Source organism: Chrysemys picta, chromosome 1, assembly GCF_011386835.1.
Source record: "Chrysemys picta bellii isolate R12L10 chromosome 1, ASM1138683v2, whole genome shotgun sequence".
Classification (NCBI taxonomy): domain Eukaryota; kingdom Metazoa; phylum Chordata; order Testudines; family Emydidae; genus Chrysemys; species Chrysemys picta.
Genome location: NC_088791.1, coordinates 75238173 through 75478004, shown reverse-complemented (window position 1 = coordinate 75478004; position 239832 = coordinate 75238173). Strand labels below are relative to the sequence as shown.

The 239832-nt window shown below is 42.2% G+C and overlaps 2 protein-coding genes across 3 annotated transcripts; one reads left to right on the top strand and one right to left on the bottom strand.

Moving 5' to 3' along the window:
- Positions 1-21445: 21445 nt before the first annotated feature.
- Positions 21446-134185, bottom strand: METTL25 (methyltransferase like 25). 2 transcript variants are annotated; one of them, XM_005279091.5, is made up of 12 exons: positions 133924-134185; positions 113090-113254; positions 98849-98949; positions 94063-94704; positions 91257-91401; positions 51692-51786; positions 48312-48341; positions 45795-45868; positions 41232-41325; positions 27900-27974; positions 27230-27301; positions 21446-25030 (listed from the first exon to the last, which is right to left on the bottom strand). In XM_005279091.5, exons 1-12 carry the CDS (start codon positions 134183-134185, stop codon positions 24944-24946), a joined length of 1842 nt encoding a protein of 613 aa, XP_005279148.2. In that variant the 3' UTR covers positions 21446-24943. The 2 variants fall into 2 exon arrangements, with proteins under 2 accessions (XP_005279148.2, XP_042706816.2); XM_042850882.2 differs by lacking the exons at positions 21446-25030; positions 27230-27301; positions 27900-27974; positions 41232-41325; positions 45795-45868 and adding an exon at positions 41369-41434.
- A 202-nt stretch (positions 134186-134387) lies between these two features.
- Positions 134388-148799, top strand: CCDC59 (coiled-coil domain containing 59). Its single transcript, XM_008166563.4, has 4 exons — positions 134388-134522; positions 136623-136845; positions 143300-143399; positions 146442-148799. The coding sequence occupies exons 1-4, from the start codon at positions 134393-134395 to the stop codon at positions 146601-146603; spliced, it is 615 nt and encodes a 204-aa protein (XP_008164785.2). The 5' UTR covers positions 134388-134392; the 3' UTR covers positions 146604-148799.
- The last annotated feature ends 91033 nt before the right edge of the window (positions 148800-239832 follow it).

The window sequence follows — 239832 nt, the reverse complement described above, 5'->3', positions numbered from 1 at the left end:
AGAGGAATATGAAAATAATTACCTGAAATAAATGTTTCCATGGTTCTAAAACTCCTATCCAACTGCAGGATGCAACTGAATTAAAGAATTCAACTTTCTTGCTACCTGCATTCCCAAATGAAATAAGAAAGGCCCTTGCAGCTATACAAGCACACATTTGGAGCAAGATAGCATTTTGCACAGAGACCTGTGTAGGGGGCAATGCAAAGCTGCCCCTCCCTGCAAGATTATCTGTGCCTCAGAAGGTACAATCTCTTTCAGTTCCCCAGCGCACTTTGCTCCATCCATTTGAAAGGTGCAGCTTGGGCCCTCCAGTGCACAGGGGTTGTTGCACAAGGAAGTGCAGAGGATATAAGGTCATGAGCTACTCTGAGGGCTGCCACCTGGCTGGATTTTCACCATCCTGGTAGGTTTTTGAACTAGTCTGCCCGTTAAAAGACTTAATGTGCTGTATTTTGTTGTTGTTGTTTTTTCACCTCCATGTTGGACACATTAGAGTGCCCTTCAGTTCACAACCCTGTAGTCTGGACTGCAGCACCATGTTAGGATGAGATTTAAAAAAAACCCAAAATACACACATTGTGGGTAATTTTGTGTGTGTGTAAAATGGTACTCTAAAATATTTTAGTAATGATTAGCCATAGTCTGCAGCAAGACCTTTTTGTTGGTGGGGAATGGCCTCTGGGTGGTTTGCCTGTATGTCAGAGATGCCAACCCTACCTGCTTGCAGCCCCCGTGCATGTGATTTGCCTTCTGAGAAGCAATGTTTCCAAATCTCATGAGTTTATCAAAAGTCTCATAATACTTGGTGTTATTCTTAAACACCCAGCTCCTGGAGTCAAGTGATTGGGAGACTGCTTACACACAAAAACATAATACTTTTCTAGCCCTCTTGGTTGTGGAGATGTTTGAAAAGGACCCAGCACCTTTTAATCCCATGATTTTTAAAGCCTGATTTATGACTTTTGACTAGCTGGACTTGGCAATGGTGTGGATGGGGGTGGGGTCGAGGCAAGCAGTCCCTGCACACAGACATTTCCATTGTGTGTGGCTTTTCAGAGGAACATAATGGAGTGACTGTGGGAGGTATCCTCATACAGCCTCTCTTCTGCACAGCCACTGAAGGTGTGCTCACAGTCTGCCCCTTGATTTATTAAAGGAGCTATAAGGAACAATAACAGACACAAGAGAACTTCTAGCAAAGCCTAAAATGGGATTTCAGAATGTTCTTCTTTAATCTTCCTGGTGCTAAAACTGTGGGAAAAAGCAAAGCTATTGCGTAATGATGCTTGACTCTAAAGCATTGATTGTAACACCACACCATCATCCCCAAGCTATTCCTTGCATGTAAACATCAGGGTTTCATGGGCCGTGGATTCATATGAAGTTTGAAATGAGAAGTAATTTGAAAATGCAAAACAAAAGTGAAAATTTGAATTTTGAGTAAAAAAATTGATCAAAATTTAGGGGGAAATTATTGAAATATAATTTATTTAACTAACTCTAGAGCTGGTCAGAAAACATTTTAAAAGGTTAATGAAAATGTTGTTAATGTTTTCTTTAGCTAAATTTAAAATTTCATCAAAAATTCAATTACATTTTGGAAAATTTTGACAAGTTCAATGGGAAATTTATATCATCTGGTCCTGAAGGTGGGGGGCGGGGGTAAGGAAAGGAAAAAGAAAAAAAAGAGCATCTCACTGCTGATAAAAGTACCCAGTAATAAGATTAGTATATATTGTCCATAATAGAACAACCATGATCATTTTTATGTAAGGAATAGCTCTATCCCACCACTATCTAGCAAGTTGCCTCAAGCCTTTAACACCCATTTATTTGGCTTAGACCAGGGGTGGCCAACCTGTGGCTCCAGAGCCTCATGCAGCTCTTCAGAAGTTAATATGAAGCTCCTTGCATAGGTGCTGACTCCAGGGATGGAGCTACAGGCGCTAACTTTCCAATGTGCCAGTGGTGCTCACGGCTCAACCCCTGGCTCTGCTCCAGGTCCTGACCCCACTCCACCTCTTCCCCCAAGGCCTCTGCTCCTTCCCCAGAGCCTGTCATGCCCTCGCTCCTCCCCCTTCCCTCCCAGAGTCTCCTGCACTCTGTGAAACAGCTGATTGTGGCAGGCGGGAGGCATGGGGAGGGAGAGGGAGGCGCTGATTGGTGGGGCTGCCGGCGGGCGGGAGGCACTGGGGGTAGGATGGGGGGAGCTGATGGGAGGCTGCTGACATATTACTGTGGCTCTTTGGCAATGTACATTGGTAAATTCTGGTTCCTTCTCTGGCTCAGGTTGGCCACCCCTGGCTTAGACTTTCCCCATTATGGACAACTATTTATAAAACACTGTGTAGATTATATTGCATGTAAAACTAGCTACATTAACTGGAAGTGATTCTTGTTTGCATTCTATTCAATTATTGTGGTCAAAGCTTGCTTTGTTTAAAACGGTCAGCATCTTTTTTTCATCAATTAATTTGTTTTCTGCTTTAGTTAAATAGAGTATAAAACGTTTTCATGTTGCTATGTTTCCAAAACATTCTGTGGTATGTCTGATCCACTGTATTTCGGGCTGTTTTTCATGTGTGTGTGCTTATCCTGTGCATCTCTGTATATACTAGATCAATTTTCTTCATCTCTGTCCTTGGTTTATGGCTTAATAATTCAGTCACGGTACAAATATAAATATTAATTGTGTTTAAACATACATAAAAAGTGTCCTGGACAAATACTACAAAAATATGTACTGCAAATATACATTTGGGGTGCTTCTGCCGCTTGGGTCTACTTTCCATATGTATTCTAGCAAGTTATCTTTATTAGAGGATATTTACAAAAGGTAATTTTGATCAAATGCTTGAATATGTGTCAAAAACAAGTTTCATATATTACATTCTGCCATCAAATTCCTCCTTTACAATTTTCAGTTTGTATTGCATTGCACCCCAAACCTCCAAATACATATTCATTTAGCTTTACTATCATAACCAGTCCCATTGGCCATAGTAGGACAACTCACAGTAGTAAAGGCAAGCATGTGCATAAGTGTTTGCAGGACTGGGGTCCCAGTGAGTTAAATTAGTCATCCAATCAGGATACAAAGCAATGGAAAAATTAAGTATTCACTATCAACTCTTTGTGAACAATCTGTAAGCCAAGAATTATTCCCTGAAGAAATTCGTGAAGATTTTTGAACAACTCACACATTTGAAAAAAAAGTAGGATCTGCTATTCAATAATTCAGAAAGAGTGAAACTCACCACTAGCTAAAGAGCCACCATCAAACTTAAGGTCAGCTAAGGTCCTCAAAGTAAGGCTTAAATTGGACTTAAATGGTGTCTGCATCCTCTGCACAGTGGTGAATTTTACCCAAATTGACTAAGAAGACAACTTAAGCAAAGTACTTGTCACAATATTTTTCTGGCTCTTGTGATAGGCACTGACATGTTGGATAAAAGATACTGTTTCTGCAGAAGAAATGACATCCACTACAGAGAGTGAGAATCTTATTTTTCTTCTACAGATGACAGTGATTACTCTGACATTCCTTTTTCTGTTATAACAGGCAACTTGTTGCCTTGTGTGTATCTTGGGCATTTTCATAGCAACAAATTGCAGAGATGCAAAAGCTGACATTTTGATATCATGGCCATATAAACAGCTTTTCAGAAGCTAGATGGCAACATTATATAAAAAACTAACTTTTAACAAAGTATTCATTGATAAAATGTAAAAATAAAATAATGTCAATCTCTTAAATTGTTAAATTTCCCAGAATATGGACAGGTTTTTGTTTTATATAAAATTACCTGTCATTTTCTTCAGTTTGTAGGAGTGCGTGGTCGACCCTTGCAAATCATGCTATTCTGTGCATTGCTTGCTTTTTGTTCATAGGCCATGCCGCCAGAACTGAGATGATAGAGTGTATGAATAATACTTTTGGGTCACTGGAATTTTAGCCCTGAAAAGCTACTCAGAATAGTCAGGCACATTTCCAGCATCCATATAAGGATGACAAATTAGTGCTCTGTAAGAAGGTCCAGACTGTAGCTTTCTTATTTAATTTACATGAAAATGTTAGTCTCAAACTTTTATTTCAGTTGTAAAATGGTACAATCTCCCCACAGCTCCATTGTTCAGTATAACTGCTGGAAAACAAACCCCAGGGGTAAAGTTTAGTGAAGTCAAGTACATGGGAAATTAAACATTAAGGATAAAAGATTATCTTTTTAGTACAATAGGGTAGCTTCCCTGAGGAGAACTTTGAGAGCTAAGGTCAACCTCTCAGCATTTTTAAGAACACGCAGAGTTGAGAAGTACCATATCAGAATACAAATGCAGCAATAATACAGTCAGTGTACAGCTAAGGGGCTTTTCCACTAATAGGTAGGCATATTTATGATTTTACATATACACCCTACAATATCTAGGGCAGCTTTCTGAATGCATACTGTTTCTTTGTCTTTATAGTGTTCTCTAGCCCCCTCAGGGACAATAATATGGATTATCAGACTAAGGAGCAGTCACTGCAGTTCAGTTGAAAGCCAGTCAGTACACTGTGGAACAGTAAGCACAGCAATTAGGGCCTGATCCAAAGCTCACTGTACATTTCCTAGGAGACAAAGTGCAGTCGCATACTGACTTCCTCAGGAAAGAAGGGAAAAAAACAAATGGAGCAAATGGAAAACGTTCTACTCCTTGCAGCTGAAAACATCTATTGCCAGATTGCAGGTGATTCTTTGGTACAATAAAATAGTTATTATGAAAAGAGGAAGAGGGCTGACAAGCCTCTTAATGGTTTGGGTGTCCCTTAACTGAGCAGCTGGAATTCAATGTGTGTAGTTCTGCAGATTAAAACAATTAGGTCTTGTATTTAATAACTGTATTATTTTGATTTCAAGCATTACAGGGCACAGAAAGCAGGACCTGTACCCCGATCTACCCTCTGCAGTCCAGAGCCTGCCTTCCGAAATGGAGAATCAGCTGTGGTCTCTGTAGCCACACCCAGATCTTTGCACAGTGACAGCCACTCCACACACATCTCTTAATTGTTAGTAATAAATTACTAGTGAATAAATAATATGTTGCCTTTCTGGAGTTCCTTTCCTCTGAGAATGTCAAACTGCTTTACTAGTAGGGTCTCTGGAAGACTGGTACCAGAAGGCGGGGGGGGGGGGTAGTCTGGCGTGGTGGTCAGCATGATATTCAGGAACCAGAAGCCAATGGGTCAATCCAAAAACAAGATCCAAGTGTCGGAGATGAAAGTTGGAGCCAGAGTCAGACAGGAAATAGGAACCAAGCCAAGGGTCAGCACTAAGTTGGAACATAAGAGCGAAGGCCTAGGATTTAGAGCCGGAGCAATCAGAAACCAGGGCCACAGGGTTCAGGGACTGGAACGAGGCTGAAGGCCGGAGGCGGGAAAAGGGCTGGGAGTCAGGTAGCAAACGGCAGGATATCTATAGCCTTAGCAAGCCAGAATCCACCTTTTAGCCCAGACAACTTTCTGTGTCTTTTTCAGACTTACATAGTGTACCCTGCCCAATCAGGGCCTTGGAAGCTCCTCCAGTCAGATCCCTGTGGTCAGTAACTTTAGTGAAGTGTAAGACTTTAGGGGTCCCAATTCTCTAGTCACTACTAGAGCTATCAGGTGGTGCTATGGAAGTGGCAGTAACCCAAGAGCCTGCAGGCCTGGATTCAGGATCTTCACATCTACAAACAGTGAGTTTTTCTCCCCACTCCTGACATAGCAGTGGTCATGATAATCCAAAGGGGATTAACCGTCCAGGATGGATAAGTGCAGCAGAACCAAACATGGAGGAGGGAAATTCAGGAGCGCTACAGGGAAATGAGAGCAGCAATGGGAATGCTTAGAAGTCCCTACTGAGACTGGCTTTGCTGGCAGGGTTTACCCAACTATGGTGCCCATCACATCCCATATATATTTGGAAGAAATAATAATAAAATGCAGTATATCACCTCAGCAAGACAAAGGAAGTTATTTGATTAGAATAGTGTTTTATTGTTTTGGCCATTGGAGCTGAATCTTTTTACCTGGCCCAAGAGAGTAGTCCTACTAAAGTCACCTAAGTAAGATAAGCAGGATTTAGCCAACGGATTATTGGTTATTATTTGTTTTACAGTATTGCTTGCATAGCCCAGTCAGAACTGGAGCTCCCTTTTGCCAGGTGCCGAACATACACATAGTAAGACAGCCCCGGCTGAGAAAACGTTCAGTCCAAATAGCCAAGACAAACAAAAGGTGAGTGAAAGGAAGAATTACAAACCCCATTTGACACATGAAGAACTGAGGCTCAGAGAGATTAAATCATAGAATCATAGAACCATAGAATATCAGGGTTGGAAGGGACCTCAGGAGGTCATCTAGTCCAACCCCCTGCTCAAAGCAGGACCTAATCCCCAACTAAATCATCCCAGCCAGGGCTTTGTCAAGCCTGACCTTAAAAACCTATAAGGAAGGAGATTACACCACCTCCCTAGGTAACCCATTCCAGTGCTTCACCACCCTTGCCTAAAGTCAAACTCAGAAATCTGTGGCAGATCTGGGAATTAAACCCAAATCACCTGAGTCCCAGTTCAGCACCGCAAACTCCCTTTCTAGAACTGGGCAGTAAGGACCCTGAAATTGCTCTTAATCCCTAGTTTGGTACAAGGCAGTGAATTAAGCTATCACCCAGTCCTGGTGCTAGTTTGATATAGAAATTAAGTGCATGCTGTGAATTATAATTTCAGTGGTGAAAGAATAGATTAAGGACTATTTAGAAAAGCTGGACATGCACAAGTCCAGATCTAATACATCCAAGGGTGCTGAGGGAGTTGGCTGATGTGATTGCAGAGCCATTGGCCATTATCTTTGAAAATCCGTGGTGACTGAGGTCCTGGATAACTGGAAAAGGTAAATATAGTGCCCATATTTAAAAAAAGGGCAGAAAGAGAACCTGGGGAACTACAGACTAGTCAGCCTCACTTCAGTCCCCAGCAAAATCATGGAGCAGGTCCTCAAGGCAGGGCCGGCTTTAGCAAGAGCGGGGCCTGATTACTGGGGGCGTGGCTTGCCGCAAGCCCCGCCCCCAGGAATCGGGCCCCACTCCGGCCGGAGCTCCAGCCGGGGTCGTGGGGCTTGGGTCTGGCCCGGAGCCGCTCAGCCAGGGCCGGGCTGGAGCTGAGCCGGGGGGCCAGGCCCCAGCCAGGCTGGACCCGGAGCCTCTCAGCCGGGACCGGGCTCGAGCCGCGGGGGCCGGGCCGGACCCGGAGCCGCTCAGTCGGGGCCGGGCTAGAGCCGCGGGGGCCGGACCCGGAGCCGAGCTGCGGGGGCCGGGCCCGAGCCGCTCAGCCGGGACCGGGCTGGAGTTGAGCCGGGGGGCCGGGCCGGAGCCGGGCCGGAGCCGAGCCGCGGGGGCCGGGCAGGAGCCGAGCCGGGCCGGAGCCGAGCCACGGGGGCTGGGACGGAACCGAGCTGGGGGGCTGGACACGGGCCGGGCCTGAACCAGGCCGCGGGGCCTGGGCCAGAGCCGAGCCGAGCAGGCCGGACTGGTGCCCCGGGGCCGGAGCTGCTGGGGCCGGAGGTGCTCGGCCGGGCCTGGACTGGGCCGCGCCGCGCCTCCCTGGAGCCCTTCTCACACCCCCCACCACCCCAGCTTACCTGGTGCTGCCTGCCCGCCCCTGCTTCTTTTCAGACTTCTCGCGAACCTCTGATTCGCGGGAAGCAGGGGCGGGGGAGGAGCAGGAGGCGGAGCGAGCAGGGGAGGGGAGGAGGGGGAAGTGAGCTGGGGGCGGGGTGGAGAGCTGCAGCGTGGGGCCCTCTTGGCGCGGGGCCCAATTCAGCCGAATCGGCTGAATCGGCCTAAAGCCGGCCCTGCCTCAAGGAATCCATTTTGAAGCACTTGGAGGAGAGGAAGGTGATCAGGAACAGTCAACATGGATTCACCAAGGGCAAGTCATGCATGACCAACCTGATTGCCTTCTATGATGTGATAACTGGCTCTGTGGATATGGGGAAAGTGGTGGATGTGATATATCTTGACTTTAGCAAAAGTTTTGATACAGTCTCCCACAGTATTCTTGCCAGCAAGTTAAAGAAGTATGGATTGAATGAATGGACTATAAGGTGGATAGAAAGCTGGCTAGATTGTCAGGCTCAATGGGTAGTGATCAATGGCTCGATGTCTAGTTGGCAGCCAGTATCAAGCAGAGTGCCCTAGGGGTTGGTCCTGGGGCCTGTTTTGTTCAACATCTTTATTAATGATCTGGATGATAGGATTAATTGCACCCTCAGCAAGTTCACAGATGACACTAAGCTGTGGGGAGAAGTAGATACGCTGGACGTTAGAGATAGGGTCCAGAGTGACCTAGACAAATTGGAGGATTATTAGCCAAAAGAAATCTGATGAGGTTCAACAAGGACAAGTGCAGAGTCCTGCACTTAGGAAGGAAGAATCCCAGGCTGGGGACCGACTGGCTAAGCAGCAGTTCTGCAGAAAAGGACCTTGGGATTACAGTGGATGAGAAGCTGGATAGAGTCAGCAGTGTGCCCTTGTTGCCAAGAAGGCTAACGGCATATTGGGCTGCATTAGTAGGAGCATTGCCAGCAGATCAAGGGAAGTGATTATTCCCCTCCATTCGGCATTGGTGAGGCTACATCTGGAGTATTGCGTCCAATTTTGGGCCCTCCACTACGGAAAGGATGTGGGCAAATTGGAGAGAGTCCAGCAGAGGGCAACAAAAATGATCAGGGGGCTGGGGCACATGACTTATGAGGAGAGGCTGAGAGAATTGGGCTTGTTTAGTCTGCAGAAGAGAAGAGTGAGGGGGGATTTGATAGCAGCCTTCAACTACCTGAAGGGGAGTTCCAAAGAGGATGGAGCTCGGCTGTTCTCAGTAGTGGCAGATGACAGAACAAAGAGCAATGGTCTCAAGTTGCAGTGGGGGAGGTCTAGGTTGGATATTAGGAAACACTATTTCACTAGCAGGGTGGTGAAGCACTGGAATGCGTTTCCTAGGGAGGTGGTGGAATCTCCTTCCTTAGAGGTTTTTAAGGCCCTGCTTGACAAAGCCCTGGCTGGGATGATTTAGTTGGTGTTGGTCCTGCTTTGAGCAGGGGATTGGACTAGATGACCTCCTGAGGTCTCTTCCAACCCTGATATTCTATGATTCTATGATCTCTTACTGCATGTGTTAGAAAGGATTTATTTTGGCTGAACCATATTTGAAACAGCTATAGTGAAGATATTTTAATGGAGAAATAACACATCACATGACTTAACCTACCATCTCACAATACTTATATTTCATTCAATAATATTACTTTGTAAAAACATTAATGCTCCTAGGCTAACAAAGCACCTTTGCTGAACCTTATGTACAGTATAACTAAAGAAAAATAAATGAACAGCCTATAAAACAGCAACATTTTAGTAAGACTGTAGAAGTAAATTAATAGTTCTGATAAAGTTGTGACAATTAAGTTTGATTGTTGTAAACTAAAATAATACATCATCATAATGAAAAAAAAATTCAAAACCTTTTCATACTGACAACCTGAAATATCATTTTAATTTCTCAGGCATTTCACTGGAAACCTACCTCCAAGTATATCACTTTCAAGTCCCCATGGAAACAATTTTCAATAAAACAATATTTTAAAATATTTTCCCTGGGAATCCAGTCTGAGCATTAGTGACTTAAATGGAATTTTAAAATCAATGAAAATTTATGGCTCATTTTCTATGTTTATGGGTTCTGGATTGAATTCTTGGTCTGTGCATAAAGTAGGTATTTGTAATTTTATTTTCTCTTACTTTACCATATAAGGTCATAAATAAGGGACATGTTGCCTTCCAAGGGCTGAAAGAGGTGGTGAGTAGGGGGAAGAGCACACCATTTATACACAAGATAGAATTCAATTCTCAGTTTGATGATGTTTGAGAGGAAATCACTTCAACAGAAGTTGGTTTTTAAAGAATTACAGTCAAATCCTGCTTGCTTTATTCCTGAGAATAATCAGACTGAAGTCGATGAGCATTTTGCTATTGCCTTTAGTAGAATCAGGCACAGCTTTTGGTGCTTAATATTTTCATTTAAGTTATTCTTAAAAACACTGAATGCCCCTAATTATTGGTAAAAGACTGAGGAGGAATCAGAAGCAAAAGACTCTGAAGGGTTTAAAAAGATGCTAGCTGTAATAAGAAAAGAAACCCAAACAAAATACTGTCGAAGCTTGCCATAGTGTATTTGAAAAAGATTTCAGTGACTAAGCCACAGCTCACAGAAACAGATATACCACTCAGCTTCAACATGGAAAAAAGGAGAAGAGTACACAACTCCCTCTTCTTTACTGAAATCAGGGAGATACTTTGATATAGACACGGTAATCCTATACTTATAGGATAGTCAAGAAGGAGATACACGGAGGATAATAACTGAATTCAATTCCCCCTCCTCCACTTATCTTTCTGTCTACACACACACACACCCCTCCCTAACTCTCCACCCATTCATACTAAGGTTGTGTTTATATAATTCTGAAAAATAAATGGGAAATGCTAATGATAAAACAAGATATGCTCAATATATTAAATATTTTTTATTTATTATTATTTTATAATATATATATTTCTTAATGTTGTTAATTCTACACTAAGATAGGTATCTATATGTGTAAAGATGAACTAATTGTAATGTCTTATTATATGTAACCCAAAATATCAAGAAATAAAATTGAAAAAAACCCTTCCTTTTCTTCACAAATGGAAAATTTTACCTTACTATGTACAACTATACATTGATAATCACATTGTTTTTCTTTAAAAAAAAAAAAAGCCTTAGGACCCAATCCTGCTCACATATAAATCACTTGAATGGTTTGCCATGGACTTAAATAAGGCAGAGTCAGGCCCATCCTACATAACCATCCATAATAAAATGCCTCTGATTAATATTCAGCTATGCTTCCAAAGCCTCCCCTATGAGCTTTTTGCACAGTATGATGCTGTATAATGCTGAAGGTCTGGACTTTTCCACTTTTCAGCTACAGATAAACTCCAATTATCCGGAAACATTAGAAAACTTGTTAATCAGCGTTGAATTTTGATTTCTATTTGAATTGCAGATTTAGGAGATAAAATTGTTTTCAGATCACCTGGAATTTAGATAGCGGGATTTGGATAACTGAGGTTTATCTGTATTCCTGCCAACTCTCAACTATCTCAATTCCTGCTTGACCCATATACCTGGAATGCCCATCCGAAAGCTGTTCTTTCAAATGCTTCTTAAATGCCACCTCTATAGATTTGTCTACAAAGATGAGTACGTTCATACTGAAGCAGGTCAAAAAATTTTATTTGAAAACATTTTTTTAAAAAGAAGCTCAATAAAAGTTTGCTTAATCAAGGACCACAGTGCTGTCAGGCCTAAAGCCATCAGGAAAAAAAGTGAAATGTAACTGTACAGAAAACAAATAATGAATTATCTAATGATTTTCTGGCCAGAAAATAATTAGTTAACCTAACCCAGTCTGTGAATAATCTGAATAACATACACTACTATGGGTACTATTTTGGAAAAAAGGTTCTTTCTTCGTGATCTTAAATAAATCAAAACTAAGGTTGTAGAGACAAGGGAGGAATTACAATTTTTGGAAAGGGAGATGAGATAGGTGAGGTAATGTCTTTTATGGGACCAACTTCTGTTGGTGAGAGACAAGCTTTCGAGAAACACAGAGCTCTTTTTCAGGTCTGGGAAAGGTACTCCCAGCATCACAGCAAAAGGAAAGGTGGAACAGATAGTTTAGCATAATTAGTTAGCACGTATTGTAAGCTACAATTGCACTGCACTATACAATTTTTTTAAAAGTTTTTTTATTCAGCACTTTATGGTGCATGTGTGTATGTTTTTTTCTTAATAACATGGCAACAATTTTGTTGAAATCACCACTTTCATTAAGTCATACCTTTTTATTATAACATTAGCCAGTCAGTTCTTGGTCTACAGTCCAAGAGCTTGAAATTAACAAAATTAAGTTTATATGTCATCTCCTTAATGTCTTCTGAGGTCTGTTCTTTGAGCGATGCATTGGAGAATTGAATGGATAACAACTGATACATTCATCTGAGTAATGTGCAGCTCTTAGTGTGTTTTATACATTCTAACATCTGTGTGTCCTCTTGATGACTTCAGCCTTTTCAACTTTAACAATTGAATATAGAATTTATAGTTGAGAAACAGCATGGCAGCTTGCACTGTCAGTTTTCATTCATGGCTCTAATAAAAGTAGAGGTAATAAACAATGTAGATTTATAACTGTACATTTTAATTATTGTTTGTGAAGATTTAAATAATCAAAAGAGGTGATCACTGCTTCTTCTGATTTGGAATTGCCTCTTTCGATGCCAGACACTACTGAGTTATTCAATAAGGAGACAACTACTCTTTTCATCCTTGATTTGTGAAAGAGTTGATGGCTTGTATGTTAATGCAATTTGAGTTTCCGTCTGACAACCTGATTTGTTAACTTGGTAGATTGACCGTGTCTTGACTTGCTTGATAAATTCCATGTGAAACCCAATACCTTTGCCCTGACAATAGCTTTATCAACATGAAAAACATGGTTTGGGTGCAAAGATTTAGTTAAAAACTGAGAAGAGTTTGATTCCAATTAAGTTAAGAGTTTGCACTACACATGTAATTTACCAATGTGTAATGGTTTATTCTGCAGTTATGTTTAAAAATAGACTGCTATCTTTGAACATTCTTAGAGCAGAATTGCACCATCATTATTTAAACTGAACTGTCCACTGAAATAAATGGAGAATTCTGCTTTAGAATATATGGCACATGCCCCATAGTTAGGAAAATGGAAGTCCCTTACTTATTATGTATTTGCTGTCCTAGTCTGTGACTAATCCTAGGGTAATGACACAAGCCTGAAAGCCTGTAAATTGAATGATAAACCTATCAAGCAATCAAAACGTGCAGTAAAGGATGAAACTATAGATTATATAGTAGTTAAGAAATAATAAATACTAAGTGGAAAATAAATTGATTTCCTGGGTTTAATAGGAAATTGGACTGTAGACCTAAAAATCTCTTCACTTTTGCAATTGGTTTCTAGATTGCTGGGCAATTTAAAAATATTGACCTCCATGCTACTTGCAGGAAGTTCATACTTTCCCATCAGGTGTTTCCAGTGAATTAATAGATTTTTTTTAACAGCTGATAAAAATAGTGACTTACTTTATGATAGTTGGGATGCTTTGAAATGTTTTGTCCATGGGGACATCCCTTATGGTGTTTGTGTCTGCAGGCTCCAAATATTTTGGCCAGCAATATCTGTGGGGGTATACCTGTACCCTGCACATCCGTGTGCACCTCCCCTCTCCCACAGGCAAGGTATATAAGGTTGTGCAACCCCAATTTCAGTTCCCTTGCTATTCCAGAATCTCAGCAGAGGGCGGGTCTCCAAAGAAGCAGGATGGAGAGTAGGCTGTGGGATCCACACAGATAAGACATCTCAGAACCACATGTATTGTAAGGTCAGTAACAGTTCTTGATCCCTTGAGTATTTATTCATGTGAAGCCACTCAGGGCAATTAGCTAACAGTTCCTGATAGACTGGAGAGGGCCCGAGGAGTCCTAACTAAAGAGAAATTGCGGAACTGTTTGCCTGAAGTTAGCATAAGGCCATGAGACCAGGTCCAGGGCATAATGTTTTTTAAGATGTGGACTGAGTTTCATGTATCTGCTCTGCAAATCTTCAGCAGGTGGACATTCCTCAGGCATGCTGAAGGAGATGCTTATGCTCTAGTAGAGTTGGGTCTGATACCCAAAGGAAGAGACAAGCTTGCTAATTCTTAGTGCACTTTATTGTGCTGTCTGCTCTGCTTAGATAAAGTTTGAGTGGAAATAGTTTCTGCATAAGCAACAAATAAACAGGCAATTTCTTGATGCATTTCATCCTATTTTAGGTAATAAAGTTTCCTTGAGACATCTGGGGTATGTAATTTGGGTTTCAATGGACTTTGGGAAAGAAGATAGCGTGATTAATTGGTTGGATTAGATGGAAATCACACACCACTGTAGAGAGGAATTTGGGATAGGGTCTCAGTCCCACTTCATCCCTATGGGAAACAGTTGAGGGAGAATCTGCCATTAGACTTTGATTCTCACTAACCCTCTTTGTTGAGATAATGGAGAACAGTCTTGAAAGAGCTGGTAGAGGGAGCAATCTGTCAGGTGTTCAAAGTAGAGGGAGGTCCCAGTCACATTGAGATCTTAGGAGGAAGAGGGTTCTTGAAATGAGGGGTAAAAATGAACTGACTGAACCTCTTAGAAATGTATTAATAGTGGAGTGTGAAAACACAGTATACACCTGTAGAAAGGGAAGATATGCAAATATCACAGGCAAATGGACCCTGACTATGCTGAGCCTGTTTGTGATGGAAAAAGTAGCTCAAATTTTGAGAATAGGAGCTTCCAAAAGGTCAAACTTTTGTATTCTCTCCCATTTCATTCTGTAGCTGGATCTCAAGGAGGTTTCTGTTCTGAATGGGGATATCCTGCACCTCCACTGAGCTAGCTCTTCGACTCAGCAAGCCAACATCCAGTTTGTCAGGTGTAGAGATATGGGGTTAAGATGTTGAGAATTCATCCCTGATCCTGGGAAATTTGGAAGCAGGATTGGAGGCTGTTCTGATAGGTGTAACAGATCTGTGAACAGTGCTGACATGTACATGATAGAGCTATACATATTGTTGAGGCTGCATTCTGTCTGACCTTCCTGATGATTTTGGGACATGGATTCTGGTGGAAAGACATACTGAAGAAAGAAAAAAGGACCAAGAAAGGAAAAAAGGTATCTTGAATATTGCCCTCTTCCCCTGGAGATGGACAATGAGCCTTCATTGTTTTGGTCAGTGGCAAACAGATATATTAGGAGAAAGCCCCAGCTGTAGAATATGGGTTTCAAGACAGTTATTCAGATCTCTCTTGGATGATGGCCAAGTAATGTATGCTGAGGTAGTCTGCTAAATAGTTATTTACACTTGGAAGGTGGCAAAGTTTTTTGGTGTTTCCAGAGTGTGATTGCTTCCTGACACAGAGACATGATGACGCCCCTCCCTGACTGTTGATGTAGTACATAGCAGTATGCTGTGTGTCACAATCTGAAGAGCGACTCCTTTTAGTGGGGGAAGAAAGACTTTACAAGATAGCTGTATCACTCTGAGCTCTAGAACATTTTTGGGGATAATGGATTCTTGGGAAGCCCATGGGCCTTGTGTCTGTAGATGGTCTAGTTGTGCTTCCCAACCCAGCATGGATGTATCTGCCACTAATGACCCTATAGGAAGGGGGGAACAGATGGGCACTCCTTTGCCAACTGTTACTGGATCTTTCCCAGTCCAGGAGGCCTGCATCATCATTGGGCTGTGAGATGAATGTCCATATGATGTCTGCTGGGCTGATAGAGAGACCTCAGCCAGCCTTGAGGAAGAGGCAGGTGCACAATGACATGTGTCCTAACAGTTTGACAGATTCTTGGTGTTGTGAGAGGATTTCTTTGAAGATCTGAGATTAACACTGTGATGGATTGGAACCTTGAGTCCAGAACTGCTCCTATGAAATGTACAGACTGGGTTGAAGTTAGCATGGATTTCTTGTATCGGGGGTAGCCATGTTAGTCTGTATCTACAAAAACAACATAGCTATGCATATGCATCCGAAGAAGTGAGGTTTTTACCCACGAAAGCTTATGCCCAAATAAATCTGTTAGTCTTTAAGGTGCCACCAGACTCCTTGTTGTTTTCATGGATTTCTTGTAGTTCCTGTCCAGTCCCAAGGACTGAAAAAAATTGAGAACTGTATTTAAAGTGTTCAAGATGTCTAGTAGGGATATTACCCAGGTGAGTAGGGGCCTACCAAATTCACAGTCCATTTTGGTCAATTTCACAGTCATAAGATTTTAAAAATAGTAAATGTCATGATTTCAGCTATTTAAATCTGAAATTTCATGGTGTTGTAATTGTAGGGATCCTGACACAAAAATGAGTTGGGGGTGTGGGGGTGTCACAAGGTTATAATAGAAGGGTTATGGTGCTGCTACCCTTACTTCTGTGTTGCTGCAGGTGGTGGCTGCCTTCAGAGCTGGGCAGTTGGAGAGCGGCGTCTGCTGGCTGGGATCGCAGTTCTGAAGGCAGAAGCAGAAGTAAGGATGACATGGTATGGTATTGGAACCTTTGCTTCTGGGCTGCTGCCTGCAGAGCTGGGTCCTCAGTCAGCAGTCACCACTCTCCAGCCGCCCAGCTCTGAAGCCAGCAGTGCAGAATTAAGGATGGCATGGTATGGTATTGCTAACCTTACTTCTGCGTGGCTGCTGGTGGGGTGCTGCCTTCAGAGCTGGGCACCCAGCCAACAACTGCTACTGTCTGGCTGCCCAGCTCTGAAGGCAGCACAGAAGTAAGGGTGGCAATACCACGATTCCCCCCTAAAATAACCTTGTGACCCCCCTGCAACTCCCTTTTGGGTCAGGTCCCCCAAGTTAAGAAACTCTCATCTCCCCCATAAAATCTGTTTAGTGTAGGGTAAAAGCACACAAAAGACCAGATTTCACAGGGGTAGACCAGATTTCATGGTCCATGACACGTTTTTCATGGCTGTGAATTTGTTAGGGCCCTACAGATGAGATAATCCTTGAGGTATGGCTAACTGTATTCCCTAATGCTTTCTTTACTGCCAGGCATTTTATAAAGACACCTGAAGACAGCAAATGGCAGCACTCTATTGGTAATGACCATCTCACACTGTGAATGTGTGATATGGTCTGTTTGCTGAGTGTATCGCCACATGGTATTAGGCATGTTGTAGATCAAGTGACATGAACCAATGCTAAGGATCTAATGAGGCAAGTTGGAAGATAAAATCGCCATCCTGAATGAAATTGTGAATTAATTTGTTGGAGATTGAATGCACACCTCTTTTCGTTTCTGGGATGAGACAGTACTGTGAATGGAATCCCCTGGCCTGTGAACTCCTGTGGAACTTCTTTTATGACTCCTGGCTGAAGTAGGAATTTCACTTCTCTTAGTAAAGCCTTATGTGAAGGGTCCCTGAAGAGGGATGGGGAAGGATAGGATGGAGTGACTAGGGACTGGAATTGTACAGAATAACCCTTGATGATGATTCGAGGACTCACTGGTCCAAAGTGAATTCAGCCTATGCTGCCGAATAGAAGGAAAGGAAGTTGGCAAAGGGGGAACGGGGGAGAAGATACTGTCTGGCTGTCAGGATCAGTGCATGGCTCTCAACTGGACTGTCAAACCTACTGCTTTGAAGAGGAAGCAGGGTAAGTAATGCCAAAAAAATTGGTGTAAGATCTCTGATCTGCCCTAATTTAAGGGTTTAGGTGATGGCAAAATATTGGGACCCAGAACTCATGGTATTTGACTGGGTCATTTTTGGAGTCTAAGGACCACTCCCAGAGGCCTTTAGGGATAGACTCTCAGCTCACTGAAGGTAGTAGCTGGTCCCTTCTTAGAATCTGGCCTATGACTGTTGAAATGTGATGCCATCTTCATAGGTTTCAGAGTAGCAGCCGTGTTAGTTCTTTTTGCATCTTCATAGATTACTCTTAGAGCCAGAGCTTCAACAAGTGCCTCTGGACTGGTAGGTCCTGGTGGCACAGGACCAACACTCCAAGTATTGATAGAGAAAGTGGCTCTCCACAAGACAGAGGGACATTTAGTATGCCAGTCAGAAATGGATATCAGGCAGGCACAAGGCAGATAAGGCTTGAAGTTCAAATATTTTGGCTCCATCATGAAGAAGTAAAAATGCTCTGGCATGGGGTATCAACCAGCTGGTCGTCTACCCAAGATGGGGGAAAAGGGTGGCTGTCCACACAGCAGACAACATAAAAAAATATTCAGAGTACCTAATATCTAATCAAAACTAACTATAAAAAAACTATAAAGTTATAACCTTACTACCTTTTGTTCTGTTTGTGAGGAAAGGTGCTATGAGGTCTCAGACTTATACTGCAGGGTTCTGAGTTCTGATTCACTGCCAAAGGCAGTAAGAGGTAACTGAGATGTTGTTGGGATTGCATTACCTATATATTCTTGAGTGGAGGGGCACAAGGATATGCAGGATTCAGGTGGAACCCCAAAGGACAATACTGGCCAAGATGTTCCATACCTTCACGTACAATGCACATGTGCACCATGATCCACACAGACAAATATTGGAAGAAAGACCGGGTATTTCCAACAGTTCTTGAAGTAGTGTATATGAATGAACATGGCACATTGTGTGACAGTGAAAAGAAAAGAGCCATTTTTTCACTGCAATCTTTTCAGCAATAAAAATTGAAAAGATCTCATCACATGTGAGACACATTTTTTCCTAATGGAAGAATCCTTGAAAATGGCCATGATGGGCTTAATGAAATTTTCCCCTCTCCTTGGTATTCAGATATCTGAAGCTTAAAAACTGTATTGAGATTGAACTTCTGATGACCTCTCTGACTGTGAACATCTGACAGAATTCTCATGAAAGAGTTGTTATTCTAAGAAGCACATTGTCTCTGTCCTTGTTTGCATAGACTACAAAGTGCCTGACTACTGAAAGAGCCTAAAGTGGATAAGGAGCCCATGAAAATTTATTCAGACCTTGTTTTGGGCTAATTCTAGAGATTGTGCCTGCTATTCTGAGTTGGTTCCAATGGCCTTTTATATAACAACCAACTATACTTGGAACTTCATCAGAACTTTATACATTAAAGTTTTCAAAATTAATTACATTTGCAGCATTCATTGTAGTTTTAACTCTGTTCACACTGAATTGGGCTGGGCATCCTGAGACTAATGTACATTGGCCTTGCTGGGATACTTTTAACACTGGTGTAGTAGCTTTAGCACCAGTTTTGAGTGCAAGGCATCGACTATTTGTGGGTTCCTTGTTTGGGTACATATCTCATGTGTTTCTGTTTCTTGGCCTGGAAAAGCGGGACAACCATTTCATCTCTGAAAGGAGTTATATAGAACTAGTAAATTGTGATGTGATCACGACAGCATCATTACATTTCACCAGCCTGACTGGTCAACATATACTGATGCAGCATCACAATGCAATATCATGATACAACAACAATTATTTTATAGCACAAATTATACTGGACATAATATTGCTTTCTTACCTCCAGCTGCTAGGAGGTGAAGGAAAGGGTTTTCTCATCTCTATTCCTTCTCTCTGGGGAAGGAATCAACCAGCTCATTAGGTTCCTTAGTATTCCCCATACAGTCTTACATGTGGAATGCTCCATTTTCTCTTCCTTATCCTGCTCTTGAGAGATTCTGAACAATTACAGTTCCCATTAACTTCCATGGGAATTGCATGTGCTCAGCAGCTCTGAGGGGTTGAAACTCCAGGGATCAAGAGGAATGTGAGGAGCTCAGATTAGCTCCATAAACCTAATGAGGATCACATGTGGTTTGGGAGTCACAGCTTAAAGATAAGTAGCCTAATACTAGAACAACCAACACCTTCACATCTCTCCCAAATGTACCGTGTAAGACAGACTTGGCTTGTTGGAAAGACACCTCTCATTTTTCTTTTTGCTGAATGGTTTAAGAGGGTTTGCCTAATTCACACATTCAGACAATGTTTGCAGACATACACAGAGCTAAGATTACTTTCTCTCAGCTCTAAAAACACTCTTATGGCTGTCACTGTATTTGGTTCAGTTGTCAAAAACAATTAGTATCAGGTATCAGAGGGGTAGCCGTGTTAGTCTGAATCTGTAAAAAGCAACAGAGGGTCCTGTTAATTAGCATCAGGCAAGTTTTCCTTTATTCCCACTCCTACCCAGCCTAACCTCCAGTTCCCACTTTCCTTCTCCCCCTTTCATTTTACTTATTATACTACAGTCTGTTATTTGTTTGTTTGTCCATTTCTCCTATATACGGGTAATTTAATTAATTGTGTTTTATGCACTGTAACATATTAAACTCGTATGGTGTCGTGCACTGGAAAATTCTAATAAAAGCCACTCAGACTTAAAATAGAAAATTTTCACTCGTTTAACATTGACAGTACATCTGCAAGCTTAATGAGGCAACCCACAGAGATAAATACATCAACAAATAAGTTCCCACACATGCAGCCAATGGCCTCATCAGCCAAGTACAACTGCCTGGGGAGTTTGGGGAAGATTCAACTTAGTCACAGTTTATACACGGCACATTCAGGACTGATCATGGCCCTGATACACTCCACTTTGGTGGAACAAAGGGGCCATACAGCTACCCTAAGAGGGCAGCTGAAAAGTATCCTTGGGGAAGTCCCCTGGTGGAGTACAGGCAACATACCTGGCCCTCTGCGACCATCTTTTAGAGCTACAGGCATAACCTGGGGTATAGGGTGTCAAGAATACTGCACAACACAATAGCTGTCTGGGGACAGTTACCATCTGGCATTAGAGCAGCGCTGAGGCTGTTTAACTTGCACCAGATGTGAACTGGCCCTTGGCAATCTCAGGGAAGTGCAAAGGTCGTCTTTCCTCCACAGCTCATTGGGTCCTGTGCTGGTTCACAGCTTGTCTAGCCCTCAGGATTGGTTCCTCATTCTCTGTCCTTAAACTATGCTAGTGCAAGACCCAAGTGATTGAAGGCCCAGTACTTGGGCATTTAAAATTAGGTGAGACAAAGATCTATAGAGAACAACTTCGAATAATCGAAAAAACCCAACTTAAATCTAATCACCTAAATTCTGCACTTGGCCTATTTCCTGTAAAGCAATCCCACAGGATTTTTAGGTCAACATAATTTAGGGAATTGTGTCACTAGTAATACAGCCCTGGCCTAAATTAACGTATAGGAAAAAAATATAGGATTGTTTGTTTGAATCAAGCAGCATAGAAGGTAAATATGTCTGGATCATAGACATGATTCAGGCCAGTTTAGTGCTGCTCATGTCAGCCATCGGTAGGATTAGAAGATATGTCTCCTAGAGAGGGAGAACAGCCTTGTGGTTAAAGCACTGGACTGAGACTCAGGAAACCAGTTCTCATATCTCCAACTGACTCCCAGTGCAATCAAAGGCAAGTCACTTAATCTCTCTGTGCCTCAGTTTCCTAGTTGCAATACAGATAATAATACTCCCTTTGTCTGGCTCTTCTATTTACATTGCAAACTCATTGGGGCAGAGGCTATCTCTTATTATGGGTCTACATAGCACCTAGCACAATGTGGTACCAATCAAGATCGAGACATGTAAGATCTACTGTAATACATCGATCACTCAAATAGATCTTTGCAGCATTCAGGAAGTAAGTAAATATGGGGTTAAAGTATAATATTTTCTGAGAAAGGCAAGATCTTGGAAGCATGGAAACTTCAAAAGACTAGTATACCGAGATGTGCCAGATGCCATAGGCACCAGGATTAGTAATAAACTGTTGTAACTATACGTGTTATATGTATTTTTGGAAATTGGGGATTGTAGTCTTGCTCCATGGGACGGGGTTACCAAGCTTCCCTCACAAACTAAGATCAGTGGGGGATAATCACTGCAAACCATGGCACAGGTAAATAACTCCGGAGAAGTATCACCCACTGGGGTGAGTTACATATACTGCTACAGACTGGATGCAAGACACCCAGGAGACAAAGAAAGAGCTTGTGGTATAAAGGGCCAGCATGAATGGCAGAAGAGGTCCCTGATTTTGATCCAAACATTGACATGAGATTATAACCACCAGGGTAAAATCCTGCTGGAAGCATTTGAAGGATTGGAAAGCCATGTGGAAGATGGATGACATCTGGTAAGTTTAGCATGCGTGCAGACTGTGTATTGTTTTGTGATGTTTTTTCTGTAATGCTTTTGTCCTAAAAATAAATGTACTGTGCTCTGAAAGCTGGCTCGTCACCATGTCTTTGTTCCCGAGACAATGCAAACCATACACAGGTGCTGGATTCAGGTCAGTGCTGCTGGGATAAACACAATGAATTGCAGAAGAACCGCAAGACTAACTTCCTAGTCTGGAGAAAGTGCGACGAGGGTTCTGCCTAAAGAGAGGTGGTGGCTGACGCCTGAGACCTAAAGGCGTGCCCCTGAGTACACCAGAGAGGGGGCAGAAGTGCAGTTAACTACAGAACTGCAACACATTTATCATTACATTTATATAATACCCTTAATTCTGAAGGCTACTAGAACATTTTGTCCTGTCTAGTATACTAACGTGTAGCTGGTTCTGGGTTGGAATGTAGCAGCCATGTTGTATTAGGAACAATACAAAAGAGCATTAAGAACATGCAGAAGAAATGTCCTTAATAGTATGCACTGTCCCAATGGCTCCAAAGCATCATGAATCTGCATATTACAAGAATGTATCACATTGCCCACTCAATAGCTTGTTTTACCTTTTTAAATATGTTATTGAAATTATGAATAGAAAGTAAAAACATTAAAATACTATATTAAACAGTGTGAAATTCTACAATTACCAAAGCAAAGTAAGGAAATTTTACCTTCAATTTCAGCATAGATTCATCCAGTTGAAACTGAGATTCCCACAACACCTAACCATGAAATATTAGTCCCACAGAAGTCAATGGTAAAACTTCTGTTGGATTTACAAAAGCTTAGATTTCACTGACTGATATGAGTTAACAAGAGTTATCAAGACACAAAATGAGATTAAACTAGCTAAATGAGACATAAAGGGTAAAAAGAAAACATTCTACAAATGCATTAAAAGCAAGAGGAACACCAAGGACAGGATAGGCCCGTTCTCAATGTGTGTGTGGGGGGGAAACAATAACAGAAAATGTGGAAATAGTAGAAGTGCTAAATGACATTTTTGTTTGTTTTCACCAAAAAGGTTAGTAGTATTTGGACGTCTAACATAGTAAATGCCAGTGAAAGTGAGGTAGGATCAGAGGCTAAAATAGGGAAAGAACAAGTTACTAAAAATTACTAAGACAAGTTAGATGTTTCAAGTTACCAGAGTCTGATGAAATACATCCTAGAATACTCAAGGAGCTGACTGAGGAGATACCTGAGCCATTAGCGATTATCTTTGAAAAGTCATGGAAGACAGGAGAGATTCCAGAGGACTGGAAAAGGACAAATATAGTGCCCATCTATAAAGAGGGAAATAAGGACAACCCAGGGAATTACAGACCAGTGAAGTTCACTTCAGTACCCAGAAAGATAATGGAGCAAATTAAGCAATCAATTTGCAAAACGTAGAAGATAAGTTAATAAGTAACAGTCAGTATGGATTTGTCAAGAACAAACCGTGTCAAACCAACCTGATAGCTTTCTTTGACAGGGTAATAAGCCTTGTGGATGGCGGGGGGGAAGTGGTAGATGTGGTATATCTTGACTTTAGTAAGGCTTTTGATATTAATATTGTGATATTAACATGGCTGCTACTCTGAAACCTGGCTTTTGATATTGTCTCGCATGACCTCATAAGCAAACTAGGGAAATAAAACCTAGATGGAGCTACTATAGGGTGGGTACATAGCTGATTGGAAAACTGTTCCCAGAGAATAATCAGTGGTTCACAGTCAAGCTGGAAGGGTATATCAAGTGGGGTCCCACAGGGATCAGTTCTGGGTCTGGTTCTGTTCAATATCTTCATCAGTGATTTAGGTAATGGAACAGAGAGTACACTTATAAAGTTTGTGGATGCTACCAAGCTGGGAGGGGTTGCAAGTGCTTTGGAGGATAGGATTAAAATTCAAAATGATCCGGACAAACCGGAGAAATGGTCCGAAGTAAATAGGATGAAATTCAATAAGGACGACAAATACAAAGTACCCCTCTTACAAGGAACCAGTTGCATTCCTACAAAATGGGAAATGACTGCCTAGGAAGGAGTACTACAGATAGGGATCTGGGGATCATAGTGGATCACAAGCTAAATGAGCCAATGGTGTAATACCGTTGGGAAAAAAAAGTAAACATCATTCTGGGATGTATTAGCAAGAGTGTTGTAAGCAAGACACAAGAAGTAATTCTTCCACTGTACTCTGTGCTGGTCAGGCCTCAACTGGAGTATTGTGTCCAGTTCTGGGCTCCACATTTCAGGAAAGATGTGGACAAATTGGAGAGAGTCCAGAGAAGAGCAACAAAAATGATTAAAGGTCTAGAAAATATGACTTATGAGGGAAGATTGAAAAAACTGGGTTTGTTTAGTCTGAAGAAGAGAAGACTGAGAGGGGACATGGTAACAGTCTTCAAGTACATAAAAGGTTGTTACAAGGAGGAGGGGAAAAAATGTTCTCCTTAACCTCTGAGGATAGGACAAGAAGCAATTGGCTTAAATTGCAGTAAGGGTGATTTAGGTTGGACATTAGGAAAAACTTCCTGTCAGGGTGGTTAAGCACTGGAATAAACTGACCACAGAGGTTGTGGAACAGGTTAGACAAATACCTGTCAGGGATGGTCTAGATAATACTTAGTCCTGCAATGTGTGCAGGGGACTGGACTAGAAGACCTCTCGAGGTCCCTTCCAGTTCTATGATTATAAGAGAATGGGCATTTCCCCATAAGTCTGAATTATACTATCCCATCAGTTTTTAAGCTATTAACATCAATAGAGTTCTGCTTTAAAAATAATCACACAATATGGGCCTCTGAATTTTTCTGGGAAAATCAGATGCTTAACATTACTTTATTAAATTAGACCAGGACATGTTGAAATATAAAACGAGTTCAATTTTACTTTGGATATATTTCTCATGATTCACACTTATTAAATGCTTTATTTTTCAAGTAAAAACAAGACGGTTACATAACATATCATTGAAGTACTTAGATAATAACTTAAAATAATAACAAAATAAATGTGAGTGTCAAAAGTAACAACAGTATTAGACCTAGAGTTGTGAACTATCTAGCAATTTGCTTCAACTTGAGCACACTTCTATTTCTTCAGAGCAACAACTGCATAGCATCTGGGGGATTTCACAGGATCAAATAACTTCAGCAGTCCAGACCAGGCAATGTTGTCCTGTAAAATGATATATGATTAAAGCACATAAAAATGTGTTTGACTTAAAAGCAAAGATATGGGAATGGGTCCATATTTTTAAATACAAAACTGCAAAAAAAGAAAACTCTAACTTTTATGCAATACATGAAACAGTTGTGAACTCACAAAATAATGCTTATGAAAAGTAAAACAGTCTGTGGTTTAAAATCTTTAAATTATTTCTTACATATTGTCATGTGAGTCTACCACTCACTATACAGATTTCTTCTTTTATGAATTACAAGCAGTGAAATTAAAGACAAAACCCTACTAACTTTACTCATTCAAATAATTCCATTGAAGATAATGAGATTTCTCAAATGAGTAAGTTGACTTGGATATGGCCCTGACACTTTGTATAGTTTCCATAATTTCTATTTCATCTTGTCTAGAAAAATACAATTTGTGAGACAACCAGTTACTCCTGAGGGAATTCTGCACCAAAAAATTAAAAAGTATGTGCCAAAAAAAATTATTTCTGTGCACGATATTTTAAAATTCAGCAAATTTTATTCGTCAATAAATAAATGTGGAGGTTCCTGCATGGCAGTGGGGAGCAAACGCCACTGGCTGCATGTAGGTAGGAGAGCACCCTGTAGCCCCCTCTCTCCTGGGCCAGGTACTTGGTGGCGAGGTTGCATCCGACGCTGACACCCTGGCGCTCTTCCCTCTGTAACAGCTGCACCAAGTGTGGGCAGGCAGGCTCAGCCCAGCAGGATCCAACTATGGAGGATTCAGGTGTTAGCAAGCCGGATGGCACACTCCCTCACTTGGCAGCTCTGTGTTCACAGAAATAGGGGGAGCAGTGGCACATGATTCCACAATGCCCCCCCAAACTATTCCCATGGGCACCCCCACCCCCAGGGTGATTTACCTCTCCACTGGCTCTTCCAGGCACTGGAATTGACCTGCCTGTACTGCTAGGGAGGAGTATGTGACCGCTCTTGCGTCTTCCCTTTGCTTCCCTATCATTTTCTGTGGGGAAGCAAAGAAATCTACAGGGAACATGAATTCTGCACGCATGCAGTGACGCAGAATTCCCTCAGGAGTAACCAGTGCAAAATTAAATCTATGGGTATATTAAATTTAGAGAAGGTAAATCAGTGCTAACTGCAGAAGGTCTGATTTCCCAGTTTGGGAAATATACAGATCTCTTCATGATTTATAGCTAGTTGGCATTTAGGAAAATACATCATTAGATATTTCAGAAACGCCTCTCTCTGTAAAAATACCAGTTAGAACAAAAGCAAACATTTATTACAACTCATTTGCTCCAAGTGTACTGTAGAAGAGAATAAAACAAAACTTTCCTTATGATAAAATGGAGCTATTAAAATGAAAAGTTTATAGTGGAAAAAAGAGCTGCTCACACAAATGAGCTTAATATGAAAAGGTCACAAAACTTTATTTTGACTATAGCCCACAGTAGAAGCTTCAAAGACACCACCCTAACCTTCTAACAAATTACCATTGGATGGAAAATGTGTTATTGGAACAGCATAAGTATGATCATTACTTTTGAGTTAATTAGGACAAGCTGAGACTTAATGGTGTAATTCAATGGAAGTCAGTGTAGTTGCACCAGGTCTATATTTGGCCAGTTCAGATGGGCTGTATGTTAGTCAGGTGCAACTCAATTTATTATATAACTGAAAAAAAAAAAGCTTTTTTTCCCCACTACATATCTTAACTAAGTAGGTATAAAAATAATCCACATGCATTTTGGACATGATCCAAATCCCACTGAAGTCCACAGAAAAACTACCATTGAGATCAGTGAGCAGCAGATCAGTCCTTAAAATATCATTAGTTGAAAGCTTTAGTATTCACAGGGTAATGTTTGTTTACTACTTCCTGTATTAATTTTAATGATTAATATACCAATACTTGGTATGGAATAAGATTTGTAAGGGTTTTAAATTTTTTTTTTACTGTCTACTGACTAGTAATTACCATACAATTAAAAGAACATAAACTTTACTGTTGCAGCTTTGCTTAAAATAATAATAAAAAAAACCATCTGCTGGGCATATGTTTAGACAAAGATGGAATGAATACTTAAATTTTTGCAACTATGATGAGAATAGCAAGTCTGCAACAGGGGCTCTTTGGTACTCAGTAAATAATTTGGTTAAAATAAACAGACTTCAGGTAACATGAAATATAAAGTAAACACACCTTCTCTTTGAGGTAGCAAAGACGATCCAGAAGTAATAAAACTTCTATACAGGGAGCCAGAACAACTTTCAACTGAAAAAAAGGTTAGACACAATCATGGCTTTAGGAAAGGAAGCCAGCATACTACTAAAAAGACAACTCTGTCCCCCAGAAACACTTCTAGGAAGGTGAATCATTTTCTTGAGGAAAAACCTTTACAAGTGCCACCTTGCCAGTTCTTCCCTATCTGACATTTTCAGAAAAATCTAGTAAAGATCAAAAGTCCATGGAATGTTATAAGCAGGGCAAGTATTTTAATGGCTGGCTCAGAGGCATAATCTAATATGCAAATCATACTATAAGTGGCAGAAAGCTTTTGAAGAGGGAAATAATTTTTAGAAGACTTTTTTTGTGAAATAACTTCATGGAGACCAATCCGGTTTCAAAAGGAGTCTGACATTTCTTTCTTCACATTCATAATCCCCCTTGAAAAAGAACCTTCCATGTGTTCTCTTTATTATTTTACTGACACCTGATATAGCTCTGGAATAGGATAGCCTCGAAGTGAAGTGTTTTTCTGTAGACAGTATATCACAATATAAGCTGGTCCACCACCACATAAAATTTGACAGGGCTCTATTCTAGACTAACACATATATACAAGGTAATGTTTTTAATCCTTTGATTTTACCATATTAAATGCTTCCAGCTCATTCATTCTATGCTTGTATTTTTCATAGTAATCCATTATACAGCTGTCCGGGAGCTGCAACAGGGGAAAAAAATGGATGACAACAATTAAAGCCATTCCTATTACCTAGCCCAGGAAATGTCTGAAACAACATTATTCTTTCTAATTAAAAGTGATAATGTCAAATGAACTTTAGTTTTGTTTTTTATTAGTACTTTTCTAAGGCTTATAATGAGCCATTTTTGTTCTCAATTACCCAAATTTTTCGATTAACTTTAGCCTTTTCACTAACGTGAAATATTCAGATATATTTATTACTCAGAAGCATGAAACCATTCTTAAATAAGCATTATACACTGAAGTGGAGGTAACGTTCCCATTTCTTACAGTGAACATCTCACATCAGTTTTTACCAAGAAGTACAAAAGGGCTCACTTACAGAGCTAAGGGGGGAGTACGATATGTCACAGTAAAAGGAGTAGGAGTCAGAACTCTAGGGTTTTATTCCTGGTTCTGCCACTTACTCGTTGTCAGGCCCTGGAGAAGTCACACACTTGCTCTGTGCTCCAGGTTATCCCCTCTGTGAAATAACTATAATACTTCCATATTACTTTTCCTCACTTGTAATTCTCTGCAGTTTCCCTCTCCTTCACCAGACTGCCTGGTGCGGTGTTGCCAATGCCTGTAATATTGCAGGTGCTGCAGTTTGAGGCTGGTTTTGCTGAGAAGACACAGGCAGCTCTGGAATTTTGCCTGAGCCATGTGCAGCTTTCCCCTTTGGCTAGTAGAAGCCATTATGCTGCCTGTGTTACAGGCATAGGGCCAGCTCCAGGCACCAGCGAAGGAAGCAGGTGCCTGGGAAGGCCAGTACAAAGGGGCGGCACTCCGTCTGTTATTGGAGCAGCACGTCCGGGTCTTCGGCGGCAGGTCCTTCAGCCCCTATCTTCGTCTTCGTCGGCAGCTCAATCGTTTTCTTTTGTTTTTTCCTTCGCTGCTTGGGGTGGCAAAAAAGCTGAAGCCGGCCCTGTACAGGCAGCAGCCATAGGGAAGCTTTGTCACAACAGAGCTGGCCCCTACTCCAAGTTTGGCAGTACAGTAGGGTTACCATATTTTGTGCCTCCAAATGGAGGACACTCCCCGCGGGCCCGGCTCCCCGACCCCGGCCCGGCTCCCCGACCCCGGACCGGCCCCGCGGGCCCGGCCCGGCTCCCCGACCCGGCTCCCAGCCCCGCGGGCCCGGCCTGGCTCCCCGACCCCGGCCCGGCTCCCAGCCCCGCGGGCCCGGCCCGGCTCCCCGACCCCGGACCGGCTCCCGGCTCCCCGACCCCGGACCGGCCCTGCGGGCCCGGCCCGGCTCCCCGGCCCGGCTCCGTGGGCCCGGACCGGCACTGCGCCCCCGGCTCCCGGCCCGGACCCCGGCCCCGCGACCCTGGCCCGGCCCCCGGCCCGGCACTATGCCCCCGGCCCCGCGACCCCGGCCCCGCACCGGCCCCGGCCCCAGACAAAGAGGCCCCGGCCGAGCCTCCCGATTTTCCCGGACATGCCCGGCTTTTGGGGATTTCCCCCCGGACGGGGATTTGAGCCCCCAAAAGCCGGACATGTCCGGGAAAATCCGGACGTATGGTAACCCTACAGTACAGTAATGGCTTAACACCCCCCACGGTGCAGGAAGAGTGAGTTAATGAAGATAAGAGCTCTGGGGAAGCCCTCTCACTGAAGACTGGAGATAGGGGGACAGTTATTGGAGATATCATGGGATTAGGAGAAGAAAAGCAGGTGGCTGCAGGATCCTGCAGAGGAGGAGTGGGACTGGGGGCTGTAGGATCCTACCTAGGGGATCCTCCCAGGATGGAGCGGGGCTGCCCGCCAGCTGGGACCAAGGAGAGCTCTGGGCAGTGAGAGGGGAGGAGTCTGGTCATCCTGATCCAAATTCTCAAAGGATGCTCAACACAGCAGCCACAGTTAAATATGAGCAAGTTATCATGTGCATTTTTCACATGCAAAGTGTCTGATTTACATATGCACATCAAACAGTATTTCTAACTACTTGATTTATGCACACCACTGTATTTATTCTACACACGGTTATCAGAGTTGCAAGTGTAAAAAGTTGTGTGCTCAAAATGTGAAAAATATTATATGAATGTAGAGACCATATTATTCTGTGATATTTGGACATTATACTCTGAATGCAAATCATCAAAGGAAACAAAGGCCTTGTCTACACTACAGGGGAAATTTGATCTAAGCTATGCAATTTGAGTTCCGTGAATAGCGTAACTCAAATCAACATAGCTTAGACCTACTTATTGTGGGGTCCACACGATGCAATGTTGATGGGAGACGCTCTCCCATCGACTCCCCCTACTCTTCTCAATCCGGTAGAGAACAGGAGTTGACGGGAGAGCGATCTGTGGAAGACTAAATCGACCGCTGATGCATTGATCGCCGCTCGTCAATCCTCTGGTTAGTGCAGACAAGCCCAAAGAGTATGCTTGCTGCACTTGCCAATTCTTCCTAAGGCCTCCAATTCTGCAGTGAAAGAATTGGAATGTGCTCCTAACATTCTCAGGCAATATAGAACATTGCACTGTGGCCAGAGTCTCTTCCCTCCTCTCCCTCCACAAATTCACACATTTTAGTTTGTTTTGGGATATATTCAAGTTACTTTAAGTTTTAATACACTATTGAAAATTATGTGATTTTGTACATGTGGTTCTTGCACCCTTCCTCTGAAAAAAGAAAGCCACAGATCATGATTTTTCCTTTAATTTCCCCTTAGACTGTCAACACCATTATGTAATCCTCCACCATTTCCCTGGAACAGCTGTTGCCAAGGAGACACATCCAGTACTGCTCTGTGGTGGGAGAATGAGCAGGGGATTTTAGATAAACAGAGATGTGCTTTCTTATTTTACTGCCCAGAATACAAAGCCTTAATTCTCAAGTGAGAGAACCATCCACTGTGTACAAATTGCTGTACCAAAACCAAGATCCCCTTTTCTTTTTCACTCAAGATAATATGACACAATATAACATCATGTGACATTTATTACTACTTGATATTTTCTTATGTGAGTACTGAGAAATTCTCATAGGGACATGGCCCCACTGTGCCAGGTACTGTACAAATGTCTATGAAGAAACAATCCTGATTCTGAAGATAAGTGACACAGAACAATGATACAATCCTATGTATATTCTATATACATACATATGTATTTATTCCCAAATCTTATGGTTATAGGTGGATAAATTGCTAACTAACCTCATCTTTATTCCACTCAGTCTAGCTATTGGATGATTTCTTATCAGCACTGTGCTCTTAAGGAGAGATTTAAAGGAATGGGTATCAGCATTACAGATTAGCTCAAGGTAAGTGTTTCACATGTAAGGAACATTGTGGAAGGCAGTATGAAGATGTTTGTGTGAGAAGATGAAAAACAGGCCGATGAGACTCATGTTGTTCACAGAATGGAGGACATACATTAATAATAATCTCATACTCTCCAAATGTTTTTATACCATGGACCACATTTTAATAGAAGTCATGGACCCTTCCTCTTACAGTGAGTACAGTCCACCTTCCCTCCCATTCACAATCATGTAGCAACTACAGCCATTACTTACTCATAAACAAAATAGTAGGAAAGTAGTTGATATACTTTTAGATTCTTTTAATGCAATTTAGCAGCTGGAAACAAGGAGGAGAACAGCTGTCCAAGGACCATGAGCAAGTGCTCAGCAACCACCATTGTTCTAATCTGATTAACCCATTACTCTGCACTATATCTTCTTAAAATGAAACAATCCAATATAAAAACAAATACCCTACAGCTAAATTCCAAGCCCAGTGATGCTTGTAAACCAATGCATGACAACTACAATATTTTGGCATTAGTCAGTGGATAGCGAAGTCTGTTTTGTTTTTCTTTAAAAATGTAGGGAAGCGATCAATTTCACAGACTCCATCATCACTAGAATCTAATTTGGGGAAACACAAGCAAAGGACAGGGGCAGGTGCTGAAATGGTAGTAGGTTTAAAGTGAGAGTGGGGAAGCAGAAAAGTAGTAGTAGCTAGGTATGTAATAGCATCTCAGGACACATACAGCTAGGTGGTTAGATATAAGGCTGCTGAAGTTATGCTGCATTATGACAAAGAAAGGAGCAGCATTAAAAAAGAAAATCGCAAGATGTTACACATTTGTATTTCAAAGTAGAAAAAAATCATATGTTATACTGCTTGAGAAATAATATACAATCATGTAATTAAAGATTACCATACACTTATACACAAGGAGAGGGAGAATAAAGTGTACAGTTATTATTTTGGCATTTCCTCCCTTGACTGTTTAATTGCATAGGTCATAATGTTCTCAACATAGTTTTTGTCTGGAATTTCCTAGTTTGTTTTAACATTAAAAACAGCCACCCACAAAGCTAAGGCATTTAAATTCCAGATTTTTGAAGCTATGTTGGTTCTACAAAAAAAATGGTATCTAAATTACCTAATGAGGAACTTTTTGGACAGACACTATCAGAACACCCTATCCTAAGCATTTTAGGAGATCTACAGGACAGAATCTCTTTCCCATGAACTTCATGCAAATCATACAGCAGCCCTTCATAACTCCTGGGTCCTAACAAGCTCCATAGAGCCTGAGGGCTTCTGCCTTTTCCCATGCACATCTTCAGTCCATATTTCACTGTGAAGCTAAGTTTGTCATCAATGCATGCATAGCACAGCCTGCCTTAGCTACACCCTTTACAAGTTTAGTGAAAAATTACATGCAAAATATCTCACTGCCAATGTGCAACATGCAATTTTGAAAGGGTCATATTTGAGTCAAATTAACAGCAAAGGTCATTTGGAACATTCAAGTCATTGCTCTCCAGTGAGTGAAAAATCAGCAGAGAGGACCTTCCAATATGTTGATCTCCCCCTCCCCATGCAGAAGAGATAGGAGGTCAGTTGCCTGTATGACACCATCCTCCTCATTCTCCCGGCATGCTCTCCATAGGTCCAAAGAGCCATGCATGGGAAAGGAGCAGGCCAGCAAGTAAGAGTGACAGATTGTCGGGGGGCAGGAGAGGGAGAGGAGTGTACACACTGTCACTCTGGTGCAACTAGTGGAAATGCCATATGGAAATTAATGAAGCCAATGGCCTTAAAGACTATTTAACATTACATTAATGTTGGTATATGGCTGGAGCACCTGCAAGACACAGCTCAGCATAGAATCATGGAGACAGAGGGCCTCCATCTGGATGCTCCCCACTGGACTCCGAAGTCCACAGGATGTCAAAGGATCTATTGGGTGTGTGTGCTGGACCCCGGTTTCTTCTACAAGGGGACAAACCATGGATGAATTCAGAGGGAAGTCCATGAAGAGAACCTCACATAGTTTCCCAGCCCCTATGCAGGCATTTCCACATAGAGACATTATCTGGCCTCGTAAATTTAAGGCTGGGATTTTTAAAGGAGCTTGATGGGATTTGGGCACCCAAATCCCTTAGGCTTCTTCAAAATTTCCAGCCTTAAATACTTGGTCTTACAGTGGCCTTAACATGTAAATCTGTACTTAATACTATAGGAAACGGAAAACACTGAAATTAAACTATTCCTTCTTTTTGACACTAATTTAGAAAGGAACATAATTTCCACAGAAACAAATGCATGAAACCACAGTATCAATTACTATAAACAGTATGCTGATAACTGAGGCAGGACTGAACCCAGTATCTTTTGAAATATACTTAGCTGACATGGATCATTGGCTCATGTTAATAAAATATGAGACTGTTATATCTGGGGTGTAGGTGGCCAGGCCAGGAATGTCTGCTGGGTTGGAACTGAAGGCAGGATTTGAGACAAGTTACCAACCCAAGTCAGGAGATGGGTATCAGTGTCAAGCTGGGCCAGAGTCAAAGGCAGGAGTCAGGACTAGCTACCAAGCTGAGTAAGAAGACAGGTACCAAAGTCAAGCTTGGCTGGGGTTTAAGACAGGAGTCAGGAGCAAGATGGGGCAAAAGACCTCGTCTAGCAGTAGGAAGTCAGAGTTTCCACTGTTGCTGAGACAGTTCCCTGGGGCAACTTTCTGGTTTAAAGGGCTGGTGTGAACCAATCAGGTGATCGCAGGGCTCTGTCACTCTGGCCTCTTCAGATGGTACTTTCTGCGGTGCCTGACACTCCAGTAATTGTTAGATGCTGTATTATCTGGCTCCCCTGTTGTGCTGTGGAGGGGTCTGGACTGCACAACCCTGGGTTCTAGTCCCATAAATCCTTCTAGAGACAACAGCTATGTACACTGTGCCTTCAGACCAGGTTGATATGACTTTAATATCTGTAACTATTTATTTTTGGTAGTCATACCTTTTAAAAATTGTGATTAAGTATATTGAGAAAATTGTAATATGAAATGATCCACACAGACTCATAGACTTTAAGGCCAGAAGGGACCATCATGATCATCTAACCTCTTGCACATTGCAGGTCACAGAACATCACCCACCCACTCCTATAATAGACCTATAACCTCTGATGGAGTTAATGAAATCCTCAAATCATGATGCAAACACTTCAAGTTACAGAGAATCCACCATTTACACTAGTTTAAGCCTGCAAGTGACCTGTGCCTGATGTTGCAGAGGAAGACAAAAAATCCCCCAGGATCTTTGTCAATTTGATGGGGGGGCGAGGGGGAGGGAGGGGAAGGGGAAGGGAGGAATTCCTTCCTGACCCCAAACAGAGTGATCAGTTAGACCCTGAGCATGTGGACAAGACCCACCAGCTAGACACCAGGAAAGAATTCTCTGTAGTAACTCAATGCCCTCCCCATCTCGTGTACCATCACTGGCCACTGGGGATAGTTGTTGCTAGCAGTCACAGATCAGCTACATGCCATTGTAGGCAGTATCATCATACCATTGCCCTTCATAAACGTATCAAGCTCAGTCTTGAAGCCAGATAGATTTTTCCCCCCACTGCTCTCTTTGGAATGCTGTTCCAGAATTTGATTTCTCTGATGATTAGAAACCTTTTTCTAATTTCAAGCATAAACTTGTTCACGGCCAGTTTATATCCATGTAGCGAGGCAGAATGGCCTCCCTCTGAGCCTGAGAGTGAGGAACCTCTCCTTGCCCATTGGGGGGGCAGAGCCAGACCAGGCCCACCTCTTGTGCCAGAAGCAGAGGTATGCAACAAGAAGTATAAGAAGCAGTGCTTCCAGCTCAGTTGGGGGAAAGCCAGGAAAGGAGTCAGATGCCTCTGCCTTGCTGCTGGCCCCTGGGCCAGAGACCAAGCTGTACCAACTCTTGCTCCTGGAGGAGGACCCTGAGGAGCTGCTGGGACAGCTGCCAGTTGACAACCTGGAGGAGCTGCCGGGACTGCCACCAGTCGAGTATTGTGAGGAGCTGCCGGGACTGCTGCCAGTCGAGTACCCTGAGGAGCTGGTGGGACTACCAGCTGCTGAGTACTCAGAGGAGATTGAGGTCCCATGAGCAACGAGGCCCTACGAACAGGTACAGGTAGGATGTAGCCCAGGGAAAACCAGACTTTAGTCTGGTTGTGTTGCTAAAGCTGCAGTCAGCATGTTTTGGGAGGATCCCTGCTGACCCAGTGGTGGGACCACATGCCACTGGACGGGCCCTGGGCTGGGATCTGGTGGAGTAGGATGGGCCTGGGTCCCCCTATCCTTCCCCCTTCACTGCCAACCCCATAGCTGGGGATTGGCTGCATGCTCACTTTAGGCCCTCAGGCCTATAGACTGTCTGCCCCAGCCAGGAGGTTGTGGCTATAGACTATTTGTTGCTCTTCCCGACCCTGAGGGCTAGAGACTATACACTGTTCATTACTGTCTGCCTCAGCCAGGAGGCTATAGACTATGTGTCGCTCTGGTGATGCTGGTACTAACAAGACTCATATCAATTGTTTAAAAATATGTTCAAGGAAATGACAAAAATTGTTTTGGATACATTTTTGTAAGACAAAATGATAATGAATTCTAATTAACAGAATGATCTACATATTCTCTACACAGTATCAGTCATAATCTAGTATCAGAGGGGTAGCCGTGTTAGTCTGAATCTGTAAAAAGTAACAGAGGGTCCTGTGGCACCTTTAAGACTAACAGAAGTATTGGGAGCATAAGCTTTCGTGGGTAAGAACCTCACTTCTTCAGATGAAAGAGTCATAATCTAGTTAGTTTTACCACTGAAAAATGAAATACTCTGGAATTCACAAAGGCACAATCTTAATGTAGCAACATTGAAATAAATAGTAATTTTAACAAAGACTAAATAGCTTAAAAATTCACTGCAAGACCAATGAACATCAAGTCCCCTTGAAAATACCCATATCCTGGCTCAAATTAATGATCGTAAAGGAAATGTACCAGTGAAATTATTACAGTATAAGCATTCTTTAAAAATGAATGGCATCCAATTCCTTCAAAGAATGTTAATAAAAACAACAAGCTTGTTTTATTGTACAGATTAAAACTACTATTGCTCTATATACTGCACAAACGAAGGGTTGTACCAATAAAAAGCATCCCATATCATAAGAATAATAAAGACAGCAGGTTATGTGATGACATCTGAAGAACTGAGGTTCTTACCCACGAAAGCTTATGCTCCCAGTACTTCTGTTAGTCTCAAAGGTGCCACAGGACCCTCTGTTGCTTTTTACAGATTCAGACTAACACGGCTACCCCTCTGATATTTCTCTTTATGTGCTGCATAAAAAAGCTACATCAGGAGATTCAGAATATTTTTCGTTCTGACTTCTAGATGCAAAATGACAAATATCAGAGCTGTTTAAATTATTTTTAAAGAGAGGAAAATGTCTTTGCTGCAGGGTTATTGTTTTCATGTATGCAATTTACTGCTGTGCCATTAATTTAAACACCACTAACATTATATTGTGCAAAACTTAAAATGAAAAATTTTAGGCACAGCCAACTTTTTTGATGCATCACTATGGGTTTAGAAAATCAATCAAACTTACAGCAACCTATACAAACACACACACTCTTAAGGTAACACAACCTAAACTGTGGAATTGCTACTGCATCTCCATAGTATATACTTAATTGGATGCTTCTGGAGGAGTTCTTAAATTGTGTGTGAAATATTTTGACTACAAGACAAAGTAACCATCATTAGTGAAAAAGTAAGCTATAACTTATACAGTAGCTTGTATGCTTGGATGTGATGACAAGATGGATTCAAGGTGATTATTTAATATCTTTTCTCTGTATGTGGAATATCAATTGACAAAGCTATTTCTATATAGAATTTATACTTGAATGAATTAACCCCTTCATGATTTCAGGCTGCCACAAAGAAGCCCTGAAAAGTATAAAAAATAGCAATGGTGCTAAGACATTGGGTGCAAAGAAGGTTGAAAAATGGATTTAAATAAAATTTAATCTTTTTGCATAAATCAGTGTTACTGTATTGATATAAAACAATTAAAGAACATATATATTTCCCACTGTTTTCTATAAATAACATGGGAGGTAACTACCATTACATTATTACCAACAGGTTCCAGATTTTCATATTTAGATGTCCATCTAGGACAGAAATATTAGAAACTGAGCTTGTTACTTTCTTTAAACATATAAACTGGGACAACTTAGTGGTAAACTTGGAGTATATATCAGCACTGATCTTGGCCCATTATGTTTTAATAATATAATGGATATGACATATGCACACTAAAACATGGGCTATCATAAGGGAGTTTTAAAAATACATGATACTATAATGACAAATTCATAAAAACTAAATTATAAGATCTTGAGCGTTCTGCCATAGCAAGTTTTATTATACGTGAAGCCATTTGCTGTATTCCTGTATATTGGGCTGGGGTGAATATGCTACCTATTTAGGGTGGGAATAGTTTAGATTAAATAGATTATGAATCGTTAAAAGTAAAAGTAACAGCTACATGTAGTTGCAAAATACCTAATGTCCGCGTCCTGTTTCAGGTTTTCTGAGGCATGTACGAACACTTTACTCCTGGGGGAATTGTTCGTCACTGTGCGTATGCAGAATTCATGTCCCCTGCAGACTTCTTTGCTTCCCTGCTGAAAAATTACTTATGATGGGAAAGCAAAGGGAAGCTGCAAGAACTGTCATATGCCCGTTCCTGGCAGCACAGGCAGGTTGGCTCGAGTGCCCGGAGCAGCTGGTAGAGACGTAAATCACCGCCAGGAGAGATGGGAGAGGGGCTGGGCAATCATGCAAGTGAGAGAGAGAGAAACAGAGAGAGAGAGAGACAGAGAGAGAGAGACTCTCCCTTGCTACTGAAGCATGCTCAGTGCAGAGGGGCAGGGCTTCAAGGTGTTTCTGAGGAGGTAGGCATAGGGCAGGCTCTGTCCCCTCTGGCAGAGCAGAATGTAGCAGCCTGTCTGCTTAGTGAATTGTTCCCATTGTCTCTGTGAGTTCCCCCAGGAGTATAAAACAGGTGTAAAAGTTTTAAGGCTCCTTCACATTGTCAGAGGGATGTAAAGGACAGTATGGCCTTATAAATGCTCATGGTGCTTTCATGATTAGAACTGGTCTAAATTTTTGGACTGAAAAAAATTCCTATCAATGTGCTCCATGAACTGTTTGCTATTGACCTTTCTGGAGATGGTCAGCAGCCAATATAAAGCCATATCCATGCATTCTCGGGAGTAGCAAAGCACCTGCAAATGAGCTGTATTCCTTCCCTTTTCCAAGTAGCCCTACTCCCTACCCTCTTCCTGCTGAGGCTGCAGAGGGAGCTGGGATATTTTCTACTGGACAGTGGTAGCAAAATTGGACAGAGAGAAAAAGAGACACTCCTCTGGTGGAAGGAGTGGGTATGACCCCCTGCACCAATCACCCAAGGTGTCTCTGTTCTGCATAAATGTGAAAGTAAGAAGTGCTCCCTCATATGATCACAGGTGACAAAGGATATTTGGTGAATTAGAAAGTAAGAAATCTTCTGCCAGATAAGGGCTTCCTCTCCTCTTTCTACCTAACTGCCAGTGCTTTCTTCTTACAAAATTGTGTGTATGTATGTGAATGTGACTAGAACCAGTAAATGTGTAAGGGCAAAGAAAACATCTTTGAGAAAAATACTATCCTCACTCCTCCACACCCTCCCTCACTCCACTACTTTTCCCCATGTTCTATCCATCATTCTATCAGAACTGCACAAAAAGTTAAGCAAATGGAGTGCCTCCACTGGGGTTATTTTTTAGCCCCAGGGAAGCGGGAGGCTTGACTGTCCACCAAAGAATGAAATGGATCTAATGTAACAACATTCAAGGCAGAAACAACCACTTAGAAACTTTATAGGCCAATCAGGAGCACATTTTTATCCTGAACTGTACATCACATAAAAGCAGGAATTTATAATGAATTTTTTGGGCAGATTCCACACTATATAGCCATACAGATGACATTACTAATGTGAGAAAATGACAAAACAGTCACGGTCCTCTTTTAGAAGTGACTTCTAAGGATTTGCCATTTTTGATCATCTTCTACTTGGACTCTAGCCACATATAAATCTCTCATATGTAGCTCTTCCTGCTTTGGAATGATAATGACTAGTATGAAAATGTTTTCTTTTACTCCACATCTCTCACAGTAATTTCTTAGGACTGAGAACCAATCCAGAAGCATGTTAGATTAGCTAGACACTTCACTTATTTACACAGTTTTGAAGATTAACAGATGGTCATTACAGAATCAGAAACACGTTAATATATACTTGTTCTCCATGCACAGATTTGTTTAAATATAAGTTTGTAAATGTAATATAACATAGATTTATTCTAAAACTGTACACTTTGTGCATTATTTAATATCCTCTTTAGATCTTTTTACTGCCTCCCTCCATTGTTCGAACTTTTTACACAAACATAATCTGGTTATATAATGAACTGGATCTAGTCCTCTGGTCTTCTACAGCTGTGGCTAAAATATTTCATTTTAATATTGAGAGCAGTATGGTAGTCCAGTGGTAGCACAATTCAGAGCACAAGTTTAGGTCTATGTGGGAAGCTGAAAATGATAAGGGGTTAATTTATTAAGCAAAAGCCACTTATTCTGTTATCTCTGCCGCACTATTCAGCTTTTCTGATATACATAGCTTTAAATAATAAAGGTGAAATAGCTCCATATTTGTTCAGAATAGTGGTTCATTTGGATCTATAATGAAGACACAGGAGGCATGCTTAACATAAATACTGATTAAATATGAAAGTTATGACATGCTGACCAGCATAGTTTCAGCACAGGCAAAAGAATCCACATCTTTCATCTGAAACTCAAGCATGTGGGAGGTGTGTTTATTTACTTTGGATGACAGCATGTGTAAAACGGGTATAATATAAGGAGGCATTAAGTTACTATGGTCATAGAGGCCATTCTGAGTATTTACATAGAAAGTGGGAAGGAAAGGCTTGATTTATACCAAGTCATCTAAGACTATTGACACTGCCATTCAACTTATTACCCATCTGGCACTGGTCACTGTCAGAAGTCAGGATACTGGTCTTGATGGACCATTGGTCTTACCCAGTATGTCCATTCTTATGTTCTTACCCGCTGTTCTATATCCACTTCCTTCACAGAATCAGACTAATCCACCTATCTTCCCTGGATTACAAAGGCATCTAGATGCTTTAACCCTATCTCGGCCAAACCCTGTACTGAGTCTTTTCATGTTATCAGAGCATGGTAAGATTGTAAGGAAAATTGAATGAACCAGGAAGCGTTATCTGCCCATATGAGTAAAGGTCTCAGCTAAACCTTGTTACTGGCTTTGATGCTGTATCTACAGTCTAGTACTCATTTTATGATTTTAGGCCACAAAGAGGATGCAAGAGTTATGTGGTGGAGTACCCATCTCCACCACACATGTCTTGGAGGACAAAGGAGAAGGAAAAGGATATTGTAAATGTATCTGGAGAAATAGAGATGTTCATTAATTATAAACACTTAGGCTTTAGAGTGTATTTTCTGAGGGGTTTCAAAAACATTATTTAGACTATTAGTAATCATACAAAAATAAAAATAAAAAGGCATCTCACAAGTCATAAGTTTTAAAATGAAAGTATTTTAAAGAAAATAAAAGTGAAAACTAATCCCCAAACTGAATATACAAACTGAAATAATTTGTCTTGGATAAATATTGTTTAATTCACAAAGAGCTGAATATGTGGATGTATATTCTAGTAATAATAGCTGCTCACATAATATATACAAACAGCTCCATCAAAATGCTGGCCACTTCTTAGAGTTTACATTGATATGTGAACTGTATGCAATATGAAATCAGCTGCTTACCTTTGTCTCATCTAGTTCAAGCTTCTTCAGAGACTTTCTGACATAATCCACGAAAGAGGAAGACTTGGAGAAAATTTTACCAACATGCCGATCACTGCAAATGTAGTATTGAGGTTATTCTTTTAATTTTCTCACAACACAGACGTTCCATATTATTGTTTCATAAATCTCAGATCCACTAAAAACATATACAATAGGATATTCTGTGAAGTTGGAATAATAATTTATTTCAGTTTTACTTTTTCTTTTATCTAAAAATACATCAAAGCAAGCTAACCAATACCCAAAGACCTTTTTAGACCAAAAATATTATTACTCATGAATACCTGAAATTATGAATGAGGTGAAGGTGATTTTTTTTATTTCTATTCCTCTCCTAACATTGTTTTTATTGTATTGGATCCATTACACAGTGTCCATTTTCAGTGCCTCACCTGACAAGCAACAGAGGGTCCTGTGGCACCTTTGAGACTAACAGAAGTACTGAGAGCATAAGCTTTCGTGGGTAAGAATCTCACTTCTTCAGATGCAAGATATTGTCACCTGACAATATTATCAAGAATTCAATGTTTATGAAAGCAGAACTTCTTCAATGCCAACTGTCGATCCAGGGATCATGTAAGTTAAGTGTGATTCTGATCTTATTTATGCCTTGCAGATTTCTCTCCTAGATGTATGTGTAGCATGTGATTCTCATTTAAATTAGGCAATGTCAGAATTTTCCAGATTTACAATTTAGGGTGCCTCTTCAGAAACTTGCCCAATATTTGAATTGGTTGAGGCAAAGTGGTAAAGCAATGCAGAAAAAGTACCAGAAGGCAAACAGAAGATGCACTCACATTAGCAAATTACATGTAATCTCCATTTGAAATACCTTAGGAAAAAAATGTATGAATATGTTTTGTCAGCCCTCAGTCTGAATTAACTTTCATAGCCATCACCTACATAACACACAGCTCCAGGTCTCACTGACCTTGGTAGTCTTGTACTGTAAGAATCATATTCCCAAAGACATTAGCTATTCACAAATATTCTCTTCAATGTATTATTTATGCACAAACAGATTTTCCATAAAATATTAGTTAGGTACTATAACACTAGCAAACCAGGTGCCAATTTATACCAAGATCCCCATGCCTCACTTTGATACTGCCAAACACATAGCTGGAATTAGTCTGGCTCCCCTGTGTGTTAGTACTGTTAAAATAAGTATTAGTGTTATAAAAGTGTGCTTAGTATTTAGACTTTATTGAATGCTTGTAAGTTGCTGGATGCATTAATTTCCCTTATAACATCTGTATCACATATCTTAAGATAGTATTTGAGTATGTGCATTGTATATCTCTGTAATTGTGTAAAACACCGGAGAGGAAAGGGACCTGAGTAAGGGCTTGTCTACACTGGCATTTTACAGCGCTGCAACTTTCTCTCTCAGGGGTGTGAAAAAACACCCCCGAGCGCTGCAAATTTCAGCACTGTAATGTGCCAGTATAGACAGTGCACCAGCGCTGGTAGCTGCACTCCCAGCGCTTATAGCTATGCCCCTCTTAGAGGTGGTTTTTTTAGAGCCCTGGGAGAGCGCTGTGCCACGACTACACAAGCCAGTGAAGACGTGCCCTTAGTGTGAAATGCTGGCTTCCAAACGTAGGCGTTAGGTCCTGCCCAACACAGAAGACTACTTGACACCAGATGAACTATTGTGGAACATCAGAGGACAAAAGACTTTGTTAATTGCTCTCCCTGTCTCCCAATCCCTACCAGGAAGAGGAGATGTGCAAATAAATTCCTCCCATCAGCTGAGCTGGCAGTTCAGAAGAGAAAGGTGAATAAAAATCCCTGATAAGGAAAACTGTATCTCTGTGCTGCTTGGACTCTCAGGCCTTGGCTACACTTGCAGCTGTACAGCGCTGTGAGGTAAACCTGTCTTTGTACAGCTGAGTAGGGAAAAGCGCTGCAGTCTGTCCACACTGACAGCTGACAGCGCAGTGGTGTGGCCACACTTGTAACATTTGCATCTGTGTTGGGAGTGGTGCATTATGGGCAGCTATCTCAGCATTCATGTGGCTGCAATGTGCTTTTCAAAACGGGGGGGTGGGGTGGATTGTGACAGGGAGTGTGGGAGAAGAGAGAGTGCTTTTTGGAGCATGTCAGCTCTCTATTTTGCAAGTTCCGAACTCCCGGCCCCCTGCTCATTCATTTACTCACTCAAAGCAAGCTGCAAATTGTTTGCTTTTCTCTGTGGTTCGAGCTTTGAAACCGGCACTTCCGCATTCCTGCAGCCGGTCACAACAATGGAGAGGATTGGCCACTTGACAAGGTGATTAGTACAGCGCTGCAAGCGTTTACACTCACACCTGTGAGTCGTGGCCACTCCGCTGCAGCTGTTATCCCTCTTGGAGATGTGGAGTACCTGCAGCGGTGTACCCAGGAAGATACAGCGCTGCAAGTGCCCTGCCAGTGTGGACGGGGAGTGAGTTACAGCGCTGGGGGAGGCTTTACAGCGCTGTAACTTGCAAGTGTAGCCAAGGCCTCAAGAGCAAGGTTTTCTAGGCATAAGCAAGAGGTCCCCACTGTTTAGCCTGGGTTACCTCAAGGAACAAATAGAGCTTGCTTGTTATAAACGCTTCTATTACCTTTTGAAACTTAAGACTGTAACTCCTTTGTGTATGTATGTTTACCTGCTTTAACCTTGTAAATAACTCTCTTATTTCCTTTCCCTAATTAACAAACCTTTAGATAGTTTATTATAGCGTTGGCTACAAGCATTGTCTCTGGTGTGAGATCTAAGGTTCAACTGACTTCAGGTAAGTGACTGGTCCTTTGGGACAGGGAGCAACCTGAACATTGTTGTGATTTTTGCTGTAAGGGACCATCTATCACAAAAGCAAGCTTGCTTAGGTGACAAGGTAGATTGGAGTGCCCAAGGGGACTGTCTGTGGCTCCCTGGTTAGACTATTATAATACCTGCGGAGTTTGCACTTGATGTTTGGTTGGTGAAATCTAAGTATGGAATATAAAACCAATTTGGGGTTTGTGCCCTGCCTCTTAACAGTCTGTCCTGAGGTTGGTACTCATGTTCGTGAGTCACAGCTTGACGGGTATATTTTCTTAAAAACTATTTTACTGGAAACTCATAGAAAGCCTATTCTTTTCAACTGTGGGCCTATTCAAAGCCTATTGAAGTTGACAGAAAGACTTCCATTGATATCACTGGGCTTTGGGTCAGGCTCCAAGTTCTTTGTGTCAATTAACTTTCAATTTTATTTTATTTTTAGGGAAATAGGAAATTCCTGTTACTGTATTTTTTACTATTCTAATGCAATAAAACCTTTGGGCAAATGCAGTCTGAAGACTACTTAATGGCTATGCATTTAAAAGATTCTTTGGAAAAAATATGCATTTAGTGTATCTATCCTACAAATCAGAAGCAGCATAGTTGTAACAAGAAAATATATACTGAATACATGAAGCTCTAAAAAGTCAGAATGGGCTCTTAATGACTCAAGGCATCATAATTCATTCTTTTAATTGTCTTAAACTGCTTTTTAAGTGTTATTGGATAAGGAACCTGACATCTTAAAAACTGCTGAACTGATCCCACAAGGCTTCACTGAGACAAAGAAAATTCCAGCTACTTCATCAAAACTGGAGACATCTAACATTAGCAAGCTTAAAACTGGGCCTAAAACTCTTTTAATTTCAAAACTGCAATCTTTATTACTTCCCCCATGTTACCTTTACTTTAATAGATAACATACACTGGTCTAGCCCATACTTTCAGTTTTTACAACCTAGTTCTCATGGTTTGTTCTGCTAAATCTTCTGTGTAGTTTTATTATACGTAATGTCAAGTTAAGGAAGAAATTCTTCTGTTTGGAGGTTACCCATCGACAGAAAAAACTATGCTCCCACCCCAAATGCCAAAGACAATTTGTCATTGGTCCTGTGAGTCCACACTGGCTCTTGGACTCGCTGCTGCTCAACTCAATGTGCACTGACAGGCCTTCAAGTCAGTAGCTGACTATGAGACCTATGATAAAGAAGCACTCTCAGATATAGTCTGTATAGCTCAAAGCTGTAGTGGTGTGCTCACCACAGGGAAGAAGGCAAGAACACACGGTGAGGGTTTAACCAGGCCTCAACTTTACTAGTCAAATTATCTTCAAGGTTACCATTGAGATAAAGCCCAGTGCATTGTTCCTTTGCTAGTTCTTGGGGGTGCTCTCCCCGCAGGGGGAGTCAATCATCACACTAGGAGGTTCTCTGGGCATCTCCATCCACCCATAAGCATTTAGTGAATTTTCCACAGTTGCCTACATGTCCAGTGCCAAGGACAGGGCTAATGCCTCTGAAATGCTGGAAGGGCAAGAGCTCTGTGTGGATGGTATGCTCTGCATATGGATTCAGAGCAAATGAAAGAGCCCTGTATTATTTACTGACTGCATTCATAATACAAACAGATACAGACAGAATTTAGGGCCTCATTCTGCAATTCTTATGCTAAAAGTTACAACTTGCAGAGTAAGGGAGGCAGAATTAGGCCTTAGTCTCAGAGTCTCATACCTTTTGATGACACCGTAACATTCCTCTATAATAACCTGTAGAACAGCTCGATAAAACAATGATTCTGTAGGCAGCTGGAAAAAAGAAAGCAAAGAACAGCAGGACTGCAAAGTTGGCATCAAAATCAAGACCAGAGTAACTAGAATGGTGTTGGCTGCCTTACCTAATTACTGGTTTGTATTCTCTCAAACCAGTCTTATTAACCTGGTTGACAGGACAATTTACTAATTTTCCTGTTTGCAAGTTAAAATGAGTCAGACGATATCATAACCATAATTGTGAGAAAAAATAAACACAGGAAACTGCAGAGTTTGATAGGAAGTGGGTGAAGGGATAGGGATTATAGAAAAAGAAAGGAAGATGGGCCAAATTCTGATCTTCATTTGTAAACCCAGGGAACTCTATTGCAGTTAATGGAGTTATTCCAAAATTGCACCATCAAACTTCAGAGCAGAGTCTCGTCCAATGAATAAAAAAAGAGGCAAAAGGAAAACATACTACCTGTGTCATAACATTTTCTTATTTATAGCTACTTTATCTTAGTTCCCTGAAACACTGATATCCATGCAGAAAGTACTGCGCTTATAAAAACAGTGAAGTGCATTTAAAACTTCATACCTTTAGGTATGAAAGATGTGTTTACTTAAGAAAAGTTAATGCTTGTCAGTTAAAAATGTAGTGCCAAATGCATCTCCTGTGTAAACCCTCTGCAGTCAATGGGCTTACAATGGGGATAAGTTGGCCTGTAAATCTAGTCTATTAAATACTTGTACAGTTAGTGTGCATACACAAAAAAATGATAAATTACACAATCATGATTTAAAGTACTCAGAGAACAGAATTTAGACAGGGATTTAAAAAATGAGAGACAAGTGTGATGTTCCCACCAGAAGCAAGCCGCTGCAATAAATCATACAGAAATTCTCAATCACAGTACCTTCCTATCTCCTACAACAGTAGTACTAAGTGAAAAAGTTACTGGTCACTACCCTGCAAGATTAGGAAGACATCTGGGATTTGCCTTTTGTATTTGTGGTTACATGATGGTAGATTACTTATACTATAGTGAAAAATATTACATAGTTTCTGGTTTTATGTTATTCAATATCTGTCCATAAATTATAGTCAAATAAAAATGCAGTTACAAATAAATATTTTTCAGTGAAAAAAACTACTAAACATTCATGCTCATCCTGGTCTTCGCATTTCAATTTTCAAACAGCTTATGAGTATGCAATTTAAAATATTATGTTAATTTGATCTCAGGCTTTTGGAGGTCTCAGGCTAGCACGTATGATCCACACCAGTCATGCTCCTGTGCTGAGCTTGTATCTGCTTTCTGAGAAAATTTGGACCCAACAGTATGTGGTAGGAGGATAAGAGGACTCGCCTACATGGTTTAGGAGTTTTGTCTGCAGTGTGCTGTACCACATTCAGGAACACAACCAAGTACCAGATTAGGCTTCTGGTGGGGCAAAACACTGTTAAATTTCTCTAGTTACTAACCGAATTTTAACCATGGAATGCGATCCCAGAGAGCCAGGTATGTCAGTAACTGTTTGTTAACTTAATTAAAAGTTGCGTGTTCAAGGCCTTTTACATAGTATTAGGAGCTTTTATAATTGACTTGCTATATAAATTATAAAATATTCTTAAAATACACGGGACTATCTTACACTGTCATTTTTGTTTCAATAACAGAAATTAGTTTACGACTGTTCAACTTGTTTTAAAAGTTAGATGTACCTAAAGTTCCGCTCCTCCTCCTTTATTAAAATTAATTGTAATAAAAATTTGAAAAATAACTTTTTCCACGGTTCCCCATAGTATTTTATGAACAATATTTTTGCAGTTTCATATTATTTCCTTGTGGACATGTTTTTGCCTCAAAAACAACACAAGTGACATTATTGTTGGAAATCTCTGCAGAAATTACCAAAATTTAATGAGTTGGGAAGAGCCTGAACTAATCCCTTACTCCTAGTGACCATGTTGCTAGACCCAAAAACACTGTGATTCTTCAGAATAAAGGGGTCAGTGAATCCTCTAAATATGATCTGCACTGGGCCAGGAGCCTCTCTGTTGGATCAGTCCGTATAAGAAAGCACCCAGAGTTTGGAAAGGTAATTTTATACTTTAAATTTTTAAAGAAGCGCTTTTGGATTTAGCGAAGAATATTAACCAGCATGATTAAGCATAAAATAGCTTACTATTAAAATAAGGTATTTTCAAAAAACTATATTAAAATTGTACTTTCTCTAAAATATATGTTAGCTGACTCTTAATTGTCTGAAGAAAATAGATACTTTAGCATCACTATGTGCAGACAAGGCAATAAAAATGCAATTCTGTGGTGCTGAAACATGATATCATTCTGACTTTGATTTATATTCTGTTAATTGTAGTGTTTTAGAATCCAGTAAGTCACAAGTTCAGGAGAAGGTCATGTATTAAAAGTATTCAAAAAGAGAAAACAGTTTTGTCATTAGAAGGGTTAAAATAAACAACATTACTTACCACTTGGCTGACCGCAACTCGTTCCAAAGCCTTTAAAAGTGAAGAAATTAAACTTCTATGTTTATTCTTTATCAGGGCATTTTATAATCACATTGTATAAAGCCTGGTGGAAATGACATTTTACAAGATTAATTATGTGATATAACATGAGCTTGTACACTTAAGAGTGTTAAAACCATTAGAGGTTGTTAATCAGTTCACTTCTGTTATTTAGGGTTTATTTATAGGACATGCAATGATAACGGAATGTATATATATATTCCGTCATCATTGCTACATATATGCGCTCTCAAAAATTGAAGAGGATATATATATATATATATATATATATCCATCCTCTTCAATTTTTGAGGATATATATATAGCAATGATGACGGAATGTATATATATATACATTCCGTTATCATTGCATGTCCTGGGATATATATATATATATTTTTGAGAGCACTAAGTACAAAATAAATTTATTTTTTCTTGGCTATATTTCTATACAAGTATAAGCATAAAAACAGCTCACTTTAGTTATTATAATGTATAGTTTAAATAATCTTTTAATTTAATGCACAATACATTAAAATATCTTTTTAAATCTCTAGCAACTACACAAATGTTCATTTTCCACTTCCAGTACTTAAAGTTAAACAAAATAAAAACTTTAGAGAGACTGCAGTTTAAAATGTCATGTAGATCCTTTAAAATAGATTTTTCAGCCCATGAATCCTGATGATTTGAGAGTATTTGATTTTTATGATCTAAGGTGACAAAGAATTAAGAAAATATATGAAATGGGTGGAAGATTTTTCTACAGTTGGAAAGATATAGTACTTATAGGAATTACAACCGAAGAGTAAAATTCTCTGTGCAACCAAAGATAAATATGCAGTGAACACATTCTGTGGCATTGCCACAATATAATAAATAAATAAATACCGCACAGCATACTCCTCATACCATCCCTATACCCCAAATCCCCAGCATAGCTCCTCTCTCTATTACCCACTCCACTCCCTTGTCCCAGAGCTCACCTATCCTGTCAACCTGCACCCAGGACTTCCCTTCAGCTGCACTCCAAGTAGCTGCAGTTCTCCCTTCCCCTACCTTTTATAGAGTAGCAGGTGCGATTTACACTACATAAAAGCTACTTCCCTTCTTTACTTCCAATGAATAATTGGCTATTGCAGGTATGCCCTGTGGTCACTGCTGACCTCTGCCCTACTCCAGATGTCTCTCTTCCAGCTGCAGAGCAGCAGCTCTCCACAGCCCACAAGTCTCTGTGTCACCATCAGAGGTGAATGAGAACCCCAGCTAGAAAGGAGGGCAGTGTTACTACTGTCCAAGCTGGAAATTTTCCTGCTGCTGCATGATTCCCCGGGTAAGATACTGTTGGCTACTCCTGTAATTCACTATTACACACAGCGTGCTAGTGAATACCGATGACCAACATTAGCCAGAGAGAGGCCACTCTTCATGCAAATATGCCAAAATAGAATCAAGTGATGCTGAGGCACAGCTCAGTTAAAGCCAGCTGTTTAGCATGCTGGCACAGACCAATGAGTGCTCTGTATGTGGATATGAGTTCTCAGGAAGGACTCTAAATCAGTCCCTATGGTGTCTTTGGTCTCCTGTAGTTCAGCAAATGGGAATTGCCATGCAAGTAACAACGATGGAATAGTTATTAGTGCACTGCAAGCTCGCAGGGAACCCTAGCTGGGTCACTCCCTACAGAGGGAATAGTGTTCTAACTGCACTGCTCTGTCTGCCTATTCCCTTGGCCTATGGGATGAAATGACAAGCCCTCATCACGCATGTTCTTGAGAGAATCTCTGGCACAGTAATAGCACCTATGGGCAGAGGAGAACTTCTTGGTATCCACCTTTCCAATAATTTAAGGGAGAAAGTTTGGAAAGGGAACCATGCTGATCTTTTTTCTGGTAAGATAAGTGCACTGGGTGCAAAACAATAATAATTGCTCTGTGTGGCCACAGGCATCTCCAGCTGGTTGTTTGCCTCTGAAATAGATCATTCTATCCTTGTCAAAAGGCAGCCTGAGCTTACTTCGTCTCTCACTAATAAGGCCTAATCTACACTAGAAAATTAGGTACGTTTAACTACATCAGTCAGGGGTGTGAAAAATCCACATCCCCTGAGCGGAGTAAAGCCGACCTAAGTCCCTGTGTAAACAACCTAGCTACTGCTTCTCGGAGAGGTTGATTACCTACACCAATGGGAGAATCCCTCCTATTGGTATAGGTAGTGTCTACACTGAAGCACTGAAGTGGCGCAGCTGTGCCACTGTAGTGTTTTCAGTTTAGACAAGCCTTAAGAAAGAGTGGGAAATGGAAATTCTATAAGGAAAGGAATGGGCCAATATGACAATTGATCTAGGATATAGTGGATATATTACTGGGACCACAGAAGATGGTAAAACATTTTGGGAGGGCTTAGTGAAGGGTTTTAGGGTAACATACGGAGGTTCTAGAATTTACATTTTGGTCCATATCCTTAACCACTTGAAATGTTTCATGCAGTTTGTTGAGGATGTCACATTTAAGGGTGAAAACATCCTGTATAATTGTCCTGACATGTTTCAGTCTTAAGATCTCTAATGTTAGCTCTGATCTCTTTAACCTTGATATATGGGCCTGAGTTGATTTTTGGCAGGTATCTGTGTGAGTGAGCAGCTGAAATTGAGGCTAACAGCATCTGTTGTGGTGCATCCTGGGAAAAGGGATTAAAAATAAACAGAGACTAGAGGTGGCGTTTTCCTAATGCCACAGTAGTTGAAGACTTAGGGTCATGCCCTTATCCTCAGATTAAGCACCAGTCCATCATCCTGTGCTGATGTAAAATGAGCGTACAGGAGCACTCTGTCTCTTGGTGCAATGTTAGATGATTTCCCGGTGTAAAGGCTTATATAGGTGTGTAGGCCTACTCTGGTTTTGGGGTTAAAAAGGCCTGTTTATGGTCTTGTACAGTTAGGACATTGAGTGTTATGAACAATGAACCTTTTTGGGAAAGTCAGTGATGGTAGAAGGAATACTATCCCTTTTAAATCACTGCCATGACCTATTGCCCTGAAAGATTACTTTGTTTAAATTCAATTCAACAAAATTGTGGCCTTTTTGGTCATTTTTAAAATATTTTTTGTCTATCTTCATTGTTTCCTGTCCTCAGCAAATATAAAATGTGCAAAGTTGGAAGGTTAATACAATTTTTTTTACCTATAATTTATCATGCATACAACATTAATGATGTTATTCTGTAGAGTCTGGTATTTAAGTCATAGCTCTAGGATTACAAGCCAAAAACAATGAATTCTATAACATCTGGATAAAACTTCCAGTAGGGAAAAAAAGAAGAAAAAGAAAAAAGAACCATACTAAGCACGCTGACATTCTGGCATTGCGACCACAGCACCAGCCCTCTTCCTTTAAATACCGGCACATGGGAAACCCCCACAATCCTGGAGAGCAATCTGCAGATGAGAGAAAAATAGTGTGTTACTTTATTAAATTGTTCTTCTCTTAAAGTAAATCATCTATTGAGAAAGACAAACAGTAGTTGGAGCATAGGAGCAGAGCTGTGTAACTGTTATTCCTATCCAATAACAGAAAGCATACTAGTGTTATGAAAAAAGGTATTTTCTCAACAACAGATGTTTTTGCTTTAGGCTCCATTTTTGAAATCTTCACATTTTCCAAAACTATTCTTCCAAGACCTAACCAAGTGAATTCTCTGCAAAGTCTTTCTTTCTTTCTTTCTTTCTTTCTTTCTTTCTTTCTTTCTTTCTTTCTTTCTTTCTTTCTTTCTTTCTTTCTTTCTTCAGAGATGACAAAAGTGTTTGTAATTAATTTTGGCAACTAACACATTGACAATCACCCCAAGATGCTGAGCTGGGCAGCCCGTCAATGTAGCAGGATGTATGTGTCACTTACTGCTGGGCTTTTCTTTTACAGTAAACAATTTTTAAACAGTATTTTGGCAAGTCATTACAGAATGTGTGCTTGTTTACTAAAGTGCTGATGGCCTGTTTTGTTATTAGCCATTATGTTTGTTTTCCAGAAAGGACCAGCTGCAAATGCTCTTGCTGCTTCTTCAAAACACCAGGGCATTTACATCACAGACTGCAACTGAGTTTGGTTTAGTCTCATTAATGTTTCAAGAGACAACAATGCTCCTAAATTAATGCTTGATCCTAATGCAACACTGGGACAGCTAAACTGGCAACATTATGAATACTACCTGTGTGTATGAAAAATTCTGCTAGGTTTTCTTTAAAAAACACTTTGATGTCAGTTGACTGTTTAAATCATTCTGAATGTGATTTTAATTGTTAAAAATGAAAACAAGTTGGATAGGATCTTGGCATTTCAACTTAGAAAGATGGCTCTGAAATATTTTAAGATTAATCAAGCAGAAGAGGTTAAAAAGAGGACAGTGGAAATACAAAAGTCTTCAGATTTATAAAAAGTTACATGCATTCAAAGAATGGGTTACAAACTTTCATGCAGAACTCTTTTCAAAGAGCTAGCAGACAGAAAAAGGAGACCAAAATTGAGAAAGGATAAAAAGACCCCAGACCAATGGACTAACAGTGGAAGCTCTAAGAATTAGAGAATGTGGCTAGTGAAGGGCAACCAGGAGAAGAAAAAGAGGAGCTCCCTAAAATATTAAGATGATGTTTGGGGGAAAAAGACCAACAGAAGCCTTTGGCCTACAAGGGTCTGTCTACATTGCATCTGGGAAGTATGATTCCCAGCATGGGGAGACAGACTCGTGCCAGCCCTGCCAGAGCTAGCATGCTAAAAATAGCAGTGTAGACATTGTGGCACTGGCGGCAACTCAGGCTAAGATGTCAGGTAGGCTTAGACTCGTGACTCGCCAGAGCCCCCAGTGGTGCTGCAATGTTCACACAGCTATTTTTAGCATGCTAGATCAAGCAGCGCTGGCACTAGTCTGTTTACTCGGGCTGGGAATCACACCTCGTAACTGGAGTGTAGATATACCCAATGGAGTCTTATGTACAATAAAAGGGGAGAGAATAGTAGGGTTATTTTTACGGTAATTTATCTGATCTCTAGTCATAATCTTTGTTCGCAGTCCCAGTCATAGTGGTCCTAATCTCAGAATAACAGCAAAGGTGTAATATGTTGTGACATATATTTCCCTGAATTTTTGTCACTACTGAGTGCAGAATGTATCACATCGATCCTCACCCAATTCTGCTTTTTGTGAATTATTTTAAGTGAAGGGGATTGTAAATGTGTGATTTTATATGGAGGTAAAATTAGGATGTGATTTTTATGAATGTATTAACTTTAAAATTAGTTACTATACCCAATATCCTAATTAGCTTTAAAGAAACATGGTCTAGTGATTAAAGCACCTAACTCTGAATCAGGAGATCAAGGCTCCACTCCCAGCTATGTCACAAAACAGACTGAGTGGCTTCGGTTAAGCCATTTAACCAAAGAAACTTAACAAGATTTGAGTACTGTGGTGGATAATCAGCTGAACATGAGCTTCCAGTGTGATGTTGTGGCTGAAAGGGCTAATGCAATCCTTGGCTGCATAAACAGGGGAATCTTGAGGAGGAGTAGAGAGGTTATTTTATGTCTGTATTTGGCATGTGCAACCACTGCTGACACAGTGTCCAGCTCTGGCATCCACAATTCAAGAAGGATGTGGATAAATTGGAAACGGTTCAGAGAAGAGTCATCAGAATGATATAAGGATTAGAAAACCTGTCATATTGTAGATTCAAGGAGCTCAATCTATTTAGCAAAAGAGAAACAAAAAGAGAAAGTTAAAGGGTGATAGATTACAGTCTGTAAGTATTTGTATGGGGAACAAATATTTAATAATGGGCTCTTCAGTCTAGCAGAGAATGGTAGAAGACAATCCAATAGCTGTAAATTAAAATTCAGACTGGAAATAAGGCGTACATTTTTAAACACTGAGAGTAATTAACCACTGAAACAATTTACCGTGAGTTGTGGTGGATTCTTCATCACTGACAATTTTAAAACCAGGGGTGGATGTTTTTCTGAAAGATCTGCTCTAAGAATCATTTTGGGGAAGTTCTATGACCTACGTTATACAGGAGGTCAGACCAGATTATCACAATAATCCCTTCAAGCCTTGGAATATATGAATCTATAACACTGCTCTACAGCCAAAATGCTTCTGAAATAAATGTTGTCAAACTTTACTAATTCTGGGTCACTGAGAACGAAAATGATGCTTAAAATTGTTGATTGGCTCTAGTTTTCAAGATATGCTATTGGGTCAGTATATATGACCCTTGACTTGGGAATAGATTCATAGATTCATAGATTCTAGGACTGGAAGGGACCTCGAGAGGTCATCAAGTCCAGTCCCCTGCCCGCATGGCAGGACCAAATACTGTCTAGACCATCCCTGATAGACATTTATCTAACCTACTCTTAAATATCTCCAGAGATGGAGATTCCACAACCTCCCTAGGCAATTTATTCCAGTGTTTAACCACCCTGACAGTTAGGAACTTTTTCCTAATGTCCAACCTAGACCTTCCTTGCTGCAGTTTAAACCCATTGCTTCTGGTTCTATCCTTAGAGGCTAAGGTGAACAAGTTTTCTCCCTCCTCCTTATGACACCCTTTTAAATACCTAAAAACTGCTATCATGTCCCCTCTCAGTCTTCTCTTTTCCAAACTAAACAAACCCAATTCTTTCAGCCTTCCTTCATAGGTCATGTTCTCAAGACCTTTAATCATTCTTGTTGCTCTTCTCTGGACCCTTTCCAATTTCTCCACATCTTTTTTAAAATGCGGTGCCCAGAACTGGACACAATACTCCAGCTGAGGCCTAACCAGAGCAGAGTAGAGTGGAAGAATGACTTCTCGTGTCTTGCTCACAACACACCTGTTAATGCATCCCAGAATCATGTTTGCTTTTTTTGCAACACCATCACACTGTTGACTCATATTTAGCTTGTGGTCCACTATAACCCCTAGATCCCTTTCTGCCGTATTCCTTCCTAGATAGTTTCTTCCCATTCTGTATGCGTGAAACTGATTTTTCCTTCCTAAGTGGAGCACTTTGCATTTGTCTTTGTTAAACTTCATCCTGTTTACCTCAGACCATTTCTCCAATTTGTCCAGATCATTTTGAATTATGACCCTGTCCTCCAAAGCAGTTGCAATCCCTCCCAGTTTGGTATCATCCGCAAACTTAATAAGCGTACTTTCTATGCCAATATCTAAGTCGTTGATGAAGATATTGAACAGCGCTGGTCCCAAAACAGACCCCTGCGGTACCCCACTCGTTATGCCTTTCCAGCAGGATTGGGAACCATTAATGACAACTCTCTGAGTACGGTTATCCAGCCAGTTATGCACCCACCTTATAGTAGCCCCATCTAAATTGTATTTGCCTAGTTTATCGATAAGAATATCATGCGAGACCGTATCAAATGCGTTACTAAAGTCTAGGTATACCACATCCGCAGCTTCACCCTTATCCACAAGGCTCGTTATCCTATCAAAGAAAGCTATCAGATTGGTTTGACATGATTTGTTCTTCACAAATCCATGCTGGCTGTTCCCTATCACCTTACCACCTTCCAAGTGTTTGCAGATGATTTCCTTAATTACTTGCTCCATTATCTTCCCTGGCACAGAAGTTAAACTAACTGGTCTGTAGTTTCCTGGGTTGTTTTTATTTCCCTTTTTATAGATGGGCACTATATTTGCCCTTTTCCAGTCTTCTGGAATCTCTCCCGTCTCCCATGACTTTCCAAAGATAATAGCTAGAGGCTCAGATACCTCCTCTATTAGCTCCTTGAGTATTCTAGGATGCATTCCATCAGGCCCTGGTGACTTGCAGGCATCTAACTTTTCTAAGTGATTTTTAACTTGTTCTTTTTTTATTTTATCTGCTAAACCTACCCCCTTCCCATTAGCATTCACTATGTTAGGCATTCCTTCAGACTTCTCGGTGAAGACCGAAACAAAGAAGTCATTAAGCATCTCTGCCATTTCCAAGTTTCCTGTTACTGTTTCTCCCTCTTCACTAAGCAGTGGGCCTACCCTGTCTTTGGTCTTCCTCTTGCTTCTAATGTATTGATAAAAAGTCTTCTTGTTTCCCTTTATTCCCGTAGCTAGTTTGAGCTCATTTTGTGCCTTTGCCTTTCTAATCTTGCCCCTGCATTCCTGTGTTGTTTGCCTATATTCATCCTTTGTAATCTGTCCTAGTTTCCATTTTTTATATGACTCCTTTTTATTTTTTAGATCATGCAAGATCTCGTGGTTAAGCCAAGCTGGTCTTTTGCCACATTTTCTATCTTTCCTAACCAGCGGAATAGCTTGCTTTTGGGCCCTTAATAGTGTCCCTTTGAAAAACTGCCAACTCTCCTCAGTTGTTTTTCCCCTCAGTCTTGATTCCCATGGGACCTTACCTATCAGCTCTCTGAGCTTACCAAAATCTGCCTTCCTGAAATCCATTGTCTCTATTTTGCTGTTCTCCCTTTTACCCTTCCTTAGAATTGCAAACTCTATGATTTCATGATCACTTTCACCCAGGCTGCCTTCTACTTTCAAATTCTCAACGAGTTCCTCCCTATTTGTTAAAATCAAGTCTAGAACAGCTTCCCCCCTAGTAGCTTTTTCAACCTTCTGAAATAAAAAGTTGTCTCCAATGCAGTCCAAGAATTTGTTGGATAGTCTGTGCCCCGCTGTGTTATTTTCCCAACATATATCCGGATAGTTGAAGTCCCCATCACCACCAAATCTTGGGCTTTGGATGATTTTGTTAGTTGCTTAAAAAAAGCCTCATCCACCTCTTCCACCTGGTTAGGTGGCCTGTAGTAGACACCTAGCATGACATCTCCCTTGTTTTTTACCCCTTTTAGCCTAACCCAGAGACTCTCAACACTTCCGTCTCCTATGTCCATCTCTACCTCAGTCCAAGTGTGTACATTTTTAATATATAAGGCAACACCTCCTCCCTTTTTCCCCTGTCTATCCTTCCTGAGCAAGCTGTACCCATCCACACCAACATTCCAATCATGTGTATTATCCCACCAAGTTTCAGTGGGATAATACACATATTCATAGTTGTATTTATTTATTAGCACTTCCAGTTCTTCTTGCTTATTCCCCATACTTCTCGCATTTGTATATAGGCATCTAAGATACTGGTTTGATCTTTCCTCCCAGTTTTGTCCTGACCCTCCTTTCTCTCTGCCAATATAGCCCACACTCCCTCTTGTTTCCGACCCATCTCCCCGGTCTCCATGTTCCCCACTTACCTGTGGGCTTTGCTCACCTGTCCCCGTCAAACCTAGTTTAAAGCCCTCCTCACTAGGTTAGCCAGTCTGTGTCCAAATGGCGGAGGATAAGTGAGTTATAAAGGGAAGGGATCTCAATTTAAACCAGAAATGACTAAAATACATCTTTGACGGGATCTATGAATAAATCTATGACTGGGTTTGGACAGTACTTGCTTTTTAGGCAAAACAATGAATGATGCAATCTGAAGCTGGTATTGCGCATACATGATATGAATTACAACATGTTATTCCTAGAAGTCATGGATGATGCAATCATAACGAAGCTTACATCACTCTGCTGAACAAATTGCCCTATATCAGCTCTAGGAATCATACAGTGTCGTGCTCTCTTATTTGTCAGTGTTTGATTTTGCAAAGGGACACATTTCTGTTTAGCCAAAGTAAGCAGAGATGCCTCGTACTTGTGTGAACAGTGCAGATAACTTCTGCTATGTTTGTGGTGAAGTGACTTTTGCATCACAAAAGCGCAGTATAACCACTATGGTTAAGAAAGCCTATCACCTTTATTTTGGCTGCAAAATTGGAGATCACGACAAGAGGTGGGCCCCACACATATGCTGCAACACTTGTGCAACAAATCTTCGCCAGTGGTTGAACAGGAAAAGGAAATCTATGCCTTTTGCAGTGCCAATGATTTGGAGAGAGCGAACAGATCATACCAGCAATCATTACTTCTGCATGGTGCCTCCAGTTGGGAAAGGTGTGTCAAAGAAGAAAAAGTGGACTGTGCATTATCCAAACATTCCATCAGCTATACGCCCAGTACCCCACCGAGAAGGACTGCCGGTTCCTGATGCACCAGAATCATTCTCACTTGAGTCAGACGAGGAAGAGGATGAAACCTCAGGTCCTGAACCATCAATGTCACAGGACCCACATTTTCTCCCATCCTCCTCCTCTGAACCACACCTCATAACACAAGGTGAACTGAATGACCTTGTCAGGGATTTGGAACTACCCAAGAGTAAGGCAGAGCTGTTGGGCTCCACACTACAGCAGTGGAATCTCCTGGCAGGTGATGTTAGGATTTCCATGTTCCGTGACCGTCAAAAGGATCTTGTCCCATTCTTCTTCATGGAAGGTGATCTTGTAGCCTGCAACAACATCGATGTTGTGATGGCAGCCCTCAACATCGTTCACAATCCAGATGAGTGGAGACTGTTCATTGATTCATCGAAGACGAGTCTTAAAGCTGTTTTACTGCATAATGGTAATGTTTTGCCATCAATTCCAGTTGGTCATGCAGTCCATATGAAGGAAACCTATGACAACATGAAACAACTTTTGAGGTGCATAAACTATGACCAACATCAGTGGCAGCTTTGTGGCGATTGGAAGGTTGTTGCTCTCTTGCTTGGTCTGCAGACTGGATACACAAAGTACTGCTGTTTTCTCTACGAATGGGATAGTCGTGCAAGAGATTCCCACTACATCAAGAAAGATTGGCCACTCCGACAGTTATTGGAGCCTGGGAGGAAAAGTGTTCAGCATCCAACACTTGTTGAATCAAGGAAGATTTTGTTACCACCCTTACACATCAAGCTGGGTCTGGTGAAGAACTTTGTCAAGGCCATTGACAAAACACAAGCAGCTTTCAAGTACCTCCGTGGAAAATTTCCAAGGTTAAGTGAAGCTAAGATAAAGGAAGGTGTCTTTGTTGGTCCTCAGATTCGTGAACTTCTTCGAGATGATGCATTTGACCATGCACTGCGTGGCAAGGAAAAGACGGCATGGAAAGCCTTCCAGTTAGTGGCAATACATTTTCTCGGAAACAACAAGGCAGACAACTACAGGTTGTTGGTGGAAAACCTCCTCAAGGCATACAAAAGCCTTGGTTGCAACATGTCACTAAAGATACATTTTTTGCACTCTCATCTAGATTTTTTTCCACCGAACTGCGGAGCAGTGAGCGACGAGCATGGCGAGCGATTTCACCAGGACATTGCAACAATGGAGAAACGCTATCAGGGCAAATGGAGCCCATCAATGCTTGCAGACTATTGCTGGACAGTGACAAGAGATGCTCCATTTAATGAATACAAGAGACAAGCCAAGAAGCGCCGAGTAGACACTGAATAGGACTAAACTATGTACATAATAGTGTTTTGCCTTTTGTTTCATAATAAATTTTATTTATATAACCCTTTTGCTGATTTTTAAAGTGTTACATAAACAGGACAGGTGAAATTTTATCATGTAAAGCAACCATAAACACATGAAAAGACCTAGGTTTACAATTTATGATTAAAACTCTACTATCTACACAGTATACATAGACATAAAATGTAAAAACTTAAATATCTTAGAAACAGTATCCAATCAGTTGTTTTAATTGTCATATTTGAATTCAGCACATCAAAATACATAATAAATAGCACATTTTATCTCTGAAGCAGACGACTTCTCAAAAATTGTAGACCAGTGTAATACAGAGATAGGTTAATAATATAATATTACTATCACACAAATGTGCTCTGAGACTTAATTCATTAATGTGCATACCGTGCTTTGAAACTGTCTGGATTATGTCATAAAATATGAAGACTAACTACCATAACATGAAAATCTATGAACACAGCAGTGGGTGTCTTAGATAGATATTAAGTTAGGCTCCAGAATAGAATGGATCTGCATGCTGTTTATGTGGGTAAAATTGGGAATTATCCTGAAGTTCAGTACCTTGTGGAAAGGTTTGCTTGGTACTGGACTGACTGAATTTACCATGACAAAATGAAGGTTCATGTTTGAGACTATGTCTTTAGGATCCCAGAAAGTATTCACAAAATCAGTTTCAAGACAATATTGTATATAAAATAATTCAGGTCAGCATAATCACTGCTGTAACTATTGGCTACATCAGAGAAACATTTGGCAGATTATTTATGCTAAAGTGATAGTTGTTAAGATTCTGTGAAAGACATTTATGCAAAGAAAACAATAACTGTTATGGTTTTATTGTTTGGTATGCAATAATGAGACTCTCTATATGCATTCATTATAAATATTTCAAACAAAAATTGGCAAGCTCTGAAAAAGAAATAGTGGGTTTTAATCATGGAATTTTCATTTTCTTGTCTACTCCGTAAGTGTCTTCTCATTATCCCACTCTTGGGACACACATCACCCATACAAGTTAAAAATGATACAACCTGAGCTAGGCTAACATTTATGTACTGCATCACTGATAAATTAATCTAAACCATTTCTATTTTCTGTGAACAAAATAATTAGTAAAAGTGCTGTCACCCACTCATGATACTGAAACGAGCAGTGAGGAAAAATAATGCTCTAACATTGAACTTTCTTCTAGATCTCCCAATAAGATTTATTTTGCAAGTGTATTTAAAATGTAAGCTCCTTGGGGCAGGTTTTAAGTATCTTCTCCCATGTCTTGTATACTCCCAAGCATACTGTGGATGTTTAAAACAATTTAGCAGATAGATAAGCCTGTATTAAGGATCTATTTTTATGAGCCACATTTTTAAAACCTGGACACCCTTTCTGTGCCTGCCATTATTTATAGGCACTATTAACATTACACAATGTCTAATTACCTGATTGCTCACAGGTGAGATCTCTAACCAGCATTATTTTTACCCTCAAAACTGCAGGAGGTAGAAGGGAGACTGAGTTGATTCAGATTTAAAAGTCAAGTTTACAGTTATTTTAAAAGTTATATTGGGTTTCTTTTAAATTATTTTGCAGTGAAATGTCCTTTAAAAACAAGGATAATTATAGTTTGAATGAGTATGTCTGGTCTCTACGAAAAAACAAGTTTGGATCTCAGAAACCGCTCTAACAGAATCCTGAATTGGAAGTTCAATAAATATTGATATACAAACCCTGAAAACATTCAGGAATACTTTATAGATACATTATGAAAGATTGTATAGCAAATCATTGTACAGCATATAATTGTAAAAGAGCCAGTCTATTGTATATGAAGCAACTAAGAAGACATCTTACAATTCATTTAAGGGATGTTGATCAGGCAGAACTCCTCTCTATATAACTTCACACAAAGTGAGTAATTCTAGGTAATGGGATGAAGCACTGAATAAGAGCTGAAGTGGAGTGTAACTCTATTCACTGTTAATGAAGCAGATATATCCTGACGTGTAGGCTAACAATTTACAGAGATACCACAGCACATGTGTAGCAGAAGGAATAGCCAGAAAGAGCATACCAAAAGGAGCTGCTGTCAAAAGAGCTAACGTCTCACATTCAGGCTCAATTCTATTCTATTGAGGTTTTCGGCTCTTCATAGGCCACTGTGCATTTCTAATATACACTCAATATACAGAGGAAGGGCTCATTGAGGTATAACAGAACTTAAGCATGCCATCCCACAACATGAGCACAGGGCCTCCAATTCTGTAAGGTACCTGAGCACATGCTTTAAGTCCCACTGATTGTAATGGTCCCTACATATGTGTCTAATACTGAATAGAACAATTTGGTAAATCATGACCTAAGCAAATAAAATTAAGGGATGTTTGACTGGTTCCAAGATGCATGTCACTATTCTCCATGTGTTACAGACTGTGCAATGAGCAAAAGACACATATCAGATGTAAATGAGCGAACATCCAGATCAATGGTCCAACAACACAAATCAAGGCATTGATTATGCAAAAATGCACAATGTCAGGCCAGGTAAAGCATTCTGATGTACTGTGATGAAAACAACCCCTTCTTATAGCCAAAGAGCATAAGTCCTACTTCTAAATCCAGATAAAATGGAGGTAACATTGGTGTGTTTATGGAGTACTTTTTTAAAAGCAATTATTTGAATTAGCTAGTTCTCCATTCTGTTTATTTCTATGGGCTAGCTAGTTACCACCCACAAGGGGTAAAACTATTATCAACTGAACACAGAAAAAAGTCTTTAAGAGTTTTGTAAGAATGAATTTGTTCAAAGTATGTTGAATTATGTCTTTCCATCTCTTCTGGGAAACCAACTACTAGTTACGTACTTTTATATTATTGCATCTGGATTATTTCATAATGCATTCATTTTCTCATGAAGGTTGTGTGTTTACTGTTATCTGATCTTGATTTTGTAATTCCGGTTTTATGGTCTTTTAGAGGCTGACAATCTGTTTTCAACTACTATTCTGTAAGGTTTTGCAGAGAGATTTTAACTCCAACTACTCTGCCTACATTTTTTGTAGCATTGCAACTACCTTAGCACTTACATTTGGAATGTCCATTTTATATTCTATGTAAGCTTCATTTGTAGTTGATGGAATTCTTTTCCTTTACTTAACTGTTCCCAGTGGGGAAAAGGGAAGATGCAAGTGGATGTTGGACTTATATAAAATGTCACTGATGATTCGATTAAGCAAGAAGTATTATCCAGAAAAAATATATATTTTTGGATTTTTGTCAACTACCCCCACCCTCATAATAAGTTTTAATTCTTTCAGCATGTTGTAATGGGGGAAAAGAGCTACACACTCACCCTTGTCAAAACCCTCCATTCCACTGCATAGGTCCCTCACGCTGATTTGTTTGGTCAGCATTTCATGGCTAAACAAGAGTTGTATAACTAACCAGAACAAATACGTGTGGATAGAAAATAGTGCAACTTATATCACGTGGCCAGGGTGTGGAACATTAAACACACTCTATTGACTGCTTCTTTTGGTGCTTACAGAAAAAAAATATTTAACAATGCATGTAAGAGCAAAGGATTTTTTTCCATTATGTTATTATGGAATGTTATTCCATTCATATATGTGGAATAGGCCACAGAAAAACGTTAAAAGAGGATGGGTACTAATGTCATCAATTTTACCCAGGTCAGTGTATTGTTTGGATCAATGTATAGGAAAACAGTGGGCCTCACTCTTCTGTGTTCTATGCTATACCTTGTATAGAATTTTATACTATGCAGAATGAGTGTGAAATACCACCCTTCTAGTCTGGTAACATTTTAAATTAACTTTGCACATGCATAAATTACTCCAAACGGTGCAAAGCAGTGAAGGATCAAGGCCACTATATTTTATTCCTTTAGCCGAGAAAATTCCACAGTGTATTATAGTTTCTTGTTTATTTCCTGACCCTAGGGTGACCAGACAGCAAGTGTGAAAAATCGGGACAGGGGTTGGGGGTAATAGGCCTCTATATAAGAAAAGGCCCTAAATATCGGGACTGTCTCTATAAAATCGGGATATCTGGTCACCCTACCTGACCCAGTGTTTTTGAAGACTCATTTGCATTTATTAAAATGTTTTCTTTCTTTTTAGTTCCCAGTGATTCTCAAGTGTTATGCATAGAAACATATTCACAAGTTTTCCTTTGCAACTTCTGAAACAGAATGGTTTATTACTAAGCAAACAGTCCCTAATACAGTCAATTTTTTTTTTACAAAACTTTTCTTACAGACTCATTCTAATTTATTTAACACTAAATATTACTCACTATAGCAAACACAATTCATACTGGGTGGCAAGACAATGACTATCCAAATCACCAATGGTTTATTTTAAAGAGTACAAATCCGATTTTTTGTTTTACTGTTTTCAATAACATGTAGATGATTTATAAATTCTGGTTTGGAACACTATTATTTTTCTTCAGATCTCTGACAGATAGTCAACACAAATCAGTTATTACACTTTGCAACATACTATAAACATTGAGGGTACTTGTTTCATTCAAATTGCTGATGGCCTTTTTCTTCTCATCCTATTTTTAAGGCGTTAAGCTACTCCAATACATACATAACTAAAAATGGATGGAGGTGAACTGTGATTTATTTTCTAGTGACTGAGTCCATCAGTTTGTATATAGTATGTGACAAACAGAAGGCAGAAATAACCTTTTAATGTACAGACCAAACTGCCAACTCTACTCAGGATTGCATTTTGTTTCAGAAATTATACTCTCTAAAGGAAAACAACTGTCATTTATATCATTTTTAACCTTTACCTTGGCTGAGGCAATTTGTTACTGAAGTGTTGTGAAATATCAGTCTCTTAAAGTGTTTCAGCATGAGTATAACTTGAAGAGAAAGAAAGCTCATTCTAATTTAGCACTGACATAACTATAATATTACTAAACCCAGAGATTGTATAGTCTGGAAGCATTTTAATAGCTTTTAAAGTGACACTGACACTTTAAACTTGGCTTTCTTACCAAGATTGCCATTGAAAGTAATAAAATAAAAATCTGATCTCAAATTGGATTTCTCTTTCTCCATTTTTGCCACTTGTTTTATACTGGTCTTGCTATCAGGGCTGGCTCCAGGGTTTTTGCCGCCCCAAGCGGCGCAAAAAAAAAAAAAAAAAGCCGGGATCGCGATCTGCGGCAACAATTCGGCGGGAGGCCCTTCGCTCCGAGCGGGAGTGAGGGACCGTCCGCCGAATTGCCGCCGAATAGCTGGACATGCCGCCCCTCTCCGGAGTAGCCGCCCCAAGCACCTGCTTGGCAAGCTGGTGCCTGGATCCGGCCCTGCTTGCTATAATAGAGTTAGTGTTGTCGATTCCTCTTGGTACTATCTATGTGCTCCAGACCTTTCAGGAACCATGCTGTCATGGGATGGGCGAAGACCGACCTGCCGTGAAATGGGATGGAAAGCCAAGATGGCCACCAGGTGAACTTTGACTGAGGACAGCAATGAGGCGAGACGAGAAGATGCTGCTGACGTGATCCGCCAGGATGTTCTTGGCTCTGGACAGGTGGAAGGGCACCAAATGAATGTCATGCCACATACAAAAGTCCCAGAAGCTGAGAGCTTCCCAACAAAGAGCCGAAGACCTGGAGCTGCCCTGTCTGTTGATGTAGTACATTGCGGCAGTATTGTCCGTCGGGACCTGCACTGCCTTGCCTTTCAGGTGGGGGAAGAAAGCTTGGCATGCCCGGAAAACTACTCTGAGCTCCCTGACATTGATCTGAAGGGCCAGATCATGTTGCAGCCAATGGCCCTGGGTGTTGAGCTCGCCCAGATGGGCTCCCCAGCCCAGGTCTGACGTGTCCGAGACCAAGGTGAGCAAGGGCAAGGGGGTTGCGAAAGGGACTCCCTGCAGCACCGACCTGGTATCCCGCCACCATTCCAGAGATGAGAGGACGTGGCTCGGCACCATGACCACTGGGTACAAGGGGTGCCTGCTGGGAATGTAGACCGAGGCCAGCCACACTTACAGGGGCCCCAGACAAAGCCGGGCATGGCTTACCACGTAGGTGCACAAGGCCATGTGGCCCAACAGTCGCAGGCATGTGTGGGCCACGGTGAGCGGTTGGTTCTGTATGTGGCCGATCAAGTCCGACATGGCTTGAAAGCTTGCTTCTGGCAGGAAGGCCCTGGCTCTCATGGAGTCGAGAACTGCTCTGATGAACTCTATGCATTGAACTGGCGTTAAAGTGGATTTTTCTGTGTTTATTAGGAGACCCCAGATCGCTGCAGGTGGAGCGCACCAGATGGAGGCTCCTCTGGACCTGCTCACGAGACTTGCCCTTGATGAGCCAATTGTCGAGATATGGGAAGATCTGGACCCCTAGAGGCCTCAGGTATGCCCCTACCAGCACCATGCACTTTGTGAATACCCTGGGGGGTTGAGAACAGGCCAAAGGGCAGCACTGTAAACTGGAAGTGGTGCCCTGCCACTATAAAGCGCAGGAAACATCTTTGCCCCAGGAAGATAGAGACATGAAAGTAAGCGTCTTTTAAGTCGAGAGCTGCGTACCAGTCCCCCAGATCCAGAGAAGGGATTATGGAAGTCAATGATACCATGAGGAACTTCGACTTCATGAGAGACTTGTTGAGGCCCTGCAGGTCCAGGATGGGTATGAGCACCTCTTTTGCCTTTGGGATTAGGAAATAGCAGGAATAGAATCCTCTTCCTTGCATATCCCAAGGAACCTCCTCCACGGCCCCCCAGACTGAGAAGGTTCTCAACTTCCTGAACGAGGAGCTGCTCATGAGAAGGGTCCCTGAAGAGGGATGGGGAAAGGAGTGGGTGGGGAAAGGGGCAGCCAAAAATTGAAGGGTGTAGCCCCGAGTCATTATGTCCAGGACCAAATGGTTTGAGATAACCCGTGACCAGGCCGAGTGGTAAAGGAAAAGGAGGTCGAGGAAAGGGTGGGATGAATCTGGACAGTTGGCTAACTTGTTGCTCCAAGCGCACCCTCAAAATGAGTGCTTCTGGCCCCTCTAGTGTTTCACCGGGCCAGGCTGCACAGGAGATCGGGACGACGAAGGGCAGCGGCAGTTGAACCCAGTGTCCCTTTTCCTCGTAGGCCCCTGTGAAGGCTGCCTCTGCCTAGGTGGCGGAGGAGACTGGAACGGCTGCCTGGACGACTGAGGTGTGTGTATCCCCAGGGAGTGGAGGGTCGCCTTCGTGTCCTTTACGCCGTGCAGACCCGCATCCATTTGGTTGGAGAACAGGCCAACCCCATCAAACGGAATCTCCTGGATGGAAGCCTGTATTTCTTGGGACAGGCCGGCGGTTTGGAGCCAGGAACTGTGCCTCATGACCACTGCCAAGGCAACCACTTGGGCAGCTGAATCGGCCGTGTCCCAGGCCATCTGGAGGGAGGACCGGGCCGCTGCGGTCCCTTTGTTCACCATGGTCGCGAACTCCTGGGCCACCTCCTGGGACATGGAGTCCTTCAACTTGCGGCGAGAGTTCCACAAGTTAAAACTGTAGTGGCCCAGAAGGGCCTGATGGTTCGCCACCCGAAACTAGAGGCTGGCCCTAACATAAATCTTTCGACTGAACAAATCCAGTCGCTTCACCTCTTTATTCTTAGGGGTAGAACTGGTGGGCCCCTGTTTGTTCCACTCATTGGCCACCGACACAACCAATGATCCCAGTGGCGGATGAGTGGATAAGTACTCAAACCCTTTTGTGGGAGCTAAGTATTTCTTTTCCACCCTTTTTGAGGTGTGTGGGGGGATTGGAGGACGGAGTTTGCCAGATAGTTTTGGCAATATTCAAGACTCCTTCGTGTACCAGGAGTACGACATGGGCTGGGGCGGACATGGAGAGCACATTCACTGCTCTACAGCCAAAATGCTTCTGAAATAAATGTAGTCAAACTTTACTAATTCTGGGTCACTGAGAACGAAAATGATGCTTAAAATTGTTGATTGGCTCTAGTTTTCAAGATATGCTATTGGGTCAGTATATACGAACCTTGACTTGGGAATGGCGGAGGATAAATGAGTTATAAAGGGAAGGGATCTCAATTTAAACCAGAAATGACTAAAATACATCTTTGACTGGATCTATGAATAAATCTATGACTAGGTTTGGACAGTATTTGCTTTTTAGGCAAAACAATGAATGATGCAAACTGAAGCTGGTATTGCGTCATACATGATATGAATTGCAACATGTTATTCATAAAAGTCATGGATGATGCATCATAACGAAGCTTACATCACTCTGCTGAACAAATTGCCCTATATCAGCTCTAGAAATCATACAGTGTCGTGCTCTCTTATTTGTCAGTGTTTGATTTTGCAAAGAGACACATTTCTGTTTAGCCAAAGTGAGCAGAGATGCCTCGTACTTGTGTGAACAGTGCAGATAACTTCTGCTATGTTTGTGGTGAAGTGACTTTTGCATCACAAAAGCACAGTATAACCACTATGGTTAAGAAAGCCTATCACCTTTATTTTGGCTGCAAAATTGGAGATCACGACAAGAGGTGGGCCCCACACATATGCTGCAACACTTGTGCAACAAATCTTCGCCAGTGGTTGAACAGGAAAAGGAAATCTATGCCTTTTGCAGTGCCAATGATTTGGAGAGAGCCAACAGATCATACCAGCAATTGTTACTTCTGCATGGTGCCTCCAGTTGGGAAAGATGTGTCAAAGAAGAAAAAGTGGACTGTGCATTATTCAAACATTCCATCAGCTATACGCCCAGTACCCCACCGAGAAGGACTGCCGGTTCCTGATGCACCAGAATCATTCTCACTTGAGTCAGACGAGGAAGAGGAAGAGGATGAAACTTCTGGTCCTGAACCATCAATGTCACAGGACCCACATTTTCTCCCATGCTCCTCCTCTGAACCACACCTCATAACACAAGGTGAACTGAATGACCTTGTCAGGGATTTGGAACTACCCAAGAGTAAGGCAGAGCTGTTGGGCTCCAGACTACAGCAGTGGAATCTCCTGGCAGGTGATGTTAGGGTTTCCATGTTCCGTGACCGTCAAAAGGATCTTGTCCCATTCTTCTTCATGGAAGGTGATCTTGTAGCCTGCAACAACATCGATGGTGTGATGGCAGACCTCAACGTCGTTCACGATCCAGATGAGTGGAGACTGTTCATTGATTCATCGAAGACGAGTCTTAAAGCTGTTTTACTGCATAATGGAAATGTTTTGCCATCAATTCCAGTTGGTCATGCAGTCCATATGAAGGAAACCTATGACAACATGAAACAACTTTTGAGGTGCATAAACTATGACCAACATCAGTGGCAGCTTTGTGGCGATTGGAAGGTTGTTGTTCTCTTGCTTGGTCTGCAGACTGGATACACAACATACTGCTGTTTTCTCTGCGAATGGGATAGTCGTGCAAGAGATTCCCACTACATCAAGAAAGATTGGCCACTCCGACAGTCATTGGAGCCTGGGAGGAAAAGTGTTCATCATCCACCACTTGTTGAATCAAGGAAGATTTTGTTACCACCCTTACACATCAAGCTGGATCTGATGAAGAACTTTGTCAAGGCCATTGACAAAACACAAGCAGCTTTCAAGTACCTCCGTAGAAAATTTCCAAGGTTAAGTGAAGCTAAGATAAAGGAAGGTGTCTTTGTTGGTCCTCAGATTCGTGAACTTCTTCGAGATGATGCATTTGACCATGCACTGCGTGGCAAGGAAAAGACGGCATGGAAAGCCTTCCAGTTAGTGGCAGTACATTTTCTCGGAAACAACAAGGCAGACAACTACAGGTTGTTGGTGGAAAACCTCCTCAAGGCATACAAAAGCCTTGGTTGCAACATGTCACTAAAGATGCATTTTTTGCACTCTCACCTAGATTTTTTTCCACCGAACTGCGGAGCAGTGAGCGACGAGCACGGCGAGCAATTTCACCAGGACATTGCAACAATGGAGAAATGCTATCAGGGCAAATGGAGCCCATCAATGCTTGCAGACCATTGCTGGACAGTGACAAGAGATGCTCCATTTAATGAATACAAGAGACAAGCCAAGAAGCGCCGAGTAGACACTGAATAGGACTAAACTATGTACATAATAGTGTTTTGCCTTTTGTTTCATAATAAATTTTATTTATATAACCCTTTTGCTGATTTTTAAAGTGTTACATAAACAGGACAGGTGAAATATTATCATGTAAAGCAACCATAAATACATGAAAAGACCCAGGTTTACAATTTATGATTAAAACTCTACTATCTACACAATATACATTGCCATAAAATGTACAAACGTAAATATCTTAGAAACAGTATCCAATCAGTTGTTTTAATTTTCATATTTGAATTCAGCACATCAAAATACATAATAAATAGCACATTTTATCTCTGAAGCAGACGACTTCTCAAAAATTGTAGACCAGTGTAATGTGTTTGTCTGTTCCTCCATCTCCTTGGCCTGGAGGCCCAAATTTGCTGCCACCGTGCAAAACAGTGCCTGATGCTCACGGAAATTGTCTGGTGTGCTAGCCCTAGAAGGCCCTTCCACTGCCTCGTCCAGGGAGGTGTAGGATGTTTGGACGACCGAGGGAGGTCTGGAGGTGTCCTCACCTGCCAGGGAGGTCGGCCTTGGGATGGGTACCAGCTCCTCACCCAAGACGGTCGCTAGGATGTTCTGCACCAAGGCCAGTGCTGCAGGTAATGGGGGCGCCACCTGTGATCTGTCTGATGCAGTGACCGAGGACTCATGGCAGTGGATTACCGGCATGTCAGGAATTCCTCATGCATTCCAATATGGCCATTGGGTAAGCCACTGGCTCTGCTGCCAAGCCGGTGCTGATGCCGCTGACGCGCCCTCTGGAGCCCAATCACTTTGTCTGGGCGAGGGGCTGAATTGTGCCTCCGGGCCCAAGAAGTCATCCCCCTCTGGCTACCGGGGTGGGGCTGTGGAGTCTTGGTGACAGTGACTGACAGTGGGATGAAGACTGGTCCTGGGGAGATCAATGATACCTAGGCGAGCTTCAGGATCGGGAACACAGTGCTGACAGCTCATAACAACAGGCCAGAGACTTGGGTCGGCATGCAGACCAAGAACATGGCGACGTAGGGCTCTGGCTTGGCTCCAGAGACTGTTGGCGCTCAACTATCTTGTGCGAGGCCTTGCCCTCATGGGGAGCCATAGCTGATTCCTTTGCCAAATGCGGTATTGGATGCAGAGGAGGCGCTTTCAGTTCTCCTGGTGCCGGGCCCTCGGAGGGGGTCAGACGCACGATCGACCTACGCCCTTTACCACTCCCTGGAGTTGGTGGTGCGTCTTTACGGGGGGAGAAACTTCCCACGGCTGAGCCCTTAAGCGGGTCCGGAGTGGGCATGAGGACCAAGCAGGGTCCTTTGCCCAGAGCCTCTTTGTCAGGATTGGCCGGTGCCATCTTCTTAAGTCTTTTTCTTTGTCACCAGTGATGGGGATCACTGCTGGGAGGACCCCAGTGCCGGAGATGCGCTACGCACCGAAGTTGAAGTGCTGGGTTCTGGTTTGTGCCGTGCTGCCTCTGAAGCTGGGTGCCAGGCAGCCTTCATTGATTTAGTTGGGGATTGGTCCTGCTTTGAGCAGGGGGTTGGACTGGATGACCTCCTGAGGTCCCTTCCAACCCTGATATTCTATGATTCTATGATCAGGAGGGCCCTGAGACGTATGTTGTGCTCTCTTTGTGGAAAGTGGGGCATGCCCCACTGGGGACAAAGTCCCTGCTGGGACACTATCTAAATACTTAACCGGTACTTAACAACTATCTAACAATGATTAAGACTATTTACAGGTAGGTAAAGCACAGGGCTAAACTAGACGAGAAACCGCCGACCACTTGCGAAGCAAGGGACAGAGGCACTCCGATTGACCACCATGGGCGGTAAGAAGGAACTGAAGGTGCAGGGCCAGCAGCGCCTGATATACTGTGCCATGAGCGCGGCACTCCAGAGGGCGCCACAGCTAGCCCTACAGGTACCACTAAGGCAAAAGTCTATGACGGCCACACACGTGGGCACGCGCACATCTACAATAGAATCGACACGAGTAAGCACCTGAAGAAGAACTATACAAATTGACATCAGCTGAGTTTCTAGCACCTTAGTGGTTATTTGTAACAATGTTGGGTATATGGTTTTCAGATAGAATCTGATTTTTTTGAGTTAACAATGTCCTTTTAAACAACAAGAATCCAAATAGAACTCTAATTATTAGCCAGTGTCTCCTCCACCATCCACATTAACACATATAGAGTCTGTCTAAACCTCTGGCCTTATTTATATAACTAAAAAGTCACAGTGAAATAATAAATTAAGTTATGGTATGAAATTCTGATCAAAAGCACCACGTGGACCTGTGCTGCTATATAAGTAAATATTAATTATCACAAATGTGCAGCACATATTGACAAAGAAAATTGCTATTGACCTTGTTGACCAAACTATATGCTGCGTCTGGATATTAAAACAGAAAGTCCTACACAAAGATAATTAGGTATTGTTTTGTTTTTGTCAAAAGTCAGTGAAGATTGACTTAGAGTTGGAGTCATCTTGCAAGACAGAGCTCTCTACCATTGTTTATATATTATTTTATTTTAGATGAATGGTGGTGGTGGGTTGGAAAGGCAGGGAGATATCTTTCAAAGGATTCCTTGAAAAGGATGTTTTTGTTTCCTCACATTCAAAGTGTACAGAACCTTGAGATCAATTATTTATTAATTTTGTTTACACTTCAATTGCATTTTTCTACTACACAAATCCAATGTACATGAGCGTTTACGATCCCTTTCTTTGGCCACAAAAATAATAAAGTTCAAATAAAAGCAAAAAAAGAAAAGAAGAAGCAGCAGCAGCAAGAATATTTTAAGACTCCATTTCTAACCACCTCTGGCCAGCTATAAAATACCCCAAGGCAAAAATAAAATACGTTGAAAGCCTGCAGAAAACACACAACTGACTGAAGATCAGATACAGCTGTCAGTGTGAGGTAATTGTACAAGGACTGCCAAGCACGTTGAAAAAGCTCCATATTAATCACATACTTATTGGCAGGGATGGCTTTGGGATTCTGGCCAAAGTCACATACTGAAGAGTAACATGATATAGCACCTAACACTTGTACACAGCTGAATCCACAAAGCTGGCACTAAGATCTGCTCATCAGCTATTTAATTACAAAGACCAATACCTGGGAGGTAACCATCATAAAAATCATTTTCAAGCTTGGGTGGTTCATGATATATTAGTGGTTGAGATAAAACCAGCCATAACAGATGGGGTAAAAATAAACAAATCTATTCCCTGATTCCTATTTTAATTTTTAAAGTTGTTAGAAAAACAGCAAAAGTGTACGGCAATCGACCAATTTCATTTCTATCATGTAACAAACTGCATGATTTAAAGTCTTGAGAGTGTTTCTTTCTGTGTAACTTGAGCTTTGCTTTCTTTGAAGAAATATGGTGAGCATTCCTAGAAGTATATGATTAAAATACCCTACAGAAACAACAGCAGCATGAGTCATATGACAACTGTACATAGTATTCTTTTGTTTCCCTTTCCCCTCCCTCATTCTTTTTTCTTTCCTTCTGTCTTGTTCTTGCTACTTAGATTCTTTTTGATATTTCTGATTAAAATGTTTTCCATATACAAAATGACTTTTGCCCCTAAAACTCGGTATCAGTAATGCATGATGTCTTAATAGAAATATATAGATATAAATATAGATATACAATGAGATAAAAACACTAAAGAAAGCGCTAAGTGAAGGTGTGCTAACACAAAATCATCAGTTTTTATTATATAGATGTTACAGTAAGGTCTACAGGCCCCAATTAATATTGGAACCCTGTTGCCCTAGGCTCTGTACAAACACATTATGAAATATAGTCCCTGACTCAGGAGTTTACAATCCAAATATACAAGACAGAAAAGAGGTGGGAGGGGAAACAAAGTCAATGAAAGATGAAGTGACCTGCCCAGGGTCATACAGAGGTCAATGACAGCTGGGGCAGGGATTGGGGGGGAGAGAAGGGGGTATAGAAATCTGGTCTTCAGAGTTATGAGGTTTTGGTTCTAATCTTATCTCTGTCCCAGGCTTTATGTGTGACTTTAGGCAAGTTATAACTTTTCCCCATGGACAGCATGATGTGCTGTGAGGTTTAACTCATTAACGTATGTAAATATTTTGAGAAGAAAATCACTTTATAAATTAAAAATATTTTTCAAAAACATTTTATTACACTGGGTAATGAGGTCATATAAAATATTGTGTAGCATACTCAAACTTTTATATATTTTTATGACAGTTTCTGTTTTTGTATTCTTTATTTCCAATTTATTTTGCAGTTAAGAAACGTACTCTGTCCATTCTTTATGAGAATGGGGATTTGGCACCAATATGTAGTTGGTGTCCAGCTTTTTCTCTTTCTCTCTCTTTTTTTTTTTTTTTTAAGCAGGGAAAATCTTTGTGTCATTGACTCTTGTTGAAGCTACTGAATTGTTTGTCCCTGACCATTCTCTCTTTACTTTTTACTGCTTGATTTGCAATTTCAGGTTTCAGAATACAATGCTGTCTTTACTAGTGAATGTTTTTGCATTCAAGACATTTGTAAATAAATTAGCATTTAATACATCTTCATATGAGGGAGGCTTTTTTAATACTCAGGATATTGTGGCTATGTCAGAACTAATAGTTGTAGGTGTTTCTAGGTAATGTTAAGAAAGAGTACAGTTGGAGTTTTAACAGTATGCACCAGGATTAGGAAGTGTTGGTATTAGGTAAAATCTGACTAGCAATAATTCCCTAAGATTAAGTCACAGCTCTAAAAGAAATTTTTGTATATAATTTTAGCAAAGATTTGAGTTCTCACCTTATTAATCTTTCTTATTACAAATATTTAATCCCTTTTCCTTTTGGTAACACTTCCCATATTTGTTCATTGGTTGATGACTTTGATTTATTACACTGCTTGGTTTGAAGATTAAAGCAATGAGTGAGTGTTGTCTCTGTTCACCTCTGCATCTGGGGAACTAGAATATGCAGTGTAGTAAGATCATCCATTTCTACAGTGTAGCGTATGCGAGACACAAATCAAATTTCTTCTCCAGTAATATTGCATGATAAATAGAGATTTAAGAATGCTTGTTGACTGATGCAATGCTTGCTGGTGAGGTAGCATGTTTAGTTGGTTAGGGCACTGGAATGGGAGTCAGAATCTATTTTTCTAAGCTATCCGTTGATATATCTATCAAGCCTCAGTCACTGAAGGTTTCTAGGTAACAGTCCTGTGCTTCAGCTGTAGACTAGCTCCATTATAACAATGATATTTTTTTGCTAAATCTCTACAATTGGTTAAAATGTAAAGTAACTTATGTAAAACATTTAATTTCAATAACAATATTTTTTTTTAATCTGGAATACTATGATTTGAAGAAAACATTTACAATCAATCATTTGAATATACAGTCATCCAACAGGCAGAATACCATTTAGCTCAACTATTTCTCCTTAATTTTAACAAAAGAGCACTGTCACATTATCTTGGCTTGTAGTTCAAATTCTGTAACAAGCCATTTGTCTTGTCTGTAAAGACAAGCTCTGCACTTTCAGCTGGATCTAGGATTCTTCTTCACTTACTTCCTAAACACTTACATAGTGCAGCTGTGTTGCCGTTAACAGAGGTGCTTCCAACCCAGAGATGGATGAATTTCAAGTTCAGAAGTGACTCCTGTACACTAGAACAGATCCTGCTGTTTTTATTGTGACAGAATTCCTACTGAAGAAGACAATTACCTTTTTTCTGGGGGTGTCGGGTTGGAGGTGTGGGGTAATAATTTTCTGGGAGCGCTCACAATTGGCTGGGTGCTATACAAATAAAGAATGTATGGTCCCTGCCTGAAAAACATACACTAAAACAGACAAACATATGAAAGATAGGGGAAAGAGGTACAACACAAGTAGTGTTCAGTGTAATGAATGACCATATTTATAAAAACACTTTTTTCTCATAAATAATATTAGATGTATATATTATCTCCAATTTCTCATCAATTTTGCTATTATTAGTTGGCAAATTTCCCATCTCTATAATGGTAAAATAGATCTTCAGAAACAAATAGGAGAAATTTTTTTAGATTTGGTGTTAATATGAAAGCTACAAATATTTTGTTTGTTTTTCCCTGGTCAAATATGACAACCTATTTATTTGGCTGGTTTGAGAAAATAAGAATGTAAAATAATAGGGAGAAAAATTGAATTTAAAACATGTTCAGACAACTAAAATCTGTTTTAAAAACTGGAAGACAATAATTTGATTAAACATTTTTCTTATTTCCAAAATATAGTACATTAACACTGACCTACTGTAAAAAAATCTATATTGAGCATGTGCAATTAATCATTTTTATAATATTTAAGGTTTCCACAAAGTTTCATGTTATAATTCTTTACAAATACTAGAAAAACAGGCATTAGTTCAAAAATTATATACACTGTGCTTTTGATAAACCCAACGGCTATCAGAGTGCACATATTCTGTTTCTTAGGCAGGTCCAGGGAGGATTTACAAACACTTAGTGTAATAAAAAGATATAGTGACAGTTTGCCTGAACAATATTGTGTAAAATACTACTCTCAAGACAGAAAAATGACCTTGATTATAAAATAATGATCTCGGTAACCTTCTCGTCCCCTATATGATATATTTCACTACAACTGACCTCAAAACCAGCTGTTATTTTAATATATATGTTGAGTGTTTTTCTTCTGTGCTGTGTAATTTTTGTTTCTTCTGAATATTTTGACTTCTAATTTAGAATCTTTTTAATTGTTTACTTGATTTTCAGTCAGCATTCTCAGACTGAACAGTTATGACTCTTTCAATATCTGTTTCATTCCAGAGAATGGATTGTTAAAGAATTCTTTTGAGGTTCTTTCAGGAGAGCACAAACTGTTTGTCTGACATTGCTAGATGTGCTTAGCAGAGAACACAGGGTTCTGAACAGATAATGTTCTTAGGTTATTAGCTGAATTGGTGTAGAAGAATGGGGCATGATATATAGTGATCCATTTTTATTTCTGTACATATCTAAGTCTGTAACCTTTTTGGTCCTTCAGTATTTTTCTTTGGTAATGATCTGCACAGGTCTACATTTTTCTTTGAGTATGATCTGAAATCTTTTCTAACTCTTGTAGATGTGTGAGAATGCTGACCTATACATTATTTGTTTGAAATTTGGTTGCTGTAGCATAGTTTCTCTGTAGGCTTTGTGTACATCCTTCACTAAATGTCCCTACCCTTTGAGCATACTTACAGGTCATCTTGATATACAAATGACTTGTTACCGATGAAGCATGAAAAGAGACTGGTGCACAAGTATACAAAAAATATTCTTGAAAATGACTGAGGCAAAATAAAAACTGGTAGAAATACTTTATTGTACCTGTGAAGGAGATAAAGAAAGTTTTGGATGCAATGAAATTATCTGTTTCAGGTAGTATAAAGCCCTGTGAATCCAGACTACCTTAACATAGAATTTTAGTCTAATGTATCTCAATGTGATTTATTATTATGTGTATCACCACAGTGTCTAGGAACTCCAATCATGGACGATGTGTTTGCTTGGCACAATACAAACACAGAATGATGATCCCTTCTCCAAAGAGCTTACAATCTAGCTATAAGACAAGAGAAAACAGATGGATATAGACAGACAGATGGGGGGGGGGGAGGGAGTACAAGGAAACAATGAGACAATATAGGTCAGCACAAAAGGATGTGGTCTCAGCACACCAGCAGCCTAACTGTTGTCACATTTTTCATAGGAGGTATAGCACAGGAGAGTTTTGAGGAGGCATTTGAAGGAGGATAATGAGGTAGCTGTGGATGTTTATGGCAAGCCTTCCCGAGCATCCGGAGCAGCATGGGAGAAAGCATGAAGGTATATGTTTGAAAATTGACTAAGTGGGCAATGGAGGCTGGCATTGGAGTATACCTCTAGATACTAAATGAGAAATAATTGGTAAGGTGGGTATACATTATAACAGCCCTTGAAAGTGAAGATAAGTCACTTGTAGAGGGATACAAAAAAGGGTGTCATGGTCAAAGTGTCGCGCTGGGAAAATGAGCTTTGCAGCAGCATTCTGAATGGATTTGCATTTGTCAAGGCCAGAGAAAAGGATATTGTCGTAATTGAGACATGAGTTGAAAGACTAGACAAGGATTTTAGCTGCGTGGATTGATAGGAAAGGTTGTATCTTAGAGAGGTTATGCAAAAAGAAATGTCAAGATTTACACGTAGCCTGGATGTGAGGACCTGTTTTTTATTTAGAGGTGAAGATGACACCGAGGTTCCAGGTCTGAGTGACAAGTAGGATACTGGTGTTGTCCACAGAAAGGAGATAGGAAAGAGGGCTTGGTAGATTAAGAGCTCTGTTTAGTTATGTAGATCTTGAGCTTATGGCTAGACATCCACCAGGAAATGTCAGAGAGACAGGCCAAGATTTTAGTTTCTACAGAAGGAGACAGGTCTGGAGTAGAGAGGTATATATGTGAATCATCAGCATACAGATAATAGTTGAATTTGAAGATGGTATAGGATGGAATTGGAGAGGAACTACAGACAGCAATTGTAAACACTACATTAAATGAGTTTACAGCTGAAAGGAAGAAGGGGCAGTAATTGAAGAGGCAAGAGGGGTCAAGGATGGGATTTTTTTAAAAAGGGAGAGCCTAGAGCATGCTTGTATTGGCGGGAGAGGGGGGAGAAAGCCAGAGGACAGTAAGAGGTTAATGATAAGAGTACGGGAGGGGTCAGAGTGGATGAGAGGGAGATCAGGAGTTGGGATGGGATGGGGTCACTGGGGTAGGTGGAGAAGTTAGAAGGGGAGAGCTGATGAGAAACTTTTGAGGCTAAAGAGGAGAGAATTGGTTGTGGGGGGAGAGAAAGGCAAGACTAGATGAGGAGAGGAGAAAGGCCATGTATTTTGTCAGTTATATCTCCTTTGCTGATGAGATTAACCAGATTTACACAAGATTGACCGCTTTTATGATAGCAGATCCATGTCAGAGTAGGCACAAATGCACCATCTTCTCTAGTAGCATTTTGGTCATTGTCACTCTCTGATGTTCTAGAAGTGTTTGGGGAGCTTTAGGTTGGTAAAATCTATTAGGGGATACATAGTCCATTATTGATGCAGATTGTCAACTCAGCTCTTTGGCAGGGAAAATAGGGTTACCATATCTATTAAATAAAAAAAGAGGACCCTCCACGGGCCCTGGCCCCGCCCATTTCCTCACCCCAGCCCCACCCCAACTCCGCCCCTTCCCCACCCTAACTCCGTCCCCTTCTCCCTCCCACTCCCAGCCATGGGGAAAGGGCTGCCCCAGCGCTACCGGCTTCATGGTTTGCCGGGCAGCCCCCAGACCCTGCGCCCCCGGCCGGCGCTTGCCCAGTGCAGCTGGAGCCCGGGAGGGGAAGCGCCCAGCTGGGGGCGCAGGGTCTGGAGGCTGCCCAGCAAACCGTGAAGCCGGTAGCGCTTGGGCTTCGGGCAGCCCCCTTGCCTCCGGACCCTGCGCCCCCAGCCGGGCACTTCCCCTCCGGGGCTCCAGCGGCGCAGGGTCCGGAGGCATGGGGGCTGCCCGAAGCCGGTAGCGCTCGGGCAGCCCGGCTCTGTTTAAGAGCCGGGCTGCCCGAGCGCTACCGGCTTCGGGCAGCCCCCATGCCCGGCTCTTGAACAGAGCCGAAGAGTCAGGGGAGGAGCAGAGCCGCCATTTTCCCGGACATGTTCAGCTTTTTGGCAATTCCCCCCGGACGGGGGTTTGAGTGCCGAAAACCCGGACATGTCCGGGAAAAAGAGGACGTATGGTAACCCTAGGGAAAAGTACCACAATCTTTCAAATAACACAAGAAATCAACTCTTCACATTGAAGGTCTTGCCAATTACTGCCCTGCCCCTAACACTGTGTGTTGGGAAGACTATTGAGAAGGTTGTGGAAAGACAGATCTGCCATTATCTCAAATGCGCTGAAAGCAGCAAAAACTTGTGGAGGACCTATTTTGGCAGCATTGGTGTGAATCTTGTTTATGTATCTGATACCTAGATACGGGGGTGAATTGCATACTACATTGGAAACACAGACAGGCAAGATAAGGAGCAAAAATTTCAAATGTGTCCAAGTGACTTAACAGCCCCACTGTGATCTCTAGGCACTGAAAAGTCTAAGCCCCATTGACTTCCAATGAGACTTAGGCTCTCAAGAGAAAATGAAACTTAGGCTTCTAAGTCATTTGGGAACTTGTGAAAATTTTACCCACGATGCTGACATGACAAATAATTTACATGACCGCTTTATTTAGTTATGTCATTGGAACTATGCTAGTCTTGTTGGTCAAAAATCTCTTTTCTGTAATAAACCAAGCCAAGATATCCAAGGTAATTCTTTTAGAGCAATCAGTTGCCTTTGAAACTATTCAGAAGTTGCTTTGTTTACATATCTGTGAATCCTGGGTGAAGCAGATGGAGCTGTGTTCAAGTGACTCAAGTCTTTCCTCTTGAAGAGGTCCCCAGGAATGGTATTGGGCAGTTGTATAATTGTCCGGTGATGATATGTACAAACATACATAGAACCCAAACTGGAATTTCTTAACCAGTCTTACATCCAGTAAGATATAGTGCATTACAAAGTCTTTAGGTGCGGTTTAATTTTTAAGTATTAGGGAGATCTACAAACAAGCCAACTTTAAAGAAAATTAGTGTAGCAGTTTTATCATGAATGTTTAAAGCTGAACAGTCTGGAGTATGAGATAGTTCCAAGTTTAAGATTAAAGCCAATGATGCTACAATGATTTACACCAGCTGAGTATCTGCAACAATAGAAATAGTGAAATTAAGGTTGCTTCATCTTTTTCATCCATTTAAATAACTTTCACTAATATTAAATGAAATTACAGCAAACCTGTATCAAATAGAGTTAAACTTGGATCAAAACCAAAAAGTAAATATTTATTTTCTGTAGCCCTGAAATCCTAGATATTGCATATTATAAAGGGATACCAGAACTTTGTGTGCTGTTGGTCCTAAACTAAAAACAATGTACTACCATGCTTTTAAAATTGTATAGTCTATCATATGAGAAGATATTAATGCAAAACTGTGCGCAAGATTTGGTCATGCAAAGTACTTCTTCACATACATGCTTTTTCCCAGGCTAGGAAAATGAACTCTCAGAACAATTTTAAGTAAATGTAAAAACAGTTACCGTATTTAAAATGGCTACACAACACTAAACTGCAATTGTTTCATAAACAGAGAATCAGCCTTTCATTTAATCTTTTTTTTTCTTCTTCTTCACTGAAGTGGTTTCAACAGAAAATATCTTACTTCATTCTTAGGTTGAAAGATGTTTGAGACAGCCTGTCTTTGTGTGTCTGCCTGTTTGTGCATACAGGATGCCTGGTACATTCTAGAAACTACTGAAAGACAAATAACCAGACCTGGTTTTGCCTAACTTTCATGGCATCTGGCAACAGGCCAAATCCTAGTTCTAAGGCTCTGCAAAGAAGGGAGGAACCACTTAAACGGTCATTCTCCCTCGGAACAGATTTTAAAGTTCAAACAGGTTCTTTGAGTCTGTAGTGTGTTCATCTTAAAAAATCTCATAAACTATATGTATCCTTTTACTGAAAAAAGTTTATATGAAAATTGATTCCCCCCACCCCAATGATTTAAACTGTTGGCATCTTCTTAATCATTTCCAATATTCAACAGAGGCACCCTCTAAGTCATCATTTATTATGGAAACACTGGTTTTCACCAGATATACTCCCTTCCATGCTTGACAGAAAGATTTACAAATACAGATTAAATCCAAGATTTCAAATCCTTTTTGTTGTGTTCATTCATGAAAGAATAAAATAAAAAAATACTTTATTTTACACTGGTCACTTCATGGGGGATTGTTGGAAAGTCACAATATTGTCTGTGAAATTTAACAAGATAATGATTTTTAAATATTCCAAAATATTTCAGATAGATTTTGATTAAAAATATCTGTATTTTCTTTACAGTCATGTATTAGGTTTCTCACAAATTCCATGAAATATCGCAAATGTGCCCTGTGCAGCAATATCTAGAGATGGTCTGGAAAGAAAATCAGGCTCTTTGATCTTTTGCTTGGAATAGTTTTCATGTGTTGCCATGGTCTCAATGATGGTTGTTTTAAGACAGTGACCATATAATATTTTTGAAAATGCAAGCAGATATTTGCAATGTTTAAAAGGCAGCCAAGCAAAATAAAAGGCTCCTGTCCTATAATACTTCTACAGCAATGATTAATCCTTCTACATTTCAACAGAATGCAATAGTAAGTAGCCATAATGTGTCTGTAGTGTGTTCATCTAAAGTGGCACTCAGTACTGGGATCTTTTTTGTTCCCTGCATTCAATTTATTTAACACCCTTTTTATTTAAATTACACAAATGTATTGAAAATCTTAAAATAAAGTGTGCCTTCTTTAGCATCCTTTTCATTTCCTTTAATTATGTTTACAAGCTTTTAAAAGTTAGATGTTAACAAGTGGAGCCAAAGTTTATATTTACCTGGATTAAGAGTCTCAAGGCTCTTGTTCTTTTGCAGAAAGTTTGTTGCATATATAATCAGTAAATGTGTAGTCACTCAGCCATGGACTATGCCCATAATTATATGTGATCTGTGCCGAGGCTTTATTTACTCTTTTCTAACACCTCTCAAAATTATGAAAAAGTACTCTTCAAAACTTCTAGTAAGCCTTTAAAATTCATCAGTCTGGCATACATCCCTTTGTTACTAAACTACTATAGACAAATTGCCTCATCTTGCAAACCCGTACTATCAGGACCGTTTTTACTTACTAGTCACCAGGGCCAGCTCTGGCTTTTTGGCCGCCCCAAGCAAAAAAAAAACCCTGTGCGACCAGAACGGCAAAGCAAAAAAAAAAAAAAAAAAAGAAAAAACCCTGCGGCGTGGCCGGAGCCAGGGTGCAGGGGGACTCCCTGCGCTGCAGATGTGCCCCGGCTAGCAGGGGGAGGGGGAAGGAGCGGGCGGGAGAGAGAGAAGGGGGGCGGCCAGGGCTTCAGCGGGGCACTACCACACGGCCCCTCCCACCGTGCCCCCTGCTGGGAGGGCTCCACACCACTCCGGTCGGCTGGGAGGGAAGGACGCGGGCTGCCCTGCCGGGCTTGCTGCAGGGTGCTCCCGTCCTCCATGCCACTGCCCTCTACAGGGCGGCCGGAGCGGAACAACAACAACAACAAAAAGCGGCCGTGCCACCCTAGGATTGGGTGGAATGCCGCCTCCTACAAGCTGCCGCCCCAAGCACCAGCTTGCTCGGCTGGTGCCTGGAGCCGGCCCTGGTAGTCACACTATTGTCAACAGAGGCTTTAAGTCCCATTCAAATCAATGGGACTACTCATAATACTACACCTGGTAGTGAGCATTTTAGGACGAGCCCTTTGCAATCAAACTATGAAATAATTATGAATAATTGTCTCTTTAGCAATATACAGTGTAGTTGTAGCCGTGTTGGTCCCAGGATATTAGAGAGACCAGGTAGATAATGGTCCCTTACAATATGTACTAACTACTCATGCTAAATAACCTTGCATTTTGCTGTGATGCTGGGAATTCCTTTCCAAGACCTGAAGAAGAGCTCTGTCTGGCTCAAAAGCTTGTCTCTCTCACCAACCGAAGTTGGTCCAAAAATAGATATTACCTCATCCACCTTGTCTCTTTAGCGATGGCAGTTTTGGTGCATTTGCTCTCACAATAATGGACACTGTATTTGAGAACTCCAACTCTCTTTGTGACCGACCAGTAAAGTTTATATTTTTGACAGGTAGGGAAAGAGAAGCCAAAGGGGAGTCCATTACAATTATATTTAATTCACATTTTCCTTCTTTTATTCACCTCTCTTAGGTCATAATCAAGTTCCCATTGTCTGGCCCATTTACTTCAAGACACATGGGAGTGAGGGCTAGGAAGGCTCCCCAAAAGCCTCAGATGCAAAACTGATCCAGGGAGGTTATTTCAGCCTAATGACCAATAGAAAACAGAAATTTTCCTGATAAATTGCCATAATGACTTATAAATAATAAAAATCCTACTAAAGAGTAGTTACTGAATATTCTGAGAGTAACTGACTCAATCACATTCCAAATTTAATTTTGGAAACAGAAGCAGTATCTAAAAATATTAAAACAATACATTTTGCCAGCAACTGCTGTGTGATCGGGTGAATCTAGAGCACAGACTCTGTAACAGGGAAGGAAAACCCCAAGGGAATCAATTATTCTAATCACTAAGTACATTTATCCGGAGAGAAATCTCTGTATAAATGACCATTTCTACTTAAATGAGGAAGCCAGGGTAAGATTATTTCAAGAGTTGTCAAAATATTCCTTATTAACTGAACCATACTAGTTGGTGCTTCTTCTGATAACACCAGCAAGATTCACAGAGGGGTGTTAACTGAACAAGAGCTTATTCAATACCTTCCCTAGTAAATCACAGTGAAGGCTCTCACATTCCTATGAGCCCAAAACTCTTCCCAGAATAACTGCAGCTGTAGTTCCTTTCCCATAATTCTTGCCCAAACCTTTTTGCAGGAGGATCAAGCACACCTATGGGGGACAGAAGAATAGTCCATACATATACTGATCATAGGACACAAGACCATGTCCAATTGTGCCATATACTTTAACCCCACCCACTCCTAAATCCTCAATCAAACATTGGGAAAGGGGTAAATAAAACCTTGTAAAAGTATGACAACACAATTACTAATCTTCCAACTTATGAAAAATATATGCAATTACTGCTTGTCATCAGCACCCCCCACATCGGGGAAAAAGAACTTGCAAAAATCATGGTGGCTCAGTAATCACCGCATAGTTACACATCCTGATGAATCCACTACCCAGGACCACTAAACACTGCATGTTGCATCACCAGAAGGAGAAATCCTCTTTCTATCCACAGCACAATCAATATGATGTGAAGGGACAATAATGTATTTTTGGTATTAGACAACTTTTGGTATTAGATAGAAAACAAGTGCCAAGAGATACACAAGCCTCTCAGTCTGGACAACTGTCACCCATAGCATCTTTTGTGAGGGCTGGCACATCTATTTCAACCAACACCTATCAGGCCACAGCCTGCCAGCCCCGGAACTGCAGTTGCTTTGGAGGCAGGGGGGAGAGCAGCATGGCCAGAAGAGGAGAGACTTTGGCCCCTCCTCTTCCCTTCTGGCTCTGCTGGTTGTGCTGCCTCTCCTTGCCCCCTCTGTTGGGGGGGATGAGGGGCTGTGTCCCACCTCTCCCTCTCTATACCCGTTCATAAGCCGACTCCCTTCTCTGATGCTTCCCTTTTTTACTAAAAAAAAAAAAATCAGCTTATGAATGAGTATATATGGTATATTTCAATTCACCTAATACAAGTACTGTAGTGCAATCTCTCTTTATCATGAAAGCTGAACTTACAAATGTAGAATTATGTACAAAAAATAACTGCATTGAAAAATAAAACAATGTAAAACTTTGAAACCTACAAGTCCACTCAGTCCTACATCAGCCAATCACTCAGACAAACAAGTTTGGTTACAATTTGCAGGAGATAAATACTGCCCATGTCATGTTTCCAGTGTCACCTGTAAGTGAGAACAGGCATTCGCATGGCACTGTTGTAGCCGGCATCGCAAGATATTTATGTGCCAGATGCGCTAAAGATTCATATGTCCCTTCATGCTTCAACCACCATTCCAGAAGACATGCCTCCATGCTGATGACGGGTTCTGCTTGATAAAGATCCAAAGCAAAGCGGACTGATACATGTTCATTTTCATCATCTGAATCAGATGCCACCATCACAAGTTTGATTTTGTTTTTTGGTGGTTCGGGTTCTGTAGTTTCCTCATCAGCGTGTTGCTCTTAAGACATCTGAAAGTATGCGCCGCACCTTGTCCCTCTCAGATTTTGGAAGGCACTTCAGATTCTTAAACCTTGGGTCGAGTGCTGTATCTATCGTTAGAAATTTCACATTGGTACCTTCTTTGCGTTTTGTCAAATCTGCTGTGAAAGTGTTCTTAAAATGAACAACATGTGCTGGGTCTTCATCCAAGACTGCTATAACATGAAATATATAGCAGAATGCAGGTAAAACAGAGCAGGGGACATACAATTCTCCCCCAAGGAGTTCAGTCACAAATTTAATTAACACATTATTTTTTTAACAAGCATCATCAGCATGGAAGCATGTCCTCTGGAATGGTGGCCGAAGCATAAAGGGGTATATGAATGTTTAGCATTTCTGGCACGTAAATACCTTGCAACGTCATCTACAAAAGTGTCATGTAAATGCCTGTTCTCACCTTCTGGTGACATTGTAAATAAGAAGAGGATAGCATTATCTCCTGTAAATGTAAACAAACGTGTTTGTCTTAGTGATTGGCTGAACAAGAAGTAGGACTGAGTGGACTTGTAGGCTCTGAAGTTTTACATTGTTTTGTTTTTGAGTGTAGTTATGTAACAAAAAAAAAAAAATCTACATGCTGTGCTGCCCGGCCCGCTGGAGCACTCTGCAGCTGCGCCGCCCGGCCTGGCCTGCTGGAGCATGCTGCAGCCACGCTGCCTGGCCCACTGATGCACTCTGGGGCCACACTGCCTAGCCTGGCCTGCCAGAGCAGGCTGCAGCCGCGCCGCCCAGCCTGCCGGAGCAGCTCCGGCTAGGCCAGAGACATCCTCCCCTGGCCCGCCCCAGCTAAGGTGGGAAGGGATGGGATGGGGAGAGTGTGGGGGTCCCGGGCTAGGGTCATGTGGGGGGTGGTCACGGGGGTTACTCCCCTGACCCCCAGCTTCCCTCCCCCCAAAAATTTCCCCACCAGTTGCTGTCCTGGCCCGTCAGGGTAAGCAGCTGGCAGGCCGAGACACTTTGTTTACTTAGTATCAGAGGGGTAGCCGTGTTAGTCTGAATCTGTAAAAAGCAACAGAGGGTCCTGTGGCACCTTTAAGACTAACAGAATTGGGAGCATAAGCTTTCGTGGGTAAGAACCTCACTTCTTCAGATGCAAGTAATGGAAATTTCCAGAGGCAGGTATAGGTTTACTTCTGTGCCGTGGACGCTTGAGGTAAACAAACCATCTCGGCCCACCAGTGGCTTATCCTGATGGCCCAGGAGTCAAGGTTTGCTGATCCCTGAATTATAGAGTTGGCTTATGAATGGGTCATAAAAATTTGCCATTTTTACTTATCCATCTAGGGGGTGTTGGCTTATAAACAAACCAGTTTATGATTGAATATATACAGTACTATTTCTTTTGTATTTTACAGTGCAAATGCTTGTAATAAAAATAAATAAATAAAGTGAGCACTGTATACTTTGAATTCTGTGTTGTAATTGAAATGAATATATTTGAAAATGTAGAAAACATCCAAAAATATTTAAATGGTATTTTATACGATTAATTGCAATTAATTTTTTTAATTGCTTGACAGCCCTAGTTTTCAATAACCACTCATCATAAAATCTAGTGTCTAGGTGGTGACATAAGGGTTGGAATGCCTAAGGAGACTGAATTTTTGACTTTTTAACCAATATGGTGAGACAAAAGTTTACTTTTGTTACTGGCTTGGTACATCTAATGATACAATAACCACCAGTTTGCAGTGAGGCTGCCCTCAGCAGTTTGTCTGGAATCTGTATTCGCAGCTATGACCCACTGAGGCAATGTGATATACCCTGGATTTAATTTTTCTTTTTTTTAAATCTTGTTAATGGACTGTCATTCCCCTTTAGAAAAAAGCTTTTGGACAAATTATTTAAATTATAATTTGGTCTGCTTGAGAGGCAGTGCCAAACTGCATTGGCCCAGGGAGAGCTGTGGCAGGGATTATGCTTTAGCCCTGGTACAGAAGGGTAATGGCCTCTTGCAGGTGCAGTCTACATCACCTTGGCACACCTGGCCAGTTCCAGAGGCCAGTCCATAGCAGGGGTAAGGAAGACCCATGATCCCATTTCCTCCCCACTCCCTTTGAGACAATTTACTTTCCTGGGAGTGCATGAGCCCCCGGGGAGGCTCTGCATTCCCCTGAGAGCAACGACTGCAACTGATCGTAGCCCCTCCACTATGCAAGAGAAAGGGACAACCTTACTTTTTTGTGGAAACCATAGTTTTACATGCTGTAGTAAATATTTCTGCAGTAAAATTTTAAATTTGCTAATTTCCTAAGCATGCCTGGAATAGTTTCAGTGTGGTCTCCCAGGAAAAGAAAAATAGTGTGTTTTCCTTTTTCTTTTCATAAGGAGCTCTTCATTAGAGTAATTTACATCCTTCAAGCTGCAAGAAATTAAACTAGAAATTCTAATATACAATCTGACTTCATTTCTACAACTGAAAAAAAAAAAGCTGCAAAAGAGCAACATCTCCTATCACTGTGCACCTGCATAACTTTATGTTTCAACTTATAATAAATATCACACTTGTTCTTTTCGTAGCAGTGATGGCAGCGTAGTATTAAGCCTGGTCTACACTGGGGGGGGGGGAGGGATCAATGTAAGTTATGCAACTTCAGCTACATGAATAATGTAACTGAAGTCAAAGTACTTAGACCTACTTACCGCGGTGTCTTCACTACGGTAAGTCAACGGCGGACACTCTCCCGTCGACTCCGCCTGCCCCTCTCGCCCTGGTGGAGTACCGGAGTCAATGGGAGAGCGCATGGTGGTCGATTTATCGCGTCTAGACTAGACCAGATAAATTGACCCCCGCTGGATCAATCGCTGCCCTTGTCGATCCAGTGGGTAATGTAGACAAGCCCTTAGTTTCTTAAGGCTTTAAGGGCTGCTCTGGAAAAAGAAGTATACCTACAAAAAGGTCAGGATGTTTTGCCCTCTTTGCAATAGGTAATTAACATTTGGGGAAGAAAAACTTGATATCAGGGCTTGTAAAATTCACCTGATGCCTACTAGCCTGAGGGCCAAGCCTAATTACTAGAGTAAAAATTGCTGTGCATCGTTTATTATTTCTATTTAGTATACATCTAAAAATATGGATATATTTTGTAATATTGTCTTTCCCTTCCTGGTTTCACTTCCCTTTTTTGTTCTTTTATTTCCTGTAAGCAGGACCTCATGTAGAATAAGATTAGGAAGGAATTTACATTGATGCATCATAGATTCCTTTTTAATTGCTGCATAATCACACTCAGGAATCTAAACTTTCATTACAAAAGTAACTCTAGCCCTTGTGGGTGTAAATGGAGGAACTGATGTATGCCTGAGTCTGCAGAGAACCTGCAACAATAGCTGAGAGAGATGTAAACTACCCCATTCATCTTATTTTAACATGGTGTTAAATTGTCATCAAGCTTGAATGTTAAGTGTTAGCATTAACTACTTCACTGCTGATCCAGTTAGCATTTATCATTTTTAGATGTAGTAGGAGACGCTAGGGTGAAGTACAGAAGGGCAGCTACTGTAGTTCTTGTCACAGATTACTGGACTGGGAAAAGAGGAATTCATCTCCTTTCTCACTTTCACAGAAAGCATGTATGTTATATAACAAAGCTGCACTCCAAAGCTTTCCAGCTGCCTCATTTAAATGCAAAATCCAACAATTATTCGCTTACTGAGGCAAATACCCTTTTTTATTCATCACAAAATTCTCACATACATTAATCTAACACTCTGGCTAAATTGTTACCAATATCAGTTTTAGAGGCCTATATATTTATTTGTTACTATTATCCAGCACCATGTTATTTGCTGTGCTTTGTTGAATTTTTAAATTCACTTCAGTTTGTAATTCACTGTTGTATTTTTGATAGTAACAATGATTATACCACTACAAGAGTTGAATGGCAGACATTAAAAATAACCAGAATTTTTTGTGACAACAGTCCATCAGTTTCACGTACTACAGTATACACTGATAAAACTTGTGCAATTACAATCCTCAGCTTTTTCTTCTTTGAAGGCTATACTTTACAACTAAAGATATCAACCTTTTCCCAGAAATGAAAATACTAATGCTTGAAGGAAAGCTTTTAATTTGGTGTGAAGATATTCTCAGACAACTTTCAGCTTTGTACTCCAGGAAAATCTGTTATACATGTACTGTTTTACAAACTATCCTGGCAATGGCCCAGAGTGCTACACTCTGATGGGCACTTTTTAAAGCAATTACTTAAACTCAGAGGGCCAAATTCTACTCTTAGTTATGCATGCACAACCCAAAGTAAATGGAAGTTGTGTGCACACAGCCCAAAGCAAAATCTGGCACAAAATATTTTAAAAGGATAAAAACATATTGACCAAAAGAATCCACATTTTATGAGTAAAGTAATGGAATAAAAACAGCTGTATTTTTAACCACATAAAAACCTTCTGCATTCATGTGCCTAATTTCAGGAAGAATATTGGAAATGCTGGCATAACAGGAAAGCTACAAGGCATCCAGGAGTGAATGTCTCACAGAACGTAATTAAAAACAGTTCTAAATAAACCACTGAAAAAGAATAGACACAAGTGGTGCAAGTAGGGTGGTACAGTCCAGTATGCCATACCAGTAAAATATTTATAGCCGGTACGGTGTACTGGAAAGACACAGGAGCAGCAGAACATGGGCCTACCACCACCAGCCCTTCCACGCAGCTGCGTGCCTGCATCTCCTGTACAAGGTCTGTACAGCAACCCTGCCAGAGGACAAGGGAGGGGCTGGGGCAATACAGCCGCACCGGAGGAGCTGCCAGCGTGGAGCCGCCCAATGGTCCCACGTTCTGCTCCTTTCGCCACTGCAGTTCCCAGGAGAGCCCTGAACCGCAGCGGCGAAAGGAGCAGAACCCCATGCCGGCAGCTCCTCCGGCATGGCTGTACCGTCCCAGGGCCCAGCCTTGCCCTCCCCAGCCCTGTCCTCTGGTGGGGCTGCTGTACAGACCCCGGACAGGACTTAGGAGATGCAGCTGCATGGAAGGGCTGGGGGCGGTACAGACGTACCAAAGGAGCTGCTGGAGTGGGCTCAGTTGCCAGCGTGTCTGGAATAAAATATTCTCTGCTGTCAGAGGGAGCTGGTTTGAAACTCTTCTGCTGGCAATTCCCAAAGCAGGTGTGACTGTTAGCTGGCTATTGTTCCAGGAGCAAGCCCTCCTCTTCTCTTAGCAGCCCAAACAGCAGCTGTGCTGTGTCCACCCACTGGGAACGCTCCCTTCCCAGGATCATGGAGAGGGAGAGCGTGGGGCCCCAGGCTGGGTCACGTGAGAGGTCCCATGGAGAGGTGTCCCCCTCTCCCCCCCCCCCCCCGCTTTAGCTGGTGCAACGTACCAGTAAGAAATCAATTCTACTTGCACCACTGGACACAAGGTAGCTATTAGTTAAAAGGTAATTATATTCTCATCTTGCAGACTGGCAACCTGAGTTCAGCAGAATTCCTGTACCTTTTTGGTTTTCAAACTCTTCTGTCAACAGATGGTAGCAGCAGCCCACACTGCAAACTGCCTTGATTTCAGGCTTAGCAGTAAAGATTCGCAGTGTATTCGGAGCAAGATCCCCACATGTATGTAGTCCCACCATTATACAGTCCTAAAAATAAACAGCAACAAACACATTTCTTTTCAACTAAAGAAAAGACAAGAACAGTAAAAACAGACAAGCTATAAATAGTTAATTTGCTGTGAGATTTAAATATACAAACTCATGGAGACTCCCGGTGTCCTGTTCTAGAAATTTATTGAAGAACACCAAAAGCATTTCAGTGCCAACAAAGTGTGAGAACCTTTCCTATAAACAAATGCGAGGGGGTGGAAGTGTTCTCTGTATCTTTGTTGGAACTCTGAGGCTACTCTAATTTTTCCTTATTATCCATTCCTTTCCTTGGCAAGGAGAAAGCAGAAGCCCAGGACCATTAACTGAACTTGAGCCACCTGTGTGGCAGTGCAGAGACCTACCACCAAATGACCAGCCATTCTCTTTTGACCTTTCTTTTTTTTTTTTAACCAAACCTTTCTACCTTAACTTGCATGACCGAATGTACCCACAACACTTCTGCTACTTCTCATTGCCTCAGCAGACATTGGCAGTACTTTCCACCTGTGACTGAAAATAAGCGCTGCTTGCGACTGCTGTTTCTGCATCTGTTTTGTTTGCTCTGTCTCTATAGTATCTCTCCTCTCTAAAGAGCCCAAGCCAGAGTCCCTGAAGTCAACAGGAGTTTTGTCAATGACTTCAATGGAAGCATGATCAGAGCCTTAGTTATGGAGAGTATACTCTTCTCTCTCTCTCCATTTCCTGTATTTTTTCCTCACTCTTTCTCCTTTTGTCCCTTTCTTTTTTTTCTCCATCCCAGTTATCCTTTGTCTCACTTCCCACCATGATACTTCTCCCCTTCCTTCCTCCACTATACTGTCCATCATCCCTTTTCTCCTCTCTTTCACCCTCACTTCTCTCCCGGCTATCCTTCTGCTCCATTCCAACTCTCTCTGGAATTTTCAGCCTTGTAAGAATTAAGTGCCATCTGTACAATCCTCTTCTCTTAGCTAACCCTATAGTGAGGTCAGCACTCTGCAGTACTTCCTCCCTTAATGGTAATGTGAAAGAGCCTTAGAAGGGCTATGGGGCCTAGTAAGGGATGGAAATTCATGCCCCTGTAAGAACAGCACTAAACCTGCTGGCTGGAAAAGTTGAACAAATTCTCCCAAAAGAAAGGTGGTGGAAGATGGCCACCAGATGTAAGAGACCTAAAAACCAAATTAAATATGAAGATTCTGTTAAAACAGTCCAAAAGCCAAATTTTGTTCTGAGCTATACTGTTGTGATCTATCTACTTCAATTCCACTTTTGTAAACCCCATTATTGGTGTAACTGAAAGCAGATTCCGATCCCTTGACTTATACAGTGTATCTATCCAACAGAATTCATTAATTCAGCATTAGCTCTGGGCTACACACAAACATATATTCAAACCCTGATACTGTTTAATCGATTCAAATTAATTTTAAAGTTTTGCCAAATAAATCAATCAACACTTCAGTTTTTCTCCAAACATTCTCAGTGTTTAGGAATATAGGCACTCCTCGGACTTATGACACAACTGGTTCCTGAAAATTGTGTCTTAAGTCAAAAATGTTGTAACTTGAATTTCCCATAGGAACAATGTCGGATCGAGCATCGTAAAGTTTAAACCGATGTCGTAAAGTCGAAACAGGATGACAATCTATAAACGTTGTAAGTGCCATTCGTCATAATTCCAACGTCATAAAGTCGAGGACTGCCTGTACTGCAAAATCACTTGATTGGTTAACACATTTGTTTTAAAACATTTGTAATGAAGTTTTAAAAAGCCTTTGAATGGTACAATTTATCACATATCCTTCCAGGCAGTACTGTTTACTATTTGTAGCCACCATAATATGACTTTGCTTCTAAAAACGAAAGTAGGGGCCTGATCTCTGTTCACCTCCACCTTTTGTGTTAATTTACATAAGGGCAAAGAGAGCACCTAGTGGATGTAAAACACAATCATTCTTACTTGGTAGCATTTTCTTTGTGCTCACTTTGTACCAGTGTAAATGATTTCATAAGGTACAGGGAAACTGAGATCAGTTCTCGGTTGTTTAGTCGATTATTAAATTGTCATTATCTTTAAGTCCAAAAATCCAAACTGCAAAAAATGATGCTTATAAATAAAATTATTTGGCAAATCCTTAAGAGGGGTTATTGTGCTGTACCATATAAAGTATTTCATATCTAAAGTTCAATTTCAGGTTACGTAAATTTTAATTACTAAATAACAATTTCACAAAAGTTGTTTTTAATGCAAAATATATTCTCCTGAATAACTTGTAAATATAAATTACTCTCCGTGTAATTAAATGTGTTATATCTAAGTAGAATAGTTAAGTTACAGAATAGTTGATGAATATCATTGCACAGTTGCTCTTAACTTTGTTTTAAGTGGTAATTTCAGCCACTTCATAAGCTCTAAGTAGAGCTTAATTCACCTAGCCAAAAGTAGTCCAGCACATCTTCTGAAATAGGAAAAAAAAAAGGTATCAGTAAGAAATGGTTATGCAAAGTGGGTGTGAAGTGTTACTGAGTCAGAATTCTCCAATCACACTGTTGGCAGCATTCTACACCCACTTTGCAATCACTTTGCACAGGTGAAAATGTGTACACAAGGTGCAAAAGCAATGGAGAATCAGACACTGGTATTGCAAAAATAATAATGCTAGTAAGTGAAATAACCTCCAGATCTGTAACGATATCACGGAGTTCTGTTTCTGCAGTGATGTATGAGGTCAATGGCAAATAAATGTTTGAGTCATTTGACTTGCTTGCTTTGGCCTTGATGGAAGCCATTTTTCTTTGCTCTTTTTCCTCTTCACAGAGCTCCTTGTTATATTTAGATGAAGAAACAGCTTCTACAGCATCAGCAGGTAGAATGTTTAGAAGAGAAAACGCATGTTCAGAAATTTTGTTCCCATCAGACTGTGTCTGAGCCACCAAATGAGTTTCAGTTTGTTTGCTGGTATTCAACATAGCAGAGTCTGTGAAAGCACCAGTAATTTCCAAAGGAACTGAATCTGAGCTAGCCATCTGGTCCTGACTTAAAAGACTGTTGTTAGTACTTAAAAGCTTTTCGTTGATATTTGCTCTACATTTCATTTCATCTTGCACTGCCCTATCCTTTGGCTCTTCCAACACTTGGCCTCTGACATTTGCTCTTGCCCGACTTTGATAAGCTCTCCAATGTTTCTTCAATTTCCTGTTCCTTTCATTAGCTCCATAAGTGTTGGTGTTGGAGGAATCAATTCCATAAACCTTTAGATTATATTGCATGGATAAAAAGGAGCTTAGGTAGCCTTTTCCAGAGCCCAGGTCAATCACCTAGAGTAAAGATAACAGAATGAATTAAAAATAGCATGTACCATATTAATGAACAACAAATAAGACATGTTTCAAACACATGCTAATAATAAACATTTCCCTAAGAAAAAGATGTATAGGTTCCATAATTTACTTAACTCTTATTCTGCTCAGCTTCTGGTTTTAAAATATAAATATGTTAAAACTGGTTTAGTTCTACCACAGAAACACAGTCAATGAAATAATCATGACTTTCAGCCTCCTGACTTTTCTAAGTCTTTTAATGTACTTTTGTGCATAATTTCATTTTGTTTTTAAAAACGTAAAATAAAAAATTAACGGGCCATATTCTCAAGTGTAGCCACTTTGAGCCACTGCTGGCAGACGTGGGAAGCCAAATCTGTGTAACCAACCCAGGGAAGATCGCTCCAAGGTAAGGGTGATCTTGCATTGACATATTACAGATGCCTTAGGTAGGAGCTCACATGCCATACACCTTTCCTGATGTCTGTTGATGAGAAGAAGTGCATGGTTGGAACACCTAGGTTTTCAGCTTCTTGTGACTGTAAGATAGTTCCAATCCATAGCTGATCTAACATAATGCAGTGAAGCTGTGCACATAACAGCAGCAGGAACAGGACAGAAAGTAAGAACTTTACACCAACTTTGCACTATCCCATGTCTTGCACTATGTGAATTTTGATTGTACATGAGGACCCAGCCCAATGCTTGGTAAGATTTTGGAGTAGGTCACAGAGAGCTACTTCTCAACAGAATGGAGACAGTCACAAAAATTTCTTCTGATCCAGTATCTGCTAAGAATTATATGGACTATATATAAAACCTTGTGTGTTAGGTATATGTTCCTGAATAGCTTGATCCAAGGATTTTTGGACTCTAACATGTCTCATTTGAACATCTGCTCTGATTTTATGCCAAACCATGTGAATAGGCATAAAAGGTTTGACACAGGCTTAAGATGAACTGCACATACATAGTTACCAGGCAGTACCTTTAAATTCAGCAAGGCTGGAATGAAAAGGACACTTTTATTTTTTTGAAGTCCTGAGGATGCTATAAATTTTATTCAAGCCAAGAAATCCGACAGAGAATTAGTAACCAAGGTATTTTTGGATAAAAGTCAAGAAAGGGACTACACAGAGCAGAGAGTATTTATGATTGGGGTAAAAACTAATTATGGACTGAATTTATGACTCAGCGATATTATGCAAGGATTAAGAGTATGGTTTTTTCCCCCGGTTGCTTTCTGTCAGTTTTTTTTTTTTTTTCTGTTTTCCAACTTAATCCTTAAATTCTTTGGGTGACATGTGTATACACACACTTTTGGTGGAAGAGGGATGAGACAGACTTTGGCTGTAATTTTTGTAAAAACAGTTTACTTGCCACCCTCTCCACCATCACACCAGATGCCTCCCACAAAGCTCTAAAAGAAAGACAAGAAAGGAACATGTGGAATGTTTTTGCCAGTTAGTTAGGAAATAATGACAGGATGGAATTCGAAGATAGATAGATATTATTGTAATGTCGAATGTGTCATGATTCTATCCACACCCCAACCTTCATATAGCATTTGGATTACTATTCCTATGAAAGGAACTAAGTGGACATACATTCAGATTGTGAATTGTTCAGAAACCTATTATAATGACCTCTAGTGGCTGTAGAGATGTACAACTTTTTTGGCAAGATATTTTCATTTATTATCTAGTGAAAAAAAACATACAGATAAACACCATACACTTTTAACATTTGTGGTCTTTGTAAAGTGAAAAGAAAATATAGGTTTAAAAATAGGCAGTGATTATATGCTGAAACAAACATACTGGACTAAATTAATCCCTGCTGTAATTCCATATAAGGAAAGATACTCAACATACTATGATATACATGCCAAGAATGAACTTTTATAATGAAATTTCTGTGACATAATAAACTATAAAAGCTCTGTCCATATTGGGCTGAGTATTATGTTTAAACATAGATCCTGGCCCAATACAAGCGTGGACATCATTTTCCAGAAGACTGTGAGCATTTCCCAGCAACAAGCCATGAATTAAATACATAATGAATGCAGAATTAAATCTTATTTGTTTCATACACTGAATGAATTTGTTGTGCATACTGCACCTTCCAAAGAAAATTTAACGAATATGTGTAAAAGAAAACAAGAATTACACTAGCTTATTTTCAGAATGAAACAAAGACCTTTTATATAAAATTCCATTTGTATGATCTTTCAGTAACAGTGCGTATTAGGAACAATACAAAAATGAGGTAGAAAACATTTTTTTAAAGTAACAAAACTTTAACATTTTTAAAAAATGTTTTAACTCAAACAGTTAACTTGAAAGTGATTACAATAAGCATAACATTTCTGCCTTCATATCCATTTTACTATTTGTTATAATACATAATAAAGTACCACTAGAGAACAATATCCTCTACCACCCATTATACATCATAGGTACGGGAGGTGAAGCTAAGGGCACTTTTCAATCCTTCAGTGATCTGTAATTTCTGAAAGAAACACCCTGAGGACAGCTGTGCTGTTGTAAAACATGTGTTGTGTTTTCATTGCTCTATATTTTTAAATTAAATGTTATATATATTTTGTTCTGTCAGCAGGATTGAAAGAAATCAATAAGGAAAAAACTCTCCTAAAACTTTACAATTCATATTATTTTTTAAAGTTTAAAGGTAACTAAAACAAAAGAGGTTGCTTTTTAATAACTAAAAAGGAGAATTTAAAAAAAAATGTAACTGGAAAGCTCTTTTCATATATTAGGGATTTGTAACTGAACAAATAAATTCTGTTACAGCATATGACTGAATGATGGAATAAAGTTAACATAAAGCCATCTGCATTTCATATTTAGTGACATACTGTATAGCAGTGTTTTTCATTAAAATAAATGGTCATAAGTTATTTTTTTCAAAACAACCACCAAAAGAATCAATTATTTGTCCAAAGATGCTTGAAACCAACAAATGTACATACTCACTGTTTAAAAATACGCATCTTTTATTGTCAATTGTCAATCAGATAAAGACAGAGTGCTAGCTGATTGCACCAATTGCACTAGGAATCAGGGTTAGATTGAGGCGGTTCCAATCTTTTCTCTCAGGATATATCTATATTTCAAGCTGGACAAGACATATCCACGCTAGTTCTGGTTGTGACAGCACACTAAAAATAGAATGTAGTAAATGGTAATGCAAGCAATGGGAAGGTTTAGCTGCCCAAGTATGTTCCTAGCGTCTCATATGGGTATTTACTTGGGGCAGCTAGCCCTCCCACCACAGCTTTATTTTTAGCATGTTAGCTCTTATCAAGGTAGCATGGGTATGTATCTTCAAGCTGGAATTTATACCTCCAGCTCAAAGTGTAGACATACCCATAGAATGTATCCAGAAAGCTGTGGTAGGCAACTTCTCCTTTGCCTCACCTATTGAGTCCCACAAGCACATATGCTGCATACTATTTAACATCTATATGAAATTGTTGAGCGTCCGTCCATTATATCACAACCAGACTGCTACCAGGGAGTAGAGGAGTGACTGAAGTCACTTTGACTTGCTGCTTATGAGTCTGGAGCCAGGAACAATTGGACCAATGCGGCTCACTCACCAGATGAGTGTTTTGTATCATGGTGGATGGCACGGGGGGGAAGGGGGAAATTCCAGTTCTTTAGTGCAAAAATAGAAATATTTACATTTAAAACTTGTCAGATACAGTATTCTGTTTTATTTGCTATTTTTATTAGCCTAATGGAATGTAGAGAATGAATTTCTGCTTCCCTATTAGTTACTGTTCTAGTCTTACAACTATTGTACAAGGAACACTAAATGCCTGACAACACACAGTGCAGCTTTTAACTGCTCAGCATACAAAATCATGACTATTTTTCATGATTCACAATTGTAATAATGACTGAAGAGGTTATTTACTTGAAGCTAACAACGGGGTGGGTAAAGAGCCCCTCAGCTTTGCTCTAAGGTTTCCCCTTCAGTCACTATTACTAAAATGAAAAATAAAATCTGCATTATGGATATATCAAAATCTAGGATTTGAACAAGATAGAAAAGATAAGGCAAGTATTTGTAAATTATATGGTAATACACACTGAAATAAGTACATTCTTACCTGCTTTATACCACAAAAATTTGCAATGCTATCTATCAATTCTGACATCATCTCCACTTCATGAGATTTCTTATCATTCATAAACTCATCTGTTTTGATTTCTGAGAGATCAGAAAAACAGAAATATTAATACAATTCAGACTGTCTGGCCTTCATAGTCCTCAAATGAAATCAACATCTATCCATATATATATATATATATAAAATGTTTACATCTGAATATAGCAGTGGTTTGGACTGCAGCAGTTCTGTTTTCACTAAGAAGTTGTAAGAATGCTATTATGATTATATTTCTGAATCAAAGATGAATTAGTGAAACTGAACAACATAAGAGCAATACCAGTAATATTGTAAGCAATACTAATACAACACAGAATAAAATATCTAGTATGACAAAAAATTGCTACTACGAAATGTGATCTCTTATTCCTTCTTCCCCACAGGAATTTAGTTTAGCTCTTTTTCATGTACTTTACTACAACTACATTTACCTATACTCAGAGGACACATAAAGGCAGTGTTGGGAAACATTCTCACAGCACAGTTTGCTGATTCTGGCACTTTAAAATGATGATCACTCTATTAATTCTGCATGTTTGCTGATCATCTCACAATAGACACACTTCAAGACACCATCAATTATATTGAGGAAATGGGAGGCAAGAGAAGCACATTTCATAGAATCAGAGAATATCAGGGTTGGAAGGGACCTCAGGAGGTCATCTAGTCCAACCCCCCGCTCAAAGCAGGACCAATCCCCAACTAAATCATCCCAGCCAGGGCTTTGTCAAGCCTGACCTTAAAAACCTCTAAGGAAGGAGATTCCACCACCTCCTTAGGTAACCCATTCCAGGGCTTCACCACCCTCCCTATTTTTCCTAATATCCAACCTAAACCTCCCCCACTGCAACTTGAGACCATTACTCCTTGTTCTGTCATCAGGTTCCACTGAGAACAGTCTAGATCCACCTTCTTTGGAACCCCCTTTCAGGTAGTTGAAAGCAGCTATCAAATCCCCCCTTATTCTTCTTTTCTGCAGACTAAATAATCCCAGTTCCCTCAGGCTCTCCTCATAAGTCATGTGCTCCAGGCCCCTAATCATTTTTGTTGCCTTCTGCTGGCCTCTTTCCAATTTTTCCACATCCTCCTTGTAGTGTGGGGCCCAAAACTGGACACAGTACTCCAGAGGCCTCACCAATGCCGAATAGAGGAGAATGATCACGTCCCTCAATCTGCTGGCAATGCCCCTACTTATACAGCCCAAAATGCCGTTAGCCTTCTTGGCAACAAGGGCACACTGTTGACTCATATCCAGTTTCTCGTCCACTGTAACCCCTACGTCCTTTTCTGCAGAACTGCTGCCTAGCCACTTGGTCCCTAGTCTGCAGCAGTGCATGGGATTCTTCCGTCCTATGTGCAGGACTCTGCACTTGTCCTTGTTTAACCTCATCAGATTTCTTTTGGCCCAATCCTCTAATTTGTCTAGGTCCCTCTGTATCCTATCCCTACCTTCCAACATATCTACCATTCCTCCAAGTTTTGTGTCATCTGCAAACATGCTGAGGGTGCAATCCATGCCATCGTCCAGATCATTAATGAAGATATTGAACAAAACCAGCCCCAGGACCGACCCTTCGGACACTCCGCTTGATACCGGCTGCCAACTAGACATAGATCCATTGATCACTACCTGTTGAGCCCAATGATCTAGCCAGCTTCCTATCCACCTTATAGTCCATTCATCCAGCCCATACTTCTTTAACTTGCTGGCAAGAATACTATGGGAGACCGTATCAAAAGCTTTGCTAAAATCAAGGAATAACGTCCACTGCTTTCCCCTCATCCACAGAGTCAGTTATCTCATCTTAGAAGGCAATTAGGTTAGTCAGGCATGACTTGTCCTTGGTGAATCCATGCTGACTGTTCCTGATCACTTTTCTCTCCTCGAAGTGCTTCAAAATTGATTCCTTGAGGACCTGCTCCATGATTTCTCCAGGGACTGAGGTGAGGCTGACTGGCCAGTAGTTTCCCAGATCCTCCTCTTTTTTAAAGATGGGCACTACATTAGCCTTTTTCCAGTCATCCGGGACCTCTCCCGATTGCCATGAGTTTTCAAAGATAATGGCCAATGGCTCTGCAATCACATCTGCCAACTCCTAGCACCCTCAGATGCAGTGCATCCGGCCCCATGGACTTGTGCTCATCCAGCTTTTCTAAATAGTCCTGAGCCACTTCTTTCTCTACAGAGGGCTGGTCACCTCCTCCCCATACTGTGCTGTCCAGTGCAGTAGTCTGGGAGCTGACCTTGTTCGTGAAGACAGAGGCAAAAAAAAGCATTGAGTACATTAGCTTTTTCCACATCCTCTGTCACTAGTTTGCCTCCCCCATTCAGTAAGGGGCCAACACTTTCCCTGACCTTCTTCTTGCTAACATACCTGTAGAAACCCTTCTTTTTAGTCTTAACATCCCTTGCTAGCTGCAACTCCAAGTGTGATTTGGCCTTCCTGATTTCACTCTTTTTTTACCTGCTCCCCATTTGGCCTTCCTGATTTCACTCCTTTTTTACCTGCTCCCCATTTCTCTCCAATTCTTTACCTGCTCCCCATTTGTGGCAAGGGGTAGTAATCCACTACTGATCCTTACCAACAGAGTACTACCCGCACACTGGTTCAGCTGCCCTGAGGGGATGGAGCCAAGGCCCACTCCCTGACTATTTGCTTGGGGGATGGGATAAATAGCAGGCACACAGCACCTGCTTATCCCTGCTTCCCAGACCCAAGGACTTAGAGACTCTGCAGGAGATAGCTGTATGTATAGAGGGGAAGAAATGATACTTGCAGGCCCACAGCCGCGGGGGCAAATGGGGCAATTGCCCAGGGGCCTGGGCAGGCTGCAAGGCACCTAGGCACGCGAGACCACTTCGGGCCCCGCGGGCCAATATGGGTGGTCCCAGAAGTGACAGATTTGTCACTTCTGCCTTTGGCCCCCTACGGACGGCACTGGCCCTGGCACCCGGAATTTCTGTTGGTGGGCCTGGATACTTGTCTGTGTGGAGTCACACAGACTGAGACATAAAATACTTGTGAAGTAAGATATGCAGAACTGAACCCTGAGAGCACACTCACTGAACAGAAAAAAGAACAGTTAAAGACACTTTTCTGCATAACTAGTCAGATTAATACACCTTCCTCTTTCCTGCATTTCCTGTATTACTCTCTTAATTTGTCCAGAAACTGATCATCAGACAATAACTACATTCATTCCTTAATCAGATCATGCTGGGAACAATGCCCAAATCATTACTTATTTATAGAAGATTGATCTGAGTTCATGAGAATCCTAGAGTTTTCCCCACTTCTCTCAAATATCCATAGGATCTCTGCACTTTTTAAACATCTGGTTCTGTATAACAAACTATTATGACAATACTTTGAATGTAATATAGAATCTATGAAAAAAAAAAGAAAATCATAAACTTTAAAATTAACAAACAAAAGCATATGGGAGAAACCAATGTTTGTCATTTCATTTTTACTGTTTTATTGAGGACTTCTGAAGGTTCTCATTAAATGTAAAAATACTTGTTAAGGCCCAGATTCTCCTAAAAAAACAAAATTGTAACCATTCCAATTGAGAAGTTCAGGATTTTTCTCCCGTACGAGCATGATGCTGATGCAATCTTATGCTGAGAGAGGAGATCTCGCAGCTTTTCTGTATCTTCAGACAGGTTAGGATCTGAAGAGGGGAGCGTGCAGAGGATCACAGATACCAAAGTATTAGGGTCTTCATTTCTGTGATTTTTACAACTTTTTCCCATTTCAAAGACAACTTTCCCAAAATAATATATATTCTATTTCCCTGTTCAGATAAAACCCTTTGTTGACAAAAATGTAAGTTTTGCCCGAATAAGGAAAATATTGGGCAAATCTTGGTCCAAAACCAGCAATATTGTTATGCAATATACACCATAGACTACCCCATGCACTTCAGCATAAATGTCAAATCCCAGATGGGGGCGTTTAAAATATTAAGTGAGCAAAGTCTGAGACCCCAATGCTTAAACTGAATAGAAACACTTTTGAAAGCAAAGAGACAAATCCTGCATGTATGCTGATTTACACCAGCCGAGGTTCCGACTCAAAATTAGTGTCTCTTTCTACCTACACATTTACCTGCATATAAAAAGTGCTTATCATCATAGTGACTGAAGGACTTTCTCCACTTTTCAAACATGCTGTGATAATAACGGATATACTGCAGTCTAATGAAAAAGCTTACAGCTAGAGCCAGTGGAATAGTGCAGGGGAAAACTGCAAAGTTTGAGGAAATCTGCAGGGAATTTTCCAGTTTAAAAAATAAAAAATTCTCTTCAAAACATTGCAAAAGTGTTTTAAACTGTGCTGTTACCTCAAGATCTTGCTCATAATTACTCACCTAATTTAAGCTGCTATGCTTTTAGTCTCTCTTTAAAATGTGAGTAATAACTGACTCAAGCAAAAATTAGGAATGTTAGAAACAAAGAACCCCCTTCCTGAAAAAAACTAAGACTCATTTATTCTCTGAAACATTCTTCCTATAACATGCTAACAACAGGCTAAGTGTGATTTGTCTTATTTTGAACTGAATTGTATCTGCCTTACCTCTAGACCAGGGGCGGGCAAACTTTTTGGCCTGAGGGGTGCATCGAGTTTTGTAAATTGTATAGAGGGCCAGTCAGGAGAGGGTTCATGGCCCGGCCCCCACCTCCTATCTGTCCCGCTCCCCCGCCCCCCGGGACTCCTGCCCCATCCAACCACCCCTGTTCCCTGACGGCCCCTCTGGGACCCCTGCCCCATCCACACACACCCGCTCCCTGTCCCCTGACTGCCCCGGACCTCCGACGCCCCATCCAATTCCTCCTCTCATTCCTGACCGCCCCCCCCGGGACCCCAGCCCCATCCAACCACCCCTTCTCCCTGTCCCCTGGCTGCCCCTGGAACCCCTACTCCTGACTGCCCCCTGCCGCCCCATCCAACACCCCCGTCCCTTCCTGACTGCCCTCTGGAACCCTGCCCCTATTCAACTCCCTGTTTCTCCCCCGACCACCATCCACACCCCCGCCCCCTGACCACCACCCCCCGAACTCCCCTGCCCTCTATCCAACCCTGCTCCGCTCCCTGCTCCCTTACCAAGCTGCCTGGAGCACCGGTGGCTGGCGGCGCTACAGCCGCACTGCCCGGCTGGAGCCGGGCCACGCTGCCGCCGTCACCACACACCACAAAGGGTATGTCTACACTACGAAATTAGGTTGAATTTATAGAAGCTGGTTTTATAGAAATCGGTTGTATACAGCCGATTGTGTGTGTCCCCACATAAAATGCTCTAAGTGCTCTAGTCGGCGGACCGCATCCACAGTACCGAGGCTAGCGTCTACTTCCGGAGCATTGCACTATGGGTAGCTATCCCACAGTTCCCGCAGTCTCCGCCGCCCATTGGAATTCTGGGTTGAGATCCCAATGCCTGAATGATGCAAAACAGTGTCGCGGGGGGTTCTGGGTACATGTCGTCAGGCCCCTCCCCCTCCGTCAAAGCACCGGCAGACAATAGATTCGCGCCTTTTTACCTGGGTTACCTGTGCAGACAACATACCACGGCAAGGATGGAGCCCGCTCAGATCAGCTCACCGTCACCATATGTCATCTGGGTGCCGGCAGACGTGGTACTGCATTGCTACACAGCAGTAGCAGCTAACTGCCTTTTAGCGGTAGACGGTGCAGCATGACTGGTAGCCGTGGGGCTGGCAGCCGTAGGGCTGCATTGCACCAGCCCCTTGCCTTTTGGTAGAAGATGGTATATTACGACTGGTATCCGTCGTCATCGTACTGCAGTGGCTGTCAATCATGGGCACCTGGGCCGACATGCAACTGTCTCGATGATGATGGCTATCAGTCGTAGTATGCTATTTTCTGCCAATTGCCCAGTATTGTCTGCTAAGCACCCAGAAGAGGCCCAGGGAGATCTGGGTGCTGGCAGACGTGGGGCTGCATTGCTACACAGCAGTAGCCCCTTGCCTTTTCGTAGAAGATGGCATATTACGATTTATATCCATCGTCGTCGTACTGCAGTGGCTATCAGTCATGCTGCACCGTCGGCTGCCAGCTTAAGATGTAAAAAATAGATTTGTTCTGTATTCATTTGCTTCCCCTCCCTCTGTGAAATCAACGGCCTGCTAAACCCAGGGTTTTCAGTTTAATCTTTGGGGGGACCATTCCGTGTCACAGTTGTTTGTGTTTCTCCCTGATGCACAGCCACCTTTCTTGATTTTAATTCCCTGTACCTGTACGCCATGTCGTCACTCGGCCCTCCCTCCCTCCCTCCTTCCCCTGGTCCGTCAGATACTAGTTTCGTGCCTTTTTTCAGACCAGGTGCCATAGCTAGCACTGGGATCATGGAGCCCGCTCAGATCACCGCGGCAATTATGAGCACTATGAACACCACGCGCATTGTCCTGGAGTGTATGCAGAGCCACGACATGCCAAAGCGAAACCCAGACCAACCAAGGAGGCGATTGCAGTGCGGCGACGAGAGTGATGAGGAAATTGATATGGACATAGACCTCTCACAAGGCACAGGCCCCAGCAATGTGGAAATCATGGTGTTACTGGGGCAGGTTCATGCCGTGGAATGCCGATTCTGGGCACGGGAAACAAGCACAGCCTGGTGGGACTGCATCGTGCTGCAGGTGTGGGACGATTCGCAGTGGCTGCGAAAGTTTCGCATGCGTAAGGGCACTTTCATGGAACTTTGTGACTTGCTTTCCCCTGCCCTGAAGCGCCAGAATACCAGGATGAGAGCAGCCCTCACAGTTGAGAAGCGAGTGGCGATAGCCCTGTGGAAGCCTGCAACGCCAGACAGCTACCGGTCAGTCGGGAATCAATTTGGAGTGGGCAAATCTACTGTGGGGGCTGCTGTGATCCAAGTTGCCAGCGCAATGAAAGACCTGGTGATATCAAGGGTAGTGACTCTGGGCAACGTGCAGGCAATAGTGGATGGTTTTGCTGAAATGGGATTCCCAAACTGTGGTGGGGCCATAGATGGAACCCATATCCCTATCTTGGCACCGGAGCACCAAGCCACTGAGTACATAAACCGCAAGGGGTACTTTTCAATGCTGCTGCAAGCCCTGGTGGATCACAAGGGACGTTTCACCAACATCAACGTGGGATGGCCGGGAAAGGTACATGATGCTCGCGTCTTCAGGCACTCTGCTCTGTTTCGAAAGCTGGAGGAAGGGATTTTCTTCCCAGACCAGAAAGTAACCGTTGTGGATGCTGAAATGCCTATCGTGATCCTTGGGGACCCAGCCTACCCCTTAATGCCGTGGCTCATGAAGCCGTACACAGGAAGCCTGGACAGGAGACAGGACCTGTTCAACTACAGGCTGAGCAAGTGCTGAATGGTGGTGGAATGTGCATTTGGACTTTTAAAAGCGTGCTGGCGCAGCTTACTGATTCGCTCAGACCTCAGCGAAAAGAATATCCCCATTGTTATTGCTGCTTGCTGTGCGCTCCACAATATCTGTGAGAGTAAGGGGGAGACATTTATGGCAGGGTGGGAGGTTGAGGCAAATCACCTGGCCGCTGATTACGCGCAGCCAGACACCAGGGCGGTTAGGGGAGCACAGCAGGGCGCGGTGCGCATCAGAGAAGCTTTGAAAACGAGTTTTGTGACTGGCCAGGCTACAGTGTGAAACTTCTGTTTGTTTCTCCTTGATGAACCCTCCGCCCCCCCTACCCGGTTCACTCTACTTCCCTGTAAACCAACCACCCCACCCTCCCCTCCCCACTTCGAGCACCGCTTGCAGAGGCAATAAAGTCACTGTTATTTCACATTCATGCATTCTTTATTAATTCATCACACAACTAGGGGGATAATTGCCAAGGTAGCCCGGGATGGGTAGGGGAGGAGGGAAGGAAAAGGACACACTGTATTTTAAAACTTTAACTCTTATTGAAGGCCAGCCTTCTGATGTTCTGGCAATCATCTGGGGTGGAGTGACTGGGTGGCCGGAGGCCCCCCCACCGCGTTCTTGGGCGTCTGGGTGAGGAGGCTATGGAACTTGGGGAGGAGGGCTGTTGGTTAAACAGGGGCTGTAGCGGCGGTCTCTGCTCCTGCTGCCTTTCCTGCAGCTCAACCATACGCTGGAGCATATCAGTTTGATGCTCCAGCAGCCGGAGCATCAACTCTTGCCTTCTGTCTGCAAGCTGACGCCACCTATCATCTTCAGCCCGCAACTTGCTTTGTTCATCCCGCGATTCAGCCCGCCACCTCTCCTCTCGTTCATATTGTGCTTTTCTGATGTCTAACATTGACTGCCTCCATGCATTCTGCTGTGCTCTTTCAGCGTGGGAGGACATCTGGAGCTCCGCGAACACACCGTCCCACATCCTCCGTTTTCTCTTTCTAATGTTCACTAGCCTCTGTGAAGGAGAAACATTTGCAGCTGGTGGAGGAGAAGGGAGAGGTGGTTAAAAAAGACACATTTTAGAGAACAATGGGTACACTCTTTCGTTACAAGGTCGCATTTTTCCTCTTATAGTGAGGGCCTGCCGGTTTCGTGTGAGAGATCACTCACACAGTGCCAGGTAACAGATTTCGGCTTGCAGGAAGCCATGGTAAGCCACAGTCTTTTGGCTTTTTTAACCTTCTTAACATGTGGGAATGGTTTCAAACAGCAGCGCCCTCATTTCCCATATCAAGGATGAATTGGGTTGGCCATTTAAAATGGGTTTGCAATGTAAAAGGAGGGGCTGCGGTTTCTGGGTTAACATGCAGCACAAACCCAACTAACCCCCCTCCCACCCCCACCCAATTCTCTGGGATGATCACTTCACCCCTCCCCCTACCGCGTGGCTAACAGCGGGGAACATTTCTGTTCAGCAGAGCAGGAACGGGCACCTCTGAATGTCCCCTTAATAAAATCACCCCATTTCAACCAGGTGACCGTGAATGATACCACTCTCCTGAGGATAACAAAGAGCGATAAGGAATGGATGTTGTCTGCATGCCAGCAAACACCGGGACCATACGCTACAATGCTTTGTTATGCAATGATTCCAGACTACGTGCTACTGGCCTAGCGTGGTAAAGTGTCCTACCATGGCGGACGGGATAAGGCAGCCCTCCCCAGAAACCTTTTGCAAAGGCTTTGGGAGTACATGAAGGAGAGCTTTCTGGAGATGTCCCTGAAGGATTTCCGCTCCATCCCCATACACGTTAACAGACTTTTCCAGTAGCTGTACTGGCCGCGATTGCCAGGGCAAATTAATCATTAAACACGCTTGCTTTTAAACCATGTGTAATATTTACAAAGGTACATTCACCAGAGGTCCCCTGTGTGCCCTCAGGGTCTTGGGTGAGTTCAGGGGTTACTGGTTCCAGGTCCAGGGTGACAAACATATCCTGGCTGTTGGGGAAACCGGTTTCTCCGCTTCCTTGCTGCTGTGAGCTACCTACATTACCTCCATCCTCATCTTCCTCGTTCCCCGAACCCTCTTCCCTGTGTGTTTCTCCAGTGAGGGAGTCATAGCACACGTTTGGGGTAGTGGTGGCTGCACCCCCTAGAATGGCATGCAGCTCCGCGTAGAAGTGGCAAGTTTGCGGCTCTGCCCCGTACCTTCCGTTTGCTTCTCTGGCTTTGTGGTAGGCTTGCCGTAGCGCCTTAATTTTCACGCGGCACTGCTGTGCGTCCCTGTTATGGCCTCTGTCCTTCATGGCCTTGGAGACCTTTTCTAATACTTTGCCATTTCTTTTACTGCTACCGAGTTCAGCTAGCACTGATTCATCTCCCCATATGGCGAGCAGATCCCGTACCTCCAGTTCGGTCCATGCTGGAGCTCTTTTGCTATCCTGGGACTCCATCACGGTTACCTGTGAGTGGTCACCTGTGCTCTCCACGCTGGGCAAACAGGAAATGAAATTCAAACGTTCGCAGGGCTTTTCCTGTCTACCTGGTCAGTGCATCTGAGTTGAGAGTGCTGTCCAGAGCGGTCACAATGAAGCACTGTGGGATACCTCCCGGAGGCCAATAACGTCGAATTCCGTCCACACTACCCCAATTCCGCAAAGGCCGATTTTATCACTAATCCCCTCGTCGGAGGTGATGTAAAGAAACCGGTTTAAAGGGCCCTTTATGTCGAAAGAAAGGGCTTCGTTGTGTGAACGTGTCCAGGCTTAATTCGATTTAACGCTGCTAAAGTCGACCTAAACTCGTAGTGTAGAACAGGCCAAAGACTGGGTCAGGCCTGGCTCTATGGCTGCGCTGCCCCAGGAGCTCACAGCCCCGCTGCTGAGAGCATTGCGCCGGCGGCGGAGCGAGCGAGCTGAGGCTTCGGGCGAGGGGGAACAGCGGGGGAGGGGCCAGGGGCTAGCCTCCCGGGCCAGGAGCTCAGGGGCCAGGCAGGATGGTCCCGTGGGCCAGATGCGGTCCGCGGGCTGTAGTTTGCCCACCCCTGCTCTAGACTGTAAGCTCTTTGGGTGTAAGGAGCTGTTATTTGTTTGGAAAACGGCACTAATTGTACAATGCAATATACATCTACAACTCCTACCTCAGTAATTAACAGACATATATTATTCCTCATATAGGTCAACTGAATTGCATGTTTAAGATAGGACATTTTGTAAAGTTCTCCTTAAAGAGTTTCCTGGGCACTGTTCTGATAGGGGGAAGGATTTGTACGCCCTCACCTCCTGTGGAAAATGCCGAGGGTTTGACTCTTGCAACCAGTAGATGTCTATGTTCCTAAAGGAACTTCAGGATCCAAACAGGCTAGGTCCATCTACACAGAGGCCATGTGCCTGTATACCAGCTTCTACTCTTGGTCAGCACAGCTTCTGCAGGAGCCAGGTTGATGGTGGAATTCCCTGCTGTGTTGGCTGATGAACCAGAACCTCTGCTAAAGATGGGTTTTGTGGAGATCAAAGCATGGAGGAGAAAAGTGGGTAAATTTATACTGACTAGGGCAGCATTAATTTGTGGAGGGTAAAATGACGGCTCTGGGTCCATTTCTCCGGCATGCCTCCCTTCCTACATTCAGACCCTAATCTACTACCAAGAGGAATTCCCCTGTTCCAAATCCCCTCTCTGGACCAGGATCTTTTACATTCCATACCCTTAGGTCAGGGAAGCTGGAGATCTGATATGGCTCACAATAAGCTATGCCAGGAAGCACGAGGCTAAGACCTGGATTCAGAATTACACTCTAAATGGCCCTGTCCGCACTATAATTTTTAAGCCCTATTAAAGATTTAAGGATGGGATTTTCAAAAGCACTTTAATGATCTGGTGTGCTCCTTTTCAAACAACCCACCCTAAAAGTTGTTACTATTATGTGCATTCATATTACAAAGTTTTAAAATTATTTCACAGGTTTGAGAACTCTGGAGGTGTTTGTGTCTCTCAAACATCTTTTTCTTATGACAAGGAACATTACAAAAGATACTGGAACAATAAATGGAATCATGCTAAAAAATAATTTTGCATAATATAATTGACATTTTTCCTTTGTATGTAAAGCCCTCTTTAAAGATTCCAATTTGTTCCTGAACATTTCACATAGAATAGCAAATGTGCATCTTTCCTGAAATACAGGAATGAGTCCAGGAAAGTCTAAAAGAAGATTAAAGATCCCAGTTTTCACACAAAAAGTCCCATATTACAAATCTGAAGCTTGGTACTTTGCCTCAACCAGATGACTGCCAGGCAATTCATTTAGATTAAGGAGTCTTCATTGACTTGTGGGCAACTCTATACAAAGGACTCAAATAATAGTAAAATAGTTCAATACATGAAATATTTGTAATATTTCCTATATTGCAATAAAGCACAGGACTACAATTACTATATTACAATCACAGAGCTCATTTACAGTGTATAGAAAACAATTATTTGGTCTCTATCCTTTAATGTAGATGTTCAGTTCTGTACAGACATAAGGAAGAAAGACGCTTGATATATGGCGGGGGGGAAGCTGATCCAAATGCTGGGGACAGCGGCAAAAAAAGGATACAAAGTCAAGAGTGGGAGAAGCAGGGGAAAAATACATTAATTAGAGAGAATTAAGCATAGTGCAGGGCCTGAGAGAGCATGGAAAAGGAAAAAAGAGCAAAGATGCAAGCAAAATAAGAGCTGTACATATACAACCAGAAAGACAAGGACAAAGGGCTTCAGTTGGATGCAAGAAGGAAGAGAAGCTAGTGAAGGTAGTCAGGGAGGGGGACTGACATGGTCATAGCACCAGAAGAGGAAGATGATTTTAGCTGTAACGTTTTGGATAGTCTGGAGAGATGAAAGACAGAGAAGTCGGACAGAAAAGATCACAGCAGTAAATGGAATAAATAGCCAACCCCCATTATTAAGATGGTGAAGAAGAAGGGACTTCAGAGTTTAAATACAATGTACAGAGTGATGCAAATTAGAAAACAAAGGTAGGAGAGCACTGAGAGCCTGGATGTGAGCAGTTAATGAGAAGTGTCAAACACAATGCCAAAATTGTGAGCCTTCGGGAGGGAATGGATAGTGCACTTGAAAATGATTGGGGTGAAAGGCAAGTAAAGAAGAAAGGACAATTTATGATCTGTTAAAACAAGATCAATCCGGTGCAAACTCCAGTGCACCTTTCATGCCGCTTTAATTCAATATAAATAACTGCAGTTAATGGACAGACTCCAGATTTATACCAGCGCACCTGAGATCAGACTCTAGCCCAAGTAAAGAAATGGGGAATAAGGAAGATCAGTTCCTTTTGTGGTGTCAATCCTGTCTTTAAGGCTCCAATCCAGCAACGCACTTAACCATGTGCTTAACTTTGAGCACAAGAGTAATACCATGTTTTCAAGTTATGTTAAGCTCTGATACACTTAAGATGTGCCTAACTTTAAGGTGCAGTAGTAGTCACATGAAAACTAATCTGACTACTCACACTGTTAACTTTAAGCACATATTTTATTTGTAGATATAGACTGTTCCTATATGTCTGATGTTCCTGGGCCACCACAAAGTAGTTGCGCAGAATGCCTCAGAACATACATGCTCAAATGAAATTTTAAAGTAAAAGCTTCTTTGCCACAGGAATATGTGGTTGAGTGCCCAGCATGGGCTCAGTTAATCAAGGGAGAAAGTCCAACAGGCACTTACATTCTTTCTCGTGTAAACTGTCATAGTGGTCCCACGTTTGTCAGGGAGGGCAAGGAGAATGTGCGATTTTCCCACACTATATATGAAGTTCCAAAATGAGCAAGACTATATTAAGGAGTGCTAAAAAGTCTTAGCAGATGTCTACTGGGCATGCTGTAAAGGGATCTTAAATCACTTAATTTTTTTTTTAATTCCCAAATGGCCCTACTACGGTAGGGGCTATACAAACACTTAAGACGACACAGTTCCAGACTCAAAAAATCTATTCACATGCACCATTGTCTGCACCTTCTGGGTTTTCTGTATAAGTCTCTTATTTGAATACAGACCTAGACCCATCAGTATCTGCTAAGGTGAATCCCTGTAACCATGTGTAATCCCATTGATTTGATGAAAATTCAAGGTCCTTGTCTACTTCTTCAGATAGGAGACGAGATAACAGCTTGAGGTGATACAGCTGAAAGCCATCCTAGTGAAGTCTTTAACAAGACCAAAAATACCAATCAAAACTTAAAAAGAACAGGAGTACTTGTGGCACCTTAGAGACTAACAAATTTATTGGAGCATAAGCTTTCGTGGACTACAGCCCACTTCTTCAGATGCATATACATTCTATATGCATCCGAAGAAGTGGGCTGTAGTCCACGAAAGCTTATGCTCTAATAAATTTGTTAGTCTCTAAGGTGCCACAAGTATTCCTGTTCTTTTTGCGGATACAGACTAACACGGCTGCTACTCTGAAACCAATCAAAACTTACTCTCCTCAGGGAGAAACAATAAGGGAATAGAACTAGATATCTGCCTAAGTACTGAACCGTGACTAATTCCCTTCTGTCTGCCTTCCTAGCTAGCCCCTTCTAAGGCTCAGTCTTAAAAACATCTACAGGCATGGGAGTGCAGTGACGCCTTTTATTCAAATTTCAGGGTGAAAAAAATCATATAAATCTGTGCACTGGAGTAAATAGCTAATAATAAAAGTAAATTGAGCAGTAAAGCAAGAGACTCATCTAATCTAAACCACAGCGCCTGCTGAGAATTTTTGTAAGATAAAATAAATTCCAATATACCACATCTCTCATGTTGCTTTCCACTCAGTGCTCCAAGCATCTGGTCTAATGGGGTACACACTTCAAGGCTTGGCAAGGAATGGTATTTAGCAGCGAGAGCAAAGAACTGCACGTTGACCAGCTTCTGAGAATTTTCACAGAACACGTTGGAAAACTTGCAGTTATCTGTGTGGAAAGTGGAGGGAAAAATTACATGTTAACAATAATTAACAATGAAATTGCTCTTCTACTCTTGACTGGAGAACAATAAACAATAAACAAAAAGTACAAAAGATTATTAATATTTTGCTCTTTAGAACTGGACAACTCATTATATTTCTTCACATTTAAATTTTCCTTACAGAATTTAGGCCAAATTCTGCACTCAGTTACACTAATATAAATCTGGGGTAAATCCACTCACTGCGGCAGAGCTACTTCAAAGACAGAAGAATTTGGCTAAAGTGTCATCCCTGCTCTCTTGTTTAATCTCTTGCCTGCTATGAATGCCCTCTCTCTCTTTCTCTCTCAGCACTGTGTATTACTGGACTCTGAACCCTAATTAATTTTTTTCTTCCCAAGTCGATTCCCAGAGACAACATTTTAATATCAGTGAAGAAATATAATCATTAAATTTACAAACTGTACAGACTTACAATCATTACATTTATAAACTTTCTCAGCTGCTCTATAACTCTGAATTTCCAGTAAGAAATACATTCACCCCAAACTCTAGGTATGATTCTAACTTAGGTTCCCAATTGTCAATGCACCCGAACAAAACATTTTGTTTGTTGGCAACATCTAACTCATTCAAAGGAGGGCTGAAAAGGTGGCAAATTTTCAAATGATTTTAAAACACGACCTGGAAATAATAACTGACACTGAATTAGAAAATACTGTAGGCTTCAAATTAACCTTTAAAAAAAGAAGTTAAATTATATTTAAACAACAAACAGAACACAGGCAATCTCTCACTTTTTGTTCTGTGTTTGCACATCGCCTAGCACAATGAGATACTGGTCATAGAATCATAGAATATCAGGGTTGGAAGAGACCTCAGGAGGTCATCTAGTTCAACCCCCCTGCTCAAAGCGCCACGATAATACAAATAATTGTAATAATAACAAACTATAAAAGTTGTTCATAGTGGTCAATGTCTAGAAACAGTACATCTTGCAAAGAAGACAGACAACAAGCTTCCTTCATGATATAACAATCATCGCTCTGAATATCAGCCTGCAATGATCTGCCCTATGAGTTGTCCCTCTTTTACCTTAAAAAAATCTTCACCTCCAGGACTCTATCAGCCAACATATTGAGAATCCGAATGCTGTTACTCTCAGGTTTTCTGTGCAGTAAAAAACAACTCTTACATTAGGAAAAGTTATTTATGGCCATTAAAATTCTAATTTTTAAAATAAAAGTACTCTGCTACCATTGTTCTAGGTCCTAAAGAATTTTACTACCATTAAAAAAATAGCTACTAAAAGCTCTAGAGAGTCCTTTTCATACTGTTTTCTATATTTTCCCAAGATAATTTATACAGCGAAATACAGAAAAGAGAATATGAAAGGGATCTCTAGAGCTTGTAGTAGCTATTGTCTTTTATTTATTTTAATGGTAATAAAACTCTCTACTTAAATGAATGAACTTCAGATCATAGTCCAAATAAGGGTGTATGTGAAGACTCCATTTGGGCTCTGATCCACGCCCTGTGATATCAGCAGTCGTCTTCTCATTGTAAGAGAAAGGCATAGAGCAGGGGTCGGCAACGTTCGGCACGCGGCTCGCCAGGGTAAGCACCCTGGCGGGCCGGGCCAGTTTATTTACCTGCTGACGCGGCAGGTTCGGCCGATCGCGGCCTCCACTGGCCGCGGTTCGCCGTCCCGGGCCAATGGGGGCGGCGGGAAGCGGCGCGGGCCAAGGGATGTGCTGGCCGCGGCTTCCCGCCACCCCCATTGGCCCGGGACGGCGAACCGCGGCCAGTGGGGGCCACGATCGGCCGAACCTGCCGCGTCAGCAGGTAAATAAACTGGCCCGGCCCGCCAGGGTGCTTATCCTGGCGAGCCGCGTGCCGAACGTTGCCGACCCCGGCATAGAGTATGTAGGTGCTGTGCCATTTTTTCTACTTACCTTTGCTAGCACACCTCATGCTGGATGTGCAAATAATGGATAATAGGCAGGGGTGCTAGCACCATATTAAAGTTGCATGACACTTCTCATTACAAGACCCTATTTTCAGTTCCTTATAACTTTGCCAAACTTTAACCGTTTCAGCTGAAATTTTCTGTGCCAGGTGTCTACCTCAGGTGAATATATTTTCATTTCAGCTGGAAAAAATTGCAGCAATTTCCAAGAACAGAGCTAGGGCAAAATGCATTGACATGCTCATATTAAGAAATTCTGGCAACCTTTTTCTTCAAATAAGCACCCATGCTTTGGATTATGGACTACAAATTTTAGATAGCCTTTGTGTCAGGGATGTGCCTTTGGCTGTGCCAGTAAAAATTTGCCCAAGTTACAAACCTATGAAAAAAATCGCAATGTGCACATGCTCAGTAGAGATTTCCTGCAGCTTAACAGTTAAAATCTCCAAAAATTCCATTTACACTTTGCATGCTCCAGCCTCTGACAGCTTTTAGTGATGATCAGACTGTGCATGTGCCATCCCCACAGAGCAACAGCATGCTCCAGTCTAGGGTTATGGGGGCTCAGAAGGACTTCCTCTGTAAAGGCCTCTCTCAGCTGCTCTGGGGTGAGGCAAGGCACTGGAACTGACAGCAGGGAACCTCTCTCTCTTGTGCTCTCAATTACTTCTTTGCTGGCACCCAGGCAGTGTTGAGTAGGAACTCATTTGATTTGACTGTAGAGAGGACAAAAGCTGGACCAAGCGGGAGAAAAAAGAGTAGACTGGGATAGGGAGTATGGAAAGACTGGGACTGGTGGGGAAGGGGGTAACTGTGACAGGGAGTGGGAAGTAGGGAGATTGGAACTAGTTGAGCAAGGAGACTCGGTGCCTGTGGGCAGGGTGAGGGTGGGGAGAACTGGGACTAGGGCAAAGACCCTTAGAATGGAGAGACAGAACAGATAAGGGGCAAGGGGAATGAGTCTAGGGGCTTGTCTATACTTACGCGCTGGTTCGGCGGCAGGCAATCGAACTTCTGGGTTCGATTTATCGCATCTTGTCTGGACGCGATAAATCGAACTCAGAAGTGCTCCCCGTCGACTACGGTAATCCTGCTCGCCGCGAGGAGTACGCGGAGTTGACAGGGGAGCCTGCCTGCCGGGTCTGGACCGCAGTAAGTTCGAACTAAGGTACGTCGACTTCAGCTACATTATTCACGTAGCTGAAGTTGCGTACCTTAGTTCGATTTGGGGGTTTAGTGTAGACCAAGCCTAGGTAGTTACAGACAACAGTCCTGTGACAAGGAAGCAGGAGTGGGGAAGAGACAGGATTGGGAGCATGACATATTGGTGGGGATGGCGCAGAAGGAGTCAAGCTTGGTGGAAAACGGGCAGGAGTGTCTGTGCCCTCTAAGGAACACTCCCCTCCAATGCATTGAGTGGAACACAAGATTTCTGAGCCTCAGCATTTCTCTGCTGTTAACAAATATCTGTAAAAACCATTAGCAAAGTGCGTATCTCATCCCCCTCTAGTGCTGGTCCACATAGAGCACCATAACCTACTACTGCTACCAGTTATTCAATTAGCTCAAGTGGCAGAGGTCTGTGCTGTAGATCTAAAGGTTCCGACTTTGCTGACGAACCATGTGGGTGTCAATATAATGCCACATGATGAAATTTCTGTTTCTTCAGTTTGCTTTATTAAAACCGAGGAAATTATACACAAAGAACTGTTAAAAGGTTGCAAAGTTAAGCATTCAAAAGTTAGGAATTGCCATAATTAAGGATGCCTGTGCACATATTCCACTGTGTGTATGCATTATGATACAGTCCTTAATTACATGTATACATATTATTTTTTCCCAGGACTCCGCCTCATTCAGTGTACATGCTGCTTTGGGGGTGAATCAAGGTTGTGTAATAAAGGAAAATGCTGTCCGTAGAACTCTTGTCCCATTTGTGTCAGAATTTGGAAGGTGTGTAGTGAACAAGACTGAGAACTACAGGAAAAGAAAGGAGAGCCTCACTGTTAAGACACTGAATACTGCACTAGAGTTCCTGTGTGATGCTAGGTAAGTCACCTAATCTAAAATTTCACAGGTCATAAGTATACGTTCTTTATTTTCTGGGTCTCGACTTGATACCCTGGGATCTGATTTGCAGAACTGTTGAGCATTCATAACTGTTAATGGGAGCTGTGCTTTGAACATATAAAGTGCTATATTATGCTAAGTACTCTGAAAAACTCAGGTCCTAGGTGTCTCAAACTGGGCACCTACACTCAAAATGTTTGAGTTTATTCTATGTCTCAAGTCCATCTGTAAAACGGGGACTATGACAACCCCCTTTCCTCACAGAGTCATTGCGAAGATAAACTGTGAAGAACTCATATATTAGATAGTGATGAGCACCAAATAAAAGCCCATGAGGAAATTAATAATTCTGTCTGCAAAGTAAAGTTTGAATGGTACAGAAAACAAGGCATAGTTCCACATGCTAAACAATAAGAAGAAACAAAAAATTGATAGCTGCTCATTCAGTGAGCACCATACAGCCTGTGCACTGAATGAGGTGGGGGTCCTGAGGAAAAATAATATATGTGATCATGAAATTAAGGACTGTACTATAAATTAAGGATATGATTTAGTCAAGGAGGTCACGGATTCTGTGACTTTACTAGACCTCCACGACTTCTTTGGCTTCAGCTGTCAGTAGCTATAGCTGGGGCTGTGCCACCCTCCGCCGTGGCCGGAGCTGTGTGCCCCCCGCACACGGCTGGGGCTGTTCTCCCCCCCCGCCGTGGCTGCACCCAGGGCCGGATGCCCCCCGCCGTGGCTGTGCGTGCCCCCTTGTGGATGCCACTGGGCGTGTGCCCACCCCATGGTGATGGGGCTCAGGCTGTCAGTCCACCCACCTCTCGCGGCAGGGCACAGGCTCTCAGTCCCCTCAATGGAGCTCCAGCTGTCACTTCTCCCCCGACTCCTCCCCGCTTGGTTATTTTTAGTAAAAGTCACAGACAGTCATGGCTCTCAGGAATTTTTGTTTAGTGCCCATGACCTTTTACTAAAAATAACCATGACAAAATCTTAACCTTAACTATAATTTATACACACAAGAAGGCCAAATTAAGGTTTTGCAGGAAACCTTAATTTTGGCATTTTCTAACTTCTGAGTGCTTATCTTTGCAAATTTAAGAAACTTCCTTTAATGTAATGGGTTGTATGTGTAATTATATATAGATTCCAATAGTATTCCTCATAAGAAGTTCGTTACAAAGGGACATAAACAAAAGTGCTAAGCAGAAAAATGTACCTAACTTTCTTGATAGTTCCATGATGAACTGTTTATTTTCAAGATGTTATGCAAATATTTTCCCCACACCCATTCATTATCAGTCATTAATTAATGTTTGTACAGCACTTTGAAAATGTAACATGCTAAATAAACATTAATTATCATTATAACTAAAAGTTATATTATAAAAAATAAATCTATCATTTTACTAGAAGTTGCATAGTAAACAGCACAAGCACTACAATAAGGGTGAGCATATGTGCACTGTTTGGTGAACACATGCCTAGAAGTCTTGAGTCCGCTTTACAACAACATTAGCGGCAAAAAATAGAATTTTGAACAAATCTAATATAATCCATCAAATTCAAGAGACAAAAGCTTTAAAGAAAAACTTCAATTATTTGTTGTAATCCTTTTATTTTAGATTAGACAAATATCTTTTAATAAAGGCCAGATTTTGCTACTCTTCTCTCACCCTGAACAATACCTTACTATGGACTTAAATGCCATGACCTTTGAGTCGAGGACAACACATAGTTGTGCTGCCCCTGGAGTTTACTGGAAGGCAGACTGTGAATCAAACTCATAAACTGCCTTGGTCTCATGGGTAATGCTGGCACCAGGTTTATACCTGACACAGCATTCTTCCCGTGGCACCCAGAGACAGCCACCCTGACCTGCTCCACTCACCTATACAAGGGGAGGATGTAGCATTCCTGCAGAGGCCATTCGCCTTACTGAACTGCTACTCACAATCTGTAAGCCCCCTTACTTCCTTGCATGACCGCACAAGTCATGCCACAATTTGATCCACTGAAAGCAGTTCCATTGATTTCAATAGTTTTACTTGTGGAGCAAGGTACTCCCAAGACATGACTACAGGTGGCAATATGTGGCCCTAGTAAGAATAAATATTTTGACAGGCTATAACCAGACTATCCACTTTTAAATTGTTTCAGTAGCTGTCCTTATAATTTTTATTCTTTATTTTTCTACTTCAAAATTGAAGAGTGATTTTTGCATTACATAAATGACTTTGCTTGTTTTGTATTACTGAGATAAATCAGTGATCCAATCATTTGCAAATAACAAAACTTTATGCAAGATGCTGATATAGTCTGAAACAAGAAAACAGGAACACGAACATATAGAAATACCGAAACAACGTAAGGAAGAATGCCAAAGGTTCACTTAAAAAAAAAAAAAGTCAATGCAAGTTTGTTTGTTTTTTACAGGAAGAAGGGGAAATTAGATTTGTGCATTCTGAAATCACAGAGGGGAAATAAAGACTCCTTCTGATACCTTCTGTCAAGGCTGTATCCCTACTTTGAACTTTAGGGTACAAATGTAGGGGCCTGCATGAAAACTTCTAAGCTTAAGTACCAGCTTAAGTCTGGTCCGCTGCCACCATCCCAATGGATTCCCTCCCTGGGAAGCCTTGAGAAACCTTTCACCAATTCCCTGGTGAATACAGATCCAAACCCCTTGGATCTTAAAACAAGGAGAAATTAACCATTCCCCTCCTTCTTCCCACCAACTCCTGGTGAATACAGATCCAACCCCCTTGGATCTAAAACAAGGAGAAATTAACCATTCCCCTCCTTCCTCCCACCAACTCCTGGTAAATCAAGATCCAAACCCCTTGGATCTTAAAACAAGGAAAAATCAATCAGGTTCTTAAAAAGAAGGCTTTTAATTAAAGAAAAAGGTAAAAATCATCTCTGTAAAATCAGTATGGAAAATAACTTTACAGGGTAATCAAACTTAAAGAGCTCAGAGGACTCCCCTCTAGTCTTAGGTTCAAAGTACAGCAAACAAAGATAAACACTCTAGTAAAAGGTACATTTACAAGTTGAGAAAACAAAGTAAAACTAAGACGCCTTGCCTGGCTTTTTACTTACAAGTTTGAAATAGGAGAGACTTGTTTAGAAAGATGTGGAGAACCTGGATTGATGTCTGGTCCCTCTCAGTCCCAAGAGAGGGAACGCACTCCCAAACAAAGCACACAAACAAAAGCCTCCCCCCCCCCCCCAAAGATTTGAAAGTATCTTGTCCCCTTATTGGTCCTTTAGGTCAGATGCCAGCCAGGTTACCTGAGCTTCTTAACCCTTTACAGGAAAAAGGATTTTGGAGCCTCTGGCCAGGAGGGATTTTATAGTACTGTACACAGGACAGCTGTTACCCTTCCCTTTATAGTTATGACACGCCCCCCAAATCACAGATAGTATTGGACATTCGGTTCTACACTGGCTGTGATTTCTTCCTGGAGTTCTAGGAGAAAACAGAGTTAATAAGACACATGTACCTTTAGACATACTACTGATTATATAAAAACTAACAATATGTTTCATTCCAAGAACAATTGTTAACCAGTTAACTCTGGGAAACTTTCCCGGGAGAGTGCATCAGCCACTTTCTTAGAAGCTCCCGAAATGTGTTGTATTTCAAAATCAAAATCTTGGAGAGCTAAACTCCACCGAAGAAGTTTTTTGTTATTTCCCTTGGCGGTATGAAGCCACTGTAGCGCAGCATGGTCTGTTTGTAGTTGGAAACGCCGTCCCCAAACATATGGGTGTAGCTTTTCCAGCGCATACACAATGGCGTAGCATTCCTTTTCGCTGATTGACCAGTGGCTTTCCCTCTCAGACGGTTTCTTGCTGAGAAACACGACAGGATGGAATTCTTGATCCGGTCCTTCCTGCATTAAAACTGCTCCCACGCCTCGCTCGGACACATCTGTGGTTACTAGGAACGGTTTGTCAAAGTCTGGGGCCCTTAGCACAGGGTCAGACATGAGTGTTGCCTTAAGCTGGTTAAAGGCCTTTTGACACTCATCAGTCCACTGAACTGCATTTGGCTGTTTCTTTCTGGTTAGGTCTGTCAGCGGGACGGCGATTTGGCTGTAGTGGGGTACAAATCACCTATAATATCCAGCCAAGCCTAAGAAGGATTGGACCTGTTTCTTAGACTTTGGAACCGGCCACTTTTGGATAGCATCCACTTTGGCCTGTAGGGGATTTATAGTTCCTCGACCCACCTGGTGCCCCAGGTAAGTCACTCTGTTTTGGCCTATTTGACACTTTTTAGCCTTAACAGTTAGTCCTGCCTGCTGGATGCGCTCGAAGACTTTTTCCAGGTGCTCCAGGTGCTCTGCCCATGAATCAGAAAAAATGGCCACATCATCGAGGTAGGCAACTGCAGATTCTCCCAATCCCGCTAGGAGACCATCTACAAGACTTTGGAAGGTGGCGGGTGCATTTCGCAACCTGAAAGGGAGTACATTGAATTCATACACCCCTGCCTGGGTGACGAAGGCTGCCCTTTCCTTAGTGGGTTCATCTAGTGGTACTTGCCAGTACCCCTTGGTTAAGTCTAAAGTAGAGATGAATTGGGCATGTCCCAATTTCTTCAATAGCTCATCTGTGCGTGGCATTGGATAGTTATGAGGACGAGTTACAGCATTTAGCTTACGGTAGTCCACGCAAAAGCGTATTTCCCCATCTGGTTTGGGAACTAGAACCACTGGAGATGTCCATGCACTATTAGAGGGGCGGATTATACCCATCTGTAGCATGTCCTGGATCTCCCTTTGTATAGCAGTTTTGGCATGAGGTGACTCCCGGTAGGGTGGGGTTCTAATTGGGTGAGCATTACCTGTGTCAACGGAGTAGTATGCCCGTTCGGTCCGTCCTGGAGTGGCTGAGAAAATTGGTGCAAAGCTTGTGCACAGCTCCTTGATCTGCTGTCGCTGCAGACGTCCAAGGGTCGTGGAGAGGTTCACCTCTTCTATGCCACCATCCTTTTTTCCTTCGTAGTAGACACCTTCAGGCCACTCCGCGTCATCTGTTTCCTGGGCTGTAAACTGGCAAACGTTTAATTCTTTGGAATAAAAGGGCTTAAGAGAATTAACATGGTATATCTTAGGCTTTATGTTGGAGGTCGGGGAGGCTATGAGATTGTTAACAGTTCCTAGGCGCTCCTGGACCGTGAATGGTCCTTCCCACGACGCTTCCATTTTATGGGCCTGGAGCGCCTTTAAGACCATGACTTGATCTCCTACTTTGAAGGACCGTTCTCTGGAATGTTCATCATACCAGGACTTTTGCTCTTCCTGTGCATTCTTTAGGTTTTCTTTAGCAAGGGCTAAAGAGTGTCGGAGGGTGCTTTGTAGGTTGCTTACAAAGTCTAGAATGTTAGTTCCTGGAGAAGGCGTAAACCCCTCCCATTGCTGCTTCACCAACTGTAATGGCCCCTTAATCTCGCGGCCATACACAAGTTCAAATGGTGAAAACCCTAAACTGGGATGTGGTACAGCCCTGTAGGCGAAAAGCAACTGCTGCAACACTAGGTCCCAATCATTGGACTGTTCATTTACGAATTTACGTATTATGGCCCCCAAAGTTCCATTAAACCTCTCCACCTGGCCATTGGTTTCATGGTGGTAAAGGGTGGCAACCAAGTGATTCACCCCATGAGCTTCCCACAGGTTTTCCATGGTCCCTGCCAGGAAATTAGTTCCCGAATCTGTAAGGATGTCGGAGGGCCAACCTACCCTGGCAAAAATGTCTGTTAATGCCTGGCACACACTTTTAGCCCTGGTGTTGCTTAAGGGTACTGCTTCCGGCCATCGGGTAGCAAAATCCATGAAAGTCAGTACGTACTGCTTTCCTCTGGGTGTCTTCTTTGGGAAAGGACCCAGAATATCCACAGCTACTCGCTGAAATGGAACCTCAATTATGGGTAGTGGCTGGAGTGGGGCTTTAACCTGGTCTTGGGGCTTTCCCACTCGTTGGCACACCTCACAAGACCAGACATAATTAGCAACGTCCTTGCCCATTCCCTCCCAGTGGAAGGACTTCCCCAACCGGTCTTTGGTTCTGTTCACCCCAGAATGGTGAACTGGGATGATCATGGGCTAAGCTCAAGAGCTTTACCCGATACTTAGTGGGAACTACCAACTGTCTTTGAGGATGCCAGTCGTCCTGGTGCCCACCAGAAAGAGTCTCCTCGTATAAAAGTCCTTGTTCTACAACAAACCGGGATCGGTTAGAAGAGCTGAGAGGCGGTGGGGTGCTCCGCTCCGCCGCCCAAGCTTTCTGAAGGCTGTCATCTGCTTCCTGCTCGGCCTGGAACTGTTCCCTTGATGCTGGAGACATCAGTTCCTCCTTGGACTGTGGACTGGAGCTTGGTCCCTCTGGAAGCGATGCAGGTGCTGGGGCTGTTTCCATTGACTGTGAACCGCTGTCCGCTGGTGCACTATGTGGTATCTCAGGCTCTGGCTGAGCCTCTTGGGTAGGGTTATTTGCTGCTTCCACCAGGTCAGGCTCGCTGGTGCCCTCTGGCGTTGAAGTTGTAGACGGGTTTGCAAGCGCTGGACTCAGTGCTGGCAATGGTTCTGGTGCTGGTTGCGTTGCCAGTTCCGGTTCTGGGACTGGTTTTGGCTGGGTCTCTGGGATTGGATCCACTACGGCTGTTGCAGTCGTTGGCAGGGGATCCGGTTCCACCACCGTTGTTTGGGTCTCTGGTAACACAGACGGGGCCCTGGTGGACGGCTCAGGAACAGGGATGGGGGTGAAAGCTTGCTTAGCCTGGCTGCGGGTGACTATTCCCACCCTCTTGGCTAGCTTCACATGGTTGGCCAAGTCTTCCCCCAGCAGCATGGGAATGGGATAATTGTCATAGACTGCAAAAGTCCACATTCCTGACCAGCCCTTGTACTGGACATGCAACGTGGCTGTAGGCAAGGTTACAGACTGTGACACGAAGGGTTGAATTGTCACTGGAGCCTCCAGGTTGATGAGTTTGGGGTCCACTAGGGATTGGTGGATAGTTGACACTTGTGCACCAGTGTTCCTCCAAGCGATAACCTTCTTTCCGCCCACTCTCAAGGTTTCCCTTCGCTCCGAGGGTATGAGAGAGGCATCTGGGTCTGGGGATCTTTGGTGTGATTGGGGTGTAATGAACTGTAATCGGTTGGGGTTCTTGGGGCAGTGATCCTTTATATGTCCCAGTTCATTACATTTAAAACATCGCCCTGCTAAGGTATCACCGGGGCGATGTTGGTTGGTGGAGACTGGTGTGGTGGGGTGAGAAGGCGTCTGGGGTTTCCCTTGGGATGTGGGTGGGGCCTTGGGTTGTCCCCGGTGGTAAGGTTTTGTTTCGGCTTGCCCCTTCTGATATTTGCTCCAACTGCTACTAGTTTTTTTCTTTTCTGCCACCTCCACCCATTTGACTCCAATCTCCCCCGCCTCGGTTACAGTTTTGGGCTTCCTATCTAGGATGTACCTTTCTATTTCCTCAGGAACACCCTCTAAAAACTGCTCCATTTGCATTAGGAAGGGCAACTCTTCCGTAGATTTAACATTTGCTCCTGATATCCAGGCATCCCAATTTTTCCCAATGTAGTAGGCATGTAAGGTAAATGACACATCGGGTTTCCACTTTAGGGCTCTGAACCGCCGACGGGCATGCTCAGGTGTTAGCCCCATTCTGATTCTGGCCTTGTTTTTAAAAAGTTCATAACTGTTCATGTGTTCCTTAGGCATTTCAGCCGCCACCTCTGCTAAGGGTCCACTGAGCTGCGGCCTCAGCTCTACCATGTACTGGTCTGGAATGATGCTGTATCCAAGGCAGGCCCTTTCAAAATTTTCTAAGAAGGTCTCAGAATCATCGCCTGCCTTGTAGGTGGGGAATTTTCTGGGATGGGAAGTGGTACCTGGAGGGGGGTTGTTAGGATTGGCTGGTGCATCCTGCCTAGCCTTTGCTACTTCCAGTTCATGCTTCCTTTCTTTTTCTCTCTCCTCCATCTCTTTTTCTTTCAGCTCCATAGTTCTCTTGTGAGCCTCCTCTTTGACTTTTTCCAGCTCCATCTCTCTTTCATGGGCCTCCTTTTTGGCTCTCTCTTCTCTTGCTCTCTGCTCTGTCTCGAGTTTTGTTAATTGAAGCAGTCTCTGATGTTTTCTTTCATTTTCTTCGGCTTCTAGTTTGGCCAGTTCTATTTTTTTAGCTACTTCTTTGATAGTCATTTTCCTGTTTTCTTGTGCTGGGTCACCCCCTCTGCAGTTGACTGAAACTGGGAAGCTCTCAGCTCTGGCTGCTGCTGAGTTAACAGAGACTTTCTAACTAGCTACTCCCGAGGATGTAAAAAGAAAAAAAAAAACAATTCAGCTTGTAAATTCCTTTTACCAGTCGTTTGTTTGCTCATTAATTGAACACTTCTCTTAACAAAGGACCTTGTTAAAAAAACTTAACACCTCTGCCTTCAGGCAAGGAGAGATAAGATATGCATCTACCTTCAGCTCTGCTTTCCAAGCAGCTAGAAGAAAAAAAAATCTCACTGGCTTTTGGGTTTTAAATGATCCCACCGCTCTACCACCATGTCAAGGCTGTATCCCCACTTTGAACTTTAGGGTACAAATGTAGGGGCCTGCATGAAAACTTCTAAGCTTAACTACCAGCTTAGGTCTGGTCCGCTGCCACCATCCCAATGGATTCCCTCCCTGGGAAGCCTTGAGAAACCTTTCACCAATTCTCTGGTGAATACAGATCCAAACCCCTTGGATCTAAAACAAGGAGAAATTAACCATTCCCCTCCTTCCTCCCACCAACTCCTGGTGAATCAAGATCCAAGCCCCTTGGATCTTAAAACAAGGAAAAATCAATCAGGTTCTTAAAAAGAAGGCTTTTAATTAAAGAAAAAGGTAAAAATCATCTCTGTAAAATCAGTATGGAAAATAACTTTACAGGGTAATCAAACTTAAAGAGCTCAGAGGACTCCCCTCTAGCCTTAGGTTCAAAGTACAGCAAACAAAGATAAACACTCTAGTAAAAGGTACATTTACAAGTTGAGAAAACAAAGTAAAACTAAGACGCCTTGCCTGGCTTTTTACTTACAAGTTTGAAATAGGAGAGACTTGTTTAGAAAAATGTGGAGAACCTGGATTGATGTCTGGTCCCTCTCAGTCCCAAGAGTGAACGCACTCCCAAACAAAGAACAGAAACAAAAGCTTCCCCTCCCCTCCCCAAGATTTGAAAGTATCTCGTCCCCTTATTGGTCCTTTAGGTCAGATACCAGCCAGGTTACCTGAGCTTCTTAACCCTTTACAGGAAAAAGGATTTTGGAGTCTCTGGCCAGGAGGGATTTTATAGTACTGTACCCAGGACAGCTGTTACCCTTCCCTTTATAGTTATGACACCTTCAAATCAAACAAAACAGGACAATCTAATATCAGAAAGGTGAAGTAATCAAACACTTGTTTGCAATGTAATGGATGACTCCTTTACTTCAAAGCTTAGGGAATTATAAAAGGAGCTGGATACCTAAGTACAGACATTTTTCTGCTGGGAAGATGTGCTGGGAGAAACAGTCACAGCTTGAGCTGTTGCAAAACTAATACGTTTATGCTATGTAAAATCTGCAACTATTGTGTAATTAACTTTAGGCCCACCATGAAAATACTTTTGCACAGCAACAAAAGCAGCCATGTATTACCTAACAATCCTTTTGTTTGGTTCCTCTCTGTTTTGTAAAATGTCAGTAAATTCTTACTTTAGTTTAATCTTAACTAAATTGGTTTTATTGTTAAAATAGGGTTACCATACGTCCTCTTTTTCCCGGACATGTCCGGCTTTCCGGCACTCAAACCCCCGTCCGGGGGGAATTGCCAAAAAGCCGAACATGTCCGGGAAAATGGCGGCTCTGCTCCTCCCCTGACTCTTCGGCTCTGTTTAAGAGCCGAGCTGCCCGAGCGATATGGGCTTCAGGCAGCCCCCTTGCCTCCAGACCCCAGCCGCCGGCCGGGCACTTCCCCTCCCGGGCTCCGGCGGCGGAGGGTCCGGAGGCACGGTGGCTGCCCGAAGCCGGTAGCACTCGGGCAGCTCAGCTCTTAAACAGAGCCGAAGAGTCAGGGGAGGAGCAGAGCTGGGGGCTGCCCGAAGCCCAAGCGCTACCGGCTTCACGGTTTGCCGGGCAGCCTCCAGACCCTGCGCCCCCGGCTGGGCGCTTCCCCTCCCAGGCTCCAGCTGCGCTGGGGAAGCACCGGCCAGGGGCGCAGGGTCTGGGGGCTGCCCGGCAAACCGTGAAGCCGGTAGCGCTCGGGCAGCCCTTTCCCCGTGGCTGGGAGTGGGAGGGAGGAGGGGGCGGAGTTAGGGCGGGGAAGGGGCGGAGTTGGGGTGGGGGTGGGGAAATGGGCGGGGCCAGGGCCCGTGGAGGGTCCTCTTTTTTTATTTATTAGATATGGTAAAACTGGAGTAGTTACAGTCACTGCTGGAACAAAATAGCAATCTGTACTCAAGGGATGCACAGAAAGATGAAAGGAAGATGGACAAGGGCATGAAGAAGGCTTGGATCGTCCTTTCTGAGCCAGGCCACAGAAGGATTAGTGGCACCAGAAGTTGGCTCAAGCGGTTTATATGACCAGGAAGCATCAAACACTACACACAAAGATACTCTTAAAAGATCATTTTGATCATTCCTCTGTGATAAGAATGAAAATATTCATAAACATAGTGTTCAGTATACCAGAAATCCAGCTATAAATGAAAAATTATGTCAGTGTGTTAGACTGAGTGCTACTACACAGTACATCATAAATCTACTAGTACAGTATTTACTTTCACTGTGAAATTCCCCAATAACAGTTATTTCATATTTTACAAAATAAAACACTTTTTTATTAAAAAAAAAATCAAATGTAATTTCTAGGGCTGTCAAGCAATTACAAAAATTAACTGTGATTAACTGCATGATTAAAAAAATTAATCGCACGATTAATCGCACTGTTAAACAATAATGACAGGTTTCAGAGTAGCAGCCGTGTTAGTCTGTATCCGCAAAAAGAAGAACAGGAGTACTTGTGGCACCTTAGAGACTAACAAATTTATTAGAGCATAAGCTTTCGTGGACTACAGCCCACTTCTTCGGATGCAAAAATATTTAGACTGTAAAAAAACAAAAGAAATATGATAAGTTTCAGAGTAGCAGCCGTGTTAATCTGTAATTCCTCCATTACAAGTACTGTAGTGCAATCTCTTTATCATGAAAATTGAACTTACAAATGTAGAATTATGTACAAAAAAAACCTGCATTCAAAAATAAAACAATGTAAAACTTTACAGCCTACAAGTCCACTCAGTCCTACTTCATGTTCAGCCAATTGCTCAGACAAACAAGTTTGTTTACATTTGCAGGAGATAATGCTGCCTGCTTCTTGTTTACAATGTCAACTGAAAGTGAGAACAAGCGTTCACATGGCTCTGGCATCGCAAGATATTTATGTGCCAGGTGTGCTAAAGATTCATATTGCCCTCCATGCTTCAACCACCATTCCAGAGGACATGCGTTCATGATGATAATATGTTCTGCTCGATAACAATCCAAAACAGTGCGGACCAATTCATGTTCATTTTCATCATCTGACTCAGATGCCACCAGCAGAAGATTGATTTTCTTTTTTGGTGGTTCAAGTTCTATAGTTTCCGCATCAGAGTGTTGCTCTTTTAAGATATCTGAAAACATTCTCCACACCTCATCCCTCTCAGATTTTGGAAGACACTTCAGATTCTTAAACCTTGGGTCGAGTGTTGAATCTATTTTTAGATATCTCACATTAGTTCCTTCTTTGCATTTTGTCAAATCTGCAGTGAAAGCGTTTTTAAAATGAGCAACATGTGCTGGGTCATCATCCGAGACTACTATAACATGAAACATATGGCAGAATGTGGGTAAAACAGAGCAGGACACATACAATTCTCCCCCCAAGGAGTTCAGTCACAAATTTAATTAACACATTTTTTTTTTAAATGAGCATCATCAGCATGGAAGCATGTCCTCTGGAATGGTGGCCAAAGCATGAAGGGGCATACGAATGTTTAGCATATCTGGCACGTAAATACCTTGCAATGCTGGCTACAAAAGTCCCATGTAAACATTTGTTCTCACTTTCAGGTGACATTGTAAGTAAGAAGCAGGCAGCATTACCGCCTGCAAATGTATACGAACCTGTTTGTCTTAGCAGTTGGCTGAACAAGCAGTAGGACTGAGTGGACTTGTAGGTGCTAAAGTTTTACATTATTTTGTTTCTGAAAAAAAAATCTACATTTGTAAGTTGCACTTTCACAACAAAGAGACTGCACTACAGTACTTGTATGAGGTAATTGAAAAATACTGTTTCTTTTGTTTATCATTTTACAGTGCAAATATTTGTAATTGAAGTCAATATATTTTAAAATGTAGAAAAGCATCCAAAATATTTAATAAATTTCAATTGAGATTCCATTGTTTAACAGTACGATTAATCACAATCAACTTTTTTTAACCGCAATTAATTTTTTTTAGTTAATCGCGAGTTAACCACAATTAATCGACAGCCCTAGTAATTTCTCTCTACTTTCTCTCTACACCGCTGGCCGGAAAAAATCAGCCCTGGGTTTGTTTCAAGGAGTGAAACTATACATGATTCTTTTTGTTTCCTTATCGACATTACTAAATAAAAATAAAAATATGTATTTTTAAAATAAAGGTTTATTCATTTAACTTATTTTCAATTCCCTGGGACAGAATTCCATGAAATTCACACAAATCCACAAAATAAGTATAGCCAAAAGCAATAAAAATTGCATAGAAATCCTTAGGTTTGATACAGTACAGACAACTCACTAATCTGTCAAGCAAGAGACCCAGATTAAAGGTCGGGGGAGTCAACAACCAAGGCTACAGGCCAGCAATTGTTGGGAGTATGACAGAGATTGAGTATTAAATCTCAAACTGCAGAGGGATTTCTCTACTAGCCAGCTGTTCATCGGTGTTGCCAAGAGGAAAAAAAACAACCTGATTTTCCTGTCGGGGAGGAGGTGTTCCAATTTTGTTTCACAGGCATTATGATGTTTTAAGTGGTACCGCATTGTTGTTACTCCTTTTTATTGTAAAACTTGTGAAAATTCCAATCCAATCTTATGTATATAAATTTATAAACATATATATACACACATTTATTTATCTTAGAATTAGATTTCTTGCAGACTAACCAACATCTAGTAAATTTCCTTTCAGCATTTTTGTAAACCTGGCATATACAATCATGAGTTATAAAGACAAGGATTACAAGAATATAGTCTTTTTTAGCCATTACTACATTAAAATAAAAATGTGTTGCTTTCAGGGCAATCATAAGAAACCCTTTTCCAACACAATTTATTTCTCCCATTCATTTGCATATAATCATCCAAAATTAACTAAGCACTTTTTTTAAAATATAGATTTTAAAGTCTTTAGGCTATATATTTTTAAATACTTCTTTAGCATATGTAAAATGAATAAGAAACAGATATGAATGAACTTTCATTTCTGTAACATTTATATATGTATGCTGGAAACACATTTTGATTTCTGAGTGATTCCTTCCTCAACATCTGGCTAGGTAGAGGTATTCCTGAGAGGTTCTTATCTTTTAAATATACTGGTTTCTAACATCAATAAATAAAATTAAAACTTGGGGAAAATATGTCCTTTGTCATTACAATGGTACTGTTACCTTTTCCTCCCCTCAAACAGGAATAATAGCATAGTTTTGGGAAATATTTCACTATAATTAATCTATGAAAACAAGAAACCCTTGTTAACTACGGATGTATGCATTTCTTTAACAATGTGATGGGAAAGATTACATAGACTAAAACACATCTGTATTACCATCCTAAACCAAGCATTAGTGACTGAAACATTTTTGTTCTTTCTACTAAAGGCAATTCAGTTGTTGATGAAGATTAGATGAAATATTTGCATTTAATCTGGGGAAGTGAAAACAATTGCAAGTTATCTATAAACAAATAAAGTAAATATATATTGCCCACTTATGCTCAGTGACCTATTTTGCATAGGTTAGTCTGGTTTATTTCATAGTAATATGTGAAAGCTGTAAATAAATAACTCCAATGTATTGGAAATGCATGCAATGAGCTCATTAAAGGATTATCTGTAAAATAGTCATGTCCTTATTGTGCCAACGTTAACCTCAAATAGAACTTGTTAAATGGATCCAACTATCCATTTCTGCATCATTTTTACTTAATTAGGCAAAACTATTTGCAAAAAAAAGGCTTTGCCACAAATATAGGAATACCAAAATACAGCACTCCTTCTGATATCTGCTTTTGTATTGTTAAAAGATATGTTTACAAGTATACACTGAATAAAAGGAAGTAAGAGACTAATATTATTTAAATTCATTGCATTCTATTATATCATTAAATAATATGTTGCAGGACAGCAAACATAAATATTTAGATCATCATGTAATATTAGCATGCTATGATCTGTATACATAATCCTAACAATTTAAATTGTTATTTAGCCGGCAGCTAAAAAAAAAAAAAAAACCCAATTATATCAAAGACAGCTCAATTGTTTCCTCAAAGTACAGAATTGTAGTGCGTGTTGTTTTGAAATGTCACAAAGGCCGAATTTCTCAAAGCATTTTAACTTTAAGATTGCCCACCACATGAAATCTAGTATGTCCATTAACCAGTCAGCTCATGCACCTGTAACTAGGTCTTCAGGCAAACAATAAACGTGCCAAAAAGTTAAAATTATACCATGAATATTTGAGCAATTTACAGTATAAAAATGCAAAATAAATGGTTACAGACTTTTTAGAAAATCTGTATCTAACTTTACAGTCATCTAAATCAGTAGTTCTCAACCAGGGGTCGAAGTAGGTTTCAGGGCAGCCTCCAAGCAGGGCCAGCATTAGACTTGCTGGGGCCCAGGGCAGAAAGCCGAAGTCCCACTGCATGAGGTTGAAGCCCAGGTCCCTAAGCCCCACCACCCCAGGTTGAAGCTGAAGCCTGAGTAATGTAGCTTCATGGGGGTCCCTGTGGAATGGGGCCCCAAGCAATTGTCCTGCTTGCTACCCCCTAATGCCACCCTGGCTTTTACATGCAGAAAATCAGTTATTGCGGCACAGGTGGGCTGTGGAGTTTTTATAGAATGTTGGGGGAGGGAGGGGCTCAGAAGGTAAAAGGTTGAGAACCCCTGATCTAAATCATGGCTAGATAAATGAGATGTAACTTGGTAAATGTCCGATCTTAGATGCATGAAAAATAGAGTAGGTATTCTCTATGTCTAAAACTGGATCTGAATTTATGTAAGCTACATGAAATGAGGGTTACACCCGTTATATGCTCCTTATATGAAAATCTGGTCTATATGGAAATTACATGGGAATGTTCTTGGAATCAGTTAATAGAAGAAATCACCCTCCTGTATTAAGCAATATTAAGCACTTGGCATCCATATGACAATTCAAAATATTGCACAAAATAATTGTTTTGTGCCAGTTTTCAAAAATGCAATCTTTTACTTTGTAGAAATATTTTAATTGTTATTAGCACTGTACTTGAAAACTTGGCACTGGGCATACCTATTTTAAATTGTTCCTTTCAATGCACAATTGTCTACAACTTCATCAACTAATTTTTGAGACTCAAATGGAGTTCCTCATAGTCCTCCCTAACCTTAAATAATTTCGAATCATCAGCATATATCACCACATAGCTATTACCTCATTTTCCAGATTGTTGATATGTTGCACAGCAGCACTGGTCTCAGTACTGATGACCAAGCTGCTCTTCTCGCTGCTACAATTCCATCTCCTCCATTTGGCTTTTCCATTTCTCTCTGAGATGCCATTATGTATGGTTTTCTGGCTCCTTCTCAGTTTCTCAGCTTGAATGTCTGGCTCTCTTTCTTCTGTATTCTCACCCTTATATTTTTATTATAATGACTGATCAGACCTCACTGCTTCTTGCATCTTTTCATTAGAGGAACCCCACATGATGTTTTGAACACGCTAGTATAACATGGCACCAAAAAACTGCCCAACCATCTCACAATACATTGAGATGGTCCCTCTTGCGGCAGCAGGTGGGGTAGTGATGTCCCTGCAGCATGACAACGCAGCGCGGGATGGCCATTCCGCAGTCTCGTGCTTTGCAGAGTCTCTCCTCTGATGCTGCGGAGGGAGCACTGCCAACCACAAGCGATCAAAAATCATGAGCTTGGCTTAAAAATCACGATCCTTTAAACAATAAATGTGGGGTTCCTCTAAACTTCGCCATCTGGTGTCTGATCTTTTAGTACATGCAAGTCCCGTGGTCAAACTTTTCTCGCAATGGGAGGGCTACTGGCATTTCTTTTAAAGGGAAGCTGAGCATCTACGGAATCACCCGACTCCAGGAGCTGGGGCTTGAAGAGAAACACCCAGCGGGGTGCCCCGGTCGCAACACTATGCCGGCTGCCAGGCCGTGACGGCCACCTATCATGCCGTCGTCACACAGCCACGAGGGGCAGAGTCAGCCAGGGAGTGACCCCAGCGCCCACCATGGGACCAGCAGCGTCGGGGCACTAACGCTCCCCTAACGGGGGTTCTGGCACTTACCCCATAGCCCAGGCCTGGCGGTGCCGGCGGCCTCCTCCAGGGGGCGCTGCTGCCGCAGGAGCCCGGCCCCGCTCAACGCCTCCAGCACCGTCTCGGGAGAGAGAGCCACCAGCTGCTCCCACAGCCCCCGCGTGTAAAACTCCACCGTGTGGGCCTGGCACAGCGGCAGCGCCCGCCTGAGAAACTGCGCCACGGCCCGCAGCCGGGAGGCCACCGTCTCCGCTGCCGGTTCGGGCGGGAGGGAGCCAAGGGAACGCGACATGGCGACAGCGGCGAAGGAGGGAAAGTTTGCTCGGCGCTCGATTTGTAATGCCTGGCGGCCGGGTGTCTCGGGCGCCACCCTGCCTCAGGTGGTCAGGCTGGCGAATCGAACACCGAACAGAGGTCGTCATCCGTCCGCTAGGAGGCGGGCGCTGTTGGTGACGTCTCCAGAGCGCGACGACGAGTGTGAGGGACCGGAGGAAGGCTGATGGCACCGGCGGTGACGACGAGGAGCCGGGCTGCCCCGAAGAAAAACACCGCGGCGGCCCAGGGTCCCCGCCGAAAGCGGCAATGGAGGCCGGACCCGCGGCAAAGCTTCCTGGGGAACGTTCGGGAGGGTGAGTGGGGAGAGAACCGCCGCCCGGCCCCGCGGCTCCTGCTGCTGGGGGAGGGGGGAGCGGCGCCGCGGCCTCGCGCGGACTCTAGCGTTTAGGGGCCGCGCGCGGGGGATAGGGGGATCTCGCGCTTTCTCCCCAACGGCCGTCCCTGACCTCCCACGCCCCGGTCCCTTGTGCCAGCGCTCGCGCAGCCCGCAGCCGCTCGGGGCCTGTTGCCGTCGTTGCACGTGGTGTCATAAGCCCCGGATTGCCCTGTGCTCACGGGCTGCAGCCAAGCCTGGCGCTTCTCAGACCATTACAGTGGCGAGGAGTGGTGCTGGCTGTGCCCCATGCCTCTTACCCGCCCGGTTTGTGGAAGCAGGATTCCCCGTGGGATGGTGTGAGGGGACTCAGGCTCAGTTGGGTCTTCTCCCCTACTTAGCAACAGAGGGTCCTGTGGCACCTTTCAGACTAACGGATGTATTGGAGCATAAACTTTCGTAGGTGAATACACACGTCGTCATACGCATGGTGGGTATTCACCCACGAAAGCTTATGCTCCAATATATCTGTTAGTCTGAAAGGAGCCACAGGAGACTCTGTTGCTTTTTACAGATCCAGACTAACACGGCTACCCCCTGATACTTGACTCCCCTCCTTAGCTTAGACCCTGATCCCTGACAAATGCTAACTGGAGAACTGTAAATAAATAAGGCTGGTCATGATCTAACAGGGCCCACCTTGCAATGAGGAGTTGCTAGAGTTGTAACTAGTTGGCTCTTGAGATCCCAGAATGCAGAAGGGCTCCCAAGCTTTCTTTGCTTTGGGTTCAGGCCAGCTCTGTGGTTAGCTGGATGTAAAGAAATACATGTGTTGCAAATGCATTCTCATTCTTTCATTCGTAGTAAGGTTCATCAGGTATGTCTAACTGTCCGTGATAAAGTGTTTTAGAGAAGACACTGGAGGGTGAGCCAAGCAACTCTCAAATTTTGGCCATTGAGCAGGAATGATTCAACTAAAAGCTTGTATGGAAACCATGTGCTGTTATCCAAGTTCCAGAATGGGTTTAATCCTTCTGGATGGAAAAGAAGACACCCATTTATGCTTCTAACACTGATAAATGGCTATACAAAGTGGAACAATTATTTATTTATTTTTTCTTTGAGTGACTTGAGTGAATGCTTATAATAGTCATGTATATGTTGAGTGTGGCATATATTTCTAGGCTTGAGAGAGAGCTCTTCCCTGGACAGTTATAAAAAACAGGTAAATGAAGAAAGAGAAGGCAATATTTTATTCAAAAATACTTTAAAGCATTGCACTTCTATAACTGAGCCAGTTTTGTTCCAGTTGTAGTTGCATATTTCTTGGGCATCCAAGATTATTTTTAGCAATGCTTCTTTGAGACCATCTTTATGAATTCCCTTTGATCTCATACATAGGGCTGAAAGCAAGAGATTGTGATAAGTGAAAACTGTTCAAAACTGGATTTGTAAAAGCAGGAAGGAGACCTTATAAATCATCTGGTGTATTCATCCAAGTATTTTTAAATTATTATCATCAGCAAGGCTGCACCCACACTACCATGTTTTACAACTGTTTTCCTACAATGGTGCAGCTGTACCAGTGCAAGCAGCCTAAGTGCTAATGTAGGGATCAGCCATTTTCACCTTCATGTTTTGAAGCCTTTCTCAGTTTTCTTGACGCAACTTAAAACAGTGGAGCCCTGTCTATAGCAATGATTCTCAACTAGGGGACTGGGGACGCCAAGCAGGGCCAGCATTAGATTTGCTGGGGCCCAGGATAGAAAGCTGAAGCCCTGCCACATGGGGCTGAAGCTCAGGGTCCTGAGCCCCGCCACCCAGGGCTGAAGCTGAAGCTTGAGCAATGTAGCTTCGCAGGAGCCCCTATGGCATGAGGCTCCAGGCAACTGCCCTATAACACCAGCCCTGGCTTTTATATGCAGAAAATCCGTTATTCTGGCACAGGTGGGCCATGGAGTTTTGATAGCATGTTGTGGGAAGGACGGGCGCTGAGGGGGGGAAAAAAGGGTTGAGAACCCCGGTCTATAGTAGCAGTTAAGATAGTTTATGTCTAATTCACTCTTTCTAATGGCTTCAGGACAAGGATTTGCATTTTGGAGAAAGCAAAAGATCCATCGGGAATACAAGAAATTACTAAAAAAGGAAGGAAAAGCACATCCTCAATGGAAAGTTCAATATACAGATTCTTACCCAGAGCACTTGAAGCATCTCTATTTAGCTGAAGAGAAAATGCTTGAGAAACAATCAAAATCTAAAAGAACTGTAATTTTGTTAGAACAAAAATGCAGCACAAAAGTAACGTAAGTATCATTTTTAAAACAATTTTTTCCCCTTCCTTCTTAAGGCACCTGATGCCACAGCTAAGGTCCTATAGTTGGTTTGTTATCTTTAAGTAAAGGAATAGATTTTATAAGATCCTAATGAATAGACATGTTTTCTTAACATTAAAACTTATTCTGAATTGTTAGAAACCTGAAGACAACAGCTTTGAGCTTATTTTATCAGAACCAGAAAGCAAAACTGACAATAATTGGGGCTTGAGTCCTGTGTTCCCTGTAAGCTATGCACTTGGCAGCTGCACAGGAGAGATTTAAGTGCCACCCCAGCTGATAGCAGAGCACGCACAGCCGACAGCATGTGTTCAGGTGCCCCTATCCCCACTTTGCTCCATCCTGCAGCTGCTCCCGGGACCTTCCTGCTGGCTGTGCAGAGCGCTGTGGGGGAGGGAGGAGGGAGCTGATGTCAGGGTGTCTCGTGGCCCCCGCCTCTGTACCCCATCTCCACAGAGCAGGGCAGAGGGGACAGCCTGGCTCAGGAGGACTCAGAGCTGCTGTGGTCTGAATGGTGAGTGTCTGAGGCCTTGTCTACACTAAAGGGAAAAGTCGATCTAAGCTACGCAATTTGAGTTACGTGAATAGCGTAACTCAAATCTACTTACTGCAGGGTCCGCACTACGTGATGTCGACATGAGACACTCTCCTATCGATGCTCCTTACTCTTCTCAATCCAGCGGAGTACAAGAATTGATAGGAGAGTGATCTGCGGTCGATTTAGTGCTAAATCGACCACCAATGCATCGATCGCTGTGCATGAATCCCCTGGTAAGTATAGACAAGCCCTCGGATTCTGAGTGCCTTTCTTAAAGAGACAGTGCATTATTTCTGAGATTTCCCCAGCAGCCAGGTCACTCTGTCTGTCTGTCTCTCTCCCTCCCACTGCCCATGTACCCCATCTCCACAGAGCAGGGGAGGGGAGACAACAGGGCTCAACACAGAGCAGGAGAGCTTTCAGTAAGTGTCTTAAAGAGACAGCCTACAGCTTTCCCCAGCAGACAACAAACACACACACACACACACAGTCTCTTTCACGCTCACCTTCCAACACATACTTGTATTATTATTGTTACTTCTTGGTACTTCCTTCAATGCATATATATTCGCTGTAATTTTATTCTTTCAAAGTGTTATTTTAGTGTTTTGACTGGTCTATGCATTTCATAATTTTTATTTCTCTTACACTTAAATTTAATTCTTTGACTAGTGAGTTCTAAAATGCCTAACTTGTCCTGGCTGGACTAATTATCCCTATGGTAACTTTTTAAAAAATATATATATATATTTTTTTTTCTACTGGTGGCGCACATAGGCACATACCTCAGTGCTCATAACAAAATGTATTCTACACATGGATGGAAAAAATTAGTGGAAACATTGCTTGAGTCCTCTAAAATAATGAGAATTTTTCCATGGGACTTCAGTGGAAGAATGAAATAATGATGCTGGGCCAAATAATTTACTAATTTTGTCCCCAAATCCTACTAACTGAGATGCCTGCACAGATCCTGTAGCAATAAAGGAATTTAAATTAAAACTACACTGGTTGGAAGAGAATGGTAATTAAATTTCAGTTTATATTTTATGTTGAGTGTGAATGCAAAAGGCATTTTTCTGTCCTAATTTCACTACTTTCATGTTAACAGGAAAATTATAGTCTGTATGGAATAAATAGCTTTGAACTTTTATTTGGAAAAATGAACAACTGGTTTTTAATACTGTGTTTAATGTTAAAATTATTATTTAAAAATCCTTATTTATTTCTCTTTAAAGGTAAGATGATTGGTTGCTAAATCTAATCTTTGTTGTGCTACATGTAATTTACTAGGTGGTGATGTTCTCAGCCAGTGGCCTGGTATGATGGGGGGGGATAAAGTGCTTCTGGAGATTGTCAGGGTCTTTGTTTTTTGGACTGCAAAGCAAATCTGTTAGATTTTGTGCTGCTTGTCACAGTGGCCCTGATCTCATTCTTGTTGAAGTCAATGAAAAGATTCCACTGACTTCTGTCTGAGCTGGATTGTGCTTCAGAGTACTCTTGGTCAAATTAGTGGTGTCCTGGCTAAACTCCAATTTGGGTGACTCCTTTTAAACAGCTTTTTGCTTGCATCTTAAATTAGATAAGGTATTCCTTGTTTTTTTTTTCTGAAGTCTTGGAAGCTGTTTAAAAACACACATTACATATGTTTTATCCTGTGTCTGCACTAGAGCAGTTTGAGGCAAAATATGTTATAAATGGGGTCCTGCCTGGGCTCTTTTCCATATAATCTCATTGTGCTTCCTCTATATATTGATTATATATATGATTATTTCCATAATCAACTTACTCAACATGCCTGAACCTATTACACCTGAGTCCTGTCACCTTACTTGCAAATAAATTTAATTTTGACCCAGCACCTTTTAACTACAGCTCAATATTCAGATTAACTGTTCTTCTCACAATACTGGAGAAGTTCATCATCTTTCATCTTGTCAAACAATTCATAGCTCACAGTGTCCATGATTCAATTCTAGAACTGTGAAAATAGTGTGAAAATAGAAAATACTTTACACACATTTACACAGCTTAATTCAGATGTTTACAGTTTCTTAAGACTTTTTGTGTCTGCAGCCATTCAAGTTATCCAATTTATTTGGGTAAATATTCACAGAAAGTGAATTTCAGTATTTTGTGCTGAAAGTGTTTCCAATCCCAGCTAAGCAATAGACCTTAAATTTAGAACATTCGTAGGCAACCCATAATAACAGTTTGAAAAAAATTGTATTATCTTTCAATTATTTACTTAGGCTAGCTGTATAGTAGGTTTCTACCCACTACATATAATCAAAAGCACCCACTGGATAAGTCACCTACTTCAGTCTTTAGACCATGGTTCTTGCATACTATATAATTTTGGCCATTGTAACCTTTGACTCTTCACTTTCTTTTTTCATTGTTAACAGCTGCAACTTGGACACCATATTCCTGTATGCAGTCTCCAGAGGCTGTTATTTTATCCCACTTGTCTACATCTCTTCACTTGAGCATATCATTTTAAGGCAGTGGTTCTCAAACTTTTGTATTGGTTACTCTTTTCACAAAACAAGCATCTGAGTGCTATATATTTTTTATTTTTAACACTATTATAAGTGCTGGAGGCAAAGCAGGGATTGGGTATGGAGGCTGACAACTCAGGACGCCCACATAATAACCTTGCAACCCCCTAAGGAGTCACGACCCCAAGTTTGAGAACCCCTGTCTTAAGGTGTTCGCATATTCAAGGTGCTCCGATTAGTGGATGAGGAAAGGAAACTTTCAAATCAGAACAAACTTTCCCATTTTCAACATCCAATTAAACCTTAATCTGATAACATCCATTCTTTCTTTAAATCCTTCAGTGACCCCACTCACATCTCTCCTGCATTTGCTCAAATATACTAATACTGTGTGAATATAAATCCATGGTACGCCCACATCTTGAATACTGCGTGCAGATGTGGTCGCCCCATCTCAAAAAGGATATAAATTGGAAAAGGTTCAGAAAAGGGCAACAAAAATTATTAGGGGTATGGAACGGCTGCCATATCAGGAAAGATTAATAAGACTGGGACTTTTCAGCTGGGAAAAGAGATGACTAAGGGGAGGATATGATAGAGGTCTATAAAATCATGACTGGTGTGGAGAAAGTCAATAAGGAAGTGTTGTTTATTCCTTCTCGTAACACAAGAACTAGAGGTCATCCAATTTTCAACATCCAATTAAACCTTGGATGGTTTAATTGGATGTTGAAAATTGGGAATGGGGAACCGCGGCCAATGGGAGCTGCAGGGGGCGCTGCCTGAAGCAAGAGCAACACACAGACCCCTGTGTCCCCCCTTCCCGACGTTCCGTCCGCTTCCCGGAGCGGCGCGGGGGCAGGGCAGGCAGGCAGGGAGCCTGCCCTTCCCCCGGTGCGCGTCGGGCCAGAGCCGCTCTAGGTAAACGCTGGGGAGGGGAGGGGTTGCGGGGGGGCTGTGAGGAGCTTGCGGGCCGCAGAAAATAACTGGGCCGCGTGTTTGAGACCCCTGTACTGGATGATGATACTCTGTGATGGATTATATCACTGATGTCTCTCCAACTATCCCCTTGTTATGTATCATAATTCACAGGTGGGATGCTGAGACTTAAAAAATTGTTCTAGTGATAATGTTCACTTCTGAGGATTTTGCTGTCATTGGAACTTTGGCCAGAGCAAATTACAAATCTTGTTGCATCGTATTTGTTTTTAAGTATATAAATCCATCACTTTATCTTTAAAAATACTTAATGCATTAGAGTGCAACAGTTAAATTATTATACTAATTAATATGGTTGTACAAGTAGATAGTTTTCAGTCACTTTGTATTCATGTGTTACAGTTGCTTGAAATTCAGTCTCCAGAAATGCTTGCTCTTATTGAGTGTATGAATGCTGCTGTATTACATGTGCTATGTGCATTTGATGCACGACAGTTAATATTAGGGGTGTCAATCGCAGCTAATGCAAGCAATTAATGCAAAACAAATTAACTAGATTAAAAGAAATAGTTGTGATTAATCACACTGCTAAACAATAATAAAATATCAATTTCAATTTATTATAAATATTTTTGGATGTTTTTCTACCTTTTCAAATATGTTACCTGAAAGTGAGAATAGGCGTTCTCATGACATTATAAATAAGAAGCAGGCGGCATTATCTCCCATAAATGTAAACAAGCTTGTTTTGTCTTAGCGATTGGCTGAACAAGAAGTAGGACTGAGTCGACAATGTAAAACTAAAGTTTTATATTGTTTTGCTTTTGAGTGCAGTTATGGTTTAAAAAAAAATTCTACATTTGTAAATTGCACTTTCAAAATCAAGAGATTACACTACAGTACTTGTATGAGGTGATTTGAAAAATACTATTTCTTTTTATCGTTACAATGCAAATGTTTGTAATCAAAAATAATAATATAAAAGATACACTAAACACTTTGTATTGTGTTGTAATTGAAATCAGTATACTTAAATGTAGAAAAAAATTCAAAAATATTTATAATTTAAATTGGTATTCTGTTGTTTAACAGTGAGATTAAAACTGATTAATTGTGACTTTTTTTTTTTTAATCATTTGAATCTTAGTTAATATAGTTTGGGATTATTTGCCACTTTACCATGTTCTGTATTAAAGTGTAGGGGATATCAAATAGAATCTTGTCTATGGTGTTTCTATTCTATTTATTTTTGGCCTTTGTCTTTGTATACTGCATTACTATTTAAAATAGTTGCACACTTTCAAAATGGTGTGCTCTCAATTTTAGGTGTTAGTACGCAGTCTTGCCACATGATGGAGCTGAAAATAAACGGATGACTACTGCAGAAAATAAATGAGATACTTTTGAATGGCAGCATGAGTTCTAAGACATAGTATCTGAACTTTCCTTTTTTTGACTGAGCCTATATCATGTTTGCTAGATGGCACTGGTTAGCTGTCATTTCTGAAATCTAAACTATAGAGCATGAAGGAATTTGTCCACCTGTTAGTTTGTCTTGCTGAAGTATTTTCAAAGGTAACAGGTTTAAATTTTGGTAATGGCTTGAGCCCTTATTTACCTTCCATGCTATTTAAATAATGTAAAAATTGGGAATCTGAACAAAATCATGAAGGTAGATAACTCTATATTACACAGAAAAATCCCATAAGGGAGAAGTGTGGTGGCAGGAAATTTCTACCCATGCTAAACTGCATTACCTCCTGCTAGATTACTACATGGAATTATCTGCATTCTGAAGAGGGTGGTGATGTGGGGACCAGAAATATCCCTAATGCAACCCCTCAGTTCTGTGGGACATATGCGCAGGACACAAGAGGCACTGTACTACTTACAACAACTCCCTGCCCTTCCTCTTTGTGCACACAGCTCCATGTAGTTCAGCCCCTGGTATATTAAGAATTTACTGAGAAACCTGATATATTGGATTGCCATCCTTGATTCCTATCATGATTGTGATAAATAGATAAGCCACATAAGGTTTGGATCAGATAAGCATCAGAGAATCCTACGAGTGGAAGGGACCTCGAGAGATCATCTAGTCCAGTCCCCTGCACTCATGGCAGGACTAAGCGTGCTTTTGGTATAGAAATTTAGTGAGATTTCTAGTATTTGTGTAATCAAGAACACGTTGCAGTCCAAGCAGACACGAGAATAAAGAGACAAATGCTTTTTTTTGTTGTTGTTGTGGAAAAAAGAGGGTATTTTGTTTTTGGTTTTTGTTTTTGGTTTTTGTTATTTTTTTTTTAAGTAAAGATTCACGGTTTCTTCTTAGAGCCACTTAATTCCTAAATAGTCTATACTAGATCAATACTGCTTTGTGCTACAGTTATGATTGTGGTAATCTAAATACCCATGAGCTAATTACATGTACACTTGTCCATTACAGGTCAGATACGACTCAGAGGAAGTTTAAAAAGAAAACTTCAAATCAAAAAGCAAAAGAAGAATATGAGAAAATAAAGGCTGAACGTGCCAAGAAGAAAGAGGTGAATAAATCTTAAATTGAGATCTTTGGGGCAGGGTTGTGTCCAGAGGTTAAATTGGAGGGGGGAAGTAAATGATATTCTTTGTCTCCGAAATCAGATTAAACACCACTCACAGAGTGTAAGTCTTAAAATACGATTGTTCATGCCCTCCTGTTCTGCACTGCACTGGGTTTCCTTAGTTTTGTTCCCCCTCTTTGTGGGTTTTAATATACATTGTGCTTATCTGGCTAAGCTCAAGCTTCACAGGACTTGATGCCCCCTGTGCTCTTTGATCTGGCTTCCTTCAGTGAGGTTTGGCTGCCCTGCTTGGACTTCTTGGACTTGATTTTTTGATTGGGGAAAAATAAGTTGTGACCTCTCCCCATGCCATCCATTTGTGATGCTGACTGAGATGTCACTCATTCTGGAAACTACACATTTTCATAATGAGACAACAGTATAATGCAGTTGGGAAAAAAAAACCTAATATAATTCTGGAATGTATTAACAGGAGTATCATATGGAAAACATGAGAGTTAATTGTCACGCTGTATTCTGCACTGGTGAGGCTTCAGCTGGAGTACTCTGTCCAATTCTGGTTGCCACACTTCAGGAAAGATGTGGATAAACTGGAGAAAGTCCCAGAGGAGAGCAACAAAAATGATAAAAGGATTAGAAAACCTGACCCTATGAGGAAAGGTTAAAAAAAACCCCAAACTGGGCATGTTTAGTCTTGAGAAAAGAGGACTGAAGGGGATCTGATAAGTTCTCAGATCATTAAGGGCTGTCATAAAGAGGACTGGGATCAATTGTTCTCCATGTTCAGGTAGAACCAGAAATAAAGAGCTTTGTCTGCAGCCAGGGGAATTTAGGTTAGGTATTAGGAAGAACTTTCTAACTCTAAGGGTAGTTAAGCTCTTCAATAGGCTTCCAAGGGAAGTTGTGGAATCCCCATCATTGAAGGTTTTTAAGAACAGGTTGGGCAACACCTGTCGGAGATGATGTAGGTTTAAGTGCTTTGTTACTTCTGGAAATCCTGGCCGCTCCTCCCCCTCCCACCAGTGTCAAATTTAGAGTTAGTGGGGCCCTGTGCTCAACTTCATTTTGGGGGGGGGGGGGGCATGGGGGGAGCATTCTCTCTTATCTCTCCCCCTTAGCCCAGGGCCCTGCAGTCCCTAAAGCCCCTGCATTCAGGGTGGCCCTGCCTGCCGGGGTGGGGGGGCAGCTTCCCCGTTCCCTCCCAGAAAATCCTAAGCGCTGCCAGCAGCTGTTTGGTAGCGGGGGAAGCGCGGGGAGGGGGAAGAGGCGGAGAAGAGGAACTTGTGCAATGCTCCCTTGTAAAGTCAGCCAAACGACGTTATAAGGGAGCATTGCACAACTTTAATGAGTATGTTCCCTAATGGAGCAGCAACGTAACTTGGAAACAACGTTAAGCAGGAGGACGTTAAGTGAGGAGTTACTTTATGTGCTAAATAGTGTTATAAATCTTGACACATCAAGTTTCTAATAGATCACACAGTGATCTTAATGATTCTTAAGACTGCATATCTGTTGAAACCACAAGTCAGGTTTATTTCCTTTCCATAGAAATGTGTTTTCTTGTAGTCGTGTCAGCAAGAAAAGCCTCCAAAATCTATATTTATAGACTCAAGCCATCCTGCATATTCCACATGGACAGGGTCATTCTTCCTGCTCCAGAATAATTTGTTTCAAGCCCAATGTCAGCAATGATCTAAAGTAACTTTTCTCTGATGACTCTTTGTCTGGCCTGCATGAAATGCAATTGATTAGGAAGGTTTGATATATATATTTTTTTCCAATGCCATACATTTTAGTATTTTTTCAGTAATATTCATTAATAAAATACTCATTTATGGACACTTTGTGTATATGAAAGGGACTTAGTATTTGTCATTATTTAGATTTTTCAGCTGCTTTGGGATTCCTATTTAGAAATGTTTGCTTGGGTTATTTAGATTTAACTCGCTTTATATTTTCATAAAACATAAAGTACTATTCCTGCTGAATTATGAAATATTTCTGTTGCATAAAATTGTTTTTCATGTGTTTTTAATTTCTACAAAACGCTGACGCCTATTTATGCAATGAAAAGAATATAATATGCATTTGATAAACTAGCATCTCTTGACATGCACACTGCTGCTAAGACATCTGTCTTTGTGGCCTTTACAGTGTTGCGTTTCAAAGAATAAAATCCCATCAGAGCAGCCATCCAAATAAATTGAAGCAAGCCTTTAGTCTGATTAGTGACAGCTTCACATATTTTGATCGGACATAATTTCAGTGTATCAAACTAGTTATCATGCTCATTAAAAATATAATTTGCTTTAGTAATTTATTCAGTGTAAAACAAAATATTGATAGTAGCACCTAAAGTTGCCCTAAATGCTGAATAAAATTATATAAAGAGTTTTATACCATGCTTGTCACTGGTAGTATGAGAGTGCTTTCCAGTAGTGCATTACGTGATGTGACTAACATCTGTTACCTGTTTGTTTTTGTTTTTTTTCCTCATTCTCTCCCCAGTGGGAGAAGTGTGTGCAGTGGAGTGTCTTGTTTTAGTGAGGAGGCTTTTATTTCTTGTTTTAGTTTGTTTTTTAATATGTATGTTGCAGTGTATTTGATACAGAAAGCAGGTAAAAAAAAAAAAAAAAAAGTCTTGCCCTTGGAAAAGAAGGCGGTGAGGTTTGTGATGGTCCTTAGTTCCTGTGGATTTCGTTCTACAGCCTCAGCCAGCCCTATAGAAAGGTCTGTGTGCAAGACGAAAGAGCTTTAACTTTATTGTAGAGAGTACCATTGTGCCACAGATGTGAAGTTGCCATCGCAGTCTTCATTCCAATGGAACGTTTGTTTCAGTTACAATATCTGACTCTTCTTCAGCTCTCAAATTTCTTTTAAAAGTGGTGATGGCCATAAAACCAGTACGGTACCCAACTTCCAATGTTTTCACAAGGATGCTTGTATTATTTAAAAGTCACATCTAGGGTTTGTACTGATTCTGATTTACTCATGTCAGTTCTATTTTCGCTGCTTTTATTTCAGGAAGCCGAGAAAAGGAAACAAGAAAGAGAAGAAGCTCAAAGGCTCTACAAGCAAAAGAAAATGGAAGCTTATAAAATATTAAGTAAAAGGACCAAAAAAGGACAGCCAAATCTAAATTTACAAATAGAATTTCTCCTTCAGAAAATACAACAAAAACCATAGATCAGATTATCTTCTCTTTTCAGTGAATTAAATCAATCCACTAAATACATCCATTGACTGGTACTTTTTATTATAGGTGATATTTTTTAATGCGAATATACGGCAACTATTTTTGTTTGTTGTGATTATTGGTCCAGGATTGTGCTGGAGAGAGTCATTGATCCTGAAAACATTTGTACTGGTCTGAAAATAATATTTCTAGCTCAAGCAGATTATGGGATATTGAACTTTTTTACAATAAATGTTCTAATTAGCACCTTGCTTTATTCCCCACTTCAGTTCTATGCTTGATTTTTACTAGCCAGTATCCCAAATTGCTAGTTTGAGACTTTTTACCATTTTGAGAGCTGGGATTCCATGCTGCTTTTCAGATGGCATAAAGCATTTGTTTTTAGCTCTAGCAGTTCTGGTGTTATTAGCTGCTGAAATCATGTCCGTTGAATAGGGAGAAACAGGATGGCAAACTGTGAACACAATATCTAAATGAACTGCCAGGGCTAGGATTGCATTCCTTATGCCATTTGAAAGCTCAGAATACAGAAACCCAGAATATAAATTATATTATAAGGCTTTTATTATACCCTTCCTCCTCCCCCTCCCCCCCCCCCAAAGGAATAAAACATGCCCAGGTTTAAGACCTTCTAATCAGTTCTGGGCTAGTGCTATAGAATGATAAGGTCTAATATGTTATGAACCATCATGGATAGAAAAGCGTACTTTATAGATAGAGCACTAGATTGGGATTTAGGACAACTGGGTTCTATTCCTGATTGTGCTTACTGGGAAACCGTGAGTAAGTCACTTTGCCTCTGTGCTTCAATTTCCTCTTCTGTAAGATGGGGATAATGATACTGATCTACTTTGTCAAGCGTTATGGGATCTGCTGATGGAAACGTGCTGGGTAAGAGCTAGGTATTGTATTAATTATGTTTAATTCTGTGGCCAATTCTAAGATACCAGTGGATTTTTAAATAAATAAATCTGACCTCTTCAATGGAAATAAGACATTTTGACTACTGCTTAAGAAGTGAACACAGTCTCATTTGCATCAGTGCTTTAGAACACTTCCATTACCCCTATTCGGATAAGATTTTTCCAGAGATTAGCGAGCTCTCATCTAGTTTTTTTCAATTGCACAGAGAATGTGTTTTGGTCATTCCACATGTTAGCTAAATATCTTCGCATATCTTGTTTATGCCTCTTCTTCTTGAAACAGATCTTCCATAAATAAATTTGAACTCCATATACATCTGTTTAACATTTTTCCATGCTTTAAATCTAATAGTAATGGTTCCGTCTACTGAAAATTTTTTCCTCTTTGAAAACATTCAGCCAAACCTTGTAAACATTATAGACTTATTTTTAAGTTGGGCTATGGTGATGTTTACTAATGCTAATGATATTTAGCTCTGGATGTAGCTATAAAAATGTTAATTTTTGTACACTTGCCTGCAGCCATGGCAGCAGTTGAATTTTTTTCAGAACAGAATGTTTCCATCTTCCGTAGCATTCAGAAAATCATTTTTAAGGTTGTAATTTTAAATAGCCACAAACATAGTATGGTCAGTATAATGTGGTGCAATACAGAAATGAAGAACCTCACTTCATAAAGGTTTATTCCAAAAGTGGTAAATATTTATAAAATGTATTCCTCCATATATTAAAATGCTATGTTTTGAAGTTTGAATGAAAAGGTGCATTTGAGGTGTAAATTGTCCCCTTTGAGCACTGTGAGGCATTAATTCATATCAAGTTGAAAAAATTTCATCTCATAGTTTAATTTGCAATATCTACCCCTGCTTTGACAGCCAATAAATAATGTCAGATGAGTCTCTACATCTGATAAAGATTATTCAGACACAAAGGGGAAGAGAGTCTGTTCCAGACACGTGGATGAGTTCAAATTTGATCAGTTATCAAGGGAAAGGCTGCAAAAATAACTAAGCTGTAAACTCTCTAGGGTATCCTCTTCTGCACATCCATATACATAATTAGCAGTTAGGAAACTTGGAATTTCTTATTGATAGCATTCCATATGAGGAGGAATTAAATGTGATGGAAAGACTTCTTCAGGCCATACGCTGTAAGAAGAACGATCAGAGGTGCAGATCAGTATTCTAGAGAAATACTTAAGCTATTCACAATGTATTTTTATGAGATGTTTAGTATCTTCTGAAATAAAAAATCCTTGCTTTCTTTGTTTTTATTTGAAATACTCATGTAGTAAACAAACTATAAAATGTGATTGGCTGACTTTAAGCTCCCTCAAGAGGGAAGTAGTTTAGAATTGGGGATAGACAGTTCTCATTTCTCAGAGCCCTAAGGATTTGCCTCCCGCTGCCTCTTCACACAGCTTGCCCTCTTGGTTATGCATCGTTGCTGTAATCTCATTCAAGCAGTATTCTTATAGAACTTGGCAACAGAATAAGTGAGCTTTTCTCCTAAGAATCTTTTTTAGCAAATGAATGCACTGCCTACAGGAGAGAAAGTAAAGGCTCTTGTATATCTGAATAGTCATCCTTTATTATAGAGTCAGCATATCACACTCACCATCACTAATTTTAACAATATTTCCATTCTACCCCCTTATTTTCAGTTACTTGTAACTTTAACCTTCCATGCTGAAGTTTTCCAAGTTTAGTCTCTCAAAATCTTTGTTCATAGAAAGCTGCACTGTGGCAGGGAAATGGTCTTTATTGAGAAGAGCCATTCACCATTTTTGCTTTAAGTTGGTTTTGCTGGGATGGTTTTGTTGGCTGGAAAACAGATTCATATAGTTTCTGGGGTATGATTTTTAGCATTTCAGCTTTCTCCTTCAAGCACGGTCTGTATGGATCGCCATTGTTGGGATAAATGCACCAGACCAGTGTTCTAGAGAGCAGCGTCCATTTGGAGGTACTCTCCTGTTTCCACCCTTTCCTCTTGTGCAGAGTTGTGAGGATATAAATGAGGAGTACCTTCAATTACTTTTCAGTTCCTTTTACTTCTGAAAGTGAAGTGGGCTTTGAATTTATGCTTGGTGTAATCTGCACTTTCCACATCAACTTTTTCTGCCTTTCAATTTTTTTTCTTGCATATGGTTAATTAACCCATGAGTTTTTTTCATTTAAAAAATAAATATAATGTAACTTCTGCATGGTGCCTCCAGTTGGGAAAGGTGTGTCAAAGAAGAAAAAGTGGACTGTGCATTATCCAAACATTCCATCAGCTATACGCCCAGTACCCCACCGAGAAGGACTGCCGGTTCCTGATGCACCAGAATCATTCTCACTTGAGTCAGACGAGGAAGAGGATGAAACTTCTGGTCCTGAACCATCAATGTCACAGGACCCACATTTTCTCCCATGCTCCTCCTCTGAACCACACCTAATAACACAAGGTGAACTGAATGACCTTGTCAGGGATTTGGAACTACCCAAGAATAAGGCAGAGCTGTTGGGCTCCAGACTACAGCAGTGGAATCTCCTGGCAGGTGATGTTTAGGGTTTTCATTTTCCGTGACCGTCAAAAGGATCTTGTCCCATTCTTCTTCATGGAAGGTGATCTTGTAGCCTGCAACAACATCGATAGTGTGATGGTAGGCCTCAACATCGTTCACGATCCAGATGAGTGGAGACTGTTCATTGATTCATTGAAGACGAGTCTTAAAGCTGTTTTACTGCATAATGGCAATGTTTTTGCCATCAATTCCAGTTGGTCATGCAGTCCATATGAAGGAAACCTATGACAACATGAAACAACTTTTGAGGTGCATAAACTATGACCAACATCAGTGGCAGCTTTGTGGCGATTGGAAGGTTGTTGCTCTCTTGCTTGGTCTGCAGACTGGATACACAAAGTACTGCTGTTTTCTCTGCGAATGGGATAGTCGTGCAAGAGATTCCCACTACATCAAGAAAGATTGGTCACTCCGACAGTCATTGGAGCCCGGGAGGAAAAGTGTTCAGCACCCACCACTTGTTGAATCAAAGAAGATTTTGTTACCACCCTTACACATCAAGCTGGATCTGATGAAGAACTTTGTCAAGGCCATTGACAAAACACAAGCAGCATTCAAGTACCTCCATGGAAAATTTCCAAGGTTAAGTGAAGCTAAGATAAAGGAAGGTGTCTTTGTTGGTCCTCAGATTCGTGAACTTCTTCGAGATGATGCATTTGACCATGCACTGGGTGGCAAGGAGAAGATGGCATGGAAAGCCTTCCAGTTAGTGGCAATACATTTTCTCGGAAACAACAAGGCAGATAACTACAGGTTGGTGGTGGGAAAACCTCCTCAAGGCATACAAAAGCCTTGGTTGCAACATGTCACTAAAGATACATTTTTTGCACACTCATCTAGATTTTTTTCCACTGAACTGCAGAGCAGTGAGGGACGAGCACGGTGAGCGATTTCACCAAGACATTGCAACAATGAGAAACACTATCAGGGCAAATGGAGCCCATCAATGCTTGCAGACTATTGCTGGACAGTGACAAGAGATGCTCCATTTAATGAATACAAGAGACAAGCCAAGAAGCACCGAGTAGACACTGAATAGGACTAAACTCTGTACATAATAGTTTTTTGCCTTTTGTTTCATAATCAATTTTATTTATATAACCCTTTTGCTGATTTTTAAAGTGTTACATAAACAGGACAGGTGAAATATTATCATGTAAAGCAACCATAAACACATGAAAAGACCCAGGTTTACAATTTATTATTAAAACTCTACTATCTACACAATATACGTAGACATAACGTGTAAAAACTTAAATATCTTAGAAACACTAGCCAATCAGTTGTTTTAATTGTCATATTTGAATTCAGCACATCAAAATACATAAGTAGCACATTTTATCTCTGAAGCAGATGACTTCTCAAAAATTGTAGACCAGTGTAATTGTCGTCATGTTAGTCATCAAAGCATATAGGAGAAAACATTTAATAATAAAAAACTTTTAGCATGCCTATAGGAACCTTTAATTGAGGCCATCCATGAGGCTTATGGGGCCCTAGTAGGCCAAAGTCTTTCCAACCCTTTCTCAAGGATTGGGGTCCCCCTTTGGACAGAAGGTCCTCTCCATTTGCTGGATCAGAAAGAAAGCCCTGCTTAAACCTTGCCTTTTTATATTCAAAGCCCTTTCTTGGTTGCTTTCTGGAAAAGCTGGTTTGAGCCAGTATATGCAAACCACCCCAGGGAGGCTCTCTGGAGGAGTTTATAACCTAAGTGGTTCACCTTAATCACCATCTACTGTTCGTAGCCCCTGACAGTGCTGTAGTCCTCCCCTGACTTGGAGTCACATATAATCCCAAACCCACAGTGTTACAAGTCATAAACCATTCATACACTTAGCACAAAGTGGTCCCCACAGATATTGTGTGTCATTGCAGTGTCTATCACAGGTTGTGCATGTGAATTTTTTAACAGGACTATTGTGTTTAAGATTAACATACTCTGCTAGGTAACTACCACACTGAAGACTTTGTGCGGAGAATATTTCATCCCAGACCACTACTCCATCACAGCCTAGTTAACCACAACAGCAGCAGCACTTCTGGTGGGCAGGAAGGAAAAAGAATTTTCATCAGTTTCCCCCTTCTCACAGTAGGATTTCTTGTTTATGCTACATTGCCTTTTCTCAGCTCTTTGACTTTACGGAGATGTGGGTATAAGGAGGAAATGAGCCATTATTAAGACCTATCGTCTTTTCCTCAAGAGAATCATGAGATCTTATTGTTTCTCTGGGCTGGTCTACACTGGGGGGGGGGGGGAGGGATCGATCTAAGATACACAACTTCAGCTGCGTAGCTGAAGTCGAAGTATCTTAGATCGAATTACCTGGGGTCCACACGGCGCGGGATCGATGGCTGCGGCTCCCCCGTCGACTGTGCTACTGCCACTCGCTCGCTCTGGTGGAGTTCTATTTAAGACGCAATATATCGATCCCAGATAAATCAATTGCTACCCGCCGATACGGGGGGTAGTGAAGATGTACCCTCCAACACAGCTTAGTTCCCTGCTTCAGCAGCAATAGCAATTCAAGTGTGCGTGAAGGAGAGAAGGGAATCTTACTCCTCCTGTATGACCACACAGGATACGTCTGCACAGCCAGTGGCAGTGAGACTCCGAGCCTGGCTTGACAGACTCATGTTCACCCTATGGTGCCAAAAAGGTAGCTGTGTAGACAGTGCTATGAAGTTGCTGCTTGGGCTCTGAAGCGCTAGGCTCCAACCCAAGCTGCAATGTCTGCACAGCTATTTTTAGTGCCATAGGGCAAGCCCCATGAGCTCCGTTGACCTGGGCTCAGAACCTCCTTGCCACAGGCTGTGGAGAACTACCTTAAGAGACTTGTAGGATATCCTGAGTTGCTGCTTAATTGTAGTTAAGCACCTCATTGCAGCAGCAATGCTTTCTACCGCTTCTCCTGGTGGTCCCAGCTCTCCAGGCCATAGCAGCAGCAGTTCCTGAAGGGTGGGAGCAGCCCCAGCACCTCTTGGCTTGGCAGTTCATAGCCCTGGCACCCCTGGGCTTGCTGCGTCAGTTATGAAAGTGAAAGTACCGCTTGAGCCCTGGCACCTTTTTCATTACAAATTAAGCACTGGTAGGGAGCAGGCTATTTGGGAGGGGAGGTGGGGGCAAGACCTTTCCGGTGGATTCTCCACACACTTCCTGCAGGACTCCATGCTATTTTGGGAGGAACATAGGGTGACCAGATAGCAAGTGTGAAAAATCAGGACGGGGTGGGGAGTAATAGGAGCCTATATAAGAAAAAGACCCTACAATTGGGACATCTGGTCACCCTAGAGCAGTGTTTCCCAAACTTGGGATGCCCCCACACCGCTTCCAGCAGCTCCCATTGGCCTGGAGCAGTGAACCGCGGCCAGTGGGAGCTGCGATCGGCAGAACCTGCGGACAGGGCAGGTAAACAAACTGGCCCGCCAGGGGCTTTCCTACACAGGTGGCATCACAAGTTTGGGAAACACTGCCCTGGAGGAACAGGAAAGGGTGGAGTTATATTTAGTTTTCTTTTTAAGATGCATCTTGTGAAAGGAACTGCTTGTTGAAAGATGTGAATTTGTAGGTTAGGTTGAGGATGGCAGGGTGCTATAATGTGGCAATATCTAGAGCCTGAATGGTACCACTGTGGTTTTACCTAACTTCAAGTCCAGAGTCAGCAACTGAGTTTCTGTGGCTGGGTGTATTCAGTAGTACACCCACTCATTCCAATAGTTTCTGGCTGTCTATAGTACTTATATGGACACCATCACTGTAGTATCTTACACTTTTTAACATATTCATAACCTTACACCTTTTAATGAATTTATTCTCACAACATCCCTATGAGGTAGGAAAGTGCTACAATCCCCATTTTACAAATGGGTCACTGAGGCAGAGAGAGACTGTTACCTTATGTGAATAACGAGTTGGTGAAAATTTGGGACAAGCTGGATATCAGATCTTCTCTCCCTCATATTTTTGGTAAATTATGCCAACACCACAAATTATAAAGTGAATATATAGTTTTGAAAACTGATTCAATCACTGTAGCATGCTCTTGGGTTTAGGAGGTAATCTGTCTTTCTGCTTTCAGAAAGGCATTTTTAATCTTTTGATCAGAGCTATTAGAAACAGCTCCAAGTGGATTGATGGACAAAGGTGTTTAGAAAAAGCTATCTAACAAGATAGGGCGGGAAAGACTGAAAGCCTATTTCCTCGCCGAATAATTTTTGCTAGTGTATGGTTTTTAGAACTTTTTGCTGACCTGATGGTTCATAACATAATGAGAACCATCACTATGTGAAGGCCTGCTGAAGTCTCTAAATAGAAATTTCAGATCTCCAAATTAACACCTCCTTAAGAGAGTGTGAGAAAAAGTATGAAAGGTGTGGCTAATGTAAAGGAAGACTTTTATGTGGATTTTGGGAGCAGACATGCCAAACCCGTGGGAAAAAAAACACAGCACTTGAGCTTGTTTGTGGCTTAATTGGCTTGTGAGTTGCTTGTTGGCTAGTTTTTGACTTGTTGCTTGTTTGGCTTGTAGCTTGTAGCTTCTTTTTTTTGATCGGCTCCCAGCAAGCAGGGCTAAGGCGGGGAGTGAGTCAGGGGTGCACAGTGGGACCACTACAGTCCCAGACTGCACACTGGAGGGATCTAGTCACATAGAGTATTGGGGTTCTGAGGGATTGGCTTGTTTTGGCCTTGTTTTGAAATGGGGTTAGTCTGATTTTTTGGCTTATTGTGAAAGTTGGGGTGCTTATTTATCCTGTGAAAATTGGCAACTGTGTTTGGGAGGAGGTGGGAACGTGGAATCATCCTAGTCTCTTCAACTGGAGTTTACTCCCCTCTCCTCTGTTGCTAGCAATATACGGAACTAGAGTTTAAGTTTCTGGTTTTTGCAATAGAAAACAAAAGACTCTCACTCATTTTATTTATGTAGCTACTTGTATGGCCCTTTCAGAGTAGCAGCCGTGTTAGTCTGTATCCGCAAAAAGAAGAACAGGAGGACTTGTGGCACCTTAGAGACTAACAAATTTATTAGAGCATAAGCTTTCGTGGACTACAGCCCACTTCTTCGGATGCATATAGAATGGAACATATATTGAGGAGATATATATACACACATACAGAGAGCATAAACAGGTGGGAGTTGTCTTACCACCATGGCCCTGTCACTATGGTCTCTGAGTACTCCAACAAATCCTGTAACCTCAAAGAAAATGTTTTGCTTTTTCTTTTCCCTTTCTCAAGTGATTGCTTTAACAGTTTTCCCCTCTAGGGATTAATAATCAAGGAGACAGTTTTTGCCAGTTCAGAGGGCCATTCTGAGAGATTTCTTTCTTCCTTGCATGCTTCCCCATCCCTTTTCCCCAAATGCCAAGAGAAAAATAGATAGCTCTTAATCATTGTTTACTTATCTATTTTAAAAAAACCTATGGGATAGTCCTGGTCTCTTAACAAAAAAAGAGACCTGAGGATTGTCTGCCTCTTTAAAACAATTTTCTGAGCAGATCCAGCAGACTGTGCATTGTAGAGTGTTAGATAGCAACTGGTTGAAGCTTTTGTTAGTGTTGTACAATGAATGGAAGTTCTACATTGTTTTCTGCTTAAAAATACTTATGCCCCCATTTCCTTATACTTACCTTATTTTTGTTTCTACTGTGAGTGTGGGAAGAGATAGGGCTTATATTTTGTCAGTACAAAAGAACTCAGTATTTTTATAATTATATATAATAATTCCATAAATTAAATCAAATTAACTAAATTAAAATTTATATTGAAACCATTTCATAAAAAATGTTATTAAACCCAGCATAGTCCAAGCCGAGGGCTCTCCTGCTAGCGCTAGGATTAATTCATCCAGACATATTTCTAGCATCTATGGACCTTCAGGATGTTCATTTACATCTCTCTTGCACACCTCAACACCAACATTGCTGTCACTTTTCTAACAATCAATAGAAGTTCAGATAACAATAGCTAACAATCAATACCAGTTCAGATTATTATTTTCTTATTTGCACTCATCTCCCTGCATATTTTCCAATGACCGGATTATCCCCAAAATCTGAATTAGTCAGTTAACAAGTCAGTTTCAACCAAGATGAGAGATCCTATGAGTCTCCCTGATACTATGAATCTCTGTTAAGGACTGGAATTTCAAGAACCCATTTTGCAGGTAAGTCCAATTTGTTTTTAAAGACAGTGGAAATAATTTAATATTTTAAACCTTGTATTTCTACGACACCTCTACCTCGCTATAACGCTACCCGATGTAACACGAATTCGGATATAATGCGGTAAAGCAGTGCTCCAGGGGGGCGCGGCTGCGCACTCCGGCGGATCAAAGCAAGTTCGATATAACGCGGTTTCACCTATAACACGGTAAGATTTTTTTGGCTCCCGAGGACAGCGTTATATCGAAGTAGAGGTGTATTTTTTTTTTTTAGTTTCAGACCCTTCATTAGATAACCATTTTATAACATTAGAATTAGTGTATAAAATGTCTAAATTACTGGTGTATAAAATGCTAATTTGGTCATGCTGGTTTTATTGTGTAATTTTATTAAAGCCTTTTTATTAAAGCAGTTAGTCCCACAAGGACAGTTTGCATTCAAATCACAGAATATGGTTTTTAAAGATACAGAAAGAAGAGATGTTCTGTGATTTGTGTTCACAGCACGAGCTGCATGTATGCCAAAAGCTGAGTCTGTGCAGCCAGAATAGTTACAGCGGTGTCTCACTTAGCTCTGTTTATAGTGGTGCGACAGAAGACGGAGCTCCCCATCGACATTTTTTCCTGTAATGTAGCGGGAGCCCTTTTCCCTTTGAACTGAGGGGTAAACAAACACCTGCATTTCCAACCACTGACAATGCTGATAGTCGGGTGGCTAACAGAGCTTGCTGCTACATTTCACGCTTCCTGCCTGCAAGTTAAGAATCTGTCACTTCTTTGTCAAAATTAACTTGCCTGGAGCATCGGCACGGTAGACTTTTATTTAAATATGCATGTTCCAAATCGCAGTACAGTAAACTGGCATCTTACCACCAGGCCAATACTGAAAACAGAAAATGTTGTCTGTGTAACTATGCCAGACACACATTTTAACTATTTGATCCATTTTTCTTCCTCACCTAAAAATCACTTAGCTCAGTTTTCACCACTATTACTGGAAACGAGGGTTTTGAAACTGCAGAGCAAAATGTTGCTGGTTGGTCCCTTAACATACTGTATTGGTGACAATGGTCGGTTTTCATCAGTTTTTCTTTTGTTAAAAGATGACTTGGGGGATTAATAATGGGATCCAGCCTTTCACTTTAGATCATTGGTTCAAATCCAACCACACCAATTGTGACTGAAGCCTTCAGCTGTTCAATAGCCACTGGGAGATGAGTCGTCTCAGAAAAGTTCCTAGTGGACTAGTGTCCATGCCACAAAAATCCCCCCAGTTGGTGGAGATCCCAAGGACCAGAAGTGCATGGAGGCTGAGTCATCCTGTCACCTCTAGAAGTGGTGTTTTGAGGTCAGGATTCAGGCAAACTGGTAAAGCAGGGCAGTGAAGATAAAAAATGAATAGTGGTTCCGGGATGTCTAGAGAACTTCACTTTCTAGGATTGTCAGTCTAGTAATTCAGAGGAGCAATGAAGAAATACAATTATTGTGGAAATAGATGCAAATGTTCTGAAGGTCAGAGCCTAATCCAGGGGTGAACAAACTACAGCCCATGTGCCAGATCCGGTCAATCATGGCTTTGGATCTGGCCTGCGGGATTGCCACCCCTATGGCGCCATGGGCCCCGCGCTGCTCCAGGAAGCAGCCGGCACCACGTCCCTGCGGCCCCTGGTTGGGGGAAGGCAGAGGGCTCCGCGCACTGTCCTTGCCTGCAGGCACCGCCCCCCCCAGCTCACATTGGCCGGGAACGGGGAACCGCGGCCAATGGAAGCTTGGGGGGGAGGTACCCACAGGTAAAGGCAGCACATGGAGCCCTCTGACACCCCCCCTCCCAGGGGCTGCAGGGATGTGGTGCTGGAGTGACGTGGGGCCAGGGCACGCCCCAACCCCCTGCCCTGAGCCTCCTTGTACATCCCGCACCCCTCCTCCACCCCAACTCCTTGCCCTGAGCCCCTTCCTGCACACCACACCTCTTTCCCACAGCCTGCACTCCTTTCCGCACCCCAACCTTCTGCCCCAGCCCTACATTCATGGCCCTGCATACAATTTCCTCACCCAGATGTGGTCCTCAGGCCAAAAAGTTTGCCCACCCCTGCCCTAATCCCTCAGCACCTTACATGAACATGCAAGATCAAAATGCAGTCTCTGCTATCTCATCTAGAGGAGAGTGCTTGCACTCTAGCTCCCACAATGAATGTACTGTAGCCCAAGCTCCACAGCAGCTTTTAAAGCAAGAGCATAGGTGATTTGGAGCTGGCCAGGGAGTGTCCAAACACAATGAAAATCCACTGCTTCAAAAACACCTGCTCTTGCTACTCTGACACATAATCTACAAAAGCTGTTATGGAGTATAGGGGTGTGTGAGTTACATTTATTATTAATATTAGGGTTCTTGAGATTAAAAAAAATTAATCGCCATTTTAAAAATGGCAATTAATCGTGTTAAACAATAATGGGATACCATTTATTTAAATATATTTGGACGTTTTCTACATTTTCAAATATATTGATTTCAATTACAACACAGAATACAAAGTGTATAGTGCTCACTTTATATTTTTTTTATTACAAATATTAGCACTAAAAACAAAGAAATAGTAGTATTTTTCAAGTCACCTCATACAAGTACTGCAGTGCAATCTCTTTATCATGAAAGTTGAACTTACAAATGTAGAATTATGTACAAAAAATGACTGCATAGAAAAATAAAACAATGTAAAACTTTAGAGTCTACAAGTCCACTCAGTCCTACTTCAGCCAATCGCTCAGACAAAGAAACTTGGTTACAATTTGCAGGAGATAATGCTGCGGCTTCTTGTTTACAATGTCACCTGAAAGTGAGAACAGGCATTCGCATGGCACTGTTGTAGCTGGCGTTGCAAGATATTTAGGTGCCAGATGCACTAAAGATTCATATGTCCCTTCATGGTTAAACCACCATTCCAGAGGACATGCCTCCATGCTGATGATGGGTTCTCCTTGATAACGATCCAAAGCAGAGCGGACTGATGCATGTTCATTTTCATCATCTGAATCAGATACCACCAGCAGAAGGTTGATTTTCTTTTTTGGTGGTTCGGGTTCTGTAGTTTTTGCATCGGAGCGTTGCTCTTTTAAGACTACTGAAAGCATTCTCCACACCTCATTCCTCTCAGATTTTGGAAGGCACTTCAGCTTCTTAAACCTTGGGTCCAGTGCTGTAGCTATTTTTAGAAATCACACATTGGTACCTTCTTTGCGTTTTGTCAAATCTGCCGTGAAAGTATTCTTAAAACAAACAGGTGCTGGGTCATCATCCAAGATTGCTAGAACATGAAATATATGGAAGATTGTGAGTAAAGCAGAGCCAAAGACATAGTTCTCCCCCAGGGAGTTCAGACACAAATTTTATTAATGCATTATTTTTTAACGAGCATCATCGGCATGGAAGCATATCCTCTGGAATGGTGGCCGAAGCATGAAGGGGCATATGAATGTTTAGTATATCTGGCACATAAATACCTTGCAACGCCAGCTACAAAGGTGCCATGCAAACGCCTGTTCTCACTTTCAGGTGACATTGTAAATAACAAGCAGGAAGCAGCATCTTCTATAAATGTAAACAAACTTGTTTGTCTTAGTGATTGGCTGAACAAGTAGTAGAACTGAGTGGACTTGTAGGCTCTAAAGTTTTACATTATTTTGTTTTTGAAAGCAGTTATTTAACAAAAAAAATCTAAACTTGTAAGTTTCACTTTCATGATAAAGAGATTGCACTACAGTACTTGTATGTGGTGAATTGAAAAATACTATTCATTTCAAGGATTCTCAAACTGGAGGTCGGAACCCCTCAGGAGGTCGCAAGGTTATTACATGGGGCGTCACGAGCTTTCAACCTCCACCCCAAACCCCGCTTTGCCTCCAGCATTTATAATGGTGTTAAATATATAGAAAAGTGTTTTTAATTTATAAGAGGGGTCGAACTCAGAGATTTGCTATGTGAAAGGGGTCACCAGTAAAAAAGTTTGAGAGCCACTGATTTATTTGGTTTATCATTTTTACAGTGCAAATATTTGTAATAAAAATAATATAAAGTGAGTACTGTACACTTTGTATTCTGTCTTGTAATAGAAATCAATGTATTTGAAAATGTAGAAAAACATCCGAAAATATTTAATACATTTCAATTGGTATTCTGTTGTTTAACAGTGCAATTAATCACGATTAATTTTTTTGAGTTAATCGTGTGAGTTAACTGTGATTAATTGACAGCCCTAATTAATATATATATTTGGCATGTAGGGGCCACTAAGTAGTGACTGCCAGGCACTGCACACATATATATAATGAAAAGATGGTTCTTGCCGAAAAGAGCTTACAGTCTTAGTAGAAAATAGGCAATAGGCAGAATGTGGAAACAGTAAGACAGTTATGGTTAGTGTAAAAATCAGTGGCCACAGCATACTATCTAATGAGGCTGGGGCTGTGGATTCTGTCCCTCAATGTCTGAGCACAGTTTGTTACACTGTGTGAAATTGACCTTAAATATTTTTCAGGAAAATTATACTAAACAATGGTAATCTCATATTACAAGGATTCTCTTTTAGCTCTATAAGTAATATATTTAAATACTGGGGCCTGAATTAATTACCTACCATAGATGGTATGACACTGTCTGGAATATGTGGGACACTCTGTGATATTATTGATACCAATATTATAAAATTGCAATGAATCTGACCAAATATGCCATGTAAGATATCTGTGAAAATGTTATGATTTGCCACGTCTGATGATCTTGTTTATATGTTTGTATCACCTTTGTATTGTGAGTTATAGATATGTATGGTATGTCTGTATTTTCAAACTTGTGCTGTGTTTCTGGGTGACACCCCCAGATAGATTGACATCAGCACTGCCTACTCTGTTTGATGGCCTATCAAGGGTCATCAGCGATACAACTGACCCATTGAGAGAAGGCAAGGGATTCACTTTATGAGTGAGCAAGGCATGTAGGCACATGCCGGTGGACAGAGAACTCTAAGGCTTTTCCATACCATGTGCTGTGAAGCTTGTTTGAGACACAGGAAGTACAAGCCATATGGCAAAAGAAATATAAAGGGCAGCTGCATCATCTCCACTTTGTCTTCATTCCTGCTTCTTATGTCTGGAGTAACTTTTCTACAAACGAAGCTCTGAACAAAGGACTGAATGACCCATCCAAGCTGTGGATGTATTCCAGAGGGACTTTCAAGCCAGCTAAGAAACTGATATATGGACTTTGAAGTCTCTGTATGTATCTCAGTGCTTTATCATTTAACAACTCTCTTCTTGTTCTTTCTTTTTTCTTTATAATAAATCTTTAGTTTTAGACACTAAAGGATTGGCTGGCAGTGTGGTATTTTGGGAAAGAGCCAAACTAATATTGACCTGGTAATGTGGCTGATGACCCTTTGGGGTCAGAAGAACATTTTGTATATGTGAGCAGAGTTTAAGTAACTTCTCACTGTATTGGACCTACGTGCTGATTGGGAGCCAGAGAACTGGAATGCAATAAAGGGGGCTGTGTGATTTCTTTTTTTAGGTTCTCAATAACCAGTGTGGGGGCTCAGGAGCACAGTTTTGTAAGTGGTTGGTTAGTCTAACTTCAGTATTAACCACCAGTTTGGGAAGAATCTGCTCTCTTTTTTGCAGCCTGCCCTGACCTTGGCATTTTCAGTGAGGGCTGCCCTAGGCACACCAGGTCACAGCTGGAAACTACATACCCTACCATTACTGACACACACATATTGTGTTCATCTAAAAGTAAAAGGAACTCTAATTGAAGCTGAGGTTCAGTCTCCTCCTCTCTAGCAATGGGAGGATTACAAATTATGTTGTAATTTGCAGTGCGTTTTAGATCCAAGGACTATAAATACCCAGCCTATATCATGTTTCAAATATGGTATGGGCCATCTTAAGGAGACTCAGATGGTAATCCTGTATATTAATAGAATAATGCTAGATTACAGTGAAAACCTTCACATTTTATCTTCAATCATTGCTAATATTTATGATTAGTTTCCTTCCTCTGCCAGTTAAAGATTAGTTCAAATATGCAATAAAAATGGGTAAATATATCTTTTGCAAGATAATATCCTATATTGAGAGTTAAGCTTTTTAGTTTATTTTTACAGTTTTAAACACTGATCCAGTTTCTTTTGTGCAAGGAATGTAGAAATGAACAAGGCATAGTCAGCTTGGCACGATTTAATGTTACTTCATGAAATTCCACATACACCAGCACTGCACTTGTGATTAAAGCAGTCTGACAGCTGCTGTCATATACATCAGTCACTTACACCGACTGTCTTCACGCTTCGAAATGATGAATTAGTGCCAGGTATATTTTTGCTAGCCATGACCCTTTTTGGCTCAGCCTCATCTTTTTTGGAGCTTGCTCATCATGACTACCAGGCTCATCATGACCACCAGGGGAACTACTGCTTTCCTACTTCGCCCAAGAGTAAAAACATCTCAGAAACATATCATGGATATTTACTAATTGTAAGGTTTTACATCCACTTTACACAAACTTACACATGCAGAGCTGCATACTCATGAAGCAATGCAGTAGAGCATCAAATGCTATATTTTACTGTCCACACTAAGCAATGTGCTTTATCTTATCATATGGGATGTACATGTGCCTTAATATAATTTCTGTCTTTTAAGTTAGCACATGCCTTTCATTCTGTTTAAGAAACTATTAATTAAATGCATACAATGAAAAAGAAAAGGCATTTTCATGCTAGTTGTGGCATAAGTACTTTTTTGGTTTACCGTCTGTAAAAATGTTAAGCTGTAATATAGAGACAAGATGGGTGAGGTAATTTCTTTTATTGGACCAACTTCTGTTGGTGAGAGAGACAAGATCTTGAGCTACACAGAGCTCTTCTTCAGGGCTGCGAAATGTACTACTCTCTTTGTCACAGCTAAACACAAGGCGGATCAGATTGTTTAGCATAAGTAGTTAACATGTATTTCAAAAGGAACTATTCAATGTGAATGGTCCAGTTAACACCTCTCCAATCATAGGGGGAAAGGGTAGGGTAGGGAGAAAAATTGAAGAGGGCCAGTTAGATTAGGGTCATAGAGGTTGTAATAAGCCATAAATCCAGTGTCTCAGTTTATTTTTAGGGCTTATTTATACTTAAAATACTACAACAGCATAGCTGTGCCTCTGCAGTGCTTCAGTGTAGATACGACCTAGGCTGACAGTAGGGGCTCTCCCATCGTTGTAGGCTATCTACCGCCCCAAAAGAGGCAGTAGCTAGGTTGACAGAAGAATTTTTCTGTTGACCTAGCACTGTCTACATGGGGACTTAGGTCAGCTTAACACCACCACTCAGAGGTGTAGATTTTTCACACCTCCAACCACTATAGTTAAACTGACCCAATTTTCTAGCATAGACTAGGTCTTAGTGTCTAACAAAGTTAGGAATTTAAGCTCCCAGGCTCATCTTTTAAAGGTGCTGTGCAAGTTTCCTTTGAGGCTGAGGACTGTAAGGTCAAATTCTATGATTTAAAGTGATCGCTTTGTGAAAAGTGTTCACCCACAGTGTACGATGTTTTTGTCTTATTTTTCAGTGAGAGTTTATTCAAGAGTACAGTGATTATCTCATTTCACCCTCATAGTTGTTATTGGGGCATTTAGTGCACTGGATGAAATATACCACACGTTGTCATAGGCATGTGTAGGATCCATTGATCTTGAAAAATGGGGAGTATTGATCATTGTAGCAGGGGAAATCTGTCTACAAGTTTTGCATCTGTTGTTCTAGCAGGGTCTGGCACCACTCAGAGTTGGTGTGTCATGGTCTGGGGGGAACTTGCTTCTAATGATGAGCTTGAAGAGGTTGGGGATTGTTTGAAGGCCAGAAGTGGGGGTTCAGGAAAGATCTCTTTCAGGATGTGATACCCATCAAGTATGGGTTGTAATTGTTTAATGATAGCTAAGGTTAAAATTTTGTCATGATTATTTTTAGTGAAAGACACAGGCCATGGGCAATAAATAAAAATTCATAGAAGCCCTCAACCTTTCCCTGACTTTTAGTAAAAAAAACAAGGGTGGGGAGAGGCTGACCACTGGAAGGATTTAAGCCTGAGCCTTATGGGGGGTGAGGGGCAATTGGTAGTTCCAGCTGCTGCGGTGGAGGCCAAAACCAAAGAAGTCACAGAATTTCACTAAAGTCACAGAATCCGTGACCTCCATAACTAAATCATGTCCTTAATGATAGCCCATATGGATTCCAATGTGGAGTGGTAGTTGACAACTAGGGCTTTGTGGTTGAAGGGGGTTTTATTTCTGTATTGGAGCAGGCTCTTTCAGGGTATTGAATGGCTTGTTCCATGATACAATCAACTTTTCTGGTCTGGTAGAACATTCTTGTTTGGTGAATGCATTTTTATGTGTGTTAAGCTGTATATCCCGGACTTTCTCCTCAGAACATATTCTGCGGTATCTGAGTGCCTGGCTGTAGATAACAGATTTCTTGATTTGTTTGGGATGGTTACTGGACCTATGAATGTAGGCAGGGTGATACGTGGGTTTCTTGTATATAGTTGTCTGTAGGGTTCTATTGTTGAAGCCTATTGTGGTGTCCAGGAAGTGGATGCTTCCTGTGGGAGAGTTCTAGAGAGAACTCAGTGGATTGGTGGTGGTGGTGGTTGATGTTGTGGTGGAATTCGATGAGAAAGTTTAGATCATCTGTCCAACGGATGATAATATCATTGATGTATCTCAGGTATATCATTAGTGGCATGGTGCATTTGTCCAGAAATTCTTTTTGAAGGTAGCCCATGAAGAGGTTGGCATATTGGGGAGCCCTCTTAGTACCCATTTGTGACACTCTGTATCTCGGGGGAACATCCTGCACTTTTAATATGATTGTATGGTATCCCATGCAAAGTTTGTCATGTTGGGTTTCTTCAGAAGGCTCATGATGCACTGAGCATTGTTGTTATAGTAATATTATAGGTTGTAATTTCATGTATATAGTTATGAGATTGAAAACATGTCCTCATGGCTTAAAACAAGCCCAGGCAAAACTCTTCGGGAACAGAGGGGCATGTATGGGACAGACCCAGCCCAGCCTCACAGGAACAAAGGACACTGGCCTAGGCAGCAACAAAGGATCTGTTGGACTCTCAAACAAGTCACCCCCCTTCCCTTGGTCAGTCAGGGACTACAATGAGGTAATGCTCACCTGACCGTTAAGGGGGGGAGGGGAGCAAAGCCAAGAGGGAAGAAAGAACATAATAAAAGGGAGAGATGTTTGCCATGCTCTTCCTCACTCTTCCACCACCATCTACAGACACCACTACCACCAAGTGACTGAAGTGCTGATCAAAGGGGAGAGCCTGGCTGAAGGGCAACCAGCCAGCCTGTAGTGAGAAACATCTACGTTTGTAAGGGCATTGAAAGTGTTAAGAGTGGATTAGAATGTGATTTGCTTTTATTTCATTTGACCAAATCTGACTTGTGCTTTGACTTATAATCACTTAAAATCTATCTTTTGTAGTTAATAAATTCATTTGATTATTCTACCCGAAGCAGCGTGTTTGGTTTGAAGCATGTCAGAGACTCCCCTTGGGATAACAAGCCTGGTACATGTCAATTTCTTTGTTAAATTGACAAACTCATATAAGCTTGCAGCGCCCAGTGGGCATAACTGGACACCGCAAGATGGAGGTTCCTAGGGTTGTGTCTGGGACTGGATATATAGGCTAGTGTCATTTGGTTGCACAATCCAAGCAGCTTACATGCCAGAGGCTGTGCGTGAACAGCCCAGGAGTGGGGGTTCTCACAGCAGAGCAGGGTAAGGCTGGATCCCAGAGTCAAGGATTGGAGTGACCTAGCAGATCACCGGTCCAGATAACACCAGGGGAATGTCACACCCTGTCTGTTCCCAGGGTTTGAACAAAGTGTTTGTTGTGAACATAAACTTGTTATAGTTAAATTTATAACTTTGCTAGATACTAAAAATCATGGACTGAATAGACAGTGGATTTATGTCTTATTAAAACAATCTATAGCCCAGTAGCCCTCGCCCCGTCCCACCCCATGACTGGAGAGATGTTAACTGGCTACTTCACCTTGAAATGTGTGATAACTAGGGCTCTGTGTCTGTCACAGCAGTCACGGATTCTGTGACTTTCCTTAACCTTTGTGACTTCTGCAGCGGCCGGTGGGGCTGAGTGAAGGAAGGCCGGGCGGGTGAGGCAGGGCAAGCCCCCGCACCCCAACCCTGCTCCCTGGCAGGAGCACCAGATGTAGCGGGGCAAGCCCCTGCACTCGAACCCTGCTCCCCGGCAGGGGTGGTGGGCGGGTGGAGCGGGGAAAGCCCCCACACCCAAACCCCGCTCTCTGGCAGGAGCACTGGGTGGGTAGAGCAGGGCAAGCCCCTGCGCCCTGCCCCTGCTCCCCGGCAGGAGCGTCAGACAGATGGAGCGGGTCGGGACATGAGAGTGTCCATTTTTCCGGGGCCCCCCAATTGGCCGGGGCCCCTCAGCATGCGCCCCGTTTGTCCAGTGGCTAATCCACCACTGCAGGAGAGCAGTTATGTGGTAGTGTGCAGGAACCCTGGGCAGGGCCGGCGCAACCCATTAGGTGACCTAGGCGGTCGCCTAGGACACTACAATTTGCGGGGCGGTGACTGCGGCGGTATTCGGTGGTGGGACCTTCCGCCACCTCTGTGGGGGGGCGGCATTTCGGGGCAGGACCTTCCACCGCCTAGGGCGGCAGAAAACTGGCAGTGCTCCTGCCCCGGGACTTCAGCAGCCACAGATCGACAGTGGATTATGTGCTGAATGTTTTCTGGAGTATCAGATTTCTGGAATGCATGAGCAGTGAGAGTGAGACTGGAGCTAAAGGGTGGTGTGAAGAAATCGTATTTTCTCAGTTCTCCTCAGTACATGGGAATGCTGAGTGAGGAGCAGAGAGTGGTGAGGGCACAGGGAATGGGGGAGAAATTTTTTAAATGTTGGGGTTTGAGTATCCTTTATACTTGCTCAATCCTAAACTTGTTGGAGTGTGTACGTACCCGCCCGCTACTCTGGATCTGCTGGGAGCAGAGCGAGGGTAAAGAGTTTATTATTCTCAACTTGCAAGATGTTGGAAGGCAGTTGCGTTTTTATGTTCCCACAGTAGCATCCTATTCTTTCTATGGTCTCCAGGGCTGTGTTGTAAACTCCCTCAGGTTGTTGCCTTCCCTCTAATCCAGAGTTTACGTGAATTTCCAGACAAAAAACAACATTGAGGTGAAATTAAATTTAAGGGTACTAACACCACTACCTGGCTTATTCCCCCGTCCCACACACATACACTCCCCCACCTCAGCCCACCATTGTAAAGCCAAGAAATTCAGAGTTAAGGTTAAATTTGAAAGAAACCCAAACAGAAAAGCATAGAAATTCACATTTTAATTACCAGTCCCTTACCTGTTCTGCACAGAGATGCCAGCCTTTCATCTTACTTTCTTTGCAGGTGAAGTATTGTAAATGTGCTTCTCAGTGAACAAGGACAGACTTACCAGAGCCACAGTATGCCTAAGAGTGACATTGTTAATATGAAACTGCAATGAAGGGATAAGGTAGTCTGACATTTTTATTTTCTCAGAACATCATTATGGGGGCGGAGATAAGGTAGTTTGCATACTCTCACTAGGACTTTCCATACAGCTTTGAATTTCTTTGCTTTTAATGGTTTCCTTGGTGCCTTTTGGTAACTAGTGTTCTTGTAAGGATTTTTGCTATGCACTCTGAACCATCACTACAACTTCATGCCTGGTCTGTGAATACTACTACATTTTGGCAAATCCCTATTGGATGGAATCTTTCCACTTTGCCAAACTGATCAATGTAATGGTAGAATTAGTGCTGGAGAGCCCTTCAATTTTCAGGTAGTTATATCTGTGAAAGTAATGTAGCACATTCAGTTAACAACCAGCTACATCAGAAAAAGATTGTAAGTCTCTAAGGGCAAGATTCTGGGAAAGGGAGACAAAGGGAAGAAGAATGCTCAGCAGAAGCGGAGGAGGTAAGCAGAGGAGAGGAATTAGAATGAAAGATTAGTTCCATTTTGTAAGGGCCGCAAGAAGATTTTCTGCAGTGTAAGCAGAAGCAGCTTCACTGATGACATGGAGTTGCACTCACTTACACCAGTAAATTTGTATCACTGGGTATGAAATAGTGACCAGAGCCCCAAAGAGTTGTATTCATATTTCTTCCTGTGGCAAGGCAGATTTGCTCCTACCTTCTTTCTAGACCCACAAACAGCTCAGAGACCTTCTTCAGGTAAAGCACCTTGTGTGCTTTATTTACGCTGTTTTTTTCTACCACCTTTAAAGACTATGCTACCTCATACTAACAGTAACTTGGAGCCCTCAGCTCCTGAGACTAGGAGGGGAGAGCTCTCCAGTGGCTAGCTAATGTGCTCTCTGTTTCTGACGTTGTCATTGTCTTCTTCTTCCTTCCCCTTTTGTGTCATCTGGGCTAATGAGTTAATTAACCTTTTAATTCCCTCCAGACTATCCCAGTCTATCAACTGGGAACACTTCCCTTAGTCAGGTGTGGTGTGGGACAAATAATTGGAGTTGCAGTGATCAGAGTTGCTGGCTCAGCTGCCATTGCCCCACTCTCTGTAATACTTCCCTACACCACACAAGATTAATGCAGAGCAGTAGTTTTCAACCTTTTTTCATTTGTGGACCCCTAACAAATTTTGAATGGAGGTGTGGAAATCTTAGATTTAGTCTGAGGACCCCCAGGGGTCCATGCACCACAGGTTGAAAACCACTGGTATAGCGAATCACTTCAAGCCTGAGCCAAAGCCCCTTGAAGTCAGTAGGAGTTTTTCTATTGAGTTTTGGATTGGGCCCTTAGAGACAAGCAAGAGGCAGAGTAGATTAACCCCATGGTGGAATTCTCAAATGAAGTGTCAGTACTATCATCATAAACACACGTGGAAAGAGCTATTATATTCAGAACCCCTATTTTTCACTCACTCAATTTTTGCAAATGTTTTGCTCTTGGGCTGGAACTCTCATACTAAGGTTTCAGCTCAAAGGTGATTTTAATATTGCAAGTTAAACAAAATAAAAACGCTCAGTTGTTTGGTGTTATGAGAATTTCCCTAATTTACCTTGCATCTGGAAGACAATTCAACAGTTCAGTAGTGTTATGACAGTCAGAATTCCAGGCTGGGAATTATTAGATGACTGTGTTTATGTTGTATAAAATTATGTTATGCTTCACTAAATAGGAATTAGAAAAATGTAGGTACAGAAAATAAAACACCGAAAAACATATGTATTTAGTGATTTCTTCAGAAGACACATAGAAATGAGCTCAGATTAAAAACCCAGATTTGATCCTTGAATGCAAGTTTACACATGAATTTGCAGCTCAAAACCACATCTGTGGTGGTGTATGCACACCCCGTCCGCTGCTGGGGTGGATAGTGGGTGTGTGGACATCGCGGTTACTGTCTACCCAACTGTCTCGGACCTCACCACACTGAGGTCTAAGGGTCAGAGTGAAAGCAGCAGCCCTTGTGTTCAGGATAGCGTGGCCTAGTGGCCAGAGTCAATACAAAAACAACAAGGGGTCCTTGTAGCACCATAGAGACTAACGAATTTATTTGGCCATAAGCTTTCATGGGCTATAACCCACTTCATCAGATGCATGGAGTGGAAAATACAATAGGCAGGTATAAATACAGAGCACATGAAAAGATGGAAGTTGCCTTACCAAGTGGGGGGGTCAGTGCTAATGAGGCCAAGTCAGTTAGGGTGGATGTGGCCCATTCCCAACAGTTGACAAGAAGGTGAGAGTATCAACACAGGGAAAATTATTTTTTGTAGTGACCCAGCCACTCCCAGTCTTTTTTCAGGCCTAATTTGATGATATCAAGTTTGCAAATTAATTCCAGTTCTATAGTTTCTGGTTCAAGTCTGTTTTTGAAGTTTTTTTGTTGAAGAATGGCCACTTTTAATTCTCTTATTGAGTGTGCAGGGAGATTGAAGTGCTCTCCTGGTTTTTGAATGTTACGATTCTTGATGTCTGATTTGTGTCCATTTATTGTTTTGCATAGAGACTGTCCGGTTAGGCCAATGTACATGGCAGAGGGGCATTACTGGCACATGATGGCATATATCATATTGGTAGATGCAGCCTTTGTGTTCAGGGCAGTGTGGCCTAGTGGCCAGAGTTAATATAGTGGCCCACAGATACAGGGCAGTGCAGCCTAGTGGCCAATACCCAAGAGGCCACCACCAAGGGGGGGGGGCAGCTCGAGTAGGGGGGCCCAGGACCACCCAACTCCATTGGGCCCTGACCCAGGGCCCTATCAGTGGCAGAGTGGTCCACCACTGGGTCAGTGAGGTATCCCATTGAAACACGCTGACCTCATATGGGTGGGAGATACCATTAGCTCACCCTCCCTGGGTCATATCCTACCGGGCTTCCTGAAGCTGTCGTCCATGGGGTATCGGGGTCTCCAGGCTTCTCAGTGTGGATAATTCCCTGGGGCTCTGTTGGCCACAGATCTCCAATCTCATTCTCGAGATCTCTGGCTCCCTCCAGGAAAGGGCTGTGATGGCTCCTCAGCTGGAGACTCCACCAAAGGTCCTCCTCCAGCAGTCAGTCCAGACTGAGCCGGGCTGCTCTCTTTCATATTGGCATAGCACTTGGAACATGCCCACTACGGTCTGAAGGGTGGGACTTCCTCCACCCATAGTGTGACTTATACCCTTCTGGTCCAGGGCAGGATATACATCCTGTCACAGCATCTCAGTAATAGATTGAGCCTGAATGCCAATTCCAACCAGATTTTGAACCCCTACATTTGTTAGGGATTTGGCTTGCCTCTTTGTAGATCTATGAAGTTTGCACTAGGGCTGTCAAGTGATTAAAAAAATTAATCGCGCTTAATTGCATGATTAATGGCGTTCTTAATAATGGAATACCATTTATTTAAATATTTTTGGATGTTTTCTACATTTTCAAATATATTGATTTCAATTACAACACAGAATACAAAGTGTACAGTGCTCACTTTATATTTATTTTTTATTACAAATATTTGCACTAAAAAACAAAAGAAATAGTATTTTTCAAGCCACCTCATACAAGTGCTGCAGTGCAATCTCTTTATCATGAAAGTTGAACTTACAAATGTAGAATTATGTACCAAAAATAACTGCATTGAAAAATAAAACAATGTTAAACCTTAGCGCCTACAAGCCCATTCAGGCCTACTTCAGCCAATTGCTCAGACAATCAAATTTAGTTACAATTTACAGGAGATAATGCTGTCAGTTTCTTGTTTACAATGTCACCTGAGAGTGAGAACAGGTGTTCACATGGCACTGTTGCAGCCGGCATTGCAAGATATTTAGGTGCCAGATGCGCTAAAGATTCATATGTCCCTTCATATTCAACCACCATTCCACAGGACATGTGTCTATGCTGACGATGGGTTCCGCTCAATAATGATCCAAAGCAGAGCGGACCGATGCATGTTCATTTTCATCATCTGAGTCAGATGCCACCAGAAGGATGATTTTCTTTTTTGGTGGTTCGGGTTCTATAGTTTCTGCATCAGAGTGTTGCTCTTTTAAGACTACTGAAAGCGTCCTCCACACCTCGTCCTGCTCAGATTTTGGAAGGCACTTTAGATTCTTAAAACTTGGGTCGAGTGCTGTAGCTATTTTTAGAAATCTCACATTGGTACCTTCTTTGCGTTTTGTCAAATCTGCTGTGAAAGTGTTCTTAAAATGAACATGTGCTGGGTCATCATCCGAGAGTGCTATAACATGAAATATATGTCGAATGCGGGTAAAACAGCTGAAGACATACAGTTCTCCCCCAAGGAGTTCAGTCACAAATTTAATTAATGCAATATTTTTTAACAAGCATCATCAGCATGGAAGCATATCCTCTGGAACGGTGGCCAAAGCATGAAGGGACATACGAATGTTTAGCATATCTGGCACATAAATACCTTGCAACACCAGCTACAAAAGTGCCATGTGAATGTCTGTTCTCAGTTTCAGGTGACATAAATAAGAAGCAGGCAGCAGCATCTCCTGTAAATGTAAACAAACTTGTTTGTCTTAGTGATTGGCTGAACAAGAAGTAGGACTGAGTGGACTTGTGGGCTCTAAAGTTTTACATTGTTTTGTTTTTGAGAGCAGTTATGTAACACAAAAAAATCTGCATTTGTCAGTTACACTTTCAGGATAAAGAGATTGCACTACAGTACTTGTACGAGGTTAATTGAAAAATACTATTTATTTTCTCATTTTTACAGTGAAAATATTTGTAATAAAAATAATATAAAGTGAGCACTGTACACTTTGTATTCTTTGTTTTAGTAGAAATCAATATATTTGAAAATGTAGAAAAACATCCAAAATATTTAATTCAATTGGTATTCGATTGTTTAACAGTGCGATTAATCGCGATTAATATTTTTGAGTTAATTGTGTGAGGTAACTGCGATTAATTGACAGCCCTAGTTTGTACCTTTCTGTAAGAGTACATTTTAGTACCATTGCCTTTTTTTTTAGTAAGTATTTATATCTGTGAACCGGTATTTCTTTTTAATTTATCCATATTTTCAAGGGGAAAAAATCAAGTTTTGTCTGAAACATATAATTGAAAAATGTCGGCAGGGCAGTGTGTCGCTTAAATTGTCCTTGCCCATAGCTTACTTACTGTAGCCACTAGCAGAGGACTACTATAAATCCAGTACTTTTCAGCACAACATTCAAATATTTCTAAGTTTGCTGTTGATTATGCCTCTAAAAAAGTTTAACAGCAACCCTGATCTGCTTTCCTTGACTGACTTTTCACTTCAGCTTATAGTTGGGTCAACTGATTTCCCAAGTTTTCAGTTAGTTCTATCCTTACAGGCATCAATTTTCACAGTCATCTGGTCAAATTTATTATCCAGAATAGCAATCACTGACTGGACTGTGTCTGTATTTGTGTCCAAGCCTATTTTCCAATTTATTTTCCTCATTAGTGCTTAGAGTTGCGTTTGCATTTGTTGTTGAGTTTGGTCTTGTATCCGTGTCAGCTCCTATTGAACTGTCTGTGGATTTTGTTGATAGTTTCTTAATTACAAATAATTCTGCCATACAGTGTTCAATATGTACTTTAGGCATTTCTCCAATGTCTACATTTCCACTTAAATAGGTTTTCAGGTTCAAACCAACTTGGACTACATATAAAATGAAACTGAAATTCCAATTTTTTCTTCACAGAGCTCTGACAAACCGCGTATGTCTCAGCAGTGCCATCCCCTCCCTCCTTCTGCCTGACCTCTTCTGCTAAATGGCCCTGTGAAGAAAAGTTTCTGTACAGTGTTATGCTTTTTAAACTCATCAGAAAATATTGTATATGACACTGTTTTATTTTGCTATGGGCTTTAAAGCATGAGGGAAATCTGGAATGTAAGGCCTTGCTACTGCAAGAACTTATGCATGGGCTTAACTTTACTACCTTGAGTAGTCTCATTGAAATCAAATGTAGTAAAGTTAAGCCCATGCATGTGTGTTTGCAGGATCAGTGCTTAAGATAATAGAAGTAATCTATATTGCCTTTTAGTCCCCTGCTTTCCATGGGAGGTGTTTGAGATTATTCAAAAGAACTCAGCCAGAAAAAGGATAACTTTACCATTTTTCTTAAAATCAATCAATCAATCAATCAAAGAAGACCCATCTCATGCTTTGAATGGTATTGTCTGTTTATGGTAAATAAAACAAACCAGTATATAGTGGAGTCATTGGTACAGCTTCTTTGGAACTGTCAGTGAAGTTCAAGAGGGTCCATCACAGATTCTAATGAACACCTCTGCCTAGCCATCTGCTAAGGCTGCTGGGAAGGGAATCCAAGCCTCCGTGCTCTTGATCTTCTGGGCTGACTTCTAGAGACTCAGTAGGCTGCAGCACTGCTTCCTCCCTTGGTCTCTCTGATACATTTCCCAGGCACTGAGTCTGTCTGCTGTTCCATCTCAGAAAAGGAGCTCCTCAGCCAAACAGCCCTAAGCCCCCAGGATCAGTGCTGACCCCCAAGGTATCCCATTTACTTAACACAACCCTTTCCCAGACCTCCACCCCAAAGATGGGAGGCTTCCGATTTTAACTTTCCCAGCGGCCTGCAGTTATTGGGGAACAGTCAACACACACATGCCCACTCACTTTGTACTGTCCAATATCTTTATGATCTTTTATACTTAATCATGTATGGCACAGGATCATACAAAACACTAAACACATGTCCCTTGTTTTTTATCTCACCCAACCCTTGTGAGCTGTTGGGGAAACCTCCTGGATCCAGGAATGCAAGCAGGCACGGTGTCCCCTCTTCATCCAGATTGTTGCATGCAAGCTGGTCTCTCTCCCTCATGAAACCCCTTCCCAGCTTCTGTGACCTTACTCTCTCCTGCCCCATGCTCTGTCTTCCTGTCTGGCCCCTGTTCTTGTGTGTTTATTTTAAACCACTTGTTGTCACCTGTCCTCTTTTGTTGTTCTCCTAGAACTTTCCGCTGCTCCACCTTCTCCACCCCTCCCCCCTTCAGAGGAATCAACTAAACTGTGTTGTCTAAGGATGCAGCTTACCCATTGTCCAAGATGTCTGCACTTGAATAGGGCCTATAAGTGGCAAATACCTTCTGTTGAATTTGTGTGGTGCATATGTACCGCACACACCTTCTGGCTGTGGTGTTCTGTCGGATCTAGTGGCACCGAGACCACTTAGAGAGAGAGATATAAAATGAGTCTACTCTACAGCCTCAGCTAACGGCCAGTTGGCTTTTAGCTCGTGCAGTAGAGGCTCATGCACTAATCTCCAGAGGTCCCTGGTTCAATCCCGCCCGCCAATGACCGGGGTCTGTTGGCATGACACGTACATGTTACAGGACCTGTCAGCAATGGTGGCTCCACATACATATAGGCACTCATGACACTGCAGATAATACAACTTCACAAGATCAGTCAGAATTCATAAATTGTACAAGGTCAGTTTATTTGAGATCCTGGTTTGGTTTTGTTCTTTAACCCAATTTTCCTAGTTTGCTTCACTAAGGTATAAGGATGCCAATCATAATTTGCTAAAGATCAAACAATGAGTCAGTGTTTCTCAGCACAACTATGAGGATTAAAAGCCTTTGATCCATGCAGTCTCCTGTGTTAGATACAAATATTTTTAGTTGGTTATCTGTGGTTAGGATTCCTAGGTAGAGGGAATGTAACTGGAATTGGGCAAATTCTCAGGAAATAAACATAATATATTATGATTTTTTACAGGGAAACAATGCAAAGGAGTCTCTGGCTTGTTTCTAAAGTGAGTGGTAATGTGCTAAACTTCTCAGGAATAGTTCATTAGCTAGTGGCAATATGGGATACATGCCAGGTCTTTTGCTTTGGGGTTATTGTTTGTATCCACAGCAGCTGGTAAAAACATTAAAAAATTGCCTTTGAAATATTAACGAATAAGACATGCATTGAATAAGTCTACCTTGTCACCTTAACGTTCCTTAATATATGCATCAGGTTTTGTTGGCATTATTAATAAATACACACTGGAATTAGCATAAAAACCCAATAAGGTAATTGAGATAAGCCATTGTCTTCATATGCTTTAACAAAACCAATGTAAAAAGAACAGGAGTACTTGTGGCACCTTAGAGACTAACAAATTTATGTCAGCATAAGCTTTCGTGGGCTGCAGCTCACTTCTTCAGATGCATAGAGTGAAACACACAGACAGAAGATATTTATACATACAGAGAACATGAAAAGGTGGAAGTACGCATACCAATTGTAAGAGGCCAATCAATTGAGATGAGCTGCTACTGATAGCTCATCTTCTGTCTGTGTGTTTCACTCTATGCATCTGAAGAAGTGAGCTGTAGCCCACGAAAGCTTATGCTGACATAAATTTGTTAGTCTCTAAGGTGCCACAAGTACTCCTGTTCTTTTTGCGGATACAGACTAACATGGCTGTTACTTTAAAACCAATGTAAACTCTCTATGTAATGTAATGCACTCTCTCTGTAATGCAATGCAAACTCTAGATGTAAATCTCTTGAACTTCAGTTTGTGCATGGCCATCCTTAGACAGTAAAATCAGGGTATGTCTACACTACGAAATTAGGTCGAATGTATAGAAGCCGGTTTTATAGATATCGGTTTTATACAGTCGATTGTGTGTGTCCCCACATAAAATGCTCTAAGTGCATGAAGCCGGCGGACCGCATCCACAGTACCGAGGCTAGCGTCGACTTCTGGATCGTTGCACTGTGGGTAGCTATCCCACAGTTCCCGCAGTCTCTGCCGCCCATTGGAATTCTGGGTTGAGATCCCAATGCCTGATGATGCAAAACAGTGTCGCGGGGGGTTCTGGGTACATGCCGTCAGGCCCCTCCCCCTCCATCAGAGCAACGGCAGACAATCGATTCGCGCCTTTTTACCTGGGTTACCTGTGCAGACAACATACCATGGCAAGCATGGAGCCCGCTCAGCTCAGCTCACCGTCACCATATGTCATCTGGGTGCCAGCAGATGTGGTACTGCATTGCTACACAGCAGCAGCTAATTGCCTTTTGGCAGTAGATGGTGCAGTATGACTGGTAGCCTTCATCGGCTATTTGGGTGCTGGCAGACATGGTATCCGTCATCGTCGTACTCCAGTTCAATCATAGGCACCTGGGCAGACATGCTTTGTCTCCTGGAGACTCAGTCCTGCGGCAGTCCTATTGAACCGTCTTGACGATGACGGCTAGCAGTCGTAGTACAGTATCTTCTGCCAAGCACCCAGAAGATGCCGAGGGCTATCAGTCATGCTGCACCGTCTGCTGCCAGCTTAAGATGTAAAAAATAGATGAATACAGAACAAATCTGGTCCATTTGCTTCCCCCTCCCTCCGTGGTCACCTGTACTCTCCACGCTGGGCAAACAGGAAATGAAATTCAAAAGTTCGCGGGGCTTTTCCTGTCTACCTGGTCAGTGCATCTGAGTTGAGAGTGCTGTTCAGACTGGTCACAATGAAGCACTGTGGGATAGCTCCCAGAAGCCAATAACGTTGAATTCCGTCCACACTACCCCAAATCCGACCCCCAAAGGCCGATTTTAGTGCTAATCCCCTCGTTGGAGGTGGAGTAAAGAAACTGGTTTAAAGGGCCCTTTAAGTCGAAAGAAAGGGCTTCGTCGTGTGGACGTGTCCAGGCTTAATTCGATTTAACCCTGCTAAAGTCGACCTAAACTCGTAGTGTAGACCAGGGCTCAGAGAAAGTTCTTTCACTTTAAAATTAATTAACCCACGTTCTAACAAACAAGCTAGCCTTATTACACCTATTTGAGCACCAATGTATCCATTTTATGAATCATTAGTAGCTACAAGCATAAATGAAATCTACCCGTCTTTTAAAAATTTGGTTTCATCCCATTAAGACTGATATTCCTCCGGATAGGTTTCTCTGGTTGCTCACCAATATGAATAGCCAACACAGGTCTAGTAGTGTTGAAGGATTTTATAGTAAATGATGATCTCTTTTATTTGTGCTGTAATTCCTTTCTATCGCTCCAGCATAACACAGATACCAATCTTTTTTTTCTGTACTATCTTAGCCACCGCTTTGACCTTGGATCTATTGGTAGAAAAGCATACTGCTAATCTAACTATGTAGTTGAAGTTTGAGGAATTTAGCTTATCACATATATCTTATAATAAATATTTCTGGGTCACTGGTTTCACTACCTAGACTGGTAGTTATTTCAGCAAGTCAACACAGCTTTGATCGCACAAAAAAGTTTTCAGGAAAAATTGTCAAACATTATCAAAAGCCTTTGAAATGCAATTTTTTCCTAGCACCTGTTTGGCCGTTGGACTTCTCATGATTTACTATATCTACAGAAACAGCAAATAAATCACAAAGGCCAGTATTAGTTGATCAGCTCACATATTTGCATGTCTGGTGAATAAATCTAGTAAAATTATACACTTCAGGAGGTCCATTACACAGAAAAAACACAGACGATGGGAGGAAATAAGCTGATGCAGCTACATTTGTCCTGTTTGTACCAGTTGTAGAACTGCTTTTCAGGGGCCTTTGCTTTTCTTTCTTTACCAAGGAAACCCCACTGGGTGGAGGCATGGAGCTGAATTTCCCCAGTGAAAATCAGTAGTAAGGAAGCAGCAGTTAGAAAAAGATGTAACAGTTCAAGAGATTCAATACTATTTAAGGTCCAACTTCTATTTAGGAAGTTTGCAGTTCTAGCAAAATAAATAAATACAATTATAAACAACATTATAAAAAGAGCCTAGAAAAATATGTTAAAGTAGCAAGTTTTTAACTATATTTGTTTATGAAGTTTAACCCTTTAATCTTGTAAATGTATGATAACTAAAGCCGGCCAAGAATTCTACAAGAAGAAAAAAATAACTTGTGTGCTATTTATGCAGTCTTTCGCTGATTTGTCTCCCTTTAAGCCAAAAAAAAAAAAAAAAAAAAAAAAGAGAGAATTTATATATAACTTGTGGCATCTTACAAGTTTACTTTGTCTCATGAGTCTTATGGGCAAATGGCACATTTCCAAGTGAAGTCTTTACCAGGAACTTGGTTACATAATTTGACTGACAAATAGCTCAATGCAGCTATTTACGTACAATGAAAATATTGCTGGGGAAAAAACGTAATTGAAGGGATGATTCAGTCTCCTTGGACTTTGGGGAACTAAAAATGGTCTAATGGCAACAAGCTCTTTACAACAGGAAATCATTTAGGTAACATGAAGCATCTGTAGAATGTCTCAGTTAGTTCCAGATAGACTTTAGGTTTTTTTAAATGAAATTCTAGTCGAATATAGAATATGAATTTCTGGGTACTGCAATGTTTTAGCACCCATGTTTAATTGGTTGGGTATAACCTGTAGGCAGGAGCTACACTTAAGAAAAATAAATTAGTGAGAGCGCGATACAGGCAAAGCCGACATTACTGAAAATATGCGCTGCATCTAGAAACAACTGCATCACAAGTGACAATGGGCTAGATTCACAAAGAGACTTAGGTACCCTGCCACCCCTTGGAATTCACAGCCCTGAGTTAGGCACCTATGCACCCTATACAACGCATGGGAAGAGTTAGGAGACTAAGGAAGGGATTTGCAGAAACCAGCAGATCGAGCAGGGAGCTGCCTAAACTAGCCAATAGGAAATGCTGAGGAGAGGGGTGGAGCTTAGGCCCATGCTGGAGGGAGGTGCCTCCCTGTGCTCAGAATTCTCAACTGTGAACTTTCTTCTGAAGTTTGGCACCTAAGCCAGGTCAGCGCTTCCTTGCAAACAAACAAATGCACCAAGAGAGAGACCTCCACTACTGTATAGCCAATTGCACAATGGTTAGGGCACTCACCTGTGATGTGGGAGGCCTGTCTTCAAATCCCCACTCTGCCTGATTTGGAGCAGCGATTGGAACTCTGGGCTCCCTTATTCCAGTTGCCTTAACCCCTGGGCTAATGGGACACACGGACACTGGCCAGCCACAAAGGTGCCTGATCTGCTCATCCCAGATGCTTTTTGTGGGGGTTAGACATGCTCCGAGCATAACTATTGGATGAAGCCCTGCAGGCTAGTTTGTAAATCCCACCTGGCTCAGGCAAAGGGTAGTGTAGCAGGGTGAACACCCGCTCCAGCCCTGAAGGGGTTGGAAAAGCCCTGCAGAGGGCTGGGGCTGTGTAAAGGGGCAAAATCCTGGCTGATTGGGGAAGTGGCTGCAGCTGGGGCCATGCCCCAAACAGAGCCACTCAGCCTTATAAGAAGGCCAGGATAGCTAGAGCAGAGACAGTTTCCTTCTGACAGAAGAGAGAGACAGGTCTGGCTGCTGGGAGCTCACTGGGGACCTAGAGTAAGGCAGGGCTGGGAAGCCCTAGGCCAGCAACTCCTGGTCCTAGGCTCACATAGGTATTGTGGTTGCAGAGGGGCAGCCTGAGGATGGGTAAAGGCAGCCAGTCCAAACCCCTTGTTGCCTGTGATGTTTGGCTGATTAGACTGCAGTCTGCCCCAGGGCGCGGGGGCTAGATGGTGACTGGCAGTAGCCACAACTGAGGTGACATTGGGATGGGGGTGGGGGTTCCCCTGGATGGGGAGACCCAGAGAGAGAGTGGGGTACTGCTGGGGGGCAGCACCCAAGCCAAGGGCACCGGGGTCTGGGAGGGACACGGGGGGCCAGCGACAGGCGGGACACCTGGCCTGCAGAGGGTGCTCTGGATGCTGGTGAACTAATTCCCGAGATGACCAGTAGGAGGCGCCGCAGGGGTGAGTCCGTGCCTGATCACAGGTAGGAACCAAATGGCTTGGTACTGTCAGGACTCAGGTATTTTGCACATGTCCACTGGCAGAAATGTAGGCATCATGGGGACTTTACCAGCAGCAACTTTGGTGTCTACAGGGGTAGGCAGCAGCTGAGTAGAGTTTTGGAGGATCTCAGTGGTGTCCAAATGTTGGACTGGGTGTTGAGAAAGTGGCTATTTGGCACCTTTGTTGATCTAGCCCAGTATACATTTTCCCAAGACCTAATTCCTTTATATTCAGATATACAGATTTATAGCACTATCTTACGGATTCTGTATTTTGGGATTCATTAATTTCACTTTTCAGGGTTTATTTTCAGTAGTTATTGAGTTGTATGTAGATGTCAAAAGTTAGGGTTTTTAGAGCTTTCTCTTTGTATGTGCTCTGAGTAATATATATTATGTACATTACTCATTACAGTAGCATATGCTGTCATGAGTGATCTAATGTTCCCTAGTTTTGAACAGCACTACATAAAAGCACACTAGGGGACCTTTAATGTGCACCAGAAGGATCTACACAGACTCTATTAATGTGCAACGCATTAGTACGTTTTAGAAATCGCAGACCCATAGCCTGCGTTACTGCTTCTTGTAGGCAAGCTGTTTGATGCATGTTAAAATTTCTGATGTTTATTAGATAAACAACATTAATTTCTTTTTGTAATAGGAGTGTTTTAGTTTAAAAAATGAAAATTCGGAAGTCCTACACTAGCTGTAATAGCATCCTCTGAATCTGAATGCTACAGGATCTAGTCTGGAGATGGTCAAATTATTAGTTGTGAGTAATATCTATCTATTTTGAATTTAGCCTTCTTTTTCTCTTGTTCATGATCACTTGCAGACTGACCATATCATCCTTTTTTTTTATATAGATGCGCCCCCCTTTCCCCCCCCCCCCCCCCCCCCCGGGTTACACAGACCCGACTTATGCAAATCCGCACTGATGGAAAAAGTTCCATAAGCTAGAAATAGGAGGGTTTTTTGTTTTGTTTTTTTGTGTAATGGTCGGGTATACGTTTCTGACTTACGCAAAATTCGAGTTACGCAAGACATTCTGGAATGGAATGCTTGTGTAAGTCGGAGAGCGTCTGTATCCCTCCACTGGTTCTTCCTTCTCTCAAATAGAAGCTCCTTGTCTTCACTTTTGCAATTACCACCCTATCTGTCATCATTCATCCACTATAAAATGACTCCCGCCTACAGTTAGCCTATATCAACCTCTACAACCAACCTTTAAACTTCCAAATAAGCACCTTCATGCTTGGGAGGAGCTCCCTGTGGATAACAGCAAAGCTACCAAATTATCCTCCTTCAAATCTCTCCTTAAGCTCTCCTTTGCCATGATGTCTACAAAAACCTTGACAATAGTTAGGCCACTAGTGTGCTGATATCACTGTCTATTATACTGACCAGTGATGTTTCTTTGTACTCCCCTGTCAGTTAGCACCCACAGGAAAAAAAAATAGTGGGTGCTTATCACCCACTGATCAGCTGTTTAGCAGGCCATGCAGATCAGCTGTTCAGTGGGAGGTGCTTGGAAGAGGGGTGGAGTGAGGGTGGGAAGAAGCAGAGCAAGGGTGGGGCTTTGGAGGGAGGGGCAGAGTGGGGATGAGGCTTCATGGTTGGGTGGGGTGGAGCACCCACCAGGAAAAAAGTCACCACCTGTGCCTAGCACAATAGGGTCCTAGGTCATGACTGTGGCTCTTACTTCACATGGTAATACAAATAATGAACCTGATTTCTACTAATGTATTAACTATTCATCAGTAGTTACCAAAGTCTGTGAAGAGAAATGTCAGCCTATAGATTGTTCATAAACTGTTCACTTCTTCTATTCCTGGTGTATGATGGTAATGAAATCACATGGTATATATTTGCTTCTTGATTAGTGTGACACCCCAATATTCACCACTGTCATGTAATTAGGATATGTTTTGTACAAAGTATGTCTTGTGAGGTATCATTCTAAAAGTCTTGATCTCCTAGACATTAATATCTCATTGGATTGTATGTGTTATCGTCGTATGTAAAGTTATGACGTTTGTATGTATGTGTTACTGAAACATGTTATGAGGTTGAAAACCACCACAAGCAGTCTTTCAGGTACAACGGTAAAAAGGCCAAACAATGTTAATGAGTGCCTTTCCTCAATAAGCCAAGCACAAGGATTACCCCAGGAACTGTGTGCAATAGAAACTTCTCAGATAACACCAGCCGTGCTGGAATAATTTGTATAGTGGGGGTGCTGAGAGCCATTGAACCAAACTGTAAACCCTGCATATAATGGAAACCACTTGAAGCCAGGGGGTGCTGCAGCACCCCCCGGACCCATAGTTCCAGCACCGATGAATAACACTACACAATGGGAACGGTTTGACCCAGGTCACAACAAAAGAGCTTTCCAAGTGGAGGACAATGGGGATAAAAGGGGGACAATGACATCATTAGGGATCTCACTCTACCTGCAACAACACACCTGGAAACCCCTGAGGGGCAAGGACTGAAGTGTGGGAAGTGATGTTCCCAAGCTAGATGGATCTTTAGCCTGTATATGAAAACCTGGGAAAGTCAAGGCAACTTGTACCTTAAGAATCTGCCAGCCTGTTTATCACTCAGGGTGAGAATTTGCTAGTTTATATCCTACCTATCTAGTGTGTTAAACTCAGTTTGTGTTTTTTGTTTATTTACTATGATCTGTTTGCTATCACTTATAATCACTTAAACGGGTTTAGAGAAAACAAAACAAGTTTGTACAATTCATAACCGGGGGGCAAAAAGCTGTGCATATTGTCCTCCACATTGAGGGAGGGGGCGATTTGTTTTCATGAGCTCATGTTGTACAGTTTTCTGTGCAGTGCAAGACAACACAATTTTGGGTTTGCACCCCAGAGGGGGTGTGCACTTGAGTGCTGGAGAATTCCTTAGCTGATTCTTCCCACTCAGAGCTGATTTAAGTGTCTGTCTTTCTGCAGCTGGGTGTGTCCCTACCTGTGTGTGTGTGCTAGAGGAGGCTTGAGAGTCTGGCTCAGCATGACAGGGTGAGGGAGCCCAGGCTGGTGAAACGGGCAGGCTCAGTGGGACCCCAGTACATCAGGTAGCATGCCAGGGGCTGGGGTGGGGGAGGGGACCCATCACAATTGGATTACTGACCTATTTTAAATAGCATAATGATTGATGAATGGCAACTAGTAATGAATGACTAATGCATTTCTGGTATACATTTTTGGATTAATAAAATTTATTCTAAGACTAGCAGGCCTAGAATAATACATATTCAACATAAGAGTCTTCAACATCTTAGAAACAGAACCATTAATGCTGTTGGGGGAGGGGAATATGATTGTGTGCACATGCCATTTTAAACCTAAATGCATGACTTAGTTGCCAAATGTCACATGTTTCATTATCTAACTTTGCCCTGGGTCCATAATCTGGTTAATTGGGCCTAACAATTATCAGTTGTAGAGTGGATATAGTTATTTGTGTATTGGGGGAAAATTTTAAAAACAGGAAAGTTGTGAAACTTTCTTTACCTTTCAGTCAGCACAACTGAGATATTTTACCTTTTCATGCCATTTATTTTTATGGTTGATATCTATTCTATTGTACTTGGAGAGGAAAGTTCATTTAAAAATGCAGTGTTTCATTACTCTCCCTTTTTGCTTGAAAGTGTTGTAAGCTATATGGTTTCAGAACCTGAAAGCTAGAGGCAAGCTTGTATGGGCTAGGTGATATGAAAGTGTAGTGTGGCACTAGAAAAACTTGACATACAACTTTCAACATAGACCTGTTCCACTCTGACCATCATGTGCAGAATAAGGCCAAGCATTTCTTTAGCATGCTCTTTAGGGAGAGGCAACTGCCAAACAGAGACCAACTTGCTTCAGCCACAAGGAACACTAAGAGAAACAAACAATCTTAGCTTGATGTCTCGTCTCTAGTAAGTATCCTAATTCTCATGAGTGAATAAAATAGTCTGTCCAGTTCTTTGTGCCTCGTTTCCTGGGAGGCAGCATGGCCATGTGACTCCCAGACCACAAGAGAAAAAGCACACCCCTTCTCTCTGAGACATCTAACTCCTTAAAAAGCAACAGAGGGTCCTGTGGCACCTTTAAGACTCACAGAAGTATTGGGAGCATAAGCTTTCGTGGGTAAGATCCTCACTTCTTCAGATGCAAGATATCTTGCATCTGAAGAAGTGAGGTTCTTACCCACGAAAGCTTATGCTCCCAATACTTCTGTGAGTCTTAAAGGTGCCACAGGACCCTCTGTTGCTTTTTACAGATTCAGACTAACATGGCTACCCCTCTGATAGAAAACTCCTTCTTATTCATATTCCTGTCCCAATAAACCAAAGTGTAGATCCTTCCTTTCCAGTCCGCAGGATAAACGGTTGGGACGGACACCCTGATTAGTTCCTTTTTTTCAGTCAGTCAAACCCAGCTTGCTGACTTCAATGTGTGGTACGTGGCTAGTAGCTTAATAAATATTGGCTAAGGGATGAAGTTGTAGTACAGCAGAGAGCTTAGTTAAAAGTCTACCTAAAAGTTTCAGATTGGTAATTTACTGGTATGCAGCCTGCTCCCTGCAGACACTGACTACCACTCATCACTGTCATTTATTTCACAGGCTCTAGTTCTCCACTGCTGCTGGATCCACCAGCACAGACCTTTGTGCTTATATGGAGACCTAAGGGACTTTAGGTCAGCATTCCATTTTCTACAGTCATAGGAGTCTTCAGGAGCAAATCTTAATGCAGGACTGGGGCTATTGACTTTAATGGGTGGACTGAGCATTACATCCAGCAGTAAAGGGTTGTAGGATCGGGCCCTTATTTAATGTTGTATGTTTATAGAGAATCATAATGTTAAAGTGTCACAAGGAGTGACGTGAAATCAAATGAATTAATTTAGTTTTTTTTTTTTTTTTTTTTTTAGTGCAGTGTCTATTTAAAAAGATATTACCATGTTTTCAAAGTCATTGGCGTCATTCAAAAAACGAAGCCCACAGAAGCAAGGGACTTATTAGTTTGAGGCTTTTTTTAATATAAAAGAAAATTAAATTTCTGTCACAGAGGGTTCATTAGCAGTAGAAAAATTATATAGTTACTTTGCTATCTTAAAATAAAGACCCAATTTGGGCCTGGCAACAACATTTAGTGGTAGTAGAATGCACTGGCATACATGTTAGCTGAGTTCCTGGAGTGAAATCCTGCCCCACTGAAGTGAATGGGAGTTTTGCCTTTGACTTCAATGGGGACAGGATCTCATCTCAGTTCTGGTCTCTCACTTGCTAGTTAGGCAGGGTGTCTGAAAGGTCTTGGAAGGCAGAGCTCTGAATCCTATGGGCCAAGGAATGAGTTTCAAGATATAAAAGCAAGCTTGCTAGAATTCTGAATGTAATCTTTTCTCTTCCTCCAAAAAAGGAAGGATGGCAGTCCTGATACAAGAAATCAGGGCTTCAGACCTTATAGTGAAGAAAACTGGCTCCTCAGGACTGTCAGGCAAGGAGAAACTAGAATTAATTCATGTTTTAGCTACGTATTTTTTTTTTCTTCAGATAACTGCAACTACCATACTCTTCCTCTGATTGGGAATGCCAGGAATCCATGTACACAAAGAGCATCACGTAATGAGCAGCAGTTACCTTCCCTCTAGTCCTGGAGAACAAGTGCATCACCTCTGCCATGCACACCCAGGGCCATGTCTTTGAAAGGCAAATCTATTCGGTGGTGCAGGAGGGCATATTGTAGAGTTTACTGTGTGGTTACACGAATGCCCTTTCATAGAGCATGTAAAGTACATCCCAGGGCACTTTAGGATGAAAGCAAAAGTCTAACTGTCACTTAGTTTTGGAGCATTAAACTCACTTTAGAGACAAAGTAGTGAAACATTCCTGGGTACACCAGCACGACAAAATGAAATAAAATAAAACACTCATTGAAATATAATCTCAGATTTTATTTGCAGGGCCAAAAACAATATCTGACTGTCTTGAGAACAGAAGTGTTTCAAAGCAAAGTTAATGGATTTGTAGCCTGAGTAAATGTGCATCTCTTTGCAGTCAATCACCAGGTAAATAATACATTTACCAGACTGTTGCAGGCAGATTTGAAATTTCTTCTAGAAGTAAGTTTAATGCTTTTCTAACATACTAGTTACGCTGTTTTCTGGTCTGTAAGTTTATTAGCAAATTTAATACTTTTACAAAAGGAAATGTCTTACAAGTACTTTCACAGTCAAGTGCAAAGAAGAAATTTTCACAGTCCTATTTATTTAGATCATTTGGGAATCATTATTTGTGTATTTCAAAACCATGAGGATGGGGCATTGTGCTGGGTGCTGCACAGATAAGAAGTAAAAAGACAGTCCCTGCTGCAAAGAGCTTGCAAGCTTGGGCCCCACTTCTACCAAGATTTATGCATGTGCAGAACAGTGTGAGCAGTCCCATTTAAATCTATGGGATTATTTACACAGTGTAAAGTTAAGCACAGGCATAAGTCTTTGCAGGATCAGGGCTCTGTTAAGCCTGGGAGGTGGTATGATATATTCAGAGCATTTTCCCTTGCATTTCTTGTCACTAGTAGCAAACATTAAACTCCTCTGTTCGGAAGTAGCTCATGCAGAATTGGGATTATTTAGTTTTTAAATGGAGCTATATATTATCAACATTGGGCCAGATGCTCAGGCCTGACTCAGTCCAGTGCCTTAGCAATGCAATTCAACCACCTTAAAGAGGGGAATTCTCAGCTATCTGGCAGAGGGGACCCCTTAGTTGTTGTTGGCTCTATTCCACCTGCTTCCCTCCCTATCTCTTTCCACTGAATGGGTGTGCCAAGGGCAAGAGGAAGTGAGTGGAGAGCACAGCACTCCACCAGATCCTTGGCTGAGGACAACCCCATTAGAGCAACCTCTAAATTAAGCTATGTGCTGTGGTCCTATATGGATTGCTGTGTTAGCCAAAGATCAGAAAGCGTACTATTAGGGTTACCATATTTAAAAAATAAAAAAAGAAGACACTCCACGGGCCCCACCCCAACTCCACCCCTTCCCCAAAGTCCCCGCCCTAACTCCCGCTCCTCCCTCCCAGCCACAGGAAAAGGGCTGCCTGAGCGCTACCAGCTTCACGGTTTGCCGGGCAGCCTCCAGACCCTGCGCCCCCGGCCGGCGCTTCCCCAGCACAGCTGGAGCCCGGGAGGGGAAGCGCCCAGCTGGGGGCACAGGGTCTGGAGGCTGCCCGGCAAACCGCGAAGCCGGTAGCGCTCTGGCTTCGGGCAGCCCCCTTTCCTCCGGACCCTGCGCCCCTGGCCAGGCACTTCCCCTCCCAGGCTCCGGCTGCTGTGCTCCTTCCCTGACTCTTCAGCTCTGTTTAAGAGCCAAGCTGCCAGAGCGCTACCGGCTTCGGGCAGCCCCCTTGCCTCTGAACCCTGCGCCACCGGAGCAGAGCAGCTGGAGCCCAGGAGGGGAAGTGTCCGGCTGGCGGCTTGGGGTCCGGAGGCAAGGGGGCTGCCCAAAGCCAGAGTGCTTGGGCAGCTTGGCTCTTAAACAGAGCTGGAGAGTCAGGGGAGGAGGTGAGCAGCTGGAGCCTGGGAGGGGAAGTGTCCGGCCAGTATTTTTCCCAGACATGTTCAGCTTTTTGGCAATTCCCCCCGGACGGGGGTTTGATTACAGAAAAGCTGGACGTATGGTGTCAAGGCTGTATCCCCACTTTGAACTTTAGGGTACAAATGTAGGGGCCTGCATGAAAACTTCTAAGCTTAACTACCAGCTTAGCCCTGGTCCGCTGCCACCATTTCCCAATTGGATTCCCTCCCTGGGAAGCCTTGAGAAACCTTTCACCAATTCCCTGATGAAAACAGATCCAAACCCCTTGGATCTTAAAACAAGGAGAAATTAACCATCCCCCCCCTCCTTCCTCCCACCAACTCCGGGTGAATACAGATCCAACCCCCTTGGATCTAAAACAAGGAAAATCAATCAGGTTCTTAAAGGAGGCTTTTAATTAAAGAAAAAGGTAAAAATCATCTCTGTAAAATCAGTATGGAAAATAACCTTACAGGGTAATCAAATTTAAAGAGCTCAGAGGATTCCCCTCTAGTCTTGGGTTCAAAGTACAGCAAACAAATATAAACACTCTAGTAAAAGGTACATTTACAAGTTGAGAAAACAAAGGAAAACGAACACGCCTTGCCTGGCTATTTACTTACAAGTTTGAAATAGGAGAGACTTGTTTAGAAAGATGGGGAGAACCTGGATTGATGTCTGGTCCCTCTCAGTCCCGAGAGCGAACGCACTCCCAAACAAAGAACACAAACACAAGCATTCCCCCCCCAAGATTTGAAAGTATCTTGTCCCCTTATTGGTCCTTTGGGTCAGATGCCAGCCAGGTTACCTGAGCTTCTTAACCCTTTACAGGGAAAAGGATTTTGGAGTCTCTGGCCAGGAGGGATTTTATAGTACTGGACAGCTGTTACCCTTCCCTTTATAGTTATGACATATAGTAACCCTAGTACTATCAATTCTACTCTGCCCTGCCACCTGCTGTCCCTAGTATTCCCTCCATAAGTCCCTATATGATAGAGCCTACTGTGGTGCTATTCACCACCAAAGAATTGCTCTGTCTAGGGGGGATCTTTGGCTGCTTTGCGTTGCTGAGTCATCCAGCTCAAAAGTGTTGGGTCCGAAAATCTGGCCCTATATCTAGAACCATAAGGGTGGTGGGGGGAGGGCGGGGAGATGGCGGGGCTGAGCTCAGGGATGTAATATACATTTCTCATTACTAACTATTGTCGTCCTACATTAGGAACTTGGCAATGCGGTTCTTATGTTGCAAGCAATCTGTTTGCTGCAAAGGAGAACTGTTGTGCTTGTTACACTCGTGAAAAATGTCAAAATAATGTTGTCTTCCTGTCAGAACAAAGACTGTTCAGTACAGCTATACCAAAAATGCTAAAGAAACAATAGTGCCATACAAAGATCTAATTCAATCAAGAGTTCCATTTCTGCTGTGACCTCTTAGGACCCAGGAATGAAGTGCAAGTTGTTTTGTCACCAGGATGCTGACATGGAATTTCTTTGTATTACAATACTGCAGTTTTAAAAAATTTGCCTGTTTACTTTTCATGATCCAAACATTCTGTTTGCATGGACAGGTTGTCTCCCTTAGACGCTTTTTATATTGTCCCTTGCCATGCATATATTTTGAGATCTAAGGAATTATTCCATAGAAGAGGTGCTCTGTTTTCCAAGGCGATAGTACTCTTTCCAAGAGGATAAATAATGGAGCTAAAGACCATGTAATTTTTTTTTTCCCCAGTGAAGGAACCAGATCCCTGGGAAGGAAAAACCTTCTTTAGTTCCATGTAATAAGACTGACTATGGCCTTATAATAGTCTTGGCCAAGGTTCGGCCCTCAGCGGGCTGTGGGGTATCCCACCGCCTTGCTACAGGTCTTCATTGTGTAAAGACTTATGTGCGTGCTTACATTTTATGCATGTTGAACATGGGTGGTGGGTGAACTCCTCCTTTGGGGAGGCTAGTCCCACCCCTTCCACCTGAGGGCCCCATCCTCCCACCTACCAGAGCCCTGAGCCTGAAGCCAGAGGGCCCTCCCCTCCTCCCCCCCTCCCCCCCGCCCACGGGCCAGCTTGGGCCAGCCCGAGCTGCCCCAGTCACGCTGGCTGGCCCAACTCCTAGGCCGCCTCGATCCACCCCTGGCCGCCCCAGCCTCTGGCCACTAGCTGGAGCTGAGCCCCAACTGGCTTCAGGGGAGAAGGGGGGTGAGGACAGGGCCTTGGGGTGAAGCATGGGCAGGGCCACGGCTTAACCTCCCCTAGCCTTCAATATCCGCTGCCCATGAAGTTGAAAGTCCAATGAAGTCTATGGGATGTCTCGGGTGTATGTAGTTGCTTAGCTTTATGCATCTTTGCAGGATCGGGGCCTTGATTTTTCAAAAGAAAGCACTCACTGAAAAAGAATAGCTGTTCCCTTGTACTAAGTATATCCATCTGTTGTGAAGGGTTCATACTAGTAGTGTAATCAGGGAGTGCGCTGAATCATTCGCTGCTGCAGTGACTACTTACACAGACTTGGTGTTTCAGACACAAAAAGTATGGTAAATTTTTTCACCTTATACGTATTTTTTTTTAAATGAGATCTCAAATTGTGGCAGGTTTTGTTGTCACAGTGAATCAGCAGAAGGAATTTTAATAATTCAAATCCACTGAGTTTGGGTGGGGGTGGGGGTGGGGGTGCAACAGTGGAAAAAGAACTAATAATGTATGGCTCAGTAGGCGTTCTTCATAAAAGATGCACTGTTTCCATTAGGTGTAGGGGTCTGTGTGCTCATTTTAATTATTTCTGCTTCAGATTTCAGCCACTGCATTATGAATTTCTTCCAGGAGACTAAAAAATACTGTCTGATTTCTCAAGAGGAAACTGCAAACTGACTGAAATAATGAGCTCTTGGATTTATGAAATCGCCTCTTTTGTTGTCATGGAAACTAAAGTTATAAAAAATGAAATGAGGATGATAACTCTCATATTTTTCTTATACATTTTCATACTGTTAATGATCCTTAATATAGCTTTTTAAATACTTCTGAGCAAAGGTTGGAACAATACAGTTGTGTAAGTATGGCAGCAGAGTTCCCTGCATAATTGGGAATACTAACCCTTTTAAATCAATATCCTATTAGTTAGAGCCAAATCCTATTCCCAATGAAGTCAATGGAAATTTTACCATTGCCATTAATGGGAAGAGGATTTGGCCTGAGTGAAGCTACATTACTGTTCCATAAACCCTGGAATTTCCTACTAATGGGGATTAGGTTCTTCTGAAAGATTAACTGTCAGTTTTTCTAGGACTACTACATCCTTCAAGTGTTGTCTCTGTTGGTTAGTGTCCAGAACTCTTTTCCAAAACAAGGCTCTCTCCTGTATCTCACTGCATGAATCAACTGAGCAATCAAGCATCTGTTTTGTTTGAAAGAGCTGTCTTCTGGCATTAGCCCAACAGAGATCCTTTGGGTCAATAGTGCTAGCCACTTTGTAGCTCTGGTCTTAATTATAGCTATAACCAGTGTCCAAAAACTTGAGTACTCTCAGTATATGAGAATGTGATTGTTCCCCTACAGCAAGCATCTAGATTAATTCTGCTGTAAAATGGGATATCTGTATGTCCACGGGAGTACCAAATTAGCAGTCACTTGGGCCTAGTCTACACTCAACAGTTTTGTTGACAAAAGTCAGCTTTTAGCGCCAAAACAGTGGATGTGTACACACTGCAATGCTACATTTGATGACAAAACTCTTCAGTTTTGGTGACAAAATAAAACCACCTCGATGAGAGGGCTTTTTGCACAAAAGTTTTGTCAACAAAGTGCCAGTTCAGACACCGCGCTTGATTTTATCGCTTTAATTGGCCTCCAGAAGGTGTCCTACAATGCCCACCCTGATCACTCTGGTCAGCAGTTCCAACTCCACTGCCCTGCAGCCAGGTAAACAACCATATGTCGCTTCCCCTTTAAAGCCCCAGGAATCTTTGAAACTCCACCTCTCGCTTGCTCAGCGTGGAGAGGTCTCATTGCATCTTCCCAACTGACAATGGCAACTTCACGCAGCAGACACTCTTCCACTTGGACCACTGCAGAACTGCTCGATCTCCTCCTGTATTTGGGCAGAGGAGGCTGTGCAGCTGCACTCCAGCCGTAGGAATTTTGATATCTACAGGCAGATTTCTTGAGGCTTGTGTGAAAAGGGTTATGATCAGGACGCAGTGCAGAACAAAGATCAAGGAGCTGAGGCATGTGTACCCAGGGCCGCTGAGAGCGGGTTCGGGCCCTGGTGAAAAAATTTTTTTGGCCCCCCCAGCAAGGGCGGACCAGCTAAACAGGGCTGATGGGGGGGGGGGGGTGAAGTTGGGCCCCGGTAATTTGTACCGGCTTTCCCCCCTTCCCCCCCCCCCCCGCATCGGCCCTGTACCAGAATGCAAGGGAGTCAAACCATCACACAGTGCTGCGCCGAAGACCTGCTGTTTTTATAAGGAGTTGGACACTATCCTCAGCAGCAACCACACCTCTACCACCAAGAACCTGTGGATACTTTGTCAGAGCTGGTGCTGGCAGAAAGTGGACCTAGCCCAAAGGATGAAGTCATTGATGAAGAGGTGGAGCCAGATAATGTGGAGCCCACGGTGGGGTCACCCAGTGGTGTGTCCGGGCAGGAACTGTTCTCCACTCTGGAGGTGTCTAGCCAGTCTTGGCAGTTGCACTCTGGTGAGCAAGAAGCGGGAGAGGAAACCCCTGGTAAGTGGTTTTGCTTTGTGAAGTGTGGAGGTGGGATGAGGGCATAGAAATGTACAAGACTGTCTGTCTGTTTCTGTGTGCTGGACATGATCTGTGCAGCTAATCGGCGGAACAGGGTGTTGATGTACACTGAGATTTTACGGGAATCCTCCAGAGAGATCTCTAAGAAACTTTCTTGGAGGTATTTGGCAATCCACTGCCAAAGGTTCTGTGGCAGAGCTGCTTTGTTCCTTCCCTCATTGAAGGAAACAGTCCCATGCCATTCAGCAATCACTTGTGCAGGGACCAAAGCAGCACACAGGCGAGCAGCATATGGACTGGGTCAGAAGCTGCAAGTGTGTAGTAGATGCACACTTGCTTACTCTCAGGAGTGAGATATCTGATACAATGACCCCACCTGTGGAAAGGGTGGGAAATTTTAGAATATTGTCCCTTAACAACTGCACTTCGACCCTTTCATATTGCTCTTCTCCCCATCTACAATGCCAGGGTAAACTCACCATGCTTGGGGTATTCACTAGCATGTGTGTGTCAAGGCTGCTTCCCCACTCTGAACTTTAGGGTACAAATGTGGGGGCCTGCATGAAAACTTCTAAGCTTAACTACCAGCTTAGATCTGGTCCGCTGTCACCATTCCCAAGTGGATTCCCTTCCCTGGGAAGCCTTGAGAAACTCTTCACCAATTCCCTGGTGAATACAGATCCAACCTCCTTGGATCTAAAAACAAGGAGAAATGAACCATCCCCCCCCCCTCCTTCCTTCCACCAACTCCTGGTGAATACAGATCCAACCTCCTTGGATCTAAAAACAAGGAGAAATGAACCATCCCCCCCCCCCTTCCTTCCACCAACTCCTGGTGAATACAGATCCAACCTCCTTGGATCTAAAAACAAGGAGAAATGAACCATCCCCCCCCCCTTCCTTCCACCAACTCCTGGTGAATACAGATCCAACCTCCTTGGATCTAAAAACAAGGAGAAATGAACCATCCCCCCCCCCTCCTTCCTTCCACCAACTCCTGGTGAATACAGATCCAACCTCCTTGGATCTAAAAACAAGGAGAAATGAACCATCCCCCCCCCTCCTTCCTTCCACCAACTCCTGGTGAATACAGATCCAACCTCCTTGGATCTAAAAACAAGGAGAAATGAACCATTCCCCCCCCCTCCTTCCTTCCACCAACTCCTGGTGAATAGAGATCCAACCTCCTTGGATCTAAAAACAAGGAGAAATGAACCATTCCCCCCCCCTCCTCCTTCCTTCCACCAGCTCCTGGTGAATAGAGATCCAACCTCCTTGGATCTAAAAACAAGGAGAAATGAACCATCCCCCCCCCCCTCCTTCCTTCCACCAACTCCTGGTGAATACAGATCCAACCTCCTTGGATCTAAAAACAAGGAGAAATGAACCATCCCCCCCCCTCCTTCCTTCCACCAACTCCTGGTGAATACAGATCCAACCTCCTTGGATCTAAAAACAAGGAGAAATGAACCACCCCCCCCTTTCTTCCACCAACTCCTGGTGAATACAGATCCAACCTCCTTGGATCTAAAAACAAGGAGAAATGAACCATTTCCCCCCCCCCCCTCCTTCCTTCCACCAACTCCTGGTGAATACAGATCCAACCTCCTTGGATCTAAAAACAAGGAGAAATGAACCACCCCCCCCCCCTTCTTTCCACCAACTCCTGGTGAATACAGATCCAACCTCCTTGGATCTAAAAACAAGGAGAAATGAACCACCACCCCCCCCTTCCTTCCACCAACTCCTGGTGAATACAGATCCAACCTCCTTGGATCTAAAAACAAGGAGAAATGAACCCCCCCCCCTTCTTTCCACCAACTCCTGGTGAATACAGATCCAACCTCCTTGGATCTAAAAACAAGGAGAAATGAACCACCCCCCCCCCCTTCCTTCCACCAACTCCTGGTGAATACAGATCCAACCTCCTTGGATCTAAAAACAAGGAGAAATGAACCACCCCCCCCCCTTCTTTCCACCAACTCCTGGTGAATACAGATCCAACCTCCTTGGATCTAAAAACAAGGAGAAATGAACCACCACCCCCCCCCTTCCTTCCACCAACTCCTGGTGAATACAGATCCAACCTCCTTGGATCTAAAAACAAGGAGAAATGAACCACCCCCCCCCCTTCTTTCCACCAACTCCTGGTGAATACAGATCCAACCTCCTTGGATCTAAAAACAAGGAGAAATGAACCACCACCCCCCCCTTCCTTCCACCAACTCCTGGTGAATACAGATCCAACCTCCTTGGATCTAAAAACAAGGAGAAATGAACCACCCCCCCCCTTCTTTCCACCAACTCCTGGTGAATACAGATCCAACCTCCTTGGATCTAAAAACAAGGAGAAATGAACCACCACCCCCCCCCTTCCTTCCACCAACTCCTGGTGAATACAGATCCAACCTCCTTGGATCTAAAAACAAGGAGAAATGAACCACCCCCCCCCCCTTCTTTCCACCAACTCCTGGTGAATACAGATCCAACCTCCTTGGATCTAAAAACAAGGAGAAATGAACCACCACCCCCCCCTTCCTTCCACCAACTCCTGGTGAATACAGATCCAACCTCCTTGGATCTAAAAACAAGGAAAAAAATCAATCAGGTTCTTAAGAAGAAGACTTTTAATTAAAGAAAAACGTAAAAATCATCTCTGTAAAATCAGTATGGAAAATAACTTTACAGGGTAATCAAACTTAGAGCTCAGAGGACTCCCCTCTAGCCTCAGGTTCAAAGTACAGCAAACAAAGATAAACACTCTAGTAAAAGGTACATTTACAAGTTGAGAAAACAAAGTAAAACTAAGACGCCTTGCCTGGCTGTTTACTTACAAGTTTGAAATATGAGACTTGTTTAGAAAGATGTGGAGAACCTGGATTGATGTCTGGTCCCTCTCAGTCCCAAGAGCGAACGAACTCCCAAACAAAGAGCACAAACAAAAGCCGCCTCCCCCCCAAGATTTGAAAGTATCTTGTCCCCTTATTGGTCCTTTGGGTCAGATGCCAGCCAGGTTACCTGAGCTTCTTAACCCTTTACAGGGAAAAGGATTTTGGAGTCTCTGGCCAGGAGGGATTTCATAGTACTGTACACAGGACAGCTGTCACTCTTCCCTTTATAGTTATGACAGTGTGCTTGTCAGGGATCAGTATGAAAGGATTGGTATGTACTAGAGGTCTATTTTACTGAAATGTTTCAATGTTGTGCGTTTACTTAATCATGCTTCTGGGTATTGTTACTTGTGCTTCTACAGATTTGGCTTTCAGAGGCACTCCCTACACACTGGTGGAGTGCCTCTGCCAGATAAGAAAGCAACCAAGACGAAGCAAGGAAGACATGTTTCAGGAGCTTCTGCAATACTCAAATGCAGAAAAGAGGGAACACATGGAGTGGAGGGAAATCAAAAGGCAGGACAAAAAAGAAAATGATGCCCTCATTAAAGACACTACTGAGAGGATAATTAAAGTTATGGAAGAGCAAACTGAGATGCTGAAATCTGTCATTTTCCAGACTGAGCAGAAGCATTCCTGCCTTTCCCTTCAGAACATTCAGAATTCTTTCCCAAGGTCTTCCCCAAACTCCACCCCGTGCATTCCTTTCCGCTTTCTGGGACTTCTCACTTTCCTATTCACTCTACCCCCACAGACCCCTTTTCAAAATGATAGATGGAGTTATGCACAGCTCTGAAAGTCCCCCCCCCCCCTCCCCTGGTGTGTGTGTGTGTGTGTGTGAGAAATAATCTTTGTTTCCTACAAATTGTGATAGCAGGTGACAGCAACCCATACCCAACTAGTTTAAGCATTTGCTTACATGAAATCCTAGGCCATAGAAATCACAAGTACTTCCTTACAAAATTCAATTTCATTAAGCATTGCAGGCCCGAGAATAGTAATATATATTACTAGCTCTTATTTTCAAAGTGTAGCCTCAAAGCCTCCCTGATTTGAATCTCCCTCCTCCTCTTCTCCCCCCCCCTCCCCATTGTTCCCCTCTAATAGCCCAGATATCTGGCTGTTCAAAAATCAGTGACCACGTGGTCTGCCTCAGCAGTCCAACCCTGAGCCAACTTTTCACCCTTACCTTCACAAATATTGTGCAACAGTAGCAGCTATGACCATGGGAATATTATCCTCACTGAGGTCTAACTGTCCATAAAGGCATGGCCAAGGTGCCTTTAATCTGCCAAATGTACATTCCACAGTCATCCTACACCTACTCAGCCTGTTGTTGAACCGCTCCTTACTGCTATCCAGGTTTCCTGTGCAAGACTCCATGAACCATGGCATTAAGGGGTACGTCGGGTCTCCTACTATGAGCATTTCAACATCCCCCACTGTAATCTTCTGGTCTGGAAAGAAAGTCCCTGTTTTCAGCTTTCTTAAAGGCCAGTGTTCCTGAAGATACGTGCATCATGCACCTTTCCAGACCACCCTGCATTGATGTCAGTGAAACACCTAAGGTGACCCGCAACACCATGGAGAAGTACCCCTTCCTATTGATGTACTCTGTCACAAGGTGGTCCGATGACAGAAGCAGAATGTGTGCGCCATCTATTGCCCCTCTGCAGTCAGGTAAAACCATTTCTGCAAAGCCATTCACTATTTCACACACGTTGCCAAGAGTCACAGTCCTTCGCAGCAGGACGCAATTAACGGCCCTGCACACTTGCATTAATGCAGCCTTAATGCTCGACTTCCCGACTCCAAATTGATTCACGACCAACTGGTAGCAGTCTGGAGTTGCCAGCTTCCACACTGCAATCACCATGCATTTCTCTGCCAAGAGGGCAACTTTCATTTGGGTGTCCTTGTGCCACAGGGCTCGGGCAAGCTGTGCACACAGTTCCAGGAAGGTAGTTTTCCTCTTCTGAAAATTCTGTAGCCACTGCTTATCATCCCAGACCTGCATGACGATGCAATCCCACCACTCAGTGCTACTTTCCTGAGCCCAAAAGCGACAGTCCACCATGTGCAGCTGTTCCAAGAATGCCAAAAGTAATCTAATGTTGCTCCTATCCATGTCAGACAGCACGTCAGGCAACTGAATCCTGTTGAGTTAGAAACTTCACAATTAACTGCACTGCCATTCATGATGTGTTACTGACAGCTAGCAGAACATTGGAGAGCAGTGCGGGATTCATCCTTTCACACATAGATTGTGGGGTGAACAGCAAACAAGGACAGTTGAAAAATGCTGCAAACCAAAAATGGAAGCACATGGAATGCTGGGACAGAAAGCAATGCATCATGGGATGTTGAACCATGACCCATGATGTGCTATGATCCACTCCAGCATCCCACAAGACTTAGTGGTGGAAGGTTGCGAACTGAACTGTGGGATAGCTACCCACAATGCACTGCTGTCACTGTTGATGCTAGTGCCCCAAATGTGGGTGTGTTCTGCCGACAGAGGGAACATAATATGAACGTGCAATACCGATTTTCTTTTAGTGCTTTTTGATTGTTGACAAAACTTTTGCCAACAAAACTCTGCAGTGTAGACAAGGCCTTGTACCTCAAACAGTCTGATATTGGTTGGGCATCTAGCCAAATCCTATTCCTCTAACTGAGCTCTTAACTCCTGCTTTGTTTATTTCCCCTATTAATTTGCCAAGTGGGTGTTCTCTTGATTAGATCCCAGTATAATTTGGAGACAAATTTATAGCTAGTGGATTTCCCAGCTATTATTTATTCAACCTAGAGCAAAGATCTGATTAAAGCACCTCCAGTATTAGAAGCAAAATATTTAATTGTAATTTATGAAAAGTCAAGTTGTGGGTCCAGGTTCTATCTGGTCTTTTTTTTTTTTTTTTTTTCCACATACTAAATTCTTATTTTTATAGCACTGAAAAAATGAATTAAAAAAACATCAAGCCCCATTAAGGTCAGTGGCAAAACTTTCATTGACTTCAATAGAATATCAGGGTTGGAAGGGACCTCAGGAGATCATGTAGTCCAACCTCCTGCTCAAAGCAGGACCAATCCCCAGACAGATTTCTGCCCCAGATTCCTAAACAGCCCCCTCAAGGATTGACCTCACAAGCCTGGGTTTAGCAGGCCTATGCTCAAACCACTGAGCTAAGGGCTAGGATTTCACACAGGTCTCTATACAAGCTAGAAACTTCCCAAGTAACGGGGGTGGGGGGGGGGGGAAATTAAGTAGAAAACAAAAAGAGAGAGAGAGAGAGAGAGAGAAGGAGGTTTATTTTGTACCATGTGTCAGTTATTCTTAGTTCAGTAATCTCTCTCTCCTCCTGACCTCTCCCTCCCCACCCCACCCCAGAAAAACCTTTCACATATCTTCATAAAAGTTAAAGTTGTATAAACTCGTTCATATATCTGCATTCCTTGTATATTTAAAGTCTGTGTTCAAATTTCCTGGACATACTTGTTTGTTTCTTGTTCAAGGCTCATTATATAAAGTTTAATGGGAATTTTTCCATTGACTTTTGTTGAGTCTGGATCAGATAGTCCTTAGTTGGCAGAATCCAGGCCTGCACAAAAATTAATTAATCCAAAAATGTTAGGATCAAAATTTAGGCAGTTTCTCTTTTAGCCTCATAATAATAGGAAATCAGACATTTTATTAATAATCATAGAATAAATACATGTTGTTGTTTCCTATTTAAAACTGAAAAAAATACATACAAGACAATATACAGCTGTATAAATAAAGAGAAGAAGAATGGTCTAGTTGTTGGGACACTAGCCTGGGAGTCGAGACCCAGGTTCAATCTGCTCTGCCACAGATTTTCTGTGAGACCTTGGGCAAGTCACTTAGTCTTCCTGTGCCTCAGTTCCTCATCTAAAAAATGGGGTAAAACAATAGTCCCCTACCTCAGAGGAATTTGAAGATAAAATATATTAAAGATTGTGAGGTGCTCAGATATCACAGTAGTGGGGGCCCTCAAAGTGCGATAGATACAAATACAATACAACATTTCACTTGACTTTGAGTCTTCAACAATCCCAAATCTTTAAAAATCCAGGTAAGTCATTAAAATGTTTCAAAAATCATTAAAAAGGTATAGTTTTTGTCCAAGGGCCACAGAGAGGGGAATAGACAAAGGAAGAAAAGGGGAGATGAGTTGTTGGAGGAAAAGATATGGGGCTGGCGAGAGGATAGTTTATGCTTTTGTATTTCTGTAAGAGACTTAAGTGACCAACCACACCCTTGAATTGTGAGTAGTTAAAATGAATAGTTATTGAGTAACCAATAGGCTGACTTTTTTTGCATAAATTATTCACTGAACACCTACAAGTAACAAATTGGGATTGGCTCCCAAGCTGGTGAAATTTTCAACCAGCTGTAGATCAGATACTTTTTTACATATGTCAGCCACAAATACATTTGAGGTGTTATTAGATGGGAAGTCGGATAAAGTGGGCATTGCCTTTGCATCAAATGCTATTGATTGCTGAGCTCTGAGAGCTACTGTCTGTGGGAAATGTGGAGTTCTTGAGCTCTTGCCAGTTTCTTGTTGCTGAGCAACAGCATTTGTCCCCTCCAGTTGTGTGTGTGTGTGTGTGTGTGTGTGTGTGGCATGTACATATGGATTAAAAATAAGAGCTCTGTGGCATGAAAACTACCCTATACAGTGTCCTTAACTGTTTAATGACCATATCAAATATCATGTATGATTTAAAAACCTGACAGGCAGTATATTTTCTGGCTATTGCTACATAACCAGACATAAAGCACATGCTGTTGAGGACTAAGTAAAGTCAACCAACTGATAAGAGCAAAAATCCTCTACAAATACCCTGCTGTATCTTATTGCTTTATCATAGTGCATTTATAAATACAAATAAAGATCCCATAACAGGTATTTACTGGAAATTATTCATGATGATATAGTATAAGTCAGGGTCATAAAGCACTATGTGCATTTTTTACATTGCAGTGTATTTTTTTATATAGTGCTAGAGCCAGTTTAAAAAAAAAGGGGGGATGGGGGATCCCAGGATTTTCATTATCGCCCCTTTTGTTCACCAAAATTTGAAATTTTCAACATTTCATTGAAATATTTCAACCAGCTCTACAGAAAATTTTCATGAAAATTTTAAAAGAATTTGTTTACCCTTTTCATTAAATGTACATTGAACTTTCAATTAGTTGTCTATTAGGGTCTGTGGATTCATTAAGCACCTGTATTTGTGTCCGGGATTGTAAAGTCATTCACTAATATGTTAAAGTGACAGTCTATCAACTGAAAATTACAAACTAAATCCTACATAATGTCTTAATGGAAATAGAGGCATTCAGGTTCAAGGGCATTCAGGTTCAAATGGTTCAGTGCAAAACCAATTCCAAACCAAACAGTAACCCGTCCTAGTGCTCTCAAGCGAGGGCACTTAATCACACGATTCTTGTGACTCAGTGGCACAATGATGATGATCAACAGCAAACATCATAAATCACGTTGTGACAATATCAGAGTATTTGGGTTTCACTCGGCAGACTTAAATGTAAATATTCTGGGCAGGGTGGAGTTTTCACCTGTATTATTCAGCTCTGTCTAATTGGAACCTTACCCGTGTCAAGTGTATAGCTTCTCTCTTCCCTCCAAATTTATTTTGGTAATAGGATGAATGGAGACTTTCCTAGTCTATCTTTTATCCGATCACAGATAACGATTTGGATGACATCTTAAAATCTTGAGCCCTGTCTGCACGTCATGGCTATTAGAGATTCTGTGGCACTTTGAATAAAAGTTGGGGTTGGCAGTTATGTCCTTGGCCAGAATTTCCCTCTGTTATGCAATGTTCTGTGCACTAATATCTGAGTGGCTGCTGCCATCCACTTCAGAAGTGGTCTTGTATGTATTTAAGACCTGAACCTGCAAACCTGGGATTCTTATACCACTATGGGTTGCTACCCACTCTAGTGGGAAGCTGTAAGGGTCTCTGTGTAAAACACACCTTTGGTGGATCAAGGCAATAGTTTTTAACGTTCTTGGGGTCTTTAGAGATGAAAGGCAGCAGTTAATAAATAAATATATATTATTTGTTTATCTCATGAAGATTGCCAGCCTTTCATTTTCACACCCCTTCATACCACTCAAATGAAAGGAGAAAAAGGATTTCAGAACTTGCTGATGTGTGTGCATGAATACAGAGGTGATTGCCATGAGCAAAATTGCAAAGTCAGGTGATAAGTGATCTTAGCATGCATATTTGACTTCCTTGCTGCTCTCTGCCTATTAATCCATCTCCCCATGACTTATTCTAACACCCCAAGGCTTTTAACCGATTCAAACATTCCCCATTCATTTCAAAACATGTTTCCTGAGAGCTAGTTCCTCTTTTCCCCTTAAATGTGGATTTTCCTGTCTCAGCACCAAGAACAGATTCAGCCCTGAACCAGTGACAGCTTTTCTATGCAGAACAATGAAACTATCTTAAAATCTGATGCCTTTTGGCCCTAGAGGAGTTGATACTCTTGAAAGAGGATATTCCCAGCTTCCCAATAGCACCAACCTCTTGCTTCAAACTCTGGAAGATCCTTTTTATGTGGAGAAAGCCATTGTAGGCTATTTTAGCGGGTTGTATTGTTCCCTTTGAGCCCTCTATTGTTCGACTCATGGCATCCAAGAGAAAGTGATTCAAAATGTTTTAAGGGAGTTATTTGTTTGTAACACTCTAAACATCCCTTAAATAGTGTTTTCTGTAACACATGTGGCATATACCAAATAAATGATGGTGTAACATAAGGGTTCGATTAACACCCACTTTGGAATAATTCACTCATGGTTTGTGGTGTTACAGTAGGCAGGAGCTGTGGAGCACCATTTAAAGTGAGAGAGCATAGCTTGGACCGCTTCCCCCACGTCTGACCCTTCTTTCCCCTCTTAGTCCCCTCCACCCCCCATCAGCCTGGCCCATGAGCCTATACATCACCCGCCCCCCCCCTTCCAAATTTGAGAGTGGCATTGGTACCTGGCATGCAGGGTCACGCCCTGCTCAGGTTTGGCCTGGCCAAAAAGTGGTCGGGCAAGCCCAGGTGACCCTTTCAACTCCACGGTCTATGTTAGGTGTGGTAATGGTAAGGTGTGTGCTTGTGAGTGGAGAAATAGAGGGCATGTGCTGCCAAGTGGTATATCTTCACTTGCTTTTGTGGCTTTATGTCAGGTGTTTTGTGTGTGTAGCAAACCACATGCTTCACAATGTTTTGTGTGTATTTATATGCATATATATGAAAGAGAAATGATTCACTTATATATTACAGACAATTGTTTTATATGGTTTGGCCATAATGCTCTAAGGTAATTGTTCTTAGTCTAGTCATAGTCATCCCCTGTTGATATAAATCATTAATAAATCTGAGTCATCAGCAATCAGTCTGCACAAATATAGAATAGAAAGTCTGGAGAATAAAATGATGGAACACGTTAGGGAGTAAACTCTGGAGATGAGAGGTTGCATCTCATAATAACAATGAAACAGTTGCTTCTTCTAGAATGTTAGTGAAACATCAAAAATGCTACTTGTTAAAAATAAATTACGGACAAAAGGATGATAATAGAAGATGCAGACTGATATTAAGGCAGAGAGACTTTTGAAAGGCACAGCCACGGGTACTGAATTAATAACAGTGTCTCATGATTTTGTGTGCACTTTTGTGTATATTGTGAGCCTTATTTAAACAAGCAAATTAAAGATTTACACAGGTGGGGGAAGGCTTAGACAATAGTTTTACAGGGAAACCAGGTATGGGCATACAGAGATGAATCACAAGGTCATACCTGAAATCACCACAAAAAAGATGGCACCAGGCTCCTGTGGTCATAACAGGTGAAAAGTGTTAGCTACATTATTCCAAGAAAATTGGAATTCTGTCTCACAGGCATTAAGTTCTTGAGGTCATTCTTTGAACCAGCTAATTCAAACTTGTTTGCTTCAGCTGCTTCCCAAAATGTGTGCAAACACATGTTGCTTATGCAGACCCCAGGCTTCAATTCAAGAAAATGATTTTATAGATGCAAAATGACTCTGTAGGTGTACAAAACAGATAATTGTATGGCTAGGAACACAGTTTGCTCATGCAAATGTTGTGTGCACACATGAATGGAGGTACAGGGGATGCATGCATAAGCTTTTGGTGCAGTATAGGCACTCATATTTGAACAGGGCTATATTTTCAAAACAATTTTCATTTATGACCAGTGTTGTCAAATGGCTCACTAGAACCCAACCAAACACGCCTGACACACGAGCCTCAGAAAGTTAGCCGGCTCTTTGGCAGTTACATCCAGATTGTAATTCAGGCAGCCAAAGCATTCAGACCAAACAAACAAACAAACAAACATTCTCCTGGTTGCAGGCTCATTTAATCTGTCCTTAGCTCCAACACCAATAATTCAGGAACACTCCTGATTGTCTACAAAGCCCTCTGAGGCTTCTGACCTGATACCTAGTCAAGAAAAATGAAAATTAGTCAATCAATTATAGCTACCTGATATGGTCAAAAGTGCTCTGAAAAGTCATGGGAAACCCACTGAGGAGAGCAGTGCTGCCTATGAGAATCATAGGTAAATCCCAGACTGTTTTTTTCTCATGCTGTTAAAAATCAACTGGCAACAACTCAGAAATCCCTCTCTGGAACCACAGATGTCCTGGCCAAAATTCAAATTCAGGTACTTATACTCTGCCAAGTTAAAAATTTCCTCAGTCATTAAATTTGAAAAAAAAAAAAATAACACAAAAAACCTGACAACATTATTCTTCCTTTCCTGTCTTAAAAAAATGTTATGCTGTTAGACTGGCTTCTTATCAACAGTGCTGGCTATTTATCAACAGTGGATGAAGTAATCTCTGCATATAGTGCTAGAGCCTGGGGCCTGGCTGAATTCTGCATAGTGCAAATTAATGTAATGTGTAAAGGTGGACCTTGGAATCTACTCCTCTAATTCTTACACAGTAGAGTTGTATTGATTCTGCTGCCCATAGAAGTCTCTATGACCCCAGAGGCCTGGGCAGGATTGCCCCATACATTTGTGCCATTTTCTTGTTAGGTAAAGAAGTTAAACTTACAGGGAGGTAATTACCAGGATCATTCCTCCTTTTTTATTTTTTTAAAGGAACAACATTTCCTTTTTTCTTTTATTCTGTATTTTTACCACATATAGGGCTTGATTCAGCAAAACAGTTAAACATTTGCTTAAACTGATTTCAGTGGGGCTACTTACATGCTTAAGAGCTTTACTGAATCAGGGCTATTGTTTTCAGTAGTACAATAAGTTTATTATCTAACTTTCTCTATTTTAGGGTACAGATCAGCTGTTGTGTATGCTAATATTTTCCAAGATCAATTTTCAACTACACCTCTACCTTGATATAACACTGTCCTTGGGAGCCAAAAAAATCTTAACATGTTATAGGTGAAACCGCATTATATCGAGCTTGCTTTGATCCACCAGAGTGCGCAGCTCCGCTCCCCCCCCCCCCCCCGCGGAGCACTGCTTTACCGCGTTATATCCGAATTCGTTATATCGGGTCGCATTATATCGGGGTAGAGATGTACCTGTTCATTCTCAACAATTATTATTGCCAGGTTTTCCTCATTTCCTAATTATTCCTATTTCTTTACTTTACTTGTCAAAGACTGATTTAATTGAGTTCAGTAGCTAAGCAATTTGAGTCATTAATTTCATTTGTTAGTGGACCTATTTTCTCTCTATTATTAATAGGATAGTCGATTAATCGTAGTTAACTCACGCGATTAACTCAAAAAAATTAATCTCAATTACAAAAATGTATCACTATTAATCACACTTTTAATTGCACTTTTAAACAATAGAATACCAACTGAAATTTATTAAATATTTTGAATGTTTCTACATTTTCATATATATTGTATTCTGTGAAGTAATTGAAATAAAAGTTTATAATTCTTATTACAAATATTTCCTCTGTAAAATGATAAAAGAAATAATATTTTTCAATTCACCTCATACAAGTACTGTAGTGCAATCTGTTTGTTGTGAAAGTGCAATTTACAAATGTAGATTTTTTTTTGTTACATAACTGCACTCAAAAATAAAACAATGTAAAACTTCAGAGCCTACAGGTCCACTCAGTCCTACTTCTTGTTCAGCCAATCGCTAAGACAAACAAGTTTGTTTACATTTACAGGAGATAATGCTGCCCTCTTCTTATTTACAATGTCACCTGAAAGTGAGAACAGGCATTTGCATGGTACTTTTGTAGCCAGCATTGCAAGTATTTACGTGCCAGATATGCTAAACAGTCATATGCCCTTTCATGCTTCGGCCACCATTCCAGAGGACATGCTTCTATGCTGATGACAGTCCTTAAAAAAATAATGCGTTAATTAAATTTGTGACTCAACTCCTTGGGGGAGAATTGTATGTCCTCTGCTCTGTTTTACCTGCATTCTGCCATATATTTCATATTATAGCAGTCTCCGATGATGACCCAGCACATGTTGTTCATTTTAAGAACACTTTCACTGCAGATTTCACAAAACACAAAGAAGGTACCAATGTGAGATTTCTAAAGATAGCTACAGCACTCGACCCAAGGTTTAAGAATCTGAAGTGCCTTCCAAAATCTGAGAGGGACGAGGTGTGGAGCATGCTTTCAGAAGTCTTAAAAGAGCAACATTCCGATGCGGAAACTACAGAATCTGAACCACCAAAAAAGAAAATCAACCTTGTGCTGTTGGCATCTGACTCAGATAATGAAAATGAACATGTGTCTGTCCGCACTGCTTTGGATTCTTATCAAGCAGAACCCGTCATCAGCATGGACGCATGTCCCCTGGGATGGTGGTTGAGCATGAAGGGACATGAATCTTTAGTTCATCTGTCATATAAATATCTTGCGATTCTGGCTACAACAGTGCCATGAGAACACCTGTTCTCACTTTCAGGTGACATTGTAAACAAGAACCAGGCAGTATTATCTCCTGCAAATGTAAATAAACTTGTTTGTCTGAGTGATTGGCTTAACAAGAAGTAGGACTGAGTGGACTTGCAGGCTCTGAAGTTTTACATTGTTTTATTTTTGAATGCAGTTTTTTGTACATAATTCTACATTTGTAAGTTCAACTTTCATGATATTGAGTTTGCACTACAGTACTTGTATTAGGTGAATTGAAAAATACTATTTGTTGTTTTTTTACAGTGCAAATACTTGTAATCAAAAATAAATATAAAGTGAGCACTGTACAATTTGTATTCTGTGTTGTAGTTTAAATCAATATATTTGAAAATGTAGAAAACATCCAAAATATTTAAATAAATGGTTTTCTATTATTAACAGTGCGAATAATTTTTTTAATCACTTGACAACCCTAATTGTTATTATGTAACAATGCCTACAAGAAGATAGTCAAGCTGTACAGGCTATTTAAAAAGGCAGTTTTTATATGCATTAATATTGTTATGAGCTGCGTGAAATCTTGTTATGGGTTGAAGTAAAACCTTACTGAGATTGATGGGTGTGAACTCACCCTTCAATTTACATAACTATAAGGATAAATTAATCATAAGCCCCTACCCAAGACAAAAAAGGTTATGTGAACTCACCCACAAGTTTTGTGCTGTGTGGGTGGAGGGGTTTTTCTGAGAGATTGAGAGTGAGTGAATAGAGAACACACAGAAACTAAGAAGAGAGAAGAAAAGGGAGAGAGGAGGAAGCAAAAAGAACAAGAAAGCCAAACATTGGCCTGTGAGCACAGTGTGACCTTGAAAAAGCTAGAGAGAGAGCTTTGGGGGCTGGAGTTGGCTAAAGAGGCTTGGGGCTATAAGCTAAGAGTTTGGCTACACTTGCAGATGTAGAGTGCTGGGAGTTAAATCAGCCTTCGGAGACAACAGCAGGGAAAACACTGCAGTGTTTACATTGTCAGCTGCAAGCGCAGTGGCGTGGCCACGTTAGCAGCTCTTGCAATGCCACAGAGAGCAGTGCATTGTGGTAACTATCCCAGTGTGCAAGTGGCTGCAGCGTGCTTTTCAAATGGGGGGTTGGGGGTGGAGTGTGACAGGGAGTGTGTTGTGTGTATGTGGGGGGAGAGACAGTGTGTTTTAGGGGGCAGAGAGTGTGTCAGCATGCTGTCTTGTAAGTTCAGACAGCAGCAGACCCCCGCCCCCGCCTCTCTCTCACACACACATATACACAAACGCCTGCCTTGGCGGCAGCAGCAGCATTCCCCAGTAATGGTTTGCTTTGTGTCCCAGAACAGATAAGCATGCCGCCTGTAAGAAACGGAGCTTTGAAAGGAGATATTCGCATGCCTGCAGCTGAGTTCAAAACAATGACCAGAGTGGCCACATGACTTCAGGGGATTATGGAACATTTCCAGAGGCCAATCACAGAGCAGTAATGCAACATGTCATCCACACTGACACCCGGGCGTTTCAGCCAGGGTGCAGCAAGCTCTATGCTTCTTGTGGAGGTGGATTACCAGGAGTGCTCCAGCTGCAGAGTCCAGGCGTCTATGTGCCTTGCCAGTGTGGACACTTCAGGAGTTAGGGTGCCCAGGGCTGATTTAATGTGCTGTAACTTGTAAGTGTAGCCAAGCCCTAAGTCTTTGCTCCTTTTGTCCTTGGTTTCTCCTGTGCCCAGTGAAGCAGGACTTTGTACATACCTTGTAAATAACGAAAGACTGCATCAAAGAAATACCTGACTATCACCAATTTCTCCTCCTAACTGGAACTTTGACTAGCTGCTCGGTCAAAAAGGGGCAACAATATAATAAAGGAACAAACACAATATGTGCTAATTGTCACCTTGATAACTTTGCTGAAATCCCTACGTTTTATCTGGTTTTTGGTTTGGTTTGGGTTTTGTCTTTTAGAGTGCAGGCTCTCCAGAGCAGGGACTGTCTTCCTGTGTGTTGACATAGCACCTAGCACACGTAAGCCCCAGGTCAGCAAATCATTTACGCCCATACTTAAGTTTATCCCCTATTCAGCAAAGCACTGAAGTATGCTTAACTCTAAATCAGTGGGAGTTAAGCACACGATTAAAATTAAGCATGAGCTGCAGTGTTCTGTTAAATAAGGAAGGACTGTTGAATTGGGGACTTTTGACCCTACCATAATATTATATATAAAATATTAATATATAAATATATAAAAATATTAAATTTAGCATCACATTAACACCATGCTCTTTATAAATAAGGCCCCCCACCACAAAGAAATAGAATTCTGGTCTTGCATTGGGATCTGCTAAACTTGTATCCCCCCGGCCCTATATGGATTTCCACTGGATTCAACAGGATTTTGCAGAAGCAAAAGGGTCCACTCATGGCTCCTGATGCTAGATTTTGATGCAAGTACTCTTTGCCTCTGATGTATTTGTAAAAGGTCTTATTTTATGGATGGGAATTTACCACTTTCAAAGAAATTTGCATTCACTGAATGGCAAACTTTGGCTTTGGATCAAATACATTAATATTTTATGGAGACATCCATATTTGCAGGTGATTACTCTTAACGTAAAAATCAATCATTTTTTAAAACAATTCTACTCCAGTACTGATCCAGCAGTAGACATCTGGAAAATACTCAAAACTGGAGTTTTATCTGCCTCAAAAGCTTTCCTGCCCCCTCACTGAGACGCAGTATTTTTCCTCCCCTCAAGACTGGAAAATAAAATAGCATCAGTGTCTATCACAGAACTGTAAAGATGTGACTAACATATTAAGGGAGCGCCATTTATGTGTGTGTTCCAGTGGAAAAGGCAGTTTCATGAAGGCAGTTGCTATTTCAGGGGGAAGGGAGAGGACATTTCCATCAGAATCTTCAAAGCAGTGACAATGAATGCCCTGATCTAAGCGCCACAGAAAAGCGGGAGTTGACAGATGCATAAAAAATGCATCAAACGTAAGAGCTGTGGTGAACTATTTGTGTGCCGGCATGGGCAGGAGGCAATTCAAAATGACTCTTAACACGACACTGTTCACAATGCCACCACACAGTCAATATCCTGTCTTTAGCGTTTCTCCGTGCATGACTGGGTTTCTACGTGTCATACTACGTCTTATTGCCATCTGGCACAATGAAATATAACAGCGTCTAGGGGAAGTTGTGTCCTTAATCAGCAAAAGGAGGTCATTGTTGGGACACTGGAAGCCATTTTCCCTGGTCTTCTGTCTCCATGGGATGAAAACACAGTCTATGTAGTTTCCCCAAGCCTTGTCATCCTCTAGAGTGAGAGAGAATCTGATTTGTATTACTTTTACAAAAGATACATAAAGATAAATTAGCCATTGGCATACATTTTCTCTGAGTGTTTGTATTTTGACTGGTTTCTGAGAAATATCAATGTCTCAAAGACATAGATTTTGTGTTATGATTCATACCCTCTGACCTGGATCGTTCAGAATATATATTATTAAACTTCTAAACTGCATGATTAGCTGGGGTGAGGCAATGGTGGGCAGGTGCTACACTACTGTAAGAACACCTGGAACACAAAACCTGCCTGTAATCAGAATTTTGATCTGTATCACCTAAAAAAACAAACAAAAAAACCCCCAACACATGTGGTGATAAAAGTATGAATTAACCCACTGATCAGCAAAAATTTCACCCATTTAATTAGCAGTACATTGGTACGTGGTATGTTACATACTAACAACTGCAGTTTATGATAACCTTTAATATTGGCATTTCAGAAGCACAGCAGAAAGCTCTTGATTACTCCATTTTTAGCAGCGTAACCACATTATGCAAAGAGAGGATTAGACGGCAGTGAAATGTAAAAGAATTAGCTGGTCAAACGGAACCATTATCTTGCTTTAATTTTTGCAGCTTCTCTCCCCCACTCAGATCTTCTCAGGCACAATTATAATTGATGTGCACATCTGGCACAGGATTTGTTCCATGCCAGCACACATTGGGACACCAGCTATCCCAAAAGGGATGCTGAGGCCATGCCCCGTCCTCTCTGGGAAGGAGCGTGCTGTACTCTACAAGGGTGTTCATAGGATTTATGGGAGAAATTGTGTCTTCCTGCAGCTTCTTTGGGGTGGGGTGGCTCTCCATTTCCTTCAGTGTGGGCCAGTGCCTGTTGGGCACAAGGATAAAGGGTTATATTCTCTAGTGCTGCACCTCCTGCAGAATTGCCCATCGAGATGACTTAACCAGCCTTAAACAGACCCTCTTCCATTGCAAGGGGGAGTCCTCAGTGGCCTAGAGCCAGCATACAAGTTCATACACCCACTCCTCCCTGCTGCTGGGATAGAAGGCGAAAGGAGGCACAGCAAAGGAGGCATGGCTGGAACAAGGTGGAGTATGGCCAGAATGTTCCTATGCAATAGCAATCTGGGATGAAGTTTTGTTCAGCCTTGAAACAGTTTGCAGCCAGTGGTGGCCCAGCCCTACACACAGGATCAGAGGAAGGCAAAAGTGAGCTTTATGCCACCTTTGCATTGCCATCCTTCTGACATGCTCTGTGTACATTTCAGTTGGACTCCAGAACCTGGGCCACAGTATAGCTGAAATTTCATCAGTTTCTCATTTCAGTAACTAAGCAACAATTCTTATACATAATTGGTCTAACGGAGATAATTTTTTCTTTTAAATGGGGAAGACAGGTAGAAGGGTTTGTGGATATTGTGAATGACATTCTTCTTCTTATGATGGCTGAAAGAAGAAAGCTTTGTAGAATTTCAAATGGTCAGACTCTGGATTCACCTAAGTTTCCTACGGAAGATTGTTCCATAGCTGGATCCTCTCAATCAAGATAGCTATATCCCCAGGGCCGGTGCAACCATTTAGGCAACCTAGGCAGTCGCCTAGGGCACTAGGATTTGGGGGGCGCCATTTTCTTCGGCAGTGACCGCGGCAGCTGGATCTTCGGCCGCCCCGGTCACCGCCGTCATTTAGGCGGAGGGAGCTGGGGCAGTGGAGCGCGGGGAGGGCCGCCTGCAGCAAGGAGGGTGGGCGGCACGCAGGGGGAACTCCCCGCCCCAGCTTACCCCTACCCCGCCTCCTCCCCAAGCACGCCGTGGCTGCTTCACTTCTCCCACCTCCCAGGCTTGCGACTCCTAAGCTGATTGGGGAGCTGCCACGGGGGGGGGGGGGGGGGTGGGTGCCTCAGGGCGGCAGGGGGGGAGCTGCCGTGGAGGGGTGACTCAGGGCGGGGGCTCGGGGACGGGGGGGCGCAAGGTGGAAGTTTTGCCTAGGGCGCGAAACATCCTTCCACTGGCCCTATATATCCCCCACTCTCATGCACAAAGTCCTGGGCTTTGTGATCTGTTCAGCATGTATAGGGCCCTATCAAATTCACGGCCATGAAAAACATGTCACAGACCGTGAAATCTGGTCTTGTGTGCTTTTACCCTAAACTACATAGATTTCACGGAAGACACCAGCATTTCTCAAACTGGGGGTCCTGACCCAAAAAGGGGTTGCGGGGGTGTGTGCGCAAGGGTATGGGGGTGGGGGGGTGTCATGGTGACGACATGGCCACTCTCTGGCCACCCTTAATTCTGGGCTGCCTTCAGAGCTGGGTGGCCAGAGAGTGGCAGCTGGTGGCCAGGAGCCCAGCTCTGAAGGCAGAGCCGCTGCCAGCAGCAGTGCAGTAGTAAGGATGGCATGGTATGGTATTGCCACCCTTACTTCTGCACTGCTGCTGGTGGGTGCTGCCTTCAGAGCTGGGCATCTGGCCAACAGCCACCGCCTTCTGGCTGCCCAGCTCTGAAGGAAGTGCTGCTCCCAGCAGCAGCGCAGAAGTAAGGGTAGCAGTATCACAACCCCGTACAATAACCTTGTGACCCCCCCCCCCCCACCCGCCCAGCTCCTTTTTGGGTCAGAACCCCTACAATTTCAACACTGTGAAATTTCAGATTTAAATTTCATGATTTCAGATATTTACGATTTTTTAAATCCTATAACCATGAAATTGACCAAAATGGACTGTGAATTTGGTAGGGCCCTAAGCAAGTGAGTAGAGGCTTTTGCTTGAAGTAGGAAGCAGTTACAGACAAACGGGTTATCTAATAAGATCCATACTGAGAGCTTGAGTCTCCTCTCTCTTACTTTTGATTTTTACTGGTGTAACTTCCCCGAGGTCCCTACAGTAACACCAAATCTACACAGGTGTAAGTGAGAAAAGGATTGGATCCTGAGGCTAATTCCCTAGACAAGCAAGGAGATGCTATATATACCATTCCGCAGGCCGATTTCATGTAAATGAGCAGGGGGTGGCTTTCTTCAAGTTCATTATTATTTTTATTATGGGTTACGCAGAGAGTGTGCTCAGTGCTGTACAATATGCAGAAGATAAGGGGCCAGATCTTCAGCTCGCAAATATCGTCATAGCGCCATTGAAAAACAAAGCTATGTCAAGTTGAGGATTTGGTCCACCATCCCTGCCCTCAAAAATATATAAACTAGAGGCCAAATTTTGCAAGGTACTGAGCTCTTCTTTTAAGGTGCTTAGCAACCTGAACTCTCAGTTTAGCACTTTGCTGGACTGGAGCTGTGATGCAGTGGACTCTAAATTAGTTCTTGATTATTTGGTTTCTGTAAGTAGCAGTGAACTCGGGTTTAGTATAGTCATTTTACACATTTTATTGTCAAAAGCATGTTCCTAATCACCTTTGTACAAAATGTTGGTTGCCTGTTTATAACATTACCACCATATTTTCAAACCTTTCTATTTAACTGTGATAGTTAAGATGTTGGATGCATTTCCCGCAAGTGGATGAAGTCATCCCGGGGGAGGAGAGTGGGGGAGGGAGTATGAAGCTAGCTTTGCAACTTGCTCATTAGATGTTGCTATGTGATAAGCATTGTCCCATAGGAAAAGCCACAGAAAATTGCAGGTGCATTTAGACAGTGCCTTGTGAGAGTCCAGGAGAACTCCTACTGAGCTATAGATCCAATCCAAGCTGCATATCCTTGGTAAAGAATGCTGCTGCTTACAAATAAATACATCATTACTGAGGAATGCAGAGTTGTACTGGTGGCTTAACTTGATATAGTATTGCTGTAAAAATCACAAATCAACATAATTTTAACAATCTATTTGTATTCAAAGCATTGATTCCATTATTTCTAAGTGTACGTTCTCAGAAAGCATTTGATGTACTAATGCTTAAATATGAGATCTGCTTTAAAAACCTCACACCATGTGAATCAGCTAGTTACTAAATATGAGCAGGTTGGTTCTTAATAAATTATACAGTGAGTTTCACAAAGTGCGAAGCTGATTAGTCACTGAAAATACAAGGCAGTTATAACTTTAGCATGCATGTAAGTTGGGATCTTGAGAACTGAACAAGAATGTGTTTTTTGGAGGGAGTGGAAGGGCTTGACTTGATTTTTATAGAAGACATTTTGGTTTACATTTGTGTGTGTGTGTGTGTATGTGTATATTAGGGCTGACAAGCAATTAAAAAAATTAATCGCAGTGTTAAACAATAATAGAATACCATGTATTTAAATATTTTTGGATGTTTTCTACATTTTCAAATATATGGATTTCAATTACTATATAGAATATGAAGTGTACAGTGCTCACTTTATATTTATTTTTGATTACAAGTATTTGCACTGTAAAAAAACCAAAGAAATAGTATTTTTCAATTCACCTCATGCAAGAACTGTAGTGCCATCTCTTTATCATGAAAGTTGAACTTACAAATGTAGAATTAAGTACAAAAATAACTGCACTCAAAAACAAAACAATGTAAAACTTCAGAGCCTGCAAGTCCACTCAGTTCTACTTCTTGTTCAGCCAATCGCCAAGTCAAACAAGTTTGTTTACATTTGCAGGAGATAATACTGCCTGCTTCTTGTTTACAATGTCACCTGAAAGTGAGAAAAGGCATTCTCATGGCACTGTTGTAGACGGCATCGCTAGATATTTATGTGCCAGATGCGCTAAAGATTTATATGTCCCTTCGTGCTTCAATCACCATTCCAGGGGACATGCGTCCATGCTGATGACGAGTTCTGCTCAATAACAATCTGACACACCGCAGACCGACGCATGGTCATTATCTGAGTCAGATGCCACCAGAAGAAGGTTGATTTTCTTTTTTGGTGGTTTGGGTTCTGTAGTTTCCACATCAGAGTGTTGCTCTTTTAAGACTTCGGAAAGCATGCTCTACTCTCCACTCCTCGTCACTCTCAGATTTTGGAAGGCACTTCAGATTCTTAAACCTTGGGTCAAGTGCTGTAGCTATCTTTAGAAATCTCACATTGCTAGTTTCTTTGTGTTTTGTGAAGTCTACAGTGAAAATGTTCTTAAAATGAACAACATATGCTGGGTCATCATCCGAGACTGCTATAATATGAAATATATGGCAGAATGTGGGTAAAACAGAGCAGGGGACATACAGTTCTCCCCCAAGGAGTTCAGTCACAAATGTAATTAATGCATTATTTTTTTAACGAGCGTCATCAGCATGGAAGCATGTCCTCTGAAATGGTGTCCGAAGCATGAAGGGATATACAAACGTTTAGCATATCTGGCGTGTAAATACTTTGCAATGCTGGCTACAAAAGTGCCATGCAAATGCCTGTTCTCACTTTCAGGTGACATTGTAAATAAGAAGAGGGCAGCATTATCTCCTGTAAATATAAACTTGTTTGTCTTAGCCGTTGGCTGAACAAGAAGTAAGACTGAGTGGACTTGTAGGCTCTGAAGTTTTACATTGTTTTGTTTTTCAGTGCAGTTGTATAACAAAAAACAAAATCTACACTTGTAAATTGCACTTTCACAAGAAAGATTGCACTACAGTACTTGTATGAGGTGAATTGAAAAATACTGTTTCTTTTGTTTATCATTTTACAGTGCAAATATTTGTAATAAAAATAATATACACTTTGATTTCAGTTACTACTCAGAATACAATATATATGAAAATGTAGAAACACATCCAATTTAATAAATTTCACTTGGTATTGTATTGTTTAACAGTGCGATTAAAATGGCAATTGCAATTAATTTTTTTAACTGAGATTAATTTTTTTGAGTTAATCGCGTGAGTTAACTGCGTTTGACAGCCCTAATATATATATTATATTCATGAGCATGTTAGTCTGTAGCATAGCTCAAAAGCTGTTCCAAATACTTCAATAAACAACAAACAAATTAATCTCAGAGCAAAGGTGCTGAATTTGGTCTATAAAGCTTTGTATGGGTTGGGCTATAGTTCTGTCTTTCTCACAGGATCTGCCACAGTGTGAACATTTGACATAACATATCCAACATTTATCTGTGAAAGGGCGTAGTATTCTCAGGGAGATATTTGACTCTTCATTTCTTTCTCCTTTAGGTGGTCTGCTAGTTAATGAATCTGCTAGCTTTCAGGGCATCATGCAAGACCCAACTATTTTCTAAAGGCATTGGCTTGGGAAAAGAAGAGCCTTGATAGTCTGATGAGCCTTGTCTTTTGCCTCTGAAAAGTGGTAAATTTATACGTAGCATTAAGTATGTTAGGTGTAATAGGAGCCAGGTGGAAAGTTACCCTTTTTATAAATCTAAAGAAAAAAATTAAAGATGTACACTGAGCTAGGTTAAACACAATCAGTTCACTGTAATACTTTAAATATAACCAAAAATTACTTCTAAATAAGTCATACTGTGTTTAATGGACTTTCCCCAAACAAATTTCCCTTTATTATAGCTGTAAAATGTTTAGCTGTTTGTATCTTATCTGCAGCTAATGGGCAGCCCTGTTGTTTCCTTACTGATGAGTCTAGGTCAGCTGGTGTCCTGGGATTTAATGTCTGATTTACCCCAAGGTACGTGAGTTGTTGTGGAAACGGAGAGTTTATATCTGGTTCACCTGGGAGCATTGCAGTCAGCTGAAACACTCTGGTGACAACACAGAATGTTTTGTTCCCTTTAACGTATCGAGCTGAACCTTGCCAGCATCCCAGACAGGTTCACAACAGAGCATATTTCCATGGACATGTACGCAACTTCAATATTTAAAGATAGATTTTTCACAATAACCTCTTCTCATTCCTTTCATTTTGCTTGGATGGATTCCATTATTTCCTATATTTTAGAGTTGAGTTTTCATTAGGGGAGCAATTTCACTGTTCAGATACTTAATGCTATTAATTAAGCAATAATGCATATAACTGAGCAAAACCAGATAAATGTCTCCTACCATTTTCATTATCTAAAAAGACATGCTAAAGAAAGAACTGTTTATTTTAAAGTCAGGAGATTGAACACTTGTCTATTGGCCATACATATAGGCTTTGTATCGTTGCTAACAATACCGAATGACGCAGTTAGCAACATGCTGCTGTCCAGATCAAACATGCAAAGTGAGAATTTTTAGACTAAACACACAAAGTTGCTCTCTCATTTATTGTGTTTCAGTCCATCAGCTGCTATGTCATAGCTCTTAATAAGGAGTAAGCTCGGTTATTCTCGTGTAGCTGGTTTTAGACTGATCTAGTCAGAGCCAAGGAAGAAAGAGGCAGACAACCACCCATCACCTAGCCAAGGAACAAGGTGCGCACTGATTGCTAAAACCACTCTGCATTGCTTCCTTGGCTGCGGCTGAGCATGGGGCTATAATGTGTTGCTAGGCCTGGGAAAAGTTGGTACCGTTTAACTAGGGTTTCTCTTAAGATAGTTATTTTGCTGTAGATGAGACGGGGATGTATATCACCATAGGCCTTATTTCACCTATGACTCAGCAACATAGATGGCAGGTTTTAGGATTCTGGAAAGGGACTGGACATATGGCTCTTATGCTGATTAACCCTACTGTCATGTTCTGGAACCCTGCTTAAAGGAGCAAAGGGATTTCTGCTGACTCTTGCTTGGCAGGCCAGGAGGGGGAAGGGCTATTAGTTCCAACTCAAGATCCAAGAGAGTTAGGAGGTGGCAGGACGTTGTTATTTCTCTCTCTCTCTGCTGGGGCTGGAGCATGGGAAAAATGTGAGGATCAGTCAGGGAAAAGCTTAAAACTAGGCTTATGTTTTGCTGATACTTATGTCACTAGTAGCAGTAAAAATCCAGGAAGAGGGTACATTTGGACCACATCCAGTGTGAGCTTGATTCTCCACTGCCTTGCATCTTATGTGGTCATTTATATCTGTGCAATGTGAGCGCAAAATGGCTGTCAAACACTATCATTCTGATCTGGTAGCATTTTACACCCATGTCACAGGCTGGCTGGCACTTTAAGGCGACTTGGGCTCAGCCTAACCTGGGCAGATCCCCTTTGTTATGCCCTCCAGTTGATCCCGATTGACTAGGGCCCAGGCAGCACAATTCAATTGTCAGACCCAGCTGGGGAAGAGTTGGGTGATTTGGCAGGTTGTCTTCTGTTACTGCCCTTGAAGAGAAAGGGTGGTAGGAGAGAAGGAGGTTTCTGGGGCAGGACTAGGAAAAGACTAACCTCAGGCAGATAGGGAATAAGAAAACTAGATTGGGGGAAGGGTTCCAGAAAGAAGCGTTGGGGGTCATTAGCTTGGATAGGAGCTGGATCTCTAGGAAGGAAGTCCTTTGTCATTGAGTTAATGAGACAGAAGGCTAGCTGAGGAAAAGTGAAAGGTTCCCCCGCCCCTCGCCCCCACAGGGGTAGTGAAAGCTTCCTAAAAGTGTGTGTGTGGGGGGCGGCACCGGTGCCAGAACCATGACCCTGCCCCCTGTGCTGTCCCTGCCCCTGAGGCCCCACCCTCATGCCATCCCTTCCCCCAAGGCCCTGCCCCCCCGCTTGCTCTTCTCTGCTCCTCCCACAACTGTCACTCATCCTTATGGCTAGTAAAAAGTAGGAGGGCCATGGCCCCCTCGTCCCCCCTGCCACCCCTTTTTTGTTTTGTTTTCTTTGAAGTAGAGACTATTAATTGGTAGATTTCAGAGTAACAGCCGTGTTAGTCTGTATCCGCAAAAAGAAGAACAGGAGTACTTGTGGCACCTTAGAGACTAACAAATTTATTAGAGCATAAGCTTTCGTGGACTACAGCCCACTTCTTCGGATGCATATGTTCCATTCTATATGCATCCGAAGAAGTGGGCTGTAGTCCACGAAAGCTTATGCTCTAATAAATTTGTTAGTCTCTAAGGTGCCACAAGTACTCCTGTTCTTCTTTTTAATTGGTAGAAGCTCCCTGAAAGAAGGTAGGCATGTTTCAAGAATACTGAAAGGACTAGGAGGGACACAGAGGCTGAACCACTGTTGCATTGTGCCATAGTGGGCTTGTCACATTTTGGGATGCACCCCAGACCAATGAGGTTATATCACCAATTGTGGTGTAATCCTGAGTACCATAAAATGCTCTGCTGCAGCAGCTCCCTGTCTGGATGCTCCCAGCCAGCATACAAGCATGCACAGCGTGTCTGCGTGTGAAGCAGCCCTGGTTCAGCTGTTCTGGCTCCAGCAGCCTGCTTGTTACTCCACAGCCACACTTCTGTTTCCATCAGCCTTAGTTACTACTAGACAAGTAACCCCAACACACACCCCAGTCCTGAATTTTCCCCAAACCATCTCTCCTGAAATGTCTCGCCCTTTCTTGCAACATTTAGAGAAGCAGTAAGGTCCATTGCTCCTTTAAAGAGACAAAACCATAGCAGTTTGTTGCTTTAACTTCCATTCAAACATAGCAGTGGGTTGGTTTATTAAAAGTAAAACAATCTTATTAACAAAAAGAGAAGATTTTAAGTGAGTTCAAGTGTGAGGGATAAAGTCAGAAAGGGTTACAAGCAAATAAGTGAAAAGTGCTTTCTAGTGACTAAGGCTTAACAAAATTGCAGGCTTGGTTCAAGGTAAGATTCTTACCACACCTCCTTCCAGCAAGATGGCCGTCCATTCTCTTGGTCACGATCTCCCACAAAGTCCAAAGTGCTTGGTTCCTCTGTCACTTTAGGTGAAAGATAACATGGGGTTTTTTCTTCCCCCCCTCCCTTTTTTTTCTTGTCCAGTGAACTTTTGAAATGTATCCTCTCAAAGTTCTGTACCCCTGCTATGACAAGAAGTGTTATGGAGTCTGAAGGAGAGGGTTCCATGCTGGTTTCTTCCCTGCTGGTGCTTTCTACAATGCAAAGTGATCTGTCCCTGCAGCCCCTGATATGCTAATGAATGGCCACTTGACTGTGATTACCAGTTGTCTGTGATTGCACCTGGACGGAAGCATCAGTCTTTCCTTTGTCTGGAAGAAACCTGTTTACCCACTCCCCGGACAGTGTGTAATTGGTTTTCCAGTGATACCTCACATGAGACCTATTAGATATAGATTACAACATAAGTGAATGGGGTACACTGACCTGATCAGGCCAGCTGAAACTCACTACCTGATAACAGTGAGCTCCTTGCCCTCTGGCACTGGGATACTTTTAGGGTCACAGGGCCTCAAGGGGGTCCAAGGAGGATATGCTGTAACAACACACTTTGTACAGATAGAAGGACTATACAAGGTGCAAAGCAATAGAAAAGCTGGTACTCTCTGTATATACTACTTACATTGTCTACAAGAAAAAGTTGCACTAGTTTAACTAAAGATGTGACTTCTAAGGCTATGGCTACACTGGCGCTTTACAGCACTACAACTTTCTCGCTCAGGGATATGAAAAAACACTTCCCTGAGCACAGCAAGTTACAGCGCTGTAAAGCGCCCGTGCAAACAGCTCCTAGCGCTGTAAACTAATCCTCTCAGGGAGGTGGAGTACCTGTAGCGCTGGGAGAGCTCTTTCCCAGCGCTGGTGCGCAACCACACTCACACTTCAAAGCGCTGCTGCAGGAGTGCTCCTGTGTTTCGAGTGTAGCCACAGCCTAAAAAACAATTTACTTAAACTGGTTTAAAGACTGTATGAACACTCTTAATTTGATTTAAACTAGTTTTTGTATGTGTGTTTATTTTACATTGATTAGGATTAGTTTAGATTAAACTGAAATAAAACACTCTCAACCTGAAATGTGTCCACACCTATTAGTGTGATGCCACTGGTTTAACTAAATTGGTTTAAAATAATACCTTTTGTTAAATCACTGCAAGTTTTGTGTGTGTATGTGTAGACACTGTCTGTGCGTATAATGGGAACACCACCGATTTATACTAATCTTTTAAGGGTACTGTCAAATGTTTTCAAAATAGAATAGCCAAAAGTAATCTGAAATCATTGAAACTATGCTAAATAAAAAAAATAAAGAAACAATGCTTGGAGCCAATGAATTAACTTGAATTTTTGTGTTAAAATGAATTGGAACTGACTTAAATGATTATGTTATTTGAAGGTATGGTCTTATTGCCACATTTTAAACCCACTGTAAACTAATGCTGTAAAGTAAGTACTACCTAAAATAAAACCTTATGAAGATATCTTGACCTTATTGTACAGTGAAGATTTTTATGGGATGTCTAGCCAAAATGCAGATCCAGTGTGTAAGAGAATCCTTAATAGGATTTCACTAGGATTGTTAAGTATTGAAGCTTTGCCTGCAAAATGGTTCAGACTTCCCTATTCCCTTGTGCTTTACATGCCTGTTCATAGTACTTTATGCTGTGCATAGTGTTACTTAAGGGAGTGACTAAATATAGGTCATGTTTGCTTTCCATAAAGCACTATGGGCTCTATTATGCTTCCTTTGCAAGTCAATTGGAGCTTTACCATAACTTGCATGGAAACAGCCCGATACAAGAGAGGAGGAATACAGAAATGTATGGGCCCCAGAAAAATATCAAACAGGAATATAAGTTTTTGTTGTACATTTTCCAACTGCAGTATTTTATCTTCTCAAACTGACTTTTTCACTGTTTAGCACGTTGGCCCCAATCCTTCAATGATCTCCGTTAGGGACACACCCCTGCACCCCCACGTGGCCATGCTGGGACTCTATGAGGGTGCAGGGCACTGCAGCTGATTGGAGGATTGGGACATTTTACCTACTTCAGAAACATGTTTTGTTGGCTGATTTACTAATTTGAAAAGGCAAAATGGTAATATATTTTGACAGTGGACTATAGTGATTCAGCCTGTGGAGAAAAATCAGTCACTGCCAGGATCCCCTCTCTCTCTCTATTGACCAGATTAGATGCACTACTCACTAAATCTAATTCAACTGGCAGTTGCCTTGAGATTAAGCCATCTGATCTGAAGGATTTTCTGCCTTTTCCAGGTACGCAGCACAATTTATTGTATGTAAATGAGATGCTTGAATATTTTTTAGCACAATCAGAAGTTATGGGCTTGATGTGGAATCAGTTGGCGAAATTCTATGGCCTATCTATGCAAGAGGTCAGACTATGATCAGAATGATCCCTTTTGGCCTTAAAATCTATGAACCTACACAAACATTTTATAAGGCCTGCAACAGACTGACAATATCCTGGGCAAACCTTATGGAATTAAAGAACTCTGTTGAATTAAGTTAAATCTTATTGAATTAGGTTTAATACTTTTGGGGTCCATTGTATTAAAAATTCAGTGGTGTATGTACTATTGTGGAATAGTATATAACTTCTCTAGGAGTGGGTGATACTAATATAATTCCTCCAGTTATCAGATCTTTGAAGCCATCCCTTGGAGCTACCTATACTAGTTCAAACTGGATTCTCCAGGGATCAATAGACCAAGAGAGGATTTTGGATAAATAGCCCTGTGTTAAACTGGCTCATGAGGTTCTTCCTGATATGGAAGCCAATGGATAGCACTTCTGGTCCACAGTCCCTAGTGAAAGGTTGGAAGAATTTGGTCTACTGAGGGCCCATAAGACTGCTTGTTCTGAGCTGAAGCTGTGATGGACTTGAAACCACAAGGAAACCCCTTGGGTGGTCTACTCCTGCCAGAGCCCATGTTAGGGTTGGGATGATCTCTGGTAAGCTTATTAGCATGCTTGTAGGTTCTTTTATTGTTTTTAATATGTTTTCTCTATAATGTTTTTATCTTCAGAATAAACTAGGCTTGCATAGGAAGTGATGTGTAGTAACTTATAATGGCGGGGCAGTGACACAATTAACCCTCTGAAGAAAAAGTAAGCAGATCTGCTTAGGCAGAATTTCTTGTTGGGATATCACAGTGAAGGCAGGGAACTGTTCAGCCTAGAGATAGCCAGGTCAGAAGGGAGAAAAAAAAATGAATGCACTAAGGGTATGTCTAATGAATGCACTAAGGGTAAGTGATCGATCTATCGGGGATCGATTTATCGCATCTAGTGTAGACACGATAAAATCAATCCCCGATTGCTCTGCCATCGACTCCGGAACTCCACCATGGCGAGAGGTGGAAGCGGAGTCGACGGGGGAGCGGCAGCGGTCGACTCGCCGCCATCCTCACGGCCAGATAAATCGACCTAAGATACGCCGACTTCAGCTACGCTATTTGCGTATCTTAGGTCGACCTCCCCTCCCCCTCCCCCAGTGTAGACCTAGCCTAAGAGAAGAATTTGTCCCTAATTGTGAAAATCTGATCAAACACATGCCTCTTAGCTGACCGAAATAGACCTTTTCTTGTTCAAAGGCATGTCCTTACTTGTTGACAAAATATATCAAAGAAATATCAGAAATCAATATGTGATATTAACCACTGCTGTGTGCACAACATATAAGTAGTGCTGGATAACTTGGTTTGGCAGACTTTACGAATTCATAACTGCCATATAGGTCAATGGTCGTCTTTGGCATACAAACAATCATGTTCTCAGCTGGTAGGAACTGGTAGAAGAGCAGCTCTTCTAAAGTCAATGGAGTTATATTGATTTACACCTGCTGAGAATCTGGCCCAAAGACTGCAGGATTAGGAACCTCAGCCCCCATAAAATTTTTGAAAGAATGAGAACTCTTAGCTTGAAATAGCTACCAAAATAGAGAACAAACAGTAGCTTTGTATGAGATGAAACAAAATAGGAAAGAAAATAACTAAAGATGCCTGGATATAATTAGACTGTACTGAAAAGTAGAGAGATGATGGCATAGTCACAAATACTATAACTAAACCAGAGTAGAATGTAAAACAAAGATAAATTCAAGTTTAATAAAAAAAGAATCTACCAGATTATATTGCACAACAGCTAACCAGCTCAGATGGTGGGGATTAAATGCTTTTAAGGGGAAATAAACTGCCTGTTCATTTCTGCTTCAGTCCTCTCACGTTCTCCAAATAGACCTTACTAAACCAAGAAATGTAGCTGACCTTGCCAACAGATTTCCAATTATGCATAATGCACTTCGGTGCAATCGTTATTAAATATTAATCACTTTAGAATAATTCATATTATGCTTGCATACCTATGCTAAGAAGAAAGCTTTGCTTTTTATTTTTGGTTACATAATAGTTCAGATTATTGAAACTCCAATCTTACTCTATTGTTACCATGAAGAGGTCCCGGTTAAGTAAAAGAGAGATTGAATTAAGTCCCAACTGAGTTAACAAACATGATATTTCAGGTTTAACAGCAAAGGAACTGCTAATAACTAAGGGTCTCTCTTTAGCGCGTGTGTGAGTGTGTGTGACTTTTTCTAAGCATATAGATTGAAAATATGTTCCAAAACAGGATGGCATGAAATATATCATACAGTCCCAACTAACCAGGGTGCTTAATAGCATGATCCAAGCATCTGCATAGAACCCCATTGAATCCATAAAGAGAAAAGGCCTTTCATCTTGCAGCATTTTTAGACTCTAATCCTACCAGGTGCGCTTTGTGGGTGGATATCTGTGCCACTGCTGAACCCCAGTGAAGTGTTCCACCCACCTGGCATTCCTTGCGGGATCAGTGCCTTAAACAGGTGCTACAACACTAAGGGCTTGTCTACACTGGCAAGTTCTGTGCAGTAAAGCAGCTTTTTGAACTCAAACTGCAGACGTGTACCCACAGTTTGAGCATTGGCCTGCTAAACCCAGCGTTGTAAGCTCAATCCTTGAGGGGGCCACTTAGGGATCTGGGGCAAAATCAGTACTTGGTCCTGCTAGTGAAGGCAGGGGGCTGGACTTGATGACCTTTCAGGGTCCCTTCCAGTTCTATGAGATAGATATATCTCCATATTTATTTTATTTATACACTCTGTGCACAGAAATCCTCAGTTGCAGCGCTGCAAAAAAACCACCTCGACGAGAGTCGTAAGGCTATTTGCGCAGAGGCTCCCGTGCTCTATTGCCAGTGTAGACACTTGATTGCTTTCTGTGCTCTAATTGGCTTCCGGAGCTGTCGCATAATGCCTCAAGTGACCGCTCTGCTCATTGTTTTGAACTCGGCTGCCCTGGAGACATGCGCCCTTCCCCTTTCAAAGCACCATTTCTGACAGCTTTTGGGTGCTGTGCTGATCTGCTCCAGGACACAAAGCAAACCATTAATGTGGAATGCTCATGCTGTTGAACGCAGAGGCAGGTGTGTGTGTGTGTGGTGTGTGTGTGAGAGAGAGATTGCTGTGCAGAGAACCCAGGGAGGGAGGCAGGGGCTGATGTCGGGGTTTCCCCCTCCCCCTGCTTCAGGATTGGTTGCTTCCTGCCACTGTCTGAACTTACAAGACAGCATACTGACATACTCTCTGTCCCCCAAAACACACTGTCTCTCTCCCCCCTCTACACACACACACACACACACACACACACTCTCCACTCCCGCCACTTCAGTTGAAAAGCAGCTGGCAATGTAGTAGGATGCCCATGGAACAATGGGATTGGGAAACCAGCATCATGTGATGCTGTGCCTGCCCCATGAGGCATTGCAAACCCTTCCCAAAGCACCCTGCAGCCAGTGGGATAGCTACCACAATGCACTGCTGTCTTTGCTGTTGCAAGAGCTGCTAATGTGGATGCACTCCAGTGTGGACACGTAACAGCGGTTTAATTCCAGCATTTTAATAAAAGTGGTATAACTTGTGGTGCAGAAACTTGCCAGTGTAGACATACCCCCAACTTCAGTGGATTTACTCTGGATTCACACCACTGTAACTGACAGTAGAGTTGTCCCAAGGTGTTCTAAAATTCAGTAAAGATACCTACTTCTAGGCCGCCACGTGCAACCACAGTTAAACACCACTAATGTTAGAAGAATCTCTTTTTTTGCTAGGCAGAGACAAAGTAGATGAAACTATTTTAGGCATGTACATAGATAGGGCTATAACCAGGATCCTGTCTCCTTTTTCCAGAGATCTCATTCACTTGTGTCTGAGAACATACTAAATCCCTAATCCAGCAAACATAGATTCATAGATTCTAGGACTGGAAGGGACCTCGAGAGGTCATTGAGTCCAGTCCCCTGCTCTCATGGCAGGACAAAATACTGTCTAGACTATCCCGGATAGACATTTATCTAACCTACTCTCAAATATCTCCAGAGATGGAGATTCCACAACCTCCCTAGGCAGTTTATTCCAGTGTTTAACAACCCTGACAGTTAGGAACTTTTTCTTCTAAACTAAACTTCCCTTGCTGCAGTTTAAGCCCATTGCTTCTTGTTCTATCCTTAGAGGCTAAAGTGAACAAGTTTTCTCCCTCCTCCTTATGACACCCTTTTAGATACCTGAAAACTGCTATCATGTCCCCTCTCAGTCTTCTCTTTTCCAAACTAAACAAACCCAATTCTTTCAGCCTTCCTTCATAGGTCATGTTCTCAAGACCTTTAATCATTCTTGTTGCTCTTCTCTGGACCCTCTCCAATTTCTCCACATCTTTTTTGAAATAATGCGGTGCCCAGAACTGTACACAATACTCCAGTTGAGGCCTAACCAGCGCAGAGTAGAGCGGAAGAATGACTTCTTGTGCCTTGCTCACAACACACCTGTTAATGCATCCCAGAATCATGTTTGCTTTTTTTGCAACAGCATCACACTGTTGACTCATATTTAGCCTGTGGTCCACTATAACCCCTAGATCCCTTTCTGCCGTACTCCTTCCTAGAAAGTCTCTTCCCATTCTGTATGTGTGAAACTGATTTTTCCTTCCTAAGTGGAGTGCTTTGCATTTGTCTTTGTTAAACTTCATCCTGCTTACCTCAGATCATTTCTCCAATTTGTCCAGATCATTTTGAATTATGACCCTGTCATCCAAAGCAGTTGCAATCCCTCCCAGTTTGGTATCATCTGCAAACTTAATAAGCGTACTTTCTATGCCAATATCTAAGTCGTTAATGAAGATATTGAACAGAGCCGGTCCCAAAACAGACCACTGTGGAACCCCACTCGTTATACCTTTCCAGCAGGATTGGGAACCATTAATAACAACTCTCTGAGTACGGTTATCCAGCCAGTTATGCACCCACCTTATAGTAGCCCCATCTAAATTGTATTTGCCTAGTTTATCGATAAGAATATCATGCGAGACCGTATCAAATGCCTTACTAAAGTCTAGGTATACCACATCCACCGCTTCTCCCTTATCCACAAGACTTGTTATCCTATCAAAGAAAGCTATCAGATTGGTTTGACACGATGTGTTCTTCACAAATCCATGCTGGCTATTCCCTACCACCTTACCACCTTCCAAGTGTTTGCAGCTGATTTCCTTAATTACTTGCTCCATTATCTTCCCTGGCACAGAAGTTAAACTAACTGGTCTGTAGTTTCCTGGGTTGTATGTATGTATGTGCTTAATTTTAAGCACCCCAGTTATCCCATTAGCTTCTTTCTGCTTGCAGGGGTGGAGCCTAAACGTGAGCAATATACACACACACACTGCTTTCTGCATTTTTATGCAGGTGACAGATGCATAGGGAATATGTTCTCTAAGGGCTTCTGTATGTAAGAAAGCTGAAATGGTTTAACTTAAGATGTGCTTTTAAGCCTGTTGAATTAAAAACTGATGCAAAGACTGTGTGGACACCTATTGTTGTTTAAACCGGGCTTAATTTAGTTTCAACTTCATTGGTTGGAATTGGATGAAGCTAAACTGCAATAAATCACTCTTAAATCAAAATAAGAGGATTCACGCAGTATTTTGCATCGGTTTAATTAAATTGGTTCTAAATCATACCTTAAATTAAACTGGTGTGTAACTTTCCCATGTAGACCAGGCCTTAGTCTACATTTAGCATTTAGATTGACATAGCTACAGCACTCAGGGGTGTGAAAAAACCTGAGCTCCATAGCTATGCTGACCTAAACCCCAGTATAGATGTAGCTAGGTCAACAGAAGAATGCTTCTGCTGACCTAGGTACTATCACTTTGGGAGGTGGTGTTCCTGCAGTGACAGAAAAAAATGCTTCCATCCCCATAGGCTGTATACTACAGGGTTATGCCAACATAGGTACAACACTATACATATGCCACCATAGTCCCCATAGTATAGACATGGCTTAAGAGGTTACATTTTAGGGAATCAGAGGTATGGTACTTATGTACACTTCCTAACACATGACAAGAAAACACATTTTTTCATGATGATGATGAAAATGTTAGCAGACATGTCATAGTTTATTATAAACCCAGTAAACACTAACTTATGTAATTAGTAGAGCTGGTCATAATTCTTCAAACATACATTTTCTGTTAAAAATGGCATTTTTCCCAAAATGAATGTTTTGCAAGAATGATTTTGCTCTGAATTTTTTCAGAGCTCTAAGGCTACTTGGTGTGAAGCTACTGGGCATGTCTGCATTATTCCAGCAGGGCAGCACAGAAGTAATGGCTATTTTGATGTCTTTCCAAGTGTAAACAGACCTCACAGAGCAGGGTTATTGTGCAATAATTGGAAATACATCCAAGGGTCACCCCGTCACAAAACCCCCAACCAAGCTTTAGCAATGGTCCATCACAGTGGTGGTATAACTGATCCAGCTGATGAGAGTGACTGTAGCCTAGGTGGAGCTCTGAGGTGAGTGGGGTGTATAGGTGTCTGCAGTGCATGGGGAGGGGGAGGTTTGGGAGGTCTTTGGCACTGATTTCAGAGTCTAGGGTGGTTGCATGGAAGTGACTCACATCTCAAGGAATGGTATCAGACAAGAGATCTGAGCTCAGGATTGCATCCTAAGGCCCCAGAACTACAAACGGTCACTAGAGTCTCCTCAGACCCAGTAGGCTTGAAAGCATGTGAGACCCAGCAGATGGGTCACTCTCAACAGACTGGTGATGGTACAGTGGGCACTGAGCCTGGCTGTTACAGATTAATCCCCTTCAGTCCTATGGAAGTGTTCAGATAGCCCTATGCCCTTTTATATTCGTAGAATCATAGAATATCACTGTTGGAAGGGACCTCAGGAGGTCATCTAGTCCAACCCCCCTCCTCAAAGTAGGACCAATCTCCAGACAGATTTTTTCCCCAGATCCCTAAATGGCCCCCTCAAGGATTGAACTCTCAATCCTGGGTTTAGCAGGCCAATGCTCAAACCACTGAGCTATCCCTTCCCCCCCCTTATCTTATCCAGTTCTATGCTCCAGCAGGAAAAGATCAGGAAGGAGTGTCTCAAAATATGAACCTATGAACCCTAACAGAAAAAATATGGTGATTATCAATTATACTTAAGGAGAAGAGGATGTAGTATGAAAGGAAGTCTGATTTAATTGAATATTACAAAGATCCACTGCTGGCACCAGCTAATGGAGTTATTTAGGAAACTTTGGGTTCTACTCCCAGAAGTAACTTCTCATAATTAATTTATTGTGCTGTATTGTTTCTGTAACCCATTAAGGAAGAATGTTACGGAATAGAAACCTGGATTGTTGGCTATTGAATGGTGCCAAAAATGTTGCTCCAAACCACAAAGGAATTTGTAAATGATATGAGATGGGGATCAGGGATGGATTTTGAAATGATATAGTAAAGACAATCTTTCATACAAAAATAGAAAGATACAGTAATACCTCTGGAAGAAATATCCTGCCCCTTCTTTGAGTATAATCTTGTGTGCGCATTAACCCTTACTTTACAACTTTCCCAGCCTTATCTGTAATTGTATTTAATATATTATATTACAGCAGGTGTGTATTAAACGAAACATTACGACTGAAGCAATGCATGCCAATACTGGTGTTTGGCTGGGTATTGTCCAGCTCTTTATTTCTGATTTTTAAAATTTATTTTTCATCACTTTGTGTCCAGTGTTCTGGGACAGGTTCTGCAAATTCTAATAAAAAGAAAAGCTTTCTAGCCAGTGGCACCAGCAGAACCATTCCTTTAAATGTCTCAGCACCCACGAGACATCCTTTCGAAAACCATACCTGAAGTTTCAATATAATTTCATTTATATGTTGGTGAATTTTGTGGATTAAGAGCTTTGAAGGTAATCCCAAAAAGAACTTGCTGAAGTGAGGGCTTGTGAAAGGTAGAGAGGATGTTTTTAAGATGAATGTGGAACAGAAATATGTACAGGAAATCACAGTTTTCACAACTGGGTTAAGCAGCAATTAGTGTATCACTGTGACACCTGCGCAATTATCTGGAACAGGAGTAGATTCCAAACAAACTTCTGTGTGGAACTAGCCCCTCTGGCCAGGACCCTTCACAGAACTCAGTGTTCTCTTCTTTTGTCTCCTCAGGTGAAGGATACCTCAGGAGCTCTCTTTCCCTCTCTTTATAGTCTAGTAAACCTTTGTAATGTATTCTCCTAAAACGCAGCCCCAGATAAAGTTCCTTTTCCCCTCTGAGTGTGGATGCCATGCTATCTTCTCTCCTGCTGGTGATTTTTATAATGAGAATGATCTCGTCCAATAACCTCCAGTACAAATGAATAGCCCGTTGTCTTTGGCCACACTTGGTTTGAGGTGTTGGCCTCTTTCTTTTGTCTGTAAAATATCGGTTTATCAACTCCCCCTGACATGCCTGGTTTAAACATCTTTTAGGCCATATCTACGCTACCACTTTTGTCGGCAAAATTTATGTCACTCAGAAGTGTGAAAAAACACCTCTCTGAGCGACATAAATTTTGCCAGCATAAGTGGTATGGTGCACAGCACTATGTCACTGCGGGTGGTTTAATTATTTAATTGACAGCAGAGCTCTCTCCCATTGGCATAGAGAAGCTACACAGGAGATCTTCCAGAGGCAGAGCTGCATCAGTACAGCTGTGCTGCTGTAAGGTCTCTAGTGTAGACAAGGCCTTAGTCACCTATTTCCAGCCCATTTGTAAAAGTCTCTGTGGGTTGGCAGTCCATACGTCATACAAAAATATTAATGATCAGTGAATTATTAGTTTTCCAATGAGATATTACATGCCACCTTTTGGGTAGATATCATGCCAACAGTATGACATCTTACCTTGGGGTACTCTTAGGGTCACAATGCTGAAGAATTTTATTTTTAGTTTCCTTAAATCATGTGTTAGCAAAAGATTATTAGATACCAAAAGGAGGGAAGAGTGATCTTTCTCCAGAAAAACACATTTGTTATGGAAAATGGATTTCTGCTAGAACAACTGAGCTTTCAGCATAACTATTTATATAGAGATACTGAATATTTTATATTAAAGTTAAAATGATTGAGGCCTTGTCTATACACAAGGTGGCAGTATAACTAATTTTCAGTTAGGGGTATAATTTCTTACTGGTGAAGTAAGGGTACATCTACACAGCAGGCAGGATCCTGTGGCAGTGAGTTTCAGAGCCCAACTGTGCAGACCTGGGATCATGCTATGGTGCTACAAATAACTGTAGAAGTTTGGGCTCCAGCTGGAGCTCAGGCTCTGAAGCCTAGGGAGTGGGGTGGGCTTCAATGCATCTACACAGCTATTGTTAGCACTGTAGCATGAGCCTGAGTGTGTAGACATGGGGCTTTGAGACTCACTGCCACGGCATCCTCTTTGCTGTGTAGAGGTACCCATAGAGTGATACAAGCCCCACTGTGGATGGAGATATACCAGTAGGAATGTGCTTCTATAACAGAGAGAGTGTATTTGTTTTGTTTTGTTTGTTTACAGGTATGCCTCTCTGCTGATCTACAGTGTATGGGGCACAGTAGAGCCAGGGCTCTTAGCTCAAGCTGTTCCAGTTCATGTACCAAGATGACAGCCCCAATGTAGTTTATTCCCAAACAGGAAGGGGAATCGGGTATCCTTATAGTAGCATAAATGCATCTGCACAAGGGCTTATGCTATTTCATAATGGTAAGAAATCCTACCCCTAATGGAACTAGTTATATTCATACAAAAACTGTGTGTAGAGCACTTTAGTCTCTTTAAACGAATTGCTGATTCCTAGGTAATAATCAGACTTGTCATCTCTGATATTTTTAAATCTGTTCTTAATGGTGTGTGTGTGTGTTTATGTGTGTGTATCTTTGTTGCATTATTATGCAGCACAGAATATTCTGATTGTTTTGTCTCAGTTTAGGGTGTGATTAGGGTTGCCGCCACCCATCCTGGTTTTACCCAGACAGTCCGTTTTTTGGCTTCTGTGTCCAGGTGCCATTTAGGTTGCCAGGTACCCCGTTTTCAACATGAAAGTCTGGTCAAAAAGGGGACCAGGCAGTGTCTGGTCAGATGTACTGACTGGAAACCAAAATCTGGTTACCCTGGGGAGGAAGGGAGGAGTCGTGTAATTAACCTGCACCAGGCCCTGCTCAGCCGGGGCTGCCTCCTACTTGCAGGCAGGCTCCTTGTCAGGCTGCAGCAGCTCCCGTTCCAGCCCTGGAGCAGAGAGAGCCCCTAGAGTGGGAGGGAGGTGGAGATGGTCCAGTGCGCGATGGGGGGAGGGGGAAAAAGGAGCAAGTGACAGGGAGGAGGAAGAGGTGGAGAAGTGGGAGGGATCTGGGGAAGAGGCAGAGAAGAGGCAGGGCCTTGGGGAAAGGGGCGGGGGCAGAGCCGGGGCAGGGTTTCGGTGGTCCAGTTACGAGCAATTAGAAAGGTGGCAATCCTAGATGTGGCTTCTTTTAGTTCTTACTGTATGTTTCCTTAGCATAAATTTTATGCTGTGGCTTATTGCTCTATCCCTGTTCCCCTTGTCCACACTACAGGCTAGATCATGCCATCCTCTTTTATGGCCTAAGGACAGCTGAACATGTGTTAGAATGGCCCAGATTTTATTGAAACAAGGGAAGGTTGAGTCTGAGCATCATAGTTCCCCTTTTTTGCTTCATGCGATCCCCATGTGTTTGTGGCTTGATGATAAAAAAAGTGGCAGATCTCAGTAAGCGTGTGGGAAGGAACCAGGACCTGGGGAGAGCTGCTTTCTGTGGAATCTTTCCCTAACCATACCTGCCAGGGATTTTCCTGCATAAGTTCATGGTAATTAAAGGTCAGACATACGGTACGTTCCATGCGCTCCACTAGAGCTGGGTGAAAAATTTCAAGCAAATAATTTTTGCTGAAAAATGCCACTTCAGTCAACCTGGAATTATTTGTGAATTTGACATGAATTCACCCAACAGTTTTGGCCAAAACCTTTTTTCAGGCTAGATTTATGAGAGGACTTTGCTACCCTTCACAAAGCATCTGGAGGAGGTAGCGGTGGTGCCCCCCTACAACTTTTAGCCCAATAGTAAGGCGCTCACCTGGGATGTGAGAGACCCAGGTTCTAATCCCAGAACCTTATTTATATGCAGTAGAACAGCTTCAGTAGGGGAGACTGAGATACACCTACCCCAAAATAGTCCAAAGTCCAGTAGTTAGGGCACTTGCCTAGAAGGGAGACCTGACTTCAGATCCCTATTCCAGAGGTGTCATTTGAACTTGCATTTTCCACAACCTAAACAAGTGCTTTAAGCGCAGGGTTAAAGGCTATCGAGGGGCCCTCCTCTAGCTGATATGTGAAGCTAGCCCTTGAAAAATGCCTGGAAACAAAACACTATGGATTGGTTGGACTACATAGTTGATTCAGCGCAACTGATTTTTTTTATTGATTCACTGAAAAAAATTCAGCTTTCAGTTTAACCCCTTTAATCTATCTAATCTACCTAGCTATCTATTGACTAAGCAATGACCAGAACAAAAAATTATTAGCTCAGCTCTTCTCTCAACTCCCTTCTCCTCTGATGTTTTTGGGTCAAATATGCTCAGAGAACAACCATACAGTACTTCCAACCCACGTTTTCTGAAATCATGAGCTAGGTGCAATATATATATATATATAATTAAAAAAGGGAACAAAGCATTTGGGGTTCATTTAATTTGTTTTCCGCTTTTTGAGCCTTTAATCTGAAGTTGGGTCACAATTTCAAACTCCTCTCTTCAGCACTGATAGCTAGAAACTTTTTTTAAAATACAAGCTGCAATTCTCACATTCACATGATTCCAGGATTTGAGGCTTTGAGAAAAACACCAAATACAATGAGACAAATCATTAATGGCAAAACAGCCATGGCTTCTGAGACAGATGGGACACAGAGATGTGTCATGGGGCACAGAAAATCCTGGAATAGCACAGAGATACTAGTATTAATGCTGTGTAGATATTAAAGCTGCAGGATTTCCCCACAGCTTGTGGGATATATATTGATTTAGGAGGGCCAAACTATCTGCCTGGGTTGTGGGACTGGAATGGTAGTGAGCTAAGACACAGGCAATTCCAAAGTCTGAAGGCAGTGGTGTTTTCAACTGAACAGGTTGCTTTTACAAGTGATCGTGCGATTTGGCTCTATTTCCTGAGGTCAACATATGAAGTAATGTCAAACTGACTGGCTTCATTTCCCATTGCTCATTAAGTTCAAATACTGTTGGGTTTCCTGACTTAATTTTTATCCTAGTGAAAGGATACCATGTGATTACAGTACTTATACAGTCCTTGAACTGTTTTCCTTCAAATATAAACAAAATGCATCTGTTCCACCCAACGCCAGTCACAATGACTTAATAAGCCAGTCACCAAACCTCTCCAAAGGTATCCCTGTTGGAAGCGGAGTGGGCAAAATAGCAATTTTTTTTAAAGAGCTTTACTTCTAAGATAGTTTTCCCCCCTAATGATTTTTTTAATAGTGTAGAGGGTTAAATGCTAGTGCCATGGTTCTGAAAAGAATAAGTATATGTGTTCTGTCTAACATCCACTGATGTCAATGGAAAGGCTCCCGCTGACTTCAATGAGACTTGGATTGACTCCATGCTAGCTGAGCAGAACTCTAATGTAGCCATCAAACTCAAGATTTACCAGGAGACAATAGAAAAGAAGCCCAATCTAAAACTGACTCTGAGTTTTAGAAACTAAGGTTAATTTTTTTCAAGGATTCTTGAGTCACTTAGAAGCTGAAGTCTAAAATTTAGATTCTCAACCCTCAGCTGCTGTCTAACCTTGTATGTGCCTAAACTCCCTAAGCTTCTAAATTTGCAGGGGTAAAATCCACACAGCACCTACATTTCTGCCATAGCAGTCTCCATTCTGACACCACTGAGCAGCTCAACACCTACCTCAGGCCAAAGCCCCATGGGGATCCTCACACTAGGCATTGCCCCAACTACCTCACCTGTGAGTCCAATCTGGTAGGTATGCTCAGAGGCTGTCCACCAGCTTGGGCCTTGCACAGAACACAACAGCTAGTGTTACTGCTGCTCTACCTTAGCCTTTAGTTCAGTGGTTGGAGCAGTCCCCCAGGAAATGGGACACCAGGGCTCAGTTCCCCACTCTATCTGACGTGGAGCAGGGATTTGAACCCACATCTCCAGCCACTCAGGTAGGTGCCAGCCACCATGCTATGAATAGTCTGATCTGGGGGCTACTTCAGTCTCTCCTATTGAAGCTGTTCCACTTTGTATAAATAATTAGTCTTTGGAAAATGGATTGGAATGTGGGTCTCCCACATCCCCGGGAATGCCCTAACCACTTAGTTATACAGTCATTCTCACCCTCTCTCTGGCTCAATTACTATTTATTTCAGACAAAGTGGAACAGCTTCAACAGGAGAGACTGAATGATCCCCATCCCAGAATACAATATATCCCTGTGGCTGGGGAGGTGAGAGACTTAGGTTCAAATCCCTACTCCACATCAGGCAGAGGGGGAATTTGAATCTGGGTTTTCTATCACCTGGATGAGTGCTCTAACCTCTGGACTAGGGATTAAAAGGAGGAGGGGGCACAAGCAGCACCACCATCAATTTTTTATGAAAAGGGGCTTAGGTGCCCAATCCAGGAGAGGGTTCATGGGTGTGAATCTCAAGCAAAGGAAGGCACCTTGCTCTATTTTATATAGGCTTTTATAGTGTACTAATCGCTGTAGTATCTGAATGCCTTCCAGTAGTGCATTAAGCAATGTGACTACATATCTGTCATGTTCTGTTTGTTCTCTCCTCTTCTCCCCAGAGGGAGAAGCATGTGCAGTGGAGTGTCTTGTTGGGATAGTGCCTTTTTAAAAAAAAAAAACATAAATATACCTGTTGCTCATGTTTATGTTAGAAAACCCAAGGTCAAATAAATGTGTCTGCTGCCACTTGTGACTGAAACAGACAATGCCTAATTAAGGCCTGGTCTACCCTCCACTTGTGACTGAAACAGACAATGCCTAATTAAGGCCTGGTCTACCCTAGAGAGTTAGGTTGACATAAGCTGCCTTATGTCGACTTAATTATGTCAGTATACACACTACAGCCTTGCTCCCGCTGATGTAAGTGCCCTACTACACCTCCACAAGAGGCATAGGGCTTATGTCGATGTAGTTAAGGGTGACGCAGTGTCCCTGCAGATGCTGCAGGTTACTTACATGGGCTGTTGGCTGTCATTATTGTCAATTTCACGGCACCATGCTGGAGCTGTGAAATTGACAAGAAAGTCTGGCTCAGAGCTCAGGCTGTCACGCCGGAGTGGTTTGGTGGGGCTCCACTTAGAGCCCAGCTGCCCAGGCTCCCAGCTCCTCCCCTCCAACCTGGGCTGCTGCCCATGCTCCCCACTCCGAGTTGGGCTGCTGCCCATGCTCCCCGCTCCCCCCAAGAAGTCAGGCTGCACCTAGGCTCCTGGCTCCCTGCTCGGAGCCTAGGTGGCTGCCATGCTTCCAGCAGGGAATCTGAGAGTCCAGGCAGCTGCAACGCTCCTGGCAGGGAGCCAAGAGCGGGAATGAGGGGAAGGCAGCCGTGCTCCTGGCGGGGAGTGGAAACTCCAGGGGGTGGCCAGGCTCCTGGCCAGGAGCTGTGTGATGTGCTAGTTCGGTGGAAGCGCTCCTGCTGAGGATGCGCATGACTGACAGAAGGGGGGTAATGTGGACATGAACCTCCGCAGTAATTACTGCAGTGGCTGTTTGTACTAAGTTTGTACTTTAGATATGCCCGCAGAGAAGGAATCTTCCCACCTACCGCTGGCCCAGACATAGGCTACATCTAATTCCCTTTGAGGGGTGGGGCTTACATCACACCCCTTTCCTCAGTGTTTCCCATTAGGCAGCTCCCTGTTCAGCTGGTTGACTTTTATTGATCGCAGTCTTAGGCACTTAATTCCCCCCGACATTGTACAGGGAGTTTGGGCACTGAACTCAGTGTTGTGGATTCTACTAGGTGGCAACAAGTCTAAACGCGAGGCACTGCAATGCTGGGTCTAATGTAATTATTGAGGCTGCTCAGTACTGGAGCACACCAAGCCCCTAAGGTGCCAATAGTGTGCCACCTGTGACACCACTTAGCGCAGGTGTGGGCAAACTTTTTGGCCCCAGGGCCACAGCGGGGTTGCACAACTGGATGGAGGGCCGGGCAGGGAAGGCTGTGCCCTCCAAACAGCCTGCCTCCCGCCCCCTATCTGCCCCCTCCCCCTTCCTGCCCCCTGACTGCCCCTCTCATAACCTCCAACCCCATCCAACCGCCCCCCGCTCCTTGTCCCCTGACTGCCCGGACCCCTATTCACACCCCTGCCACCTGACAGCCCCCCCAGGACTCCCACCACCTATCCAACCACCCTCTGCTCCTCATCCCCTGATCACCCCCTCCCGGGACTCCCCACCCCTAACTGCCCCCTTGGACCCCACCCCCTTATCCATTCCCCTCCGCTCCCTGTCCCTTATCCACATCCCCACCCCCTGACAGGCCCCCCGGGACTCCTACTCCCAATCCTCCCTGTTCTCCATCCCCTAACCGCCCCCCCACAACCTCCACCCCATCCAACCGCCCCCTCCTCCCTGACTACCCCCAAGGACTCCCCATTCCCCTACCCAATCCCCCCACTCCCTGCCCCATTACCAGCAGCAGGAGCTTGCAGCCACAACACCCGGCCAGAGCCAGCTGTGCTCCCCACACTGCCCAGCGGGAGCGGCGGGTCAGAGCGCGGCTGGGGGGGGGGACACAACAGTAGGGGAGGGGCCGGGGACTAGGCTCCCCGGCTGGGAGCTCAGGGGCTGGGCAGGACTGTCCTGCGGGCCGGATGTGGCCCGTAGTTTGCCCAAGTCTGACTTAGAGGCAAGCACTGTAGGCACTCCAGCAGCTAACTTTGTTGGTGCTAGGTATGGGGGAATCCCAATAACCACTCAGATGTCAGACCCATGACTCAGTGACTGGGTATTTTAGTAGGGCTGGCAGGAAAGGGAAGGGTTGCAAATACTTAGATACAGAGGCTTAAATGGTTACAGTTTGAGTGAGCAATAGCAGTTCTTATTTGGGTCCCTGGGGCAGTCCAGTTGAGAATGAGAGCTCTTCAGGCCCAGTGCTGGAGGAATTCTCTCCACCCCAGAGTCTCTATTCCAGCGAACAGGTGCTTTGTGGGTTTCCGGGCCAGGCTCAATTAGTGTCACTCATTAGGGCCTATCTGCACTGGCTGCCAGCCCAGCTGCTGCTACTCCCTCATAAGCCCCACACAGACCTGCACCTAGCTGTCGTGTCCAGCAGTCACAGCCTTTTCCACATGCAGCTCTGCATTCAGTTTCTGGGGATTCCACTCTACATCCAACTTCTCTGCAGATCCTGGGATAAAATGTAGTTACTGCTTCCCCAAGTCCTAAAAGAGCCCAGCCTCTTCTTGGTTCAGGACCTTTCCCCTTACCTGGTCAGGGGAAATGGCTGTGTACTGAGGAAGGAGCTGATAGGAGCTGTAGTCCCCTGCTTAGCAGATTCATCACACTCAGGTGCTGTTGTGGATCCAGCTGCTAGTATGACTTTCAAAAGCACCTAGGTGCCTAAATTTTGCCAGCAGCTGGGAATGGGCAATGGGGATGGATCACGTGATGATTACCTGTTCTGTTCATCCCCTCTGAAGCACCTAGCATTGGCCTCTGTTGGAAAACAGGATACTGGACTGGATGCAGAGGCACTGAGTTCCTGGGGGATGCTTGCCCCGCACCCCGTTCTGCCCCAGGCCCTGCCCACACTCTGCCCCTTTCTCCAAGCCCGCATCTCTCCTCTTCCTGCTCTTCCTCCTCCCCCCCACCCCCCAGTGCCTCCTGCATGTGGCTGAACAGCTAATCACAGTGGGCAGGAGACGCTGGGAGGGAGGGGGAGCAGCTGATTTGTGAGGCTGCCAGTGGGTGCTGAGCAAGCACCCGCCATTTTTTTCCTCATGGGTGCTCCAGCCCAGAGCACCACAGAATCTTCGCCTATGGTTGGATGGACCATTGGTCAGACCCAGTTTTTATGTTCATAAATTACTTGGGGTACTTTAAAAAATGTTACCCCAAAGCTTTGTTGTTTGTTTCTCCAAATGCTCTATTCAGCTAGAGGGATGGGTGGGCATGTGTAAAACTAAGATTCATGAGGCACAAGGAGGCCATCTGAGTGAGATTTAACCTGAAATGAAGGTAATATATTTCCCACAGGAAAAATATTCAGGAGGCTACCCACTCCGATTTCTATTTTGCTGCGGTGTTTGAGGTAGCATTGTTGTTAGCACTCGCAGAGGTGTGTAGATACATATTCAACATACAGGTAGGGATACACTTAATGGAAGCATTAGATAAGTAAGTCACTATACCTTGACTTGAATGCATTTAATACAGTTTACATTTTAAAAGATGTAGACTTTGTAATATTAGGGCCGTGAAACTTTTTTAAAAAAAGTATTACAAACTTAGGAAGAAGGCAATGATTTATCACTTTAGGAAGATAATCAATGCCTGTTTAGCCTAATACCACCACAGCTAAACAGGCAATTCAACACAAGTTGTTTTCTTCCCATTTAAAGAACAGAAAGTTTGATTAAAGCAATAGATTTTTGTATATAAGG

Excerpts from the sequence above, each read along its gene's own strand:
- METTL25 (XM_005279091.5), bottom strand. The coding sequence starts at position 134,185 with ATGTCGCGTTCCCTTGGCTCCCTCCCGCCCGAACCGGCAGCGGAGACG. Across the intron at positions 113,255-133,923 it reads CGCCAGGCCTGGGCTATGGG|ATAACTGCAAGTTTTCCAAC; the intron begins GTAAGTGCCAGA and ends CTTTCCACACAG. Across the intron at positions 27,302-27,899 it reads AGCTGGAAGCATTTAATATG|TTGAAAGTTGTTCTGGCTCC; the intron begins GTAAAATCAAAG and ends CCTTTTTTTCAG.
- CCDC59 (XM_008166563.4), top strand. The coding sequence starts at position 134,393 with ATGGCACCGGCGGTGACGACGAGGAGCCGGGCTGCCCCGAAGAAAAAC. Across the intron at positions 134,523-136,622 it reads CCTGGGGAACGTTCGGGAGG|GACAAGGATTTGCATTTTGG; the intron begins GTGAGTGGGGAG and ends TAATGGCTTCAG. Across the intron at positions 143,400-146,441 it reads AACGTGCCAAGAAGAAAGAG|GAAGCCGAGAAAAGGAAACA; the intron begins GTGAATAAATCT and ends CTTTTATTTCAG.